Here is a 288,358-nt window from a genome sequence, read left to right on the forward strand (position 1 = left end):
AGTGGCTTCAGCTCCCATTCAGTACTCTACTGCAAAACAAAACAACAACAATGCTCCTGTGGCTTTCCAGTTCAGGAGGTAGATTTACAGTTCAGATTCATTCTCTCCCATTCAGAGCATAAACAAATTATCACAAATTATGTAAAACAGAATAATAGCGAAAATTATACAGTAACAAGTACTTATCTGATACCAGAATCCCCTGTTGGGTCAGTCTTGAAAAGAATAATGGCTCTGAGATCTGTGCACACAGTACTTTTATGTCCTCATGGACATAACTGTCACAGGCTTTGCAAGAATCTTTAAACTAGCTTATTCAGGTTTCAGGTTTTCAAGAGGTAAATACCCATGCAGTAATGGTTACATATCGCACTTGAAAGGGAACATTTCACATAGTATAGAAAAAAGGGGCATTCCTCTTGATAGCCTACTGTTTAGCATAGAAAACTGTAAAACCGGATTTACAAGCGAGATAGGGTGTGTAGATTAATGTGTCCAAATTTCACACCATTTGGTTTCTGGAAAGTACTGTGTTGGCAGATTATTAATTTAACTATGTAGGAAAAGATCTTTCTGCAGTAGCAGATAACAAGCAGTGTATTGAGTACAGTAACATATGTCTAATTGACCTATAGGGGTGTCTGGTAATGTGACTGTAGGATGCAGACATTGTTTGTGCAATGTGCTGTGTTTTTGCAAGTAGGTAAATGGTTATTGTGGATGCCTAGTAGACACTTTAAAAAAAAAAAAAAAAATCTGGGAGCAATTTCCACACAATAGGTTCATTGGGAAAGATCACACTATGTAACACAATTGTTGTTCCTGGGTAGTAAGTGTTATTTCCTAATTGCTTATGCCTCAAAAGTATAGAAAATGGCCATTATTCCCCACAAACTTTGCTTTTGTGACCAGGACAGTGATATTTCAAAATATCATTATTTCCAATGGGAAAATGGGCAAATGTGTGTCTTTTTGTTCACATAAGGTCAGAAAAAAACAACATATGAATTCAAATTAACATGTATTTAGACTAAAGTAATACAAAGATGACTACAAAAGATTTAGAAGTGAGTAGTTTTTCGAGATTTACAATTATACTGTAAATACAAAAAGACACACATTTGCCCATTTTCCCATTGGAAGTAGTGATATTTTGAAATATCACTGTCCTGGTTACAAAAAGCAAAGTTTGTGGGGAATAACAGCCATGTGCTATACTTTTGAGGCATAAGAAATTAGGAAATAACACTTACTACCCAGGAACAAAAAAAAATAATAATAATAATTGTTACACAGTGTCATTATCAATATGATACAGCTAGCAGTGATACAGTGGAATCCAGGGCTTTGTTTAATACCAGGACAGGACAGTGATCTGCTTTGATTGGTGGACTGCCGCGATTCACTGAAAATAGGAATTGCAACAGAAGTGGCTATATATATATATATAAACTTAATTATCTGGGTCAGATGTGTCACAGTATAATTAATTGTTAAGATACAAGTGTCTCAGTCCGTTGCGCTACCTGCTAAATCTGCACCACAGTCAATTTTCATCTATGTGTTTGTCAGTTACAGCACTCTCAAAGCAAGTTTTCAAAATGTACATGAAAACATAGTTAATAACGCTATAATTTGTTAAGCATGAATTACTGTTTACAACACAGGAAACACGCAAGATTTTTTATTCATGTTGTGTCACGGAAAAAAACAAAACAAAACATGTAATCAATATCAACTTACAAAAAAGTAAAAACATTGTTTAAAGTCATGCATATTCGTCTTGCAAGGTTATTGTAATACGGTATCTTACTGAGATACATTGATTTCATTCCATTCATGACAAAAGGAAAACAAATCTCAAATCACAATCTCCTTTACAAAAGTATTCAAGAACGAAAGGGTTGGTGGCTGTTGCCTAGGCGCCGGGACATTGACGTTCGATTTACCAACACGTGATTGGTCATAGGTCGCCGCGCGTGTACGTGGTAGCTGCGTGTGTTAGAGAGTTTGTATTTGTGTACGTGTGTGTGTGTGTGTGTGTGTGTGTGTGTGTGTGTGTGTGTGTGTGTGTGTGTGTGTGTATTTGTGTGCCGCGCACCTTCACTCTTCAGCATTTTTATGAGGTAGTCGAGAGAAGCAGGTCTGCATCTGCTCCATCGTTTTCAATGAATTGTCATTACATTCCTGCGTCCGGCAGCTGACAAACTCAACAGCACGTTGTGGACAGAAAGAGGATTTTGCGTTATTATTATTATTTTATTACTCGCCGTTTATCAGAGGTAAGTAAGAACCAGACTAATAATGTTATTTATGGGGTACTTTCTGCTTATATTTGAATGGGGATGCATCGTCAGTCGCTGTCTTTGGTGCTGAAATTGTAATGGCTTTTGCTTCACTCTGCAAATAGCAGACTGCCATTTGTTACCACGAAACAAACCTTGATTTGTAATCTTTTAGAGACAACGGCTGTGCAGTACAAAATGCTTCTCAATGGCATGCAATATACATACACACACCAGCGAACTAGATATCATTAAATAAGCAGCATAGTTGCAATCAATGCTTTAAATAAGCCAGATACGATCTCCTATGTTTGTTTTACTGTCACATTGCCTACAAAATGCAGTGTTGTAAAGATCACGGTCCGTTGTATTAGAAACAGCGAATATTGTGTTTTATTTACAACAGCGTTTATATCAGTAGGTCTAGCGTACAAGGGATGTAACATTTGTTGCTCGTATCATTTATAATCCAAATACAATCAATATATTTTAAAAGTAGAACTCTGTTAAATTATTTCTATCAGTTGCTAAAGGGAACATTTAAAACACGTGTTTGCTATTGGAGATTGTTTTCGTGATACATTTTCAAAGCTGTGCCATATTTTAAAATGTTGCCTTTTTAAATTAATATTAACGAATCCAAAGTTAAACATTGCCTTAAGCATTCGCACGCAGTTATATATTTATTTATGTATTTATGTATGCATGTATGTATTTATTTATGCATTGCCTTAATGTCACCAGTTTCCCTATTTGGTTTAATGTCATGTATTAAAAATTCAGTCTGTACCATTGAACAACATAGCACGAAGGGATGGCGTTTAACTGGTTTAACCACTGAAACCGAACATAGTTTTCTAGGGGCGTGGGAGGTGTCATAGGTTTGCTTCTTTGCACATCTTCAATCGCTCACACTTCTCTCAGCAGCTATTGTCAAGATTCGAGCTGCTGAGCAGACTGAGTCATGGCGCAGGGAAATAATTATGGGCAAAGCAGCAACGGGGTGACGGATGAATCTCCAAACATGCTTGTCTACAGAAAGGTAAGGGGAATTGGGTTTATTTTGTGAAAAGGCTGCACTGCAGCAGGCATCCTATTACGTGTGGGCTTTTCACCGTACTGTTTTTAAATATTGTTGTGACTGTTTCATCACTGTTTTGGTTGTTTGTTTACAATATGTTTGACAACTGGTTGTCACTTTAATTTCTGGGTATGAAACAAAGGCACGAATTTGAAAAAACGACATAATATTGGATAATGTTTGTCTACATTCTGGGCATGTTCGACTGTCACGTTATGGATTCATTTAAACATCAAGGTTGTGGTGCCCAATATATAGCATTGTATTTAAAAACCATCAAGTAAACTTTGAATTGTGTGGTTAATGTTTTCTTGCTGAGTCTATTTTTCTGCCAGTCGGCCAGGGAAATGCTCACCTAAAGGGAAATAAATATTTAGCTTAGTATTTCAACTGACCCCTGAGAAGCATGTTTTCACAGGTTTTGCCTGCAGAACCAATGAGTTTGATTGTTTTGCCAGGATGCTTAGGGCACAAAACTCTTATGGTTCATGGACTTTCTCTGGAATTTTATTTCGGTTTTTAAAAATCTATTCTTGTGTACTGAACAAGAGAAGGTTCTATGTTATAAGTTTGATATGACCAAAGTGTTCTAAATAGAAACATTACAGGTCCAATGAAACCAGTGTATATGTTATGGGCACTTGCCAAAGTCAGGCATTTCGCAAAATGCCCAGCTACTGCTGGCAGTAGCCAAATTATAACGGAATGTTATGTCATTTTGGCTACTGCCCGGCAGCTACTTGTATAGATCGCGAAAATAAATGCATAAGACAGATGTTGCTAGCCTTTTTACACATTTCAAACAATAAAATTGTATTATGTTTAACAATATTTAGCATCATAATACAAACACAATAATGCTAAACAACCACTTAGAAAAATGCAATAACAAATATAAAAAAACAAATATAAGCATATCAGTATGTTTTTCAACTTTTGATTTGATTGATATAGCATTCAAACAAATGTATTTATTATTTAATATACATTGTCATTGTGTCCCAGCCACACACATGATAATTTGAACAACACATTTATAGTAATATTGAAAAAAAAGCATAACATTTGCATCAGCATTTGAGTTAAAAAAGATTCAGTAGTAAAATGAATGGTAATTTGATTGGTGATGAACTTTCATTGATAACTGTATTACATACCCGATACCCAGATGAACATTGCTGTTTTCATTAGCCTTTTATTTGTTACAGCAGAGTACTGCTATGGCATTTTGAGGTGCACAGTAAAACCTTACATTTCCACTGCTTGCCAAAGCCAGGAGACTTTAAGGTCTCTGTGCCCCTCAAAGTAATTCCTTTATTTGTCATGCTTTCTAATGATAGAAACTTGTGTGCAAGTGTTAAACTGGGCTCTCATATACAACTGCTTCAGGATACCATAGTTCCCACATGATAGAAGTTGCCATCTACAACTTCCATAATAACAGCTAATATATATTTTGGATCTTCTCTCCCACTATCCAACTCAGGCACAGTGATGGTAATGCTAGTGCCAAAATGTATAAGACAGAACTTCTCATTGCTTCTGTTTCATTTTATTTGACTGGTGTTGAAGACTTTAGTGTGCCTTTTCTCTTGGTTTGATGGTATCGCTTTTTGTTTTACAGACAAAGCACCGAACAGCAACATCATATAGTTCTTCATAATGCAAATTGCAATGATATGGATTTCAGAAATTAAGTGGGATTTGTACTGGGCATTGTAATAAAAAGTTGTTTTTATCTTCTAGCAAGCAGCTTAATTTGTTTTTTTTGGTTTTTTAGAATTATAAATATGCACACAGTTGCATCAAAGTAAAGACAAACTATGAACAAATATTCATTTAAATGGGGGGGGGGGTTGATAACATCAAATGATGTATATTTGGAGAAGGAACATGCAGGTATTGAGAGTTTGTAATGGGTTGCGGTAGAGAACCCTCTATTTGATTGGCGAAGTGATGATTTTAATACATTTGCTCCTGTCACCTAAAGATGAGATATAATAATGGCATCTGAAAGATGTATCACAGTAATCCAGACTCACTCTGTAAGATTTCTATTGTTTGTGTGCTAAAAAAGCCACAGGTGACAATTTATACAGAGAAAAAATTAAAAAATAAATCACATAAGTTACTTGACTGCATAAGGAAAGAATTGTGTGTTGGTTACATTTCACATAAAGGGTTCTTAGTAAAATATACATCATATGAAGAGATGAGGTTCAAAGTTTTGATGTTTAGAGCAGGAGCTCTCAAACTGTTGGGTGTCATAGGGGGTTGCAAAGGGGATGGTACAATGCCATTGAATATGAATATATTTTAAATTCTGTAAAACAGTTATGTCAGTTGTTGAAGGGAACATATGAAACAGGTGTTTGTTATAGGGGTGTTTTGGTAATGAATTGTGCCATATTAGCGAACCCCAGGCCAATAGTAAGGTACCAGTACCAATAGTAGGGGACCTAACTAGCACCAGTGTTCCCTCTAAGCTTTTTAGATACTGAGAAACTAGCCTTTTTGACTGACAAAGGGTAAATTATGAGTGAGAAACGTAAGGCCATGCATCAACAGTTTAATTTATTATTTTTGTTGCAATGTACAATTTTGAAACAATATTCCAATACAAGTATCTCAACACTTTTACAATTTACTTTCATTTTAAACATCTACAAGACATTTATTGTATCTCTGCTTCTGATTTTCAGTCATCCTTTTATGCCTGTCTGGGATCCTATCATAACTGTATCATAGATATAGACTGCATGCTTAACTGGCAGTCTGTATAGAATTGCTTTATAAGTAAGAAATAACCAACAACAGAAAGTGCGGTAAGAATTATCTTGCTGCACACCCTAGAGTGGGTTATTTCGCTTATAAAATGGCAAAAAAAATTAAAATAATTACACAAACTGGCTCTTTTAAGGAAAAAAATAAGAACTATATTATGTACCTGTCCACTGAGAAAAAAAAATCCCTGAAGACTGTTTGATTGTAACATATATTTTGTACTTTTTTATTTGCCACGAACATTACATTGAACATTGCCATTCATAGAAGCATTTTTCGAGATGAAATTACATTTGTGAAACACTGCACTGCATTGGCACTCAATGGAGAGTTTTTTGTAAGAAATTATCCTATTCAGGCTTTGCAGTCTTCAAGAGAGCTGACAAATAATTTATGAAGCTGTTTTCACACCGATGCCGGTAACTGGTATAATTTCCCTAGATTGTAAACCAGCATTAGATGATATGTGGACTAAACGAATTCTGTGTCAGTTTGCACAGTGCTGCAGTCCTTCCCATCCACAGCGAGCACAATAGAATTCTATTCCAAACCTGACCTTGTTTAAAAGCCCAACGGTTGTGTCAGCAGAGAGCAGGAGAGATTTTAATTTTGTTTTAAATATGTTTCTGAAATCAGAGGGTGGTGGTGAGATGTATCTGTTGTGTCGAGTTTAAATATTGCATACTCTCTAGTCAATTTTATAAGGTGCTGTTTAGTTTAATAAGTAGATGCAGCTGTTGCATATATAGTATATTACATGCTGAGTGAGACTTGTGTGGTGATTTCTCAGATGGCTTTTGAATAGCGTTACTGCTACTGCTTGCCTCTGAGTTTTCTTTGTTCAGTTCCCTGACTAAATAAATACCACAGTATATTTGCCAATTTTTCTGTAATTCTTAGTAACAGAGATGAAAAAAGAACAGATTGAGTGATTTAAATGCTGTTTCAGTTGTATGTTGACATTTTTTTTACCCACAGAAACAATGTTTAGATAATTGTTACTATTAAGGTGTAGTAATATTAATAGATCAGGTAAGCATGTTGGTCTATGATGTCATAGTCGTGCGGTAAGACAGTTATTACCTCACAGTCATGTGATCTTGTTCAGCCAATCACAGCACATAATTTATCCAAGCCATTTTATAATTTTGTATAAAACACTGACATCTGCACTGCCTTCTACCGTCTTGAGAAACTTAACCTTAAGTTCTGACTAAAATGCATAGAAATCCAATAAAACCACATAATAGTATACTCAAAAGTGTAATACAGTATCCTTACACCGTTCAGGGTTATTGTGGGCAGCTATTTGCCATTCCCATTGATTTCAATAACAAAGGCATCGTTTACACCGTATATTTCGGGCTGTTTAACTGTTTGGATCTTGTTATGCCATTTACATAGATTGAAATAACAAACACACTGCTTTTACTGTAGTAATCACTCTTATTAATCCATCAATCAGCTGTTTTCACCTCGTTACATTCCCATTCATAGATTTCAATACAAAAGGCAGCGCTTTAATGTAGTAAAGTCTTAACAGGTCGACCAATCAGCTGTTTACACCTTGTTACTGAGTGATTACCCCTATACTGTACCTTGGCTATTTAATCCCTGTACGCAATATCGGGTTTAGAGTTTGAAAAAACAGCCAACAGCAAGCATGGCTGGAAACAGAAAAGAGATGTGCATAAGTGCGAAAATTCAGGGTGTAAATAAAATGCCTCTGCTAGGTGCTGTGCACTTGCTAAAGCATGCATTGAACTCTGTCAGTTAGCAAACAAAGCAACGTTGCTTCAAAAAAGTTGGGGTTTTTGTAACTCAGGAGGAGAGTACTGACGAAAATACAACCGAAACTGAAACTCTGACAACACCAGAGGGGATGTCGCTGGAAACAATTTGCTGTAATGTAGTCTACCTGTACTGTACCTGTACATTTCTGCACTTGCATGACTTTTTATTACATTCATAGGTTTTAATAGTTTTTTTTTATTAGTGTAATGAGTGTCTTAATAAAGATTTCTAACCGCATACACACGTGCTTTTTTCTGGTGATTGGGAGACATTGTGTAGGGATTTATACCATCCATCTGCTGAACTCGGTAGATGGACCAATATTTGTGGAAGGAGGCTTGTCAGATGTTTTATGAACACTTTTTAAAAACATTCTTGGCTGGCAACAGCAGGTGCAGCATTGCTAGTATTTTCACTAGAATCCTGTAATGATTATGCCCTGCAGATTACGATCATGCAGACTTGGAGCTTATAGGCTGATCTACGCATCTGGCTGCGAGCTCTGCTCGAATGTGACGTGGAATTTTACAGAGGGAAATCGGCGAATCAGCTGCTAGTCAACAGACGCAAATATCCTTATGTTAACGCTTTGCAAGAATGCTTTCAAAATGTTCGATTTTGGAGTCTCGATTTTAAGGTTGATATTTATGATAACTTGCGAAAGTTAGTAAACCTGAATGCAAAGGCTGTTGACAGTTATTGAAAGATGCATGCATTTTAGCCATAGAGGGAACGCTGGTTAGCACTATATATGAGTTTAGATATGAACTCAATCTATCTTGCCTATTTAAAAGGGTGTCCAAGGTCTAATACATTTGTTAGGAAACAAAGAAACCTTTGTAAATGGTCCAGGAGCTAAAACTATAATTAAGTTCTACTCTCCATATGGTATTCTTTATACAACATATATTTGTTTAGCAAAATCCCTAAGAAACATGGAAATCACTGTTGTGGATGCAGTTTTGAGAACTTTTATACCCGTCCTCCCCATGTGATGGAAACTTTAGAGTAGAGGTGAGGTCACATATGGGGCTATAACTGTTTTTGTTTTTGTTTTTGTTTTATTACATAACTGGCACCAAATATGTAAGATTTTCTTCACATGGATATCATTTTCTATGGTGTATGTCACAATCTGATTGTTTGATATATCTAGTGACCAGAGGTCTAAAGGATATACTTTGAAATAGCAGCATCTAGCACCTTGATGTCGTACAATAACTGTGTTTGTTGTTTTCTGGTCCGTAAGTTAGGCACCATTTTTTAGTTCATAGCAGTAATTTTCATATTTCTCTGGGATTGCTTTAACAGAAAATGTATGCTGCATAATTTAATGCCATGTGGAAGTACACAACTAAGGCTCTATTGGGAAATGGGTCCCAGACTAAAATAGAAAGAATAGTACATAATCAATTTGTAACTTTTCAACAACAGATTTAGTTTTGCTCCAGAAGATTCAGGAATATATTTTGTATAATTTAAAAGTGAAAAAAATTGTTTAATTTGCATTATCACAGATAATTGAGCAGTTTATGTCAATTTCACATTTTAGTTTTATTCAAAATGATGTTAATGGGTATAAAGCTTTTAGAATTAAGGTCAGGTACTTATAAGACATGCGATCGTGTCCTGGTGATGCTGACATTCTGCCTGAACTCCATGTACCATGCTTTGTTGAAGTTTAAAATTGTAATATTGATTGCTGTTTAACTCTTTACTTGAACAGCAACTGAAATATTGGAAACCTAAATGAGAACACAGTGTTGCTTTACCATAAGAACAACTTGCACACCATTTTTTTAAACAGATAAAAAAATAATAATATCAAAATTTACATTCAACTTTTAACCACCAATTCTGGCTTCATTACCCGCAACCAAAATCTATTACATTGGTTACTGCATATTGCTAAATACAGGGAAATAAGACAATCAAAAGACAAAGGTGTTACATATAGTTTATAATACATTGTCTTTTAAGATGGTAACTTCTGAAACCCACACTGTTAAAAGAGAGATTTAAAAAAAAAAATAAATAATATAACTATAGATGAGCCCTACTATCTAAAAATTATGCAATGTTTGAGCTTGTTGGACAAATTCCATTCAGATTATAAAAAGGTAAGAAAAAAAATGATCATGAGGTCTGTTTTCAGAAAAGATAGGACATGGACAAGTGTTTTAGTGGGCTTCCTCAATCTGATTACTCTCAATAATGATTTAATGATGGTGTTCTGCTAATAATGATTACATTGTAATTTGACTTGGACTACATTCGGATTAACATGTGACATTTAGAATTATCCAATATTTACATACATAAATCCTGTTATGTCTTGGAATGTGATCCAAAAAACGTACAAAGCCTGCTGAAGTTAAAATCAGGGCAGCACTAGAAACTGTTTAACATGGATGTCAGTATTTCAATTGTACAGCAGCTTCTGCTGAATATTTTTGAGTACTGACTGCCTTTTGTGTCAGATGAAATGTTATTTCATAGAATTGTATGATTGTTATTATAACAAAACCTTTTTATTGTCAAAATAAATTACGCAAACAAAGCATATCAATTTAAGCAAAAGTATGGCTGGATGCAATTTAAAATGGTCAGGGTTTGTTTGAAGAAGCATACCATAGCAGTGGAAACCAGCTTAGACAGCTGTAGAATTCTTACTTGTGTTGTCCAACCACATAATAAGGTTGAGATGATTTAAAAAATACATTTTTTGAACTACAATAAAACCCTTTTTTTTAAAGTACAAGCTGGTACTTCTGTGCTCAATATTTGAGTAACAGGCCTACAAATTTAAAGTTACTTTAAGCATTTAAGTGCTGCACAGGTTTAGGTACAGAATGCTTCACCAAGGAAGTCATTATGTAAAACCACAATTAAGAATGGTATACACTGAAGCAAGGAAGCCCGTAATGCTTTTTTTGTGATAAGCTTTAGGAGTTCTCATGTTGCTGGGGATTTTAAAACTTGACCTAGATCTTTCCATCGTTCATAATAGGTTTCTCACTTTTCCCTGGGAGAAATAGAAATAAAACATTTGTCTCATGGCATTTCAACCATTTAGCCAATTGTGAGATGCTGTGTTCGTTGTTTTCATTTAGCCTCAGTATTAAGATTGTGGCAGATTACAGAGCAGCTGAAGGGATAAGTAATGCAACCATACAGGTATTATCGGAGCAGCGTAATGTCATTTTGTATGGAAGCATCAGAAGGAAATTGTGTGTCTTTATTGGGTGAACTGTTAGGACAGTTACATTTTTTTTCTTTTTTTTTAAATGTCTGTTGTCACAGTTGAGCCTCAGTGCGCTCTTCACTGAGCTTTAGAGTAGCATTATTTGCACCTGTTAATACCGTCCTAAAACTGGATTTCCATTAAGATACTTGGGGAGGGATGTTCAAATGACTGAACTTCATTGCTAATGATCATAATCTGTAGGTAGCCCTGACTTTGGCATTATCAAAAGGTCATACTGGAAATGTTTTGGTATGTTGACTGGATTTCGTAATGGGTAGAGAAAGACATCTTGGCAAGCTGCGACTGCCGTGCCAGTCGAGGATGAGATGTCTGGAAAAGAGACTTGGCAAACCCTCAAAACGAGAAGTTCCTGTGGATTTGGCAGTTAGTCCCCTGAATGGATTTGGGATGTGCGGATGGAGTTCGTGTATTTCTTCTAGAGTTCTAAATGGACTTGGGATATGCGGTGGGAGTGCGTGTATTTCTTCTAGAGTTCTAAAAATTACCTGTCCAACGTTAATTAGAGGAGTTCGAGTAATGAAACAGCAGACATGAACTTACCATCTAAATGAAAGTAAGTTTTAGGTTTATATGCCTATCCTAAGTCTGCTTTATTTATTCTCTAACACAACAAAGGTAAACTCAGAACCATGTTCTAATTATTAGCAATACTGCATTCACCTGGCTTTACTTCTTAGAAGGGAGAAAGGCACCTGGAAGCAATTTTTTAAAAACCTTTAAAAATATATATAATCACCTGAACCACGATTTATTTAAGATTTTTTTCCAGTGTAGTTTCCAGCATATGGTGTAGTGTTTCAGTCATTTGTTTTGGTAATGCCCAGTTTCATTGATGTGTAACAAACCAAGTACAGCCCGTTATAACCAATATTCATTTATTTTATAGAACGTATAATGTGTTACATTTTTTCTTCACCAATGCTCGCTTATAATATTGATTTTTTTCAGGTGGCAACCCAGACAAGTTTTACAACCTGTGAAACCAGAAGTAATGGTACATTTTTTAGAATTATAGTTCAGTAATAGCATTTATTGATATACAATATAATCACCTGTGATGTGTAAGGGGGTTGTTTCATTGGTGTTGCAGCAGTTCCTGGTTAATGTATGTCCAGCCAAACAAACAGTTCCCTGGTATTCAATACCTGGTGCTACAGGAAGTGGTGCTTGAGGCTCTCCCTACTATATGTGATATATGAGATTCACAGCACCCTTTTGAAGAATCATGAGGGTGTTTTCCTGGTGAGATGTGGAATTCCTATACATTTCAACATTCTGGCCCAGCTAAAGAGCCCCTTCCCTGACTGGATCTCAAAACAGTGTTCCGTTCAGGACATTCTGAAAAAGAACAACTCTCGCATCACATTCCTCACTGAGAAAACACCTTTAAATCAAAAAACATGCAATGCATCACAGAGATGTCTACAATTGAGATTTTAGTCCCTCATTGTTTAAGAGGTAGTGAAGATGAATATGTATCTATAGATGTGTGTGATTGGATGTGGCAAGATGCTACAAATATCACCCCCTGCTTTATAGCTTTGTGCAAAAAAATGACGACCCAAAATTTTCCAGTCCAACAAAACCCAACATTTAGGCTTAATCAGGGGTGTAGTGCTGCCAGAGCATACTGGAGCACCTAAAAATCTATCAATCTGAGCCGTGAAACTTAAAGAAAAAAAAAAGCCTTTAAAAAAATAAGTTATTTTATTTAAAATTAACAAAACGCTCAACATAAAACACAAAAATGCGTTCCTCAAATTCATGTTTGAATGCACCCAGGATGCACTAGGTACGTCTTGACATCAGCAAGTTGAATGCGTGACCCTTCAATTCGTGTCACAAGGTTTTGCTAGTGCCGGGTGAATCGTGGTGGGTAGAGAGAAAACAGCAATGGCTGCTAAACAAAAAACTATTACTACCTTTTTCAAGAAAAAATGTCCTGGAACAGCAAACGACAAAGACACTGACACCAGCAGTACTGGAATAAATTCAACTGGAAACGAGACACAGACACCTTTTGAATCCAGCGGCTTCAGCTGAAAATGAGGATCCTTTAACATCCTCAGGGCCTGATCAAAGTCTGCTGTACTCCTGCACTGATGTGTGGACAAAGGAAATGTGGAGGAGGAAACAGGAGGCTAATCCATGTACAGACTGCAAAAATGGAAAACTGGGGTGCAGCGTTTGTTCAACTGTTGCAGATCTTTCCATCTTAAAGTAAGGAATTTACACTTGCTAATGAATGGATCAAACTGGAGTGCTCATTTAAAATCCCTGAGAAAGAAAACTGTGGAACACACTGTCAAGAGCTTACATTGCAGTGCACTGTATTATAGAAAAATTAAAAGCACACTCGAAAAAATATGTGACAACATGAATGCGTCTCATTTAAAGACTACTTGTGCAATTTTCCGCTCAGCGTATTACTTGGCACAAAACGACAGACCTTTTTTTGATTGATATAGGATTTGGGCTGCATTCTAGATGTAGTGCTTCTGAAATTATCTTCCACATTGCATTTGAGATGAGAAAGAAAAATTTTTAAACACATTCATGACATAAATGGTAAGCTTTGAATACTTATAGTCAACCAGCCTTAGTAACAAAACAGCATTCATTGAGTACCTTAGATGTGAAAGTGATAAAACTTGAACCAAATTTCATGTTTTTAGATCTCATTGAATGTCCAGATCAAAAAGCTTACACAATTGTTAAACTACTTGAATGTCCAGCTAAACATAGTTTTGATGACTCGTATAAGAAACAACACCCTGTGGCCTTCACTAGAGAGGGCACTAGTGTTTTGCGTGGTAACAAACCAGACTTTTTGAGCAGTACCCAAATATTATTGTTTGGCACTGTTTAAACCATAGGTTAGTACTGGCAGTGGGTGACTTGGTCTCAGAAGTTGGTGGAGTGAACCATTTTCATTCATTTTATGGACAAACTTCATTCAGTTTATAGTACATCTCTTCAAAATCAGAGGCAACTTGCAGAGTGTGCTTCTGAAAAAGAACAGCAAATTTCAAAGATTGGTCATGTTTTAAGCACGAGATGGGTAGCAAGTTAACTGTTAACTAAGTTAACTGTGTCAGTGCTGAGGCGTAACTATGAAGCATTGTGTGCTCACTTTAATTTTGCCATCTACTACTGTGATAAATGCATACAGAGATTATGTCGATGAAGTAGGGCAACGAGTTCCTCAAGAATTACAACTTTTGCTGAATTGTACAAAACTAATTCCATGCAGCTCTGCAGAAATATAAGTGTAGATTTAGCCACTTGAACCTAATAGTATCCTAATCAGAAAGAATCCTAATCAGTCGGGTATCGTTTGTAAGACTGCATGGACCCCCACTTACAGAATGGGATCCCACAAGTTACGTTGCTACTTGGTTGCAAAGTCACTGCTCAGCTGAAGACACAAGGACAAGAGTGGCTACACCTACTGTGAACGACGTACCAGACCCACTGTGGAAAATGTGATGCTTCATTTTCAGTGAGTAGCCTATCATTTTCAATAGTTTCAGTGTTTACTTTTAAAATGTCATTACAGCTTTTTTTTTATGGTATGCAGTGAATTTAATAAGCAGTTGTAAAATCTGAACTTCTGAATTTGAATGTACTCTTCTAGCATCTTAAATAATGTATTTGAAGTTTGCAGACTATTGTTGCTAACACTAAAGCTGAAGGATACTAACCCTATTGCATATATCTGGGACCCTGTTGGGCTTTTTTTGTTTTTTGGATTTTCCTTGCTGCTTCGTTTAACGGATGGTGTGTTTTGTATTTTTTTTTGGCAAAATGTGTGCAGTCAGTTTGTTACTAATGTAAGTAGTCTCAAATAATTAGTGCTGCTTATATTTTCTTTATTTAAAATGGACTTGCAGAAATGGAAATTTGGTTTTGATTGTGAGATTTTTACCCCGATATTGACGTCATATCTGACAAGTTTTGGCAGGGCTCCGGCACTATAAAATTTAGCACTACTCTGCTGGGCTTAATGCTCATAAGTTTGTCAACAGTCAACCTTTCTTCCACTTCGCCTTACTTTTTTAGTCAAAGAATTGCGGACAGTAGTACTCTCCATGGCAACATGCAGGAGAGCACAAAATGATTTACAAAACGAAAAGGTTGCCGCTTTTAATGTACAGTGGATACTTTAGAAAAATGAGATAATTAAAGACAACACACTACTTTTTTTGTTAATGGAATCTGAAGTGTATTATAATGGGTTGCTTTACTATTGCACAGTTGGAGTCATCCTTCTTGCTTGCTTAACTCTCCATTTGATGTTGTATTCAAACCATTATACTTCCAACAAAGCAATGATTTGTTTTTAGATTACAAAAATTTATTTTATCAAAATGTCTTACAAACGTAATATTTTGTTAAGGACATCCCACAGAGTCATTTTATTGGGCATCCCCTGTGTGTCTGCCTGTGCCGATTCAAATACATTGGCGGTCAGGCTGGAACAGTTTGTTGCACCAGCATTAAACACAGACTGTATAACATACAAACTTTGGGGGATTTATTCGGAAACCCTGATTTTCAACCTCATATCAATTTTTGTAGATTGATTTGTAGTTACCCTTCATATCGTCTAAATAAATTTTATTTGGGATCTGATGAAAAATACCCCACTGGGTAAAATGAAATGCTTTTATTTTGGGGACTGAAGAATATATGACAAAATGTAGACCTATTTAAAATAAGCTAGGCTTATGTTTCAGAGTGATGCATTGATTGTATTCATTCTTTGCCTTGTTAAGTCTTTACTTCTTTGTTTGTTAGGGCTGGAGTCATGGAGATTGTGCTCTTCACACAATTACTATTTATGATATGTCGATCCAAGAGAGATTTCAAACAGGCTCATTTTAATCTTCTTGAACTAGTGGGTATCTTGTGTTTGTATTCTGGGGTTGTATTAAATTCACCCTACTGAAAAAAAGAATTATATTTGGCTGGAAGTTTTTGTTTATTTATGTATGAACACATTTTTTAAATTATATGAATTGCTTAGGCTACTTGAAATTTGTTGCCGTTTTAAAGTGAGTTGCAAGATTTATGTTTGCTTTAGTCGAGGGCATCTACCTGTGGGATAGTAAATGCTCTACTTGGAACTTACCTGTAATTGACTGAGGTGATCTGTGATCCAAGGTAGCAACATTAAAAATGCATTGAATATTGTTAGCTCAAGGTAAACTTTCACGGAAGGTGTTGTTTGCAGCCTGTCAGCTTGATGGCATAAATGTTAATTTTTTTCTGCTTCTGGTAAAGCTTTATAAATATGAAACCACCATTACTTACTAAACTCTTTGGTGAATTGCTGCCCCAAGATGGAGAGCCCATTCACAATTATTCACCCTTCTTTACATGTCTAACTAACGTGCTTGATTTTTATGATTTTTCCATCAACAGTGGATAATTGCAGATCATATGACATGGTTTATTTAGATTTTCAGAAAGCTTTCAACAAAGTACAGCATAAAAGATTAATTCTCAAACTGAATGCAATTGGGATTCAAAGAAATGCATGCACATGGATTAGGGAGTTGTTAACATGTAGAAAACAGAAAGTACTGACTAGAGGAGGAACCTCAAAAGCGAGGCAACCAGTGGTGTACCACAGGGATCAGTATTAGGTCCTCTGCTCTTCCTAATCTACATTAATGACTTACATTCTGGTATACTAAGCAAACGTATTAAATTTACAGACGACACAAAAATAGGAGGAGTAGCAAACACCGTTGCAGCAGCAAAGGTCAGTCAAAATGATCTAGACAGCATTCAGAACTGGGCAGACACATGGCAAATGACATTTTATATAGAAAAGTGTACTACACGCAGCAGTAAAAATCTCCATTGTAAATACCATATGGGAGATACTGAAATTGAAGAAGGAAGCTATGAAAAATATCTAGGAGTTTATGTTGTCTCAGAAATGTCTTCATCTAGACAATGTGTGGAAGCTATAAAAAAAGGGCTAACAAAATGCTCGGATATATAGTGAAAAGTTTTGAATTTAAATCAAGGGAATTAATGTTAAAACTTTACAATGCATTAGTAAGACCTCAACTAGAATATTATTTTCAGTTCAGGATATTGCTGCTCTAGAAAGAGTAAAGAAGAGTGACGAGAATTATTAATGGTTTAAAAGACATGTCATATGCAGACAGGCTAAAATAATTTAATCTATTAAGCCTTGAACAAAGAAGACTACGTGGTGATCTGATTCAAGCATTAAAAAAAAGGACCAAGGGTCACAAATGGAGATTAGATAAAGGGGCAATCAGAACTGAAAATAGGAGGCACTTGTTTTACACAGAGTAGTGTGGGCGTCTGGAACCAACTCCCCAGCAATGTTGTTGAAGTTGATTCCCTGGGATCCTTCTAGAAGCTGCTTGATGAGATTCTGGGATCAATAAGCTACTAACAACCAAATGAGCAAAATGGGCCGAATGGTTCTCTAGTTTGTAACCTACTCTTATGTTCTTATAATCTGGGTCTTTTTTTCCTCTGGCTGAATTTATGCAGTTTTTCAAGCAAATACCCCTATAAATAATGCTGACGAAACAATGCAAAAACAAGATTGTGTGATCTGCATTTTACCAGATGAGTGATTTTTTTGCAGGTTGATTTATAGATTGTTAAATGTCACTGGATGGATTGTTACCTGGCAACTGCAAAAGGTGTCAATAAGAGTTGAGGGCTGCAAGAGTTTCAGCTTTGACTATTGTGCAAGTAGAACTAATGGCAAGTCAAACTAACCTCTGACCACTGTCTATATATTAGATTTTAAAAGTCTGTTAAAAAATCTGATTGGTTGTGAAGTATAGTAGTGACCAATCAGAATACCATCACTTTTCCAGACACAAGCCTACAGCCTGTTTCTGCTGTCACAAGGCACCATCAATCAAGCCAATGTCTCAAAGCCAAAAATATCTGCCTCCACCCACATTGCCTGCCAATTTAAATGACACAGTAAATTGACAGGGTCTGTTATCTTTGAGGTCCTTCGTTAGGAGAGTAGACTCATACCTGCCAATCTTGAGTACCCCATTTGTACTCTCCGCCCTTTCTTTGTGGACGCCTGCCAACAACATTTCACGATTGCCATAGTCATTGGCAAGCATGCCTTTGAAGTACCTTCAACACTATTATTATGTTAACTCTCATAAAGGATGGCCTTTCATTGCCATTAGATAATTATATAATATGTGTGCAGAAATACAAACAGCAATTCAAAATGGCAATATAGCTACCATTCCTTTTGTATGTTAAATACTTAAAGGTATCATTGTGAGCTTCTTTCTGCAAATAACAGAAGAATATATGAACATATTAACAAACATAAGAAAATGTACGAATGATAGGAAGCCATTCGGCTCACCGGTGCTTTGTTAAGTTGGATCTAAAAGGATCCTAGTGATTCAGCATCAACAACCTTACAGTGCCTATAGTAAGTATTCACTCCCCTTGGACGTTTTCACAGTTTGTGTTATAACTTGAAATCTTGATGCATTTAAATGGGATTTCTGTTTCCTTTGATTTACACAACCTACTCAACACTTTGAAGAGGCAAGATAATTTTTATTGTGAAATAACAGTTAATGAAAAAAAAAAAAAAAAAAAAAAAAAACAACTAAATCTGTCTTGGTTAGATAAGTATCCCCCCCCCCCCCGAGTCAGTACTTGGTAGAACTAACTTTGGCAGCAGTTACAGCTGTGAGACTTTAGCAGGGTAAGTCTCTACCAGGTTTGCACATCTGGATTCTGCAATATTCGCCCATTCTTCTTGGCAAAATTGTTCAAAGCTCTGTCAAGCTGGATGGGGATTGTTGGTGGAAAGCAATCTTCAAGTCTTGCCACAGATTCTCAATCAGATTCAAGTCCGGGCTTTGACTGGGCCACTGTAGAACATTCACTTTCTAGTTTTTAAGCCACTCCAGTGTCGCTTTGGCTGTGTGCTTGGGGTCATTGTCCTGCTGACAGGTGAATCTCCGTCTCAGTCTTAGGTCTTTTGCAGACTGAAGCAGGTTTTCCTCAAGGATTTGCCTGTGTTTATCTCCATCCATTTTCCCCTCTACCCTGACAAGCTTCCCAGTCCCTGCCGATGAAAAGCATCACCATAGCCACCACCATGCTTCACAGTAGGGATGATGTGCTGTATTGGGTTTGCGCCAGACATAACGCTTTGCATTTAGGCCAAATAGTTCAATTTTTGTTTCATCAGACCACAGAATCTTTTGACACATCTTTTCAGTCTCCCACATGCCTTTTTGCAAATTCCAAGTGGGATTTACATGGGCTTTTTTTTCAGAAATGGCTTCCTTCTTGCCACTCTTCCATACAGGCCAGATTTATGGCGTACCTGAGCTTTTGTTGACACGTGGACAGTTTCTCCCATATCAGCCATGGAACTCTGTGGGTGTTTCACTGTTGTCATTGGCCTCATGGTGGCTTCTCTGACCAATGTCCTTATTACCCAGTTGCTCAGTTTGGGAGGATGGCCTGCGCCAAGCAGATTCTGGGTGGTGCCTTATACCTTTCCCCTTCTTAATTATCGACTTGACTGTGCTCCAAGGGATATTCAGTACCTTTGAAATCTTTTTATACCCCTCCCCTGATCTGTGCCTTTCCACAACTTTATCCCAGAGTTGTTTTGAAAGCTCCTTGGTCTTCATGGTAGTATCTTTGCTTTTAATGCACTACACAACTGTGGAACTACAGAGACAGGTGTATTTAATCTGAAATCATGTGAACCACTTTTATTGCACACAGATTGACTCTATTTAACTTACTATGTGAATTCTGAAGGCAAATAGTTGCACCTGAGCTTTTGTAGGAGTGTCATAGCAAAGGGGGTGAATACTTATCTAATGAGGACCTTTCAGTTTTTATTTTTAATTGATATGTTGTCCCGTCCCCCCACGTCCCCCCTCCTCCCACACACACATTGAAAATGTTGAGTAGGTTGTGTAAATCAAAGGGAAAAAATCCCATTTAAATGCATCAAGATTTCAGGTTGTAACACAACAAACTGTGAAAATGTCCAAGGGGGGTGAATACTTACTATAGGCACTGTGTGTAATACAGTACAGAGCTTCCCAAAAGTCATCATGGGTCATGTCTATCTGCCCATCTGCATCAGGATTCAGGAATATATATATATATTTAAAAACAGAACTATGGTCTCTTAAAATACTGAATATGAATTGGGAAAATGAATTCCCATGGCAACTGCGAGGAGTGTATCAGGGCTCCACCATATGCACAAATCCCTAAACATTAAGTCTGCATTAAACTGCTTCACACTTACGTAATGCATTTAAACTGCTTACGAAATATATATATATATATATGATTATATATATATATATATATATATATATATATATATATATATATACAGTGCCTTGCAAAAGTATTCAGACCCCTGACCAATTCTCTCATATTACTGAATTACAAATGGTGCAATTCGTTCTGTTTGATATTTTATTTTTAAACACTGAAACTCAAAATCAATTATTATAAGGTGACATTGGTTTTATGTTGGGAAATATTTTTAAGAAATTTAAAAAACTGAAATATCTTGCTTCCATATGTATTCAACCCCTATGCTGTGGAAGCTCCCAGTTTGCACGGATGACCTATGAACCATTAAAGTTGCTGTCACATTTTCTGGATAAAAACCCCACTGTTGAAGGATCATTGGTAAGGCTGTGAATCGGAAGGAAAATGAAGACCAAAGAGCATTCTACAGAAGTTAGAGATAAAGTAATACAAATGCATAGATTAGGGAAAGGGTACAAAATAATATCCAAGTGTTTGGATATCCCAGTGAGCACAGTTGGATCAATAATCAGGAAGTGGAAGCTGCATCACACCACCCGGGCACTGCCAAGAAAAGGCCGTCCCTCAAAACTCAGCGCTCAAACACGAAGGAGACTTGTGAGAGAAGCCACAGAGAGGCCAACAATCGCTTTGAAGGAGCTACAGAGTTCAGTGGCTGGGAGTGGAGTAATGGTGCACCAGTCAACCATATCAAGAGCTCTGCATAACACTGGCCTGTATGGGAGGGTGGCAAGAAAGAAGCCGTTACTCAAAAAGTACCATCTGAAAGCACATCTGGAGTTTGCCAGAAAGCATGAGAGTGACCCAGCTGCGATGTGGGGAAAGGTTTTGTGGTCAGATGAGACCAAAATAGAGCTTTTTGGCCAAAACTCAAAGTGCTATGTGTGGCGCAAACCTAACACTGCCCATGCCTCAAGACACACCATCCCTACAGTGAAGTATGGTGGTGGCAGCATCATGCTGTGGGGATGCTTCTCATCAGCAGGGACTGGGCATCTTGTTACAATTGAAGGAAGAATGGATGGAGCAAAATACAGGAAAATACTGCAAGAGAATCTGCTTCAGTCCGCTAAAAAACTGAAGCTTGGGAGGAAATTCACTTTTCAGCAGGACAATGATCCCAAGCACAAGGCCAAAGCAACATTGGAGTGGCTCAAGAACAAAAAGGTGAATGTTGTACAGTGGCCCAGTCAAAGTCCTTATCTCAATCCCATTGAGAATCTGTGGCACTATTTGAAAATTGCGGTTCACAAGCGTCGTCCAACCAATCTGAACAACCTGGAGCAAATCTGCCAAAAAGAATGGGCCAAAATCACTCCGACACTGTGTGCAAAGCTGGTACATACTTACCCCAAAAGACTTAAAGCTGTTATTGCAGCGAAAGGTGGCTCTACCAAATATTAATGTGTGGGGGTTGAATACTTATGCAAGCAAGATATTTCAGTTTTTTATTTTTCTTAAAAATATTTCCCAACATAAAACCAATGTCACCTTACAATAATTGATTTTGAATTTAAGTGTTTAAAAATTAAATATCGAACAGAACGAAATTTCAATGTACCATTTGTAATTCAGTAATATGAGAGAATTGGTCAGGGGTCTGAATACTATATATATATATATATATATATATATATATATATATATATAGACACACACACACACACACACACACTGCAAAAATTCTACATTAATGCAGCAGTTAGGGTTGAACTCATTGCCACAAAAGGAAGAAAATGTGGTGTTAAGGTTTTATAGCCCTAACTCACCATTCCCACCCCCACACAAGCCACCAAAGAACCAGACAACACATTCAACAGACTGCCGTCATCAGGTCAGACACAGGACACGATGACAAAACACAGATGACACAAGAAACATCCATCAGCATTGTTCACCAGTGCTGTTGCAGTGGATGTACAGTACATGAACACTTCAACACATACACACCCACTTCACTCCACATTTCCTTGCTTTTGTGGCATTGAGTTAAATCCTAACTGCTGCATTAACGTAGTTGTTTGCAAAGAATTTCCTTGCTTTTTGAGGAGACTGTTTGTTTTTATTTTCATTGTTAACTACACCACTTATATGGAGGTATTCCATACATGACGGTTGCATTTTATCCCCTTTCGGGGTGGTACATAGAGCCACAATTGTATCTATATCTGTAGTCATGCCAATGCTATTGGTATTCATATTTGTATTTGTTTGTGAATTTGGGTATTATATTCATTAAATCAAAAGTGGGCGGGGGCAAAAACAGAAGTTGTTTAAAACATCCCTGATCCTGGGGACCCCCTGTGGCTGCTGGTTTTCATTCCAACTAAGCTCTCAGTTACTTAACTAGAGTCTTTATTGAACCGATATGTTGCTTAATTTGACGTTTTTAATTGTTTTCAGATCTTAAACAGTTGCAGATTTCAAGTTATCTATAACATTTTATAAGTAACTTGAACTATGCAACTGTTTAATAGCTGAAAACAACTAAAATGGTCTGATTAGGCTAAATATCATTTAAGGGTCTAGTTCAGTAATTGAGAGCTCAGCTGGAATGAAAACCAGCAGGCGCATGGAGTCCCCAGGACCGGGGTTGAAAATAATAACACAACTTCACTTCTACTGACTGTGTATAAGGAAATCTGTTCAGTCCAGTCCTGTGCTGTATTATGTAAAAGCTCTACTGGGGCTCTTTGTTTTCAGTTTTTATTTTTGATGACGTAATGTCCCTTTTTAACTTTGTTTTCTAAACTCTTGGAAAATTGTTGATTGTAAAACAAGATCACTGTTGTGTTTTTTTTTACTTCCCATAACTTGAATGACACACTCTGTTCGATTCACTGATAATCCTTAAGAAATTCACAAAACATAATTAAGAGAAAACTTGCATAACAGGTGAAATAATTTTTGCAACAAGTCATTAGGATTTCAAAATGGATATTAAAGCAATTTAACTAACTTTTTGGTTTCAGTTTGATTTTAGTAGAATTGCCTTTTTTAAAAAATAAATAAATAATAAGCACTGTTAGCAGTGAAATGGAGTGAGAGTTTTAGTCAAGTAACAGGGGGTGATATACAGTGCCTATAGAAAGCCTACACCCCATTGAACTTTTTTTTCACATTTTGTCATGTCAGTGCCTCAGAGTTTCATGCATTTAAATTAAATGTTAGGGGGGAAAAGTTTTTATTGAGAAAAAAAAAAAAAAAAATATATATATATATATATATATATATATATATATATATATATATATATATATATATATATATATATAATAAAAACTGAAAGATCATAAATGGATAAGTCTCCACCCCCCTGAGTTAATACTTGGTGGAAGCACCTATGGCAGCAATTACAGCTGTGAGTCTGTTGGGATAGGTCTCTTCCAACTTTGCACACCTAGATTTGGCAATATTTCACCATCTGTCTTTGCAAAACTGTTCAAGCGCTGTCAAGTTCCTTGGGGAACGTGGATGGACAGCAATCTTCAAGTCATGCCACAAATTTCTGATTAGATTTAGGTCGGGGCTGTGACTGGGCTACTCAAGGACATTTACCTTTTTGTTCCTTAGCCACTCCAGTGTAGTTTTGATGATGTGCATGTGCATCATTTTCTAGACTTTTCTAGAATTAAGTTGAACTTTCTAGCGCCTTGTAGACAACACTAGCATAGCATCAAAGGGTATGAATACTTTCGAATTAACATTTGAGTTTTCGAAAAAAATAAAATGCTGAAATAAATTGTAGATATGTATTTCTTGTAACTTTTTCATCCTCCACAAAAACAAAACTTTTTTCTACAAAGTATTTTTCCTAAAATCCTTTGCTTGATACATTTCTAGAAATTATACATTTCATTGGGGTATACAACTGTACACTTCTCTACAGCCCAATTCTTGATAGGTGGAAGTTTGAGGATTTATATTACTTGATCTCCCCTTTGAGAGGCAATAGTCAGTTGTAACCAAACAACCAAAGTAATTAATAAAAATATATACACAATTTTGGAAAAATTCGATCCCAATTTTTACATCTGGGTTACTGTTCTTTCGTGTGGTATTGGAGAGAAAAGAGAACTTCCAGCATACAGCATGCACCACACTGATCAGGGTTCATGATTTAGTTATGTGAACCTTGTGATCACTTGATGTTGAACATGTTGCCCCCGCAACCTTATCAGAGCAACATGTTTAACTCATTACCTGATATCTGCTTTGTATTTGCATCTGTTTATCACTTTCACAACCATCTAGCAACAGTTCACCTAGTACAAGTAAAATGTCAATTTTTTTTCTGATGCAACTAAACACATTTGAAATTGTTTGTTTCCAGTGCTGCAAGTTTCCTTCTATTACGTTACCACTGTATTGTTTACTGTCATTAGTCTGTACAAAACATAGATTTTAATGGCTGCATGTACAAAACATAGATTTTAATGGCTGCATGTAATTTGGGTAGGATTACACATTGAAGTCACTGCAGACTTGTGTTCTCTGTTTGTCCACAAAGAAAGTCACCACAGCTTGCTGCAAAGCAATTTTCCTTTTACGTCTGACACCATGGTGCAACCCTGTTGGGAGTCAGACCACTGGCTAGAAAAGGTAGTTCCAGTACAACCACATGCAATGCACATCACAGTCGGCACATAATTCCTAATGTCACCTTTGTAATTTTCAACTGGTATGATAATGTCAACTAATTTCGCCTCCCAAAAATAGTATTTGTTAAAAGTCTACCCCACAGCTACTACCTGACAATGTCTGCTCCTTGTTCGTTACAATCCCATCCTAATCGCAAGTCCCCTACTAGCATGTGCAAAACTAAGAGGCAAGCACCAGCATGTTATGTCTTTAACTGTCATTTAGTTAATTCACAGATAGATTGGGGGTAGAGTCAATAAATGATTTCCCTGTTTAATGGTGTAATTCAGTCAAACTTCCAGAAACACACAACTGCATTAAAGAGTCAAAAACTTGTGCTTACGACCCTTATAACAAATACAGTGCATACTGTACCATGCCACCAAAGCGTTTGATTAAATATCGTCATAGAAAAGTAAAATAATGCAGATGCTAAATTTGCTTCTGCCAAATGGGTCTGTTTAAATTTTCTAAGCAATGGTAGATCTAAAATCTGCAATTTGTTATTTTTGTTTTAAAATGGTTATTAACATGACACCCATCCCCATTTCATCGATACAGCTTGGTCATTTTCAGAACCTGACAGAAGCCAAATGCAGCCCCTATTTCCTCATTTAAAAGCTTGAACCCAGATTAGCCATTTTTAAGGGGATGCAGATAAAAATCAAATAACTAATAAAACTGCTGTCAAACTTTGATATGGCTGTGTAAAAAAAAAATGCTTAAGACATAGAGGTTCTCTTTAAATCTGAATTAATGATAAAGACTGGGAACAAAGAAATGGATGGTAAATCTTAGCCTCAGAACACTGTCCTGTACTTGTGATGTGTAACTGTAATCCATTCCAGTTCCATCTTCAGTTCCTGGCTTCCGAAGTAAAGAACAAATGAGGATTGAGAAGCTAGTTAACATTTGCATAGCATTGCTGAAATGCTTCTGAACGCATCTCATAGTGAGGCAAATACTTTCTCTGAATATTATTTAATTGGCAAACAAATTTGCGATGAGCCCTGGCATAGTTTACTCTGTCTGCTTCTCAAATTTTGTCATGTATTGGTCACTGCAGACAGGCTCTTTGAGAGACACTCAGTGAGTGTAATGAGTGTAGGCAGGTTGTTATCTGCTGAAGTGAAAGCAAGGACACACTGAATCAATCCACCTGGCTGTCTGTGAGGAGTCAAACCGCTTCAAAAGTACTGGTAGCAAATAGGCTCTGGTGGCAACAAAAGGGCGTTCATCACTTAGCAGTTAGTTTAATCAGACATACAGACTAGCCATAGTATACTTACAGTATAGCTTATTTGGAGTAATATGTATTCCTTTAAGGGCAGTTTTGGTCCCAATTGTATGCATTAATGAGGCATTAACCCTTTGTGGTCCTATGTCGGACCAAGTCCGACGTTACAATTTTCCCCTTCCAGTCCGATGTCAGACCCTGTCCGACATCATCAAAAAAAAACGTCAAGCACAAGTCTCTAGTCGTTTTTTTCTGCGGAAAAAGCTGAGAAAAACTTTCAATAGCCGAGTGAGACCGATAGGAGCTGAGAGAAGCCGAAAAAAAAAGGGGAGTATCTGAGCAATACATATAGCCTCTGCACCACAAAGATAACACGGACACAAACAAAGGAGATAGCTGATATCAGACATTTGCAGAGCTTTTTGAGATGTTACAGTAATAAAATAATGACTTGAATCACATTATTGAGCAGTTTGGTGATAAAAGGAGTGATCAGGAGAGGATGTATCAGTATGCACGACTATGAAGAGGTATGTGAAAAATACAGCGAACAAGGGCTTGGCTGGAGATGCAGTACTGAGTGTCATTTGCTATGCAGTGCCTTTTTAAACCTGTTTTACTCTGAAATAATAAATAAAAAACAGCGTGTGTAAAATAAACAGTGTGTGTGAAAATAAATTTGACCTGACGGGCCTGACAAGTGTTGAATAAATGGACCACTAAGGGTTAAAAAATGTCACTCTTATTTTGTTCCAACCTTGGCACCTCTGGACAGAAGGGCATTTAGTTAAAATCCTGCTTGACATATAGTGGGCACACTGAATCCTTGGGTTCTGTTAGGAAATAAAGTAGCCCCTTGGACAGCTCCTTTTCCAATCCAGGTCAAGGGGGTCGTCTGTAACAATAATAAACAGGGGCGTTTAGTAAATGTGCATCTGAGTCACGGCACCAAGGCAACAGGTGCAGTCCCAAAGCAAGCACTCCAACCAAAATACAAAAACAGTGAATTGCAGAGATTACATCCATTTACCTTGTCTTATCTGCAGGGGCCAGCATTATCTGTAACAGCAGTGTGCCTTAACTGACCAAAGTGAGACCCAAAAAAAAAAAAAAGTTTCAAGAAGCTGGAGCCCACTGATGTTTTCACATTTGGAACCCTGAGAGCAACTCTACTGCTTGACCTCAGCGCAAAAGCGGATTGAGTTTGACAGAAACTAGACCCCGATGGAGAGTACCACCAATACCCTTGTATATAAAGTGCAGCATATTTTACAACAAAGGCCTGGATTTTATTATCCTGGTTTCAATCCAAGCCCAAAAGAATGTCTTATTATAATAGCCTATTGATATTTTCAAAGCTGTTTGAAGCACTTATTCAACTGTTATCTATACTGAGTATCAGCAAAGTACTGTGGTTTTTAAATAATGTGATTACACATTATTCTTTCCAGAATAAAATATTTAAAAAAAAAAAAAAAAAAGTAAGTGCAGAGCTTTTAGTTCGGTAGCTCATTGCTTTTGCACGTTAGCCATTTTCTTCATGCAGCTTTTAGCATGATAAATGGTAGCCTGAGCGCAAACATAATTTGTGAATTATTTTATCTCCCTGGGCTCATAACACTAATTGTCCGTTTCTGATGGATTTATATTGAATGTGTTCACCTGCTAGCCACTGAAAGAGGTGAGTACGTGGACAAGCAAAAGCATGAAAAGTACATGGCTAACACTTCATAAAATTTGCATAGCAAAGCACAAGTAATTAATTCAGTTATATTGTAACATGCCTGGAACTGTCAAGAAATGTACAATGCTTATGTATAGTAAGTCACAGCTGCCTTATCTGTGGCAAACAGTTGCGTTTGTCATTAAATAAATCCAGTACCTTCCACAGTCCATGTTGTTAGAAAATAATGTAAAACCACAATATAACTTGCTTGTAAATTAGTTATTCCAATTCACCTCTATTCTCTAGCTGTTGATAACAAAAAGATCAAACATAGCTCTCCAACACACCACAAATACTGTACAAATGTGATGTGTTCAGAATGCAACATAAATCCACAGGTCATCAGCATAAACCACGTTTACATCAACTAGTGCATTTAATAGGATTATTTGACAGAAACATTATTATTACTGAATAAAGATTATTAATATGGGATTTAAGGACCTTTTGATGTCTGCCTGTCTAAAAATGCAAAGAAATAACAGAAGGATTCTCACACCATTGAAAGTGCAGATGTGATAAGTGCATTACAATATGAATAAAAACAAGAAGTCTGACTCATTCCTCCAGTGAGAAAGTTAAATCTTAGTGTGCAAAGCAACAAAAGGCATTTTTAGACAATTAACTTAATCACACTGTGAAGTAAAAGAGCACTACATTGAAAACAGTTGAGCTTCAATTATTATTTATTCATTGTCATGTTGAAATTGCACATACATATGTCCATAGGAGACATATCACGCACAGTCTGTTAGAATACATTGAATTACAGCAGGTGGTACCAGATGGTTTCAGGACAAGCTCTTACAAGTAAAATCAATATCTTCAAATAGTTGCCTCAGTACTTCCCAAGAAGGATCACGATGGGCTGAGGGAGTCATTCAGTCTCCATGGCTAGTGCATAACGCTGGGAACAAGTACACAATAAAAACAACTGGGATCTGCTTTAGAATTCTACAGGATTACGGTACTATCAATTGTTCATTGTTTATTTTAGAATTTATTAAATTGAAACATAATAAAAAAGCACATTTGTCTACTTGCTTTTTATTATTAATGAATCAGAATTTATGATTGTGTGTTTGAAGTTATGCATGAATTACCAACGTCATTGAAAGATCCAGCTCAACAAGAGAAGATACAGGTGCTTACAATAGTCATCCATTGAGGTGCTGCATAACAATTCCGGGACGGTCTCCTCACAGCAGGCAATACATCAACTCAAACCTTCCCTAATCATGCAATAAAAACATGTGCAAAGCTTGTGCATGACTTTAGCAATTAATTGCTCAGGCGATCCAACTCATTGGTAGCAGACAATTTTATTCAAAATTGTCATTTTTATATTTTTGTTCCTTAGTTTCTGTAGGAAACAGTACATTTCTACAGTACATTAAACTGTAGTTAACATATTGTTTGTCAATGTATGTACAGTATGTTTTAATGTAAATCAACACTTCAAAGCCACCCACTAACACAATCTCAAGCCATGGAGATTTTATATACAGTTGTGGATGAGGAAAACAAAAACTCCAAAAATGTTAATTAAAAAGTATTCATACCCTTTGATGCTATGATAGTATTTCCTACAAAGTGCTGGAAATGTCAATATGCTAATGCAGAACTGTGGCAGTGCGATTGCCCTGCACAGTGGTAAATTAGTGTTGGTGTGGTTTATATGTGGGAATGGGTTTATTTTGTGACGTTTTGGGACTTGATTAGTTTGATTGTATTATTGTTTACAGACGGGAGCTCGATTGAGACTTGCTGCCTGCTATGCTTGGTTGAGGGAAGGGCAGCAAGTGATTGGCTGTGCTGGTCCTCAATCAGCAGTGGGCGGGTCTCGACAGAGTGTCCGTCAGTTTAAAAACATCCGCGGGAGATTGCTCGGGGCTGCTGCAAGGCCTGCCGTTTTCATGGCACCTTTTGAGTTAGAGTTTGGGGTATTGTGTTTTATTTTGCACTTTTTGTACAGTTTGCTGTATTTGTCCTCTGTGGTTACCATCGCTGGTAACGTCACATGACCGCCTTTATTTTACTTTTGTTTTCTGTTTGTTGTTAATAAATCCTGCGCGCCTGTGCCGGCGTTTCAACACCACCTCTGTCTCTCTGTATGCTTGAACAGCGGCTACCCACACGCGTGACTCGAGGAAGACCCTGTCACAATAACCTAGAAAAGTCTAGAAAAGTCTGGATTGTTGGTGAACATTCTTAGAGCATAAAAGGGTTAGGCATAGGATGATTGCTGTAATTACCAACAAGTCAATATGGGGAAAAGTAAAAAGCTACCTGAAGACCTTAGGCAGAAAATTATTTATTGTCATAAAGCTAGAGAAGGATACAAGAAGATTTCCAAGCATTTGAGTATCCCAATTTCAACTATTGTTTTCTATTATCAAGTACAAGACATGGTACTGTCACAACGCTCCCTCTACAGCTCTACCTTTAGGTGATCTCCACAAAACCTTATTCCTTTTCTTTTGAATAGGAGTGCTAGGCTATATAAATGTACCTCATTTTGCAACAGTTTATATGCTGATCCTTATAGAAGCCAAGCATGAAAATAAACTTTGAAAAAAATGCATTTCACTTTTTAAGTAGATTAAAATCTGAATATCTGTTACAATACTTCTACCCCATCCACACAATGAATCTGTTACAAAGAAATTATTATAGACAAATATATGAAGCTGTTTGCGTCATTTTCCGTTTCCCTCAGGAAAGAGTGCAACATATTATGGCATTTACTGTACTAGTATGATTACTGTATTGTCAATGTGCTTAGAGCTGGCATTTCATTCAAAGCAAAGCCTGTCATATCAAGAAATCTTAAAATTGCACAAATCCCCTTTTCAGCAAAGAATCAAGAAAAATCAAAGGGTTTATTATAATTAGACTTTTCATATTAAATGCCTAAAGATTAAAATTACATCTTTGGAGCATGGCCTATTGTGAGCATTGGTATAGAATGCACTGGGTCTTTGAATATAAAGTAGTTATTCAATGTTTGTCATTTGCATTGGAAATTTGCTACATGTTAACCTATTTAAGGAATATTACAAAATGCAGTCGTACGGGTAGTTTATAAAGGTACATCTCATTGGCCCTGATGGGTTTAAAGTAGCCCAGCTTTCAGGGACCAATAGGCGTAGAGGAAATTGCTAATTATTTATTTCCATAAGGGTCTGTGATAAGTCAATTAGTTAGACATCGTGCCACCAACATGTTAGTAATGAGCTTGTTTTGTTTCTGCTCACCAAGCCTTTAGACGACAGCAGAAAGTGACATTTCTTACTTCTCTTGTAATTCACCAAAGCAGAGCTTGTCATTTACTTTAATTTATTACCGGCCTTTAAACCTTTCCTTTATTTGATAAGGGAAATCCCTGTCACATTCTGAGAATACATATATGACAGACTCTGCCACCTATTCAGAATATGATTTGAGAATGCGAATCATGGACCGATAGCATTAGAATATAAAACTGACAAAAAGGCCAATATTTTCTTGACAAAAGCTAAATCTGAAAATGATCTGGCAAATTAGCTAAGAATCGTATCTTTCACCTGACGTATTTTGTTTAACTTGAAATTGATTTTACAGGGAGCTTTTGAGATCGATGATCGCATTGCTGAGTGTAGAAGGGTAATCTCACAAAACAAATATTAAAAGAACTTTACTCAAAAAATAAACTTGAATGGAACTGGTAGCGATAGCCTAACGACACAACTTCAGCACAGCACATTAACACATCTCTTTTGTGCTGTCAGGGAATTGTAATTGAAACATTTAACAAATAACTACATTATCCATTCTTGGGGTTAAAAAAAAAAAAAAAATCAAAGAGGATTGAGTTTTATTGCTTGTTATTTAAAGTCAAGGATGAAACAGAAAATAAATAAACACATCTATAGGCACCATTGCCAGCTAAAGCTCTTAGTTTGCAAACACTCCCAAAGGAGCAACTAAATTGATGTGGATGCATGAAAAGTATGAGCAATCATGCATCCTCTATGTCACATTACATTTTCCCAGCATGGTCTGTTTTGGGGTTTGTCTTAGGTATAGTATGCTTGAGGTCAGCTCCTATCATTCATTAAATGAATACAATGAAAAGCTAATGCTCTTCCATTCAAATGGGGCTTTGTGGTTTTTGGCTTACTGAAGCATTTCACATGATACGCTTGACTTTTACTGCTAGCTCCTTCTCTTTCCAATAACCTTCTGAAGAAGCACTTTCTGTAGGTTCTTCCAACAGTACGGATTTAAGACTTACATATTTGCTAAATCCATTTAGAAAACGATTGAGTGCGAACAGCCAGTCAGCTTCCAGATCTAGCAGGCTTTTATTTTGTATAGATGCCCGCAGGAACGTTGAAGTGCTTAACTGAATTATATTTTAAAATCAATCCGTGCATAAATACCAGCTTTTTCCCTTAATATTCTAATCTATAACTAATCTGATAACATAAAAAGACTACTTAAACATACTTTCTGATGCTGGTCTAGAGACAAGGGAAATCATGACTGTGTCAGGACACCGTAATGAAGGCTCAATTTGCAGCTACTGGACAGCAAATCAACAGGGAAGACACGATTGGTCCACAGTTCTGTCATTGGCTGAATCCAAACAACACCCTCCCTCTCAACCCTGTTTCAGTTCTTTCTGCACCAGTCAATCCACTCCCTGTCAGCTTGAATGACGCCCCGCCTCCAACAACAAGTTTCGAGTCAGACTCAATACTACACGGACTATTCAACAATTGTACATGTCCAGGTAAATTATAGTAAGAAAGAGTAAGACCCCAATAAATAAATAATAATAATAATAATAATAATAATAATATTAATGCCTTTTTTTTTTGCCCAAGGTTCTGTCTGGCTGTTATTAAGTATTTCATTTACTCAAGTGGGATTGAATGTTCATTGAACGCTCTTCGCAAACACTTCCAAAGGAAAAACTAAATAGATTTTCATCAAATAATGTTGATATTTATTATTCCTCAAATGCAATGTTTATGCCCATGCATGAGAAATATGAGCACTCGTGTATCCTCACTGACACATTACATTTTCTCAGCATGGCCTGTTTAGTGTTTGTTTATAGGTACAGTATGCTCAGTACATCACATGGCTGCAGAAGAAGTGTTTGCTCACCTGCTGTACCATTGCTGTTATATTAAATGGCTACAAGTGAAAGATGGCCTTTTGTTTAGTTTTTTTTTTTTTTTTTTTTTGTTGGTTTTAGAATATTTCCAGATGGTTGGAAGTGTTGATGGAAACCAAAGTTCATATTTTGCTAACAGCATCTCTATCTCCCCAGCTACATCAGCAGTCTTTGTGGCTGAACCATCAGACATAATAATGCCCAGTGTTTGAAAGACATTGCATAAAGATTTACTGCTGGGCTGTAAAAATGTTTTTCTTTTTAGCACTTTTGTGGAAAAAAAAGTTACAAGAAATAGATGTCTACAATTATTTATTTCAGCAATTTTTTTGCAAAACTCCAAAAGTGCTAATTGAAAAATATTCATACTTTTGCAATAATAACCTCTTTTAAACGATTAGGATATTTGTCAGTGAGCTTTGGGCATGATTCTTCAGTGATTTTTGACCATTCTTTAACACAAAATTATTCCAGTTCATTCAAATTCCGAGCACAGCTTTCTTCAACTCATACCAAAGATTTTCAATCAGATTTAGATTGAGACTTTGACTATGCCTTTCCAGAACCTTGATTTTATTCTTCTTAACCATTCTGAAGTAGATTTTAATGTGTGCTTTGGATCATTGTTGTGTTGGAACGCCCAGTTGTGATTTAAACCAAGTTTTGTAGTGGAGGGTTTCAAATGATTGGCCAATATCTATGGAATCCATTTTACCATGTATTTGAACTAAATGTCCTGTACCATTAGAGGAAAACAGTCCCATAGAGGGATATTACCACCTCTGTGCTTGACAGTAGGTATGGTGTTCTTTTCTTTGTATACCTCACCAGACTTTCTCCAAACGTAACGACTATCATCATGACTCATATCAATCATTCAGATGCCATTTTGCAAATATTAAGTGATTGTCCTTGTGATGTTTTCCTAAGAGTGGCTTTTTCCTTAGCCTGCGACCATTGAGACCTTCACCATGCAATACTTGACATATGGTTAAACTAGAAACCCCAGTCCCACTTGTAGCCAATTCACTTTGAATGTCTTTGGCATTCAATCTCAGATTCCTCACAAATTCAGTAGTAATTTGATTGATTTGGTACGGTATCACCTGGCCAAAGTAATAGTACCTATACATAGCTTGAAGCAGAGTCCTGCGTGGATCCACTTCCGACTTGAACCCTTTCATGCCACCAATTAAAAGGGAGCTTGTCGTACACAAACATAATGACATGTTTTACAAGCAACGCGTCCAGTCACATGTTAATTTTCATTGGCACTGATTCCAAAAGAATTCCACGCTTGTGATTTTACCTTTCAAACTATTATCCAGTACATGAGAGAACCCCTGCGCTATCTTTTTTTTTCACCTCGTCCACATACATTCTTAATATCACCAAGCAGACGTGATAAAAGGATTTTACGACGTATCAAACAAGCAAGAACACTGCTTAGTCAGCTGACTCCTCCCTAATAGCCTTCTGCTTTAGTGCAGGAAATACCAGTACATTTATCTTCTAATATGTTATTTGGGGAAGGGTTCCAGACAAGTATGCTGAAAGGACAGAAAACATTTTTTGGTGATTCAAATTCAGACCCGAGCCTACTACTAAAATAGCAAATATGTTAAATGATTACTTTTCACAAGTTTTTACAAAGGAAGATACTGACAACATGCCCCACATGTCATCCAGTTCCTATCCAGTTTTAAATAACTTTAGCATAACTGAGGCAGAAGTGTTAAAGGGACTAGGAGCTCTTAAAATAAACAAATCCCCTGGGCCGGATGAGATCCTCCCAGTAGTACTCAAAGAAATGAAAGAAGTAATTTACAAACCGCTAACCAAGATCATGCAGCAGTCTCTTGACACAGGGGTGGTACCGACAGACTGGAAAATTGCAAACGTAATACCGATCCACAAAAAGGGAAACAAAACTGAACCAGGTAACTACAGACCAGTAAGCCTGACTTCTATTATATGCAAACTTATGGAAACTATAATAAGAGCCAAAATGGAAAATTACCTATATGGTAACAGAGTACTGGGAGACAGTCAACATGGTTTTAGGAAAGGGAGATCGTGCCTAACTAACTTGCTTGATTTTTTTGAGGATGCAACATCGATAATGGATAATTGCAAAGCATATGACATGGTTTATTTAGATTTCCAGAAAGCTTTTGACAAAGTCCCGCACAAAAGATTAATTCTCAAACTGAATGCAGTTGGGATTCAAGGAAACACATGTACATGGATTAGGGAGTGGTTAACATGTAGAAAACAGAAAGTACTGATTAGAGGAAAAACCTCAGAATGGAGTGTGGTAACCAGCGGTGTACCACAGGGATCAGTATTAGGTCCTCTGCTATTCCTAATCTACATTAATGATTTAGATTCTGGTATAGTAAGCAAACTTGTTAAATTTGCAGACGACACAAAAGTAGGAGGAGTGGCAAACACTGTTGCAGCAGCAAAGGTCATTCAAAATGATCTAGACAAGATTCAGAACTGGGCAGATACATGGCAAATGACATTTAATAGAGAAAAGTGTAAGGTACTGCACGCAGGAAATAAAAATGTACATTATAAATATCATATGGGAGATATTGAAATTGGAGAAGGAATCTATGAAAAAGACCTAGGAGTTTTTGTTGACTCAGAAATGTCTTCATCTAGGCAATGTGGGGAAGCTATAAAAAAGGCTAACAAGATACTCGGATACATTGTGAAAAGTGTTGAATTTAAATCAAGGGAAGTAATGTTAAAACTGTACAATGCACTTGTAAGACCTCATCTTGAATATTGTGTTCAGTTCTGGTCACCTCGCTATAAAAAAGATATTGCTGCTCTAGAAAGAGTGCAAAGAAGAGCGACAAGAATTATTCCGGGCTTAAAAGGCATGTCATATGCAGACAGGCTAAAAGAATTGAATCTGTTCAGTCTTGAACAAAGAAGACTACGTGGCGACCTAATTCAAGCATTCAAAATTCTAAAAGGTATTGACAGTGTCGACCCAAGGGACTTTTTCAGCCTGAAAAAAGAAACAAGGACCAGGGGTCACAAATGGAGTTTAGAAAAAGGGGCATTCAGAACAGAAAATAGGAGACACTTTTTTACACAGAGAATTGTGAGGGTCTGGAATCAACTCCCCAGTAATGTTGTTGAAGCTGACACCCTGGGATCCTTCAAGAAGCTGCTTGATGAGATTTTGGGATCAATAAGCTACTAACAACCAAACGAGCAAGATGGGCCGAATGGCCTCCTCTCGTTTGTAAACTTTCTTATGTTCTTATGTTCTTACAGTCAACTGCTTTTCGTACTAAAGGAGTCTGAAAAATCTTGCTGTTTATTTTCACTACTGAGAAACAGTTTTTGAAGAGAGAAATATCAGCTGTGATGGAATATGACATTTTTAATAAATGCACTACAGAACAAATGTGGCTGAAGTATGAACTACATTAGAATCTTTGTGAGCCCTGTTTTGACTGACGGCTACTATTGGATGACTGAGAAAATGAAATTGTATTTCACCAAGGTATAAATATAAATAATTCTGGTAAGAATGAATAAAAAAAAAGCTAAAAATTGTATTAAAGTAAAGAACTATAACATGCTGTTTCTGCAAAACCATCAGGAACAAACTTAATTAATAAAAAATAAAAAATAGAAAAAACAATAAGAAAAATACTAATAAAAAAAAAAAATGTAAGTGAAATGCCACTAAGAACTAAACGATGTGGGTGAAGTTATGAACGGGGGCTCTACTCTTATCACCCCTGCGGCCACGTTTTTGATCACGGGTTACGATGCGTCCATGATAAACATCAAATGTATTTCACAAGCGCGGAACGTGTGTCTTTTTATTTGAACCTAAATGCGTATCGGACTTGGCGCTAAATTACGATAAACAGCAGGCTAGCCATTCAATGTGGACAACAGTTCCCAAAATGTACACTTGTCATGACTCCCTCAATCGACATGGATCGTCTAAATAAAAACCATAAAAGCACAATCCAAATATTGTATTAAAGTAAAACTACGATAAAGATTAGATGTTAATGAAGATTAAAAAAAATATAGTAAGCAAACAATTTGTTAAATTTGCAGAATATACAAAGTAGGAAGTGGCAAAATAGTTGCATAGCAAAGGTCATTCAAAAAAATCTAGACAGCATTCAGAAAATATAAAAAAAAACAACATAATAAATGAATTTGTAAATAAAAAAAACTTAAATAAAAAAAAAAAATAAAACAAAGTAATAAAAATAAAGAATTAAAAATGTGTATTATAAATATCATATTAGAATATAAAAAAAAAATAAATTGGAGAATGAATAAAATATGAAAAAGAAGGAGGAGTTTTGTTGACTCAGAAATGTCTTCATCTAGACAATGTGGGGAAGCTATAAAAAAAGGCTAACTAAGATACTCGGATACATTGTGAAAAGTGTTGAAATTTAAATCAAGGGAAGTAATGTTTTTTTTTTGCAAAACTGTACAATGCACTAGTAAGACCTCATCTTGAATATTGTGTGCAGTTCTGGTCACCTCGCTATAAAAAAGATATTGCTGCTCTAGAAAGAGTGCAAAGAAGAGCGACAAGAATTATTCCGGGCTTAAAAGGCATGTCATATGCAGACAGGCTAAAAGAATTGAATCTGTTCAGTCTTGAACAAAGAAGACTACGTGGCGACCTAATTCAAGCATTCAAAATTCTAAAAGGTATTGACAGTGTCGACCCAAGGGACTTTTTCAGCCTGAAAAAAAGAAACAAGGACCAGGGGTCACAAATGGAGATTAGACAAAGGGGCATTCAGAACAGAAAATAGGAGACACTTTTTTACACAGAGAATTGTGAGGGTCTGGAATCAACTCCCCAGTAATGTTGTTGAAGCTGACACCCTGGGATCCTTCAAGAAGCTGCTTGATGAGATTTTGGGATCAATAAGCTACTAACAACCAAACGAGCAAGATGGGCCGAATGGCCTCCTCTCGTTTGTAAACTTTCTTATGTTCTTATGTCAACTGCTTTTCGTACTAAAGGAGTCTGAAAAATCTTGCTGTTTATTTTCACTACTGAGAAACAGTTTTTGAAGAGAGAAATATCAGCTGTGATGGAATATGACATTTTTAATAAATGCACTACAGAACAAATGTGGCTGAAGTATGAACTACATTAGAATCTTTGTGAGCCCTGTTTTGACTGACGGCTACTATTGGATGACTGAGAAAATGAAATTGTATTTCACCAAGGTATAAATGTACTGTGAAGATATGTGTCATAAGCATAAAACATAAACAGAGTTAAAAAAAATGCAAAGATCCAAAAACCTATTGCACCACAATGCCTTAATTAATTCTGGTAAGAATGAATAAAAGGCAAAGCTAAATATTGTATTAAAGTAAAGAACTACCACATGCTGTTTCTGCAGCACCATCAGGAACTTTGATTGCCTGTTGATTCGAAGCATGTTGTCAAAGTTAGGAATGGGGATGGACCCCTAGTGTGTCAAATGTTTTTATCAAAGTCTTTCGGTCTTGTAGGATTTGCTTTGGCCAAGATTCGCCACGCCCATTTCTAAAGTGAGGTTTGCCTAGTCACATGCAAATAGTTAAACAACTGTCTATGCAATTTTCATACATATGACCAAAATACTACCTATCATTGCAAACTATTAAATGTTGTGCTGCAAACTTGATATTTTCTAAAACGATCCCAGCTTGCTGACCCATGTATGCTTCTTTTGAAAGATAAGGCTGGCCTACTGTCATGCTCTTGCAGAATATTAAGGACAAGTGGGAGGGTAGTGTATACATGTACACTGAGAGTTGGTTCCTTCATATGTATTTGTTCAACACAACTTAAATATGTCTGAATAAAACAAAGTACATGTATTTGTGTTTTCTCTCCAGTATTTGAAGGGTATGGTTTTGGTTCTGAAGGAGGGCACTGTTGTGTGTCAGAAAGGTTCGCTATACTGGAGCCTTGTACGGCACACTACCTGCAACATAGTCTGCATTACATTTTATCAGCTGGTAGCATCCATTTTGCATCAGGACCTGAAACATGTATCTAGTTTGGCTGACATTATTGGCCAGGGTCTATTTCATCAAATGGACAGCTGTTAGACTTGTCATAATCTTTTAGAAATGATTAACAGAGGGACTCTATTGACACATTAACACATTTGATCCTAAGGCAGATTCGCAGTGTTATATAGAGAATTTCCAGTGGAAATATGGCACTGGTAAATAAGGAATACATTTGAGAGACACATACGGTACAGTATGCCCTGTTCTAAAAAAAAAAAAAAAAAAAAAGTTATTTAAATCAAGTTATTTAAATTTATTTAAATGTGTATTACAAATCATTATTCTCAGAAAACAAAATACCATTATTGTGAAAATAAATTGCACAATAATCGTCATTAAACTTGCACATTTTCAAAAAGACTACTGATTTACACTAAAAAACACTTGATGAATGAATGCTATTTGCCCTACTTATGTATTCATGACGGAGCAATACTGAAGCAATAGGAACAAAAAAAAATGCTAATTTGAATACGTTCAACAACAAAATAAATAAATAAATAAATACACAATTACAGATGGTGCATATGTTATGGTCCATAGAATTTTAGGAATCCTGCCTCTCAGATGGTGATGGTCACAATGTTATGGTCCATAGAGGACGGAATCCCTGCCTCTGACAGGGACTATATATATATATATATTATATAGATATATATATATATATATATCTATATCTATCTATAATATATATATATTACCAAAAAAAATGGCTTTTGAATCCACAACTGAAACTTTCGTCTATTTCAAGTTCAAGTAATGTGCTTGCTTATTTCACTTCCATTCAGAATTGTGTAATTCTTCATCATATTGCACCTTCATCATATTACTTTTTTCCGGCTACTTCTTCAGCAGCCTGGACTGTTTCTGAGTCACAAACTCATCCATTACCATTGTAGTTCTTAGTGTTTCTTACAAAAAGGCAAACACCAGTGTATTCCACTACACTACCATTCTCCTTAGGTCTTCTAGGTTAGGCGCATTACAAACACAGTAGAGCACATCGGCAAGGACACATTGTTCCATTGGACAATAAGCTGCCCTCCATTGATCTTATACTTCTCAGGGTTTGAAAGCGTTTGAGAATTAGCATCACATTTTTTATCCGAAGCATTGCAACAAAATACCTGCTTTTAGATTATTTTTTTTTAATGATTTTTTTTTTATACATCAAACAGCAGCATACCCTCCATTTCTCAGGAAACGTCTTGCATAAACCTCACTTCCATTCTTCAAAGAATACTTGTACTATACTATAGTGTCAAACTATAGTAGAATGTATTTCTATGGTGTTTACATCTTCATAGATTTTTTTTCCCTGAATATTGGATCCAGTGATTCATTGGATTTTCCCATCCAACTGTATTGCTCATCTTCAAATGAAGAATGTCAGCACACTCATTTTACTTACTGTACCTCACATTTTATTAATCCGGGCATTACAATGAATAGATTTGGTTCTGCCTGTTACAGATCAGTTGCAGTTGCAACTCATTTGACAGGTGTTGCTGGGAGGTGCACAATTGGCAGATGATTCTATATCCAATCACACTTGTTACTGATGTTTCATGAGGAACGTTCTCAAAGGGGATGAATTGGTGGACCATTAATGCAGATATAGTGTTGCAGATTTCACCCCCAGATTCCCTGAAGCAATTACAGCCAGATTGAGGAGACTTCATGTATTCCATTTAAACGCCTTGCAGAGTCGTCACATTGAATCTGTGTTACCCATGTTGAACGGGGACACTTTTAAACATGGTACTGCATCAACACCAGTCTAACCCACTTGCTTACTAATTATAAATAAGCAAGTGTCTATCCTGTCTCTTTACTATGGTGACCAATGCAATGGTCTCTATAGTCAGCAACTTATGGGGAAATTGAAAGAGTTTCTACTTTAGTCTAGTAGGCATCAGTCAGTGTAGCCCACTTAGACTCTTAACACATTATTGTAAGTTGTTTTTAACCTTAAACTAGTATTTTTAAAATTTGTTGCATAATGGACAGTCAAAACACTGAAAACATTTTAGATATTTATTTTTAAACAGAATAAATACAATTATAATAGGAGTATATTTTATAATATATTGGAGCGAAATCACTGATTGCTTGATGAAGTAGCTTGTTTACACACTAACTGACTTCTTAATCAGGTACTAACCTGTTATAGTTATTGCCTGCCTTTTGCCATATTTACAATGTCAGTGTGGCATAGACTCTACATTACTGTGTTTTTGTTGCTACGATACACATGGTATTTTGAGAAATAAATAATTCCACATACTTAGATTATGTGAGTCAGCCACACTAAGTATTGAGTCATGTTTTTTAAAAAATGACACTGTAGGCCATATTTAATGGTAGCTAATGTTGAAGTACAGTATAGAGGTGAACAATTGGTATGTAAGCAATATAGCTCTGGAGAAGAACCTTAATGCATCAACAGTTGAAAATATACATGCTTTAAAGACCACAAACTGTAGGTATGTGGATTTGAGAAGAAATACTGTAGATGATTACATTTTGTAAAGAACAAAGCTGAATAAATACATTTCTGATGCAAAAACATGTGGCATTGTGTTGTAACTATAGTGCAGAAGGCTGTAACAAAGCATGTAGCATAAAGAAATAATTAAAACAATAAAAAAAAAAAACATACAAAGGTCATGTAATGTTTCAAAACATGTAGGAGCCATGTACTATTGAACATGTATTTGATAGTTTCCTGTAGAAAAAAAAACCCTCTGTAAGAAAGATGTAAAATCAATTTTAATGTAATTTAAGAGTTTGGGGAATTGGTAAAACCCTGCTCTGTGTCAGCTCTTAATTCTAAGCTCCCAACATGGGGGCTTGAACTTATGATTATAATGGAGCAAAATTCCAGATCATGATCAGAGCTGCTCGGTCATCATTTATTTTCCTGGGTGATTGGGATGGCAATTTATCACAGGACAGAGAAAAACGTAACCTTGAGATACCCTTTAAATCTTTAGTCCCGAGTTGGCTGCTTAACCAGGAGAAGACACAGACAGCAGCAGCTGTTGTGGATCATGCAGCTACTCCATTGCCACCGCTCACATCAAGTGTGTCTTTTTGGCAGCGGTGTTGAAATGTCCTTGAGGAGAAAAAGTACAGGACATCAAGCTTGCCTACAGCTAAAGTAACACCTCAAAAAAAAAAAAAAAAAAAAAAAACACAGTTGCAGCTGCTTGAGTAGTAAATGACAAATAAAAGATGTCAGCACTATACAAGTACTGTTTTTTGTGCATGTGGCTGCCATGATGATGGACACTGACCAGCCAAGCAATAACAAGTGGCTTGAATAGGACCACATATCTCCCGACTCACTGCTCCAGTGGAAACAGGTTTGTCTTGCCCACATTTGGGCTACAGTCATTTGTTGGGTGCTTATCACAATACATTACTGATGTATGCCAGCTTGATTAGTCATGAATTGTTGAATACGTACACACAACTCTAACACAGCTTATGTAGGTCTAGTGGGTGATGCCTTGGAGCCTATGGGATTGCCTACCTGTTTTTTTTTAGTAGGTCTATGTATGTGCGTGGACTGGGTCAGGGGATTCTACTTGAGACAAAACAGAAATATGGCCATTGAGTGGCAGGTGTATAACTCTCCAGATATATTGATAAGGATGCCCTTTCTGATATCATGTTATGTATTGCATGTTTTCCCTGCATTGTTTGTTTGGTTCAGCCATGGACCGCACCTCCTTTATGCTCTGTTCTGTATCTGTCACTCTTTCACAGGCATAGTAGGCACATCTCTATGAAGTGTAGCTGAGAGGTTTGTAGCTGAAAAAGTCAAATCAGGATTGTTCCTATGGATAATGAACTAAAGTTTAGCTCCTATTTTGGTGCTTTTTGTTTTCTGATTCAAAATGGCTTATATTTAACCCACAGTGTTTACTTGCAGCTGTTGAATAGGAAAACTATTTACAATACTTACTGTCTATTTACTCTATAGCCAAAAAAAGTTTAAATTAAGTTACTTTTAATTACACTGCAATTACACTGTAATAAGATCTTAACTACACACATGGTGTTGTTGTTACAATGTAACAACATGCTTAATTACAAAATGAAAACGTTTTGCAGTTCCTAAGGTCTTTTGTAAGAAAAACAATACTCCGACATCTCAACCATCCTCCCAATGTTTAAAACTAACTGGTTTTATTTTGTAGGTTTAATCGTCTTGCAAAATGCTGCAGTAATGTACTTCAGTCATTGCTGCATCCTTGAACTAGCTTTTCAATCCTTCCATTATGGAGCAGGATTTTTGCTATTTATTTTTCATGTACTTTTAAACTTCAGGGTATTTGGTATTGCAGGTACCCTCTGCCCTTCCTGTTGAGGTTTCCAGGACAAAAGAAAGAAAAAAAAGAAAAAAAAGAAAAAAAAATATTTTAAATATCGCTTTTTTAATTCTGAGTTTACAAGTATGTATAACCTGTGATGTTCTTCTGGGATTTGGATTTAGTTAAGAGAAATTCATCACCAGTAAATGACTTGAATTAAAATTGAAGAAGTCAATCCCAGATTTAATGTAAACGTAAGTTATTATATTGTTATAAGCTATGTCTCACTGCAGTTTGGGTTCCGGTTATTCAAACTAGACAAAATGTTTTCTGTAATGCTAAAAGTAATTTGAACTATAACATCATTGATAACATTATTCTACTCAGCAGTGTCCTTAGTTACCAGCTGATTAGCAATAAAGAATGCAAAGGTCTGTACATTATCTGCATACAGCTATTGATCATTTTTCATTGTATTCTAATTACACATGAATTCCTATTTCTATGAAAAAAAAGTCCCAGTATTCAAAGATAGTTAATGTGACATGTTACACACAATCCCAATAAATAGTCCAGTAATCTAACTTGTAGAAGTGGAAAAGTGTTCAGGTTTTTGTTGCATTTGGTTGCTGGCTAAACTTAGTTTAAGCCTTGGCAATCAATGATTGTGATTAAGTCAATCAATTTTAAATTAATTTCTGTAATAGTAGATACTTGGTAGACAGTGTAGTGGGGCATTTCCAATCTGATGTTATAGAATACACAATCAGTGAATCTTATCTAATCATTCAGTAAGTGGGTGATTTGTACCTGAATTGTTTTACTTGAATGATCATTTCTTTGCATTCTATCACAAGAAAGCTTTATCATGTAAAGAAATAAATAATTCTGCCGGCATTCCATTTTAGAGAAAACATTACAGCCTACAAACATATGAACTAGCTGTTGGGATAATATGTATTCAAATCACTGGAAGGCATATCTTTGTCTGCTTTTTGTTGTATGATCTCCGTTTTCTAGTTGGTTGTCTTGGTAACAGAGATTTTCTTATTCATGTCATCTTTCAATAGTCTTGTCGGACAGGGGTCAATACCATTTGCACTGCTAATGCTAATTGCTACTTTGGAATTACTGACCCTTCTTGAATATTTACATTTCGATGAGTCTTAGGGTGGGTAGTTGCTGTGCGCACCTGTTACTCTCTTCTCCTCAAGATTCTTGTAATATATACAGGGGTCTACAGCATGATTTTAAAACCCCAGCTGCAGAAAGATGATCGGCTTTCCAGTGAGTGCACTACCCTCACCGAAGCTAGGTTAATTTGGACCTACCAAATATAGCACTTTTAAAATGCTTGCTTTTATTGTCTGGCCAGTTTTATTTATCAAGTATATACTGGGATGGTTGAGATACAGTACTACACACCATTACATGCTTTGTTGCCAGTCAGATAGCTGTGTTGCAAGTAGTCTTGCCATAAATTAGAGTGACTGTCTGGTAGTTCACTGACTTGTGTGTTTTGGGTTCACCAATGCTACGTAAAACACTGAAATCTCCATTAGTTTAATAAAACAGAATCAGCCATTCAGGTCTGCAAGGCTGCTGTCAACCGCTGTCAATGGACTCTTTATAAAGAGGTTTTTCCCAACTTTAACTTATTGTTTTATCGCAGGGTAGCCCAATGAAATTGAGAGGCAGAGAGGTTCCACTTGCCATATAATACAGAAATTAAGTAAGGGTTTTAATTTCCATAACACATTAATCAATTAGTGAGGGACAGCCCAGATATGTGCAATAAAAGTGTATGTTGCATGATTTTTGTCTCGCCTCAGGTGTTTTTTTGTGGTTTTTTTGTTTGTTTTAATGAAGCACTGATTGTTTTCAGTCTGTATGTTTGCAATTATTCACAGCTTACTGAACTTCACAAGGTGAGTTTAACTTGGATTGGTGCCAAGTAATTAAATTAATTCTCCAAGGAATGGTAGTTTATTTTGTTATCCTAGGGGGAAATATATATTGCATATTGCTACAACTTTGAAAAGAAATACACAGTAGATAGACTGTCCACCTCTCTCCTCTCTCTCTCTCTCTCTCTGTATATATATAGACAGATATATATTTTTACTTTTTAAAGATATTTTATTAAACAATTAACAAAACAATAAAATCATCAGTATCAAAAAACATTGCAATACAGAAACATAAACAGGTCTGAAAACCCTTTATCAGGAGATCAAATCATTTAAAAATTTGGGAGAAAAGTCAGGATATGTTCTTCATTTTACAGGTATAGCATTAGTTCGCTCTCCTCAATCTTTCACAGAACATTATTAATACCCAATGTCAGCTCAAAAACTTCTATAATGTGCATCACTTTATAAAAATGAAAATCCAATCTGACCTTGATTAAAACCAGCATTCTAAAACTCAGAATCCTGATTTAAAATACCATTTACATTTTTTCTGCTCTTTTAAAATAGCTAAATTAACCATTATAAAAAAAAGTTCTGCTTTGCTTAAAAATATTTAAAACCAAACATAACTTCACTAAACTGTAAACCCACTCCATTAGTTAGAGTCTTCAATAAAACAAACAGTGGTTTCAGCCTGGTACAGTATATAAACAATGAAAAACCATCTTTGCTCTTTGAGCAGAAAGGACAGGTGTCTGTCACCCCTGGGTTACAGAAGAGTTGATGGCAATGATGGAGTGAAGGCTTCTCCATTGCAGATCCCCTGATCTTTTTGGAAGATGGTTTATATAATGTGCGCCAAGCTGGCTCTATCTACTCTTCCACCCCCAGCCACTCTCTCCAGTGTGTGTCAGGCAGCTCCTGAAGCTGCTGCTGATGCTGAGCCTTCACACAGGCCCTATACATCATCTTCCCATCCACAGTGGACAGGGGAGCTTCCTCAAGCTCTCCAAGGTCAATAGCCTTTCTGGTATACCAATGTCCTGACTAACAATCAGAGATACATGATTGTTGGGGACTCCACATTGAGAAACACAGCAAGTTCAATTCGCAGTTTGGACCCCCTCATTACAACAGTGTGCTGCCTTCCAGGAGCCTCTGTCAAGCACATCACGGAGAACGTGGACAGGCTCCTAGAACGAACAGGAGACGACCCAGTAGTAGTAGTCCACATCGGTATAAACAACATTGGAAGAGACAGACCAAAATCCCTGCAAAATGGCTGTTCTCAAAAATGTAGTACTAGAGGCGCAAAACAATTACATCCCTAAAGTAGACAAATCTAAATGTAAAACTAAATTGCCAAAATGGTTTAATAGATCAATTAAAAACAATATTCAGCGAAAAAAGACACTTTACAGAGCATTAAAAAGGGACCAAAAAGAAAGTACACAGAAAGAGTACACCGAACTGCAAACGCAAGTCAAAAAGGAAGGTAGAAAGGCCAAGAGAGAACTAGAAATTCCAAAATTGGTTTTAGCCCCTTCAAAGAAGACGTTAAATGTCTAAGAGATACAAATGGTAAAATCTTAAATCAAGAAAAAAATAGCAAATATATTAAATGATTACTTTTCACAAGTTTTTACAAAGGAGGATACGGACAACATGCCCCACATGTCATCCAGTTCCTATCCAGTTTTAAATAACTTTAGCATAACCGAGGCAGAAGTGTTAAAGGGACTAGGAGCTCTTAAAATAAACAAATCCCTTGGGCCAGATGAGATCCTCCCAATATTACTCAAAGAAATGAAAGAAGTTATTTACAAACCGCTAACCAAGATCATGCAGCAGTGTCTTGACACAGGGATGGTACCGACAGACTGGAAAATTGGAAACGTAATACCGATCCACAAAAAGGGAAACAAAACTGAACCAGGTAACTACAGACCAGTAAGCCTGACTTCTATTATATGCAAACTTATGGAAACTATAATAAGATCTAAAATGGAAAATTACCTATATGGTAACAGGGTCCTGGGAGACAGTCAACTTGGTTTTAGGAAAGGGAGGTCGTGTCTAACTAACTTGCTCGATTTTTTTGAGGATGCAACATCGATAATGGATAATTGCAAAGCATATGACATGGTTTATTTAGATTTCCAGAGAGCTTTTGACAAAGTCCCGCACAAAAGATTAATTCTCAAACTGAATGCAGTAGGGATTAAAGGAAACACATGTGCATGGATTAGGGAGTGGTTAACATGTAGAAAACAGAAAGTACCGATTAGAGGAGAAACCTCAGAATGGAGTGTGGTAACCAGCGGTGTACCACAGGGATCAGTATTAGGTCCTCTGCTATTCCTAATCTACATTAATGATTTAGATTCTGGTATAGTAAGCAAACTTGTTAACTTTGCAGACGACACAAAAGTAGGAGGAGTGGCAAACACTGTTGCAGCAGCAAAGGTCATTCAAAATGATCTAGACAAGATTCAGAACTGGGCAGACACATGACAAATGACATTTAATAGAGAAAAGTGTAAGGTACTGCACGCAGGAAATAAAAATGTGCATTATGAATATCATATGGGAGATACTGAAATTGGAGAGGGAATCTATGAAAAAGACCTAGGAGTTTTTGTTGACTCAGAATTGTCTTCATCTAGACAGTGTGGGGAAGCTATAAAAAAGGCCAACAAGATGCTCGGATACATTGTGGAAAGTGTTGAATTTAAATCAAGGGAAGTAATGTTAAAACTGTACAATGCATTAGTAAGACCTCATCTTGAATATTGTGTTCAGTTCTGGTCATCTCGTTATAAAAAAGATATTGCTGCTCTAGAAAGAGTGCAAAGAAGAGCGACCAGAATTATTCTGGGTTTAAAAGGCATGTCATATGCAGACAAGCTAAAAGAATTGAATCTGTTCAGTCTTGAACAAAGAGGACTACGCGGCGACCTAATTCAAGCATTCAAAATTCTAAAAGGTTTTGACAATGTCGACCCAAGGGACTTTTTCGACCTGAAAAAAGAAACAAGGACCAGGGGTCACAAATGGAGATTAGACAAAGGGGCATTCAGAACAGAAAATAGGAGGCACTTTTTTACACAGAGAATCGTGAGGGTCTGGAATCAACTCCCCAGTAATGTTGTTGAAGCTGACACCCTGGGATCCTTCAAGAAGTTGCTTGATGAGATTCCGGGATCAATAAGCTACTAACAACCAAACGAGCAAGATGGGCTGAATAGCCTCCTCTCGTTTCTAAACTTTCTTATGTTCTTATGTTCTTATGATACAGCCAGGGAGAGAAAAACCAAATCAGTCTGTGGGGATCTCTTCTATCATTCCTGCCACAGTAAATCCAGGTCTTTCCTGGGCAGAGTGATATGAACCGGAGTAAGGAAGCACTCAGTTGTACAGACCAGCCACCACCCCAGCTCTGAGGTCAAAGAATCTGACATCTTCCATTTTTGTAACAATTTCAATCCAGTAAATATCTCATTTTAACCACTATTGCCTTAATTAATAGGTGTGTGAAATGAGAGGACTCACTCAGTTTAGTTATTAAAAAGGGGTTCGTTACTATTGGCTCTTCTATTAGCCAGTAGGCAGTGGGAGTTTCACCTGTCCCTACTGTCATTTTTTTTTTTTTTTTTAATATTTAAAGCCTGTAATATACTTCTATAATACAATGGCAGCTGTCATGTCTAATCTGTTGAACATTACCAAAAAAGTTTTTTTTTAATCCATTCCCAGTCCCTCCACCAGGTGAATAAAAGTAAAAGTAAACTGCGTCCAGGGGAGGCATTCAGTAGAGTACAGCAGCCTTTGCAGAGCTTGAAGCCAAAAAGTAGCAATCCTGCTGGAGATATCTGTCAAGCTTTCTCCCGCTTAAGCCAATGGCAGATACAGCACACTGTCTCAACCAGTGAAGCCCATTTCAGAAACAAATCAACACAGTAGACTGAATCTGTTTAACTAATGAGACTGGAGGCTCTGTACAGATTAGTCAATGCCACAGACTTAAAACAATCAGATTGTTAATGACTAATGTCCTCCCCTATAGGACATCTGTGGAAGCAGCCATATCCATCTCTGTAACCTAGCTTTAACCTCCTCAACAGCCCCTTCCCAATTCTTCTCTGCTGTGCTGTCTCCCAGATAGACTCCCAAGTATCAAAACCTCCTCTGCTCTGCTGCATCCCAGCAGGTAAACCTAGTGCACGACAACCCTTCCAATCTTTCACAAGTAGAGTGGTGCATTTTGCCCAGTTAACTTTTGCACTTTTTAAATAGTTTCTGACAAACTCATAACCCTTCTATGTCATTCATAATTATCAACGCTATGTCGTCAGCATACACTGTCACTTTCATCGGTTCACTGAGACACTGGGGGATAGTTAGTCCTGCCAACACTCTCCTTAATTCAGGGCCAGAGACTACTGCAAGAGAGTAAAGCATCCCTGACAAAGAGCAGCCTTGAGAAATACCTCGATTCACTGGGAAGGGGGCGTGCAAAGCAATGTTCATTTTCAGTACACCAAAAATATCACAATAGAGTAACTGAATTTTTTCAATAAATGCCAAACGAAACCCAAAAGCTTTTAGAGTCTTCCATAAGTATAGATGGTCTACCCTTTCAGAAGCTTTCTCTTGATCCAAGGACATGATACCATTGAAACCAAAAAGTTTGGAGGTTGCCACTAGGTCTCGAATCAGAAAAATGTTGTCAAAAATGGATCTGTTGGAAATGAAGTATGACTTATCCAGATGCCTCACCTGTTCTATTACAGTCCACAGACGGTTAGCTAGAGCTTTAGAAAAAATCTTATAGTTGGTACACAGCAATGACCCAAGTCTCCAGTTTTTTATACCGCAGAGGTCCCATTTCTTTGGGAGCAGAGTAACAACAGCCCTCAGAGGCTGTTCTTTCCTCTTCACACTTCACTGCCTACCTTCTCTGCCTGTTATACACTGGGCTCCCCAACTGTACTCTCAAGAGCAACCCGAGATCCCAACCCTTCACTCCTGTCATTATTTCACTTCTCTGTGCTATTGCTTCTGCTTCAACACCTGAAGGACCCGGCTGCTCTGCTACCACTGGGACAACCCGGATTCTGCTCCTGACCTGTACACTGCTATGCTGATTTAGACAGGTAGAGCTTCCTTCTCCTGCTTGCTCTGACTTCTCACATTCTTATTCAGGACAGTGCTTAAAAATATGTCCTAAATTTCCACATCTAAAAAACTTCTTCGATTCAGTCGTGGTAAAAACTATATAATTATTGCCATCAATCTTAAATTTCAGTGCAATGTTCCGCTCTCCATTGATGTCATTCAGAATCACATAAACCTGTCTCCTGAAAGAAACTACATGCTTCAGCTGCTGAGATTTGTAGCCCAGAGGGATACGTTTTAAACTTAACATTATTTGACCATGCTGAGCCAGTTCTCTTTCTAGCAGCTCATTACATAAAAATGGGGGGACATTTGACAAGGTAATTTTTCTAGCAGGAACTGCAAGGGGGATAACTGGGGAAAAACACAAGATCTATTACAGTTCCTTTCTCAACATCCTTAGAAACTAAATCAATTTCATTGAGAAAAAAAACACAATGGAGCCACTCATACAAGCTGCCGATTTTCTATTCTCACAATCCACTACACCAACGATACGAGCACCCGCTTCTCAAGAGGAATAAACTCATCAGACGACACTTTAAATCCATGAGGACAAATTAACTTTTCAAAACAAACATCGGACCCAGCAATCCTGACTGCTTTATGACAAAAAAAGTCAGCTGAGCACAGAAAAACTCTTATATAAACTTTAAACAGTACATACCACAAATAAAAAAAAAAAACTGCAACAGACCTACCAGCAGCACTCACGCACATGCCTCCACCTTCACCTCTTCTCATCCACACCCAGCATTAACTGTGACAGACAGAACAGATAGATAGATATAAGCCTTGGTAATAAATTACCACCAATTTCAAGAATCATGAACAATTACACATTTTAATTCAGTAATGTTAATTTATTTAAAATTGTAGCAGTGGTATAAAGAACCTTTATAAATAATTGCACAGTGTGCTTTAAATAGTGTAAAGCAGAATGCTTTTAGATAATAACATTACCTTTTTGCCTTCAGCAAAGCAAATGACAAAAAGGTGACTAGGGCAGACCAGACAATTGATGTGCATTGTGACTGATGTCCTTCATTTCACATCAGTTCTCTTGGCCCCTTGGTGCCATTCAGTCAACCGAGCAAGAAAGACCTGAATACTGAATGACTCGACAATATTTGTTACTCAAATCAGTTAAATTTCTGTGTATTTGTATATATATATATATATATATATATATATATATATATATATATATATATATATATATATATATATATATTTTGTTTTTTTTTTTGTTTTTTTTTACACTTCTTAGAGACATAATACATATAGTGCTGCTGAAATGTCAGAATAATTTTTTCGTATGTACAGTTCATACGCCCCAGAAGCCCATCACCCTAGTGACTAGATCAGGTGTGGCGAAATGTTCCTTGAAACACCTGGTTGCAGTTCCGATCCTGAAGGCATGGTATGAATAGTTTTAAGAAGAAAGACGACTTTCGAGATCTGGAGTCTTTACAGGTTCAGCACAGTTAGAAACAGCAGGTCCGGAGACGCGGATTGGGATCTCAGCATGGAAATGTGAAGACAGAAAACAAAATTAGTGTTAGCAATGAGAACGGTTTCTCCTTCCCTTAATTTATCAGATATAAAACTCCACTTGAACCACAACAGAACCTTGCTAGGTAGCTCAAGGGAGTATATAAGGGCAAATACGATTAGTAATACAATATTTTACGTGCTTTAAAATGTGCAGAATACATGACTTGTGATTGGAGTTTTATGTCTTCGATGCAGGGGTCCGATACTGGATCAGGGAACTGGTTTTGATGGTGATTGCCAGGCCGGAGACGAACATTGTTTATTTGTGGTGGGCGTTTAGGAGATGGTTCGGCAGATCCTGAATGTCGCACAGCGACACTGAACCAAAGTAGTGGTTGATGAGCATTAATTGTATGTAGTCACCCGATTAGTTACACACATTGAAGGGAGATATGATTGCATTAATTAGCAAAGCCATTGATTCTGTGGTAGAATTTTAAGCAGTCAGCATGACCGAGCATAATTGAATGCAGTTAATGAAGTGATCTTGTAACCTGATGAAGCTGCTAATGTACAGCTGTGGCCCAACGTGTTGCATCACCCTATATAATTAATGAATTTTGCTTTTGTAGTTTTCTATATACTTAATGAAAAACTGACATAAAATTAAAAAAGGTGACATTTTGAAATCCAACATAAAATACTATACTACTATAATTACATATTGGTTTTTTTTGTTTTAAATGATGCCTCAATACTAAAATTCTAGGTGATGGGAAAACCTTTGGCCATATCTGTACATTGCTGGGAAGCAGAAAATCTGTATTCCATTTCCCTGCGAACGTCCTTCAATAAGTTGTTTGCTAAAGTTGTCGGGGCCTGTCGTGTTGATTGAATTGCATTTTTGCCTGATTGCTTCATTTTTATTGATTTACAGAATAAAGTCTAATTGTTTTTAATGATTAGCTTCAGATAATCCCTCACATAATTGTATTATTTATGCCTCCAGTTTCCAGACAATGTAACTGAATGTAGAACCAATTGCTGCTTCAGAAAAAGAGCTCTGCAGTGTCTGTCCAAGGTGACCTCCAAAACTGTTACTGTCATTTTGTGATCTCGTTTTCCTATACCAGGCTCACCCCATGTCAAATTATTTTTAGTCAGAGCAACCAGAGACTGCTGTAATAAGACCATGTTGTTGGATAATTGTAAAGGAATATCTAAATATGAAAACTGTGAGAAGTGTCACTGCCACCATCCGTGAACACCACAGCCTGCTTAAAGAAATATCATGCCTGTATTTTTCTTCAATACTTACGCTTTACGAATACAGCGCTAAACTGTAAATAAGAAAATAATAATACTGTTTTTTTATATTGCCGCAAGACAGAGACAAATATGAGTACAAGAAAAACTTCATAGACAATGTAGTTACGTTTTTTGATTTGTTTTTTCTCATTGTTAGTATCTGTACATTTCTTTGGATCTGAAGATTATTTTTTGTACTGTTTTGCTTCCATCAGCAACCTGTCACATATACATTTTTACATGTTGCTAACAAGTGTAAAATACAACAGGCTTTAAAACACTGAATGCACATAATAACACTAACTTTTTTCTGACTGTTATTTTTTCAATATAGCATTCCCATCAATAGTCTTCCAGAAATAATTACAATACAATGAATTCACATTTTTAATATATTGTTTGCAGTATTCGCACTGTGTTGTAAATACGAGATTCTGACAATGGAGCAAAATAACATGACATGTGAGCTTTGTTTTATACCGGCACCTATTAGAAACAGATTTAAATAAATACAAAAATAATATAAAAAGGTCCATTGTGTGACTTCACTGAAAGCGTTGTCTATTATGGGGTTTTCATGCGGGGCAATTTACACGTGAAATGGGGATGCGTGTGCACGTTTGGGAGAATTGCTTGGTTCAATCAGGTTTGTGGACGAACAAAACGGCCAAAAAGAGGGCTAGGGTCAATCTCATTTACTTGTGTAAACGATGAAACATACAGGAAAATCCACGCCCAGTTTCACATGGAAACCCACATTTCACATGCAAATGTGAATGAGCTTGTTTACCCTTAAGTGACATCACTATAAATACTGCAAGGGAGAAGGTCAATTGTTACTGTGGATTCCAAGATGGCAGAAAGTAAGTGGCTGATGGACGAGTGGTGTAGTTCATTGTAATGATAATGCAGGCTTTTTTATTATTGTTTTTTGTTGTGTCTGGCCTATTATGTTGTATGTCTCTTGTGGGTTTACAGTTCTGTATAAAACCACTTACCATGAACTGTGTTATGCTCTTGTTATAGTATTAAAGCAGCTGTTTGAGAATACCCTTGCTGTAAAAACTACGCTAAAGTTAAACACGAAGAGGAAGTGAGCTGCTTAAATATCTAACTGAATTAATTCTCGCCCTTTTTTTGATCCTAGCTATTTCCAAAGACAATGCGTGTCTTCCCTCCATGTTAATAAATATAGTTGGTGAACTGGATGTCATGAGCCAGCTCGATCACCCAAAACAGTGCAACAACATCCAACAAGTTGTTGCAAATTAACATATTGATTGTGTTTTATTTATTTGCATCATTAATATTTAACACAATGCTAAATTCAACACAACTTGAAAGAAAGGAGAGAATCTCTGATAGCACGAGTCTAGATAGGTCACTGCTGTCCAATTGAAACTGGCGGCTGAGGTAACCTTCACAGTTGCCAAATCCGCTTATAATAAGCGGAATTGGGCTTGTTTTTTTTTTTTTTGAGAGACAGGTTGGAATTTGCATAAACACCCACACTCTAACATGGGTTGAGCTTGTTTTGGGCTTGTTTTGAAAGGCAGTGCCATTTTTTGTTTTTTTTTTCTCGTGAGACTTGGCAACACTGTTAACCTCCCTGTCTGTCTCGCAGGCAGCCATTGATTCCTGAACACCTCATTTTGTTATTGACAGGATTTTGTGCAGGATACAGCAGGCAACAAACTAATGCTGCAGTTCAGTCCATTTCATCAGTATCCACCACCTCCCTTTCAAGTGCCCACTACCCGTATCTGCCCAAGTGTGGTGTTGAATGCTTCCTCAGCAGCTGTCAGCCATCTGGACTGGTAGGGTTTCTAAGCCAAGGTAGTATATGGAGCATCACCTGATCCCCTATATGCTGATTGCCTGAATGAAAGGGAATATATATATAACCTCTCTGCCGGTTTTCAGCCATGGTGATCTGCAATACCTGTTGGTCAGTTTCATTTTATACCCCGAGTTCATTTTGAATTAATGAGTCGTAAGATAAATTAGTTGAAACAGTGTTCATCACTAACAACATGGCACCCCACTAATGACATCTGAAAAACAATTTGGGCAAGAGCAGTAAAACACATTAACCAACCAGACATGAGGTACTTTACTTTGTTACAGCAGCTTAGATTCACTTGTGTACCAGTTCTCTGCGCATGGAAACCACATTTTCACAAAATTTCACTAGTAATCCTCAAAAAAAGCATGAGTACTTTAAGGATAGCTAATTTACATGTGAACCCCCACCTATCCCATTCATTTGCATGACGTCAGGTGAAAAGCCTGGATTACTCAAGTAAAATAAACTGAGTGAATGGAAACCCAAATGAACATTTTGCACGAGACATTTTTCTCGGGCAAATGTCTCGAGCTAAAAAAAAACGCGCATGGAAACTCCACCTATTTTAATTACCCCTAATGTTTTATATTTTACTGCATGTGCGTCTCATACCTGTTGATTTAATTATTTGACCTTTCATGGTTATCATGTTTCAGCAGGTTCATGAATCATGTTCTGTATTGATTAATACAATACAGTTTTCTCTAAACAATATCAGCTTATTTTGCAGGCTTTCTCAGTTTCCCCACCACATAACAGAAATATAGGCTTCATCGTTTTACAAGCGAAACCATGGATCTAGTTATCTATTACAAACCACAACATTGATTTAAATGGTGTGATGATGAAGCAATAATGGGATTTCACTGTCATTGTTCCTGGCTCCTATAAGTGAGCATGTCATTTTGTATATTGTGTATATTGTATATTTTGTATATTGTATATTGAATAGAAGGTTTGACAAAATAAACACAGCAGGTAAGAATTTGGATGGCTCAGGAAAGTCTTTGCTATTATACTCTGCATTTGGCCTGCATTTCTGCCCCAGAAACATACTCTGTAACCGATAGAATTAAGGTTTTACTATAAATCAGCTGTTCAGCCTTTTAATTTCCAGCTGCAGCTTCTTTCCTGGCTTGCCTCATTGAGCTAGTATCTCAGTAATCTGGAACGTTATTGATAATCCATAACCCCAGCAAGTCTGTGTGTCTTTGGAGACTTTGGAGCTCTAATTAAAAACCTTCAGCTTGTATTTTTATTTGAACCTCCTTGATGTGGATTGAATAGTTTTTTCATTAAAACATTTAATTTATGGAGAGGAGGCTTGCTGGGAAACACATGTCGTAAAGGTACAGTTTGAAAATGGAATCATTTGGTTATTTCAAGCAGAAGTCTGTGTTTTCAATTGACAAAGCCCTGTAAAAGTTAGCCAAGAGCTTTTTCGGGGGAACCTTAATGATCACTTTATTAGTTTGCCTGATTCTTTTATTATACAAGAAATTATGCAAGTTGACAAGCTTTCCCAGTTTTCCACTCCATGTTTCATATGTAAATATATTCATGTTAATATCAAAAGTGATTTTTCAAAACACGTTGCAAATAAGGTCATAATGTTCAAGTCACTGACAAATCTCGAAAATACACTTTTTTTCAGTGTCTAAGCCTTGATAGTAAATCTAAGCCTTGATAGTACATCTCCATTCTCTTTTGAGCATTTAAAACAATAAAGTACAGTACAAATCAGTACTAACCATGCTAAGATTTTCAATATCTATGCATGATGACACACACCAGAATAACTTAAATTGCAATTATATTTTGTTTCAAGAACAGGGATATATGTTATAATCCAAGGCTATAAAACTAATTTAAGCCATTCTTAATCAATTTAGCTACAGAAAGTAACAAAGATAATTGCAATTTAATTATTCTGGTATGTGTCATCATACTCAGATATTGAAAATCTTAGCATCATTAGTACAGGTTTGGACTTTATTTTACTAAGAAAATGAAGCTGTATTATCAGGGCTTAGACACTGAAAGAATTTATTTTCAAGATTTATCAGTGACTTGAACATTATGACTTATTTGCAAATTGTTTTCCTGGTAATTTTAAAAATCACTTTTTATATTAACTTGAATAAATTTACATATGAAACATGCAGCGGAAAACTCGGATAGCTTGTCAACTCAAATCATTTCTTATGTAATAAAAGTATAGCAGCTTGCAGAAGCACAGACAGGCATATTAAATTGAATTGCTTACCCTTTATAAGCATTGGCAGCATTATCACAGCCCTCTAATCTTTGCGATGAATATCTATTTGATCTGTGGCCAAACACTCCTTTTCAACCACAGAGTAGTTGCACTCCCGGGAGAGCATCTTTTTGCTGAGGTACAGTATCAGGTGTTCTACTCAGTCTACCTTTTGGGATAAAACCGCACCCAAACCAACATCTGACACATCAGTGTGGAGGATGAATCTCTTGGTGAAATCTGTTGTGATGAGAGTGGGGGCCTGGCAGTCTCTGATTAATAGTATCAAACGCCCCCTGACATTCTACTGGCAACTTAATCAAATTTGATTAAATCTTTTTGGTGAGGTCAGCTAAGGGATTGATCACTGTGGCATACTCGGGGACGAATCTATGGTAATAACCAGCTAACCCCAGTAGAGACCTCAACTGAGCCTTGGTTTTGGGGATTGCCATGTCTACCAAAGCCTGGACTTTGGCAAATGCAATTTTTCTCAAGTTGGCTGCCAGCTGGGCTACCCTTAGAGACTCAAGGACGGCCATGATCCTAGCCACATGCTCTCGCCAGGTGGAGCTGTAAATAACCACAGTGTCAATATATGCAGCTGCATATTCACGGTGTGGGGGTATCAGACCTCGTCCATCAGTCTCTGAAAGGCAGTAGGTGCACCATGTAGCCCAAGTGGCATGGATATGCAATTGAACAGCCCATTGAGGAGTTGAAAATGTGGCTTTCTCTCAAATACTGCAGGTTATGGAGATCTGCCAGTATCCCTTCGTCAAGTCCAGAGTGGAGATAATCCTAGCCATTCCCAGTCTATCGAGAAGCCCGTCAACCCGAGGCATGGGGTAGGCATAGAACTTGGCAAAAGCGTTTACCTTACAGAAATCAACGCATGAGGGTGGTGCTGTCCTTTTTGGCCACTATCACAATTGGACTCTACCACTCACTCCTGGAATGCTCAATCATCCCAAGTTCGAGCATCGCCCATACCTCTTTGCTAACGCCACTTTGTAGAGTTTCTGGGATCTTGTAAGGTCTCTCTTGCACCGTTACACCTGAGAGATAATGTCATATTCAACAAGGTTAATTCTAACCGGCAAGTCAGAAAAAACATCATTGAACTCCTTAATTAACTTAAGAACATAAGAACATAAGAAAGCTTACAAACGAGAGGAGGCCATTCAGCCCATCTTGCTCGTTTGGTTGTTAGTAGCTTATTGATCCCAGAATCTCATCAAGCAGCTTCTTGAAGGATCCCAGGGTGTCAGCTTCAACAACATTACTGGGGAATTGATTCCAGACCCTCACGATTCTCTGTGTAAAAAAGTGCCTCCTATTTTCTGTTCTGAATGCCCCTTTGTCTAATCTCCATTTGTGACCCCTGGTCCTTGTTTCTTTTTTCAGGTCGAAAAAGTCGCTTGGGTCGACATTGTCAATACCTTTTAGAATTTTGAATGCTTGAATTAGGTCGCTGCGTAGTCCTCTTTGTTCATGACCAAATAGATTAAATTATTTTAGCCTGTCTGCATATAACATGCCTTTTAAACCCGGAATAATTCTGGTTGCTCTTCTTTGCACTCTTTCTAGAGCAGTAATATCCTTTTTGTAGTGAGGTGACCAGAACTGAACACAATATTCAAGATAAGGTCTTACTAATGCATTGTACGGTTTTAACATTACTTCCCTTGATTTAAATTCAACACTTTTCACAATGTATCCGAGCATCTTGTTGGCCTTTTTTATAGCTTCCCCACACTGTCTAGATGAAGACATTTCTGAGTCAACAAAAACTCCTAGGTCTTTTTCATAGATTCCTTCTCCAATTTCAGTATCTCCCATATGATATTTATAATGCACATATAATTTTTATTTCCTGCGTGCAGTACCTTACACTTTTCTCTATTAAATGTCATTTGCCATGTGTCTGCCCAGTTCTGAATCTTGTCTAGATCATTTTGAATGACCTTTGCTGCAGCAACAGTGTTTGCCACTCCTCCTATTTTTGTGTCATCTGTGAATTTAACAAGTTTGCTTACTATACCAGAATCTAAATCATTAATGTAGATTAGGAATAGCAGAGGACCTAATACTGATCCCTGTTGTGCTGCACTGGTTACAACACTCCATTCTGAGGTTTTTCCTCTAATCAGTACTTTCTGTTTTCTACATGTTAACCACTCCCTAATCCATGTACATGTGTTTCCTTGAATCCCTACTACGTTCAGTTTGAAAATTAATCTTTTATGCGGGACTTTGTCAAAAGCTTTCTGGAAATCTAAATAAACCATGTCATATGCTTTGCAATTATCCATTATCGATGTTGCATCCTCAAAAAAATCAAGCAGGTTAGTTAGTCCCTTTCCTAAAACCATGTTGACTGTCTCCCAGGATACTGTTACCATATAGGTAATTTTCCATTTTGGATCTTATTATAGTTTCCATAAGTTTGCATATAATAGAAGTCAGGCTTATTGGTCTGTCGTTACCTGGTTCAGTTTTGTTTCCCTTTTTCTGGATCGGTATTACGTTTGCAATTTTTCAGTCTGTCGGTACAACCCCTGTGTCAAGAGACTGTTGCGTGATCTTCGTTAGTGGTTTGTAAATAACTTATTTCATTTCTTTGAGTACTATTGGGAGGATCTCATCCGGCCCAGGGGATTTGTTTATTTTAAGAGCTCCTAGTCCCTTTAACACTTCTGCCTTGGTTATGCTAAAGTTATTTAAAACTGGATAGGAACTGGTTGACATGTGGGGCATCTGTGATTTTGCCATTTGTATCTCTTAGACATTTTACCTCCTCTTTGAATGTTCTCTTGCTGTTTTAATATTGGAAAAACATTTTGAATTGGTTTAACCCCTTAGCAATGTTCATTTCTATTTCCCTGTTGGCCTTTTTAACTTCCTTTTTGACTTGCATTTGCAGTTCCGTGTACTCTTTCTTTGTACTTTGTTTTTGGTCCGTTTTTAACACTATGTAAATTGCCTTTTTTCGCTGAATATTTTTTTTAATTGATCTATTAAACCATTTTGGCAAAGTAGTTTTACATTTAGATTTGTCTACTTTAGGGATGTAATTGTTTTACGCCTCTAGTACTACATTTTTGAAGAACAGCCATCCTTTATCTATGGATGTTTTCTCTATTTTACTTCAATCTACTTCTGTTAGTCTCTGTTTCATACCTTCATAGTTTGCTTTTCTAAAATTGTAAACCTTAGCTTTAGTCATTACTTTTGGGGTTTTAAAAAGCAATTCAAATGAGACTATGTTGTGGTCTGAGTTTGCCAGTGGTTCTCTGACCTCTGTTTTAGTTATTCTGTCTTTGTTATTTGAAAAGACTGAATCAAGTCATGCCTCCCCTCTAGTCGGTGCCTTGACAAATTGTTTTAGGAAGCAGAAACTGTTCCCCCATCAAAATGTCTTCAGTGATAGAGGTCTCTCGTCTAGGGCCTAAATTATCCTTTGCTTCACCTAGGGCTATAAATAAGGCCTCCCTTGCTTTCCAGGGCTTTAATACATTTATGTAATACATTTCTCATTCATTACGGCGATCGGGCTGTCTATAGCCCGAATCATCTCATATGGCCCCTGCTATTTAGCACATAATTTCGATTCTGACGAGGGAAGAAGCAGGATTACTTTGTCTCCTGGTTGAAAGGTTCGAATTCTTGCATTTTGATTGTAACCTTGGACCTTGACATCCTTGCACTCACCGAAACATGGATCACACCACATAACACATCAGCCCCTGCTACCCTCACCTCTTCAGTCATCACTTTCTATCATACCTCCCGCCCAGTTGTTAAAGATGGTGGTACTGGCCTACTTGCACCCTGCTCCTGGACCCTTGCCACTCCTCCCCCAATAACTAACACCTTCCCCTCTTTTGAGTACCAACATACCTCCTTTGCCTCCCCTCACTGCACTACCTTCCTTGTCATCTGTTGTCCCCCCTCATTCTTTGACCATCTTGACTGCCTCCTCTCCTCCCACCTCCCTTTTCCCCACCCTTTCATTCTCCTAGGCAATTTCAGCCTCCACCTACATTGTTCCCCCATTGCTTCTGTCCTTCTCCCCCTTATTAACTTGTTTAACCTCCTGCTTCTCCCCTTCCTCCCTACTCACACATCTGGTAATAACCTTGACCTTATCTTCCTCTCCAGTTGTAAGGCATCATCATCAATCATAACTGCCCCTCGACCTTCCTCTGACCATTTTTTCCTCCCCTTCCCCTCCTCCTCCCTCTACCTTTACCCCCTCCCCCTCCTCTAACATAATCTCCCAACCCTTGACACCGGTTCCCTGATCTCCCTCCTTTGTTGTTTCCCTCCATCTCTGATTTCCCCTCCCTTCACCCGAACTTAGCCTCTGCCACCCTATCTACGCTATCCTTTTCCCTCAACTCCCTAGCACCCCCACATCCTTATTTTCCTTCACTTAGGCCTCCTCAACCATGGCTTACCCCTTCCCTAAAAACAGACTGACGTTCATTGCTTCGGGCTGAGCGACTCTGGAAGTTCTCCCCCTCACCTTTTAACCTCCAAGCCTACCACTCCCTCCTCTTAAATTTCCTCTCTGCTCTGGAACTAGCCAAAAATGATTACTTCCTAACCTTCATCACTGCTCTTGCCCCCCATCCCCGTCGGCTCTTTTCAACCCTCAATAAGCTACTCCTTGCCCCTCCTCCATACCAATCTCTCACTGTTTCACCACCAAAATCAGTACTATTTGGCTGCACTTCCTGACTATCCCATAGACTAGCCCCCACCCCAGCTTCCCATTCCACCTCCATTTGCTCCTAATGCCCTCTTGACTGCTTCGCCCCCCCCCACATCTTTACCTGAACTCTCCTCCATCATTGCCAAGGCCCACCCTACCTTTTCCCCCTGGACCCTGTCCCTGCCTCCCTCATACCCCCACCCCTCCTTCTTATCCTCCCCTACCTCTTTAACTCCTCTCTCTCCCTGGTATCTGTCCTGCCATCTTCAAATCAGCTACGACCATCCCTCTGTTAAAAAAAACCCTCTCTCGACCCTGCCTGCCCTGCTAATTACTGCCCAATCGCTCTTCTTCCATATTTCTCCTTGAGCATCTAGTCCACTCACACCTATCACACTTCATATCCACCAATTCCCTCTACCCCAGATTTCAATCTGGTTTCCGTCCCTCCAGTTCTACTGATACTGCACTCCTCACTGTCAAGAATGATCTGGCCAACTCCTTCCATGCTAGCCTCTCCTTAATTCTCATTCTCCTTGATCTTTCTTCTGCATTTGACACAGTCGATCACCCCATCTTCCTCTCCACTCTTTCTAACCTCGGTATCTCTGGCACACCCCTTGGTTGGCTGGTCATACCTATCTTCACGAACCTCTGCTGTTGCTTTTAATAACCCCCCCCCGACTGTCGGTGTCCTCCGGGGCTCTGTCCTTAGACTCTTATTCCCTCATTTAACTTCCCCTTCATTTCCTTGCTAATGACACCCAGATTTTCTTTTTGTTTTCCTCCTTTACCACTGACTTTGCCACCCGTGTATCAGCTTGCTTGGTTGCTATCCAATCTTAGATGGCGCGTCGATACCTCTTCATCAATCCAACCTACCTTCATCATACCTCCCTCTACACCTCCAGCTACACTGGCTCCCTGTCTATTATCGTTGCCTGTTCAAATTTTTACCCTTGTGTACAAATTTCTCCATGGTCTTGCCCCACCTTATCTGGCTGCATTGAGCACCTACTATGTTCCTCCACGTCCCTTATGCTTCAAATCCCTGTTATCCCTCTCTGTTCCACCCTCACCCTGTGCCCAATCCCATTTCTGTTCCTTTTCCCTTCTTGGTCCGCTTCACTAGAATAGACTCGCACGTATTATAAAACAGTCACCCACGCTATGTAGTTTCCACCCCTCCCTCAAAACGCATCTCTTCTCCTTAGCCCATCCTACTAATACTCCTGGCTTCTGACCTCCCGTTATGACCTTGCTTGCCTGACCCTGACCTAGCCTCTGGCCCACTGCTTTCATGTTAGCAACTAATTTGTATCTCCCCATCCTAGCCCAATAACTTACTTTCTTTCTACTCCCATTGTTCATGATTGTATCATTTAGTTTCAATTTGTAAAGCTCCTTGATTAAAGACGCTATAAAAATGTAAATAAGTAAATAAATACATAAACACATAATGCTGCTGTTGCCAGAGCTGAGCCGTTATTGAGATTGTCCTGGTGCCAAACGACCGACCAAATCCAGACGATCTCTTAGTAGGAACACATGCTGCAGTACATTTTGGACGAGGCTTTGTGCTCATCCCACCCCTCTCTCAATAGATCGACGATGCTGCGGTCCTGTCTGTTGTACAAGAGATCGAAGGGGGAGAACCCTGTCGAACTCTGCGGCACCTCTCACTACAAAAAGGAGGTAGGGGAGAAACAATGCCTAGTGTTTTTGCTGTTGATTCACAAATCATCTCAGCATCTGCTTTAGGGTCTGATTAAAATGTTACACCAAACCATCTGTCTGTGGATGATAAACAGATGTCCTGATGGGACGTATGTTTAAGATTTTATAAACTTGTTTGTAACGTGTTAGACAGAAAGTTAGTTGCATGATCAGTCAGGATCTCCTTGGGGATCTGTACTCTAGCCATAATTTGCACTAGTTCTTTGGCTATTGCAGCTGTACTACTGGACCTCAATGGAACTCCTTCTGGTTATCACGTTGCGATGAGTAGACTGGCCTGGGCAAAAACCATGGAGTCCTCAAAATCCTTGGCTAGTTTCATAGCATCTTCCATGCTGTTGGGGTTGTGGCATGGTATCCATGCCTGGGTTTTGATGCCGACCACATGGCAGAACTGCTCTAACACGATCGCCTCGCCCATCTACAATATTTCTGGATGGGGTTGAGCCAGTGCACCATGTGATCACACAACTTGTGCGCAACAGCCCTGGGGCGTGTATCCGGGGGTCTCTTGTACTCCCGGAGCCGTACTCTGTGTGTTTCCCCTGTGATGTTTGGATGGCACAGAATGGCTGGCTTCACCAGGTCGTACTGGGTGGCTTTGTTGTCTGTCATGGCCTGGTAGGCTGCCTGAGCCTCCATGATCAGGCAGGGTCCCAGCTGGCTTGCCCAGAATTCCCTGGGCCATGACGCAGTAGTAGCCAGTCACTCAAAAGCGACCAGCTAAGCTTCTGGGTCATCCTTCGCCGTCATCTTTTGTGCCCTTGCATTTGGGGCCGTCATCATGGGTCCTACTTGACAATTGGACGTTATGCCAGCCCGAGCCTCTTGATCAGCGCCGTGTACCGTTCCTCTCTCCCTCTTTCCTCGACCTCCCTCTTTCCTCGACCTCCCGTCTGCTGTCCAGCGCCTCGTGAATCTTAGCAATAATAAGCATGATAATAACTCCACACTGTCTGATAACTGGCAAACACAGGTACACTGCATCTGAAGAAGGGGAAAATACAAGCCATGTATTGAAGAATTTTGTCACCGTTCTTCGTGTGCATGTAGTAGTTCTCTTTTGCAAAATGGCGTGCAACCACTGCCGCATCGTTCTATGGAAATTCCATTTCCATAATCTGCTTCAGACTTCTTTTTACAATTTCTCACCATTGATCATTGCTTATATGATCTGGCCAAGCGCTTGGTCATTAGATAACGTGCTGATACTGTACTAGCCACAGTATGATGTGAAACAAGGCCCTCCTCGGTTTCCACATCTGCAGGTGTTTTTCAACTTGTGGTCCAGTAGAATCTTCAGTAGCTGCAGATGATGACATGCTACGACTACCAGCATCTTATTTAATGCCTGCCTCTTACTGTGATGCAAATAATTATGTTAGTTTAGGTTAAGTTACTGTACGCTTTGCTTTTTCTTGTGAGTGTTTTTGCTTTTCAGCACCACAGGGATAATTCCCACTTCATTTTTCTTTTTCACCCTCCTACACTTTATTGAGTAAAGCATAAGCAACTCTCTATGCTAGAAGATGGGTTAATCTACTCGTTACATATGGGAGTTGTTTTTTAGACTGTACAATTAAATGCACTATGAAACTGAATAGGCGTACAAAATGTTTTATTAGATATCTTAGTAATCATTTTTTCCAATGGAATACCGTATTATTCATATATATATATATATATATATATATATATATATATATATATATATATATATATATATATATATATATATACAGTGTGCCTTGCAAAAGTATTCAGGCCCCTGACCAATTCTCTCATATTACTGAATTACAAATGGTACATTGAAATTTTGTTCTGTTCAATATTTTATTTTAAAACACTGAAACTCAAAATCAATTATTGTAAGGTGACATTGGTTTTATGTTGGGAAATATTTTTAAGAAAAATAAAAAAACTGAAATATCTTGCTTGCATACGTATTCAACCCCGGTGCTGTGGAAGCTCCCAGTTTGCACCGATGAAAGAAATTGCCCTAACGAGGACACAATTACCTTACCATTGGCCTCCACCTGTGAACCATTAAAGTTGCTGTCACATTTTCTGGATAAAAACCCCAATGTTGAAGGATCATTGGTAAGGCTGTGAATCGGAAGGAAAATGAAGACCAAAAGAGCATTCTACAGAAGTTAGAGATAAAGTAATACAAATGCATAGATTAGGGAAAGGGTACAAAATAATATCCAAGTGTTTGGATATCCCAGTGAGCACAGTTGGATCAATAATCAGGAAGTGGAAGCTGCATCACACCACCCAGGCACTGCCAAGAAAAGGCCGTCCCTCAAAACTCAGCGCTCAAACAAGAAGGAGACTTGTGTGAGAAGCCACAGAGAGGCCAACAATCACTTTGAAGGAGATACAGAGTTCAGTGGCTGGGAGTGGAGTAATGGTGCACCAGTCAGCCATATCAAGAGCTCTGCATAACACTGGCCTGTATGGGAGGGTGGTAAGAAAGAAGCAGTTACTCAAAAAGTACCATCTGAAAGCACATCTGGAGTTTGCCAGAAAGCATGAGAGTGACCCAGCTGCGATGTGGGAAAAGGTTTTGTGGTCAGATGAGACCAAGATAGAGCTTTTTGGCCAAAACTCAAAGACCTATGTGTGGCGCAAACCTAACACTGCCCATGCCTCAAGACACTCCATCCCTACAGTGAAGTATGGTGGTGGCAGCATCACGCTGTGGGGATGCTTCTCATCAGCAGGGACTGGGCATCTTGTTACAACTGAAGGAAGAATCGATGGAGAAAATACAGGAAAATACTGCAAGAGAATCTGCTTCAGTCCGCTACAAAACTGAAGCTTGGGAGGAAATTCACCTTTCAGCAGGACAATGATCCCAAGCACAAGGCCAAAGCAACATTGGAGTGGCTCAAGAACAAAAAGGTGAATGTCCTACAGTGGCCCAGTCAAAGTCCTGATCTCAATCCCATTGAGAATCTGTGGCACTATTTGAAAATTGTGGTCCACAAGCGTCGTCCAACCAACCTGAACAACCTGGAGCAAATCTGCCAAGAAGAATGGGCCAAAATCACTCCGACACTGTGTGCAAAGCTGGTACATACTTACACCAAAAGACTTAAAGCTGTTATTGCAGCGAAAGGTGGCTCTACCAAATATTAATGTGTGGGAGTTGAATACTTATTCAAGCAAGATATTTCAGTTTTTTATCTTATTAAAAATATTTCCCAACATAAAACCAATGTCACGTTACAATAATTGATTTTGAGTTTAAGTGTTTTAAAATAAAATATCGAACAGAACAAAATTTCAATGTACCATTTGTAATTCAGTAATATGAGAGAATTGGTCAGGGGTCTGAATACTTTTGCAAGGCACTGTGTGTGTATATATATATATATATATATATATATATATATATATATATATATATATATATATATATATATATATATATATATATATATATATATATATATAAGATAAAAGATCCACTAGCTAGTCACGCTTGCATCACTGCCTTCCCCTTTAAGCAACTGGCACAGACCCAACACGTTTGCAGATAAGGGTGTTTTATTTACAATATTTACATCAAAGATCAGTTTCTCTCAAAGTTCTCACCCTGTACGGGCCACGGACTAACTCACGTCTTCAATCCCTAACTAAGCTATTTCAAATCCTGGAGATCGAAGCACAGCTCCAGGGTTCTCCAATGAAGTGAGTTAGTCCGCGGGTAAGACAGGACAGGTCTCTTTTCCAAATCGCGGTCTCCAGTTACAGGTAAATACAGGATGGTCTCCCTCTGCTGGAAGAGTCCTGTAACACAGGCAAGTATAGAACAGGCTCCCTCTGCTGGAAGAGATCTGTAACACAGGTAAGTATTAGGACAGGCTCCCTCTGCTGGAAGGGACCTGTAATACAGGTAAGTATCAGGACAGGCTCCCTCTGCTGGAATTGTCCTGGGAAAACTGGTGTATGCAGTATATATCTGCTTTGTAGACCAACTCCAGGATTGTAGTGACAATGTCCTGAACGTTCCAAGAATGAACAGAGATAGCACAAGTTATATCCAGGCTGTGGAGATGAAAACTTTTTTAAAGTGAGTTGTAAGATTTATGTTCGCTTTAGTCGAGGGCATCTACCTGTGGGATAGTAACCGCTGTACTTGGAACCTACCTGTAATTGACTGAGACGATCTGTTATCCAAGATGGCATCAAAAATTCATTGAATAATCTTAGCTCAAGGTAAACTTTCATGAAAAGTGTTGTTTTGCAGCCTGTCAGCTTGATGGCATAAATGTTAATTGTTTTTGTGCTCCTGCTAATGCTTTATAAATATGGGACCACCATTACTTACTTACTCTTTGATGAATGGCTGGCCCAAGATGGAAAGTCCATTCACAATTATTTACACTTCTTTACTGGGCAAGCACAATGAGTACTCCTTTGTATTTTCTGTTGTTTCCTTTGCAGTGTAAGGAATATTTCCTAAGGCATGAGGAAAAAAAAAAACCTAGAGCATACATTAGTGCTTACACACAAAGCACTCTGCTGTAAAGGGAGAGTATTTTAGGATCAAAGCTCCTGAGGGACTTGTTTTCTTGTACTACCATGTCATGTGGATTGTCCCTTGCAGATCTGTCAGGCTAATTAAAAGATTCCACAATATGACATATTTAATGTACTGTTTGTTTACATATCACCAGTCAGTGAAGGTGTAGGTGTAGGTGATCTGTTCTTTTTATTATGGTTAAGAGCAAACCGCTTAAGGAGAATTGTAAACTTACTGTGAGTGTTTTGTTTGTTTGTTGTGTCTAATTATACTAGTTTGTTCTTGTTAGACTGCTAACACGATCCGGAGGTGTCACTTAAGGCCAGCACCAAACCCGGATAACACTTCACAACTGTACACAAATAAATTGTATTTCACCACTTGCACTTTAACACTCTGGACTTGTGATCGTGTGTGTATCTTTGTGTGTGTTATACTGCGTTTACTCTTTCTGGACTGTACCCCGTTGTTTTGAAACAGTGCAATGGGATTATTCTTTGCAGTCACCAGTCCAGGATTATAAAAATAAATGTTTCTGTTTGGATCATGAATTTTGTTGTCTGTCTTCTGTTTCGTAATCACATCACCTCTACACCTGCGCACAGCAAACCACTTTGCCACATACTGGATTTAAATTAATGGAATTACATTACTGGTGATTACTGGTGAAAAAAAATGCATTGTTTTAACAAATCTTTAACAAATGCAGTTCAGTCTGTTTTGCCCAATGGTATATTTTATTTTGCTTTACTCCCATGTTCTGCCTTTTGAATCCAGTGAGTGCAGTCGGCTCTCTTTTGCCTGCAGCAGGTCCAGCAGAGAGAGACAGGAGCTCAATCAACTGCAAGCTCCCATGAAGCCAGTATACTATTATAGAGTTTGCTCTACATGTTTGAGACTCTGATCAACAGTATAGGCTCCCATTGGCTATTAATAACCCTTCAGTAGGTCATTCTGTTTCAAAAGAGAACAAACAATGTGTCAGATTGAGATCTGCAAACTCCACACATCACGAAGAGTGGTTTAGCTCTCCTCGTTATTCAGCACCAGAGCCCATTAGTGGTGAAATACAACAGCAGTCGCATTAGCCCTAAAAGCTTAAGCAAAACCCAAGCCTTTGGACTTGTTTATAATCATATTTCCATGTTCCTCATTTACCTGTCTTAGGCCAAAAATATTTTTGATTTCTAGAGTTCCCCACAACTGTAAGCTTATATTTTCATGATTGATTGTCCCAGTACCCACCGCTTTCTGGACGATTTATATACAACAGTTAGGTTAATAGTGACAGTGCTCCTCCAAGAACCAGTCTGCTTTAAGTAGATAAGCAGATAATAATGGAATCAGAAGCAGTTAATACTGATGCATAGGAAAGCTGCTTATTCTTGGCAGCTTGAGTATTAGATCAGGTGATTGTGTGAATCAAATGCTAATACAGCAGGGAGTTTGGTTATCAAAGTGTGGTGGCTTCAGGATTATAGTTCCCCTCAGTCTAAAAAGAAGGGGTCATTTATTTAGATTTTTTTTTTTTTTAAAATAATGGCATTTATTATTTTGAATGTATTTTTCTTCCAATTAAAGTATTCTATTTAGCAGTTTTGGAGGAGATTTTGTTTTCATTAAATTTGGAATTGCCAATTATTTTTCAAATTTTCTCCCCAATGTGGAAAGGCCAATTATTTTTATTTTAACCCAACTCATGGCTGCCACCCCTGCAGTGACATGGGAGAGACAAAGATGGACATGTGTCCTCTGAAATGTGTGCTGTCTGTTTTCACTCTGCAGGCCCACCATGCAACCACCTCAGAGCTACAGTGTTGGAGGACCACACAGCTCTGGGCAGCTTACAGGTGGGCCTGCAGGCACCCGTCCAGTCTACAGGGGTTGCTGGTGTGTGGTGAGCTGAGGACACCCTGGCCAATCCCCTCCCCCCCCCCCCCCCCCACTCCCTACCAGGTTGGGAGTTGACCCGTTAACAGGTGACGGGGTGTGTGACCTGCCCCACACACCACACACCACCCCCCCCCCCCACAACCCCCCCCACACACCCCCCGCCAATCCCACCCCCCCCCCCCCACCTCCCCCCCCCCCCCCCCCCCCCCCCCCCCCCCCCACCCCCCCCCCCCCCCCCCCTCTCCTCACCTGGGCAATTGTGCACTGCCCCCTAAGGGCTCCTGTCTACGGTCAGCAGTGGAATAGCCTGGACTTGAACTGGTGATCTCCAGGCTATAGGGCGCATCCTGCACTCCACACGGAGTGCCTTGGCCAGATGCGCCACTTGGGAGCCCCCTTTCTAGGGAAAGGTTGTTTTCAGTCTGGGATGTGGAACATATAATCCTCAATATGTTAAAGTAAATAGATTTTCATGCTCAAGCTTTGGCTAAATAGTAATAATATAAGTTAGACTGTAATTACATTTATTGTTGCTATCCTCAGCAACCGTACCAAACCAACAAAAACTGTGCTAAAGATAATTGTGATTATGGTTTGCAAAAAACTGCCTAAAGGCCTGCACACACCAGACGCGACAAGATTTTAACTGCGGCGACACGTCAAATGCGCTGCGAAAACACAGTGCACACCAGAAGCGATCACAGAAACGACATGACAGCTGGAAATTTGCCAGATCTTTCAGAAAGTATGATTACTAACAAACGCAATAGAAAATGGCTTATTATTATAGGTCAGGTAAATTAGGTACTGCAAAAAGTATCTTTACCTCCATTTTCAGTGAAAGTGTGTGACAGGGTGCCCACCCCTTCTGTGCATTTTATTATGTATGTAGGTATTCATTTATTATTATTATTATTATTATTATTATTATTATTATATTATTATTATTATTATTATTATTAGTAGTAGTAGTAGTAGTAGTAGTAGTAGTACTAGTAGTCATAGTAGTTGTAGTTGTAGTATATAAATATATTGTGTTTATGTGCGGACTGATGAAAGCCGTCTGACATGATTATTTATTGTTTAAGATGACGGCGTAAAGCAGTGCGTTTGTGTTATAATAATAATAATAATAATAATAATAATAATAATAATAACAACAAATGAATACCTACATAAAAAAAATAAAATACACACAAGGGGTGGGCACTCTGTCACAAAGTGAAACAGGGCTTGATTTCAAACCACATGACATGAAGCAGTTCTCTGATTGGTCAGTTGTGTATTTGTCGCTCGACGAATTCGCAAAAATAGGATCAGTTTCTATTTTTTTTTCATCGCTCGCATTGGAATTTGTGTCGCAGAGGCGTCGCTTGTCGTGTCGCCTTTGGTGTGAAGAGCGTTATTGAAAAGCAGAGGTTTTATTGATTTTCTCGCCTCACTTTGTCGTGTCGCTCATCGCGTCACATCTGGTGTGTAAGGGAAAATGTGATTTGAGCTATATATATATATATATATATATATCATATATATATATATATATATATATATATATATATATATATATATATATATATATATATAATGTTTAATGTTGGCTCCTCTTCTAGCCAAGTAGAATGTTCCAGGTGATCAAAAGCTGAAAACAGATACCATGCTTAAGAAAAACTAAAATAATCAGTCCCAGGGCATCTTATTAGCTTTTATCTTTTCAGAATGCATTCCAGAAATACAATTCTATACAATCACCATGTGTTTACATACAGCTATGGTCATAAGTTTTACATCCCCTAGAATTTTAGGATTGAGATAATTATACTTTATCTTTTTCAAGGGAGCATGTTTTTTAATCAAAACATTGGAGGTATAGGTTTTTGACGGCATAACAACTACTTGTTATTATTTATAGTCAAATCTATGATTTATTCTTACATGATGTAACGGTTCTATATATTGTGACATCATATTTTCTTCTATCTTTAAATCTTTATTAATTGTAATTAACATTAGTTTATATAAACTTATATTTATATTATCATGCAATGCTGGCTCTGAGGATCAGCCTTGATTTGGCCTCCCCAGTGCATTAGCATGCATAACTTTTCAATTAATTTTGTTTATTTATTTATTTAAATTCTATATATTTATTGGAGTTAATTAGTTCATTCTTTTCTGTTGAGTCCTGCTGGCATAATCATGTTAAGTCTGTTTATCCATTTACTTTCTTTTATTCTTCTATATGTCACATTGTCTAATTTTAGCTGTTCTAATACTACAAAATTTCCATCATTTCTGTCGTGTCCTTGACTGGTGAAGTGTTGTACTATTGGTTCATTCATTTTCATATTTCTAATTAATGAAAGGTGGTTCTGGATTATTTTATAAAAAGTTGTTCCAGTCTCTCCAACATATTTTATTTCATCACATTATTCACAGGCTATTCCATAAACAAGATTGCTATTTTTGTAGTAGGTATTAGTTTTTATGTATATGTGGTGTTCTTGTGTTTAATTATATTTTTACTTTTGTCCATGTATTTACACACTTTACATGTGCTAGTGCAAGTATTTGTTGAACCTATTCTGTCAATTATTCTTTTATGATTACTGTGAACTAAAATATCACCTAAATTAGCTTCTCTTTTGAATGCTACTACTGGGGCCTTAAGAAATACTTTTTTCTGAATTATGTAGAATCTGCAAGTGTTTCCAAACTATCTAAGAAATATTAGGCAAACGTTTAGAGTAAATCATTACAAATTAATTATATTTGTTAATTGTTTTATTATTAATTATGCCCTGCACCTGACGATCAAATTAGATGCATGTTATTTAAAGAAAGCAGCCAGTCTTTTCAGGGCTGCTGTGTAGATAAGCCTGACTGTACGTTAGTGCGTGCGTGCGTGCGTGCGCACGCACGCACACACACATAGCCATAGTGAAATGAAAGGTAGTGTAAAACCTTTTGGATTGTGAAAAACTGTGTTTTTGTTTGTTTTTTTTTTTTAACAGGTAAACAGTTTAGCTCTCCTGTATTATAGTTTAGGTAGTGTTACAGCTCGGGTAGAGCTCGGTGTTTGTTTTAGTTTATTTTGGATTATTAAAAATAGCGTGTGTGCTGGGTAATTTTTAAAGGGGCAGCGAACTGTGGAGAGGAAGCTTCGGTTCACACTATGGTATCTAAAAATGTGATTTATTTTCTTGTCCATCGAAGGTCCACCTTAATGTTACTGTGTATTTAATTTGCCATTTTATGAAACTAGAAAAGTGATTCTTCTCCTTGTGTCCAAATCCCAAAAATATCATCTACAAACCAAATGTATTCTAAAGGTTCTTTTTCTTATTTTCTAAGTAATTGTTCTTCCCATTTCACCATGTATGTACTGACAAAGTGCATTCCTAATTTACATCCTATTGCTGTACCATTGTTTTGTTTGTAATTCTTATCAACAAAAGTAAAAACTGTTTTCTAAAACTATTTTAATCGTGTGTGTGTGTATATATATATATATATATATATATATATATATATATATATATATATATATATATATATATATATATACACACCTGTGTGTGTGTGTGTGTGTGTATATATATATATATATATATACACACACACATATATATTATATATTTTTTTCACCCCATGCTTCTCTTTTTTTTTTTTAGATGGAAGATATCATAGCACGTATGCAAGAAGAAAAAAACGGGATTCCCATCCGTACAGTGAAAAGTTTTTTGTCGAAGATTCCCAGTGTTTTTTCTGGTAAGATCAGAATGCCTATTTCTTTTAGTTTACTTTCACTGTTTTGGTGCTTGTAATGTCTTGTTATGTAATTAGCCTGTAGATATGGGTCAGAATGTACCTACTAGTAGATCAAAATTAAATCAAATTACAACTTACAACATTCTCAGCCCAGCCACGCTTTTTAAATATGCATTACATTACAAGTAGCGCCCTCTTTACTTTGTGAAGTAAAACTGACTGGGAAGTGGATTGTAGTGGGATATGAAGACTTTTTATGTTACTAGCACTAAAAGTATGCATATTGAATGATCCACAATTCTGATCATCCAGAAGGCTGTATCATGGATTAAGGGAAAACTACCCATTGAATAAGTAAAATTTATGTTATTTCCATACACAAGTCATGCAATACCAATACATTATTGGAGATTTGTATGACACTGATCTTAGTGAGCACTTTAGATATAGATTACTGTATATGAATTGCATCCTAAACAGAATCCTACACTAAAAAAATAATATATAGTTAAATACAAATAATTAAACAGTATAGTTAATCTTAATGTGATGCCATGTGATACATGCGGTACTATCTGATACAAAGAAATGTTAGATGGTTCAGGGCGTACTATAAATTTTAAACGTTTAAAACCAAAACCACATGGTTTAAGGTCTACAAGCTGAGCCTAGAGCATGTGCTGCATCACTTCTCATGGTTTATGGAGAGGAAGACAGAGATACTAAATCTAGTGTTCCTGTGGAGCTGTGAACTAAATATAAAACAGTGGGAAATTAGATCTCACCATTGCTCAGATTGGTTAGAAAAAGGCAAAATGGTCACAATGTAGGCTAGCATCCAGAGATCATGATTTAAGCACACAAAGGCTGCCCTCTGTCAAGCACCTGTGTTAAAACTGGAATTGTGGCTGGAGAAATCTAAAACAGACATTTAGTAACCAAACTTTTGACACAACCACAACTAATGGCGTAAAAAAAAAAAAAGAGGATTATACAGTACATAGAAGCTACAGGCTCATATGCGCTGTTGCTTAAAGACCATTTCAGTGCTGTAATTTGAATGATGTTTACCTTCTCAATTCCCTTTAGGATTAGATAATGTCCACTTTGGTAGTGACGGAGCGCAGTCAAGGTGTGATGATCGCTGCAAAACTACACAAACAACAAACATATAAAGTAGGGTTACTTTACACACATAGCAAAAACAATGGAAAGACCATTTAATAGTCCAAACTGGTACTTTTTCTAAGAACTGGTAGAGCTACGGGGCACTTACAAAAATAAAAATATAAAAAGTAACAATAATAAAAACATCAATCCACACAACTAAATTATGCATTCTCCTGCCTGCCCTCCTGTTCTGAGCAATACTTTGATCCCCAGAGAGTGGCATCCCATACATTACTTCTAAATGTTGCATATACATTGTTCCAGTAATAACTGGAAGACAGATCCAAACTGCTTTTAAAGTGATTATTTATTTATTTATTTATTTATTTATTTATTTATTTAATGATTATGGTGTCTGTGCAACCAGCTCATCCCGCAATAACATTCCCACCCAGACCGTTTCCTGAGTGTTCCTGGAGAGGAAACACTAGCCGAAATACTTCCAGATGGCTTCCTGATGCTTGACATTTAGCCCTTAACATGATTTCTAAACACTGCACAGAAACGTTTTTAAATGTTTTTAAAAACATGCCTCTTTAACCTTACTTGTGGTAAATGAGACTGCTTTAATCCAGCTAGTTTGGGAAGTCACTGAGGTATTTCAAGAAACAGGGTGATGCTATTGTAGGTAATATGCTGAGGAAATATATGTCAAGGGGAGTTCACATCGGGCACGGCAAAAGCGATTGTTTTCAATAAAGGTGGTCACGCACAGCAGCAGAGGGAAGCATCACTCAAGCAACACTGTGGAGCCATGATGTAAACTACCAGCAGCCAATCAGGGGAAAGTAGGAGGCTCCTTTTAAAAGGAAGAAATTAAAAAAATTAAATTAAAAAATAAAATGGAGGAAAAGCTTGTGGTTCTGATTTCAGATTTTCCAGAGCTATATAATACAACAAGTAGGTTTGAAATCTACCTTCATCAAACCGGAGCTCCTGTATCAGCCAGTGATATTCTCTGTACCTTTTTTTTGGGGGGGGGGGTTTCCCTTCCTGCTGGCATTTACTGTTTGTTGCTTGGTGTAGCGTCAGAGTGGGTCATAATGTCATTCTGTGTATGAAATTAACAGAAATGGAATATATGGTGGTGGTGGGGGGGATCCTACACCATTCTCTGTGTCTACTCACAAACTCCCCCACTGAAAAATAATGCTTTTAGAAAGAGAAACTAACTGCTGGACAAGTGTTTTATCTTTTCCTATCATTGAATGAATCATTTAGGTGCCAGCAGTATCTTGCAGAAGGCAAGCCAGACAGTTTTGAGTGTGCTTTGACACTTTGGAAAGAGAACAGTACCCCTCATAAATACAACCGATAGGGGTCGAAAACCATGGATCAGTTGAGAACAACCAATGAGAAACACCCCACGTGGTCTCTGGCACAGCCCAATATAATCAGGCCAACAAAATCAGGCCAACAAAACCAGCTGCGACTTTCAGAAACACTTGAGTTTACCCCATGAGAGAACTTCCTATACAAGCTTTTAACCATGTATGCTAATGAGATTATGGTCGTTGTAATCGTTTGACTATGAGATCAATGAACTGTATACTATTCATGCATTTCTCTAACTAATAGCCTATCCCTTTTGTAGTATTAGATTAGTTTTGCACCCCTTTTTATTCTTAAGTAAACTAGTGTTTTATATTTCTGACACGTTGTCTCATTTTGTATGTCTCATTTTGACATTCTTAAACAGGGCACCTAGAGACTAATTTATATTTAAATAAATTAGATTCCTAATTCACTACATGGACAACCAAAAGTCACTGTACATGCAGCCGTGACGTAACAACAGACCGCCCACTGACTTTTGCACCCTGCCACTTCCCTGCCCCGTTTGGTGTGAACAGTGGTCTATGGCGACTGTAGAGACCACCTACTGTTGACTCTTTCCAATATATCTTTCTGCAGAGGTAAATGTAAATGTCTACCTCCCTTACTGTAAGTTAAGCATACTAAAGAGTATCCCCAGTTGGGGAAAATAATGTAATCGACTTCATACTGAAATAACAGTTCAAAAATAGGAAAAAAACTTTCAGTTTTGAGTACTGTTTTTTTTTAGTTGAAATACACTACTAAAAAGGCCTGGCACTGGGTCTAAGATTATACCATATCAGCCTCAGAATCCAAATGCACAACATGAGTTGTTTACGGAATAGCAGCAGCACATAAATATTGTTCCTTAACTGTGATGAATATGGATGTGCTTAGATTGGATTTGGCAGGGTATTGACCACAGCTAATCCTGCAGCAGATAGTTGGGACTTTCCCTGGATAAAAAGGTCAGGATCACGTGCTGCACCAATAGGAGAAAAGCCATCTCTAATTCATAGCAACAGCACTAAGCCTCTCCCGTGAATGGTGTGTGTTACGTAAGTGCAGTATCTATACCTAAAACAAATAGATTGCTTGAAAGAATATTGAAAGCAGGTTTTATTTGTAAGATCCCTTCTCCCTGCCTGTGAATCTGAATTTCAAAACAACCACTGAGTTCTGGGATGTGTGTTGTCTGTGTGTGTGTGTGTGTCTGTGTGTATATGTATGTATGTATATCTTAAAAAAAATGTTTCTCTAATGCTGGTAGCTTTGGGGAAAGTATAGACGCATACTCTTTTACCCCAGCCTTTTACTGCATACAGTACATGTACGTTATCTTGTAGTGGTTTCAGGCTTTGACATACAGAAAACTGGTGGTCAAAGGTCTTGGACAGACTAAAATATAGTGAAACTGATTTCTGATTACAGGTCTGGGAAACAAGAAGAAGCTGACTGGAAATTTAAATATTTTTGTTGTATTATTTTCTTGGGGGGCTGTGGAAATATTTTTGTGTATTTTTCCTGTTCTGAAAAAATGCTGGTTCGCTTACAAATATTGAAACCCATTATATATATATATATATATATATATATATATATATATATATGTCAAGCAAAATTATGTGGTTTTTTTTGTATTACACACAAAACATACATTAATGATATATATTAAAAAAAAAAAAAAAAAACATCATCTAGTAATCATTGTGTAGTCCAGCATTATAGAGTAATAAAGTGGGTCTACAGTATATTTTGTACAGTTGGACTACGAGAGAACTTTCAAAACATTTGTATAAATAGCATTGTAGAAATATATTTTAAAAAAGGAGAATAAATAAATGTGAACTTTGATCAGCATTTATCCAGCTCAAAGCGTATGTTGATTTAGTGTCACTGTCTTTGTGTAAAACCAATATAGTTGAATCAGTGACAAGCAATTTTGACCTTGAATATGTTACCACTTGGTTTCATTGTGTTTTTATTTTAAAGGAATTGGGAATAAAAAGTGGCTTACCTATATATTGCTTATATATTCCTGTCCAACACAGCAGATGTCTGGGTTTAAGTCATGAAATGTCAGTATTAAAATAGGATTTTAACCAAATACAGAATCTGAGCTACATGCTTTTTTGGAAACATTTATAATGTAGTTGGTTTTTGTGTGCGTGTGTGTGTGCAGGCACAATATTTGGTGGCTTTAATGCGTAGATGCTACTCCCACAGGATCATGGTTTTGTATTATTGTGTAATTTTAAACCAGTAAAATGTGTCACTATAGCCCTTTTTCCATCCAACTTTTTAACAAACTAAAGCTTCCGCACACAAGCAAATTCATCCAAAAATCGGCATTATAAAATGCTTTATTCAACTTGTTACTCGCATGACAAGTTTGCTTGGCAGAGATGGTTTTATTTTTTGCTTGCTGCGACATTTTATTTGACATTTGCATGGAAAACAGTAGCGAGCGTATTTCTGGTCCTAGTACTCTTCCTTAGACATTCAAGTGGTGTCAAACTGTCTAAAGTGATCATAAAAAATAGCATATGAGAAACCAAACTGGCAGACGTAGAGCAGAGAAAGTTATGTCTAAAATGATTACATGAGTATGATGTTGCCTCTGCATGTGACGGGAAACGACTGTGTAATGCAGCAATATTACAATTTGCATGAGCATGGCAGATATTGTGTATCCATTATCCATTGATTTGTTTACATGTTTTTAAGTTCAACTTTTCTACCCATTCGTTGGCATTTATTTCTTTTTAGTTATTTATTTATTTTTACAAAAAAAAATTAGAAAAAGAAAGTTGGTTTTGTTTTTTTACTGCTATTTTGTTTAAGAAAATGTTAAAGAAAAACTTATTTTCTGAGAAGCTAAGAACATAAGTGGAAGAAAGTTGTTTTTTTAGTAGTTTGCTTATTTATGTAAAATAATTAATGTTTCATTTATTTTTTATAAAACATGTTTACACCATTGTAAATAAAATAAAGAACACTTTATTTTCTCATACGTGTGTATTGATGCTTCTTTTAAGGAGTCCAAACTAAAGCTTCAAAGAGATTTTCTATATCCATCGCAGCAAGAAATAGCAGGTATTTTTTCAAACCGCACAGCTACATTACAATAGGAATAAGGGCCAACAAGTTTTAACGTGTTTACTTGGTAGACTAACAAGTGAGTAAAAAAATAAATAAAGAAAGAAAAATTGTCTAGCAAAGTGTTTCATGCGAGTAAGCCAAAAAACTTTGCGACATATGCAAATTAGTCTGTGACGACATTAAATGTCACGGGGAAACCCTTTGTACTCTGTGGAACCTGCATTAGTTGGGAAAACCAGTTTATTCCTCCTTATGTCACTGCTATTTTTGTAGTCATTTTACCAAGTAACTCGCTCAATACATGGATGGAAAGAGGGCTTATTAGGTGTGATGTTGCTTATTAAAATCATTATCAGGTTGCAGTGTGAATCTCCTGTTACAATATTTAACATATCAGGCAGTAACATCTAGGTCCCAAAAGTATGCCAACAACTGTCACTTCGCACATGCCTTTGCTTGCAAATTGAAAATAAGTACCTTGAGAATATTATGGCATTCATCGATAGATTTTAAAATTCTGTGTTAGAGAAGTAGAAAGATGGTCTTACATTTTCATGGCTACATGTTACAGTTGGTATTTGTAAAATATGCATTTTATTAAAATTATGAAAACTAAAGGACTCTCATCATAATTAAGGCTGATTGTTGGCATCAATTAAACCGGGATGGAGCATACTATATATTAAATAACTAGTGATAAATAAATGGATGACATTTCTTACATAAGCTAGTTAACAAACAGTGAGACCCTTTTATCTCTCCACACAGCATTGATAACTGAAGTTGCAAAGAGCAAACTTGCCCTTAAATGTTAGGAGATGGAAATAGTGATCAATATAAAGGCTGCCAGCTACAGCACTGTAACAGTTGGGATTTTGTATTATGCATTTTAAATGCATCATTGGATTCCAAAAGTAAAGGCATGCATGAATTATAAGTATTAATTATTCATCTGAACTTGGCGCAGCTGTATTACATCAAGTCCTTAGGGAGGATGCTGGGTAATACATACCAAAAAAAAAAAAAAAAAAACTAAGGCAAAGGAAAAGATTAAAATGTCAGAAACAATATGTACCAACTTGTAGATTCTCACAAATAAATTATTCTAAAATAATTGTGTGGGCTGATTATCACACATGCTTTGAAAGAAGAAAGCTGGTGTTTATATTCTAATGCAACAATGTGTTGTTAACATACCCAGTATAATTCAAAGTGTCTTATTCACAAAGCTTTAACCCATGACTTATATAGTAACAGTTTAGAACATTGATAAACTTCATTTTGTTCATAAAAAAAAAAAAAAAAAGTTTTTGTGAGGCCCATGAATGAGAGTAACATCTCATGGCTTTAATTTTGTCATTCTTCATTGATCTTGAGTTACCACAATTAGCTTTATATAATGGAATAGTTATTGCAGAACTGGGCAGAAACATGGCAAATTAAATGTAAAATGGGATGGTAGTCACACAAATAAAGGATCCAGATAACAAATGGGTTGTATAGAACTGGAACAGGGACACAGTCTTTAATCACTGATAATAGGTGCACAGGCGGTGACTCCGTGAGTACTCCGGGGCGCAATCACCAATGGGAAAAAATAAGGTCCTGCATAGTGCAAATAAATCAAATTGTAGTGTGGATGCTGCACAATCAGAACTATTATTGCAGCATTTAAAAAGTAAAACATTCACTGGCAGCTCTGACAAACCCAAAGGCAATCCTTCACATATTCAAATCCATACAAAGTCCACCAGCTTCCTTGAAAAGATCTGCGTTTCCCTTGTTTTTCTTTTGTATTTTTTATACTGTCATTAGAATCCAACATAGTAGATTCAGCGGCCTTCAGTTCTGGAAGATTCTACTGTAATAATAATTTCATCCCGAGGGCTAGAGTGAAACATACTGTCTTTAAATTGGCACTTTAATGAAGACTGTGTGTGTATGAGTAGATTTATTGTAGGTAGTAATTCACAGTTATTTAATCACTCACAGGCTGTAACCCCCAACTCCACAAACCAGCCAGCATTTTTGTAAATAGCAGCACATGTAATGAACAGTAAAATAAACATTCTATTTATGTCATCTGTGACAATTTCAGGCGGAGCTTTAGGGTCTGCAAGGTAACACAGCTGAGAGTTTTTTTCCTCTGTCATCCCGTCTGGTGTCAGTGTCAGTTTCTCAGCACACAGTACAGTAGTCACTCAGTAACAAGGTACAAACAGGTGATTGATCGATCTGTAGGAGCATTTACTGAGGTGCCTTTGTTAAAAATGATAATAATAATCTTAGTAATCTTAATTTTTTAACAGTGTTTATTTTTTTAGAAAATAAAATTTAAGCCTAATGTTTGGGACCCCAGCTGCTGTTGTTGATTCCAACTCAGTATCTTTTACATAAGGACTAATAAGTTTCCATCAGGACTAGCAAGGTTCAAAAGGTATTAGTCCTTTGGACAAGTACAACAATTTTGTTAGTTTCTAAAACTGAAATGTATAATCTTTGTTAATCGGCTGCATCTCTTATATACATGACATTCATTTTTTTTAACCTTTAAATAACTTTGCCGAAATTATAATAATAAATTAATTTTTTTCTTATTATTATTTGAATGGAATTTATTATCATGCGCTTGAAATGAGCTGAACTGGCAGCACTGGAGACAGGAGATTCAAGCCTTTATACAATGAGCAGAAGATCATTTCATTCAAGCATTGTTGGAGCAGAACCTGGAGAAACTAGTTCCATTCCCATTGCTGTTCATATCTATAGTGCTCTCTTTGTAATACTGCCTGCAAAGATATCCAGACCTAGATTAAATCAACATTATAGCAGTGCCATAACCATTAGTGTAAACTTGTGTGTTATTCGGTGGGGCATGAAAGAGGACTACTTCCTTCCTACCAATAGATAAAGGGATATTCAGGACAGAAAATAGGAGGCACTTTTTTACACAGAGAATTGTGGGAGTCTGGAACCAACTCCAGTAATGTTGAAGAGGACACCCTGGGGTCCTTCAAGAAGCTGCTTGATGAGATTCTGGGATCAATAAGCTACTAACAACCAAACGAGCAAGATGGCCGAATGGCCTCCTCTCGTTTGTAAGCTTTCTTATGTTCTTCTGTTCTTAAGTTAATTAAGGAGTTCAATTATGTTCTTATGTTCTTAATAACATCTGCTAATCACCTATTTAAAGCAAAAGCCTTGAGTTTGCCCTCTGTCTTGTGTCCTCTTGCCCTCACCATCCTCCCCTCCTCCCCTGCTATGCTTCCCTCTTGGGGGTAAGTGAAGCTCACTTCCCAACCTTAGAAGCCCAGCCAACACTGGGGAACCTTCCACGAGGAGGGACCACTGGCCAAATTTAAATATCACTGCTATCTTCCTATTTCTCTTCTCTAGATTCCAATGGGGGGAAGGGTGGGGGGAGAGTCTTACCTCCATGAGGGCGGCTTTCCGCGAGCCAAGGGGAATCTCCTTACTCTTCTCTAAGTTATAAGCACGTCTTCCGTTATCAATTCCTCAGATTTCTTCCTCTACGCAGTTCTCAATCATGTCCAGTGAGTAAAGTATACAATAACTATGGCAGCACCATAAAATGTGATAGAATTCAGGTCTAGAGGACTGACTTTGCCACGTAGTGCGGTGTTCTGTGAGGGCTTAAACTCAGTTTAAGAATGTTATATTCTTTGTTTTATAAATGTTTAATGCAAGAAAGGAAAGTGAATAGCCAAGCACTGATTAGAAATTCATGTTGTAAAGGCCACAGAACACCCTTGAATACAATGTCAGACACCCAGTAATCCCTACTGCCACCCTCTGCTCAGTCTTCCTGATCAAATATGGATGGTTCTCTCCCCTAGAGGAATTCTGCCAAGAATAGACTAATATGGGATTTTTAAAAATTGTTATTCATGTCCTATATAGTCTGTGATCCAGACCTGACAAAGTCAAACATTCCTCACATATCTGCTAGCCTTTTCATGTCTAAGATAAAAATGAAACTTTTTCGTTAACCTTAAACTGTCACTGCCTCTTAGAATAAAAGAGGAATGTTTTATTTACCACAACCTAGTAAATGTTTTATAGTAACAGTAACATGCAAATCTATGCTATATGATGTGTAAACTGTAAAGAATATTTTTTACTGATAGAACTACTGTATTTCCAGGGTTCCTTAATTGCAAAGTAATTAATGACTTCCTTGTGGTTTATCAATGTGAAAGCTTCATTGTATCAATGTCATTCCGTTAAACCAGCCATTTCCCCAACTGACATAATACAACTGTGATCAAACCCTTAATATTTGTATGTGGTTTGGTTAAATGCCTGCACTGACAGATAATGATGTGAAACAGCGATCTGATTTTTTTTTTTTTTTATTGTTTCTATCATAAAGTTTGTATCTAGGTGGCATGAATGAGAATGTTTTTATCAGATAGAAAAAATTTCACATTAGGATTACTGTTTAGTTATTATTATTTTATCAGTATATTATTTTAAAAAGACATAGTGTAGGTATGCTGCAAGATATAAGTTATGATTTTACCTAATCTTTGGGTTTTGATCGTGCATTATACATTGGATGTTTCTGTGAAGCAGATTTAGCTACACGTGAGGGTGTGTTACAGTTGGGCTCAGATGGCATGGGTCTTTACCCTGGGATGTTTTTAACATTGTTAAAGATAAGAGAGTCTGTTATTCTCAGGTTACTAGACTTTGTCCCCAAGTACAAAAATATTTATTTCTTTTATGATCTGTATATCATAAATAATTTTTCATTCATTCAACAATACCTAAATATTGTAAATGCTTCAAAGATACCCCATTACCCCTTTACCTCAACCCTGGTTTTTAAAGAAAGATTATGATTCCTGTGGTTAAGCTTACATTGAGAATTGTTGTGAAGACAAAAGTACATGACTTTAGCCAAACTATCCTCTCAATTTTGGCAACTTTCCTAAACACATCATAAAACAGGTGGCATATCTTCCACAAACTTAATATTGAGTCTCCATTCTGTGCCACATGGAGAAACACTGCATGCACTTATATATTACTTGTTACAAGCTTGCCTCCAAACTCAGATGAGTGAAAGTGATAATGAAAAGGCTCAAATATAGAACTTAACAGCTGGTGTTGATTGAATGTGTGAAGAAGCCTGAGCAGCAGGTAAGCAGTCGCCTGGGAGTGTGTGAGCGTGTGTGTGTGTGTGTGTGTGTGTGTGTGTGTGTGTGTGTGTGTGAGCGTGTGTGTGTGTGTGTGTGTGTGTGTGTGTGTGTGTGTGTGTGTGTGTGTGTGTGTGTGTGTGTGTGTGTGTGTGTGTGTGTGTGTGTGTGTGTGTGTGTGTGTGTGTGTGTGCGTGTGTGTGTGTGTGTGTGTGCGTGTGTGTGTGTGTGTGTGTGTGTGTGCGTGTGTGTGTGTGTGTGTGTGTGTGTGTGTGTGTGTGTGTGTGTGTGTGTGTGTGTGTGTGTGTGTGTGTGTGCGTGCGTGCGTGCGTGTGTGTGTGTCTGCTAGTCCTGGCAAGTTCCAGCGACACTGTTACATCAATAGTTAAAGAGGATGTACCTTCAAATGAAATTTGAATTCCTTCTTTATCTCTCCTTTATTGTTTCATGCTGTTTGTAGTCATTCTAAGTGGTTCTGGGTCTGGTTGTTCCATTGTTGAGTTGTTATTATTATATTTCACCAAATCTGCCTTTACTTGGCAAAAAGCATGTGTGACCAATGTGCCGTTTCAGCTCTGTTAGCTCCACCTGCTCTCTGTAGATATTTAACCAAACGAGCAAGATGGGCCAAATGGCCTCTCGTTTGTAGACTTTCTTATGTTCTTATGTACTGTGGAATAGATGTGCTGGCAGTTGAAAGGTCACATTGAGATACGATATGAATGGAATAAGGAGGGCTGTACAGTGCTGGATCTATACCTCAGACTCAAAGCCAGGTAAGGGAAGAAAAATGATAATACCTTGTTATTATTTATGGAGATTATTTTGTTACAGCCTTACTAGTGATACTTCTTTTCCAGCATATGGAAAAGGCTAGGCTACATTCTACATAAGTTTGACCCTTCAAATATTATTTGAAGCAAACACATGTCGTGTGGGTGATATTTATGGGCAAATCACATAAATACTAAAATGCATATAGTATAGGTGTTTGCCATATGGAACAGCCTTAGGTTGAGATGGGCCACAGTGGGCCACTAACAAAAGTAGATTGGAGTAAAATAGAAAAGCATCCACAGAGAATGCTTGGCTATTTTTTTCAAAAATGTAGTACTAGAAGAGCAAAACAAATACATCCCAAAAGTAGACTAATCAAAATAAAAAACAAAATAGTTTAATAGATCAATTTAAAGAAAAAAATATTCAGAGAAAAAAGGCACTTTACAGAACATTTTGAAAGGGATCAGGAGCAAAGTGTACAGCAAGTGCAAGTCAAAAAGGAAGTTAGAAAGGACAAGAGAGAGATAGAAATGAACATTGCCAAGGGGGCTAAAACCAATTCCAAAAAGTTTTTCCAATATTATAACAGCAAAAGAACACTCAAGGAGGAAGTAAAATGTCTAAGAGATACAAATGGCAACATCATAGAGGAAGAGAAAAAAATAGTAAATATATTAAGAACATAAGAACATAAGAAAGTTTACAAACGAGAGGAGGCCATTCGGCCCATCTTGCTCGTTTGGTTGTTAGTAGCTTATTGATCCCAAAATCTCATCAAGCAGCTTCTTGAAGGATCCCAGGGTGTCAGCTTCAACAACATTACTGGGGAGTTGATTCCAGACCCTCACAATTCTCTGTGTAAAAAAGTGTCTCCTATTTTCTGTTCTGAATGCCCCTTTTTCTAAACTCCATTTGTGACCCCTGGTCCTTGTTTCTTTTTTCAGGCTGAAAAAGTCCCTTGCGTCGACACTGTCAATACCTTTTAGAATTTTGAATGCTTGAATTAGGTCGCCACGTAGTCTTCTTTGTTCAAGACTGAACAGATTCAATTCTTTTAGCCTGTCTGCATATGACATGCCTTTTAAGCCCGGAATAATTCTGGTCGCTCTTCTTTGCACTCTTTCTAGAGCAGCAATATCTTTTTTATAGCGAGGTGACCAGAACTGCACACAATATTCAAGATGAGGTCTTACTAGTGCATTGTACAGTTTTAACATTACTTCCCTTGATTTAAATTCAACACTTTTCACAATGTATCCGAGTATCTTGTTAGCCTTTTTTATAGCTTCCCCACATTGCCTAGATGAAGACATTTCTGAGTCAACAAAAACTCCTAGGTCTTTTTCATAGATTCCTTCTCCAATTTCAATATCTCCCATATGATATTTATAATGTACATTTTTATTTCCTGCGTGCAGTACCTTACACTTTTCTCTATTAAATGTCATTTGCCATGTGTCTGCCCAGTTCTGAATCTTGTCTAGATCATTTTGAATGACCTTTGCTGCTGCAACAGTGTTTGCCACTCCTCCTACTTTTGTGTCGTCTGCAAATTTAACAAGTTTGCTTACTATACCAGAATCTAAATCATTAATGTAGATTAGGAATAGCAGAGGACCTAATACTGATCCCTGTGGTACACCGCTGGTTACCACACTCCATTCTGAGGTTTTTCCTCTAATCAGTACTTTCTGTTTTCTACATGTTAACCACTCCCTAATCCATGTACATGTGTTTCCTTGAATCCCAACTGCGTTCAGTTTGAGAATTAATCTTTTGTGCGGGACTTTGTCAAAAGCTTTCTGGAAATCTAAATAAACCATGTCATATGCTTTGCAATTATCCATTATCGATGTTGCATCCTCAAAAAAATCAAGCAAGTTAGTTAGGCACGATCTCCCTTTCCTAAAACCATGTTGACTGTCTCCCAGTACCCTGTTACCATATAGGTAATTTTCCATTTTGGATCTTATTATAGTTTCCATAAGTTTGCATATAATAGAAGTCAGGCTTACTGGTCTGTAGTTACCTGGTTCAGTTTTGTTTCCCTTTTTGTGGATCGGTATTACGTTTGCAATTTTCCAGTCTGTCGGTACCACCCCTGTGTCAAGAGACTGCTGCATGATCTTGGTTAGCGGTTTGTAAATTACTTCTTTCATTTCTTTGAGTACTACTGGGAGGATCTCATCCGGCCCAGGGGATTTGTTTATTTTAAGAGCTCCTAGTCCCTTTAACACTTCTGCCTCAGTTATGCTAAAGTTATTTAAAACTGGATAGGAACTGGATGACATGTGGGGCATGTTGTCAGTATCTTCCTTTGTAAAAACTTGTGAAAAGTAATCATTTAACATATTTGCTATTTTTTTTTCTTCCTCTATGATTTTGCCATTTGTATCTCTTAAACATTTAATCTCCTCTTTGAATGTTCTCTTGCTGTTGTAATATTGGAAAAACATTTTGGAATTGGTTTTAGCTCCCTTAGCAATGTTCATTTCTATTTCTCTCTTGGCCTTTCTAACTTCCTTTTTGACTTGCATTTGCAGTTCTGTGTACTCTTTCTGTGTACTTTCTTTTTGGTCCTTTTTTAATGCTCTGTAAAGTGCCTTTTTTCGCTGAATATTTTTTTTAAATTGATCTATTAAACCATTTTGGCAATTTAGTTTTACATTTAGATTTGTCTACTTTAGGGATGTAATTGTTTTGCGCCTCTAGTACTACATTTTTGAAGAACAACCATCCTTCTTCTGTGGGTGTTTTCTCTATTTTACTCCAATCTACTTCTGTTAGTCTCTGTTTCATACCTTCATAGTTTGCTTTTCTAAAATTGTAAACCTTAGCTTTAGTCTTTACTTTTGAGGATTTAAAAAACACTTCAAATGAGACCATGTTGTGGTCTGAGTTTGCCAGTGGTTCTCTGACCTCTGTTTTAGTTATTCTGTCTTCGTTATTTGAAAAGACTAAATCAAGGCATGCCTCCCCTCTAGTCGGTGCCTTGACAAATTGTGTTAGGAAGCAGTCATTTGTCATTTCCACCATTTCTATTTCATCCTTCGCGCTACCCACCGGGTTTTCCCATTTTATTTGGGGGAAGTTGAAATCCCCCATTAGTATGGCTTCTCCTTTGCTACACACATTTCTAATGTCATTGTATAACAGATTATTGTGCTCACCGTCTGAATCTGGCGGTCTATAGCATGCTCCTATTATTATGCCTTTTGAATTTTTGTCTGTTATTCTGACCCATATTGATTCGGTTTTATTTTCTTTGTCCAGGTTTAACACCTGGGCTTCAAGACTGTTTCTTATGTATAGCGCTACCCCTCCTCCTCGTCTGTCCTGCCTGTCTTTCCTATACAGTGTATACCCACAAATATTATATTCGTCCCCATCACTCTCAGATAACCACGTTTCTGTAACACCTATCACATCATAGTTACCTGTTAGTGCAGTAGCTTCAAGTTCTAGAATTTTGTTTCTGATACTTCTAGCATTTAGATAAATACATTTAATGGTTGTCTTACCTGAGTTGTTGTTCTTGTTTTGATGCGGTCTCCCTTCTGTTTTTTTGTTGATTTCTCCCCCCTTCCTTTCTAGTTTAAATGCTTCCGAACCTGCTCGAGGATCTTTTCTCCAAGTAGACTAGTTCCCTTGTTATTTAAATGCAGTCCATCCCGTCTATACAGATAGTCCTCGTTGTAGAAAGTGGTCCAATGATCAAGATAGGTGAAGCCTTCCCGTGTGCACCACGTCTTCAACCATTGGTTTTGATTAATTATTTCCAGCTGTCCATATGGTCCTTTGCAAGGTGCGGGTAGTATACCAGAAAATACCACAGTTTTGGTTTTCTCTTTTAATTTCCTTCCTAGCTCTCTGAATTTGTTTTGCAGGGATTTTGGTCTGTCTCTTCCAATGTTGTTTGTACCGATGTGGACGACTACTACCGGGTCGTCTCCTGTTCGTTCTAGGAGCCTGTCCACGTTCTCAGTGATGTGCTTGACCGAGGCTCCCGGAAGGCAGCACACTGTTGTAGTAAGGGGGTCCAAACTGCGAACTGAACTTGCTGTGTTTCTCAATATGGAGTCCCCAACAATCATGACCTCCCTTCTTTTTACTGTCTTGTCACCACTGTCAATAGGGTCCTGGATGTTGTTCCTTTCATTCTCTTGTTGTTGGTTCTGCTCATCACAATTCTGAAGTGACTCAAATCTGTTGGTCGTTTTGATTTCTGGTTGTGTTTGACGAAGTTTCTTTTTTTCCCTGCTTCTGCCTACCTGAACCCAGCTGTTCTGACCTTCTATCTCCCTGGTGGCTTTCAGTCTGTTAGGGGTGATGCAGACTTCCATGAATTGTGGGTGTGCCAGTTCCTCAAGATCCTGTTGCTGTCTCACTTCCTCCAGCTCCATTTCTAGCATACTTACTAGTTTATGCAAATCCTGGATCGCGCGGCACTTTACGCACACTTGGTTTAGCTCCGCTGGGTTTTCTCGGATTTCCCACATCAAGCAGGTGTCACAGATTACTGGCTTGAAGACCATGTTGAGGTTTTTTTTTTTGAAGTTTAGTTTCTTCTGCAGCTGTCAACCTGCTTTCAAACTGCTTCGAAACTGCTCTGTACTTTTCCACGCTGTACTTCTCCCACTCGCTGTCGCTTCCACTCGCTGTCGCTGGGAAGACTGCCTCGTTTAACTGCGTTGTTCTGCTGTGCTGTCGGCTCCTCCCCTCGCCCGTGTCTCAAAACGGCGCTGAATTTGAATCAGCTGCTCCGAGTTTCAGCTTGTTTGTTATCAGAAAAACACACGCGGCTGTGTTTCCCCAATGTCCTCTGTTTTCTGATTAAAGCAATTCAAGATGCAATTTCTCCTTTCTGCTTCGAAACTGCTCTGTACTTTTCCACGCTGTACTTCTCCCACTCGCTGTCGCTTCCACTCGCTGTCGCTGGGAAGACTGCCTCGTTTAACTGCGTTGTTCTGCTGTGCTGTTGGCTCCTCCCCTCGCCCGTGTCTCAAAACGGCGCTGAATTTGAATCAGCTGCTCCGAGTTTCAGCTTGTTTGTTATCAGAAAAACACACGCGGCTGTGTTTCCCCAATGTCCTCTGTTTTCTGATTAAAGCAATTCAAGATGCAATTTCTCCTTTCTGCTTCGAAACTGCTCTGTACTTTTCCACGCCTGTACTTCTCCCACTCGCTGTCGCTTCCACTCGCTGTCGCTGGGAAGACTGCCTCGTTTAACTGCGTTGTTCTGCTGTGCTGTTGGCTCCTCCCCTCGCCCGTGTCTCAAAACGGCGCTGAATTTGAATCAGCTGCTCCGAGTTTCAGCTTGTTTGTTATCAGAAAAACACACGCGGCTGTGTTTCCCCAATGTCCTCTGTTTTCTGATTAAAGCAATTCAAGATGCAATTTCTCCTTTCTGCTTCGAAACTGCTCTGTACTTTTCCACGCCTGTACTTCTCCCACTCGCTGTCGCTTCCACTCGCTGTCGCTGGGAAGACTGCCTCGTTTAACTGCGTTGTTCTGCTGTGCTGTCGGCTCCTCCCCTCGCCCGTGTCTCAAAACGGCGCTGAATTTGAATCAGCTGCTCCGAGTTTCAGCTTGTTTGTTATCAGAAAAACACACGCGGCTGTGTTTCCCCAATGTCCTCTGTTTTCTGATTAAAGCAATTCAAGATGCAATTTCTCCTTTCTGCTTCGAAACTGCTCTGTACTTTTCCACGCCTGTACTTCTCCCACTCGCTGTCGCTTCCACTCGCTGGAATGGTTACTTTTCACAAGTTTTTACGAAGGAGGATATGGACAACATGCCCCACATGTTGACCTGTTCCTGTCCAGATTGAAATAACTTTAGCATAACAGAGGCAGATGTGTTAAAGGGACTAGGAGCTCTTAAAATAAACAAATCCCTGGGTTGGATGAGATCCTCCCAATAGTACTCAAAGAAATGAAAGATGTTATTTACAAACCACTAACTAAAATGATGCAACAGTCTCTTGAAACGGGTTGTACTGACAGACTGGAGATTTGCCAAAGTAATACAGATCCACAAAAAGGGAGACAAAACCAAACCATATAACTACAGACCAATAAGCCTGACTTCTATTATATGTAAACTTAAGGAGACTATAAGATCCAAAATGGAAAAATACCTATCTGCATGGTTTTATGAAAGAGAGATTGTGTCTAACTAACCAGCTTGATTTTATTGAGAATGCAACATCGACAATGGATGATTGCAAAGTGTATGACATGGTTTATTTAAATTGCCAGAAAGCTTTTGACAATGTCCGACATAAAAGATTAATTCTCAAACTGAATACAGTAGGCATTCATGGAAATGCATGCAGATAGATTATTGAGTGGTTAACATGTAGAAAACAGCAACTACTGATTAGAGGAGAAACCTCAAAATGGAGCGAGGTAACCAGTGGAGTACCACAGCAATCAGTATTATTATAGATTTTTGCTGTGTCTTGCCTGTTATGTTTATCTCTTGTGGGTTTACAGTTATGGATAAAACCACTTACCGTGAACTGCGTTATGGCATTGTTATATTACTAAAGCAGCTGTTTGAGAATACCCTTGCTGTAAAAACTACGCTAAAGTTAAACACAAAGAGCAGATGAGTTGCTTAAATGTAACTAAGTTAATTCCTGTACTTTTTTTGATCCCAGCTAAGTCCGAAGACAACGCATGTCCGCCCTCCACGTTAATAAATATAGTTGGTGAACTGGGTGTCATGAACCAGCTCGATTGCCCAAAACAGCGCAACAACATCCAACAAGTTGTTGATGCCCTCTCGAGAACTGACCAAATAAAATTGCAAATGAACGTATTAATTGTGTTTTATTTGTTTGCATCATTAATATTTAACACAACAGTATTTAAAAGAAAGGAGAGAATCTCTGACAGCACGAGCCTCCTCAGATCACTCCTGTCCAATTGAAACTGGCAGCTGAAGTAACCTTCACAGTTGCCAAGTTTGCTTATAATAAGCGGAATTGGGTTTCTTTTTTGAGTTGCAGGTTGTAATTTGCATAAACACCCACTCTAACATGGGTTGCGCTTGTTTTGGGCTTGTTGTGAAAGGCAGTTCCACTTTTTTCTTGTGAGACTGTAACCTTTCCCTTCTGTTTCACAGGCAGCCACTGATTCCTGAACACCTCATTTTGTTGTTGCCAAGAGTTTGTGTAGGATACAGCAGGCAGTGGCAATTTTGGGAACAAATTAATGCACTTCAGTCCATTTCATCAGTATCTACCGCCTCCCTTTCAAGTGCCCACTACCCATATTTGCCCAAGCGTGGTGTTGAATGCTTCCTCAGTAGCTGTCAGCCATCTGGACAGGTAGGGTTTCTAAGCCAGGGTAGTATATGCAGTATCACCTGATCCCCTATATGCTGTCTTGCCTGAATGATATATATATATATATATATATATATATATATATATATATATATATATATATATATATATATATATATATATACACACACACACAGTATCAGTCAAAAGTTTGAGTATACCTGCTTGAAACCAGGTTTTTCATGATTATCTATGCTTTTAACTGTATAAACTTGTCTATAAAACTTAATATTTCATTATATGATACGTGTACTTATATAAGCTGATAATGATAAGTGAATTGCATTCAAAAATGTAATTTTTAAATGAGAATGTAAATCTTGTCAATTTCAATGAAATGGTCATCCAAAGCAAGGGGATTTCAGTCTGAAGCCCAAGTCAGTTAAAAGTCTGAAATGTGTATAACACAGTGTTAGAACACTGGCCTAGGTATAAAACGGTCTTTGATAGATGTTCTCTGAGTTAACTAGCATGTTACCTAATTAACCTTTTGTCAGTAATTATTGTTAACTGGTGAGGGTCCATGATTACTATAAATAGAGGACGAACAAGGTCATGCAGACCAAGGGTGACCTCAGAATCAGAGAACAAGTTCATTCGAGTCACAAGTCTGTGAAACCAGCGATTAACTGCCCCTGAAATACAAGCTCAGCTAAATGCTACTAGAAGTACACATGTTTCAACATCAACTGTTGAAGTTCTGCATGTGTGGTTCCCACTGTCAAGCATGGAAGAGGCAGTGTCATGGTCTGGGGTTTCTTTGCTGGTGACAGAGTTGGTGATCTTTACCAAGTCCATGGCAAGCTCAACCAGCATGGCTATCATTGCATACTTCAGAGGCATGCCATTCCATCAGGATTACGGCTAGTTGGGCAGTCCTTCATTCTCAGCAAGATAATGACCCAAAACACACCTCAAAGTTGTCTATCTGGTGAAGAAGGAAAGTGAGGACCAACTCAATCTAATGACCTGGCCTGCCCAGTCTCCAGAGCTCAATCCCATATAACTTGTATGGGATGAACTGGACAGAAGGGTCAAAGCAAAGCTACCCACAAGTGCCCTACATCTCTGGGAATTGCTGCAGATGAGCTGGGAAGACATGTCGGGTGATTTCCTGCTGAAACTTGTTAACCGAAAGCCTTTAGTGTTTGTGAGGCTGTTATTAAGGCAAAGGGTGGCTATTTTGAGGAATCCAACTGTGAGGCGAGAGTGTATTAAATGGAATGTCCAGACAGTAATTTATGTGTACAGAAATAAAATAATTTATTTTTATTCTCTATACACAACAAAATGATTAAATAACAAAAGAAAACAAAATGGTGTGAGGGAAGGAGTGCAGGGGTGAAATCCAAAACAAACCGTGATGACTCGTCTTTAATTGTCTTCGTGGCGACCCATACATAAACAAAAAAAAGACAAAAGAAATGTTAGTGTTTTTTGTTTTAAAAATCCCGCTGCACCAAACCAGTCTCTCCCTCCACCCGTTACTCCTCCTATTTTACTTTCGGACCAACCCCGAACACAGTAGTACGTTCCCTTTAGTATGTAATGTCCCGCCTCTGTAGTCAGTGGAACACCAATCCCCAACTGACAAGTGTCCTTATCCTTCACTTGACTCCAGTGGCTGGAATTTACATACTCGTACTTCCGCCCCTCAAAAAGATGACTTTTGCCATGGTCACGAGATCTTGGTAAGGGAAGTCCCGAGTTGGTTTGATGCCATCTACTGTCGGGAGGCTGAATCACAGACCGAAAACCCTTTGACTCATCACATATCCCACCCCTCAGAGTGGAGCCGAAGGAACACTCGGAAACCTCTAACCCTTCCCTTTTCCCTCCCTCCCGGGAAAAAAAATCAGCATTTTGATGTAACTTACCCGCACGATACCTTATTTGAAAGGCGAAGGGTTGGAGCGCCAGGTACCACCGCGTAATCCTAGCGTTTGAATCCTTCATCGTGTCTAACCACTTTAAAGAAGCGTGATCTGTGATGAGTACAAAAGGTCGTCCCAGAAGATAGTATTTTAAAGATTCCACTGCCCATTTCACTGCCAGGCATTCTTTCTCCACTACCGAATACCTCTGTTCTCTGGGCAGTAACTTCCGACTGATGTATAGTATCGGGTGTTCTATACCATCTCTCTCCTGGGACAGAACCGCCCCCAGACCAGTCTGCGATGCATCTGTCTGCAGGACGAACTCTCGGCTGAAATCCGGGCTTATTAATGCTGGGGCCTGACTCAAATTAGTTTTAATAGATTCAAAGGCTGTCTGACACTCTGCACTCCACTTAATTTTATTTGGAGCGTTCTTTTTAGTGAGATCAGTGAGAGGGGCGGCTATAGTGGAAAAGTGTGGAATAAAGCGGCGGTAATAACCAGCCAACCCTAACAGTGATCTCACCTGGGTTTTCGTGGTAGGTACCGGTGAATCCAACAAAGCCTGGACTTTTGAAACCAACGGTTTCACTCTACCCTTACCCATTATGAAACCTAAATATTTAGTTTCTTCTTTTCCAATAGCGCACTTTGCCATGTTCGCTGTGAGCCCCGCCCTCCTCAGAGACTGTAAGACGGCTTCTAATCTAGTCAAATGTTCTCTCCAGGAAGAACTATAAATGACTACATCATCGATATACGCAGCTGCATACTCTCGATGAGGTTGTAAAACCCTGTCCATTAGTCTCTGAAAAGTAGCAGGCGCTCCATGAAGTCCGAACGGCATAGTACAAAATTGAAAAAGACCCTCTGGGGTTGAAAATGCCGTTTTCTCACGAGAGGCTTTCGTTAATGGAATTTGCCAATATCCTTTCGTCAGATCCAGAGTTGAAATAAACCGAGCTTGCCCCAGTTTGTCTAAGAGTTCATCTACTCGAGGCATGGGATATGCATCAAACTTGGAGATAGCATTCACCCTCCTAAAATCGATACATAATCGTAGTGACCCATCTGGCTTGTCTATTGGTACTATTGGGCTACACCACTCACTTCGGGAAGGTTCAATTACCCCAAGTTTCAACATACACTCCACCTCCCTTCGAACAGAATCTCTCCGACTCTCTGGAATGCGATACGGTCTCTGTCTAACTCTTAGACCTGGCGGAGTGATAATAGCATGTTCGATCAAATGCGTTCTTCCAGGCACGTTAGAAAACACATCACTGAACATATTAATTAGATTGCTTACCTCTTCACGCTGATCAGGAGTTAATTGTTCCCCCATCGGGACCTCAATTGCTGACTCTGACTCAATTGAGGGTCCAAAATCCTCTCCCTCCTGTACAGGAGATATAAAATGGACTTCCCGTTCTTTCCACGGTTTCAGGAGATTAACATGATAAATTTGACTTTCTTTCCGACGCCCAGGCTGTCGGATCTCATAATTGACTTTACCAATTGCTCGAATAACCTGAAAGGGACCCTGCCATTTAGCAAACAACTTAGATTCCGATGAGGGCAACAATAACAACACTTTATCTCCAGGTCGAAAGTTCCGAATTCTTGCATTTTTATTGTAGCTTTGTTGCTGCTTCTGCTGTGCCGCTTTGAGATTGTCATGTGCCAATCGACCGACTAATTCTAAGCGATCGCGTAACTGCAACACGTATTTTACTACATTTTTAGACTCCTTTGACTGTTCTTCCCAGCCTTCTCTTATGAGATCCAAGATACCCCGCGGCTGCCGACCGTACAAGAGCTCAAACGGGGAAAACCCCGTTGAGGATTGTGGTACCTCGCGAACTGCAAAGAGCAAGTAGGGAAGCAGTTTAGCCCAATTGCGTTTTTCTTGATCTACAAAGCGGCGCAACATATTTTTCAAAGTCTGATTAAATCGTTCAACAAGCCCATCCGTTTGAGGATGAAAAACTGAGGTTCTAATTGAACGGATTTTCAATAATTTATATAGTTGCTGAATACAGTCTGACATAAAATTAGTGCCCTGATCAGTGAGAATTTCTTTCGGGATTCCCACCCTAGAGAATATTTTTACCAATTCATTCGCTACAGCTACTGCATTCATAGAGCGTAAGGGAACAGCTTCTGGATATCTCGTTGCGTAGTCCACTACTACTAAAATATACCGATATCCTGACTCTGTTCCCTCCAGAGGGCCTACTAAATCTACACCAATCCTTTCAAACGGTACCCCAATAATTGGAAGTGGAACCAGAGGTGCGGGGCGAACTGACTTAGGGGCAGCTAATTGACATTCAGGACACTCCGATACATACTTCCGCACAAGACCATAAACCCCAGGCCAAAAAAACCGGGCCAGAATTCGTTCCTGAGTCTTTTCAGTTCCCAAATGACCTGAAAATGGAATGTCATGCGCCAATCTCATGACTTCTGACTGAAAAGGCCTAGGAACCAATAACTGTTTTACGAGCTGTCCCGTCCCGGGAGCCCGGGTTATTCTATATAATAAGTGCCCAGATACAGAAAAATGCGGAAATACCACCGGTTGTCCTTCCTGCATATCCTTCCCCTCGATATATCTAACCTGTTTCCAAGCATACCGTAACGTGGGATCATTTTGTTGTTCATATCCCAAGTCAATATCTCGGTCCCAATGGTTAGGTACACAGAGAGGAGTGTCTTTTATTACATGACCTTCCACCTCAGTAACCTCGCAGCCCCGGTTACACTGAATACCTACTCCCTTTCCTTGCCGTTTCAGCGATTGGTTTACTTTTGTGTCAGACCCCTCCCCTTGTCGTCTCAGAGTTCCCTCATATTTTTCCACCCGACGCTCTCTTTTTGTTTTTCTTGGGCGGATTTTAGGGTTAAACAGGTCGGATTGCAACGGAAAAATCTCGCCAATTGTTTTCTCCTGTTGCTTTAATTGTCCCCTGGTAGAAACTAAGACCATTTCCCGACCTAAAATACGATCAAAAAACGGCCAGTCTCTTCCCAGGAGAACAGGGTATGGTAAACATTGCGCTACAGCCACTTTAACGCAAGCTGAATAATCACCTACAATAAGTCTAACTTTAGTGGTGGGATAAACCCGAGTTTCTCCATGAATACAGGAGATAGCCACTTTACCCTGTGGCTCCCAGGCTACCCCATCCAAGAGAGCTTGCCGAATCAATGTTTGTGCACACCCAGAGTCCGCAAATGCGTAAGTACTCTTTCCCCCGACCTGTACTCTTAACTGATAAGGGCCCTCCCGACATTCCCCAGTGTTCCTACCTGTTACTGCTGACCAGGATCTTGTCGCCAGGTCCACCTTTATTACTGGACAATTCCTGGCAATGTGTCCAGGCTCATTACATTGGTAGCACACTTGGTTAGGAGGCATCAACGGAGTTAATCTGTCCTGCGAGTCCGCGACCGGCAGGTTAGGGGGATTCTCTCTCGCCCAGGATGGGGCTAACCTCGACCTCCATGGTCTGAAGGTCTGGTTACCCCCTCTGGGCTTCATTGGTTGGTTGGTCCGAGTTAGTTTAGGGGCAGGAGTGGGGTCTGACCCGGCACCTTCGTTTGCGTCTTCGTAGGCCTCCGCCAGGAGGATGGCATCCTCGAGAGTGGTAGGTCGATTCCTCTTAATCCACTCTCGATTCCCTGGCGGTAGTATAGACGCGAACTGTTCTATAACTATTTTCTGCACCAGTTCTTGGGGTGTATGTTCTTCTGGCCGCAGCCACCGGGTGCACTGATCTAAAAGATATTGTCCCGCAACCCGGGGCCGCATCCCCTTGGACAGCTGGTATTCCCGAAAACGGCGCCGGTATGTTTCCTCCGTGATCCCGAGGCGTGAGAGAATGGCTTCTTTAACTTTAACATAGTCCCCTGCATTCGTGGCCGTCAGGGCTCGATACGCTGCCTGAGCTTCCCCTGTCAGGCAGGGTGCCAATTTCATGGCCCAGTGTTCCCTAGGCCACTCTGCAGCCTCTGCCACTCTCTCAAAAGTAATCAAGAAAGCCTCGGGATCATCTTCCGAGGTCATCTTCTGAAGATTAGGCTGAGCTGCAAACATCCGGGCAACCGCTCTCTCTGATGTTGATATTGATAGTTTTTCCACCAGCTGTCCAAAGAACTGGGCGAGCTGTTCCTGGTGCCGTGTCTCTCTCTCCTCTCGCTTCTCCTCCTGCTCCCTAAACATTGTCAAAACTGTAGCTGGATCCATTTTCACTTCTGACACCACGTGTGAGGCGAGAGTGTATTAAATGGAATGTCCAGACAGTAATTTATGTGTACAGAAATAAAATAATTTATTTTTATTCTCTATACACAACAAAATGATTAAATAACAAAAGAAAACAAAATGGTGTGAGGGAAGGAGTGCAGGGGTGAAATCCAAAACAAACCGTGATGACTCGTCTTTAATTGTCTTCGTGGCGACCCATACATAAACAAAAAAAAGACAAAAGAAATGTTAGTGTTTTTTTTTTTAAAAATCCCGCTGCACCAAACCAGTCTCTCCCTCCACCCGTTACTCCTCCTATTTTACTTTCGGACCAACCCCGAACACAGTAGTACGTTCCCTTTAGTATGTAATGTCCCGCCTCTGTAGTCAGTGGAACACCAATCCCCAACTGACAAGTGTCCTTATCCTTCACTTGACTCCAGTGGCTGGAATTTACATACTCGTACTTCCGCCCCTCACCAAGGTGCCGCCCCTCAAAAGATGACTTTTGCCATGGTCACGAGATCTTGGTAAGGGAAGTCCCGAGTTGGTTTGATGCCATCTACTGTCGGGAGGCTGAATCACAGACCGAAAACCCTTTGACTCATCACACCAACATTTAAAGACAATTTTCAATTTTCTTGAACATTGCTTTGATACTCCTTATGTTTTGTTTTGTATATTGTAACATGTGTTTTCATTTTCAAGTATTTACCAAAACGTAAACGACGTAAAACATTGTCAAATGTGAAAAAAACCTAGTTTCCAGCAAGCGTACTCAAACTTTTGACTGGTACTATATATATATATATATATATATTATATATATATATATATATATATATATATATATATATATATACATACACACACACACACACACACACACACACACACACACACAGTACTGTGCAAACGTTTTAGGCAGGTGTGAAAAAATGCTGTAAAGTAAGAATGCTTTCAAAAATAGACATGTTAATAGATTATATTTATCAATTAACTAAATGCAAAGTGAGTGAACAGAAGACAAATCTAAATCAAATCCATATTTGGTGTGACCACCCTTTGCCTTCAAAACAGCATCAATTCTTCTAGGTACACTTGCACAAAGTCAGGGATTTTGTAGGCATATAGTCAGGTGTATGATTAAACAATTATAACAGGTGCTAATGATCATCAATTCAATATGTAGGTTGAAATACAATCATTAACTAAAACAGAAACAGCTGTGTAGGAGGAATAAATCTGGGTGAGGAACAGCCAAACTCAGTTCCTTGCAAGTTTAGGGCTGGATTTCTGCAAATGGAGTTGGGCATTTGGTCAGAATTAATGGTCTCCTCAATGCTGAGAAGTACAGGCAGATACTTATCCATCATGCAATACCATCAAGGAGGCATCTGATTGGCCCCAAATTTATTCTGCAGCATGACAACAACTACAAACATACAACGAAAGTCATTAAGAACTATCTTCAGTGTAAAGAAGAACAAGGAGTCCTGGAAGTGATGGTATGGCCCCCACAGAGCCCTGATCTCAACATCTTCGAGTCTGTCTGGGATTACATGAAGAGAGAGCAGCAACTGAGGCTGCCTAAATCCACAGAAGAACTGGTTAGTTCTCCAAGATGTTTGGGCCAACCTACCTGCCAATTTCCTTCAAAAACTGTGTGCAAGTGTACCTAGAAGAATTGAAGCTGTTTTTAAGGCAAAGGGTGGTCACACCAAATATTGATTTGATGTAGATTTTTCTTCTGTTCACTCACTTTGCATTTTGTTAATTGATAAATATAAACTATTAACATGTCTATTTTTGAAAGCATTCTTACTTTACAGCATTTTTTCACACCTGCCTAAAAATTTTGCACAGTACTGTGTGTGTGTGTGTGTGTGTGTGTGTGTGTGTGTGTGTGTGTGTGTGTGTGTGTGTGTATGTATATATATATATATATATATATATATATATATATATATATATATATATATATATGTTGGTCAGTTTCATTTTATACCTCTGAGTTTATTTTTTATTAATTGTAAGATAAAGTTGAAAAAGTATGTACTACTGTGACAAAGTGCCCGCCCCTGTGTATATTATCTGTTATGTGTTGCGTGTTGTGTGTTTAATGTTGGTGTATAGTCATTGGTACACGGGATATAAACGGGTCTGTGTAACACGAGTGTTTAAAATGTATATTTGTATTTAGGCACGAGGATTGCACAGCACTTCACGTGCAAGTAAAAAGTAATAATATGTGAGCACGGGGAATTGCACTTTATTAATTCACTCGCAGTTGTACCGAGACTCCAATTGAATGATTGATTAGCAGTCGAGTCTTGGTACAGCTGCATAAAAGCAGCATGTTTTCACCCACTCGCGGTTGGGTGTTCGGTGAGTGGAGAACAGGAGAGAGAGTAGGAGAGTTTGAATTTCAATTGCTATTGCATGCTGGTGGGACCAGCACAACACATGTTTATTTAACTCACCGTGTTTGTTTGTCGATCTGCTCACCGTATTTTTGTTTAGTATTAGTCTGTTTTTGTTTGTCTGTTTATTTTGGCTTATTTTGGGTAATTTCCATGTTTGTTTTATTTTAAGTGTTTAAATTTTTGTTTGCTTGTTCAGCTACAAAAAGGCACAAGTAAACCTCCTGTTATTGCTTTATGAAAGCGTGTCGATGGTCACTGTTTACTGTGAAGAAACGGCAATGGCAAGGAATGAAAACAAAAGTAAATAAATAAATAAAATGAGGTGTCAACTTTATGTAGTATTTATTTCGGGAATAAACAAAACAATGTTTAACAAACTACTATTTGGCATCCTTTGTTTTGAAGTTAATTCACTGGAGTAAATGAAGTCCTACACAACTTATTCTTTACTCCTGCGATATTTTTCTATTTAACATGTCACATATTGTAGGTCTTGCTGTAAAATAAAGGTGCACACACAGAGGGTCATGGCCACGCCCCCTGCTGGTATACTGTCTCTGCCTGTGTACAGAGCAATATAATGGTTTTTATTAGTTTTTGAAAAACTAACAAATATTCAAATTACAAGCGAATATGTCCCAGCATGTTATGTATATATATATGTGTATATATATATATATATATATATATAGTAGTGATCGCGGTTCCCACAGGCCAGCGCATTACACAGGGCGAGGCAGTCCACACACAGGTGGAGGGCGGGTGCGAACCCGGGACCTCTTGCACTGAAGCATAGCGCCGATACCACTGTACAAAAGAACCGGCTCCATTGCAATACTCCCGTACTCAATCCCCTACAAATTAAAACAATGTGCTTACTATTTTTGATACGATTAAGTTTCTTGCAGAGAAATTACAAACAAGCAAGTTACAGTAAGAAAAAAAAAATGAGTAGGATATATTGCATTTTTACAGAAATCAAGCTGGTAATTTTTGGTGCAGGAAAATATCTACGTCACATTCTTAGACTGAACTGCGACACCAGCATTGCCAGTAAATGTACTACATTCAAGCCCCAAAAACACACAAGAGTATAGTTCTGCAGATTGGAGCCTCTCACGCACCGCTTCTAAAATGCCTTAAACCATGTAATTAAATATTGCAGCATTTGTAAAGCATGGTATTATTAATAAAGGCCACCCTCATATAATCGCCGCCCTCGTTTAAGGGCCGCAGTCATTTTGATCAATTTAACACCGCAGCGCCAAATCGAAGTAATACAGTTTATCAATTATTGCATTGTAAAAACTGTTGTGATCCTATACAGTATACTAATGTATGTCTTTTAAAATGTACTTTCTTTTTCTTCCAGGTTCTGATATTGTACAGTGGATGATCAAAAACTTGAGTATTGAAGATCAAGGTAATCCATATATATATATTGTAACATATTGCCATTGCCTTCTTTGAAGAATACTATTGAACATTTATGAATGTCTTTACTGCAGAACAAACTCTGTTATACTTTGAATGTCACAAAGCTGCCCCTGAAACTAATTCAATTAAACAGATCTCAGACAGAACAGGTAGAAACAATAAAATCACTTCAGTAATTACCTTTTCATCACCAGGGAGTACCAGTTCTATTAAAAGAGCCATACTGCGCTTATAGACGGGATGTCCACCTGCAATTTCAAATGGGAACATTATAGACAAAGACATGTCAAATGATGTTGTTATAAGTACTGCATCTGTGCTCAAGATACCAACAATCGTTACAGCTGTCTGTTCAACGAAGAATCCTGTTATCTTTCTGGCAGTTCTTCTTTAATACCCTTGTCAATATATTGCATTTATTTAACCTGCTCTCCTGTTGCAACAAGACACACTCTCTGAATATCAAAACCTCACAGAATAAGGTTATCAAGAAAATGTCCATTAAGCCTAATGAGGCTTTTTAGATGCATCATGAAAAGTTCATGAAGACATAATACAGTAAAATAGAAAATCTAATGGTCTACATGCTATTTTAAAACGCAGTCACATCATTAGCTTGAAGTACAATCACCTGTGAATAGTGTCACAAGTTCATCCAGCCATTAGACCTCAGAATAGTAACAATAGCCTTGTTCCTTGGATACTTCAGTCCTTGGAACAGGGAGAGGGGAGATAAAAGTCCATTACACAGTCATGGGGGGGGAAGGATGAAAAATGCTTTATTCCTCCCCTATATTGAACAACCCCCTATAGCCACAATAATCATTTTTAAAACAGAAGTCAACAGAGCTGCCTGCAAAAGGTATTCATTTTCATTTGATACTAACAACCAATGCAGAAGCAATGCCTGAGAGGCAGGGTGACTATTAAAATGCTCAGATAAATGTATACAACCAGTCATTCTAAAAACTGAAATCATACAATTTTCTGATTCACTTCAAAATCAGGGTACATTTGCTGCATAGCAGTGGCCATTTTCCAATAGGAACAACACATAGAGTACAGTATTTTCTATAGCCCCTTGGGAACAAAAGCCCCTTGGGGTTCTCTGGAAACCTGTTAAGGATGATACTGTATTTATTTAGCAGTTCTCAGCTGTCTAACTATTTGAAATTAGTAATATGAAATGCTATTGGTGTTGCATTTAATAAAGCTTTTATGGGTGAAATTACATAATTGGCATTTAAAAATATGCTTATAGTAACAATTTTATTGCCTCACTGGTTGAATCTTTAACTTTTTAAAATATATTGACTATTCTAAAATGTCAATTATAATACAGGTGTAGCAATTGGCCCCTATGCACACACACACACTATATATATATATATATATATATATATATATATATATATATATATATATATATATATATATATATATAGTAAGATAGCAGGGAGAGGGTTAGATTCCTCCCTGCCTAAAAACATGTGCAAATGCACATTGATTTAATTTAATTTAATTTCTGTTAATTGTTTTATTGTTAATTATCCCCTGCACCTGGCTATTATTGTAAATTAGAGCCAGGTGCAGGATATTTAAAGAAAGCAGCCAGTGTGCTCAGGGTTGCTACTGTGTAGAGGGCCTGATTGATGGTGCTTTCAACCGTTATGAAAAAAAAGGTACTGTGTGAAAGCTTTTTTGTGTGTTGTTAGCTGGTGTAACAGGTAAATAGCTTAGCTGCCCTGTTGTATAGTTTAGGTTCATGTTCAGTTAGTACTCTAATAAGAGCTAGGTGTTTGTTTTTGTTTTATTTTCTGTTATTAAGTGCACGTCAGCGCTGTTCCTTCCAGTCCTGTGTGTTGGGTCATGTTTAAAGAAGGGAAAAGAACCTGAGCAAGCCTCCAGTTCACTATTTATATAAAATATATTTGTCATGTTAGGAAATAAGAGATGAAACAAACCCAAAGAGGTGAAAAGCATATTAAAAAGCATGGTAAACCATGAAAAACAGTTTGTTGTCTACACTCATAAATATATCAATTTTGTGTAAACCAAACATGTGATTTTTTTATATATATATATATATATATATATATATATATATATTTGCAGGTGCCCTGTAAAATGCCAATTAAAATATGTTCCAAAAAAACATAAAACTCCTCAGCTCAGCAGGTTATCTGTTCTCCTTGGCATCTTTTCATTACTTGTCACTTTTAAGTAAGTGCGCAGGTGTGATGGAATGCTTAAACAGATGACAGCCAACAAAGTTCACGGTCCAAACAATCCTTTATTAGTTTTATAATGCAGGTCATTTGGCGACCATAAATAATAATCCCTGGCAACAAACAACAATGTGTATTGCACAGTGAAACCTCAAGGTTCAGTCTCGAAATAATAAACGCAGTATAAACACACAGAGAACATAAACACGATCACAATTCCAGAGTGCTAACGTGCAAGTGGTGGTTTATTAGTGAACAGCAGTGCAATGCTGTGCTGGTTGGTGCTGGTCTTTAGCGACATCTCCCAGTACGTGTTAGCCGTCTAACAAGAACAAACAAGCATAATTAGTACACAAAAAAAAAAAAAAAAAAACACAAAACCCTCGTGGTTCTATCTCAACCATAACAAAAGAGCAGTTTGCTCGGCAACATTCCCTTTTCTACCTTCAGCCATGCCCCCTTGGATAGCGAGTGCATTCGCTTTTCCTCCAATCCGTGATTGCCACATCGCCTCCTGTCTGGGGCGATGACTTGGTGTTCTGTGGCTCTGCCCCCTTTGTACATGGCTGACTTCCACCTTTCCCTGGAACGAATTGTCAGACCATTCAGTCCGGGGCACAATGTTCCCTTTACACAGTGCCCTCGCAGGTCGGGAGGGAGGTTTATAACCAAGATTAATTTTTTTTCTCTGTCACAGGGCCACAGTGCCAAATAGGTTTATGCAGTACTAGATCACTTTGGCAAAACTCAATATATAAAATGTAAAGTAAAATGAAAAGGCATTCCAAGCTGTATTAGAGCAGTTTTATTTTTTAGCCCAAAATAGGTATTGGTGACACCACTCACTGCCTGCACAAATACAGAATTAAAGTGTAAAAAAATTAATTAAAAAAGGAATTGGAATCAAGGAGTTGGTGAATTTTATTCAGTCGAGGGATAAGGAATTGAAGACATTTGCTGGCAACCTAATGAGCAATTATGCTCCAGATAGGTGCAGCACTAATCTTTTTTTGCCATCTGCTGTGTCATTATTTAGATACTGCACTGATGAATTAGTCGTCAGGTGCTGCTCCTTTTACAATTTGTTTTCAGAGTGTCAGACATTTCTTTAGAGTTTCGGCTGACCTTGGAAACGAATATGTGCAATAAGTGTTTTGCTAACGTATGAGGGAAGATTTGAGAGTGATGAAAAAGTGATACTTCTCTTGAAAATGTGACTGGATGGCGTCAGAAACATTTGGAGTTGCTTTCTAATAAGGACATGCAGAAAACAGATTCAAATTTAAATATACACTGAACAAAAATAAACGCAACATGCAACAATTTCAAAGATTTTACTAAGTTACAATTCATATAAGGAAATCAGTCAATTGAAATAAATTCATTAAGCCCTAATCTATGGATTTCACATGACTGGGAATACAGATATGCATTTGTTGGTCACAGATACCTTAAAAAAAAAAAAAAAAAAAAAAAAAAAAAGGTAGGGGTGTGGATCAGAAAACCAGTCAGTATCTGGTGTGACCACCATTTGCCTCATGCAGCGCAACACATCTTCACATAGAGTTGATCAGGCTGTTGATTGTGGCCTGTGCAATGTTGTCCCTCTCCTCTTCAATGGCTGTGCGAAGTTGCTTGATATTGGCGGGAACTGGAACACGCTGTCATACACGTCGATCCAGAGCATCCCAAACATGCTCAATGGGTGACATGTCTGGTGAGTATGCAGGCCATGGAAGAACTGGGACATTTTCAGCTTCCAGGAATTGTGTACAGATCCTTGCGACATGGGGCCGTGCATTATCATGCTGAAACATGAGGTGATGGCGGCGGATGAATGGCACGACAATGGGCCTCAGGATCTCGTCACGGTATCTCTCTGCATTCAAATTGCCATTGATAAAATGCAATTGTGTTCGTTGTCCGTAGCTTATGCCAGCCCGTATCATAACCCCACCTCCACCGTGGGGCACTCTGTTTACAACGTTGACATCAGCCAACTGCTCGCCCACACAACGCCATACATGCTGTCTGCCATCTGCCCGGTACAGCTGAAACCGGGATTCATCTGTGAAGAGCACACTTCTCCAGCGTGCCAGTGTCCATTAAAGGTGAGCATTTGCCAACTGAAGTCCGTTATGACGCTGAACTGCAGTCAGGTCAAGACCCTGGTGAGGACGACGAGCCCTTCCCTGAGACAGTTTCTGACAGTTTGTGCAGAAATTCTTCGGTTGTGCAAATGTTTCATTCAACTGTCCGAGTGGCTGGTCTTGGACAATCCCGCAGGTGAAGAAGCTGGATGTGGAGGTCCTGGGCTGATGTGGTTACACGTGGTCTGCGTTTGTAATTATCCAAAACAACGTTGGAGGAGGCTTATGGTAGATAAATTAACATTCAATTCTCTGGCAACAGCTCTGGTGGTCATTCCTACAGTCAACGTGCCAATTGCACGCTCCCTCAAAACTTGAGACATCTGTGGCGTTGTGTTGTGTGACAAAACTGCACATTTTAGAGTGGCCTTTTATTATCCCCAGCACAAGGTACACCTGTGTAATGATCATGCTGTTTAATCAGCTTCTTGATATGCCACACCTGTCAGGTGGATGGATTATCTTGGCAAATGAGAAATCCTAACTAACAGGGATGTAAACAAATTTGTGCACAAAATTTGAGAGAAATAAGCTTTTTGTGCTTATGGAAAATTTCTGGGATCTTTTATTTCAGCTTATCAAACATGGGACCAACACTTTACATGTTGCGTTTATATTTTTGTTCAGTGTGTATATATATATATATATATATATATATATATATATATATATATATATATATATATATATATATATATGCACTTTCATTTGTTTGGTGTGCAAGGTAATAAAACATGCAATTTTCAGGTGTGAAAGTTATTGCCCCCCTAGTTAACTCAACCCAATTACAGGGATAATTAGGGTCAGCTGTTTGAATACTTTGGTTAACAATTAGGCCTGATTTGGGCCAGCCCTGCCCAATATAAATTTAACTTTGTCCCTTACTATTAGAGTGAAGTTGTCAGCACACAGGTTTAGAGGCACATCATGCCACGATTAAAATAAATTCCTGAAGACCTCCGGAAAAAATTGTTAATGCCTATCAGTCTGGAGAGCCATTTCTAAGGCTCTGGGACTCCACCAAACCACAATCAAAGCCATATTGTCCAAATGGAGAAAGTTTGGGACAGTAGTGACTCTTCCCAGGAGTGTCTGTCCTGCCAAAATCTCTCCAAGAGCAAGGCGTAAAATCGTCCAGGAAGTCACAAAAAACCCTAGAACAACATCCAGGGATCTGCAAGCCTCTCTCGCCTCAGCTAAGGTCAGTGTTCATGACTCCACCATCAGAAAGACACGGCAAAAATGGGTTTCATGGCAGATTAGCAAGGCGGAAACCACTGCTCACAAATAAGAACATGAATGCTCATCTCAAGTTTGCCAAAAAACACCTGGATGATCCTCAAGAGTTCTGGAACAATGTTCTATGGACAGATGAGTCAAAAGTGGAACTTTTTGGTCAACATGGGCCCTGTTATGTCTGGCAAAAACCAAACACTGCATTCCACAGTAGAACTTCATACCAATGGTCAAGCATGGTGGTGGTAGTGTCATGATTTGGGGATGCTTTGCTGCATCAGGACCTGGACGACTTGCCATCATTGAAGGAACCATGAATTCTGCTCTGTATCAGAGAATTCTACACAAGAATGTCAGGCCATCTGTCCATGAACTGTAGGTGAAGTGCAGCTAGGTCATGCAGCAAGACAATGATCTGAAACACACAAGCAAGTCTACATCAGAATGGTTGAAGAACTTATTTAGGATTGGCTTGACTCTAGTCCACTTGCCCAATGGCTGCTGTTAGTGGCAATGCTTCAGCACAGCAAAGATTTTTAAATTACTTACCAAAGTTGCATTCTCATCATGACCGTCTGTGGGAGCAGTCACATGCACACTTTGACCAGTCTTGGCCATAAAAGCTGTAGCTCTTGCAAAGTTGCCATTGGCCTCTTGGTAGCCTCTCTGATCAGTCTCCCTTGCATGGTCATCCAGTTTGGAGGGACGGCCTGATCTAGGCAGGGTTTTGGTGGTGCCATACACCTTCCACTTCTTAATAATCATCTTGACCATGCTCCAAGGGATAGTCAAGGCCTTTGATATTTTTTTTTATACCCATCCCTTGATCTGTGCCTTTCAACAACTTTGTCCCTGAGTTCTTTTGAAAATGTCTTGGTGCTCATGGTTGAGTGTTGCACTACCCAGCAGAGGGAACCTACAAGAACCGCTGAATTTATCCTGAAATTATGTGAATCACTATAATTTAACACAGGTGGAGGCCATTTAACTTGGCGTGTGATTTAAGGCAACTGGTTACACCTGAGCTAATTTAGGATTGACATTACAAGGGGGGTGGACAGTTATCCTTACAAGCTATTTCAGTTTTTATTTTTAATTAATTTTCTACAAATGTCTGGAATATTTTTTTCACTTGGAAGTTGTGGTCCTCGGCTCACTGTGCACCAGCGACCCCTTCTGCTAGAGCATACCTTATTTTTTTTTTAGCTCTTCTGCCCACTCCATACAACACTTCCATTTTTTAATCAGCTTTTTTGTGGCTTTGCTTCTATTGGAAGCATTTTACTTTATCACAATTGTGACTAGGTGTGACGGCCGGCTTACCAAACAGGCTCGCTTGGGTTCTTTTTCCATTCTAAAAATCAATAACGACACACAGGATTGAAAGAAAAATAGCACTGATGCGCACTTTTCATTACAAAAACAAACAAAAAAAGACAAAACAAACACCTAACTTCTTCGGAGCACTGACTAAACATTCGTTGCAAGTTCCTAACTAGCTCGCAGGATGGATACGCCGTTTACCTGCCACAAACACACAAATGACGCAAGTTTCACACGATACCTCTCTCAAAAACGACTGCTCACACACACAGTCAGGCTCCTCACTCAGCAGCCCTGAGCAGACTGGCTGCCTCTCTTAAATACCCTGCACCTGGTTCTAATTTACAATTACCACCAGGTGCAGGGAATAACTAAACAATTAAACAATTAAACCCTTAGCCCATTCACCCAAACGTGCATTCCCACATCTTTTTTAGCAGGGAGGATTTTAACCCCATCCCTGCTATCTCACACTAGGTTATTATGAAAAGTGCCCTATCTATACATTAGAAATATATATATAGGATGCTATTGAATCGTGATTGTTGAAAATGAAGCCTTTTCATTCTTTAATAATTTTTTTTTAACACAATTCTGTATTGATACATTTGAAAATATCTTGGCTTTTCAAAGTAAAAGTATCTAACATTGATTGATTTGACTACAATAGAGTGCATACATGTGATTTACTTGGATTTCATAATGCAGTTTGTTAACAGTTTTCAGAATTAATAAATACATTTGGCTTTGCTTTACTTCCAGTGGAGGCCCTGCATATTGGAACCTTGATGGCAGCACACGGATACTTCTTTCCAATCTCAGACCATGTACTAACGCTGAAGGACGATGGCACATTCTACAGATTTCAAGTAAGAACTGCATAAGATACCCTAGTGGTTAAAGGAGGTCTAACCAATGTTTTAATATTGGTTTTCATACTTTGCATTTGCAATAATGAAATGTACCTTTCCCCCTTTTTGTTTGTTGAAGAGAATTTGGTTCTTTGAGGATAGTTCCGTTTTGAAAATGCAGGTATTTCAGCTATCGATGGAAAGTTGCTGTTGCAATCCTTTTTAAGGTCGGTGCATTTTGATTTGTAGAAAATTGACTTGGAACCCAGCTGGAGTTTACAAAGCTTAAAAATAATCTCTCGGGCCACTGCTGATGTGATACATTCTAACTTGATTGCTTGGCCACCATAGGGGCCTGTTAGCTGTTTCGTCTTGTTGATTGTTTGGGGAATAAGGTAGAAGTTGCCTACAGTAAGAGCCTGAAGGGTCTCAGCATGGAGCACTACTGAATCCTGCAGATGCTGAGAAACAGAGTGGAATAGAAAATGAGGAGTATAGAAGAATGGAAATGGCATGATTTAAAGAAAACAAAAATATTGTCACATTTATTGATCAGAAGGTGCCAAAAATATATATATATATTTAAAATCCCTCTAACTTAATCTCTTGATGTGTCATCTTAAAAAAAAAAATACTTTTGCATGTTTAGGAGCTAATCTTTTTTTTTAAATTATTCATTTGTGCAAGTTATATTTGGATGATATTTAATGCAGGTCTGCTCAGAGTCATCAACTTTAGCATTCTACAAACATATTTGCAGTTAAACAGAAAAGAGGCTTATTTAAATTTACCCCAAAAAAGTATGTACAGTGTATAGCAATAGCTGTAGCAGCAATAGCAATTGTAATACATCCTTACAGTCCAAGTTAGATAGAAATGTGTTAGCAGTACTATGGTTTATGTTCCTGTCATTTCCATTTAGAGTGTAACTGAGGAGCCTGAAATATTTCAATGACCCGATTACCATCGCTCTAGAGATGAAATCACAAGCAACAGTATTATTCAAGATACCTGTTGGTATCTTTAAGAGATTACTTATCTGTTCAAAGAACCAAGAAATGTTGCTTTATTGCTAATATTCTGGAGTGGACTACAACAAATGGTAACAGTGGAATATATACATTGATTTTGCAATGCTGGCAGTTCATACAAGGGAGAAAGAGAACTAGTGGCATTGCACAAAAGGTCACATATGTTGTCCTCATTTTAATGGAGTGTTCAAAGACAGAGCATTGTGTACCAGGCAGATGTGATGTTTTAGATCCAGTCTTTAAGGACCGTGATATTATTTTAACTCTTTAACATTTGTATACTTTTATTCCTAATGAAGAATGAAAGCAATCCTCAAGAAAAACTTTTTTTTTTTTTTAATTATTTAATTCAACAATGAGAGAAAATGTTCAGAAAGCAGTGCTAGAATTCCAGAGGTTTGCTTATCCAGTGTGCAAGGGAAATCAAAGGTTCAGAGGGTTACACGGCATTTTGTTGGTATTTGATAGTTTTGACTTCACACAGCAATCTGAGGTGTTTATTAGGGAAATTATTACTACAGTACTTCTGAGAAAGTGGTTTCCAAAAGGTCTGTTGATCTTGCTAGGAAAGCAGGAATGTGGTAGCTGTCTGATCTGGGGGGTCCAGTTGGTGACTAGCCTAGGAAACCAGTTTTCTCTGGGCATGCTGCCCATTAGGGATTGCTCACTGTCACACTCCCAAAGGCATTGTGGAGAACATTGGGCCAGCTGGTTCTGAATAAATACACAGAAGGCAGGACGTGGCTGGATTTATTTTGTTTTCTCTCAGTTACAACACAGGAGCTTCGTATGGCAGCAAAACAATGACGCAGGTCTTAATTCTCTGCCTCTCACAGGTATGTAGACAATCACTCTCTCTCTCCTATCACAGCGCTGCACCCAAGCACTGCACCTCTCGGTTCTTTAACTTTGAAATGAGTTAAGATGAGTACCCTTTCTTCAAGATTTTGCCTGGAAAAGTGTATGGGGAGTAAACTTGATCAGGTATTCTTTACTGTATCCAAAGCAAGCCAATCACAAACTAAAGGCCCTTAGCACTGTTTCATTTTGTGATGGGGTGCCCACCCCTTGTGTGTATTTTTTTATGTAGGTATTAATTTATTATTATTATTATTATTATTATTATTATTATTATTATATAAATATATTGTGTTTGTGCGGATGGACGAAGGCCGTCCAACATGATTATTTATTATTTAAGATGATGGCAAAAAGCCGTGCGTTTGTGTTTTCTTTATTTATTTAAAAAGCTAGTGCAGAAGGTGACCAGTGACCAGAGATGGTCATCTGTATAAAAACCTGCAGCTTTCTGCGTTCCAGGAGAATGGTATCAGAGGTGTGACGTGAGTCTAAATCTAATAGAGAAACAGTCGCTATATTTAAAATATACTTGTTTAGAATTGTTAGTGTTTGTTTCACTTTGGCCAGAGTGCCCTTTTATACAGGTGACCATCTGCCAGTTAGCAACAGTTAATCAATTAATTAACTTGGGAGATGGTCAACTTCTGCACAAGGCTTTTATCCGTCTGCACATAAACACAATATATTTATATACTATGAATACCAATACCACAATAATCAATTAATAGGTCAGGGAAATTAAGTAATGCAAATAATAATAATACATGAATACCAATACCACAATAGATCATGGCCGATTATTATAGGTCAGGGAAATTAAGTACTGCAAGTTTTACCTACTGAAAATGGAGGTAAAACTTGCAGTAATTAATTTCCCTGACCTGTAATAATCAGCCATTTTCTATTGTGTTTGTTAGTAATCATGCTTTCTGAAAGATCTGCCAAATTTCCAGCTGTTGCGTCGTTTCTGTGATCGCTTCTGGTGTGCACTGTGTTTTCGCACTGAATTTGTCGTGTCGCCCCAGTAAAAATCGCGTCGCGTCTGGTGTGTAAGGGCCTTAATTGTACACGAAATCAAAAAAGAGCCAATGCACCTGTCACAAAGACGGCCGGAGTGGGTGGCGTCAGACCAGAAGCAGGAAAATAAACAGAGAGAGAGGTGGAGTTTGGGGGAGCTGAGCGAATGTTTTTCGCTCAGCATTTAATAAATAAACAGAACAGAAAATAAATAAAAAGGTTGTACAAACAAAAACACAGGACACGGCACATTCGCCAAAATAAACATACTAACAAAACAGACGATTCAGACAAACATGGTGAGCAGATATTTATCTACTGTTATTATTCTTATGATTATTTTTACCTCCGTCTCCTATCCCGTTCTCCACTCACCGAACACCCAACCGCGAGTGGGTGAAAACATGCTGCTTTTATGCAGCTTTACCAAGACTCGATTGCTAATCAATCATTCAATTGGAGTCTCGGTACAACTGCACATGAATTAATAAAGTGCAATTCCCCGTGCTCACATATTATTACTTTTTAATTGCACGTGAAGTGTTGTGAAATACTCGTGCCTAAATACAAATATACATTTTAAACACTCGTGTTACACAGATCCGTTTATATCCCATGTACCAATGACTATACACCAACATTAAACACACAACACGCAACACATAACAGATAATATACACAGGGGCGGGCACTTCGTCACAGTAAATGCAATGTATCTTACAGGCCTTCTTGAAGGAGAATAGGTGACCTGGTTAAATCGCACTCTTTCTACATTCCAAAAATTGGCAGTAGTAATTGTAAAAAGTGGAAAGTTCTGTGCTCTGGTCATGGCCAGACAGATATGTTTATTATCACTCCAGGGATGGCTACAGACTTTGCTTTGTTATCTCTTGAAAATGATTAGTACTGTGCTAGAAAAAATGCATCCTGTTTCTATTATCTCCAGGTTTGGAGTCAAAATTCTTCTAACAAACATTTTTTTAGAACTGGAGCTTCAGTTCTAAAAGCTTTACTTTCCTTGCTTAAAAATGACAGGAGAATGTGCTTGGACATGTAAAAACTGCACGCTGATAGTTACACATGCATTCTTCAGAAGTTACTTCTGACAACATGTTCTAGAACCTTGACAGGAGAAATTCTCCTGCTTATGTAAATTAAGCCAATTACACTTGATGTGTGCAGAAGCATATACAATGACATCGTGAACAGCGTCAAAGTTCAGTCTGTGTTATCTGTTTTGATTCCCTCATTTAGATTAAGGTATCAATGTGTTGTCATTCCAACACCCTTGGACTCTTAATTTCAGTTTGATAGCTGTTTACTGGATTTAAGCTGCGGTTCATTGAAACACTCTCCTAGAACATCATTCTGCAGAGTTCTATAATAATTCAGAAAGACAGTCTGTTTCTGAAACTTGTAAAGTGGATTACAGTTTTGACTGGTCTAGAGTTCTCCCCTTCTTAAAAAGAGAAATGATTTTCTACCTTATTTTTGTGTAGGTGAAGGGTTGCAGCTTGAAATATATTTAAGGCTAGGTTTTTTGCATTTGAAAGGGAGTTTGGTTTTAGTGTATCCAAGTCATATTTTGCAAACTTAAATACATGGTTATACTGACTGGTTATATTTTTATTTGGTGTGATGAAGTCATCATCACTTGATTTGCCCCAGAAGTCACTAACCAGTAAAATATGTATGTAGGTTCTGATAGGTAGGCGGCGAGAATAAAAGGGCAGAAATTAATAAATAGCAAAAAAATCCTTCTTTGACACTTGACACTATGTGCAATGCCACTTCTTACAAAAACATTTTTACAAATTAACAGCATAGCACCCTGTAGTATTATTTACAATTCTTCAGGGGGAAAAAAAAAACATTGGTAAAGAAACATGTACTATGTAATTGTAGCTTAACTTTCGTGGTAAATGAAGTGTCTTGCAAACAAGAAACATTATTTTACAATGTATTGTTGTTCATGTGAGTAGTCCAGACCCAATGAGAAACTATCATCTTCTATGGATAGTAAGGCACTATATGAGATACCCCTGAGTGTTTTGCGAGCACGTAACAAACACATTAAATCTCACGGCAGTCTGGTTGAGTGTGGGGGCCGTCGCTTTGCCTTAAACAGCATTTATAACATTGACGGTGTAAAAATTCAGAGCTTTCCGAAGGTTTTTTAAAACATCAGCTGGTATTATTGCAGTACTTATTTCTATTTTTGGATACATTTGTATGTGCCAAAATTTCCACTGAGCGAATGTTGTGTACAGAACTATCTCACGTGTGTTGACAAAAAATCTTTTAGGAATTAGTCAGGTTCTTAATTACTTTATTAAAGTGCAATCTGATTACATCTCATCAGTCAGGATTTACATTTTTCTACCAACACTGCTTTGGCTGAATATTTTCATTTCACCTAGGGTAACCCTATTCACACTACCTCAATACTGCATATTTGCAGTCCTGTTTTCAACACACTATTTATTTTTTCTAGAAAACTCATCACTAGGCTTGAGATGAGTGTTTTGACTGTCCACCTCGAGGTGAAAACTTCTACTGCAAGAGGACACTTGAATTTAAACATCTTCAATATTATTGAACTAATGGAAATGACATGACATTAACAATGTGTTTATTTATGCTCATTAAATTAGGTTTTACTGTATACCAAGATATCAAGATGTTGTGACATTAAGAATGTTTATTGTGCCCCCCTAGATGAAAGATCTGTGTTTTACCCACTTTACTGTACAGAATGTTAATGGTTGAATGTATAAGAAAAAATGGGAAAAGACAAAATGTGACATTTTGTTGATTTTCAGTCGCATCTTCAGTTCCTAATCTCTTTTGTCTCATTGTTTCCCACAGACACCATACTTTTGGCCATCGAACTGTTGGGAGCCTGAAAACACTGACTATGGTTTGTGCACATATATTTTACAATCATTCTGTAACTTACTGGGAACACTTGGGATGAGTTATAAGAGAGATTTCAACATGTAGAGCATGTATGTTTAAAACTTGCAGTAGTACACTTAGGCTTCATAAGCTGTGTTTTGGTAGACTGCAGAACATTAGACCTTGAGGTTAATGGAAAAGCATGAGGAACTCTCAGTTTTCCAGGTGGCTTCTGAACTGCATACTGGCATCTGGTGTTAGGTGTTGAATTATTGGCTTTTACTTTTCTCCAACTTGAGCTTGAAAGAAATGACAACAACATTTAAAAAAATAAATCTTATCTCGTATTTTTCATCTCAGCTAATTTACACCTCCAACATTTGCCATACTAAAATAAGAATAAATAGATAACACATTTTTAATTAAATCTCACTTTTGAGCTTTAATTAAACCTGTTAATTTGGAGAAAAAAATAAATATTCCCTGTTGATCACTCAGGAATAACATGTTTAGTTTCTAAACTTGTTTGATGTTGCTACCTTGGTTCTCTTTCCCCTCAGCCTAAAAGTACACACTCATCCTTTACTTTAATTTTAAACTTTTTAAATAATACTAATAATAATACAATGCACTACTGATCAATATTGGTGTTTTAGGTACATACTAAAAGACTACTCAGCTTTTAAAAGTAACGTGACTGGACTGCATCCAACAGATCTTTTTTTCCTCATTATGTGGAGGACTGTATTTAATTGTTAAAATATTCCCACATTGACTCCTGGATGGAAGGTAATAAATGTCACCCTCAGCCTGGAGGCAGAAGGCTGAGGTGTTTATTAGTGATATGATGCGAGATCTCTTATGCAGCACTTTGGCACTGGTGAGATATCCTTGTAGAAAATAACATTAATAGTAATGGTTATATTGAGAATCATGGTAGTTACTCTAACCAGCCATATACAAATTGGTTTATAATTATTTTTAAAAATGGGGCTGATTTTACCTCCCCCTTTTTATTTATGTATTTTTTACTGTTGAAATATAAGCAAGGGACTAAGTTAGCCAACTTTTTTTTTTTTTTTGTATAACTTGGCCTTTTGTAGATATTGCATGTTTATATGACTGACGCATTTATTCTGGCTTGGCTGTTTTTGTACAGGTGAAATGTTTTTGTTCAGAAGATCTTTACTGTAAATACAGAAATGTTATTATGAACAACCCACTGTTGTATAATTCTATTATTCAGTAAAAAAAAAAAAAACACTTGCAAAACTGTAATACACCCTGCCTAAATGCTTTCTAGAAGCACTGCTTTCTATATTGTGTGTCTGTTAAGCATATCCCAGTGAAGTGTAGGGTAAAATATAGACGTCCACATTTGCATAACTCCTCAATCAAAGAATATAGAGATCCCTAAATAATACAAACACCATTGGTGTGTATTCAGAAAAAAATAGAAAAGGACTGGAGAAAATTCAAAGCCAGTGTGACCAAGTCTTTCTGCAGAGGTCACTGGCATCGCATGTGTATGTTTGTGTTGAAGCAATGGTCCCAATCTGTTTAACAGACTGTCAAATCTTTCACTAAAATAAAGTTTCTCTCACTGTCCCATTCCCGCATGTCTCTTAATTAATATATAAAATTCTCCATTTCAGATTCTCTGTTGATTGATAGGCCAGATGGACCAACGACGTTGCTTTTGATTATTTTTTTTAAACCTCTTGTATAAGAGGTACTGTACAAACTCAGCACATCTTCTAAAATGTCAAGTTTTCCAATTACGCGAATGCAGTCTGTATTTAAAGTATGAACGACAGCTATGCAGTCAAAAGGGCTGCGACGCGATGCGTCCTACGTACAGCTGTCTCCGTCTGACATTCATCTGTGACTAGAAGTATGAACCAACCATAAGGGTAATTAGTCCTTCTAATCATTAATTAAAGGGAAATCATACCACAACAAAATGTATGTTCATGGTTATACAGTGGCAATACAGCATAAAATTTTGTTGTGTTTTTTTTTTTTTTTTTTGCCTTTAATAACAGATCAGAGTTTGTCATTGGTTGCTTCGAAACTATGTAAGGTCTTGGATATAAAAACTCATGCCACAGAACATCTTCCACCTTACAGTATAATGAGATGCTTGTTACAATAAATTATCCTTTCAATAATAATTCTGATCTTAATAATCAAGATCAGAATTTGATATTTCAATAGCTGGGTATCGGCAACCTTGTTAAAGAAGATGGAATGCCTACTGCACAAACATAACTTTAAAAAATAGTTCAAAGGGGGCCCCCCCGAGTGGCTCATCCGGTAAAGGCACTCTTCATGGAGTGCAGAATGCACCCTATAGCCTGGAAATTGGCAGTTCAAGTTGCCTGTAAGTTGCCCAGAACTGTAAGGTCTTCTGAAACTGTAGCTCTGAGGTCACTGCATGGTGGGCCTGCAGAGTGAAAATAAGCGGTCGGCTGATGGCACACAGTTTGGAGGGTGCATGTGTCCGTCTTCATCTCTTCCGAGTCAGCACAGGGACGGCAGTGGTGAGCTGGGTTGAAACAATAAATATAATTGGGCTTTCCAAATTGGGCAGAAAATGGAAAAAAATAATTCCATATTCTAAAATGTTTAAAATAAAAAAGTAGTTCAGTGCTAACAGTAGTTTGTTATCACTTAAGGTTTGATGGGAATAAATACACCATTAACTCTTTAAACAAATAATTAAAAAACAATGTCAATTAACTAGTATTCGTTAAATGTTTCATTTTGCCAATTGTAATTAATTTCTCCAATGTTGCAATTAAAGTTGTAAAATGTGAAAGAATAAATATGAAAGTTGACGCTTCCTACATAGTGGCTCTGAAGCAAGAGAATCTATGCATCCGGTCCCTTTACCGATTACAATGGTGCCTGTACGAAGGAATGCCTATCCCCAAAACAAAAGGAACCTAGGATCTGAGAATAATATAAAGTATTGAGCTTATGCATGAAAAAAATATTCCAGGACTAAAATGTCCTTTTGTGCTATGGTGGAACAACTGCATCAGGCTACATGTACATATATAATGGAATGCTAACTATTCAGATTATTTGAGGGACAGCCATAATAATGCTACATACTTCTTCCCAGAAAATAGATTGGCTCTTAAATAGCCCAGGCCATCGTTGTGTTAAAGTGTTTTGAAAAAGATAAGATCAGAATCACTTTATAATAGTGCTCTGATTAAATGTATTCAGAAAGCTAAGAAAGCTTCTTGTAGCTTATTTTATATTTTAAGCCTAGATCGTCACAGATCCACAAACTGATTCAAAGTCTATAAAAGTCTGATGGAAAGAAGGCAATGCACAAGCATACCAGTTCCCCATGACAAGAATCATAAGCAGGGCTTTGATCTAAAACAGTCCAAGCATTGTAACTCTCTGCAGAACATGTCCTTGCATTCTGTTGAAGGTCATTGTTTTTGAGGCCAACACAATTCCTACATCCCAATAAGCAATTTGCATATCCTTAATCTGTTTGAGGCATTGAGTCTGTTAAACCCCACAATGTACTGCATAATTAGAGTGATCCTTCATCTGCTTTTAACCATTATAATTACCTCCTACGTTCTGTGGAAAGTCTAAAGTAATGTATAACTACTTTAGTCTAAAGTAACTATAATTAGGAATTTGATAATGGGCATGTTTGCCTTAAATTAGATTGTAAATTTGGATCTTGGTATTAGGGGAGTTTGAATGTAGTCTGTACCAGAATCTGCACTACAGATAGTTTAAATTAGTACATTTAGATATCTAAATTAGTACAGTATGGTGACAGTATGATGACATCAAAATCTAGACTAGTACAATACGCTAACGGTATGATGACATCAAACTCTAGACTAGTATAGTATGATGACATCAAAGTCTAGAAAAATAAAACAACCTTCCATTCTGGGTGCCAAAAGTTGCTTTTAAACAGTACTTATAAAAATGACAATTAACTAATATACAGTCAACCTCGACATCCCACGGGGATACCATTTAGCGTTGACTTATCCAAGGTGTCGAGTTAACAGAACTCACACGTTTAGAGTATTTCCAAGTGTATTTTTAGTTAAATGTCCTTATGAAAACCGTTTAGAGAACTGCAGTGAATTAATCAATTACCGTATACAGTACTGTACAAAGTCGGTACAACTTGTATAGTTTGATTGAAATAAGAATTAAAAAAATAATTACAGCGTTATTTGTACGAAAACAATCTAACCACAAACTGTTGACTGTACTTTTAGGTATTGGCTTGTACTGTCTAATTTGATGGCTTAAAAAGCAAAAGTTAACAAATCTGCATTATACAGAATTAACTCGCTGAACAAAAACAATAGTAAACAACTTAGTTTCACCCAGAAATCAAACATTATCGTTGGTTTTGCATATACAAAAACAAACACTTTGAAAGTTCTGCTGACAAGCTTGTTATCCTGAATAACCTGAGCTTTAAAGCCAATTGAACGAGAACTCATTTTTCGCTTCTCACTCATTGTGAACTGACACTGTAACTATCGAGATATCCACTAGACTTTAATAGTTTTTTACCTTCAGTATCGGTAATAAATGTCGAGTTATGAGTAAAATGAGGTGTCGAGTTAAAAAATTAAAAGTTGCTGGATGCATATATTTTATATAGAGAAAATTCAGGATCAACACTGTATACTTAAGCAAAGGTGTCAAATTATTCACCAGTTGAGTTAACCAAGGTTGACTGTATATACAGTGGCTTGCAAAAGTATTCAGACCCCTGACCAATTCTATCATATTACCGAATTACAAATGGCACATTGAAATTTTGTTCTGTTTGATATTTTATTTTTAAATACTGAAACTCAAAATCAATTATTGTAAGGTGACATTGGTTTTATGTTGGTTTTATATTTTATAGAAAAATAAAAAACTGAAATATCTTGCTTGCATAAGTATTCAACCCCTGTGCTGTGGAAGCTCCCAGTTTGCACCGATGAAAGAAATTGCCATAACGAAGACACAATTACCTTACCATTGGCCTCCACCTGTGAACCATTAAAGTTGCTGTCACATTTTCTGCATAAAAACCCCACTGTTGAAGGATCATTGGTAAGGCTGTGAATCTGAAGGAAAATGAAGACCAAAGAGCATTCTACAGAAGTTAGAGATAAAGTAATACAAATGCATAGATTAGGGAAAGGGTACAAAATAATATCCAAGTGTTTGGATATTCCAGTGAGCACAGTTGGATCAATAATCAGGAAGTGGAAGCTGCATCACACCACCCAGGCACTGGCAAGAAAAGGCCGTCCCTCAAAACTCAGCGCTCAAACAAGAAGAAGACTTGTGAGAGAAGCCACAGAGAGGCCAACAATCACTTTGAAGGAGCTACAGAGTTCAGTGGCTGGGAGTGGAGTAATGGTGCACCAGTCAACCATATCAAGAGCTCTGCATAACACTGGCCTGTATGGGAGGGTGGCAAGAAAGAAGCCGTTACTCAAAAAGTACCATCTGAAAGCACGTCTGGAGTTTGCCAGAAAGCATGAGAGTGACCCAGTTGCAATGTGGGAAAAGGTTTTGTGGTCAGATGAGACCAAGATAGAGCTTTTTGGCCAAAATTCAAAGCGCTATGTGTGGCGCAAACCTAACACTGCCCATGCCTCAAGACACACCATCCCTACAGTGAAGTATGGTGGTAGCAGCATCATGCTGTGGGGATGCTTCTCATCAGCAGGGTCTGGGCATCTTGTTACAATTGAAGGAAGAATGGATGGAGCAAAATACAGGAAAATACTGCAAGAGAATCTGCTTCAGTCCGCTAAAAAACTGAAGCTTGGGAGGAAATTCACCTTTCAGCAGAACAATGATCCCAAGCACAAGGCCAAAGCAACATTGGAGTGGCTCAAGAACAAAAAGGTGAATGTTGTACAGTGGCCCAGTCAAAGTCCTGATCTCAATCCCATTGAGAATCTGTGGCACTATTTGAAAATTGCGGTCCACAAGCATTGTCCAACCAACCTGAACAACCTGGAGCAAATCTGCCAAGAAGAATGGGCCAAAATCATTCCGACACTGTGTGCAAAGCTGGTACATACTTACCCCAAAAGACTTAAAGCTGTTATTGCAGGAAAAGGTGGCTCTACCAAATATATGTGTGGGGGTTGAATACTTATGCAAGCAAGATATTTCCGTTTTTTATTTTTCTGAAAAATATTTCCCAACATAAAACCAAAGTCACCTTACAATAATTGATTTTGAGTTTCAGTGTTTTAAACTAAAATATCGAACAGAACGAAATGTCAATGTACCATTTGTAATTCAGTAATATGAGAGAATTGGTCACGGGTCTGAATACTTTTGCAAGCCACTGTATATATAATAATCTGTCGCATATCCGACTGCAGTGGGACCAAAGTAAGGGCAGATATGTAAAAAGTCGGATGAATGAATTCTGTTTTAAATACCATTGTACACAGCTGTAAAAATTGCTATAGTCACACAATTATTGTTTTGAGATTCATCTTTTATTATGGAGCTCCCCTACATCACTTGTTTCGAAAGATACAGGGTATGAGTGCTTGTGACAGAGTAGCCGTGTGCGGTGTGGGTGCGTGCATTCGCTGCTGAGTGACAGGCAGGAGAGCGAGATGGAGGTTGAAGTTGATACAGCCCGCAGACAAAAAGGATTTATTTACATATCAACACACTGAACAGCTCACATGACACTACCAGCAATGGCAAAGCACGGAACACATACAACACAGTGTACGAAAACTTTGGTTTTATATATCTATCTATAGATAGATAGATAGACCCACACACAATAATACTTTTATTATATATACTAAAAGTATTATTTATTTATTTGTCAGATGCCTTTATCCAATGTTTTAAAACAACTGAAAATTATTAAGCTTTAAAAAACAGTCCTTAACAAAATAGCGCAAGCTATACAAATATAAATATTAATATATGTACATATAGCACCATTATATTACATATAGTACAGATATGTGTTTGAAGCATTACAGTTGGCTCAGTGAATCCATAGTGGAATAAGAACACTGACTTCCTTGTTGCTGTGCATCTGTGACCCTAACGACAGCAGATACTAAAGGGTATTGTATGAAATGTCAGACAAAGTGCAGGTACATTTAGAATTGGCCACAAGCCATTTAAACTCACCTCACATTCATCTAATTAAGCAAAACAGTGGTTCTGGCAGCTATACTGCTCCCCTGTCCACTTGTCTGTGAGCTCATTTATGTGCAGGGGTACCTCAAAAGGTAAGGACAAAGAATGTAGTGTAAAATATGTATAGTGTTGTCTAGTCTAGTAATGTTTTAAGAAATAATCTATCACGTGCGTTTCCTGACTGAAATCACACATTCCTCCTCATTCCTCCTTCACCTCATAATTCTGACGGACAGCACCAGCATGCTCCAGGGGGTGAAACACATGCAAGAAAGTTGTGATTATAACCATTCAATTACTACATTGTTCAATCTTAAAGAGGCTGCATTTGGAATGCAATCAATTAGTACCTTAATGGTCCTCACACTTTGTTTCATTAGAGGCAGATCCATATTCTGTTTCAAAACCAGTCTACAGTTACATAAATTCTGATACCATCATCTCTCACTAGTCAGATTTAGATAAAGATCCCTTATTTGATCTCTTATAAATAGGGTGATGTGTTTCCTACAGGGGAGTACAATAAACAGTGTTTGAGGCATTAGAAGTCTGTTGACACTATCAGCCATTTAAAAATAAGCAGATGACAGGTAATTTTGTTCTGTGAAAAGCAGTTTATATTTTAATTAGTAAACAATGCAGTGGGTTGAATTACTCATGATTAATAAGTGGCAGATTTATTGTGAAGACTAAAAATAGGTAGATTATTATGACAATATGTTATTCCCCATATGCAGCAGAAGTAATCAGCCATAGGATTATATACAATAAAACCAAGATATATACCAAGATTTATATCATCTGGTCGCACATGCAAGTGAATGACAGTGAAGCAGCACATATTGTAGTACAGTATACATTCACAGTTCAGAAGTATTCAAAGCCCTGTCAGGTGAATGTCACTGAACACTGATCTGAATCACACAAGTGGTTGATACTGGACACCGATCGTGAAATATCACAACTACAGTATATGCAATTTGGTCAAATAAACCCAATCTGGCCCAAATGGATCACCTGGTAAAGCCAGGACCATGAGTTAAGCTATATAGTCAGGGTGTTGAGTATGCTTAGTTCAATTGTTCACTAAGAATCTGGTCACAGATGATACTGAAATTCAACAAAAAAGTTTTTTGCTTCACTTAGTTCCAATTTGTTTTTCATTTTTAAGACCATAAAAACAGCTTCTAGTCACAAATTATATTGCAGTTAACAAAAACAATGTGAAACATATTGAATAATAAGAGCTCTATTTTGTGTAGCTGTGTTTTATTTATTTATTTATTTTTGTAGCTTGTTAATATCAATTTTTCCTACATGTTCTTGGTAAATATATGAACAACGCTCTTTCTGAACCTTCCAGACGATGGTGACTTTTTAGCAAAAGTGTTTTAAAATTAAATCCCTGCTCAATTAAATAAATTGCTTAGGGGCCTCATTAACCTCCTTTTATATAAGCCAATTTAGATGCATTTGGTTGCACTTTGTTGTTTTATTGTCAAGTACTTACTGTACTTTTTTGATTTGTTTTAATTGCTTTGAAAAAAAAAAACATGTCCAGGGGCAGGATTAGTTACTCTTCAACTTTAGGGTAAATCACTGGGTTATGAACAAGCTTTTCTATATTCCCAAGTCTTATCATGTTTTAAGTCTAGTATAAAAGCAGTACTTTATTAATTAGTTTTTTTCTTTTTTTTTTTTATTTGTATCGTAATTTTCAGACTATAATGTGCTCCATCTTACAAATATTGGGAGAATTTCTTTGCATTATATGTACAGTAGGGTGCGCAGTAATATTGTAATGGTGACTGATGATATAGTGAATGTTCTGAAGGTGAGTGAGATTGGCACTCTAACCCTAACCCTTATACTATCCTTTTTATTTATTTATTTATTTATTTTTTTAAAGAGCATTATCCATTACTGTTAAGTGATGTTTAAAAGTGTGTGTCTGTTAGCGTAATTGAGGTAGGTGTGTGTGTGTGTGCGCACCTGTGAAGGTATTTGAGGTAGGTAAGTGGGTGTAGAAATTAAGAACTGTTTTAAATCTTAAACTCAGTATTCAAATTCTCTCAGCTGGTCTGTCGCTGAAAAGCCTGGCCCCTCATTCTACACCTATACCTGCTCGAGTAATAATATACAGTACACTCCGTTTATAAGAATCACTGACATAAGAATCAAACACATATAGTTATCAAAACCACTGGGACAACAATCATTCCTGTACTAACCAATGTAAAATAATCCGCTTGTAAGAATCAAGCAATCCGCTTATAAGAATCATTTCGGGGCAAACAGACTACATGTAATACGGTACTTGATCAAGTGCAATGATGTGTACAGCCAATAGAAGCTGTTATTTAATTTGAATTTGATCACATCTCGCGTGATTAGACACATACATAGCGTAAATAGTGCAAACACTGCATTGTGTAATCAGACAGTGACTGCGCCACTGTATTGTACAGGTATGTTTTTTTGTGTTCTCTGTAAGTCAACATTTCTTTCAATAAAGTGAATACACACTGAGTACAGCTGTGTTATTGTGTGATATTTATGTAGAAGGAGTGGGATTGCGGTGCGGTGAGGAGGAGAGGGGCGTACTGCGGAGCTTTGCATCTCCGCTTAATGAAAAACTGAGATTTTCATCAGAAAATAAGTAAATCACAGATGCAGTCCTGACAGTAAAATACTGTACCGTAGTGTCATTTGAATTCAAAGGCCATTACATGTAACACCACATGGCAGTTAAACTAGACACCCTCACGAGACAACTGCTTCTCAAGCATACTGTAGTAAAATAGGTTTCTGCAGCCCTTCACCACAGTAATCATATCAGTCCACTTTTAAGAATCAACCGTTTATAAGAATCAAATCAACAGGGACGGATGTGATTCTTACAAACAGAGCGTACTGTACTGTAGTGTTCTAGGATAGAATAAAGAGGTTTGTCATGGAGATGTGTGCTTTCAGGGAAGTTATTTCAACTATTCAACAATTCTTTTGAAATTGTTTAGGGAACATTAACATACTAATAGAATTTTACATTGTGTTCATGTTACATGATGGTCTTACCAATAAACAAGTAGAAAATATATTAGTTAATTTGAAAAGAACCATTTTCTATATTACAAGGAGGTAATAGTAATTTTCTTTTGTTACTGTAAACACTTTTATAAGTATGAGATTATACATTTTGTCATGTTCAAATACCAGGGATGTAAAATGTGTACAGCATGTTCAGTTAAAGATATTTTACACAATGCTGTGTAATTAGATTGGTTCTCAACAAGTTACTTGGAACAAATTATTAAAACTGCAGATTTTAGGTGTTAGGGACATTAACAGTCTTAACTGTGAATGCCTTTCTAGTGCAAAAGTCACAGCAGCTGCTTGCACAAGGTGTTTTTTGGAACTAAAAATATATGAAGCATGTGACAACAGAAAAAATGATGTTTCCCTTTGGTTAGCTCAGGTTGTTAATCCCCTGTTCTGTAGTTTAAAATTCTGTACAAAATCAGTAGTTGGTGGGATTACAGCCAAACGGAATCCAAAAGATTAAGAAGCTAGGAAAAGATGAACATTTAAGACACTGTTTTCAAGCAGATGTGTCCACATTTTTAGTGAGCACTGTAATAATAACATTAAATATGGGATGGTTTGTTTTCTTTCCCACCAAAGATGCTTTTAACAAATGTCTGCTCTCTTGAGTCACTTGTTGACCTTCACCGAATGTATTTACCCTCCCCAGTCATTGCAGTATATATGAAAAAGCATGACAAGAGAACCAAACCAATAAGAACTTAACCAAAGCCCAGGTCCCAAATAGACATATATGTGTGTGCTGTATCTGACTGACTGTCTTGTTTTTCAGCGGTTTACCTCTGCAAGCGAACAATGCAAAACAAAGCAAGACTGGAGCTTGCAGACTATGAAGCTGTAAGTAAATCTATTCACTCGTATCACGACATCACAGCGAGTCCAAGACCGCGCCGACATCACTGCAACAGACATTACAGCGACTGCCCATAACAGCGCTATGACATCACCGCGACGGACATTACAGCGACATGACATCACCGCGACGGACATAACAGCGCTATGATATCACCACGATGGACATTACAGCGACTGCCCATAACAGCGCTATGATATCACCACGATGGACATTACAGCGACTGCCCATAACAGCACTATGACTTCACCGCTCCTAACTAAAATTCAATTCCCAGAAGACTCGTCATTTACCAGGAACTCCCCCCACCCCCCTCAGTATGCAGGTTTTAGTATGATGTAACAGTGTCAGTGAGACTTGTGTTGCACAATTGCAAAGCAGTTTCATTTATTTACTACCAGCCCCCCATCCCATTTCTCAGAGCGTACATTTCTCAAGGAAAAAATAAACAGTGGTTGTTGTTGCTGCTATTTTGGCCCCAAAACAGCCTTTGTTCATCTTTCTTTTGTCCGTCGCCGCCACAATATATAGAAATGTTTGTTTGCCCATTTGGCAGGTCACCTAAAACTGTAATCCAGTAAGCTGCTGTAGAATAGATTTATACTGTGTGTGTATATACAGTGGTCGTCCAAAGTTTACAAACCCCCTGGAATTAATGTTGAATACATGTATATAGTACATTCCTATAAACAGCACTATTTATTTATGGTAAATAAATCCACCTATTCTGTTTTCTAACATAAAAAAAAAAAGTTAAAAAAAAAAAATAAAGTTACAGTTACGTATGGCTTTGATGGTGTTGTCCTCTTGTAGCCCTTAATAAATATATTTTCAAAGAAATAAGAAATCAATATTTAATGTGTGCAACAGAAGCTTACATTTGGGATACTTTTGACAAACAACTGTGGATATTTGCCAATTGCAATATAAGCTGAGCCATTAAGGGTGGAAGACTTACTCAAATAAACATATTGTAGCGATCTCGGTTAACGGAGGCAATCCACACACAGGCCAGGGCAATGACCATCCACATCGGGGGTCAAGTGCTAAGCACCCAGTGTAGATTGCCCTAGTCCAAGGTGCATGCATTCTTGGGCTGGATTTCAACTCGACCTCGGGAAGGGGTGCTGCGAATCCCGTGACTCGGTCATTGCCCTGGCCAGATTAGAGACACCACCACCGGTTCCAAAGGCTCCTCAGAAACACAGGACGACGCACAGACGAGACCAAGCAAGGCCAGCTGGACCCCACCCGTGTCCCCCAACTGGAGGAAGAGGAAACTCTGCACTGGATGGGCTCGACGGGCCCGAGGTGGGCCTGCCACCCCACTTGGAGCAGCAGCGCTACCTGCCCCCCACCTTCCCAACCTGCCACAATCCCCACACCATCGGGTCACTGGGACAGCAGCTGATGCTTACTCCTCAGCCACAAAGCGTGGAGGACAAGGCTCTCGAGGCACCAACCGCAGTCTGGCGACGGAATTGGGAGGGGCTTTGCCCAGAGCAACAGAGCCAACTGCGGGAGCTGTTGCTGAGGTACTGCTACAGTTTCGCCACGAAGGCTGAAGAGGCCGGCCGTACCCACCTTGTCCAGCACACGATCGACACAGGGGACACAGTGCTGATAAAGATGTGACATCGGCGGGTGCCTGAGACGGATAAAATCTTGCGGGGAATAGTGCAGCCTTCCAAGAGCCTCTGGATGGCCACGGTAGTCATGGTGCCTAAAAAGAAAGGAGAATGGAAGCTGGATACCAGGGTCGGACTGAAAGAAGGAGAACAGAACAAAGGAGCTAAAGACACAAAGAGCTAAAGAGAAAAATAGCGAAGAGAAGACAGAGCCGGCTCTTTTGTACAGCAGCATTGGCGCTATGCTTTAGTGCAAGAGGTCCCAAGTTCGCGCCCGCCCGCCACCTGTGTGTGGACTGCGTTGTCCTGTGTGATGAGCATGCCTGCGTTAACTGAGATTGCTTCAATATGATTGCACAATTAAATAGTAATAATAATAATAATAATAAAAGTTTCTGCTCGGAACTCAGATACAGGAGAATGGGGAACAGTCTTACGCTGTCACTGGAAGAACTGGATCAAGCTTGTGCCTTTAGCAATTAAAAAATATTAGCGGATGTAAATATCTCAGTGATGTATTTGTAAGGGCCTTTTATTAGAAATACTTTACAGACCCTGATGAGCAGTAGTACTAGGAAAAAAGATTATTAATAATAATAATAATAAAAACTACGTGACCAGCAATTACATAAAGGGGAAGTATCTGACTACAACATTTGGATTTCAAACAACAAAAGCGAACTAGTTTTGGATAAAAGCGTCATGCTAGAAAGAAAACAGTTGGTTTAGTAGGGATACTTGCTCTTATTAGGGCTGAATTCATTGTATTTTGTATTTTGTTCTTAATTGTACTGTAATTCTTGATATGCCTTTTTATACAACTGTAAGTAAAGGGCGTCTGCTAAGAAATAAATAATAATAATAATAATAATAATAATAATAATAATAATAATAATAATAATAATAATACGACAGGACAGAGAAGCAAGGACAACAATGTAAAGTGAAACTCTTTATTTAAAAAACAAATCTGTACAAAACATACATTAAAAAAAAAAAAAAAAAAAAAAAAAAAAAAAAAAAACACACGTCATGTCCTTGTATCGGTCCCCAATCTCGAATGTCCTGTGGAGGAGTAATCATATATATAAAAATCTCAAAACACGTGCTGAATATCATTCTGCAACAAGTGAAAAACAAAAAAATTGGTATGCAGCCCAACTACATAAACAGTGCTCGTGGAAACATGCTTTTATTGCATGGAGGTTTTACTTATCATATTTACCAGTCTAGTTATGATGGAGCTGTATGGAAACAGTGAAGAAAGAAAAAAAAAAAAAAACGATAGTCTTCTGCAATCAGAAAATCAATCAAGTCGGTCTCCATGTTTGCTCAGCCTACTGTGCTGGGAAACGTCCCAAAGCTGACCTAGCTCCGTCTACGCAGACCGTGACGTCAGGCGCAGACTCCCGACTGCAATGCAGACTTTTTAAGGAGTAACCTGAACGCAGCGACCAACTGTACTCGTCGCCGTTTACCACGAATAGTTCTGCAACACGAATTCATGACAGCTGCGTCCTTTTACGAGCCGGTGAGTTGACTCTGTCGTGCACCACGCTCAGACTGCGTCGTGACATAACAGCGAGTTTGTTGTAATAATGATTCCATTGTGCACAGTGTTATACTGTCTAATATAATTTACAAAACCCAGTGTACTATGTACAGCATGAAAAAGCTATAGCAACAGTGGTAAAACATTTGAAAAATAAAATAAATGATACAAGAAACTCAGCATACATTTTAGTACTAAAGTGCTTTAAAAATAAAACCGGGCCATTGTATAAACTGTTTGAATTTGTAGTCATTAATGATCAGCTGGTCTATTTTAACTGCCTTAACAACAGTGAATCTAAGTATTGCTTGTATTTAAGTAGTGATCCATATTAATCCTGCAACAACATTGAATACAATTTAAAAAATAAAAAATAAGGGATCCACAGTACCATGGGTTTGCAAGTTTAAGGTGGCTAGTACTGTATATAGATCTTCCAGAGTTTGGATCATTTAAATTGACCCCTATGTAAAGTTATTGCTTTTTTCTGAGTGATTGAGCAATCTACAAGTACCAGCTAGATGTTATTGCTGCAAGTCCATAGTAGGTCTACCATGACAGCTGTGTGATTACCCCTGCTGTGTTTATTTCTTTGTGTGTTGCAGGAGAGCTTAGCCAGGCTACAGAGAGCATTTGCTCGGAAATGGGAATTTATTTTTATGCAAGCAGAAGCACAAGCAAAGTAAGCTAAATGTATATGTGTGTAAGGGGGAACCCTTTTGAAATTGTAATGTTGTTTTTTTTAATGAAGTGCACAATTATTTTACCCCTGATTTTCTCCACAATTTAGAATGTGCAGTTGTGATCCCTCACCGCAGCAATTCCCCACACAGCTCAGGAGAACTGAAGGTCGAGTGTGCCTCCTCCGATCCCACGACCAAGCATGTTTTCTTGATTAAACTCAGGAACTTGAGAGCGGATGGCACTGAGCTGCTGGCCCCAGGAGGAGAAAGGCAGCCCTATAGGTGGCTGTCTGACCTCGCCAGGCACGTGGCCAGTAGGCGCCGCTGTAGCGTGATGAGGAGAAAGCCCCTGAGGGTTTTGCTTCCCTAACCCATGTGCGCGCCAGAGCCAATGCGACGGTCCCTCCAAAATCCCTAGCAAAAAATCAGTGAGTTTGCACAGCCAGGTCACAATCTGGTGTACCCCTGATTCTGTGACTCACCCTGCACACGATGCGATCGGTGTGTTAGCAGGGGATCCACCCGAGGACCCCATGGGTGGGGGGGTGGGGTGGGGGTTCTCTTTCTTAATTACAGTACAGTGCAATGCAGCCAATGTATATGTTTATGATGCAGTACAAGCTGTTGTATATCTTTTTTTATAATGCATTCATGCTTTATCTTTGTAGAGTCGACAAGAAACGAGACAAAATTGAAAGGAAGATACTTGACAGTCAAGAAAGAGCCTTTTGGGATGTTCACAGGCCAGTTGTAAGTCATCTCAACTTTTAACACAGAAGAGGAGGAAATGTCAGCTTTTGCATGCCATTAATTTAAGGAGTTTTGCAATGTCCATTTAATTGTTAGTGTAATTTTCTGCTAATTGTACAGTGTTCTGTACACAGTGCAATAGTTTTTGTCTGTTCTTCGTCACAAACCTGCATGGTGTCGAATTTTTAGTTTGTGTGTTATTTGGACAGAACTTATGGCTTAGAGTTACAAAACACTATAGTGTTTATAAGAAACACATTAATTTGCCTTTCAAGTATCCTTTTCTGTACTTGTTGTGGCAACATATTTTTCAACATCAATACATATATATTCCCACATTTCTCAACTCTCAATTATAGGTGTTCAGTATGAGAGAGGATTTCTCATAGTGTATGCAGATCATTCCTCCTCCTGCAACAATTGTTCTGATTTTCTGTTCCTATAATAGCTATTAATTTCAATCAAAGTAATGTGGATGGTTTCCTGTAAACACTACAGCGGGATCTGTAACCCTTCAATCATATATGATTTCTCAGTTGGTTGGAAGTTAAGTACAGATATTCCTTTAGCGTTACCACGACCTTTTCTCTCTGGTTTTTGCAGATCAGAGACAAACCACAGTGTTTTTGGAAGCTTATTGATGAGCATGCAGCACCCATTAGTTATTCAATTAGATATTTGATCCACAGGTTAAGTGGAAAGTAGATACCAAGCAAAGGAAATGCAGTAATCTCTAGACAGTCATTCAATGCAGTTACCTAAACTTAATGTTATTAGTTGAAACCATATCGAACTTGCAATCCTTGCTATAAATAGTCATTAATATTATGTAACCTGCTCCTACCAGTCAGATTACATCTTGAATACACATGTAAGTACATAATGGCCATACCATGGGTACATCTTGCTCAAAACTTCAAACAGAATCACCATGTGTGTCTGCATTAAGATTTACATTTATAAAAATCTTTGTTATACAGTTCATCTTAACGTGTACCAAGTTCCACAGGCTATTGGTATCGACTCCAGTCAACGGTGACAGGTTTCAAGCAGCTATAAATCATCCACAGGCAGACATTATGTAGCATATTTGGACTCAGTAAGATTAATTGCCTAGTGGAAAGGATAATTCTTTGACATTATAGCTTTTTTTTTCTATTTATTGTTTGAATAGTTTCATCATGAGTGCTGCATAGGGCAGGAACACTGACAGATCGATCCACTATGTGGCTTGAAAGCATCAGCCTTTACAGTTCAGATCAGTAAATGCTGGCCTCTAGCGGATAATAACTCTCTAGTGATGTTTTCTGATTCTTTTTTTGGAGCTAATATGTCAGATAATTTATAAAATACATATTATATTGATTTAATCAAATATTTTAAACATAGATATCAAACAAAATCACAGAAAATGTGAACAAAAATACAGATCAAAGAATCTTGATAAAGCGCAGGATGCGCCCTGTAGCCTGGAGGTTGCCGGTTCGAGTTCAGGTTATTCCAATGCCGACCGTGGACGGGAGTTCCCAGGGGGTGGTGCACAATTGGCTGAACGTCGCCTGGGAGTGGAGGGCTTAGGTTGGCCAGGGTGTCCTCGGCTCACCGCGCACCAGTGACCCCTGTAGACTGGCCGGGCATCTGCAGGCCTGCCTGTAAGTTGCCCAGTGCTGCGTGGTCCTCTGATGCTGTAGCTCTGAGGTGGCTGCATGGCAGGCCTGCAGAGTGAAAAGAAGCGGACAGCTGACAGTGCATGTTTTGGAGGACACGTGTGTCCGTCTTCGTCTCTCCCAAATCAGAGCAGGGGTGGCAGCGGTGAGCCGGGTTGAAATAAAAATAATTGGACTTTCCAAATTGGGGAGAAAATGAGAAAAAATAATTGCCAATTCCAAATAATAAAAAAATAATAAATAAAATAAATAAATAAATAAAAATAATAAGTTTTCAATATGAAAGGTGACACACTGTCAAAATGAAAACATTACAACGTTAGTATCGGGTATGACCTCCCTGAGCATTAACACAATCCTGGCAGCGTTGACGCATAGACCTGATCAGCCTCTGGATAGACTGCTGTGGGATGTTCTGCCACTCTTCCTGTGCAGCTGCAGCCAGCTTACGAAGGTTGGCAATTTGGTCCCACAGATGTTCTGTTGTACTCAGGTCAGGAGAAAAAAGCTGGCCACGGTAAGACCGCAACATTGTTTTCTTGAAGTTGTGCAATAATCCTAGCACTGGGTGGTCTAGCATTGTCCTGTTGGAAAATCGACACTTCCGGATTGGCTTGCAGGAACAGAAAAACTGTTTCCTCAAGGGCTTTGTCAGTGTATCGCTGAGCAGTAACATTGCCATCGACTGGGTGATGTGCAGTGTTGGGCTTGCGCCAGATGTAACGCTTAGAATTTAGACTGAAAAGTTGAATTTTTGTCTCGCCTGACCACAAAACCTTTTCCCACATGTCTGCAGTATCATTTACATGCTTTTTCACAAACTCCATATGCGCTTTAAGATGAGGCTTTTTGAGTAATGGCTTCTTTCTTGCCACCCGTCCATACAGGCTGTAGGGACCGGCTTATTGTTGATGTGTGAACACTGACTCCCATCTCAGACACAGAACTTTGCAGATCTCTCAAGATCATTGTTGGCTTCAGAGTGACATTCCAAAGCAGTTTCCTTCTTGCCTGGCTGCTCAGTTAGGGAGGGTGACCAGATATGGGTAGTGTTTGGGTGGTATGAAGCATCATCCACTACTTAATGAAGGACTACACTGTGCTAAGAGAGATAATCAGCATCTTTTCACGTACACTTCTCCTCCTCTGTGCCTCTCTACCACTTTATTATGAAAGTCTTTATATATCTGAGGGAAATTATCTACAAGTTAAACCACTTTGAGTACACACAGGCTGAAACCATTTCACTAATTTTGTGACCTTTCAGACAAATCATTTGCACCTGAGCTGATTTAGGGCTGCAGTAGCAAAGGGATAGAATGCTTATGCAACTCTGTTCTTCTCTGTAAATCTTACTTATTTATATTCTATATACATTTTTTTTTACTTTATCAATGTGGAGTAGTTTGTGTGGATTCTACATGTAAAGTCTAATTTGAAAGCGTGGTGGAGTACGCTCATGTGCCTACAAAATATGAAAACTTTGCAGGGGGGTGAATACTTCTGCAAACCACTGTGTGTGTGTGTGTGTGTGTGTGTGTGTGTGTGTGTGTGGATATATATGAGATTTAAAATGCAGCTCCTTTTTTACAAATGTAACAATTTTGGCGTAATTCTACAGCGCTGGAAGACCTTGCCATTATCTAGCTAGCGTGTAGTTAGGTTCCTATATGACTGGGACACATATCCTGTCTACACCATTAACATTTCTGTTATTAATACTACCAGGTAAATTGCAGTAGCCCTCAACTGAGAGAGAGGGCAAAAGTTCAGATAACTTACAGCCTTTCCATTGGCAATGATGATCTGAAGTTAAAGTGCACTCACTGGAAACCACAGAGACAATTCCAGATTCTAATTTGGCATCAAAATTAGATTATCGCATCTAAATTCACTAATGCAGCTGACTGTTTCAAGTATAAATATTTAGTCAGTGATAATTTCTGAACTGATGAAAATGTGTTATTTAGCTGACAAGGTGTGGCTATACATATACAGTATACCATGGATGATGTTCTGCCTTACTTATCAGAGTCTAATCAAAACTTTGTATACAGTCTTTTAAACATTATTAGTGAAAAAACGATGGATGAATAAGCAAAGAGTGGCCATGAATCCACAGTGATTTGTTCTGTTGGTATTTTTGGAACAAGCTTAAATAATTATTACTCAGAAGCGACAGAGGTAATAAAAACATATTCCTATGCCTGCTGTGTTACAGATGTCAGTATTTTGAGCTAAATGCAGATATACCCAGGGACTTGGAGACTCATCTGTAGCACACTGTAGCACACCTCAAATCACACCTCTCTTCCTCCACATGTGTGATTGGATATGTCTGAATTGCTCTCTCTCATGTCATCTGAATGTGCATTGTTTTCATAGCGTACACATTCCTTCAGAACTTAAGATCATATACTGTAATATTGAATATGCATGCACATGGGACTGTTGAATTAATATGCTTGAATACATCATGGAATTATATGTTATTTGCATTTATTGGTGACTTACAGAGTTTAAATAATAATAATAATAATAATAATAATAATAATAATAATAATAATAATAATAATAATAATAATAATAATAAATTTGAGACTCCGATCGTTACAATGAAAAATCCGTAATACTGGAATAATTATTGTGAGGATTAGACCTCCCATTGCTGTTTTCCTGTTCACAGGTTTTGGTCATGAATTAAAGTGATCCCCAAAACAGTACTTAATTATCACTAATAAATAATACTTACATGCATGTGGAACATGAAGAGTGAAAGCCCACAGCCCAGGAGAACTTGGAAATCTTAATGGAAGTCTGCCAAAGATGTCCAAGGCAGAGCTCTGAGTCTGTCTGGTATCCAAAGATTGAGCCACCATTTGATCCTATTAGCCTAATCCTCTTAAATAGGCATGACTGAAAACCCCCTATACAGTAACTTGACATTTTAAAGATTCTCAGAGCAGATGTTTGGTTATTAAGGAACATCCCCAAAAGCTCTTATAAGGACACCTAATTTGAGAGACACACTTGCTCTTCGTTTAAGAATGTTTTGAGTTGTGAAGTTGAATGAACGTCACAGTTTATCTCCAGGCATGTGGCTAGAAGGGTGTTGACACCTATTAATGAGATTTAAAATGCCAAAGTAACACTGACAGTCTGTTGTTTTTCACAGATGGGAGAGAATTGCACACCCAGCTGGACATTTACAGAATAGCATTGTTTAAGATGATAAAAAAAAAATACAAAGAATAAAAATATATTTATATTTAACTGGCTACACTTGTGTTTAATGACCGTATTATAGTTTAAGTCACATTCCAGTGTAATAGCTAGTTAATCTTAGATGTATCCACATTTTTGCTATCTTAATAAAAAAAAAATTAAAAATGCAAAGAATATTTCAAGGAATTATTTTAATTATAACATCAAGTGTTCCTTAATTTAAAATGTTGTTTTGTATTTATGAAGGCACCACAGTTACTTTGTTGCAGGCAGGATGAAACTGACAGGACAGCCCTTTAAAAAAAAAAAGCGACTTATTCTAAAACTCAATACAATACAATTTAATAATGCACTCTGACTGTAATCAAAGTAAGTTGTTTAAAGCTTCAGACCTTAGCCATCACTCCTGGTTAATCTTAAGATTCTAACAGTACTTAGGAAAGTTGAGCAATGACTTAGACCTATAAACTCTCTGGATGAAGATTTTTTCTCACTGACTGACCTGTACTGTAGCATACAGCACTCTCACTCAGTCATGTGCAAAAGTCTGCATACAATGGACTCTTCACTATCCAAATGGAAATCTGACAAAGATGATACCCTGCATAAAGATGGGTTTTTTTTGTTTGTTTTTTTGCTTGTATGGGTTGTCTCTTTACATAAACTTGCATTCCCAACAGAGACCATATCTGCCATGACATATTATAAACCCCATAAACAAGCTTAGATGATAGTTTCATGTAAATCAATGAGCCATGGGGTCCAGTTTTGCTGACTGTACAAAGCACAGTGTCTGATTGTGGCTTGGTTCCATGCTTTGCATGTAGTCTGCTTTAGTTCCACAGAGTTTATCTTAAAGGTGCAATATTAGTATATAACACATTATTATTATTATTATTATTATTATTATTATTATTATTATTATTATTATTATTATTATTATTATTATTATTATTATTAATATAATAATTGGATACTGTTCATTCATTAATTACATTTATTTATTTATTGATTGATTGATTTATTTATAGCCTGGTTGTGTAAACACTACAGAAGTAGACATAAAGAAATCATCAAGAATGAAAAATCCTCATAAAACCAGAAAGGTAAGTGCATTGTGAACCCCCTTTATCTGCTGTAACTCTTACAATAATAGAAAAAAAAAAAATTAAAATTCTCAGAATGTGATATTTACCTGCTTACAACAAAAGATATGTCACACACTGCATGACTGCCCATAAGGCAGTGGTATCTTTTCCTCCCTCACATAGTTTATCATTCACACGGTGGAAAATAAAACATTTTGCGACTGGGTTCGATTCCCCAAGCAAGCCGAGACAACCTGTATTTCCCATCTCGGGTTCAGTCGTTTTAAATGAGCTGTGGTCAATTTGGAAGCATTCACATGGAGCTTCAGTCGATCAGAACCAGTCCTGAGTGTGGATAGTTTGCTCTAATCGCTCCCATGAATACACCATACGTTAATTGATGAAAGGAATTTGTCAAAAAATGTTTTTTTTTTTTTTTTTTTTTTTTTTTTTACAGTTTTCCCTCTAATTACCTTTAATTTAGTTCTTACGCTTATGGATGTAAACACTACAGTGTATACCAAGGTTATGTGTTCTGCTTGCATTATAGTCTGTATACGGATTACAGAACGATATCCGAAGTCACAGTCCTACCCACACTCCAGCCCCTGAAGCCAAGCAACCAACTGCAGAAGAGTTGCAAGACAAGGTAGAAGATTATACTGTACTTGTGATTCACTGTATTGAATGGTGTTGACATAAGAAGGTCCTTTCATCCACACAAGGGATGTTTAATGATCTAAACCAGGGATTTTCTTCCAACCACAATGTTAATTAATTGATTGAACCTGGCTAGAATAAATGGTCTGGCTGGAATAAGGCTCTGGACTGTTCAATTGAATGATTAATGACCTGGGGCCATATTCACAGAGGTGACTTAAGTCTAAGACTGGTCATAAGTTGTCATTTTGGAATGAAGTCTTATTCACAAATGAGTGTTAATGGAATTTTGGTCGCATTGTCTTAACTTTAAGACTACCCTGGAGGAGGCTTAAGTCCTAATTAGTTATTGACCACAGCTATTTTTAACTAACATGGCTCAATAGATGATACTGTACGATTTATTTGAAGATCACCCAGATGTGGAAAATGGCACTGTGTGTTTTTGTAGACAGGAAAAACCCTTTGGAAGTTTTTTATTGAGACTGAACTGAGAAGACGATACCGTTTTGGATTGTAACGCTAATCCATCTTTTAAATACATACCTTTCTCAATGCAATGCAACTCCACTTTTGTTGTAGCTATATATATATATATATATATATATATATATATATATATTACACACACACACACATTGTATTGCTCTTCGTCTTGGCCTGACTCACAGCATTTTTCATTTTTTTCCACAGCTCGTCTACGTCCCTTTTTACAAAGCTATTTTCATGCTTTCATTTTTTACATATTTCTGTCCACGCTTTGTTTTTCTTCCGATTTGTTACAGTCTCGCTGAATTTGTTGTGGAGGACTTCTTTTTGTTTTTTCTTCTAGCTCTGTGAAGTCTGGCTTCCTTTTTCTGTCAGTTTTTTTTTTTTTTATTTTGCAGGGATAAACATACATAAGTACTGTAAAAGGTATCGGTTTGATATTAAAAAAATAAATAATATCCTTATAATTTTCACCAGTTCAAAAGCTGCTGATAGCTCCTTAAAAATAATAAAAAATGCTCAAAGAACTGGAAACACTAAAATATATGTGTTCACGATCATTAACATCAATCCATTGATTTACTATTTTTGTTAAAATGCTTACATTAATTAATATATTTTTTCACTCACAATTGAACACATCACTATTTATAATCTTAAAATATAATTATAACAATGTCTTATTAATAGTAAATATTAAATCATATTTTACATTATATTAGTTTGACATGATTGTATATATTTACAGTACATTTTCTGATCCGGTTATATTTCTTACCTCATAATCCCAGTGGAGGAGCCAAACTGACAATTTTCCCTCAGACAGCGAGCAGCTTTCTCTTGAGTGGCAGATAGTGAAGATAAGTCACATGAGGACAGAAACACGGTCTGAGTTAAGACCCTCAGAAAGTCTCTTTGTGAATCAGACTTAAAACTCGGTTATAACATGTGCTCAAAAATAACAAGACTCTCTACATTCTCTGCATACATAACAAATACGCCTCGCTGTGCTGATTTGGGGGAAAAAGTCAGGCGTTTCAGCATTATTTAATTTTTTTTGTCAGCTTTCTGGGTCAAGTTGAAAAGCTGGATGCCGCCATATTGGACCCTTTCTGATGATCGCATGACGCCAAATCGTTGACAGCCAGGACAGTGAAAGACTGCAGAGTGAATCATTTCAGACTGTAAAAAGGGAAAAATAGAGAAGTAGCTATCTCGTCACGTTCAAGAATGTCCAAGAATGTCCTAAGACAGTGGTCTTTACATTTTTTGTTTTGGTATAAACAACGGGGAACACTTACAGTAAGTGTATTCATGTACACAGCAGGGCTGTCACTGAATAGTAATATTTTATCTGACTTGGAGGAGGCTACTTTTTGAATCCCCTGTAGTGTTCCTCTGCTGCAGGACACTATCTGTGTATGTACTCGACACAGCAAGAAGGAGGGTCTTACATGTCTTCTCAGATACTGGCCACAGTGCATGTACCGAGTAAACATGCGGTAAGCCATGACCCTCGAACATCTAAATAGTGGAAAATAAACACGGGGAACCATATATTATGCAATTAGGACTTAACTGTTATAACATTATCAGCATATTTACCGATTGGATAGTTCTCCCGTCCTCTGGTTTGTGGACAATATAGGTGTCTAGTTCAGCATTGTTAGTTACGAATTTTAATTTTACTGCTGTTAAATCATCAGTAGCCTAAGCATTTCATGCTCCCGACAACACATACCTTCCTTGTCTGTTTTCTTCAAAACAGACTCTCCACAAGTGCACCAAGTGTCTGGAGATTTATTGACTTGATTTTCTCCACTTAGTAATTTTCCAGATTTACCCTTGCTATTCTCATCTGAGTCGCTCTCACTGCCTGCCATCCCTAAACTGCGGTAGTCTGACATCAGTTGTTCAAAAAAGTACCCATCTATTTGATTATTATTACATTTTTTGCAGTTGTTGTCAGATAAATGCCGTGGTGAATAATGAAAGGTGAGCTGCACCTATAGAATAGTAAGTGTGAATATAAGGAGATGCAACAACTTGATGTCACACGAAGCACAACGGAAGAGAGTGCCAATGAATTCAATTGTCATTTGTTTTAGTGCTTTTTTATGATATGCTGCGCAGAGAGAAGCTGAAATTGGGTCAGAGGGTTCATTTAACATGTTTTATATTGAAGTGATTAGATATTAATTTCTGCTACAGGTATGCTTTAAGCCCTTTTTTGATCTTAGACTCAAGTCAGTTTTGTGAATACGGCCACTGGTTATAACAAGGTCATAAAACACTAATACTGTTACCCTAGAACTTTCAAACACCGAATCATGGACCTCTTTCATGTAGATAATTACAGAGTAATTCTTAATGGGTTCAATATTGTGTTTTTTTGTATTTATCTGTGTTTGGGTGATTTGACAAGGAGTTCAGAAGCTCTTCAGTCATTTAGGTTTGATAAGCCAAATTGTCTTTATATCAGTAACTGACTGCACCATCTATTGTGCAGCATTGTATTACAAACAAAACTAAATATCCTAAGTGGCAGATCACTAGATGGCACTGGCAGTAATTTCACTTACCGTATATATATATATGTATTATATATATATATATATATATATATATATATAAACCAGCCAGTGATAACGTACATAAAAATGTACGGGGGGGGGGGGGGGGGGGAATGTACGGGGGGGGGGGGGGGGGGGGGGGTGGGGGGGATGTACAATTTAACCTATTTGCTTAAATAGACCCATGGTCTCAACACACTACACAAGCACTGTACATCATTGAGCACCCACTATAATAGCAAATCAATTAAGCACAGCTATGTGCTAACTACAGCCTGCTTTAAATTACGAGAATATATTGATACTAATGCATTGTTTGTACTATTCATTGCAGATAAAATTCTGGCAAGTCCAATTAGATAGGCATCGATTAAAAATGTCTAAAGTTGCAGAAAGGTGAGTTTTTAGTTTATTTTTTTACTCAGTATCTAAATGTAATGCTTTGATTTATAATTAAAGGTACGGTACTATTTATGGGTCAAAAAACAAATAAACAATTATTGTGCTCACATGTACCTGCCAAGTTCAAATTTCGGGTCGCCAATGTTTATTTTTAAAACTGATTAAAAATGTACTTGTTATTATGGAAACACTATTTACCCAAACTCAGTGTAAACCTCCTTTGAACTACAAATCATATTAGCCTGAAAGGCATGACATTTAGAAGAACAGTGCTTTGGACATTATGATTGAAACAGATACAATAATATTAATAATTAAGTTACTGGAATTTGCATTGATCTGCTTCTATCTTTTTTTTTTTTTTTTTAATTTAGAGTGACCAGTTATTAGTTTTATTATTTTCCCCCAATTTGGAATGTCCAATTATGTTTTCCCTCCTCACCGCAGTGGGTCCACACATAGCACACTTTGAGGGCTTGTGGGTGTCCTCCAATCTCACAAGCCTAAAGCCAGAATCGCTTTTACACTGGGCCCTGGAGAACAGAGATCAGGTCTGCTGGCCAGTAGGGGTCACTGTTGCACAATGAGGAGAAAGAGTCCCTGCTGTTTTCCCATCCCCCATCCCGGGAGCGTCAGAGCCAATGTGACACCCCCTTCAGAGTCCGCAGCAAAGTTCGGCCTCTTTGTACAGCCCGGACACGAACCGGCGCCGTCCAAGCTATATGACTCATCCTGTGCTCCCAGCGGCAGTGCTTTAACTGGATGAGTCATTTGGGGATCCCAGCTGCTTATAGCTTAATATGAATTTGCCAAACTCAATTAACATACCTTAACATCAGCAGATTAAATCAATGGAATGCTGCTTAGTTGACATTTAAAACTGTCTGTTAATCTATATTATGGGGTCTACAGTATACAGTAATCTGTTATGGGGTCTACAGTATATGAGTCTTATTTACAGTTCTGTCAGGCTTTTATACAGATATAGTTTCAAAGCACATTTTATGTTTTTTTTCCCACTTGATATTTTCTGTTGCTGTGCTATTGATTTATTTTCTCTGCTGTCTCTAACTTTAGCTTTGAGAAAGCCTTTTTGTTTGAAAAAAGTATCTGAGATTCACTGAAATCATGTGATGCTGCAACACTTCAACTCTGTTGACCCCAACTGTTTTATTGTATTATACAGAAGCAGATAATGCCAACAGCTCACAGTGTCACAATAATGTATGCATTATTTTTTGTAGTTTAGCTAGGGGGATATTGCCTTTTGCCTTAATACATATAGCTCTTTAATGACACAAAACATGTAGATAGATATTGTGCGGCAACTAAAATAGATGTTTAATTCCCAGAGTTACACTATCTGTCACCATATTTTCATATTAAAATTGCTGGTCTGTTAAGTGCTTTTTATTTTTAATTCCCCATTTTGCATGCAATTATTCAAACTGATTACTGGTACCTGGCAATTTGAACAGAGTCAGTTAGTTGTTCAAATAGTTAAAATAACCGAAACAACAAAAGTCCAAAGCATTAATTGTAAAAAGCAATTTAATAGGAAATATGAGGGTCACCACCTCTTGCAGTTTTGTTAAACGTGAGCGGATGTATTCTGGAGTCTTGTGTTGATTGGCAGCAGGATATTAAGCTTTGTTTTTATTATTCTTGTCTGAATCATCAATTAGATCCAGCTCAGACTGGTACTGCCTGAAATGTAATTGCTGTTTTACAGCTTCGGTGTGTGGAAGTCTGTGTTAAATGAGCTCTGGTGGTCTCAGCTTCCCACATCATATGAACCTTCAGCACCATTAAGGACTTCACGCTTCTACTTGTTCTGATTTTAAAAGTGATTTGCATAGTACCATTTTATTTCTGTCTGTATTCAGAGATAAGCTGCCGAGGTACACATTGATATCCACTATTTAGATTTCTACACGTCCTTCTCAGTAAATGCATTCATTTGAATGGATGTTGTGATTTTTGTTTACAAATCGTATTCTTGTGGTTGATAGTTGATCGTTTTAGGGCGGCACTGTGCTATGTTCACGATTATTCTAGCTGTAGTGTCCTCAGTGCTTTACTTTGTGTTAGTAGCAGAAGCAAACTGACAAACCTTACCCACCACAGGCAAGCAGCTTAACCACAATGCACAAGAGTCAGGCGCGTCTGCATCACACAACACTTCCTCTAATGATTTCCCCCCCTTTGTTGCTTGACAGTGTTGTGTCATGCACTACAATTTTGGATTCTGACTCTTATCGGTGACGTGAGGTTACAAACATGAAAACCAAATGCTGTATAATCTCAGTGATCTTTAATCTGAAATCAAACAGTTCACAGCTGTAGTTATGTTAGTTTAGTTTTTTACCCATACAGTATTACAACATAATATGTTTGTGTGCATCTTTCCATTGCAGTTTATTAGGCTACACGGAACAGTACATTGAATATGACCCATTTCTCACACCTCCTGACCCTTCAAATCCCTGGATTTCAGATGATACCAGCATCTGGGAGTTAGAAGCGAGGTTAGTAACAGTGATTTTTATGTCAGTTCTCTCACAAAATAGTAACATAAAACAAATATGTGTAAAATGTTTGTTGCCCGAGGGGTAAGGATATGCTGAACTTTTGTATGCTTTTTCATTCTGTATATGTATACTGTATTTTTATACATTAATGATTGAAATCTGTTTTCAGTTGGTTACCTAAAGTGTCTAGCTGACAAGCTGGTGGTGTTGGACAGCCCGTCAAGGCCAACACAGGAGTAGAAAATATTAACACTGTGTTTTACAATATTCCATGAAAAAAGAAAAAGATTATCAGAAAATGTTTTATCAAACTTTTCATGGTTATGTAGCCATGACACTTTTCATTTTACTAACTTTACTTAAATATCAATAAAAAAATATCAAAGACAATTTTGCAACTCCAGCCTTTGATTTATGACTTTAGGAATTGTGCTAGACCACAAATATGTACATTTGTTATAACAAGCTTTGTTTGTGTAGTATCTTGGAATAATCGGTTACCAATGCTTTGTTCATCTTATTGTAATGTAATCTAATATAATCTAATATATTATAATATAATATAACGCAAGACATGTGCTTACAGCAAAGAGCCCGGCCAGCAGAGGGTGAAGCGATGGGCCTTTGGTATTAATGAAGTTTTAAAAGACCAAGTGGGACGAGAGCAGTTTCTCAAGTTTCTGGAGTCTGAGTTCAGTTCAGAAAATCTGAGGTAATACTTTACCATGTAAAAGTAGAGCATTTTCAAAGCTTTTTTACTCCAAAATGGAAATCAAGTCACTTTTTTTTCAATTGAGAAAAAAAAAAAACATACAAAACTAGGAACACTTCAGGTATTTTTATTTTTATTTATGTTCAAGTACAGTAACGTTGGTTATTTTCCAATTTGAAAGGATGTTAACATTTAGTTTTTTCTTTTTTTTGTTTGTTAATTAAAAATCCAAGTCTGTTTGAAAAGGGATTCCACAAGAAAATATAAAATTAAATATTTATGTGAATTATTTTTATTAACTGTTTGTATGGCAAGGCTGACTTGATATGAGTGTAATTCTAGCATGTTCTTATGTTTAGGTAAAGTTAATTTGTATGACGCTAGATTATTCTTGAACTACGATAACTGTATAATTGATGTTAAGTTTATTAAACTAATAATGTCTTAGTTTTATGAACTGAATGACTACCACATGGGAATCACTTTGTAATTAATCTTACTATAAGTGTATGCATGTCAGCATTTCATTTTACTCCATACAGTCTCCCTGATCATCAGCACCCCAGCTCCCCCTCCTGGCTAAACATTCAGGTTTCTATAGAATGTACAACTTTCCATTTCTGTCAATCACAAGATTGTCACTATCATAACAAGCCAAATACATAAATTAGCCAGGGCAGGGGGTTTCAAACAGACCACATAGTTTACAGCAATTCATCCATGGCACTGGGATGTATGGTCTTAATTCTGAGGAACAAAAGTCATATCCTGTAGGATAAAATGTTGATTGAAGATATCCTATCCCTGCTTACCCTCATAGGGCTGGGATGAATGAAAAAAAAGACAGAGTATACACTGTATATACTGAAATGTAGATAATCTAATATAATCGTGTCATTGCATTCAGAGTAAGTGCTGTTTCTGATTTAAGGTTTTGGTTAGCGGTCCAAGAGTTGAAAAAAAGGCCCATTCGTGAGGTACCAACTCGAGTCCAGGAGATATGGCTGGAATTTCTGGCTCCAGGGGCTCCCAGTGCCATCAACGTAGACTCAAAAAGTTACGGCAAAACAACGCAAAACGTGAAAGACCCTGGTAGATACACTTTTGAGGATGCTCAGGTAAGTACTGCATGATGCATCACTTAGCAAAATTCTATTATCAGATTAGGTGGGTAACCAAAACGAAACACATACAGTATGGTATGTAGTCATAATGCTTTCAGTTGTAATACTGATTTTAATGAAACAAAGAAATATATATGTTTGTTTTATCTTTTATTTAGCAGTTGTCAGTTGATTTTCAGTAAGGATGAGGAGGAAAGGCAGATTTAATCACAAGTAAAAAGAAAAAAAAAAAACACAGTTTAACAGGTTTCAATGTTTAAATAAATAATTAAAGAGATTCTCTTCACATTTGAAAACCATTTAAACAACATGTAAAAAGTGTGGGCTAGTGTCCATGCTAGCAGTATCTTTTCAAACTATAATTATAGGTTTATTATAAAACATCATGTAAGAAACCACAGTGCTGCTATTTATGTCCCTATGCATTATGATTGTGCTACAGTTTTCATAACAGCTTATTCTGACTGTTTTCAGGAGCACATTTACAAGCTGATGAAAAGCGATTCCTACGCTCGTTTCATACGTTCCAGTGCCTACCAGGAGCTGCTACAGGCCAAGAAAAAGGTATATACTGGAAGCTTTTAAAAAGAATGCAGTTGTTTTTAAAATCAGTCACTCATTCCTTCGTCAATTGCTGGATAGACGGTAGGTAATAGGATTAGATTATCTTGTATGAACATGCTGCATGTCATCCTTATTAGTTTACTTCCTTGTAAATCTATACAATTAGCTACATTTACACATGTAGTTAATTTTGCTCTTGGTTATTATTGTCAACTGAACAATATAATTCCAATATAGAAAAAAACTTCATTAGTTCACACTCTTCACAGCGTTTGATATTCATGAAACTATCCCAGATTGTTATTGCTTTCTTTCTTTATTCCTTAACGCAGACTTTAAAAACAGTTTTTAAAACAAAAAAAAAAATAAGATCAAGCTATAGGAATAAAGACCAGCATCGATAAAATTCATTTATTATTTTTTTGAAAAAGTTATTTGAAGTTTATGCTCATTTGGTTAACTGATGTATCCAGATACATTATTTCGTGGCTTTCATGTCAGCTATTGATTCCTAAGTTTTACATTGCTTTGGCTGTGGCTAATTTTCATCACTCCTTCCTTTAAGCTGTGTACTTTTTTCTTTTCTTTGTTTTTTCTTTTCTTTTTTTCTTTTCATTTAAGTTGAAAAACACTCAGGACCGTAGAACCTCATTTGAGAAATTTACTCGCAATGTAGTAAATTACCGTGCTTGCCATGGCTAGCTGCAAAATATAATAACAGTCCACTGCAGCCATCACACACACACACACACACACACAAAACAAGAAATACTGTACATTTACTCTTACAGGTTCCATTCCAGATCCTCCAATCCTGCCCCCGTCTACCCTGCTTATTGTGTGTACAGTTTTTGCTTTTGGCTTAACCAATGGAACACATGCCTGGTATTTCTCAGTGCTGTCTAAAGCGTGAAATTCAAACTGTTTAAACAACATGCCTGTTTTCTTTGGATGTTCTGTTAAAATCTGCTGGAAATCAGTGACGTCACAAAACCACCCACTGCAGTAAAAAAAAAAAAAAAAAAAAAAATCTCCTCAATATCGATTGGGATAGGCAATTGATTATATTCCTCCATTCAGACATGAATTTGTTACTGGCTATGTCGTTTACAGTTTGGATTGGTTAAACAACAGTTTAATGCAATGTGTTCATTCACCTACTGTACCACTCTATATTCCACAAAGCTTCACGTTGCTTGAAATGTCTTTGGCATGCAAATCGTGCATTAAAAGTGACTTTTTAACTTCTGGGACAGGATGTGGTTGAAGCACCACTGATGCTAACTTACTCCCAGGCAGCATATCTTTTTATTTGTTTGTTTTCTTAAAAGAGTGTGTCAAGGTGTGGGTAGTCAGTTAAGGTTAATATCCCCTCTTCCTCTCCTTGTGCTGTGGAGAATGCCCCACTGCCCCAAGACCATTTTCAGATTTACTGAAAACTATACAATTATAGAATACAAATGAAATATTGTTTTGAAGAGTGATGTGCCCATTTCAAATATATGGAAAATAGTTTCATGTGCACATCTAGTGGTATGTCAAACTTTATCCTACAACAAGGTGGTTATGATGTGTGTATGTTTCATATTCAATTTGATTCAAGTCAATTTCAAGGTCAACAAATTGGTAAATTGACAGATTCTTTCCCTCAGTCTGCATAGAATGTGTAAATATTTTATTCCTTCAAAAGGTGGATAACCCAACTACCCCCTAAAGTCCACAACATTATTATATTGTTGAAATTAACTCTTCCCTCTAAGACTGCTTTGTTTGCTTTCTCCTTGTTCACAGAAAAGTAAGAACTTATTTTGAAGGATTTTGCTTCCAGGTAATGATAATACTACAAGCTGAATAGTGGCTTTCTTCTGCATGTCCATATTGTCCACCATGATTATCTTTTGTGGCATCGTCATGTTGGGATTCTTTTTTACAAAATATACATTATTGTATATGTACAGTATGGGGCTGGAATGGAATATTTTGGCTGCTGCACTTTCCGCTTCCTGCTACACATGACCACCATTTCAGCAGCTATGTTTTAGGACACAGCCCTCACAAAGTGTGGATTTAAAAGGATGCTTGTCACAAGCAATTGGCAACGGTGTGTCCTTTCAGCCCCACCCTGTATATTATTATTATTATTATTATTATTATTATTATTATTATTATTATTATTATTATCCATTTGTCATGATGATTTCTGATTTGTGCATTCAAACTAAAAGCATTCAACACATTTATTTTTATAGGGCAGAAACATCCCTATATTTCCATGCCATAAAAACTGTACGCCAACACTGAGGGCAAGCTCTAACCTGTTGTGAAAGAGGTAGATAGACAATGGATGGTGTTTTGAGTTTGTTTGCCTTGCCTGCTAAGTCGTGCAGTACTATGCCTGTGTGGCGATCGTGGCTTTTGCTGTGATAAGAAATGCAGCTGCAAGTGTTGAAGTCTACAATGATGGAATATAAATACGAAATGATGTGCTTTTTGTTGTGCAACATTACCTTGTGTTTGATTACCAGTGGGGACTGGATAGGTAGGTATTATGTAATACACCATGTAGCTGAAACAAGGCCCCTCATTTATGGGTTAATTTTCCATCCAACAATATAGAAGGTTGCGCATTTAACTACAAAATGAATACATTATGTTTTTAAAAATATATAGAAATTATAGCAATAAAATAATAAAAGTAGTGATAGTTTTTTTCAGTACTGTGGTAAATGGTATGCTACCTGTAAAATAAAAAAACGTGCATTATTCTTTAAAATCTTTACTCATGCACATTGCATACAATTATTGATATAATCAACAACAAAAAATACAAATATGAGATTTACACGCCTGTAGCATTTGGAGAGTTTTTGACAGTGTTGAATCTTCAGTTTCAGAAATTCTTAACAATGTATTCATGATAAATAATAGTCTTGGCAACATGCTGATTGATAGCCATCTGGGTTTCAGTCTACAAAGAGAGTAGACGTAGGGAACTAAAACATAAAATGCTTTAAATGTATTCACCTGAAATACATTTTAGTAATGGGGTTTTAACTAATAACGTGCTTTTATGGTTTTCATTAGATAATCTCATCGATTTGTTGTTCAATCTAGCATACTTAACGATCTCTCGTTTTGTCTGAATCTAAGTGCAGGTTTTTAGAACAGATTAACAAATAAACCACCAAGGGCTCTATTCACAAAGCTTAAAATCATGAGATGTTTAAAGAACATTTTCTTAAAGTGTTTTAATAAATAAAATCAAGAGTGATCTTCTTGAAACTGTTCTGGACTATTAGTGATTTCATTAATAACAGTAAAGAACAGTTTCAGGAATGTCAATGTCATGATTTTATTCATTAAAAGACTTTGACTAAATGTGCTTTAAATGACTCATGAGATAAAGCTTTGTGAATAGAGACCCAAAAGCCTACTAAACTTTGATGTATTGGTGCATTAAGTGAAATGTGTGTATTTCGTAGGTTTCAAGTACAGTATGTAGCTTTCGCTGTGCTAGAGATAAAGAATGAGCTAAAAGGTTTAATACACCGCAGCTCAGAATGATCAAACCCATGCAGTAGATTTTATATCCAGTTGTTACTGGATTTGTTTTAACAGGATCAGTGTTGCATAAAAGTAACCAAAGGTATATGGGCGCTTTCAAGACCACAGCACAAAAAAAAAGATATGCTTCTGGTCTCAAAAGCTACATTACACACAGTTACTAAGTTTTGAACTTGACAACTCAGAACCACCCTTGCTGAGGTGAGGCAGAACCGATCAAACCGCCCCCTCCCCGACGAGAGACCCGAGTTCCAGGAGTGCTTCCGCTGGAGGGGCTGTCACTTAGATGAAAGAGGGCAGATGGAAAATGAATGAGAATTACCATAGAAACAGCACATAAGTTTAAAAAAAAAAAAAAAAAAAAAAAAAAAAAAAAAGCATCCTTTGGAAATGCAGAATGAGGAATGGAATTTATTGCACAGCTGTCTCCCGCCAGAATATTTGATGGGTCTTCAATGAGAATCTTTGCTTGTTGAAAAAGCAGGCGGAGCTTAAGAATGAATAGGAGAAACTGCAGATGCACAATTCCTAAAAAAAAAAAAAAAAAAAAAAAAAAAAAAAAGGACTGTTGTCAAGAGCAGGGGGAGAATAATTTGAGGCTGATGAGGAAGCTGCTTTTGAACACAGAGGTAGAATGGGCGGTTGAAGCACAAACTCCACAAGCGTTAGCACGGACACCACTGAAGAATCTACTAAGGAGATCATGACCAGGTTTAGACAAGTCAATCCGTGTATTATCTAGTGCTAACCGAGATGCTGCTTTGTCTGAAAAAGCTTTATGATACCCATAAAAATGGTACTGCCATATCTGACCGAGAGGTCAACGATGTCTTGTCATCAGTGAGCATAAACTTCACAAAGGACATCGGGAAAAACAGAAAATGCAAACACAAATTCACCAAGACAGAGAGGATCCCGAGATTTTAGAGCTCCACAGTCAGCTACCCTGACAACTATCCAGAAATTATGAGGTTGCAATAAGAATAGAGACCAAGTGAATGTCTTTAACTTCAATAATACTGCGTCTCAGTTAGACTTGTAATGATAATAATCGAATTATTTATCGATTGGGACCCCATGATAACAAATCGGTAATATTTTAATGAAATCGAATATTCCATCAAATTAAAAGCGTGTCTTGTATAGATTAATTTACTGTCAAGAATGTAATCTGTGTTATTGTTTCTAGACATTACTGAGAATATGCGTCTGTGAACAAATACAGGATGATGCAGAGATCAAGAGTAACGTGCTTTGTTAGTGTATTTTGTACATATTATTTTGTTTTAAATCAGTAGTAGCCGTCTGTCTTGAACAAAATTAATATTTAATATTACCACGCTGTCTCTGCCGCTGTTTCATGAAGTTTTTATTTATTTATTTATTTATTTTACCTTTTTTTTTTTTTTTTTTTGAAGCAATGCACTATCCGCAGTCTTTTTTTTTTGTTTTTGATTGCCGTCTCAGTTTAAATGCCGCTGAATCATAGCTCGACGTATGTGAACCAATGAAACATTGCAGGTTGTACAAAAGTTTGCCACCAGTAGAATGCCAAATTATTATTGTACACGATTCACTGCAGTAATTATTGTAGGTTGTTTTTTAAAAAAAAAAAAAAAAAAAAAAAAAAAAGTTTATTTTGAATATTCGCAAAGTGTTCACTCGCTTAACTCTGGAGAGCCCGGAGTGGTTATTGGCTACTGTTAAGTGTTAATCAATAAATCTTCTCCAGTTTTCAAAAGCAGCGGGAGGGACAAAGGCCGTTGTTGCTGTCATTGATGAGAAAGTAGTGGCAGCTGATTCCAAGCGAGTGATCCTGCTATCTAGCGCATCCAGGCAATCAGATACTGTAAAAATTGGGGTGGAAAGAGGTTTAGTGAGTTGCTTCATATCGTTAAAAATCTGATAACACAAATCAGAAGAAGGATTAAATGAAATTGAAAACTGAAGGGTTGTAATCGCTGAATCGGAGGAGAGTGGAGCAATGCAGCAGGGATGATGAGTGAATTGACTAGTTTGGATCTCTGCTGAGACTTTTGAGGAGGAAAAACAGGCTTGGACGATATGGAATTGCAATATGGAACAAATAAAGCAGCCAGACCACACCCTGCTTCAATGGGCAAACCTTTTTTGAAAAGAGCTTTCAGGAGTTTGCCGATGAGCCAGTCTTTGTAAAGGTTGCGCTAAGGTCTAATGCGTTTAGAGTGGTGAAGAGGAATGGCAGCGGGGCACAGCATTGTCAAATGGAGGATAAGCAGGAGGGGCAGATTTCTTTGAACGTTTTTTTTTTTTTTTCCGGGGGATTATTTGTTGAAGGAAGAAGCCAGAAGGAGAGAAAAAAATCTTCATCTGAGTCAAATGAAAATTAAAGCAAAGTTTGTTTTAAGATTGGGCGCAAACTGAAAAGCAAGACGAGAATTAGGAAGCTGGCTATGGTTTAAATAGGGTGACTGGTAATTAAAGGTTGACTGACAGATATTTTAGAGGGATGACAGAGGGGAGGAGCCCTGGCACCAGCCCCATGAAATACATGAAGGTTTTACTGGTAAAACTACTGAGTAAATAGTGCCTGTATACTTCTAAAATGTATCTAAGTTCCGCCTCCCTCCACCTCCTTTGCAGCGGCATCTCCTGTCCTTGGGTTCAGTGCTCCATCACCTGGCCTTTGTTGACCTCTGCGGAGTCAATGTCTTTGATACCATGTTTTAGGGTTTCATTGTGAAAGTAATTTATGAATTTTGAAGGTGTGTGTTAACACAACCAAACATCCATTATACCAGTATTACTGGGGTTACATTGCCTTGAAAGCAATTCCTTCGGTAGGGTTTTTATCTATGAATCAATATAGTAATTGTTGTCATTATTTGTGTATACCTGGAAAATAAATAATACATGAAATAATAAAGAAATAAAGTTTTGATTAATGCACTTATTGTAAATAAAGGTAACATAAACTTCCATGCATGTATTAATTATTTTAAATACATATACACAAAACAAATTTTATTCAAATAAATATACATGTATTTTTTTTCTGTAATGGGTGTCTGTCAATATTCTACTTGCTGCTCCAGTTTACTGTAGAGATACATCTTGTGTTGACTCTTTTGTTGTTGATGTATTTTAGTTAAACTAGTTGTAATTATGTGTATTCCCTTTGCCTTGAACTTGTATCAGGTTCCAGTTGTGAGTTTTCTTTGTCTTTTGGTACTTGACAGTTAAGATTACAAGTAACAAAGTTATTGACATCATACCTCAAAGCATCAACACTTGCATGCTACAGTACCACCACATTTCAAACCACAAACCACATTTCTAGTGAGCATTCTCCATTTAGACCAATGTTGTATAGCACTCAGATACGCATACCGTATTGTAAGCAGGGCTCTGTTTTCTTTTAAATAACTAAGATAGAAACTGATGTACAAAGTAATGGTGCAAAATGCAGAATCAATAGCCCATATTCTCTAGTGTTACCATAGCAATTAGCTACAGTAAGTGCTGATCTGTGCTACAGACAGTAAATGTAAGTCCACATATTTACAAATATTAAACTAAAAGCATTTTGCTATTGATTTCAATATGTGGACAATTGCAAGGATTTTTTTTTTTTTATTTAATGACATCTAGAATAAAAGCACTTCATTAGGAGGGCCTTGTTATCTTTATCAGAAGCACCCACAAAAATCACAGTAACAGGATCCAGTCCCAACTGCATCAAATTCAGTCCATTGCAAATGTTTCCAAATACCCTAGCAATGTGCGCTGTCCTTTCAGTAATGACACTTTTCTTTTCTTTTCCAGGGAAAACCACTTACTTCTAAGAGGCTAACAGGTCTTGCGCAGTCATATTAAACAATACAAACCTTCTCTTGGAAGAGGACCGTTCCATTTATACATAATTGTAGTCCAGTTTACTCAGCAAAGTCAGAGGACAGTAGACCATTTGTTGCATGTCTGAGGAACTAGTTTTTTTTTTTTTTTTCTCCTGTGTGTGGTAAGGCAGTATGGACTTCTAATGCCTCTCAGTTTTGTATTCATCTGCTCACTTCCTTTCATATCAGCTGGATCTGTGTGTTTATCGCCAGCTGTACATTGAAATAATAATTTAAAAAAGCTTCTACCTAGAAACATGATCATCACCCACCAAACAGAAGCATAACAAAGTATGCATATATAATTGGAAATACATATGCCATTTGCCATTTACTGCACCACAAGAGCTAGCACAGAAGGTTCCCATCACCCTTGTAAAGTCACATTCTGAAAAAAACAAAAGCTGAATCTTTGTCCAATGTAGTCTGTAATTCTTTCTTGCATTCCTTTTTTATACCATATTTCAAAACCTTTTACTTAATGTATTAAAGTTGTACCTTTGTCTGTTTTTTTGACTCAAGTTTTTATTTCATTGTATTCTCTGGTTATTGACATGCCAGGTCAGAGTGGGGTTGCTATAACCTTGACAAGCAAGAAACTTGCACAAAGAATAATAACGCTTGAACCTGTTTGCACAGTGTTCTGTAAATTGACAGTTTGCTTTACTTGGAGATACGTGTCTATGAAAAAAACAACACTCATCCAAACCTGATCCAGTATACAATAGGCCTACTTTGTAATGTACAGCTATGGCCAAAAGTTTTGCATCACCTAGAATTTAGGATTGAGACATAATTTAAATAAATAAATAAAAACAACTATATGAACATAATTTAGACCTTTTATTTAACATCATGTGATCAAAGAAACTACAAAATTATATTGCAAGTTTACCGGAAGCCATAATATTAGTAAAGTGTTTCATATTAGATTTTGAAATGTCATATCTTTTACATTTTTATCTTTTTTTTTTTTTTTTTTTTTTTGTTATTGTAAGGACAACTACAAAGCAGTTTGTAATTCAATATGTTAACGTAATGTTATTCAGCAGGTTTCATTTGACTTTATGAATTAAAATGAGTTGATTCTATAGGGTGATGCAAATCTTTTGGCCATAGCTGTACGAGATTTGGATTTGCAACTTCCAGGTATTTGAGCCAACTGGTGATAATTGCACTACCACAAAAACATAATGATATAATAATTTTATAATTTGGGCAATGAAACACAAACAAATCTGAGGCAAAGCCACAATACAGATAGACTGGAAGAATGAATTCGGGGTGGAGCACAGCTTTTTTGGTACAATATTCTGAAAATAAGATGATTCCACAATGAAAACATGAGAGTATAAACTGGATAGTTTATGAGCTTTTGATATCAATTATTCTTGCCTCATATTTGGTAGGTAAATCAATAATGACACTATTCTGTGTGTTCCTAATTCTCCTTGTCATACAATTTGCTAGGCTAAGCAGTGCTTCGAAAAAAAAATCTCATGAACTGCAAATACCAAAGTTCTTCTAATTTTAATTAAAATATAGCCTACTTTGAATGGAAGAGCCACAGTCAGGAACAATTAGTTTTCTAAATAATGATTTCATAGTGATCATGTTGCAAATAAGAAATTGAATAAGCACTAAAGTGCCTGGAAACATTGAACATGAACCGAGCTGCTGTCACCCCACACCACCACACTCACTCCTCCCCATCAGCTGGCTAATAAACCCAGGAAGCAGCATGATGCTCTCCAGAATGGTGCCAAACACTTCATTAGCCATCTGCACTGCTCACAAAAGAACAGCTCCACTGTTAAATCTTCAAGGGGCTCGGTGTGATTTTTCACAATTAAACCACAGCTTCTTGTGTCTTACTGTAAGAACTGGACTAACATGAGAGTGGTGAGCTAACATTTCCATATTATATATGTATGCAAAGCGTTGGTTCTGGCAGGGATCCTACTTTAACCTTAGATCAAATTACTTAAACATCAAGTATATTTTAGGTGCTTCCAATACCAGATCAAATCATCAGTCAAACAGTTAGTATCTCTAGTGTCTTATTTGTCTATCAATAAACAATGCATCCAATAATCGGCAAGTAAAGTTTTTATCTTACCTCAATCCCCTGCGTCCCTCTGTGCGTCAGGTTTGGCCTCTTCTTCCCCAGCCTCCACCTGCTTTTTGGTTTTGTCTAATAAGGCGGGCAGCTGTCGTGCCCCCCTGCCTATGGCTTCCTACGGTCAGCCTCACCACTAACTGCAAACTTGTAAAGCTGTGTGTTTTTGCTCACTGTAGGGTAACACATAAATTGCATGACAGTTTAAACCTTCCCAGTATTTACTATGAGCTTATTTAGCAACACCTCAAGCTGTGGCCTCAATGATATAGTTCATGTGTAACTAATTAGGTTCACTGTAAAACCTAGAATAAAGTAGAACAATCTAAATGGGAGATTTATCTGTCATCCTCTACTGTTTACCCCAAAAAAACCCTGTTCTTTTTATGGGTATTTTAAGCACTGCAAACCCAAGTAGATGGTGTGATTCAGAACCAATTCCAGTCTTGCCTCTTTCTTACTATATTGGCTGTCTCATTACTGGCATCCCCTGTGCCTTTCGCTGTTTACCTCAGATGCATATATAATTTAAATAAAACAACTATTTTATTATTATTATTATTATTATTATTATTATTATTATTATTATTATTTTTATTATTATTATATTATTATTATTATTATTTCTTAGCAGGATCCCTTATGCAGGGCGACTTACAGTTGTTATAAAATATCACATAACAAAATATCACATTGTAAAGCATCACATTACAGATAAGAGCAGCTGTACAGTACAATAAAATCAGTAACAAAAGATCAAATTCAAATAAGATCAAAAAATAGAACACAGTAAATAATTATATGTAAGAACAGGTAACTTATATTCAAAATAGTTACTTATATGATTACAGTCCAGAATGAGCACATAGTAAGTACAATGAACAGATGAGAATGATTTCAATTGTATCACATTTTGGGTATTTTCTAGACAACATGTTTTATTATTTCCAAGTAAGTCTGTACCAGTTTCCAGTATTAAATTAAATCTAATATCACTATACTGTAAATATGAGTGTAGGCCAACTTGTATCTCACTGCACACTCGTCAGCACCAGAGGGCCACAACGTATGCAAGCCACAACAATAGATTTCACCGTGAGGCTTGTATCATCCTAAATTTACCCATATTTAAGACTTAAAATAAAACAGGCACACACAGCAGGGTAGTGGGTGAAACCGCGCCATCTGGTGGACATCTAAGAACAGCATGAGTACTGTGCAGCCATCTCAGCCATGATTCAACACATTTTCAACTCTCGGTGATGTAAGTTTGTGAGTTTTTATATTGTATTTGTTTTTCACTAAGCACCCTGCTAGAAACAAATAATCGACTAACTTACCATTTTATGCTGCCATTATATAGTCAATAATTAACACAAAGTATTGTAGCAGCCGGCTGTCTAGTGGCATTCTAGCTACTTTCTATTCTAATAAATAAAAACTAAATTAAAATAACATTTAAAATAGTAAATACTTTACATTTAAAGCCCACCCCCCCATAGTACAATTTGCTTTTTTACTCCCAAACTGTGAGCCCAGTGCTATTCCTTTAGGCTGTAAGGACTGTCACTTTGGCAGCAGATGCACTGGATTTGCCCATTGAATACAAAGCATTTTCAAAACTGATTCGCTGGTAGTCAGGATGGGACCAGCAAATCAGATGCTAGTAAGCAGGAAAAGAAGAATACACTCTCTACATGTCTTTGGCAGAAATACTGTAACTAGCAAGGCAGTTGATAAACTTAAATGCTATTAACAATGCGTGTTACAAAAAATGTAATTATTAAACAGATTATCCAGTATAGAGGAGATTTGGACATCAAAGGAGAGGTTACTGTCCAGAAGTACACCAAGGCTTCGTACAGTGGGGGAAGGTAACAGCAGACAGTTTTCAAGGTTCAAGGAAGCAATACTGAGATTCTTGAGTTGAGTTTTCAATCCTACTAGAACAAGTTCAGATTTGTTGGTGTTGAGCTGAAGAAAATTGGCAGACATCCAGGCCTCAATGTCTTGGATGCAAGCTGAGAGGTGGATCATGGCAGAGGGACATCCAGGGTATAGTTTTAAGTAGAGATGGGTGTCATTTGCATAGGAGTGAAACATTAGGCTATGTTGGCAGATGAGGTGACCCAAGGAAAGCATGTAGATGTTGAACAGAAGAGGCCCAACAACAGACCCTTGAGGGCCACTGCAAGTGACTGGGTTTGCGTCAACACTGCTTCCATCATAGAAAACATATTGTATGCGTCCAGATAAGCAAAAGGACAGCCAGGAGAGGTCCCAACATACTTCTGAAGACTGTCAAGAAGAATGCTATGATCTATGATATCAAAAGCAGCAGTTAGGTCAAGGACAGAGGGAGCAGCAGCATTAGCATTAAGCAGGAGATCATTCACAATCTGGAGCAGAGCAGTTTCTGTACTGTGTTGCAGCCAGAAGCCAGACTGCAGAGATTAAAGCAGATTGTTATCAGAGATGTTTCATCAGCTGGCTGGCTACAGCCCTTTCAATAGTTTTGGAAAGAAAAGGAAGATTGGATTGGGGACGGAAGTTAGATAAGAAAACTGAGTTAAGGGAAGGTGTTTTGAGCACCAGCGTTGCTCAGGCAATGTGTGTATTTATTGTGTGTACTTTGTTAATATAGTATCAGTTGGTAATCTCCCGTCCCTGTATTCTTTTTACTATGGGCACTCCACCCACCACTCAGCACAACACAACCAGAAACTATGAAAAAACATTGGAACTATATAAACACTACACTAAACATTACAATAACGATCTCATAAAAACTAAATAAGAAAAGTTATGTGTGTTTTGCAGAAAAATTGTAATGTGAATATGTTATGAATATTTAGTATGCTTTATTTGGTTAGTCCGCCGTTTGGTGTTGTGTCTGCCGCACTACTGTCCGTAAGCAGTCTTTCTTTACTGTACCTCTTCACACAGAGACATACACGCACAACAATGATGGCAGGTGATTATAAAACTGTTTGAGCACTTGCTTTCTGCCCGCAAATCGGCTGCTGAAATTCAGAACACAAGTCGTACGTTACTGTAAGTGTAAACTCCAGGTGGTGTGATCTACAGATACATAACGATGATATATATATATATCATATATATAGTCTGATTTACTATGACAACTATATATTATGACGATCATATAATATTGATATATAGATAGTATACGTGCTTATCAGGCTGACTGTCTGGGATATCGTTGCAGCTGTGTTGACCTGATAGAGCAGGCTCTTCTGACATTGCAAGTGGATGGTATGCGTTCCGAGCCGACGTAGGGACATTGCCGGAGAGCGAATCTTTGGACGATCTAGAGAGCCTGTTACTGACCTAACCGACAATCGATTAGAAAAAGACGAACCGATTGTTGCTGTGATCTGGAAGCTGATGGCCTGTTGGCACGAAGATATATATAGATATAACCCCCTCGAGATATTATCATTAGGATATAATATATATCACGTCTATATATATCACCATCTTAACACATGGTACTGCAACCCTGGGTCGCATGGAAGCTTTTTCTATATTCAGGATGACTGTATGGTCTTTCATTTCCTTGTACTAGTGACACGGGCTTAAAATTCAATTTCTGCAAATGTGTCATATGATATTTGTTTCTTGTTGTTTGTATGCTGTAGCGTTTCACAGACAGACAGAAAACAGGAGAGACAAACACATTGATTTCTCATTCCAAAAGTTTTATTCAGCACTCGCTGACACAGCTCCTGCTGCTCCGGAACCATGGCAACCACTACACAACACAATACTAGGGCGTCGCAGCGCTTTTTATAACCCCCAGTCAGGGGGAGCTCTGTGCAGTCAGACAGCATCGCTGGGCAGTCATGCGGCGGCGCTGGTGCTTGCTGGGGGGCGGGAGGTTGTACTGTCGGCCGTCAATGCTCCTGCTCCCTGCTCACGCCCTTTGATATCATTTTTTTGCACAGATCATCTCAACTATAGCCATCTCCAGTTGATCAGAGAGTAATCAACTGCAGTCACCACTGCATGCCTTTTTTTCAGAATTCTGGAAACAAAGCACAATACGCATGTTGTAGTTACTCTTTACTCTACTGCTGTCAGTAAATGTACTGTGAAACTGAGTACACTATGCATGTTCTATACACTTACCCATTCTCTGTATGGAATATCTGGATGATAGATGCTACTGTTGACCTTTTCATATTAGGTTGGGCAATCAGCCCAGCTGCTCACATTGACAAGCCTGTTGATGGCATGGTCAACAACTGTTGCTCCGATTTCATTCGACACGGTAGCACTTTTTGGTCGTGCTTCATCTCGTCTTCCCTGTCCCTGTCCCTGTCCGCCGCACCACGACCGTGACCTCGCCCTCGCCCTGGCCCTCGTCCTCGCCCTCTCCTAGCATCTTGTTCTTGCTCCGTGTTGTCACAAGCTGCATGCAGTATACACAGTCTTTAATGTGCTGTTGGAATGATTGTCAATTAATTCTACTTGCATTTTCACAAATGCGATATGCGATCAATAATGAGATGTCGTTCTTGATAATACAGTGGCTTGCGAAAGTATTGGCATTTTTCCTATTTTGTTGCCTTACAACCTGGAATTAAAATTGATTTTTGGGGGTTTGTATCATTTAATTTACACAACATGCCTACCACTTTGAAGATGCAAAATATTTTTTATTGTGAAACAAACAAGAAATAAGACAAAAAAACTGAAAACTTGAGCGTGCATAAGTATTCACCCCCCCCCACCCCAAAGTCAATACTTTGTAGAGCCACATTTTGCAGCAATTACAGCTGCAAGTCTCTTGGAGTATGTATCTATAAGCTTGGCACATCTAGCCACTGGGATTTTTGCCCATTCTTCAAGGCAAAACTTCTCCAGCTCCTTCAAGTTGGATGGGTTCCGCTGGTGTACAGCAATCTTTAAGTCATACCACAGATTCTCAATTGGATTGAGGTCTGGGCTTTGACTAGGCCATTCCAAGACATTTTAATGACTCGAGTGTTGCTTTAGCAGTATCCTTAGGGTCATTGTCCTGCTGGAAGGTGAACCTCTGTCCCAGTCTGAAATCTCTGGAAGACTGAAACAGGTTTCCCTTAAGAATTTCCCTGTATTTAGCGCCATCCATCATTCCTTCAATTCTGACCAGTTTTCCAGTCCCTGCCAATGAAAAACATCCCCACAGCATGATGCTGCCACCACCATGCTTCACTGTGGGGATGGTGTTCTCGGGGTGATGAGAGGTGTTGGGTTTGCGCCAGACATAGGGTTTTCCTTGATGACCAAAAAGCTCAATTTTAGTCTCATCTGACCAGAGTACCTTCTTCCATATGTTTGGGGAGTCTCCCACATGCCTTTTGTCGAACACCAAACATGTTTGCTTATTTTTTTCTTTAAGCAATGGCTTTTTTTCTGGCCACTCTTCCGTAAAGCCCAGCTCTGTGGAGTGTACGGCTTAAAGTGGTCCTATGGACAGATACTCCAATCTCCGCTGTGGAGCTTTGCAGCTCCTTCAGGGTTATATTTGGTCTCTTTGTTGCCTCTCTGATTAATAACCCTCCTTGCCTGGTCCGTGAGTTTTAGTGGGCGGCCCTCTCTTGCCAGGTTTGTTGTGGTGCCATATTCTTTCCATTTTTTAATAATGGCTTTAACGGTGCTCCGTGGGATGTTCAAAGTTTCGGATATTTTTTTATAACCCAACCCTGATCTGCACTTCTCCACAACTTTGTCCCTGACCTGTTTGGAGAGCTCCTTGGTCTTCATGGTGCCGCTTGCTTGGTGGTGCCCCTTGCTTAGTGGTGTTGCAGACTCTGGGGCCTTTCAGAACAGGTGTATATATACTGAGATCATGTGACACTTAGATTGCACACAGGTGGACTTTATTTAACTAATTATGTGACTTCTGAAGGTAACTGGTTGCACCAGATCTTATTTAGAGGCTTAATAGCAAAGGGGGTGAATACATATGCACGCACCACTTTTCCGTTATTTATTTTTTAGAATTTTTTGAAACAAGTTATTTTTTTCATTTCACTTCACCAATTTGGACTATTTTGTGTATGTCCATTACATGAAATCCAAATAAAAATCCATTTTAATTCCAGGTTGTAAGGCAACAAAATAGGAAAAATGCCAAGGGGGGTCAATACTTTCGCAAGCCACTGTATCAATTAGAGCGAAGCATTTCGCAAAATGTTACTCTATATAGTTGGTGTCATTTTCAAATATCACTCTCAGTGACGCACATGCTATGTTTATACTGTAAGCTTTTTTTCTGGCCGGACTTCCCTGTTTGATATGATACGCTGTGGCAGGAAACGATGTTCGGTGACATCACACCAGAAGGGGGAATAAAAACAGACCGGCAGGTACTGCAGTTCAAAGGCACGGTGTGCACCGTTTTATTTCAAACAAAATCAAGTAAAATATTTAAACAAAAATAAACGCTTGCTCACAGAGCACTCAATAAATAATTGGACAAAACAAATCACTAACACAAAAATACAAATACAATCCAGGTCAGCCTGGCAATCGCTTTCTTTGTTGTGTTTTATACTGGCTGTCATTCCCACTCATGCGTGCATCAGTATTGCTCCATGTTACTGCATGTGTTCGCATTGTGAAGAATGATCCACTTTTATTTAATGCATGTTATTTTTGTGTTGTGAAGCATGTGTACTCTTACATTGTCTAAGTCATTTACTTCTGTAATTGGGAACAAACAATGTTTTAAACATCTGTTTATTAAATCATTGTTTTAAATGTTTTTTTTCATAATGTCATGTTTTCTAAGTATTAGCATTAGTTGTTTCTGTGTGTTTTTATTATCTACTAATCTTATCTATTACTTATCTACTAATTCTACTTATTAGATGTTTTGACGACTCTTTTCATCTGTCTTTGCAATGGCCTCATATGAGCTATCCTAAAGAATCGTTAATACAACCTTTTCTACTTTTCCTTGACTTTTAGTAAAGATAAATGACTGCAGCAATACCTTGTTTCCACCGTCTTCTTTGTCAGCAAGGCTTTTCCAAATAATAAACCTTAATTGCTACGATTATAAATCTATAAAACACTCAATGGTAGTAGTCTAGTTATACTAGAAGAAACATACAATTCCAGGACGGTCATGTGACTTGAAGTCTGTTTCAGAGTCTTCAAAGAAGACCTCATGGTAGTTGACAGCAGGAACATTTAAAAATACATTTTACTTAAGTTTAGTTAAAAAAACAGATGGAACATTCTAGGGGAAACAAAGCCATTAACTCAAAAGTGCCAATGGCGATCTTTTTTGTGAAAAGTGGTACAATTCACAAGGCACTGAAATAAATCATTATTTCTGGCTACAGAAGAAGCATTACACATACATCACCCATGGTGGAGTTGGGACCCCTTGATTATTGTGTTTTACCTTGTCAGTTCGATAAGTGCCCTTCCTTCCCGACACAGTTAACTACCAGACGGTAAAACTCTCTAATCAGGCTTCCATTGACTAAAGATGATGGGTTGGAATGTTTGTTAACTGGCTGCTCTGATTGGCTGAGAGGAACCTAATGATTTATAAAATAATCTTTCAGGGATGCTCTCCCATCTGTGTTCACTCTTCCAGCCTCCTAGATGACTGTACCGTACCTCCTCCAATTCACTTTAAATGCTTTTGGAAATTGCTCTCTGGTCAGTGGGAAATGAAGGAATGAAATGTGTTCTCCCACAGAAAACCACGAGCCCCCCCTGGGATAGCGTAAGAATTGAATGTTGGAAATCCACACATACAGTACAGGGCTGTTGATTTCCCTAAGGTTTCCTGGCATTGCACCTACATTCTTTGTAAGTTCAGGTTGTTTGCTATTTACTGCCCCTATTCCAATCTGCACCTAGCCACCTGCTGGACATTAAACAAATAGCAGACCCACACGCACACATACAGTACATGTATTTGTATATGCTATTTCTAAACCTATTCAAACTTTCCAGTATTAAATGCAAGGCTTATTCTGATCCAGGGCCAATGATCAATAGCAGCCTACAAAAACTGTCAGAGGCAGCCATTGACCCCCATTGTTTCAGGGTTAAAATAAATATTACGTTTCTACATTTTGCATACTACACATGATGTTACATTTTTTGCTACCACTGTATTGCTTAATTATGTACGTTTTGATTTATATTTTAACACTAATTGTTTTGTTTTTCTTATTTATATAAATGCATCATCTATGTCATGAATTTATTCACCTACCAAACGGAACAAATATTCATGCATTTTGGACATTATCTAAGTTTAACATGAGCTACTCAGAATGTCAAAGTGAGGGTTAAGAATGTTTCAAGCAATGGCCAACATTTTTATTTCTTAAATGCATTAGGTACTCCTATATGTCAATAAAGCAGGACCGTTTTTATTATCGTAGTCACCTCGCTATGATTGAAATTGTTTTGATCATCATAACATCCTTAGTGTCATTCAAGTCCTGTGTTTATATTTTCAATACTCTTTGAGTTTGTGTTTAACCACATTGGCCTCTGCTGGATGATCAAAAAGAATGATGTTTAGTACTGTGCAGACCCCCCTGCCTTTAGATGGTTTGACCCATTTAGCCAGTTTCTTTTTATCCAATTTCCCTACGGTTTTGCTCTAACATGTTAATGCCATTACACTTACTGACAGACAACCTTGCCCATCTATTTCATTTTTACAGGTACAGTATGCAGCTCTCTGTTGTAAGCCAAAATGGTCATTTCTATTTGCCTTTTAATTACCTGTAAATCCATTTGATTTTCGTTTTTAGGTGGAACACAAACAGCATGGTCTCTTAACTATAACTCATGACTCCAGAATTATAACAGCGGTAGCACTGTATCCACTTATTTAGTTGGTCTAACTCTTGATGTGAGCAGCATCAGTATCTGGGTATACATTAATGTCAGAATGTAGGCTAATGTGCTTATAGTGGATGTAGGACATAGTGATCTACTTTATCATGGTGGGAGACTTGTGCAGCATAAATCACACCTAGAAACACTTTATATTGTGTACTGAATTATTGTGCATTTACATAGTAGTTACTTAGTCATAACCACAATGTTATTATTCATAGTTACAATGTACTTAATGTGTAAATCTGTTTGCGTAATACTGTATATGTAAGTACACAATTGTATCAGAATAGGGTTAGGGTTAGGGTTAGGGTTAGGGTTAGGGTTAGGGTTAGGGCTACATCATGCATTTACACATTGAGTACATTGTAACTATTAACATTATAATTATGTTTAAGTATACATGCATTTACTATGCAACTACTATAATTAGAGACACTTAATGTAAAGTATTACCTCACACCTTTTAAAAAATATATCCTGTGCATTGTAATGTACGGACATTTATTAGTTCAAGTTTGTGAGCGTTTCAATGAGAACTTACCAATGAGTTCTGGTTTATGATTCATTAGTCTTAATAATGTTGTAATAATTAAAATAAAAATGTGTGGCATTTGAATTGCACCCTGAAGATGAAAAGTGTTGTGTTCTGTAATGAAACGACATCACTTATTTAATTTAGTAAGGTAAAAAAAAAAAAAAGAATCACACTTAGGACTGTTTCATATTTTCACTTTATTTCTAAATAACAGTTATTTTCATATGGCATATCCTTTACACTAATTTATTTCAGTAAAGGCTGCTTTCAGCTTAATAAGTGGAAGTAGAAAATCCACGCTATTTTATACATTCAGGACATGTTTGTGAGATTTGAATTATACCTCATGAACTATGATAGTTTCCCAATTATCAAGTGCCTACTTTTCAGAAGCTACCCTAATAAGTAAGGGGATGGTGAGTACTTTCAAGTGAAAATATGTGCTCCAACCAAAGCTAATTTATTAAATCATCTTGAAAATGTATCTTGGAAGAGATACCCAACATATCTCACCAAGCCTGGAAAGCATGCTGCTTCTAGAGCAGCATCTCATCTGAAGCAGAAATGTCTGGTTTCTGTAAACACTTTTTGCGAGACAATGAACCTCTGTACTAGTACCTGTTCTTTAGTTTAGTTTGCCTGGTTCCCCACAAATGCACTTCTGATAAGGAGATATGAACCCTCTTTTTCTGATACTATCTCTTATTTTAGTGAGAACATTTTTATTTATAACCAGTAGATGGTGCAAAAGAGAACTGTCCCTTAGACCTTCACAGTTAATCTTTCCATAAGGGTGAGTTCTATAAAGAGCAGTTTTATTACTTTTAGAATAAAACAAACAAAAACAAATGTATGTGTTATAACACAAACTGTGCAGTCAAAGGCTTGATTTAAGCAGGACATAGGTCCATATATATATATATATATATATATATTATATTATATATATCTATCTATATATAATCATATATATATATAAAACAAAGAATGGGTACCACAGGAAATCATGTCTATGCATCTTTCTTAACTGAATAGCACTACTTAGGTCTCTTTCTTCTTCCGTTAAGCATCTGTAGGTTCTTTGCTTGAATTTTATATTTATATTCTAAATATGCAGGCATTACAAACACAACGCTTCAGAAGTGATCTACAGTAGCTACAATCAGACACTTAGGAAGTGGATATATACCAGAAAGACAGTGTTGTAATCAAACAATCAAAACCAATCAAAGAACCTAAAGAAAAGGGAGACCAGTGATACCAATCCAAACTGACACAAAAACCTTGCTTAGCATTCCTTTAAGAGCCATGCGGTTATAGACTGAGAAAGAAAGAGTGAAGAAAGTGACTTGGTGAAAGGGAGGCAGAGAGAGAGAGAGAGAGAGAGAGAGAGAGAGAGAGAGAGAGAGAGAGAGAGAGAGAGAGAGAGAGAGAGAGAGAGAGAGAGACTTGGTGTGATTTGTTTAGTGATCAGAGCCAATGGAAACTCCGTGATCACTAAAGTCTGTGATAACATCCCCATGCACATGACTGAGAGGAGCCAGAACTGAGACTTCAAACAGCCACTGCCCTTCCACTCCCCTTACAGCAGAACGCTTCTCATGGGCATCAGCAGCAGTGTGAAGACTCACCAGGGGCTCAGAAGTGAAGATCCTCATTGACTGCTACTGCTTCTGGAATACCCTCACCAACACACCGAGCCAGCATTGCAGGGATATCGTAAAACAAAGGTAAAGCTTCAACGTGTTTATAGGGTTCTGTTTTAACTTGGGAATATTGATCATGCTTTCTGCTTGTAGGTAAGAAAGTCATAGTATAATATTACACAATAGTAACAATAACACTAGTAACACAATAGTAAAATAGTACTTATTTTCATGTAGTATTTATATTAGCATTTGTAATTATACTATCAAATGAAACAGAACATGTGCTGCTTCTTTCAGTGGGTTGTCGGAGGGGATTCTTACACAAAAACAATGTTTTTCAAAACTTTAGAATATGCTCAATAGATTGAGTTCATGTAATTCCCAAGCGAACTTGTACATTCAGCAAGAGCGCTGCAGTCATGTTAGAACGAATATTTTTGGCTATTTATATTTTTATTTAAGTCAAAATTGTAAAGCAAAAGCTGTATTTATAACAAGTGATTCAAATTTCTGTTACAAAATTGGTTATTCTCTATTAAAATTAAAGAGCAAATTTAGACATGTATGTTTGAAAAAAGTTAACTTGTAATAATAATAATAATAATAATAATAATAATAATAATAATAATAATAATAATATGTACTGATGAATATGCTTTGTGAATAAAAATTAAGGATCAGTCTAAACAATTTATTTACAGGCATTTATCAAAAATCTCTTGCATGCTTGGCGTGGGAGCTGCGGGGTTAATGATCTGCTTATTTGTACTTCGCTGCTCAGCTGGTGACTGCTTCTACCTTGTACAGTTAGCTTGCTTGGGAAAGAGGATTTGTAAAAAAGAACATCTGTATTTTTGATTCTTAAATCAAATTTGAATCTTTTTTATTTTTATTTTTTTTTACAGCATCATGCTGTTTACTGTTACCTCAGGTCGTTAGATATCAGCCAGACAATCCCCTACCACGCTATTGTAGTTAAAATATGTTTTATAATATTTGTTTTGCTGCCATATTATGTGGTATAACACATTTTTTAAATGACAGTGTATTATCCATATACAGTAGATAAAACACAATGTCACATTTTCAAAAACAAATCGATTGGTGTTTTGCTGTAAAACCATTAAAAATAAATTCTGCCTCTATCATTTAGATGATACTGTAATTCATATTGTTATTAGTTTGCTTTGTTAGCAGATTTTGAAGTTGTATTGCATATAATATTTAATTGTCAATAATGGTCAATGTGAATTGGACAATACACTAAACACCTGTCTCATAGCATCACAGATAGCTTCAACAGATAACTGTGGATCCACATGATGTTACCAGAGTCCCTGTAATTAAAATTATATACCAGAACTGTATATTGTTGGATCCACTTCTTACCTTTACCTGTAATCAACCCTATATTGGGAAAGACCATTGAAAAACAGTTTGGTGGGTTTACAGACAATATTTAATATTAAAGGGTCTTTTTTGTGCTGTACCTTTTGGAAAACGGTTTACTATAAATTGAGTTGAATGCTATTCTACAGTATCATACAGGACTTGAAAAAAAAAAGAAAAAAGATATATACCTTTTTAAATCTTATTCCAGGATTTTTTATTTGTTCATGTAATTGACATAATCATTTTTACATACAAAGTCAAGGTTTAAATTCCTTAATGGCTCTTAATTGATTCTTAATCTCCTGTCTGGTGTGTATGCTCTGCATCGGAAGATAACAACGTGCTAGCATTGTAAACAGTGTCTCCAGGTTCTTTACTGCTGGTGAGATTCTTATAGACTTACATTCCAGGCAGAGCTTGTCTGAGCCAAGCAGCGGTCGCACTGCGGTATAAATCTGCATGTGTCCTGCAGCGTAGTCTTCATCAGAGCATTTATAGCATAGGCAAGGCAAAGGTTTTGGTCAATGCTTTCATTTTGTTCAGGTAGACTGAACGTTCACTGGTCTATAGCCAAGTCCAGCACTGGGACTCATTCTGCAATGCCAGCATCGTGTACGACAGATGATTCAGTTTGATGTGTGTTTATAATAGCCGTTGACATCTTGATGGATGAGATTTCAAAATGAATAATCTTGGAATTTGTGGGACATACTTTTGAAAACATCGACAAATATATTCCAAATGCCTGTTGTATTAACTTTGGCGTCTTGCACCAGTGAGTATTTGGCACAGTATGTTTGAAACAGTATATTTGCTCCAAGATTTATATTGTCTTTGAGAATAACAGTGTATACACTTTTGAATAAGGTTTTACTTATTTTTTAAGATGACCTGCATCTTTCCCATAGTTAGGGCTTACAGTTTGACTGGGTTGCTGTGAAACTGAAATATTTACGATACATTAAAGCCCATAGGGAATTTACTTGTCTTTTGTTGTGTTGCTCTGCAGAAAAGTCCCTCCTGGTTTCAACATTCCAGGTGCTACACCCTGAATAAACTGAAAAGACTTTAAAAAAAAAGATGATAAGATAATATTTTCATTATGTTTCAGTAAATAAAATTCTTATCTTCTTTGCTAGAAAAGGTTTGTTTGTTTAGTGGCCTCTGAGGTGTAAACATTTTCTTTTTTTAAATTAAATGTACCAGAAATAATGGAAAAGTCAGCAAGCACAACGTACAATAAAAAAAAAAAAGTATTTTGTACAGTAAATGCTGTGTCTCAGACATGGTGAAGTGCTTGATTTTCCATCCACCTCATTCACCTTGCCAGTTAGAGAGAAAGGTAGCTGAAGTGGAAGACATGTAAACTGCTGTGTGTGCTGCAGTCTAAGCACTTGCTGCTGTTGCAAAGTTCTGAAGCGTCACCACTTCTAAACCACAGCTAACCAAAAAAGGGAAGTGTGTTATTTATTTTATACCATGTGTGGGAAACAAAGTAGTTGGTGAATGGCTTTTGAAACAGCATGTGCTAGACCTTCGTACGCGCTGCTATCTGTCAGCTGCAGTTGATTACCAAAGCAGTTTGTGGTTTCTACAAGCCTCCATCCAAACATCCTCAGGCAAATCTTTTGTAATGACATTTTGTCTGTTCCTAAAACACCTTGTAATTCTGTTTTCATACCAATTTAACTGGGGGACATATGTTAACCAAAAGGTATTTTAAAAACAGGTCTGAAGGAGATTTTGGAGCTTGCTTATGCCCTCTTGGGGAAGGTAAGGGAAGCAGGCCTGGGACAGGGAGATGTAAGCATAGTATGGTGAGGCCCATGTGGCACAATGCTTACCTTGGTCATTATATATGGGCTATATTGTAAGGTGCAACATTATTTACACAGAACATCCTTGAGGTCTGCAGCTCTGTTACAAACAATTTGTTGCTTTGGTTGTTTGTACTATATAAGTAATAATGAGCTATTTTTCAACTTGGTCATATTAACTATTGTTTTCATGGTTTGCACCTGGATCTTGTAATACTGTATTTAAAAAACAAGTTTTGATTTCATTTAGAGTGTACAGTCCATTTTTATTAGCATTCTCAGTGACGACCCCAGGTTATGAGGTGAAGCCATTGCTTTCTAAGTGTATTCAATAATATGGGGTTGGTTGCATTGTGGAGAATGTGTCACCTACAGTACAATATGTCTAAGAAAGGAGGTCTCTATTCTTAATGCAGACCAAGGGATATTAAATAGCCAATGTAGGGACAATGTGTAATCGTATATGGTATGTTCGGTACCTTGTTGGGATGTTTCTTGCAAGGGGTTTTAGGATGTTTCCCAACCCATCTTGGAGAATTGGGGATTGTGACATCACCATTTGTGCATGCTTTGTTTGTTTTATTTTTTTTGTTCTGTTGAAATTGTTTTATTGAGATAATGTTGTGTGTCTGCTAGTTGTTTATGCTCAATGAGTCAGCATTTGATTGTGATCCAGAAGTGCTAAAAGTTAGTTTTTTGTGTGTGGAGTATTTCTTATTAAGGGCATATGTATACTCTCAGTGGAGGTGCCAGTAAGCCTCACAGTATCTCTCAACAAGGCATTGGACCTCTTTATTTAAAGAGTAGTTCACAAAAGTACAAAACTCAGCCTGCAAAAGTAATGTTATGACAATTTTTTAAAGTATAACATTTTGGGACATAAAGCTTCAAAGAGTTTCTCAAAAAGAATGAACATCTTACTGAAAGCTAACGAAACAGCAGTCTCCTCTTACACAAAAAACATAACTGAATTCAAAATAAAACAATAAAAAAGTTTACCTTCAAAGCTTCAACATCCTTGTGGCACGATGGCTTGATGGTGACATGCCCAGACCAGGAAGCTGACAGAGACAGGCACTGCGAGTTGATAAGCTGGTGCTCATATTTATTATATTCAAACAAAAAAAAAACACTTTCTCAAAAACAGCTCAGAGCCAAAAAATAAACAGGCTGAACACAAATAAATCTCACAGCACAAAATATACCTCCACCCACAACAAGTAGTGTGCAGGTGCTTTCAGCATGTGTAGCAACTGTTTACTTTCTCTTTTTTAATTTCTCCTTCTCTCTCTCGCTCCCATTCCTCCTTCCTGAACACCCACCCCAAACACACCAACAGGCACTCTTATATACACATGGCCATCTCTGAATTAGCTGAAACGCCATCCACACTACCAAACAATAACACACACACACACACTTGTTATAAATAAACATAAAACAATACATTTTAAATCATAACAGTACATCCTCACAAACCATTCTTTTAAATGCACCTCACAATAATACATTAATAATAACAATAACCCCATCCTCTTTTAATTCATAATACATCTTTTTTTTTTTTTATAACCAACACAAACCATTACTTTTTATATAAACAAATACCATACATTTATTTACAGGCAGGGCTTTGCCCTACCTCACTAATTACATACAGGGCTCTGTCCTGCCTGCTAAATATTTACCTGCAGGGCTCTTCTGCCCTGCCACAGTTAAAGATGTTCATCTTGAGAACCTCGAACGAGCAGGCCGCAAACAAAGTGAAATGATTAAAAATGTGACTTCAGGAAAACAACGGTAAAGAGGATTTAAACAGTACACTGAGAGAAGTGCAGCCTTCTGTAAGCACAGAGAGTGTAAAGCTTGCAATATCAGATTGGTGCCAGGCCCTTCACTGTTTCAGTCTGTCATTAATGCTGCCCTCTCCCGCGGGCCTGTTCTGTTTTACACTGTAGTATAATTCCTTGCCGACTGCTTGCAACATTCTTCCATGGTTCCCTGTACTTGTATTGCCTTTTATTTTACATTCTAGTTTGTTTGTATTCTTAAAAATCAACTTCAGTTGGATTTCCTCAAATTCTGACCTGCTTGACACTATGTACTGTAAGCAGAACATTATATTTATAATTGCTTTGATTCCTGTTCCCAGATGTCGTGGAATGTTGTTGATCTAAAAATGTTATATATTAGCACATTTTTCAATCTAGTCACAAAAGTGCAAAAGAATTGAATACTATTTTGTTATATAGAGTGATTTTAGTCGCATACAGTGGATGTGATTTTATATATAAATCACATAGGTTTATCTCACTGTGTGTATGAAACTTAACATTATCATATATCCCTTATACAATATATGACTAAAGAAATCTGGTTTTTATTTTCTATGTAGGCTATGCATGTGTCATAAGAGGGCTAAATGCATGCTAACCAAGACTTTCAAATCAATTTTATCATCCATTTACCTTAAATTATGTGTAGAAACATTAGTACATGTTCCCCCTTTATTCTGCTGAGATTCTTTTGGTTCTTCACTTGATTTTTTGCTTTAATTCAGGAACTGTTGATCTGCTTCAACAGGCGAAAAGGGGAACCAATGATAATGTTGCTAATAATGTTTAGAACTCCTTTTAAATGCAGTTAATCTAATAAAATGCAACAGTGTTTCTTCTGTTGGTCTGAGCTTACTGTACTTAAGAAAATCATGACTGAACTAGCACTAGTTGACACTGCTGTTGGAAGCCAAAGGTTGAAATGGTGTGAAATTGCTTTATCCAGGGCACTCCACTACACAGTGGGGAGAAGCAATGTGAACAAACTTGTACTTTCTCTGACCATGCTGTAACTGATGTGTGGATAAACAGGGCACTGCAGTCTCCAGCACTGTCAGTCTGGGACCTTCCATGATGAATAATTGCAGCTAAAGGCAGATTTGTAGAAAAAACAAACATGATCTGTTTGAAAGGATATGTGCCTTTAGAAACACTGTATACAACTCTATTGCAGTACATCAGCATTTGACCCTTTTATCTCCTCAGCTCATTTTGATTTAAGAACAGGAAATAATCCAAAGCTTATAAAACTGACTTTTTTTAGAAGAAACCGAAGGACAAGAGGCATGTGTCACTGTGAGAACTCTGCCTCAGCAGTTTCTAATTTTATTTCTAATTTACCTGTACCTGTCAACCATCAAACTAAAATTAACCAGTAACCAGGTATTTCAATCTAACTGTCTGTGCAGTGTTGCTCACTCTACAACTGAAGTTTTTTTTTCATAAATACTTCTGTGCCAATAAAGCTAAAATCTGACAATGCTTTTGATAACTGGGCAGGAACAGACAGTAGTTGTCAGGCATAAAAGGTCATGCAGAAGGTCTGTATTACAGCAGTTGTGTGGGAATGCTGGGCCCAGAGGTCAAGTTTCAGCAATGCAGCCGTATTAGGGAAGAGTAGTCAAAGTAGAGCAGTAAAGGTCAAAGTGCAGCAGATGTAGATGCAATGCTGTAAGCTTTGCACTGAACTCTAGCACTGAGAATGCAGCTGTAGAAGACTGTTCTTTTAGAGGAAACTTTCTCATGTCAGCCCTTTAATTGTACTGAGGTCTATGTCCTGTGCATATTGGATTGTGGAAGCAATTAAGTTCCTGCACCAAACATGTTTTGCATTTGGCATTTATCACAATTTAACACTTCAGCAAGTGAGTTTATTTACAGATTTTACTTCTTTGTCATTAATTTTAAATGTCAAAAAAATCTATTTTTTACTAAATGTCATTTTCAAGCTCGAAATATTCTTGAATGAATGCTTTTTCAAAGCAACATTCAAGCTTGATTCTCTTAGTGAAGTCACATACAGTAATTAAAATAAATAAATGAACATTATCAAAACTGCTGAAAACAGGCATATTTACTTGAGCCTGTTCTGGCTCTGGATACATACGTTAATGACTGTAGGTCATCCAGTAAAATGTTGGTCTCCATGAAGAATTAGTTATCTTGAATTTATGTCTGGAGCTGGCAAGTTCTCCTATGTGATTGTGTGGACCACAAACGTAGAATATGTCATGAACTGTAAATATAATAAGTTATGATTGGCTAACTTGCAGAGTCTTCTAAAGAAAGGTAGGGGCAGCTAGAACGATGCATTCAGCTTCACACATGTCAATTGTGTTACATAATTAAGGTGATTTAAAGATTCAAAGACGCTATTGATGGACATGTCAAAGCTGTTTTACTGAATACATAATTGCCCAAATAAATTACCCCCACATGCCCAAACATACTTGGTGGTAAAGTTTTAATCTATGTCATTTAGTTAAATAGGCAATAATTGGTTTGGAATTGGAATGTTGTTGGGCCCTCCTCCATGCAAAATGTTAAATAGTATAAATGTAAATAAGACTGCTGGCATGAAGCAAGCTGTTCTGATGTTCATTAAGAAACACAGCCTAGTCAGTCGGTCTAGACGAGCCGTTCCGTTGTTATTAGTAAAGATCACAAGTGTGATTGTGTAGGAGGTATATGTCATTATCACACGTCAGGCGGCTCCAGTGGTTTGGTAATGTATCAGTATGGGATTTAGTTGTTCTGTTGCAAACAAATATGTTTTCTGGGAATCACAATTAGTTGTTATTGAATTGGAGACTGTCCCATTTAGGGTGCACAATTAGTCTACTGAGTTTAGTATTGTAATCATTTTCTACAGCCTAACATGATGTCTGCATTAAAGGGGGCATCCACTTGTTTTTTTTGTGTGTGTGTGTGAGTGTGTTACATGGTCCTGTATGTTGCTACAACTATTTAAGTAACGTCTGTGTGTTGCTTTTATTGTATTTTTTTTGACATTATGACCACTTTTGTACACTATTAAATTTCAGTCCACTGTGCTGTATTTCCATGATAGCTTCAGTAGAACTTCAGAACTACGTTTCCCATCATCCTCCTTCTCCTGTATGGATGATGGGGGTGATGGGAAATGTAGTTCTGAAGTTCTACATGGGTACAGGATACATGTGAAGCCATCATGGAAACACAGCACAGTGAACTGCAATTTAATAGTGCAAAAAAAGTAGCCAGGATGTCAAAAAAACACAATAAAAACAATACACACACCTTACTTAAACAGTTGTAGCAACATATAGGAACATGTAACACACACACAAAAAAACAAGTGGATGTCCCTTTTAAAATTCTGTTTTCAGCTATAAAGCCTTTCTCTTTCCCTTTCTCTGCCACGAAGGAGCAGCCCCCCCCCCCCCCCCCCCCCACAAGTTTAGGAAATTCTAATGAATCCATGGGATGGAAACAGGAGACATAGATCAAAGGTTGCAATTCCTATTGCCTGTTCAGATCTATTTTCTACTTTTCTTCCACTTTCTAGTTGTTCTTTCAGCAGGAGCTTTTCTTAAAAAAATGCAAAGTTTTCGATTGATCATAGATTCAATTTAAGCAGGCTCTCCCATCTAGTCCATCACAATGAAACTAGATCTATGCTGTTTAAACTGTGCAGCCCTCTACTAGAGCACCTGCAGGAAGTGGCACTGTTGGCCTGCTCCTTGTTCAACAACAGGCCCTCTTCTTCTCCAGTGTGGGAAACCTGAAGTTTTAGACCTCTTCCTTCACCTTGGGGGCAAACTCGCTTCCATAACAGTGAAAAGGAAGACCTCCAAGCAAGCGTAGGTTAAAATGTCTGCCCTCTGCACATCACATAACTACACATTCTACCTGATTTCTGAAAGGGAGACTTGAGAGAATTACAGTACTGTACATAGCTTCATCTGTCTCTTGTATTAAGAGGTGTAGCTGCAGGACAAGATCAAGCCAATCTTTATGTACTTCATAGAGATGGCTTTCACATATCCCTTGAAATGTAAGAAACTATTTGAACGCTTCTGATTCCAGTCAGCAGTGGAGAAACACCTACTTTGACTCTACTAAGTCCTTAGGTGCTCCTATACATTGGCTATTATTATAACCATCAGGGATCATCACAAACAATCAGGTCCTGAAATCAAGTCATTATCAAAGCAGATGGTGCCCAAAGCATAAAGTCTTGGAAGGCTCACTTTAAATAGTAAAATGTGGTCTTCAGGTTGACTCAGGAAGCTTTCTGCAGAAAATGATCTGGTGGGCAGTTCCCGCTGTGTTGGGTATAATTACTTTAGTAAAACTATCTGTTTTATGAAGTATCTCTGGAGGTGTTTTTCACCAACATTTTGTCAAGTGGAATTTGAGTACAAAGGGATTGGTGATTTTGACATTATGTATTAGCATCAATGTCCTCATTTTTGAAGGAATAGCCTGTGCTTTTTTTTCCAATCAGTAACATCTGTTGCAAAGATGCAAGGCTGATAGACAGAGTTACTTCAGTTCCCTTTAATAATAATTTGAGTGTAGCTTCATTGTTCCCGCTGTGCTTGACAAAGTGACAAATTCAGCTTAATCTGTCTTTTCCTGTCCTCATAGGAAACCATTTGAAATAGTTTAAAGTTCTAAGGGTAAGTGTCCGGTGACTGGTTCCTGTGGCCTGGGACAGGGGGGCTGGGGTAGGGAGATTGCAGTGACAGTATCATACAACCGCATTATACTCTCCGTTTTACATCAAACACAGATGGGGCACTGAAGAGGAAGCAACATCCAGGGCCAGGGCCAAGTCATTTTATGAACTATAGGCGCCAATCCAAATCCAAACTTGGGCTTTAAAAGCTAGCGTCTGATATTTATTTGTCTCTACTTAGAAACCAGGACCAGAGGACACAGCTGGAAATTAAGTGGAGACAGGCTTAGGATAGAGGGTAGGACAGTTCTTTGCATGGGGGTGAGGGTATGGAATGGGTTAACTAGCCAAACTGTTGATGCTGAATGATCGGAATCTATTATGACCTGATAGCTTTGAGATCAACCAGTTTCTAAGAATAGGGCGGCATCTGCTCCTGTCGTTCATCATTTCTGATGTTCCTGTGTTCTTATCTGCTTATGTTTAACAAGTGTACATATTTGTAGCTTGGTTAATGGCTTGATTTTGTTGTTGTTGTTGAGTAATATCAGAAACCCACAAAATGCAACTTTAATTTTAACTGATACATTTTCAAAAATCTCTTTTGTTTCAAAGTGCATACAGATTTTTAAAGTAAATATCTGTTTGTTTGTTTTTATATTTGAATCAAGTAAAACATTTAGCCTTAACTAAAATATTGAATTGTATCCCCCCCACCATTAAAACCGTATTGAACAAGCTCATGCCACATACATTATTTTGGAATGAGAGACGTTGAAAGGACTAGGAGGTACACTTGTATAATGTCCAGTCTTGCACGGCTTTAGGCTAGATTTGCATTATGAATAACTCAAGCTATACAGTAAGCCTGGTAATGCCAATGTACACCTAGTTTACTTTTACTTGTGCTGTAATACCACTGTTAATATGTTTGTTAAAAAAAGGAAAACAACACAAGTAATTTCAATAAGTGCCACTTGGAATGAAAGAAAACAACATTACAAAAATGTCATTTTAATCTACTTACTGTTTAACATTACATGAATAAAGAAAATACAAATTAATTAAATGAACAAAACTGTGCTGTTTCTTCTTCCTCTTCATTATTATTATTTATTATTATTATTATTATTATTATTATTATTATTATTTCAATTACATAATATACCCAATGCTACAGAAAGGGCTGGCGTCAGCATCCAGGCAACCCGGGCCCTGTCGTCAGAGGAGGGCCCACACACATACAGTAATAAAACTGCAAATATGAGTAAATATACTATTTCTGTGTCAGCTATCCTACTTAAACAGCATTGAGGGCTAGAAACATTTTGTTTTCACTAAACTAAATTAAACTATATGCATGCAATGCAGTGAAACTTTTTCACTCCTTTTTATTTTCCTGCATGCATCCTGTTCCCTGAGTCCTGCCTCTTCTCACTCCCTATTGGCTTCTGTTCACCCCCAGGTCTTTGTAAAGCCAAATTAAGGGCATTCTATAATTGGCACATTTACATTCCAACAGACTTTTATTTGACAAGTGTTTTGTCGAGCCTCATTATCATAACTTTTATTATTATCATAATGCCTAAATGCCTATTATAATTATATGATTTGAAATCATCAAAAGTTAAACCAGCTGAACCTCTGGAACCTCCAAATAAAAAGAAACACAAATCTGCGTGTCAAAATGGAAGAAAAAGATTACAAAAAAGACAATATAAAAAAACTGCAATAAGCACACTGTCAAATTTTCTATGTAAATTTAAAAAAAAAAAAGATTTCTGTAGTGTGTGTTCTGTTTTCTTTTAATTGCGTACTAAGTAGACTACAATAAATAATAAAATGTGCTACAATCATTTAGTTTTAATTAAAAATGATCTTGTAAAGTAATGTGTAAAATTTATTTTGTGTTGCTGGCAGGCTAAAGTAAAAAGAAAGTACACTACAGGTATTCATTTGATTTTACAACTGTATTTCTTACAAACTTATGTCCAGTTTATTGAGGGACTACTGATCATTAAAACCTTTTTGATACAAAATATTTTTGATTTGGGGGTGGGGGGGCACTGGAGGTCTATTGCCTGGGGCCCACAAAAACCTGACACCGGCCCTGGCCACAAAGCTCGTTTCACTAGTTAAGTGAAAGGGATTGATAACACTACAGTCTTTCAACATATAGGTTCAATGGTTAAATCCATGCCCGGTTGCCAGACATAAATTTCGTGCAGTAGCCTGGTGCCAGTTTAAAATAAGTCATTCACTCCCAGCTCAGCTTCTTGTAGACTGTTTACATCACTCAACCACTGCAACACTCACCACATATAACTCACTCTTGTACGCTCAGACACCACAAGGTCTAAGAATGTAGGGAATAGGAAAGGAAAGGGTAATGAGGGTTTTATCAGTGAAGGATGGGCTTTCTAAAGGAGTGCTGCATGGGAGCAAGGGAGGCCAAGAGAGGCTAAGTACTGGGGCCAAGAAATTTACAATAACTTACAGTAATGCATCTTCGGGCATTACAATACAGTCTGCCTGGCGAACAAAGTACCAGAGTAAGGGAGGTCGTTCTTTTAATTCCATTGCCATTATGCTTATGCATATATGCAATTGATTCCTTTGCAGTGCAAATGATATATAATTGCGTAATTGTTGTTATTTTTCTCCAACCACCAAGACCTCAGTGGTTTTAAAGATACTCCCTCTTAATGTCTATGTTAATTATCTTTTTTCTTTTTTTCTCTGTAAGATTTATGTCTCTGGCTGAACTTTAAAACATTAAAAGTAGCAAATGAAAAAAAGACATCGGATTAGTGTTGATATTAAACATGTAAAATGTTTATATCTCAAAACTATGATTTAATTGCTCTCAGTCAGTGATGTGTGCAAAAGGGAGGCAGAGTCTTCTTCCTATCACTCAACAAGTACATCCCTGTAAATTACAGTAATTCATAGATAATATTATATACATATAGCAAAGAAAACTGTAACAACAATTGTATATATGTATTTTTCCTTTTCTTCTTCTTCTTATTACATAAGTGTTTAAATTATCTAAAAACTTTAGAAACCTTAACAAAAACAAAAAAAAAACAAAACAAAAAAAATCACACTAAAGCCTAATTGCTTTTTTAAATTTGTTATACTAAACTAGACTGAATGTTCTTTTCGTCTTCATCACGCAGGATGTCCTGGAAGCTTGTTATTTTGTTGTTGCTGGCCGGATTCCTTTTGACGGTTGTGGAAGCAGGAAAAAACCGACCGCAGGGGGCGATTCCCTCACCATACAAGGACAACAGCAACACCTCGCACAAGCGGACTCGCAAACAGGAGGTACTGGCTTCCAGCCAAGAGGCCCTAGTGGTGACTGAGAGGAAGTACTTGAAAAGCGACTGGTGCAAAACCCAGCCGCTGCGGCAGACCGTCAGTGAGGAAGGCTGCCTGAGTCGCACAGTCATCAACCGCTTCTGTTATGGCCAGTGCAACTCTTTCTACATCCCCCGGCACATCAAGAAGGAGCAGGAGTCCTTCCAGTCCTGTGCCTTCTGCAAGCCACAGAAGTTCACAACTCTCACTGTTGAGCTGGACTGCCCAGAGCTGCAGCCGCCCTTCCGTCATCGGAAAATCCAGCGGGTGAAACAGTGCCGCTGCATATCTGTGAACATCAGTGAATCGGGCAAGCAGTGAGACAGTCCTATCAGGGTCTGCCATGCAAATAATGCTTTGTCATGAACTTTTATTTCTTCTTAAGGGAGGGATCAGTTGGAACTGATTTTAGGGGGCTCCACAACATGTATTTCAGCACAACTGAGCCCAAGCCAATTATTATTTCCAAGAAGGTGGCTTTAAATAGTAACCCAATATAAAGCACACACACACACACACACTCATATAACATTCGGAAACTGTTGCCTGTGTTCTAAAGACAGCTCCAGGGTTTAATACATACATTTATGGACATAAATAATCCCGGCAGCTTTTGACTTCTGTTGTTCTAGCTATACATTATAGCAATATATTTAAATTGTGTGCCCGATTCTGATTATAATATAGTCTTGATTAGTTTTATGTACAACTTGCTCAGCTTTTCAAGCAATAGAAATGTTTAACAGCCAGCAAGCTGAAAAATAATCATATGGTGTTTTTTTGTTTATATATATATATATATATATATATATATATATATATATATATATATATATATATATATATATATATATATATATCTAGCCTTGTGTGAACAAACTAAACATCCTTAGATGGATTCACATGACTCTTGTCTTTTCATAGTCTACACATCTGCCAGCCCGGAGACGTTTTGTTTTGAAGACTGCTGCCTGAGACGCGATACCAATATGGTGCCAAAACAGATAGGAGACTCCTTAATGAGTCTGATCGTGATAAGAGAACACAAGCTGCCTGAGTGAGGTGCCTGGACAGTACTGAGCTCCAGCTCAGACAAGTTTAGTGTCTCAGAAAAGGACTCCACTGAAAATAATGTTGACATATTGAAAAAATGAGATAAATATACGATTTAAAGTATAATAAAATCTAAATTATAATAAAAAAATTTAGAATTTTTAAAAAAACTATATATATATATATATATATATATATATATATATATATATATATATATATATACACACACACACACACACACACACACACACACACACACACACACACAGTTCTATTTTTAAATGTTTATTTTCTCTTTGAAATAATGTAATCAAAGTGTACAGTAGTTTTATTTGCCACTTGCATTTTTAAATCATTCCATTATTTCCTACTGAGGATAATCTGTTCTGTTCTGAAGGATTTTCTTTTCTTTTCCACAGTATATACATGTGCCAGATAAGAGCAGAACCCTTCCCCCTTATAAGCGATTTGATATTATGATGCTTTTACAACATACCCATGTTAACCTACAATTACGCTAATTATATTTATGTTGGCTGCTATTTACTTCTCAGATGTTAGTATATTTTTGTTATGTTAGTTTCTAAGGGGGTAAGGATTTTAAAATGACAAGAAATAGCAATACAGTCTGTGTACATTCAGTTCAAAGATTACAGTAAAGGTCATTCATTCACAAACAAAATAAATCATAATTAAAAACTTTGATATTTTACTCTGTCAGAACATTATAAAACACAAATTAAGGTTATTGAAAACATTTTGACCCTTGACTAGCAGCCCCCCTTCGGGGAATTTGTGGAGAGACTGAATGAGTTCTACCATTAGGTACCACGTCACAAAAAGACTTATCAGTGGAAACATTGATTTTTACTTTGTCCTTGTGTGTTTTGCTACCTTTTGTATTCATTGTTATTTGGCCATCAAAGGAGCGCCAGAGCTGATATAATAAATAATAATAATAATAATAATAATAATAATAATAATAATAATAATAATAATAATAATAAAAGTTTTATTTATTTAAAGCATTTACTAGGAAATGCACCCTGCAACTGAAGTCTCATTTATATATGGCATATGTCCTTTTAAACATATGTTCAATAGGATAAATGCAATACCAGCAACCTTCATGGAAAAGGATGATTGTGAGTCAAAAAAAATATATTTTTCAAGATACCTTGTCAAATAAGTACTTCTGTTTTGTTATTCTGATTCTAGTTTTTTATCCTCCCCACCTTGCTGGACCTGTCATCAAGTGACAACACTGGCAAAGTTTCCATGGAAAAATTAAAAAAGAAGTCTTTTTCTCACACTATTTTGGTAGTCCTGTCTGTACCTTTCGGGTAATTTGGGTTTCCATGTCGTTTTCTATTACAGAAGGAAATTCTCCTTCCAAATGCAAATAAACTATATTAAAATATGATGGGGTATATTTAAATCTGACATTGCATGACTACTGATATCATTCAGATTTCTTAAGCTGAGTTACCAAAGATTTATTAGTTTGTGTTGAAGAACCGCCTGCCTCATTTGCCAACAAAACAATTGACTAAAAGAGTCACAAGAAAAAAAAACACTCCAGAAAGCCAAACAAACCAAAATTTTCTTTTTTTAAAAGTGTTTTTTTGACTGCATTGTATTTATTATTAACCTATTGCACATGTACATGTATAAAATATACCCTTTTTATATACACTTTATATACATTTATATACATGTTTTAAATACAGGTAATACATCTACAATAGGCTACCCTACTCACCCACATTTTCCACTACATAATAATAATAATAATATAAAAAAATACCTGAATCCAAATTCCTCATTCTCTAATCCATATAGCCTACAGCAACAACACAGGAGACCATAGTTACCTTGTCATTGGGTAGCGTCGGCAAGGAGATTCAGAGACCAGAATGCTGCAGTGCTCTCGTGCTTTTATTTACTGATCAGCAAAAACAACAAACAAACACACACAGTACCACACTTTACCTTCATCATCACAGTTCCAAAGTATCACCTGTGATCACCCTTTTTATACACGTGTTGCTGGAGCCGAAATAATAATGTATTCAAATTTACAGCTCCAGCCGCATTCTTACGTGTTTTTGCAGGAAGGAATTTAATCCCATCCCTGCCACCAAATATTCCCCACACACCTCGTGTGCGCAGCACACATGGCCACCATCGGCCACATTCCCCCCTAAAACACCAACCCCTCCCCTCATGTCCATCTTTCCCTTTATGGATTCTTGTGGGTGGGTTGGTGATAGGGGCTGTGGTAGAGGTGATCTCCTCACCTCCTCTTCCTGAGTTGTCCCCAATGCTGACAGCGGTGCGAGGCATTCTGGCAGTGGCAATGCTGATAATGGCACAGCAGGCAGCAACAATGCTGGCAGTGGCACGTGCACTCCAGCAATGGACCAGCAGTGACCACGCTGATAGTGGTGCCGAGCCCTCCAGAGGTGACAACGCTGGCAGCGGCAACGCTGACACCAGCGAGGGGCACTCTGAAAGTAGCAGCGGCGTTGGTGGTGGCGCTGGGTACTCCTCTTCTTGGAGGGGGCAGTTGAACACAAAGTCCCAGCTGCTCTCACCTTTTTGGCACTGGAGATGACACTGGCTCCTTTGCTCTTCTCTGGATATGGCTGCTTCTCCCCTTCTTCCTCTTCGGGGCAGGTGGATGGGGTTGGATTTTTCCCTGAATGAGCCATTCCTCTGCACAAGCTCCACACCACGGTGCCCCTTCTTACTTCAAACTTTTTCTCTTTTTTTCCCCCCAATAAAGCTACAGTTCTGTCTCAGGGCAGCTATCCTGCTCTACACCATATGTGATTGGGTAGCGACAGCCAGAAAGCTGCAGTTTAAGCGCTCTCATGTATTTATTTACAAATCACCAAAAACAACAAACACAGAGTAACGCACCATACCTTCACCATCATAATTCAAACACCCTTTTTATACAGCCACATTCCCATGTGTCTTTGCAGAGAGGAATTTAACCCCCTCCCTGCCACCCAATGTTCCCCACACCTGTGCACTGGCAGGGTTTTCACCCTGCCACACATCTAGTCCCAGCTATGCTAATTTAATACATTTTTGTTTTTCTTGGTAGGTACTCAGGATAGCTGCTACTTAGTACTAGTGTTCAATGAATTGCATTTATTGCCAAGAGACAGAAAAGTCTACATTTAAAGCAATCAGCAATCAGCAATCAACTAACCTTGCCTATAAAACAACTAAACTATGAAGCACTATAATTGAGCCAAATGGCAATATTGGAAAAAATAAATGATGAATGAAAAGGCCTCTAAACCCCTCGTACTGTAAGCTTATTATTTCCTATTTGGTGAAAGAGTTTGCCAGGGTTAAATCCAGCACATCTCAGTTGTTAATAAATAATTGCTTGATACCACCCAACCAAAATAATAATGCTATGAAAGTTACACTGTTTATTATATTACCAGAGTCTGTAGTAGATACACATATAGTTTTCTTTAGAGAAAAACATTACATTGTTTAAGTAAAAAAAAAATAGCACTTCATATGTTGAAGATAATATTAAATTGTGGCTGATTTAATGGGGAATCATTGACCATTTTAGTATAAGCAGTGACTCTGCCAAAAGTCCTGACAGCCAGACTAAACAGCAGTCATTGCTTGCCTATTTAGTGTGCAAACACTAGTTTGGTGGGTGGGGCATTAGTACGGGTGTTGGTGCAAGAATATTTTCTTTGCAGGTTACATTTTCAAGTTTTTAAGTTTTTTTCAAGTGATTTACTACCTCACAGCACATATCAAACATCATATGAGGTTTTTTTTTTTCAAGATCAGATTCCCAACATGGCATTACCTATATTTTCCTAACTGGATGAATATGATTTCTGTATCTAATTCAGTCCAGCTGGCTCTATTACCCTAACAGGCTGTTCTCCCGGACCACATGAGCAGTAGAGCTCCAAATGCACATTGTTATGCTCTTCATTATATTACTGACACCATAGGAAAAAAATTAAAAAGTGGTCAGTACCCAATATTAATCATTGTCTTTCTTTCTACTAAGTTTCAAACCTTCTCCAAAAAGATCTCCAAAAGAATAGGCTTACATGTCCTTATGTATTATGTCCTATGTATTATTAGTGCCTATAGAAACTCTACACTCCCTTTCAAAATTTTCAACTTTTGTTGCATTATAGCCTGGAATTAAAATGCATTAAAATAGTTTTTTTTTTTTTTCATTTATCTATACATTCTACCCCACAACTTCCAAGTGAAAAAAATATTCTAGAAATTTGTAGAAAATCAATTAAAAATAAAAACTGAAATAGCTTGGTTGGATAAGTGTCTACCCCCCTTGTAATAGCAATCCTAAATTAGCTCAGGTGTAACCAATTGCCTTCAAAATCACACACCAAGTGAAGCGCCCTCCACCTGTGTTAAATTGTAGTGATTCACATGATTTCATGATAAATTCAGCAGTCCCTGTAAGTTCCCTCTGCTAGGTAGTGCATTTCAAAGCAAAGACTCAACCATGAGCACCAAGGCTCTTTCAAAAGAACTCCTGGACGAAGTTGTTGAAAGACTCAGATTAGGAGATGGGTATAAAAAAAATATCCAAGGCCTTGAATATCCCTTGGAGCACGGTCAAGATGATTATTAAGAAGTGGAAGGTGTATGACACCACCAAGACCCTGCCCAGATCAGGCCGTCCCTCCAAACTTGCACTTGCCAGGATATAAGGGAAAATGAATGGAGCAAAGTAGAGTAGTCCTTGAGGAAAACCTGCTGCCCTCTGCAAGAAAGCTGAAACTGGTACGGAAATTCACCTTTCAGCATGACAACAACCCAAAGCACACAGCCAAAGCTACATTGGAGTGGCTAAGGAACAAAAAGATAAATGTCCTTGAGTGGCCCAGTCAGAGCCCCGACCTAAATCCAATCAAAAATTTGAAGCATGACTTGAAGATTGCTGTCCATCAACGTTCCCCAAGGAACTTGAGAGAGCTTGAACAGTTTTGCAAAGAAGAATGGTCAAATATTCTCAAATCTAGGTGTGCAAAGTTGGTAAAGACCTATCCTAACAGACTCACAGCTGTAATTGCTGCCAAAGGTTCTTTCACCAAGTATTAACTCAGAGGGGTGGAGACTTATCCAACTATGATCTTTCAGTTTTGTATTTAAAGGCACTGACACAACAAAATCTGAAAACAAAAGTTCAAGGGGGTTTCTATAGGCATTGCGTGTGTGTGTGTGTGTGTGTGTGTGTGTGTGTGTGTGTGTGTGTGTGTATATATATATATATATATATATATATATATATATATATATATATATAATGTTCATGCCATAACGGACCCTCATTTCATAAAGTACGTCTTTTATTTTATTTTACTTTTTATCTATCTAGTACCCCAATTGGAACCAGGGATAACTTAAAAATGAAAAAATCAAGGCCAAAAGCAGTTTGGAAAAATATTCCTCTTCTTTGTCTAATCTTACCTTTTCTGTACAATGCATACAAATCTCATTGTTTTAATGCTTCTGCTATTACAAAACATGTAATCCTGCATCAGTCAGTTTGCAGAGCCCTGAAGTACAATGTCTGGAGTACAGATACAAATATGAACAACAGGTGGCTTCCTCTTTCGTGGGGTTTTTAGCCCTCCCATGTTGCAGGTTTATTTATTAGGATACTGTACTTCAATCAAGTATTAATGATCCTCAAGCATGCTATCATATAAAAAGTATGTTGTCTGGGGCTTTATCAGAATTTGCCATTTTTTATCACATTTTGAAACTTTTAAACATTGGTTCTGGATTGGGTAAAAGTGCATTTCATGAATATTGTTCTCTTCATAAAATCAGACTTTGAAATTATTTTTCTTAAATAATTGATAAATGAAAGCTCCTAAACCATAAGTCTATATCATGCATTTGACCAGAGGTGAATATAAATGTCCCTGAAAAATATTTATTTTCTTTCTATCTGATGATTTCCATAAATCAAAGTAGACCAAGAGAACCACTGAATACAGCTATGAAGGAACTTTTAAAGCTATTTCTTTAAACTGTGCGATGCTTATCTGAAAATGTAAAAAAGCAAATACTGCATGGTCTGAGGGTAAGAGCAAGGTATGTTTTTTAAAAATGTAACAAATATAAAAGTCTGAATCGCAATTGGCTAATGTGTGAGATGTAAATTGTTGGATTTTTTTTCTTCTCTTGGACAATGACCAATTTGAAAAAGTGAAGTCAGTATGAAAAATTAAGTCAGTATCTCAAATTTGGTCTATAATCTGAAAATAATTTTAGGTTGCTGGTCACAGTGAAGATTGCTGTTCCATTTTGCTGTAGGAGTTTACGAAACACTGACAATATTGTATTTTGTGTACTTTGAGATTTAAATTGGGGAGAAATAAGAGGCACAGGATTTCCAAAATTAAATAAACACCTTTTTTTTCTTAAACCTCTCAACATGCGTAAAGTGGTCTTCAACATTGACTATGTTGGATAAGTAATTATACTTTGTTTAAAAGAATACAATGTACCTTTTATTTTCTGTACCTGCTACTGAACATATGGATGTCTCCATTTGTGTATAAACACCATGCTGGATTTAACAATGTTACTGCCTCTTTGATTAGAGTAAGCAAATTACAGGAATGTAATTTAGCAATACAAAATATACAAGATTAACTATGCATATATGTAGGGTTAAGTGTGCAGCAATGATGCACTTCGGATATCACATGAGACAGAAGTAGGTTTCATAAAATCCACAAAACAACTTGAGAAGACATTTATGTTTTATTTTCTAATTTTATTTTCATATAATTAATTTAGTTTTGGAAAAAAAAAAGTCCAACTAGAAATACAATGTATTATACTGCACATGGTGATAAGTCATAATGAAATACATGGGATACAGGTGAGCTATAAAACATACAAACCAACATGTGAATACATTCTAAAATAAAATAAACACATAAATAAATGAATATGTTCTCCCTAGAAAATACATAATTAATTCTACTTTACATACATAAAATCAAAGAATATATAGCATTTAAAATATATAGTTTTAGTAACCCAGTAATACAAGACAATAATATAATTTACTGTATATATGTTCTTCCAGATGATGTTTATTTAGCACAGGCAAACAGAACATTGGTGAACTGGTAACTATTAAAACTATTGCTATAAATAAATAAAACACATAATCCTAAAATCAATGGGAGGATCATCATGGCCAAACTGTTGAACAAATCCTTCTTTAATTTATAACGTCGTTTATGTATAGCACATTTCATATTGTCCAAACCCATTACTAAAGCCATAAATACATTGTGTTTTTTTTCATTTTTGGTGGGCAAAACATTAGTTTAGAGAAATAAAAACACTTGTTGGATAGCCTCTTTGTATGTTCACACACATCAGGGTATTTGCATTCACATAGAAATTCAGATTTTCAAAAAACATTATGGCAAGTCATTTGTATTAGAATATTATTTATAGTATTTAAAAACATAATTGTTGTCATTAAGTCTTTTTCTAAAAGCTCATTCTGATATTACTTTTTTTATATTACATTGTGTTGAATTTTTTTTTTTTTCCCCTGTTTCTAACAACTTTGGGATCAGCCTTACTGGACCCCCATACCTCACTCTAGCAGAAGCATGATTTTAGCAAATTATACAAATGAAGAGAAAAAATGACTGGTGAAATGTGAATTGTAAATTGTAAATAACTGCATGGGGGTACATTCAATTAAATTGAACAACATCGGAACTAAATACTGCCATTTTTTAAAACCTTCCCAATTTGTCCAGATTTTTAGACTGATCAGTCTTTTTTCTAGGATTTCTCTTCTGACACTGAGTACTGAAAAATAAGCACTAGGAGGCTGTGTGGTCCAGTGGTTAAAGAAACAGGTTTATAACCAGGAGGTCCCCGCTTCAAATAACAGCTCAGGCACCGACTCATTGTGTAACACTGAGCAAGTCACTTAACCTCCTTTTGCTCCGTCTTTTGGGTGAGATGCTGTTGTAAGTGACTCTGCAACTGATGCATAGTTCACACATCCTAGTCTTGTATCTTGTAAAGTGCTTTTTGATGGTGGTCCACTATGAAAGTGCTATATAACAATAAAGACTACTGCGGGTAAGTGAGGTTTTGCCAATTCTATTATTTCTTGAGAAATTGTCTGGTTTTGCACCTTTTAAATCAGCTGACTCAACCTGCTTTTGTTTTTCTTTGTTTTTCTTTTCTTTTTTTTTTAAACATGTCTCCTTTTTTTGCAATTGAGAAAAGGTAGTAAAACAAAAAAGGCTAAATTTATATGGAAATGAGAGAAAAAAAACTACTGATGGTTTGTGGTGCTTAGAGACGTGGCAGTAGCTAATCTCATTTCTACTTAGTTAATGACTGTGGATATAGTACAGGGGCAGGTGCAGTCAAAAAGGTCACAAAAACACACTATTTCTCAAGACCAGGTAGCAAAATGAGTAAAACTAATAATGACATCATAAAAGTTAAACAAATGGAGGAAATAAAAGCAAGACTATAAAATGTAATTTACAGGTACATGTCATTATAAAAGGAGGGGGAATCAGACATATGTACACACGGTGCAATACAAACAACAAACAACAAATTATACATAAAATAAATCCTAATACACAAATCAAACAGAAAACAATTGACTGCCAACCAGGCACTACATTGCTCCAAGGGAGGTTTGAGCTGCCAAAAGGTAAATCTGCTTCCAAAAAATATTTTAATCTTCCATGTATTCCACCTTCCTCCCCCTTTCAGGCATACAGAGAGAACAGTTCTTAATAATCACCTATTCCCATGGCCAAATCAAAGCTGCCCAGATCATACAGTAATTAAACCTACTACTGTTTCATTGACTAAAAAACTAAATCGCAGTTGAAACCATACAAAGAAAAATTGCAATAACCCTGACCTAAATCATTTTTTTAAAAAGAGAGACCCACAAAACCTAAATTGAGTTAGACAGATTAGATACAAGATTTACATACAGTAATAGGACAACAGTAGTAACACAGAGAGAGATCGTTTTGGTAGTGATCTTTGCATGTCACGCACATTTAAATGCCGTTAACAAATAAAACCTTCTTAGCCAGATGTTTTCCTTGCCTGGTATTGATCATTAGTCTGAATTACATTTCCTAAAAAATGTAATAGATTGCACACAAACTCCTGTTAAAAATAACACTAATAGGACTAGGATGCAAGTGGTAATAGGGTCCAGTAGGTTATAGTAGAAAATATATTTTGTCAGAAAACAGGCTGCATGAATGTGTGAGGTCTTTGTTTACAAACATTTCCAATGATCCCCTTTAATCTGCCTTGCACATTGTAAATGAAGGAATTTTAGCCTTCCTGAGAGTGATGAGCAGAAGTTATCTCACAAGATTACATGTCAAAAGGAAATTCTATTAACACTACTTCTGGAATGTGTACAGTCTGTTCTTGACGCTGTCATACTTAACCAAAATGCTAAATTCTATCGACTGTGTCCAACCAATCCTGTTTCATTTGCACATCACCATCCACCAGAAGTGATATGTAACATCCTGTACACTCTCCAATCATTTAATTTTTCAAATTGCTTCCCACTCACCTCGTCTTCGTATTCCAGTGTTTTTTATATGCACATCGAGTGAAGCTGGCGATCAGCGAGTGCAATAAATTGTGTTAGAAATGGATAGATTAATGTGTTAAACCAAGTAACAGTTGCGGGGACTAGCACATATTTTTATTTACTAGATCTAAGGATGACCCAAGCCACAGTGAATCAGGTTTTGTTAAACAAAACACTTAAACCTGCAAAATTGAGATGCCATTTATCTACAAAGCTTTCAGAACGTGAAAAAAAAAAAAAAAAATTTTAAGCAAAGGAAACAGGAACTTTATTGTCAGCAACTTTCAATGCACAAAATGACAACATTCCTTGCTGACCTGGTGGCGAAGATTGAAGCGCAAGAATCTCATTAAGTTAGGTATGTTATATAAATACTTTACTTTCTACATGTACTTATACATATACAAATTAGTTTCAAAATGCTGTTGTCAAAAACAACCCAAACACCAAGGGGGTCCCTACATTGAAACAGGTTGGGAACTATTGCACTATTTCAACTATTGAACATTGTTATCATCGGCATGCACATTTCACAATAAGACTTACAACAACTGTAAAATGTACACATGTGCAACTTTTCTACATATTTATTTTGAATGTAACAATACAAATAAATAAGCACAGATGTTTTTTCAAGTCAACATTAAAATGTCTTAACTCTTAATATCCAGGAATATAAGTTGCAAACCTCTGATTATTAACAAAGTGCTTCAATTGCCACACATACTTTTACAGAGTGTTTTCTGTGTACATAACTTAATAAGTTAACAGTACCTGTTTATTTTGAGCGAATACAAGACTGATCACATAACGTGGATCCAGCATGCAATCACTGATATTTTTCAACAAAACTTTCAGGAAGTATTGCAAGGTCTCTCGGGTCATAGAATAACACATTTGTGTACATGTATCTCTAAGCAGAATACATAATAATAAAAAAAATATATGTTTTTAATATTTAAAAAAAAAAAATATTGTGTTAAAAAAAGCTAAAAGTTTGTATGGTTTCAGAAGTAGGCTACTTTATAATGTTCCCATGTTCTGAAACAAAAGACACCAATTACAAGACGCTACTGTAAAAAAATTAATTTTTTGTGATTTTTTTTTAGGAAGTGAGTGAACTACAGCCAAAAAAACCCTGGTCCTGGGCGAGCATGCTACTGAAAAACACTTAGTCCTTAAAGGGTTAATACAACAGGGTGAAAGAACTAACAGACAACTTTTGATGTTGAACGTACACTTTCTCCAGACCATGCAAAACATTTAAATGTTTACACTTGTGAGAGTTATGGGCTAGCTATGAAATGTAGACTAGTCAGAAGGTTCTGTTCCAGTTGCAAGAGCCAGACCATCAGTAGCTGGTTAAGTTAAACAGAATACATTTTAAGCTATAAAATAACTGCTTTATTAGGTAATCCACTTTTTTTTTCACTTCAGTATTTAAATTACATGCCATCACGTTAGCTGAGACTTGAAAGGTCATGGGTTCGCACCCTGATACTGCAAGTGCAGATCTGAACTGCAGAACCAAATATGGGAAGTGTCTTGAGGTCATGCTTGACTCTGAAGGTTACTTTTCTCTATTATAAAGCAAGAAAGCTAAATGCAATATCATTGAAGAAACACGCTCAGCCTAACACACACATAGACTAAACTATAGAAAATGAAAACACTTCTGTCAGCCATTCCTGTTAGAATTCAGCAAGTGGAGCAATCAGTTTTCCTGACATGGTAGTCCATGCAGACCACTGCTACTGCCTTATGAACATAACAAACAAGTCTGTTCAAGCTAAAGTCGCAATGGTATTGTCAGTCAGACAAACATACACTTGATGTTCAGCATGATTAAGTTTAACGTCTTAGATGAATCACCAAGATATGAACTGGCAGAGAAGCAGCAAAAAGAAACCAGACATCTCTACTGCCCTAATCATTTCTATCTGCCTTCCAGCCCTACAGTCAGTGTGCATTATCAATGCTGCGGAAACTCTCTTCCCATCTTCAAGCCCAGTGAGAAGAGAACCACTAAAGATTAATAATTTTGGCTAAATCAGTATCAGTGGCAGTGTTAATGTCAGTGTGGCTCCGACTGGACTCAAACGAGAAACCTTTACACTCGAATCAAACATCTACTAGTACTGACAAATGACAACATGCTGACAGCAGCCTGGGATTCTTTAAGGCTTTAGATACTGGCAATAGTAATACGTATGTAGCTAGGCTCAGGCATCCTGATTAAGGGCTAACAAAGTATTAGCTGAACCACAACACCCTTATGGTTGACAGTGACACAAATGCTTCTAATTCCACTTTGTTTGGAGGCATCTGATGAAAAATCACTGGAGAGGGCAGTGTAGGGCAGACAGCTGCCAAACCCTGGCCTCACAAGATCCCCTGTAGAAAGCTGATGTGCCAATAAAAATATCAAAGTGAAACAGCTGCTCTGAAACAGAAGAATGAGCTCATAAGGATAAAAAGATCTGCTAAGGAGATCATTCAACATGCAAAATGACCAGGATGAAATGTCTTAACTGGAAAAATAAAACACCTTTCATAAAAGCAACAGTATAAAAGAAACACTGAATTTTTTTTTTTTTTAAATAAACGCAATACTGGGTTAAGACAACAATGTAAATCTGTAATGTCAGTTCAGTTCAAATCCAATTGACACCTTTGTGTGACCTCAAAGAGTCAATGAACAGAGGACATGGGCAGTGCCTCGGTCCCTGCCCATGGAGTCTTTTAATGTAATACGTTCAATGTCTATTAGTGAAGCATCTGTTATCCCTCTACCGAATTGTTTATAATGATTCCTAATTTGTATACTAAAGAAGGCACTAGTCGGAATATTTGTCTTGTTTTAACCACTTATTTTTTTTTAATCTCACTGGACAGCATCAGTGATGGATTTTTACTGGGAATTTTTTTTTTGTTTAGTGGAAACCCTGAGAATTAGTTGTAATTTCTACTGTACAAGTACACACACCATATTGTGCATTGGAAGCCATATTTTGCTGGTCATTTTATTTGATTTGCTCTATGTAAAGGTTTTATAGCGATGATTATAAAACGGAGTGTTATAATGCTGCATGCTTATATTGGCCAATCAGTGGTTCTAAGCCATGATGTAAGCCACGGTATAGTAACTGTTAGGTAAATCACTAGACCAGTGGCACTATTGTGTCACTGCGCCTATTGAAATAACGGTTAAAAAAAAAAAAACACCTGTCAAAAAGCCTGGCCGTCATGGAACATACCACTGAAGGCATCCCTTTTGAGCTGTTTGCATTTGCAAGTCTCCCGAAAGCGAAGAAAAGAAAAAGTAAACCGTTAAACCGTCAGGCTGAGGTACAGAACTCTAACATGGATGTGCTAGAAAAAAACAGAAATGAAATGAATGCTTTAATGACTGGCTGTTTGAAAAATACATACTAAAGTCAAACATCTAACAAAAGAAGAGCTAAATAGTATCCTTAGAGATTTTTATCGCACAGTCCTAGTGTCTAATGTTTATCCTAGTATTTAATGAGCGACTCAGAATTCACAATGTTAGACGAGAAGGCCGGGATAAAACACAACATCATCATGCAATAACTGAAAGAGATTTTCAGATAATAAAACATTCTGAAGCCCTGAGCCCTGACACAGCTGTTGGGCTTGTGAGTAAAGTTTAGTTTGACGTCCAGTTACATTTTGGAAGCAAGGGAAAAGAAGGAAACAGACAACTACTGGTAGATTATTTTGTTATAAAAACAAGTTAAGTATGCCACCATGACCTTTAACGAAAGTACAAAAAAAATAGCAAAAATCCCTACAAACAGAACAAAGAATGACACCGTGGATTCATGTTTGAACAGCCCCGAAATCGCATGTGTCCGGTAGTATCACTAGAGAAGTACTTGTCAAAACTTCCAGTAAATCCACCTGCCTTTTATTTTCACCCCAACAAAGGAGAACAAAACATGCTTAATTATTGCAGTGTATGGTACAGGTTAGAGCCAATGAGAGTGAATTACCTAGCAACAGTGTTGCCTAGAATATGCAGAAAGGCAGGCTCCTCACAAATATACACAAATCATAGTTAATAGGAACTATTTTCTGTTAAGGATTTTATTTCAATTTTCTTAATAAATCTTCAGAAACTAAGATCGATTTCACTTGTACTTATTTATATTTACATAAGTAAATCCGTTTTATAAAAGCATTAAGATACTTGAGGGCATGGATTACCGTGGATATTGTCATTGCTTGGTTGGTTGCAGGTACTTGGCTATGCCTCGGACCTAAAAACGCACCAAGCAGCGCCGATATCCAAGGTAACCCATGCCCTCTCATACCTGAATGATTTATACTAAAGTGCGGTCGATTTTATTGAAGGCTTAAACCACAGACTTCACTGTTCAAAGGGCTATTGTATTTCATTTCATGGTTTCCAAAACCTGGGACACTTCCTTTATCCTGTAAATCAATAACATCAGGCAAACTGTTAATGTCCTTTTTTTGTAGGGTGTAAAAATTCCACAGATTTTAAACTAAGAATCTCTTAAGGACCAGGGGTCACAAATGGAGTTTAGAAAAAGGGGCATTCAGAACAGAAAATAGGAGACACTTTTTTACACAGAGAATTGTGAGGGTCTGGAATCAACTCCCCAGTAATGTTGTTGAAGCTGACACCCTGGGATCCTTCAAGAAGCTGCTTGATGAGATTTTGGGATCAATAAGCTACTAACAACCAAACGAGCAAGATGGGCCGAATGGCCTCCTCTCGTTTGTAAACTTTCTTATGTTCTTATGTTCTTATGTTCTTAACAGGCAAAGGCTGTTAACATTGTACTGGATTTTTCCTCTAACTTCTCACTTAAAGCATTTCCAGTTGCACTATTTTTCTTTTATTAGACATTAAACTTTTGCAGGGACCTATCTTGATAAGTTATGCCATGCCTAGCCTAACTGCCTGGGCGAAAAAAAAAATCGAAGAATGCTATGTATGACCTGACCGACAGAATAGCCGTTTTCCTAGGCATGGAGTACAATAATTCTCACACTATCTGCAGAGAAGTCATCAATATAAATGAACACCTTGTAAGCTCCACAGGGTAGGGTTGCATCCATCTAATACCTGTTGGTAAAAGTTTTAAAGATATAAATAATCTTAAGTAAGTTATCTTATCTAAGAGTAGATCTTGCACTTTGAATGTCAATGACAAATCATTCTAAACAGGTTCTATATAAACAGATTATGTATGTTAATATTTTGTTTATTTTTGATTGATTCAAGTTATCTCAACGCATGTTCTATTCAAGTTCAGAATGCACTTTCTCTGGCACTCTTAGTATGACAGACTAAAAAAGCAGAGCGTGCAAAAAATACACGCTCAAATTGATTAGGAGGTAACCAAGGAACACTTATAGACATATATTAGAAAATGTAGAAGGATGCCACTAAAACCAAGTTTGACCATAGAATTACAGTTATTTAATAAGAAAGTTGATGGACTTTCACCAATAGATTGTATTTTAAAAATAACCCTCTAAGTACTACGGTATATAGAGGCAACATTCCAAATGGTGCTCCCATACATGTTGAAACTTGTAAATAAAGTTATTGTATTATTCTGTGAATCATAAATAAACTATATACCTTCGAAATTCGGACGACTATTAACCCTCTGATATTACTGATCGTGATTTTCTTTTTTAGCTTTCTTATATCCTTTCGTAATGATAATACTTCAACATTCTAGAAGAACCACCTCTTCCTTGTAAATGACAAAGGTACAGTATGTAGAAATTAAACATTTTCCTTTTAGGGAATGTTAGATTTTGCTTCTATAATTTGAACCTACTATTAAAATTCAGCATTCATCATATACTATTCCTACCCACAGGCACCAATTACATATCCAATTTGTATTTGTTTGCTTTAAATTATTTAAATGTTCTACTCTACAACTGTTATCAATGCGGTCATCATACTAAATGGCAACAATTTTGTTTTAGTTTTCTTTTTATTCCTCAGGTTAAAAAATAGATTTGGTTCATTTGACCAACTTTCCACTTCTTAATGAATTTTAATGAAATAGATTTAATCTAATACTAAAAACACATGGCAAGAGTTATGGAAATTCAAGTTCAAAGAACAAACTCACGGTAAGCATCACATTAAAAATATCACTATACAGTATAGGCTACTTCTGATTCCCCACTAGGTCTGCATGCCACCGGCTATGGGAATATAATGGAGGTGGACATAACTTAATATTTATGTCACACTTTTGAGTGTCTATAGATAGATAGACAGACAGACAGACAGATTGATCGATCTACTGATTGTCCAATTGTGATTATACTCCTAAAGCAGGGCAGTCCACCTTGTTCTAAAGGGCCCTCTTCAGAACAAGTTGTTGAGGTGTTTCATAATCTGGGGTATAATGCTAGTATGTCTGTCCACCCATCTGTCTATGTATCAATGTAATTACATTAGAACCGCTATTAATCTATGTGAGAAGAAACTAAGAAGGCCATTCTTTAGCACGCGTTATTAAGAGTATAAGAATCTGGGAGTAGGTTTTGGTGTGAAACACAGACAGACATACCAAAAAACAAAACAAAACAAACAAAAAAAACTAATTTTTAAACATCCAGGTATAATACATGTTTAGCACTTAAATAGCTGTTGAAAAATGCTGTATTAAAAAAAAAGATTTAAGTAAAGAAAAGGTAGCCAGAATGTGCAAGCAACTAAATCTCAGCCATTAGCTGCCCGGTAATAACATTTACAGATTTACAAGGCTTTCATTGAACTTTCAGTCTCCCAAAAATTGCCTTCATTGCTGAAGGGAAAATAACCAAACTGAACTTTTAAAAAGTGCCAGGTGTTGACATAGCTCCCTACATATCAAAGAAATTTTTACTTAGCGGGGTTTGTAATCTTTTGGGATGTGCATTTGACATTTCTATTAACTTTACATTATATTAGTATAATGTAATTTATTTGCTGTTTAATAAAATACAGTTTAACAGTAGGAAAAAAAATGTAATACTTCTATCAGGGTTCAAAATTAACACCCGCCCACCCACCAAACACCGGTTAATTTGGTCTGTGGCGGGTAAATTTCACACTTATACGCCATAGTGGCGGGTACATTTTTGTACACTTTACATTGCTCGACTGTCATTGAAGAGCAAGGCTCTGACGATCATCGCTGTTGTGTCGCCGTGCAGTTTTTACCCGCAATCACTCTGCTCAAACTGCAGTCGCTGACAGTTCAAATCAACTGAACTTTGACCTCGTCGCTATGGTTTTTACAACGCCAAAATAGATGACCGGTTCTTTCTAAAGAAGCTGCTTCGTGTTTATCCCTACGTATATGCAGTCGATAGAGCTGATTATAAGATCAGATGAAAAAGGAGAACGCGTAGCTATCAATTGCTTTTAACTTGAGTATTTTAACCTCACTGAAGGTGTTACCGGTGACGTTTAAATTTTAATACAGTCTCTGCTGTTTTAAACACATTGTATTTTATGAAGTGCCCCAGGTCCAACACGATGTTAATATTATTATTAATATTATTACTGTGCTACAAGATTTCTTTTCAATATAGGGTAGTATGTCCAATATTTTCTGTTGTTATTTTGCATGCTACAAACTCTGAAAAGGGGATTCAGATGATTGCTAGTAAACTATAATTTAACCACGTTAAACTCTTATTTGGTATTTACGATGAATAAGGATACGATTTTGTCACAGAGGTCACAGGAATTGTGAAAAACGTGAATTTGAACAAAAGACAATCTTGGAAATGGGTGTAAAACACATTTGGTTAGGCACTGCCTTTATTTTCTTTAAAATGCAGTATGTCATGCACTGAAAATACAAATGTGCGAGTATCTGTAAATTGATTGGTTGTGTAGCACACAGCATTTACATGAGGCTGTGTAGGTCAGCAAATGAGATTTGTATTTTGTAGCTGAGCGAGCATGTAAATGAACAGAGCGTATGTTACTGTAAACTCTCGGCTGTGATCGTCACATACATACAGCACTTGTTAATTTATTTTTTGAAACAAAAAATGTGGGCTTGCATCTTGAAAAAATAATTACATTTCTTGAAACTTTTTTCATACAATGTAGCTAATGTAGTAATATACTCAAGTAGTCTGTTGAAAATAAATACGCACTTTCTCAAAAACTAAACATTGCTAAACAAAATACTTTAGATTGCTGTTGAACTTTTTTTTATTATTATTATTTCCTGCAAACTGTAGATAAAACAAGGTTTATCTGGTTCTGGTCTTTTTTCTGATCTTTGCGATGCCCCGTTTCTTGGACACTGTGCTGCCCGTGTGATTTGACCTTTCAACTGTTTTTTGTTGTTTTTTATGTTTAAAGCAAGGGGCAGTGCTCTGTAGGCTACTCAGAAACAACCAATTTAAACGTCTTGTTCTTATTATTTAAAACATATATAGTTTCATTTTGAACATGGTAATAAAAACAATTTCACATGCTGATTTTGTATATATGTACATTTACATCAGACGCGCACAGAGACATGGCAACACTGTTTATTTCAGTCTGTTCCGCTACGCAGTGTGAAAGTCTGCATGGTACAGTATTCTTAAAAAAAAAAAAAAAAAAAAGTTACATTGGTATGAAAGGACATATATCTATGTTTTATAATTATTTAAACTTGCCAGCAGTAAAAAGCAATAGTCTTAATATTATTGGTTTTTATGTATTATTTAAAAGCATTTGTGTATTTTGATGTAGCTAAACCTACATTATTTGGTGAGATTTCGGTGAGAGTTTCATGAATTATTGTTTTTTTTTTTTTTTTTTTTTCCCGCAACTCTCCCTGAAATGTACTAAAAATCACTGTGACAATGATGTATCCTTAACTATGAATTTTGTTGAATTTACTATTTACTGGAGTACAAATACAAATCAATAACAAATTGAACTGATTTGTTTAAAGCTTGAAAAAACATAGTAAGTTAATGCTTAGCAGATCCTCAGTCAGAAAGTCTAACTATATATATAGTATATAATAGAGTTGATAATAATAATTTATATATATATATATTATATATATATATATATATATATATATATATATATATACAGATCGAAGTACTTAAAAGAATGACAAACAAACAAGAGTTTTTATACACTACATTACTGAAGTTAAAAGAAGGCAGCTGCAAGAAAAAACAAAGATGCAAAGTTCCTGACAGTGATGTCAGACAGTTCAACTGATAGCAATGTCATAGAAGAGGAGCTAGTATATATGATCCTGCCAGAAAGGGCTGGGGACTGTGCAGTTTGTGTGCATTCAGTCTGTGGAGAATCATATCTTCACTCATGAGGCAGACTGTTCATAAATCTTGCTTATTTTTGGATTTTGTTTTGTCGTCGTCGCGCCCGGAACGATATTGGCCAGTAAAATGTCTGTGTGGCCGGTGAATTTTTCCATCCTGTAGCCATGGTGGCTAGAGCATGGGAAAGTTAACTTCAAGCACTGTTCTATATGTGTACAAGTGCTTGCAGTGTCTGTTTATGCTTTACAAAAAAAAAAAAAGGAATGAAAGCTATTTTTTCTAATAGTTTCTTTCTCTGGTTATCGACATTCTCCAGAACGATTAGGCCACCTGAGCACAATTCACAAAATGCTACCATTTAGGCCTTATGCTTTGCCAACAGACCTGTCTGGGTTTTAACAAAAAGGCAAGTAAGAAAGGTGCAATAAATTTGACCTCTGCCAAGGTTTTCTTTTTCTTTTTTCCACAGCAACCTGACAGATAGTTTGTCAGGAAGGATAATATATTTCAACAGTGAAAAGCAAGCAGATGTCACAAGAAGGTGAGCAGACCGGTCACATTCTCCCACCTAAAGATTTTATTGCTAACAAATGTTGGATAACTCAAGAAACACACACACACACACCTGCAGGTATTTGTGGTAATGTAACATTAAAACTCCACTGGCTTTTGCCAACACGACTAAAGGACATTGAGCTTAATAAACACAGTGATCCATAGGAAAAGAATGGTTTTGGAAAAGCAAGTTTCATAGCTTGTGGTCATAGGGCTGAAAAAATAAATAAATCAATCACTGAAGTCTAAACAATGACAGAAGAATGAAACTGAAGGAGAATGTTTTCATAGTAAAGCATTTGAGGTTTTATGGCAGAGAAGTATTTAGAACATTTTATTGAGTGCTAAGCTACACATTCCTCACCTTGTTTTTCATGTAAGCTAGTGAAAGTAATACTCAAAAGGCTACAAATATTTTCTCCATCCAGGCAGTCTGCTTTGTAGCCAACAATTCTCAATATAAAATGTATTTTGTATTCGTTTTTCATTTTATTTAAATTGCTTAATTTGAATGAATCCCCAGAGCTGCAAACCACTTGCAAAATCAGAAGCTATATAGGAAACCTCCTGCTATCAATCAAACCAATTGTCTGTTTTTATCCATCGGACCTAAGCAAACAATGTTTCAAAGCTACTGAAACTTGAAGTCTCTGCCTGGATTCGCGGGGCATCTGACTAGTAGGGGTCTAAAAAGCAAGACGAGGTGCCCAGCTAATTCTCCTTCCCTACCCCAAGGGAGCGCGAAGAACAATTCAGAAATCCCTATGGGAACTCATTCAAAACAGTTAACTTAGCAGGATGTGGATTCAAACCACGCACGCATGATTCAACATTCTAAGTGATAGTGCTTTCACTAGGTGATTGTGGCAAAGTGGTAATTAGTTAAGCAGGTGTACAGCAGGTGCGGTGCTGGTGCAGTAATCCCAAGAAACAAACAGACAACAAAGTACGGGTGAAATGGTTTGTTTTTAATGGTTTTATAATCCATTGGTCTGATGACCAGCCAGCAAATAATAACGAGCTTGAAATACACAACAATGTGTATTGCACAGTAGTGAAAAGGGTTGCAGTCCCGCAAACAATTAGCGCTGCACTAACACACACTATTAGACACACACACACACATACACACGATCACAGGTCCAAAGTGAGTGCTCTCAGTGCTTGTGGTGAAGTACAATATAAATATGTGCTACAGTGGTGAAGTGTTGTCCAGGTTTATTGCTGGCCTATAGCGACAGCTCCGGAACATGTTAGCCATCTATAAACACACAAGTAACAATTACAGACAAGACAAACAAAACAAACATTCATGATTATTTATTTCATGCACTGCACGGGTCCTTCCAGGTTAGGTTTCTTAACCAAAGTGAAGGAAAAGATTACTGATTCTCCGGCCCCTTTATGCTATTACGCATGACCCCTTGGCAAACGATTGCAGCTGCTTTTATTGCTTGCAGCTGCTGCCTCGTTTACCCTCCAGGTCAACACGTTCCTGCAACAGAGTCTTGCCTTCATCCAGGTTGACCGACTTCCCGACCCTGGAAATGAACTGTCAGACCAGTCCGTTTCAGGACTTTCCCTTTCGCTATTTTGTGCCCTCACAGGTTGGGAGGGAGATTTCCAACCAGAACTCATTATATTTCCGTCACAGTGATCTACTCAGACTCCACATTGTTGCGATAATATTGTGGGAGCTTGTCAGTTGAAACCAGGTCTTCAAAAAACATACGCTAAACAAATCAAATAGTATATTTTAATTCTGTGGAATTATTGATTCCTAAAACAGCACACAGTTGACTACAGTTGTTATTTAAAAGCGAGATGCAATAGTAGCATCATGATAAAAATGTAATCCTTTATCAGGTATTACCTTTCTTGCAGGATGAGTTTATTTTCTTTCTTCCATGAGTCTTTAAAATCAGTGCAGAATTCATGCCACACAGTGAAGAACGTATTGTTTGACACTTCCTTTTTTTCCCATTTTAGTCTTCATTGAGAAGTAAGCAGTTATTTCCAAGAAGCTGAAAGTAAGAAAATATAAAAAAGTATGCACATTTATGCAATTAGAAACCATGAGTGTAACTTTATCATGACAGGCAAGTGGAATAAAACTAGTAGATTTGCAGATTAACACATTTCCAAAAAGAAACAGGAGTAAGAGTGATTACATATAAGGTGCATGCCACTTGGATCCTGTTTGAATGGAGTTCAGTTTACAGCATATTGAGGAGGCATGTCCCTGCCAAACAACATGAGTTGTAATGGGGAATTACTCTGGTAAAACAGATTTCTTTATAACCATTTAATATATAGTTTTCCTGTTCCACAGGTAGATATTTTGACCGTTCCTCTATGTAAATGAAACATCGTTTAAGGGATAATAAAACTGACGCGATCAGGCAAAACATTGCTGTTTACAAGCTGATTGTCGGATAAACTTATAAACTTGACAAAGTGTATATGTTATACCTGTGACATTGCATCAATATTAATTATTCTATTTAGACAACATGCTTCAACAGACAGGTCTACACCCACCCCCCAGCTTTTGAAGTTGATCAATATTCCAATGCAATGAACTCATTGTATGGAGCTCGGTGAATAAATTCCACATGCCAGTGTTAATAAGCTGGAGCCTGCCCTGTCTGCCTCCCCAAGCTAGATAACCTCTGTGCTTTCACTTTATCCAAGGATGCTTAGGAACAGCCTGGAAACCTGCCTTTTTTTAACTAAGTATTAACAAATAAAAATCTGATACTGTATGTTCAGAGACCCGTTCAGCTGTGCTAGAATTGAGAATGCCTCTTCATGAAAAGTTAGAGTACAAGTAATATGAAGTAAAACAAGGAGTGCAATTATAACATGCATTTGCTGTCTTACTAAATGAAATAAGTCATTCTTATTACAGCACAGTAGAAATATGGTCTACTGTTACAAAATTTGGTAGATGGGTTTGTCCATTTTCAGTTTTGGTAAGGGAAACTTTAGTCTGAGTCCTTTTCAATGTAGTGGACTTATTTTGACCTATTCAACAGAGACTGTGTGTGTCTGGTTCTGCTTATTTTATTCTCTGTATAACCAATATGGTAGGTCCTCTGCCTGTAGAAATTGTTTTATTTTGTCCATGAATGACCAACAATGTGTCACAAGCTTTAAAACTAGCTCAAAGATTATTTAAGAGCAATACCTTTGATTAGCAAGGTGTGTTATCTCCACAAAAGATACACATTTTAATTAAAAAGCACAAGGTACATTCTTCATCTTAATCTTTATTCAGGGTTATAAACTGTTATGTTTCTGCATGCTTCTTTGCTGGCTATTGCTAAAATTGACTTGTACATTGAATTATATATAACACTAAGCTATTGCCATATATTTTTCATCACCCTATAGAATGAACACATTTTGCTTCATAAAGTCTAATGAAACTGGCTGAATAATGTTACATTAACATATTTAATTACATACCACTTTTTCCATATACTTAACAAAACACTAACAAATTTTACATTTTGAAATCTAACATGAAATACTGTAGTACTGTTATGGCTTTTGGTAGACACTTGCGATATCACGATTACAAGATTTTAAATAAAATACCTACATTATGTTCATATGTTTTTTTTAATTCTGTCTCAAAACTAAAATTGTAGGTAATGCAAATCTTTTGGGCTTAGTTGTATATATCTACGGTAACAATGTTTATAATGCATTTGTGACTACAGTAAGAGACCAACTGACGCATTCCTCATCCAAAATTATATTTAAAAGCATTGGAAATTAGTTTAGATACTAAGGTTGTTGTATTGGTGACTTAAGTAATACATACTGATGTGCCATGTGACGGTTTCTGCACTGAACCAAACATATTTAAGGATGGAGTATTTACCTGAATGATGTATATCAAACAAAACAATAATACAAGTATTTGCAAATATTAGCTCATGGCAAGGCATTGAGTTCTATACATGTAGTTTGTTAAACTTGAAAATATATACAGTGGCTAAAATTATTATCTGAACAACTGCCAAAAAGCAAATACTTTGATTCAGTTGTGTTACAAACGCAATGATTTAGATTGTGTAAAGAATTATTTTCATGTACCTTAAATACAAAGTCTTAGTGCAGGAATGTGTAGAAATCCTGTCCAAATACACCAATTTAATGCATTTTACAGTCAACAGGATTCTAAACAAATCCTGTTCCATCTCCACAGCTCAATCTATATAAAATACACCTGCTTTGCCATCTGCTCTCAAATAACCAAAATTAATTGGTCAGAGATTCACAACATACCCCACTACATAGAAATATGCAATTATACTTTCTCAATTTAGATTTTGCATTATAAACCTATACACATGTAATTTGTTATAGTGAGCGAGTAAAGAGCACTGGAGACTGAATGTGTCTGTGTCACTTTCCTGTCCTGTGTTACAAGGAGAGAGAAATACAACAGTTCAGTCTCCCTAAAATTTAAATGGAATCCTCTGTTCTGGTTCAGTGACATGGACACCTGTAAAATGTGATGACAAGGACTTGTTCCACACAGTAAAATAGTAAACAGGGTTTCACTTCCAGCAGTCTGTATTACAGCACCCCCTGGATTAGTAGTTTCTTACCTTTTATGTGTTTCAGTCAGTTGGTTCTCCTGAGTCTCGAGATCAATTTTAGCTGTAATAAATAAATGGCATAAATTAGGAATGATATTAGTTTTCCTCTTGCCCTTAAAAATAGTTGGTCATATCAACACAAAGACTAAGAGTAACAGTAAGCAATACTTTTGATATTAATATAAAAGCAGTCACTTACATTAACAAATATAATAGTTTGATTTAGAATCTCATTGCATATCTATACCTATTATAGAATTGATTCCTACATTCTATACCAATTTAATACCCACTTCGATTACGTTTTAATTTTTAAAAATTGTATAACCATTTGCGTTAACTCTTTGGATTTCGAGAAGTTGCCCTGTCAAAATTTTGAATAAATATATATGCATTATAAAATAGATACATAGATAGGAAACTTAATGTGATACAGTAATGCACGCAGTGACTGAAGGGATATAATCTGGTACATTAGTCATAAAAATAAGTCTCAGTACTTTCCATAGAGATAAATAGAAAACATTTTATTTCAAAAATAAAAGTGGCAAACAGGAATTGTTTTCAGATGGGTAATTTACGCATGCAATATATAGTGAGGCTGAGTGCATAGAGCTGTGGAATAATGCAATGAATTGAAAAAAGTAAAACTGATTGTAAGAAAATAATTAACCATGTTCAAAAAACAAGTTATTAAAATAATCATAATTAAACAGCTATGTGAACAATGGACAAATTCACAGGTATTAAAACAACTGAGTAGAGCTGTGCAGCCACTCAGGTAATAAATCAGTTAGACATTAATTAATGTCTACATTTCAAAAGAAAAACAAAACTGCTTTTGCCCTCACCATTACATTTGAGTACCAATCAAATCACAACAAACATTCAAGCCGACTGGAAGCACATTTGTACTATCGTACTGCGGCTGTTAACTGAAAAGGAAAACATGTTGGGAACCAAGCAAATACAACTGATTTGTCATTTGTAAACCACCATTGCATCAGCTTAATAGCTGGGCTGCTCCCAGCTCAACCGGCAGGCGGCTCTGTGCTCCACACTACACTACCCTCTCCCAAGAACCATTCAACCCCGAATGAACTGTGGACACTACTTAAACCAACCACCCGCTGGCTGCAACCGGCCACCTCCCCCTCTTTGTCTTTGTCCTCACACAGGAACAGAGGCAACAACAAACCCCTGGAGATCAGCAGCAAAGGACCTCTCTGGTGGTGGAGACGGAGGCAGCTCCTGCTCCTCTCCCTCTGGTGGTGAAGGCAGCTCTAGCTCCTCTCCCTCTGGCAGTGGAGGCAGAGGCAACAGGTTATTTCCCTCTAATCATGGAGGCTGGAGTGGCTCCCCCCCCCCCCCAGTGCTGGAGACAGCGGGGCTTCTCCCAGTGGCGCCAGACACTCCGGTGGTGGCGGCATGGGGCACTACAGCAGTGGTGATGCTGGCAGCAGCGCCTGGCACTCTGGCAGTGGCAATGCTGGCCGCGGTGCAGGGCACTCCAGCAAAGGCGGCGCTGGACGCTTGGGCTCCCCCTTCTTGGGCACTGGACACTCCACCTGTGATGCTGGGCACTCCGGTGATGGTCAACCCTAGTCCTCGAGGCCACCAAGGAGGTCCTCCAGTCTGCCATCCCACCTGGTAGGGTCTGGATTCCAGCAGATTCAGTCATCCTGGAACCGCCTGCTGCCGTCCCCTTCAATTCTTTCCCGAGGCCAGATGCCCGGCTACTGTCTTCGCTGTCTGTCTTGAGGTGGCCCGCTCGGCTGCCGTTCTCGTGGCTTCTTCCAAGGCAGCCCACCTGGCTGGCATCTCCCCCCCCCCCCCCCCAGGATCCAAATTCCCCTAAAGTAACCATCATGCTCTATACCCTTATTTGCAGAAATTTGAATACCGGCTAGCCCAGCATGCTTTGCGCCAGTTTAATAGCTTGGCTGCCCCACACTACAGTGTGTAGTAATTTGTACTAAGTAGTATGGGTTTAAGCCATTCATAGGCAATTCTAAGTAATTATTAATACACAGTATATGTTTATTATTTCTTTACCTGATATTATTAAGAACAAAAATGTTTCAAGTTTCAAAGTCATTTTTATATAATTTTTAATTATAGGAATGGTGACCATTCTTCTCTATTTGTGTACATACTGTGTCTTTGTTGATTAGCAGAACGTATCGTTTCTGAATCCCTTAAATACAAACAGTTCAAGATTCAGAAACATATAAAGCCTTATATAATAGAGCCCTGTACAAAAAGAGCTGTACGCACACAAAGCGCAAAGCAAACACTGCAGCCTATAACCATGTGTGGATGATAACTTACACTTTAAAAAAACAAGACTGAAGACCCTCATCATGTCTTAAAGTCTCTTTCTACCTGTTAATATTTTACAAGCCTCAGGACATCACTTATCAAGTGGGCCAGAACTGAATGCAATACCTTTACTGTTTGTCTGGATTACGGAGTATTTGACAGGATCATTAGCACTGGCGGCAGAGAAATTTGACTCTGCCCATTAAACTGTTTACACAAGTTTAGAGGCCAATTGTTTACTTTATATAAAAAAAAAGGCAGAAATGTTCAGTCATAAATCCTCTGACGGTGCTTGGAGTACAAATAAAGTACTGTAATCAAATTTGATAAACTAATAATTTGATAAACTGGCTATCAGTGATTTAGACAAACACTGCTGATACAGTCATTGTGTTATTTGCAATGGAGAGGGAGAGTCCGTCCCCAAAGTACAGACCTTCTTTTGTGTTGCAGTGCTACAGAAGCATTAAGTAAAAGGGAATGGTGATTCAATGCGTTTGTGTGTACCTATACTATTATCTAAAAACAGGACCACAAAAGCCACAAGGCAGACCACTTAATTTCCACTTTGATAGCACATAAACAACTTCCGAGTTGCTTTCAACTATGCCTATCACTCAGTTAAACAGTAAACTGGACTAATGAAGATCAGTAAAGTTAATTGCTATATAATTATTTTATACTAAAGCCTAAAACAACTAAACCAATTGGAATGATAACCCAAACAAAAGGAATGTCTATAACTTTATTACATGGATTCAATCTGCTGGATGTCAAAACCTTTAGGTGGAGTTCACTGCCTAATAATAATCTTAGTTAATCTGCATCCATTTCATTCGTTTAATTACTGCATCCCTCTCATTCGTTTGTTGTATTACTAATGCTATTATTATTATTATTATTATTATTATTATTATTATTATTATTATTATTATTATCTGTAAGCCCTTAAATGAGCTTGGATCTTCTTATCTTCAAGATCTGCTGAACCCATATGTCCTAGGTCGTTCCCTGAGATCGGAAAATGCTAATCTTCTGAATTCGTCTGAATCCTGTCGGAGCCAGTTATAATGCCCCTTGTCTTTGGAACTTGCTCCCGATTCAATCAGGAATGCTAGCACAATTAAATATTGACACCAAAAAAAAAAAATATTGACACCAAAAAAACATATTTGTTTGGGTGTGTTTGTAGTGGGATTATATATTAAAAACAGGCTTTTTTATATTTATTTTGTAATACTTGCACGAAGAGCACTATATAAGTGAAATTTATATTATATTATCATTGTCATCATTGTATTATTATTATTATTATTATTATTATATTTATATTATATTATTATTATTATTATTATTATTATTATTATTATTATTATTATTATCCAAAAAAAAAAAACAAAACAACAAAAAAAAATAAACAGTTGTCCTATTTCTGGATTAATAGTGTAGCCCCTTCTTTATAGTTTTATACTTATTTACACAGAATTATATAGAAAAACTCCAGCATTTGCTGTTAAATTGTTTGAACCAACTGCTAAACTCACAGTGGCATCAGTTTATTACCCATCTTGCATTTCAAATTATGCTGTATATTTTCTTATCAGTTTCCTATAATAAATATTTCAAGGGATGGAACAAGGCCACATGATGTAGTGTTTAAAGATATGGAGTTAGTAACATATAAACATGTACAGAGAGGGGCTCTGCCTTTTCAAGGCCCAACATATAGAAGGGGGATTGCGACACTGAGGAGATTCAATACATAGTAGGGGGGTTACTGTCTCTGAGGTAACCCGACATACGAAGAGGCTTGCGAACCAGAAAGTAAAATATTGATTAGTAATAGTAACATAAAGAGAGGTTCCTGCTCTTCGATGGCCCAAGATATGCAGTAGGAGGGTTCCGTCGCTTAGGAGACTTGACAAACAGGAGGTGGGCCACAGTCTTTGAGGTGACCCGACATAGAAAGAGGTGCACCATCTCTGAGGTAACCCAACATAAGAGGTTCGTGACCCATTAAGAAAAATATGGAGTTAGTAATTATTAGAATATATATACATATAGAGCTAGGTGTTCCGCCTCTTCAAAAGCCCAACATAACAGAAGGGGGGTTCCGTCGCTCAGGAGACCCAACAAACAGAAGAGGGGTCATCGTCTTTGAGGAGACCCGACAAACAGGAAAGGGGTCACCGTCTCTGACGAGACCCGACAAACAGGAGAGGGGTCACCGTCTTTGAGGAGACCCGACAAACAGGAGAGGGGTCACCGTCTTTGAGGAGACCCGACAAACAAGAGAGGGGTCACCGTCTCTGAGGAGACCCAACAAACAGGAGAGGGGTCACCGTCTTTGAGGAGACCCGACAAACAGGAAAGGGGTCACCGTCTCTGACGAGACCCGACAAACAGGAGAGGGGTCACAGTCTCTGAGGAGACCCGACAAACAAGTGGGGTGTCATAAAAATAAAACAAAGCTTAACAAAGGGTTGGAGAAAGTGGAATCACTAACCCACCAAAGAATGGACCCCCAGATCTCCGCTGAAGACATCTATGAGAAGAGAGGGGAACAGCCAATGCATAAAGAAAAGGAGAAAAAGCGAGAAAACATTTAACACAAAAAGGAAAGAAAACACTTAACATGACATAGGGGTTAGTAAACTGTACCCTACTGACTATGTGAAGACCCTCCACACAGTGGAAAGAAAAGTTCTTTTTAGGAGGAAGTCATCCCCACTCCAGACATACTAGCGATGGACTGATAGGCAGAAGATATTTCAGATGATGAACGAATATAAGCTTTGACTGCTGATGAGGTCCAGCGCCCCATATTTTTTATTACATGTTAGTTGATACTTGCTTTTGGAGTTGATGTGGCTGCACCTATTCTGAATAAACAGAATTGTGAGGTATGACCTACTCTGGACACTACAGTGGAGAGATGTAAAGAAAACCAATGCCTTGATACAATGGACTGGCTTGAATTGATGAATAAATGTTCAGGAGGATGAAATGATCTTGCGTTCTGCGATGTACTGCAGCATAGAAGTGTAGAGGCATAGAGGAGAATTGTTTTTTGAAAGCTGAATACATTGTCCATGCTGCAGCTGATCTGTTTTTGAAATCAACACATTTCAAAGGAATAGGATGAAATGGGAATCTGGAATGAGCTTGAGGTCACTGTAGCTGATACCTTGAGTAGGAAAGCTGGAAATAGAAGGAACTGTATATTCGGAGCATCTCAAAAAAACCCAAAATGCGGATAGGCATATGGTTTTCATAGTTAAATCATCCAATGGAGAGAAGCAGCATTGGCAGAGAATTAAAATGAAGTTGCCGAGAATTCCTATAGATATAGGCAGGTGAGCAGGAGATGGAGCCGTTGAGCACTTGGAAATTCCTTGCAGGAGACGGACAGCTGGGATTGATAGTATAGGTGGATAAGCAAAGGACATCGAGCAAAATTGGTGTGAATTCCTGACAAATAGGATTTGATTGTAGCTGGTGCCAGATGTACAGAGTCCTTTGCATGAACTATGAAAGCCATGATCCATGTCCTGGTTAAATGGAGTAGGATTAATCCTGCTTTGGGAGCAGAAAGTTACATAACAAGCCCAACCTGTAGAGTATGAGGAGCTGGTAGAAGGGGCAAGTGCTGAAGCCATGTAATCTTGAGCTAAATTAAGTAGCTTATTGATAGTTGGATTCAGTTGAAAATCAGCTGATTAACTGTGGAGTTGCTGCTGGAAATGGCAGAGCTGTAGGGACCAGACTGGAATTTGGAAATCTGTAAAACCAGAAAGAGCATCAGCTGCATTATTATAAAAGCCTGGTAGGTGGCGAGCTTTTAAATTTGGAAATTGTTGGAAACTGAAATCCATACTAGCCGCCGCAGTAATTGCATGATAAGAGGGGAACTGGAACGTTCTTTATTTATAATGTGCATTGTAGCCATGTTATTACAGTAGAATAATGATTTCTTAAACCAGAGATGACCCCATAGCTGGGCAGCAACAACTATTGGGCATATTTTGAAAAGAGCTGTAGGAACTGAAGCAAGCGTAGGATTAGGGAAGGAAGGAAGCTCTGTTTGAGTAGTGAGTTACAGAGGTACCAGGTGTTGATTTGGACGTTGACGCTATTGCTGCCTTTGGGCAGAGGGATGTTGAGTGCGCTGTAGAAGTGCAATCCCCACATGCATTGGCTCTGGGTCTGCCAAAAATCCTATTAAATAAATCTGAATCAGATTGTGCCCAGTTAATTATGTGGTTATTGGATGATAGAATAGCTGCTGCTTTTGCTGAAAAAGCTCTGTGATAATCAAAAAACATGGTCTCTCCATATCTGACTGATAATTACACTATGTAATATTCATAGGAGTCTAGTTCAGCTCTTCGGTTAGTATATACAGAACATGGCACATCTCTGAATATAGAGAAGGCAAGGCCGAATTCCCCCAATGTTAAATTTTTTTGTAGTCTGGGGTCTCTGGATTTTAAAGTAACTGATAAATCTCTACAATCCACAACTCTGTGATCCAGAAACTCTGATGTTGCCATCAATAACGAGAAGGGATTTACACCCTTCCCTTCGATTATGTTGAGCCTGATTTGCGGAGATATTGAGTGACGGTGAGCTGAAGTTGGAGAGGAGGAGCCGAATGCAGATGTAGTAGCAAGGTTATAAATTGGAGGGTCTGATGAAATAGCCGAGGTTACAGCAGAACCGGAAGAAACTATAGCAGCCACAACAGTGTTTGCTCCAAGAATTAATGAGAATGCTGAAGTTTGTTTCTCTTTATCCAAATCGTTCAGTCTGGTACTGACCGAAGATAATGTGTCGGCGAAAGGATGCATAAATGATTTAATTTTCTTAAATATCGGTGTGCTGTTGCTGAATTTCACTAGCTGGCGCGGCTGGCTGCTGTTTAGAAATGCTGGCTGTGGGGACGACTTGCTCTGAATTTCACTGGCTGGTGCAGCTGGCTGCTGATTAGAAGTGCTGGCTGTGGAGATGACTGGCTCTGGCACAGGCTGCCTATTGTCTGGTCGGAGAGGCTGAACAGCTGGGTGCTGCTGAAGAGCTATTTTTAGGTGGAAAAACTGGTTCTGCTGAAAAGGAACTGCAATAGAGAAAAAAAGAGATTCTTGATTACTCCCTGTTGGAATGGCACTGCCATTTTTAACCTCTTTCGGTCCTATGTCAGACCAGGTTTGACATTACAATTTTCGCTTTCCAGTCCAATGCTGGACCCTGTCCGACATCATCAAGACGACGTCAAGCACAGATCTCTAGTTGTTTTTTCTCAATAGATGAATGAGACCGATAGGAGCTGAAAAAAAAGGGGCGGATCTGAGCAATACACATAGCCCCTGCAACACAGAGATAACACGGACATAAACAAAGAAGATAGCTGCTTCCGCATCCAGCGCTCAAAGAATATCACAGACATTTGCAGAGCTTTTTGGAGATGTTATAGTAATAAAATAATGACTTGGATCGCATTATTGAGGATCTGGTGATAAAAACAAGTGATCAGGAGAGGATTTATCTGTATGCACAACTATGAAGAGGTACGTGAAAAATACAGTGATCAAGGGGGGTGGGGCTTGGCTGGAGATGCGGTACTGAGTGTCCTTTTGATATGCAGTGCCTTTTAAACGTGTTTAAAAATTTAAACAGCGTGTGTGAAAATAAATTGGACATCACGTGCCTGACAAGCGCTGAATAAATGGACCGCTAAGGCTTAAGAAGGGTTTTTATTAGTTAGTTCATGGCCCAATACTTTGAAAACAGTCACCCTGGAGGAGCATCCTGAGGCCGAAAATGCTTGGATCGGCGAAGATTAGGACCTTGGGTTGAATGGCAGCCTGATCAGATCTAACTGAGATGCTGGAGGGAGAGAAAAATCAGGGGTTGGAGGGACCCTGGATTGAAGCTGGAGGAGAATGGTCTGGTATAGACTATACGTCCTGAGAATCCTCTAAATCGGAAGACAGGTGCTGTAAGTTCTCCATTATGCTTGATAGAATTTGAGAGCCTTGAAATCTGCTTAGGTTTACACCGAAAAACAAAAAAACACAGGATGGCTAGATAGGGGTGACTGATGGTTAAATAAGCTAGATTTAATTGATGAAAGAAGAAAATAGGATGCAGGGGGGCCTAGCTCCACCCCCCCAGAACCAAACTCATAGGTTAACATTAGTGTTTTGGGTGTCCTACACAGGGACCGAAACTTATCAATTCAGTTCAACCTGACAAATAAATAATACAGTCATATATAATAATACACACACACACACACACACACACACACACACACACACACACATATATACACACATACAGTTTTTAACATTTAAATTATATTAAAACACTGAATGCTCATACCTACTGATTGATATAAAACATTTCAAGATTTGTCAAAGAAAGTGTTTTATAATATGCCAACAAGCCAGCACAATAAAATGAAACAAAGAGCAATGCCTATGATCTGCCTAATGACTACTATGGTTTATAAAATAATATTTAATAATATTATAAATACTAAGAGATATATATATATTATATATATATCTATAATATATATATATATATTATATATATTCTATATTTATCCTTATTATAGACACACACACACATACATCATCCATATGTTGGACTATGGAACAATGGTCAAAGGTGCTTTGGAGTGTTACTGGATGGGCAACACCTTCTGCCAATTCTGTTATCAATTCAAAGCTGGTCTTACATGAAAATGTATGTACAGCATTAACTGGTCTTAAAACCAATGAACAGCACATTAAGTCACTAGAGCCACTGCAGTGAAGTTCAACAAAAGAACATCATAATAATCCAAATATTTTAGTAAGTTATTTTAAGCATTATTGTAACACTAGTTATATCTCAGACTTAAATTCACTTGAACTGGTGAGAAAACCTTTCTCAAAAAGTTACAAAGCACTTTTGTGATTTATTTATTTTTAAATTTTAGGAAATAGAATTCATTGATGCATAGCACCATTTTTAAAAAAAAATTTTTTATTAAATTTGGGATATGGAAGATGTGGGAACAACTTTAAACACCATACTGGATACAAATAAATGCTGCAATACGAAATGACCAGGGATTAGGTATTTCATGTAATGCCTAACTATTTTCAGGCATTTCATGAAATGACTGATTACACAATATGCCTGTAATACACACACACACACACACACACACACACACAGTGCCTATAGAAAGTCTACACCCCCTTGAACTTTTTCACATTTTGTTGTGTCAGTGTGTCACATAGACGGCCGAAGTGGGCAGCGTCAGAACCAGGAAAGGAATACACACAGACAGGACGGATGAAGTGAAATGATGAGACGCTTGTAAATAAAAGGGTTTTCAACAGACAAAAGGCAGGAAATGGCACATTCACCAAAATAAATAGATAAACAAAATATGGACTATACTTAACAACATGGTGCATGGACAGACACACTGACAAACACAGTGAGTTTTAAATATACAAGTATCATGCTGGTCCCACCAGCACGCAATAGCAATTTTTATTAAATTTCTCCTCCTCTCTCTCCCGTTCTCCACTCACCGAACACCCAACCCTGAGTGAGTAAAACATGCATCTATAGACACTGTTGTGCTGGGATTCAATTACTAATTAATTATTCACTTGAATCCCAGCACATGAATTAATTATGTGCAACTTCGTGCTCACATATTAACTACTTTAAATGCATGTAAAGTGATGTACAATCCCGTGCCTAAATACAATTATACATTTCTAAACACACGTGAAACACAGACCCGTTTATATCCCATGTACCAATGCTATACACCAACATTTAACACACCACACGCAACATATAACAAATAATATACACAGGGACAGGCACTTTGTCACACAGTGCCTCAGAGTTTCATGCATTTAAATGAGGATTTTTTTTCCACTTATCTACACACATACTCCACACAGTTATGGGGAAAAAAGTGTTTATTGAGAAAAAAATGATATATTAAAAACACAAAACTGAAAGATCATAATTGGATAAGTCTCTACCCCCCTGAGTTAATACTTGGTGGAAGCACCTTTGGCAGCAATTGCAGCTATGAGTCTGTTAGGATAGGTCTCTACCAACTTTGTACACCTAGATTTGGGAATATTTGACCATTCTTCTTTACAAAACTGTTCAAGCTCTCTCAAGTTCCTTGGGAGCATTGATGGAGAGCAATCTTCAAGTCATGCCACAAATTTTCGATTGGATTTGGGTCGGGGCTCTGACTGGGCCACTCAAATACATTTACCTTTTTGTTCCTTAGCCACTCCAGTGTAGCTTTGCCTGTGTGCTTTGGGTCGTTGTCATGTTGAAAGGTGAACTTCCATCCCAGTTTCGGCTTTCTTGCAGAGGGCAGCAGGTTTTCCTCAAGGACTTCTCTGTACTTTGCTCCATTAATTTTCCCTTCTATCCTGACAAGTGCCCCAGTCCCTCTGGATAAGAAACATCCCCATAACATGATGCTGCTACCACCATGCTTCACAGTAGGAATGGTGATCTTTGGGTGATGTGCTGTGTTGGGTTTGCACCAAGCACAACACTTTGAATTTAGGCCAAAAAGTTCAATTTTAGTTTAGTCAGACTAGAAAACTTTTTGCCACATGGCTACAGAATCTCCTGAGTGGTTTATTTTGCATACTTCAAAAGGGATTTAAGGTGGGCTTTCTTAAATAATGCCTTCCTTCTTGCCACCCTACCATACAGGCCAGATTTGTGGAGTGCTTGGGATGTTGTTGTCACGTGGACACTTTGAGCAGTCTTGGCCATAAAAGCTTGTAGCTCTTGCAAAGTTGCCATTGGCCTCTTGGTAGCCTCTCTGATCAGTCTCCTTCTTGCTCGGACATCCAGTTTGGAGGAACGGCCTTATCTAGGCAGGGTCTTGGTGGTGCCATACATCTTCCACTTCTTAATAATCGTCTTGACCATGCTCCAAGGGATAGTCAAGACCTTTGATATTTTTTAAACCCATCCCCTGATCTTTGCCTTTCAACAACTTCCCGGCGTTCCTTTGAAAGCACCTTGGTGCTCATGGTTGAGTCTATGCTTTGAAATGCACTACCCAGCAGATGGAACCTACAGAAACTGCTGAATTTATCCTGAAATCATGTAAATCACTACAATTTAACACAAGCGGGGTCACTTAACTTGGTGTGTGAAGTTGTGGGGTAGGATGTGTAGACAATATATATATATATATATATATATATATATATATATATATATATATATATATATATATATATATATATATATATAATGCATATTTAATTCCAGGCTATAAGGCAACAAAAAGTGAACATTTTGAAATAAGCAATGTATATGTGTGTGTACATATATATATATATATATATATATATATATATATATATATATATATATATATAGAGAGAGAGAGAGAGAGAGAGAGAGAGAGAGAGAGAGAGAGAGACACACACACACACACAAATTGTAACCCTATCCGTGTATTTTCTAACTGCTATCTACAACTGCCATTTGATCCGAAAGCCATACCAATATTTATCAGTTCTGCTGAACCATTTTTAAAAATATTAGCATTATAAAGCAAGATACATCTTCCTTATCAGATATTCAGCCTTCCTTTTGGGGAATATCAAATGTTCCTATTTAATTGAAGACAGAGCCACATCTAAGGACTCCTGACATGTCAAGTTTAAATATCACTTTTATCTACAGATCACAAAACTAAATCTTTCAAATGATCTTTTTACATGAGGTACTGTCACAGAGACGGCCGAAGTGGGCGGCGTCAGAACCAGGAAAGGTAATGAAATACACAAAACACAGGACGGATGAAATGAAGTGATGAAGACGCCTGTTGGCGCCGGTTTATTACAAAATAAAAGGTTTACACAAACACGAAAAACACAGGACACGGCACTCTACGCCAAAATAAATAGACAAACGAAAACAGACTACTACTAATTTCCTCCGTCTCCAATCCCGTTCTCCGCTCACCGAACACCCAACCCCAGTATGTGCCAACGTGCATCTATATATACTATTGTGCTGGGATTCAATTACCAATTAATTATTCACTTGAATCCCAGCACGTGAATTAATAAAGTGCAATTCCCCGTGCTCACATATTACTACATTTTACTTGCACGTGAAGTGCTGTGCAATCCTCGTGCCTAAATACACATATACATTTTAAACACTCGTGTTACACAGACCCGTTTATATCCCGTGTACCAATGACTATACACCAACATTTAAACACACCAACACGCAACACATAACAGATAATATACACAGGGGCGGGCACTTTGTTACAGGTACCCAGTGTTTGTATATAATTAAATCAGTGACACAAATTGTTTTATAGCCTCTTAGATGACTTCTCTTACCTTATATGTAGCCACATAAAAGCAATTCGATCCTGACTAATCAGAATTCTCTGATAGTAGCTACTTCAGGATTCCTATTTTTATAGTGGACTGATAACAGTAGCATTGTAAATCAATGTCCCGCATAGGCATTGTGTTAAATTTATGCCTTTGTGTTTATATTCTCCCCATCCCCCACCTATACTAATAAATTTATAAATACAGCCAAAGTAAAAAGGGAATATAGGATGAGGTTTAGGGACTGAGGTGCAACATCAATTTCCTGTATGCATAATAAGCAAATATGAAACTGTGGCAGGGTGTCCCGCCCCTGTGTGTATTTCATGTTTTGTGTTTTATGTTGTCTGTTAAATGTATTATTATAGTGGTGCATAGAGTGTGGGTTATGTAGCACAAGTGATGTAAAATGTATAATTGCATTTAGCCATGAGACGTGCACAATTAGTCCACGTGCAATCTGTGCCAAGCTTCAAGTTAATGATTGATTAGCAATCAAGTCTCGACACAGCTGTATAAAAGAAGGAATGTTTCACGCACACGGGGTTGGGTGCTCAGTGTGGAGAGAATAGGAGAGAGGAGGAGAAAGAATAATAAAAACAATATAAACAAATGCTACTGGTCTGGGAGGACTAGCACAATACTTGTTTTGGGGTTTGTCCACCGGTCTGTTTTGTCTACTGTCTGTTTTGGCCACCGCGCTGTTTTGTTTTTTATATTGGTTTGTTTTGTTATTCTATTTGTTTTGTTCAAATTGTTTTATTTGTTAATTTATAATAAACTGGCACATCAGTGCATTCCTTTAATTTCACTTGCAGTGCTGTGTGTTTCTTCTGGGATTGACGTCACCGCTCAGGCCAGCTTGCCACAGAAACCATAAATAAATAAATAAATAAATAAATAAATAAATAAATAATGACCCCCCCCCCCCCCCCAAAACCCTTTGTGGTTTTTGGCCTACACAAGCACCTATCCTTATTATATGTGGTTGTGAATATTATTATTTTATCATATCTGTTGTCAGGTCAACTTAAATTAACAGCACATTAACTTCAGATATTTCCTGGAAGGACAAAAAGGTTGTTTATTTATTTATTTATGTATTATTTATTTATTTTATATAAAATTACCCTACTATGAATTCCTGTTGGGTTCCTGCAAACAATGAAACACCCTGCCATCCCGATTAAAGCCTTGTTCAGCTCTCAGTGTCATAGAGAAACTCTGCTTTAATTAAGCCATCACTCAAGTTAAAACCTCAGATAAAAACAAAATCAAAACAAAGAAAGGATTTAGGTTCCCTGAAATAGAAATGTAACCATTACTGTATGGATGTTTACCTTGTGAAGACCTTGCACCTGAATAAATTATACCAGAGCTGCGTGATAGAGCCTGCGATGCAGTCATGGCCGCCCCAAGGGCATAAGAAGACTGCATGCACAGATGCCAGCACCATTTTTCCTTCAAGCATGCGGCAATAATTGACGCAGCCACACTTAAGGTTAATCGTTACATTTCTATTTCAGTGAACCAGGGTTATGATAATACCATAATGTTCCCTATCAAGTAAGAAATGTAACCATTACTGTATGGGCGAGTGTACCAAAGCCAATCACAAGGGCAATATTGCAAAACGACTGGAATGCTACAAGGCCCGAAGGCTACCTTTAGCGTACCATATGGAACCCTAGTAACAAGTAGCTAGGGCTACAAAATTGACGGAGAAATGTTTAAGTTATGTAAGGGTCGACTCTGAAGCCGTCCTCAACACTTGAGTTCCAAACCCAGGGTTTTGTGAATCCACAACATTCAGTCAACAGAACATTGTATAGGTATGGGGAGTAGCCCACATCGCTGCACTGCAAATGTCTCTGACAGATGCACTGTCAAACAAACCCACGAAGTTGCCATGCCCCTGGTGTAATGGGCAGTGAGCTTTTCTGGAAAGGGCATGGGGGAGTTCCACAACCTCCTTGCCCTCTACCATTCTACATAGAGCCCTAGCTGAGGCTGGACGCGTCTGTGGTGATGACCTCGCTTCTGATGACGCTGCCTAGTGCTACACCTAGGCGTAGATGGGCAGGCTGTGTTCACCAAGTGTGACTTTAGACAATGGCGAGATACTGTCACTAGGTGGCCACGCTTCAACATGGGCTGAAAAATCCTGCTGTTGAACCAGGCTTGGAGAGGGTGCATGTGCAGAGGAAGAAAGGATCTGAGAAGATGGTGCCAAAAAGCCCAGAAGTCTCTGAAACGTCACTACTGTAAGCACTCTGTTGCGCTGAAAAAGCTCCAGACAGGCGGCTATTCTCCACACCCTGTTGTCTGACAGAGTGGACAGCTTGGACCTGGAGTGCAAGCTCACTCACAGACAGGAGGTTGTCTGCAAAGGTGTGAGCTGGCTCTGCATTATTTACCGACATACCCAACCAATGAAGGTGGCTGGTGGTGGGCCTCTGCCTGCACTGGAGACGGCACAAATGAGCCAGTCATCCAGATAATTGAGCACTAATGCCTGAGTCTCACTAGAGCCAGAATAGCTTTCATGTACTTTGAAAAAGCACAAGGAGCTAGAGAGGCCAAATGGCAGTACACGGAACTCGCACGCTGTTCCTTGGAAAGCGAACCGCAGTTACGTCCTGTGCCCTAGTCTTATGGGGAAGAAAGTACGCGTGCTTTAGGTCCACCGTGGTCAAAATCTTGAACCTCCGTTGACTCAGATACAAGTTGACCTGCCTGAGGTCGATGATTGGTCTGAGGCCACCATCCCACTTGGGCACCAGGAAGTACTTAGAGCAATGTTGTAATGACTCGACTCGCAATTTATCGCTGACTCGACTCTAGTCATTTTCATCAAGAGTCCCTGCTCAAAAGACTTGACTTGAGTCCCAGCCCAAAAGCCTTTTCAGACTTGTTCAGTTTAGTTTTCAATAACCGCAGCCCTTCTTCTGATGTGTACAAACCCTGCCTATATGCGTGAGAGGAACACATGACAACAGAGACAGAGAGAAGAGCGACAGCAGTATGGAAGCTAAATCATTTCTTTCTGTATTATTAAGCAAATTAGGTTGAGTTTATTGATTTTGAACTTTAGCATATATGTGCGAGTATGCAATGGTTTTAAAACTCTGATTTCACCTCAGTTGCATTACTTGGACTATTTTCCTTTGTAGCTGCTATGTTTTAAGCTTACAAGCAATATCTCTACATCAAAGATCAAATTAAATGCCACAAAATTCACTTTCATATGGTTAAGGTATCTGAAAAACACTGTTGAGAAAGTGAAAAAAACACAGGCTGCCATCAGCAAAATTGTAAATAAATGGTTAAATGCATTTGTTTGTTTTGTGGTATCCAAACTACAAGGCAGAAACTGTGGACCTTTGTCAGAACTAATGACTCGAATTGACTGGAGCCCGATAGCTGACTCGACTAATGGGAGGGGGGACCATGCTGAAATTGCAGAGAATAGCAGATCTGTACAGTAGTAAGCACCCAGATATCCATGATACATTTACGCCAATACTTCAGATGACTCTCTGAAAAGGGGCACTGGGCTTGTGGCAGCAAGCCCCTAGGGCTGCTGCTGCTGCTGGGCTTGTTGCTTAGCCTGAAGCTTTTGCCTGTGCCTGGTGGCAGAACTTACTAAAGCTGCCACAGTGCTCAGCGGTGGGTCAGTTATGAAAACCTCCTTTGCCTGTACATGCCGCCGGCCATGCCGGTCTCTGAGGCTGCTGGTGCGCGGTGAGAGCACTGCAGCATCTCATTCACTGCAGGACCATAAGGTATGCACAGGTATGATAGGGGCGTCTAACAGCAGTGCTTTATCCCCATCAGACATTCGTGCCTGGGAAAGCCAAAGCTGTCGTCTTGCAGCTCTCAAAGCAGCAATATTTTTTCCCACAGCCTGTCCTTTCAGTTTGGAGATACACAGCAGGTTTCTATTCACCAACCGCAGTTCCTCCAGCTACTGTGGTAAGGGTCTATGACTCTCATAAACAGCCTTCAACAAACAGGTCTGGTAGGCTACCAGAATACTGTTGTAGTTACCCAGCCTTGCAGCAAATGCACTGGCTGAGTAAACCCGCTGCAAAATGACCTCTGAGACCCTGCACTGTTTGTTAGGGCAGGTAGCATCCTTGGTTAGAAGTGCTAGTTTAAGTGTTTACACCAGCGAGGCAATTGCAGCGTCCATGGGAGAAAATTTGGCCAAACCCAGGTTCTCCACATCATGCACTCTGTACAATGCCCCCATTGAACGGGAAACAGTGGGAGTTATAGCTGGGTGACCCTAGGGCTTCAAAGGAGAAAGTCTGGGTGCACTGTGAGGGACACAGGAGAAGGAACAGGCTCATCCTCAAAGATGGACTGCTTCCATGCTTTCTCTGCAGGTCAGAGTATTTGCAATCTTGCAGTGGCCCTCAACCAATGGCAGAAGCTCTGCCGACAGGGAGACACTAACTGCCACTAATGGGCTGTCTGAGTCTACCTCTTCAGAGGGGGCCTCTAGTTCACCTTCCTCCTCAGAGGCAGATATGTACAGCATATCCTCTTGCTACCAGTCCGCGCTTAAAGCCTGTGTTACTCCAAGGAAACGAGGTGGGGAGGGGCAGGCAGAGCAGTACGCTCACGCAGCAGCTCAGCAAGCACTATGCTCTGATGGGAAACAGCTGTCCTCTGGTACTGGGTCAGGCATGGTACAAACTGGGTCAGTGACTTTGCACCAAGATGTAACCAAGCAGTAACAGGCCTTAGCTTTGGCATGGTACGCGTGCTGTGCCTTGCACCGGGTCGGTACGGTGCCTGTTGGGATGGTGCTCTCGGTATGGTACAAGTGTAGTGACTTGCACCAGGTCGGCACAGTACCCTTGGTACGGTACATGTGTGTTGACTTGCAAAGGATAGGTACAGTACTGGTGCAGTAACCTCGTTCCCTGTTCGGTGGATAGTGGGTTGGGAACGGATCTACATAGTTCACATTACCACAAGAAGTAGTACATTCCCACCAAACCCAAACAGTCAGAACGAATACAAGACAGAGGGAAGCTGTTGAGCCTTAACAGCCTTCGTGATGGTGTTGCAAGCTGTCACCAGAAAGGCAGCAAGATACTGTGGCAGAGACTGCAAGCAGTCTGACCCGAAGTGCGTATCTTGATCAACGTATGTAAATAAACAAAACAGACACACACGAGAGAAATTCTCAGAAAACAGTAACAACAATATGACAATTCAAATAATAATAAAATTGTTTATAAAAAATAAATTAACTCCGACCGGTGCTAAGAAGCCTGTAAGGAGAGCAAAAGTTAGCTGACAAGTTGCTTGATCCCTGGGAAGGGGCGACAATAGCTGCCAGCTTCACGCAGGGCACCCAGCTGCTGCGGGACGTCACAAACGACAGGCTATGTGCTAAACAACACAAATAAAGAATCGCTTTAATTAGTGTAATACGCAATTAGTGAAATACAGGTGCACATAAAAAGTATTAATCTATCTAACTTCTCCTCGTCTAGGTTCAGTCTTGTGGAAGGAAAAATGATGCTGGCATCTGTGCGTCCAGTCTTCTTATGCCCTCGGGGGCAGACATGACTGCGTCACAGGAGCTGGCTCGCAGCTTTGGTATAATTTATTCAGGTTCTGGGTCTTTACAAGGTAAACACACCCATAAGGTTATGTTTGCATTTTGTACTTGATAGGGAACAAGAAAACACACAAACAAACACACACGCAATTAACTACAATGTAACAACCACTTCTTTATTTATTTATTTTTTTTTTTAAATAGATGCACATCTGCCCTGCGATGTATTACAGGTCAGATGTGGGCAATGTATAACAAGAACAAAGCATCCCAGGGGTCATAATGTAAAGGGAATGGCATCTCTAATGGAGCAATTTGTAAATATAAAGTAAAACTGATATGTGGAAAATATCTGATGTGGCCAGTGGTTAACACAGTAAAGAATAGAACAGGAAGAGTGCAGATATTCAACTGTAAAAGCATTTAGACTGATCAGCTTTTGGGCATACAAAGAGCATCTGCCCCAATGTCAGTGGTAGAAGAGTGAAGTTCCCTTTCTAAAATCTGCCTGGGGTTAATACCCTTGTTGCTCTTTGACTAATTCAATACCTATGACTTCATAAGAGAATGATTGATTAAAAGAACAAAACTGTTCTAACACAGTTCTAGCAAGGACTATGTCTTCAATCCCAAATGTATGTGAATGAAAAGATCTAAGCCTGATGTACAGCCAGTGTTCTACCAAGGCCATTCTATGGATCACAAGCACAGAATAATGGCAAGTTGTGGGGTCACAAATCTCATGGTCTATGTACACTTCTGAGATCACTGAAAATATATCTGAAAATGTTACACTGACTTCCCATGATTAAGGGAATATGACATAGCCATAGGAAGTGCTCAGCAAAGTCATGGTATGTCTAATAAAAAAGGTGGGCAAAATACCTGTTGACACATAAAAGCTGTAAAGGATTCTTAAAACTAAATAGGTCAACAAGTACAAAAGCTGTTCCGTATGCACAAGATTTTTCAGACAAATTCTCCTTGATATCTCAATATAAGACCAAATATCAAGCAATTATTTCACAACAAATGTAAACTTCTCAGAATCCCTGACAAGTTTATTTGGCCCACAAGAAGCATATATCAGTCTTCATATATTCAGCAATATGTAGTCAAAATAGATTTAGTATGCAGGATCAGACCAAAATTCTCTGTTACTGAATCTTACAAATGTGTGGTGTACTTTTGGAAGATAAAGTAGAGGATCAACATTGTCAATTAAAGATTTAGTCACCAAGACATTTATGTAACATTCTGGATCTTTGTTTTGACATTCACATAGCAAGTCATTTAGCTCCAAACTTATCACTGTGAAGAACACATTCATGGATCCACAGGGATCACCTTTTTTCTCATTCGTTGTCAGTTTATTTTCATTACACTGGTCATAAGGCATGCTGCACTTGTGACTGCTTTTTTTTTTTTTTGGGGGGGGGGGGGGGGGGGGGGGGGCATGTCTTTCAAAAGCCCACAAACTCCTTTTTCTAAAGCAGAGCGTACAAGCTTTCATAGTTAAAAATGTTCTATATTCTCTTGTTTAAATGTGAATTTTGTTTTTTTTTTTTTGTTTTTTTTTTTGTAAACCAAGTTTTAGATGGCTAAATTGGAGCTTCCAGACATGTTAAAATATTTTCTCCTATGTATTACATGATTGATTTGGAATAATGAAATAAATATTCCAGCTCTGTAAACAGCATATTCAGAACATGAAGGGTCATGTTATAGTATGGAAAGTTACTCACAAAACCAATGTACAATGTTACATCTATTCATGGAAAACAGGTAAAATACTCACTTGACTTATCTGATACACAAAGCAAACGCATGCTTTGTTTTAATGCACACAAATCATACATTTTGGATATACCTCACCCAGTGTGTTACAGCCATTTACCTTGACTGAGAAATTCTTCCATTTTGTCTTTGAAAGGCTGCAGATGATCTTTTGATGAAAGACGGCAGACTTTTTCAGTTTCAATTGTGCATGCTGAAATAAAAGAAACATCACATTAGGAATAGAAAATTAAAAAAAAAAACACACACACAATGTAAACCATATAAATGGGACAGCAAAAGCATTTCCCTTTATTCCTTCCTCATGTTTTATTTGTTATTGATTTTAAATTCTGACCAAGTTTCAAACAAGCCACAGAGGTCGTAGTATAGGACAGATTTGTATACTATGAAAATTATTTTATTACAATAAAATAAATCTGTCATTGTACATACACAGTACTAGAAACAAACTTTCATTACCATATTCGAGCCCCTAGACTTTATAAAGCATACTCTGATGAAGCTGTGCCACATGAAAAGCTAACTTCTCTGTCCAACACCATTTAAAGATAATAGGGACTTTACAACAGGAGTTTACAAGGTTTTTGTGTGAAATACAAACCAGTCCTTTGCAACCAACATCTGTAATCCACACCTATGAAGGAAAACTCCAGTAGCAGCTCTGGAAACAATAGAGTGACAGAAAGGACATTACATTGTAAATTGCATGATGTAAAAAACTATTTAATTTGATCAAGTCACACGCCTGTCTATAGTTAAAGAAAACAGAAGTAATTTTTTATTTGTTTATTTTATTTTTAATTTTATTTTACGTTTAATTGTATTTTCAGTTCAAATAAAGCAAAGACTGTACAGCTATGGCCAAAAGTTTTGCACCACCCTATAGAATTAACACATGTTGCTTCATAACGTAGAATGAAACCTGTTGAATAATGTTACGTTAACATATTTAATTACATACCACTTTGCAATTTCCCCATATACTTAACAAAAAACGGATAATTTTGAGATCTAACATGAAATACTGTACTACTATTACAGCTTCTTGTAGACTTTTGCAATATTTTTATATATATTTTCTGATTACATGATGTTAAATAAAATATCTAAAAATTATGTTCTTATTTCTATTTTTATGACATCCAAATCGTAAAATTGTAGGCGATACAAAACTTTTGGCCATAGTTGTATGTTTTTCCTCTGATGCCAGTCTTAAATCTTTAAATGTGTTTTTAACTATGCAATCAGATTTCCACATTTCATTGCAAGATCTCTGTTGACACCTAATCCTTGCTGTTTCACCTATGATACTGTCCTAATACATTGCAGGACATTTCTAAGCGTGGTCATTCTAAACCTCCAAGAAGCGAAATGCTGCAATTGGGAAAGTGAAGGGATTTTCTTTCATGCAGTTCACACTTTTTCCTGGATACTGAATTTGTAAAACTGAAAATGTTGGGCATAATTATGATCTCGTGTATAGCACACATTTACTGTATGTGCAATATAACTAATGTGTAAGGTATTGCATTTCCAGATGTACTGTATGCTAAATGTACTTCTGACATTGCTATACTTAATACATAATACAGAAACCCTTAATGATCAATAAATCAATCATCAAACCATGGTTACGTATACACATCATCATCCCATGTGTCCAGTGACTTTTGAATCACCCTGCACGGAATACAGAATACTTGAACCATAATTTAAAAGACAACTATATATAAATAGTCGTGTTCATGTAAATATATTAACTGGCTCATTTAAAAGGGAACACCTTGGTATCTACTACAGCCCCTCAGAAACACTTCTATGGCTACCCAAGGGTACCTGGTACCCCTTTTTGGGAACCTCTGCTATACAACATTTAGTTGAAGCTTCTACCATCTTTAATAAACAAACATAAAACATTAAAGCCAAAAGTTAAGCTTTTAATGAGTTCCCTGGAACTTCAAAAGCACTTCACTTGCATTTGTTTTTACTAATATGCCCAAAAATACAGTAACCCTACAAACATATTTTACAGCAGTCCAGTCATAAAGACACTATCGCATTCCTGCGCTACATCAAGCAATCGTTTGAAATATCATTGTATATTATTAATTAAATAGATGCTTCTCAATACATCTATCCTTTTGCCCGCTCCTTGGCAGACTGTCTGCAATCCTCAAAATAGCAAGTTCTAGTTTCTGCCAGAAACTGTGTCTGAGAAAAAGAGCTAATAATTAAGACTGCGTCACAATCCCAATAAAAATCGTAAAGATTGATGGGACAGCCATTTGTTTTGACAACATAACAACTGCAAATCCTTTCTTGCTCTAATATAACCTCTGTATTTAACCTCCCAAACTGTATCCCATTCCTAATTCAAAGCAGGACCTGCAGGTCTCTTCCACAGCAAAGTGCAAGCAGGTTAGCAAGCGTTTCAGTCGAATACGTTTCTCATTTTTTGCATCGCTTGACTTACTGTAAAAGACGCAGAGGGTTCAGGGGTTTCCTGAGACAGTTCCTTGTTTGGAGTTATGAAGACAGTAAAACATGACTCACAGATTGACTAGAAAGTCTGGCTAACGCTTGCATCTGGTTTAGGTTTAGAAGTCTGCACACTGAGCATATGCTGCTTTTAACCCTTTCTCTATTGGCTCCATGTCACCTAGGCTACCAAGTGAAATTCATCACGGTTTTGGGTAGACAGTATGTACTGTATACAAGTCTATGTACTTAATGTTACGTACTTATGCAACATATACATATGTACAAAAAAAGTGCCCACAAGGCAGGACAATCTGACAGTGTTCCTGCGTGTCTGTGTGTGTCTCTTCTAGGCCTAGCAATTTTGAAACCTGTTATCAATTGCTGCAATAAATGCCAGGAAGATAAATTAGTGGGGCAGATTAGTAAAAGGGTGCTGGGTATAGTTCCCATTTCTTTATTTAAATTGAAGGATTTTCTTTGTTAAATCAGCAAAAACATGACTGAAATCTAGAACCATGCCAGAATAATATGAACACCTAAAAATGTTTTTTGTTGTTGCTGGACTAGTGTGTTCAGCATCGTGTTGGTCGGCTGTTGATTTTCTTTTGTGTATTGCACAAATTGTCTGAATTATTTTTGTGGATTTTACAGCTCTCTTGCTCTTTAGACAAAATTCCTGCAGGGCATGTAAAAACATGTTAAAAAGAAGATAATGAAGTCTGGTAACCATTTTAAATGTTTTAACAACTTCCAGGCTTAAACTCTGTGTTCAAAGTTTTTGTGTTGAAGGTTGCTAACTTTACATTTACATCAATATTTACACATGAAATTTAGAAGAGGGTAATTGTTCGCAAGCTGTCCACGGAGAAACCAGAAATAGCAAATTGACACTTGGCACTTAATTTAGGCGCTATTGTATTTGTCTGGGAAGTTATTAATAGTACTACAAATACCCTGGTTTATGAAAGAATGGAAGGATGAGCTCCTCTCCCAATTGATTTAATATCAGTCATTATATGGTTGTACCTCCTCACCAATAACGGAAACACCCTGCCCTGAACTGTAATATCCTAAATATCACAAATACAAAATTCTGATCAAAACTCATTTTATAAACACTATATAAAAATAGGGTTTGTTCATTTTTAAAACTATATGTATATATATATATATATATTATATATATATATATATATATATAGTGTATATATATATATATATATATACACACACACACACACACACACACACACACACACACACACACACTTTGGAAAACAGCAAGTGCCAGACTTATTTGAATTACCTTATAAACCTGGAACAGTTATAATAATAGTAATAATAATAATAGATTTATATCGTGCCTTTCATAGTGGACCACCATCACAAAGCGCTTTATAGAGGTAGGCTGTGAATTGTGCATTATATGCAGAGTCACTTACAATAGGATTAAATATGAATACAAGAATGCTCACATAGTCTTCCAAAACATGCCTAAACACAATGCTGCTCTCTGATATTCACAAAGCATTTACACAATTTTAAAGCTTCTGTTTTAAAGTGCTATTCATATTCCACCACTGAGATGCAGTGCAGCAAATCATTATGGATTGGAATTAAATTTGCTTATGTTGCTGTTATAATAAATAAATAAAATTGACATCCACCAATTGTACGCTGTCAATTAACTATGGGAAGTGTTTCAACATGATCACATGAATGAAAGCTATTAAATCAATGATGACAGTTGCATATTACATTGTACAAACTTGCTTCCTTTCTTGTGTGGCTATTTATTAGTCTGCAAGTACAAATGTAACAAACTACTTTAAAAAAAGGCATAGAGAAACTGTTTTCTAAAATAAATTAGAACTGCAGTGTAGTGTATAGAAATGCAAAGAAGAATTGATTTTTGTAATACACGCTGATGGTAGAACAACTAGACACCAGAGGGGAAAAAAAGTAGCCTACAAGCACATTTAAATTAATTGAATTATTTGCAAAACTAAATTACACCTTAAGTAAGTTACCAGAAAATGTACTGAAGGTGACGATTGTACAAAAGTGCTATTACAGCTGACAGACCTGACACATAAGAGTACTTTTCCCTGGTCTGCGGTTCAGCCATACACACACAGTCACACACACACAGTCACACACACACACACACACACACACACACACACATACACACACACACACACATCACTCTGCAGTTTGAGTCAAGCCATGGGGTAGGTTCTAGGGCTACCAGCATGTAATGACAATGTAACAGCAGTAGTCCCTTTGGCACTACTGCATTGAAGGGGGGTACTACTGAAAAGCTGGAGAGATCAAAATTGGGTTGGGTTCCATTACAAACTATGCGTCACTTAAGCACTTATCACACTAGCAGGGTCCAGACCTGGGTTCTGGCTATCCGGGTCACAATCATGTAGTGTGGAACCACGTACCTGGGTCGTACCTCAGGATGTTGGTCGACACGCTTTGAGTGAGACAAAATGCATGACAGCTGATAAAATAACAAACAGCCACGCCTGCGTAAAGGTTTCCCTTCAGCAAGGCCCGTTTTAGTTTTTTCTTTTTAGCCATCTTTTTGTTGCATGAGACACACCATGAGCCAGACTGCAGCAGGGATGAAGAAACATTTGCTGTAATCAACATTTGGGTTGACGGTTCAATCCAGGGAAGCTTGAACGGAAGCGTCTGTAACAAGCTGCTTCCATGGCATTGATACATGCTTTGTTTACTTGCGTTTGTCATCCAGGTCAACCCTGCTTTATCAAAAGCAGAGTGAAATCGCGTAGCCGACCCGCATTACAGTAGGTTCTACCGAGAACAGCATGCCAGTGTGAAAGAGGCTTTAGTTTAGCAAAGACAGGATGGGACTCCTACACAGCTGTGATATTTGAAAGCAATTGGTGGAGCCAAAACCTGTAGGCACAGAAAAGCCTCTCTGCTTGTGTCTTCTGTTATTAGTGTCTGGTAAATAATAGGGTAGCACTGATTTTAACATATCTTTTAATAAAGCAATAGGTGGTATTGTGTTTCCTAGAGTAAGTATTTTGTTGTGACAAAGTGGGGATGTTGACAACAAATGGAACAAGTAACTTTTGGTCTGTTTAAGCAGTCCAGACTTCCCACTGAAGTCAGACCGAGATATTCTTGTGTATTCAGAATCTGTATGACATTTGTTGGAGAACCACTTGTACGGCTGCACATCAGATAACACTTTTCTGGTAGATCACCACACTCATGTGCAAGAGGGCTAGAGGTGGCCAGATCCTTAAAGCATATCATTAACCAGTCTACTTCATCCATCTCACAGATTCAAGAAAGAATCTTGTGTTACCCAACAACAATTATCCACATACTAAAAAGGGTTCAATAGTGAGGTAATATACTTTTTTTTTAAACCAGGAAAAAACATTAACTATCAATGCAATGAGGGCACCTAAAGACGAGTGATCTTGTAAGAGACAAAGCGCTTACAAGTATAACCCTATTCCCTATGACAATCTGATCTGTATTTTATTTATTTTTTAAAAGACTCAAAATGCAAAGGTATGCACAAGTTTGTATAAAGTTAGAAGGAGGATTACACCATAAAAATATGCCAATTTAACAGTGTATAAATCTGCTACTATGCAGTCACCACCTCTGTCTCCAAGATATGCGGCAGTGACAGCATGGCTGTGGCAGCTTTGAAAAAGTACTGCCAGAGAAGGTTAATTGTTCTTCAATAATCCCCATGTTCGAACTTGACATATGGCAGTTTCCACCTTCTAATCCCTGACAATGAAATGTGATTTGGGGCACCTGGGTGGTGGGGGGCAAAAGGGAAAGATGCAACTTTCTTTGAAAAGCCTCTCTACTAAGACTGATTGTTGGGCAAATCAGAAATGTGTAGACACAAGTACAAATTGGGGTTTTTTGTTCACCTCCATGAAGGAATCAATGATCCCTGAACTATAGAATAATAGAAAACAGTTCTGTACCAAGTATGAAGCCAATATCTCAAAAAATGTTTGAAAAAAAAAAGCCAAATGAACTGTGGTAGCTGTATTAGGCCACAGGTCAAAGTGAAGGATACTGTACGATAACCCACAAGGGGAATATTACTTCTATCACTGCATGTGTTACTGGGAGCAAAGTGGTTGAAGGAATATAGCAAGAACGGATCTTAAATACTTTAACAGACATTCTTCTTTCGCAGAACTGTCATAAATAAAAAAGGGTGATTAACAAGAGCTTGCCCAGTCACTGGAAAAACCATAAAACTATCATCAGCTAAAATACTGTCACTGAAACTGTGACATTTTACAAGTAGGCAGTCTAAAGCAAGCAGACTGCAACAAAGTGAACATGTCAAGATTACAAATATATATCACAAGCAGGCCAAGTATTCTATATCTATGAAAGTGAATCATTATTTTTCAATGAACATTTAGCAGAACATTAGGAAATTAACCAGATTTAGTTACAACGCTGTAAATCAGTTTTAAAAGAATAAAATAGAGTAACCCTGTAGTTTTATACCAACGCTCTAAATGACCAATTCAGAGCTAGAATAGGATTGACGTTTTCATGCAGAAAAAAAAAAAAATGTAGTTCCTTTGAAAATATGAAAATCAGGAGCCTTCCTCAGATTATAGTTTGTACATTATTAATTATACATTTGTGCTACTAAATGTAATATAAGCACAATAAAAGTCCTGTAGAGCTTTGTGCTTGGATATCAACACACCAGTGTAAACCATGCCACAACTTACAGTAATAGCATGTTTGAATTGATTGAATTTAATAGAAACATTTTGAAAGAAAAAAAGAAGTTCCAGTTAAAATTCTTTTCGCTGACCATGCTTCTCAGTTCCAAAAACAAAAAAAATTCCATCCTGTAGAAAATCTTTGATCTAGCACGTTTACATTAATGTGTGAAATTGTGCTGGATTTGATAAAACTTGTAAATCTTTGTGGGCAATATCAGGAATGTCATTCGGAAGCCTCAAAGTAATGGTTGTTGCGTGATGTGTTTGTTTTTGCAGCTGACATACGCTGTCTGGGACTCCTTTATGCTATTTATGTGGGAACAGGCTGGCTGCACAGGCTCAAGACATAGCAATGAAATTTGGCAGCTGGTGATCAACCTAACAGAAAACAGAAACAGGATTTTTTTGGAAATGATCTGTTAATGGCAAGCAATGGTTCTAAGATGTGATTAAGTGTTGGCTTGGCTTATAAAAGTGTAAATATCATTCCATTTAAGAAAATAAGGCTGATTATCTCAAATTAGCAACTAACCTATCATGGCTGTTTAGAGTGCATAAATAGGAACCCTATATCCCAGAGGAGGTTTTTTTTTTTTTTAAAACAGCTTATGTCAGAGATAGAAGTGTGGGCTCAAACCTACATGTTGACAAGGGATCTCAGTTGGGATTTTATGAAGCCCGGGAGGGGACATGAGAGAAACAAATATATATCTCTCTCATGTACACAACTTACTATCTGGAGGCCATGAGATACCTATATCGTGCACACAAGATATTATCTCAAGGCCACGAGATAGCTAGTCGTACACATGAGATAGATATTTTGTTTTCTCTCATGTCCCCTCCCGGGCTCCATAGGATTGAATTACCGTTGAGGTCTTTTCTTAGCTTGCGCAAATCCTTTTGAAAATCTTCAAACTTCATCTGAGAAGACTGGAAGAGGTCATGTGGTTCTGGGAGAGGGAAGAGACTGTTCTCTCTGCCAGCATCCTTTATATAAAAAAAGGATTGTTTTCTATTAATCTCAGATACCAGTATACAAAATAACATGATTTAAGATAGTACTTGATACCTGATAGCACTGCTTACTTTAGAACCACAACAAAACCTACCCAGTTGATATTTAAGCCCATACCTTTTAATTTTTTTAATTATATTTAGCATACTGTTGATAATAGAACTGATAGTCACCTAAGCTTTCAGCATTACTTCCCGATACGTGGGTAAAGTATTTGACATTTAGATAAACACGGATTAAAGGTCGCCTGGCTTGCCCATATTACAAATTAAGCTTTGATAATAAAGCCAAAGTATTTCAAGACCATGTTAATAAAGCAAAGGTATTTTTAGCCCTTTGGGAGATTTATGCTCAACTTATACCCAAGATATTGTCATGTTGGCTTTGTACAACACTGCCTTCATATCTGGCTAAAAACATATTTCTGATTGGTTTGCTTTACATCTACTGTTGAATATAACTCTGCGGCTCTTAAAACTCAACAAAATCACATTAAGAACTGTTGCAAATTACTAGAAAAGTAAAGAAAAAAAATCTAAAATCATCCTGTGCCAAGCCAAAATTGAGCCAAAATTTCCAGGCCCATCACAGGATTCCCAGTAGCATTGGGCACATTGTTTAAAAAATCTAATGCAACAGGAACAAAAAACAGAACATACCTCATCAAAGTGCCTTAGATAGTAGGCAATGATGTAAGATAAAAGACTTCTGCTGTTATCCTATATTAAATGGGGTGAAAAATAATTTTCAATGCCAATACAGCATATAAAACTATTTGAGTTTAAACTTTAAGTCTAAGTTAAGTTTTCAATCCATTCTTTCTTACTAGATAACATTAAATTGTGCAGTACAGTATCTCTATAATCTATATATAAAAACTGAAATATATGCATTATCATACAACTTTTACATTTAACTTGTAAATTATTATTATCAGTATAGTAAGTACATTGTAGTACAACCCATTCACTAGCATTAAAATTGCAGGACACGTGTTAAACACCAAGCATTATGCATTTTGTTATACCGATTATACATATGTTATGGTAGAAGTCTGAATATTGGCAAATTTTAAGATTTACTGGTAAATGTCAACATAAACATAACGCTTTACTTCAGACATTTACCAGTAAATCTCAAGAATAACCAAGTGCCTTTGGCTAATGACCAAATGACTTTCAGGAGTCCTGTGTAACTTCAACTACCACAAGAGTCTAGATGTTGAAATAAATAAATAAATAAATAAATAAATAAATAAATAATTTAAAAAAATACACAGAGAGTTGAAGTCAAAAGTTTACATATCCCTATGAAAATGTATAATTCCTAGAAATTTCTCAAAAACAAATAATTATTTAAATCTTTTGTCCTGCTCGGATATGCAGATTCCGATTCAGAGAGTGAAAGAAAATGACAAAATATGTGTTTTTTGCAGTTCTTTTTTTTTTTGGTCAGGTCTCCAGCTCCAAAAGTTTTGATTTTTGATGAAAATGTTAGGGTATAAGAGGAGTTATATTATTTTAAATTTTGCTCTTGTTCATGAGGCCAACATTTTGTTTTCAGTTTAAAAAAACAACCTGAAAATCATATATCTCTAGTAAACCATGACATGTCTGTTTATAATTGGGACTTCATAAGATTGACCGTAACATTGTCTTTTCAATTTGTGAGTGGGAAATATGTTTATTTTATCTTTTAAAAACTTTTAGCCACTTGCCTGATTTGTTGTGAGGGGGCTTGTGACAGGAGTGAAAGGAGTCCCTCTTGTAATTCGCCCTCCCGACTACTGGCAGCGCTGTGCAGGAAGGACCGAGACTGAGGAGAAAGGCTGAGTCAGGGTTGGGGCAGAAGCCACAGTGGTAGCAGCCATCTTAACTTGGGGCAGGACCTCATGATCGAGCCCCATTATTGGAATCAGCTGTGCTGCGCTCGACGATTGGCTAAGGTGTGGCAGTGCACTGATTGCAGTGGTGGGGCTCGGCACTATTTAGGCTGTGGGGTTCTGCCATTCGGTCTCCGTATCCTGAACTGAGACGGTTGTGCTGTGTGAGCTCTGTGAGTTTGTTTGTTTTTGTTTTTTCTGCCTCCGAGCCCGGACTATCCTGCTTGGGAAAGGGAGCCCAAGCCACCTGCTGTTCTGTTTCGATTGTTTGTTTTCATTGCAAGCCTCTGCTTACCACAGCTGATAACAGAGGTAGTTTTTTTTTTGTTCACTGCAATTGTGTGAAAACCCACTGCTCGGGACTTTGTACTTTTGGGTGTGCTGTAAATAAAAATCCAACCCCCAACTACGTGTTTCCTGTCTCCATCACTTCCGGGTCACGTCACGTCCTCCCATAACCCACCACAGGGCTCTTTTGTGAGGTTCTTTTGTTCTCATGAAAAAAAAATGTACTCTGGCAAAAAAAGATTGTGGACGCCACAGCCGAGTCCTCGAGAGAGGTTTGCTCAAGACAGACAGCACTTCCCGGGGTAGCAGTGTGAGGCACCTCCCTTACATTTCAATTGCTGTTCGAGTTAGAAATACAAGACGCCTCATTGTGTTCCTCTGCTCCCCCTCCCTGAAAAAATAACAATTAACCTTTGCCGGGTCCTTGGCTAATAAGGGGCAGGCATGAAGCTGGAGTCTGTAGTATAGAGGTTAGCACGTTTGCCGAGAATGCCAAAAGATCAGTGGATCCAAAACTGGTAAAAGCTTTTTTTTATATTAATTATACTTTTATACTAACATAATTTATTAGTTTTTATTTCATGAGTTCATGAGTGCAAACATCCAAAATGCTAACAGTGTATTACATTTTATATATTCAATATTTTAATGGCTATAGTAAAATTAAATGTCCTCACTTGAAAATTATTAAATATTAAGTTCTTTCATATTTTTTAGCTGAGAGAGATGATACAGCTATAGTCAAAACATTTGCAGCAATTTTAATTTAACCATGTAAATCAAAGAAACTACAGAACAATATCGCAAGTGTCTACAGGAAGCCATAATAGTACTATTTAAAGCATGTTGGATATCAAAATGTCACATTTTGAAATTGTCAGTTTTTCGTTAAGTATGGAAAACTACAAAGAGGTACATAATTCAGTATGTTAACGTAGCATTATTCCACAGGTTTCATTCGATTGAGTGAAGCAAAATGGTTTAATTATATCGGGAGATGCAAAACTTTTGGCCATAGCTGTACTGCTAATTCACTGTATTCTAATAGATAAATTACAACTGCACATGCACTACTGGCAAAATACAATACATGTAGCCTTGACTTACGATGGTCTGCAATGTATAATGATTACATATGATGTAACTGCTGCTTGAAACTTTGTCTAAATCTCCACAATGCACAAATAGCATTCCACTCACTGTCAGCCAAAAGGCTAAAATCTGTTTATGTTCCACATTGAACAAGCTATACTTGTCATCTTCCTGCCTAACAAAATTCCATCAACTCCAAATATTACTAACGGATGGTCAAAATTCAGTATTTAAAAAAAAAAAAAAAACATGCTTTGGGGATACTAATTTAGTTCATAGAATTATTTTTTTGCTTCTGAGTTTTAACAAATTTGTACTGTGGGCTAGGTTTTGTCATTGTCATGCTGAAAGGTGAACTTCCGTCCCAGTTTCAGCTTTCTTGCAGACGGCAGCAGGTTTTCCTTAATGACTTCTCTGTACTTTGCTCCATTCATTTTCCCTTCTATACTGACAAGTGCCCCAGTCCCTGCCGACGAGAAACATCCCCATAACATGATGCTTCCACCACCATGCTTCACAGTAGGGATGGTGTTCTTTGGGTTCATTTTGACTGCGAGCATAGCAACCACTTCGATCAACAATTTCCCCATTCTGCAGCGTTCATTTAAAAATGCTTTTTGGAATGTGTCGAGTTCGACCCTGCTCGCATTTTCTCTCTGAAGCCACATACCTCTCACAGCGATTCTGGGAATCAGCGGGTCCCCGCTCTGTCCAGTACATACGAAGTGACTTGTCGTCCACTTTCCATTTTACTAGATAATTGCTGAAGGTAAGCACAGCAGGATCAGGGTTATGAGTGGGACTAGTCTTGTTTAGTTTTTGTACTCAGGCCTAGTTCTTCTTTTGCAACGTCGTCATCAGCACTGACAGTTAAACTGGCTAGATCTACTGTTGCTGTCGTTGCTGCATCGTCTTCATCTTGCAATGATTAAAACCCAAAATTCGATAATTTGGGTATTTTACAAAGCAAACTTTTTTCGCTTGCTTTTCTTTTTGTTTCTTCCGTTTAGCTGTGCTGCTCAGTCTCTCCATACTTGTCATTTGGCCTACTACTACAGTATAAAAGAATTCTAAGTCGTTCGTGGTTGCATCTATTTGACGTGAAAGATGCCAGCCCGCCCCCATATAAGGTCATGTTTTACATCACTCGTCATCATCCCTGTGTCTGTTGAGGGTGTGTGTTTGCGGCAGACAGCGGAGATAGAGAGTGGGTGGAGTTGTGGCACCGCACCGTGTTACTGTTTGTGTTTTAAATTAAGCGTTGGGCTATTTATTTTAGACCTTGAATTCCTGTCTCTTGTCTTTTCAGTCTTTGAGACAACATGTGAATAAACAATACTACTTTTATAAATAAAAAAAATAAAAAAATAAAATGCATTTTTCATGGACAAATGTCCTATTGGCACCCCCTTACACCCGGCCCTGCTTGCTATATTGCTTTACTTCACTGCGCAGGCTAGACAATCTGGAAGTAAGTTAATCTTCTCTGTGTATAAATGCACAATACATCTAAAAATATTAAGTACGGGTCATGCTGTTGCAGTATTTTGAGGTGTGTTTTTATGTTTTAAGAGTATATGTCATTTATAATACCGAAAAAAACATTTTAAAAAATACATTAATAAAAGTGTAAGCAATCGCATGGAAAAAATGCAATTAACCACACTGACACATGCGTATATCTCAAAATAATTCCAATAACGCAGCATGCATATAGCGTTTAGTACCTTGTGAGCATGTTCCGAATGGAAGAAAAAATATGTTATACACATATATGAAATTATTTAAGCCGACTTTCCAGTTTATTATTATTTTTTTGTGTTAAGTTTGTTTTTAGGTGTGTATACCTTTAAAGAAAAAAAAAAAAGACTGTCCTATTTCTTAATTAGTAAATATGCACACTTTTTGAAAACAGGATATAGTTTCCGGTAAGGGATTGGCCAGTAAGAAGAAACAGGTGAAGAAACAGGAGTAGAGAATATGAGAGGCTATACAGGTTGTGGATCTGTTGTTTTTCTTAATTTATTATAGCTATTGAATGTTTGAAATACATTTGTTAACCAGGTTCTCAGAAAAAGAAAAATGCCAATCAGTGGAATAAAATGGTTAATTGGTGAAAAAAAAATTCCGAATGATATCGGTATCATATCAAAATATCGATATTGGTGCCCACCCCTAATATATACATTAGCAGCTGGCTCTTTAAGCTAAAATCAATCAATCTATCTATCTATCTATCTATCTATCTATCTATCTATCTATCTATCTATCTATCTATCTATCTATCTATCTATCGCATGTCTCTGTATCACTTTGTCATAAATAAAGTGTGATTTTCTGTTGAAAAAAACTGACTGGGACTTGGCTCACCGTGAATGACAATGCCTCCTTGATTGAAGCTTCTCTTTTATTCAGAAAGCACGTTCGGGGGGGCGAGGGGTAGACTAGCTACTATTTTCTGTAATGATTACAACTGTAAACAGAAAAATGCTGAAGAGTTTTCTTCATTTGAGTCTTTATCTTTAATATTTCTTGGGGTCTAGTTGTTAATATCTTGTCCATAATAGATCCTAATATCTTTGATGACTTTTGTATTTTATTTGAGGCTATGCTACCTGTTTCTAATACCGATACATGGCTGGATGAATAACGACGACGTTTTTTTAACTACAAAAATCCCCAGTTGTGGAGCCCTGCCTAACAGTAATATACTTAGACGCGAGTATCTCCTTAAAGTGTATGCATCACATGAAGAATTTGTAAACGGGGAATTGAAAGATTCTGAGTCTGTTTGCGCTGTGTACAACGAGGCCACTGATGATCCAAACAATTGTGTTTTATTATCCCACAGTGCGTTACTACTGCTAATTCAGGGGAACTTACAGCTTACAGAGTAGATACACTGCATCTTGACGCTGTTAACCACACAACAGTAGGCCAGACTGTCATTAAAACGATAGCGAAGTATGGCATTGATTTTAACCTCATGTCTGCCTTTGTCACAGACAATGAATGTCACATCTTTACCACTAGATGCAATCCCTGATTTCACAAGCTGTAGAGATGAAATTGAATCTTACAAGCACCATGCCACTGAAAGTGACAAAAATGTCAATATTGTTGATGTCTAGGTGAGATCTGAAATCAGATTCCCAAACATGGCAAAAATTGCACGCTGCTTTTTGTCAATTCCACCAGACTCCGTGGATGCAGGACGAGCAGTTTCCACATATGGACAGGTTTTTGCACCACAAAGACAAACCATGAGTGTTGAAACTGTACAAGATGCACGATGTGGCCTTCAACAAATAACTAGTTCTCTGCTCATGGGCCGGCCAATTATTTTGTGTGTGTGTGTGTGTGTGTGTGTGCGCACGCACACGTACAGCACGCTAGATGGATAAAAAGTCACATACAATTTCTTCTTGTTTTTCCTTTTCTTGTTCTTCAGATTGTTTTGTATAGTTGATTCGCTCAAGTAGTACGATGTTATGTGGTTTTAAAATGTCATTATAATTTAATGTGTGTAAAGAAAAAAACAAAGTTTCGGTTTTGTCACTTGCACTTAACCCTGTTTTTAACATTTTGTTTTTCAAAGTCAGCATATCGCTATATAACACAGTCAGCTTAATTACTGTATGAACATAGCCTAAGTTTTAAACGTTTACAAAAGTTGACAATGTTGCCAAATTTGTCAATCAACCTTGCTTTGTTTTAATCTGTTTTGTCTGCTTGTTACTTTTTTTCAGCCAACACATTTAAATGACCCTTGTTTGTTACATTTTAAAAAATTGTTTTAAACATTACAATGTAAATGTTGACTCAGTAGCTACCATTAAATGTTAAAATGTTTCAACCTTGGTGATTTTCATTGATGCCTTATTAATTTTAGGCAACTTACAATATAAATTTTATTTATTTAATTATTTATTTTTTAAATAAAATGGCACTTCCGTGACAATCCGTGAAATGTATTGTTTGTTTTTTATTGTCATTCATAAGTTTCTTGAAAAAGTACCGTGAATTTTCCGTGGCCCTACATCTCTGCACTGGCTTCCAATGAAATAAAGAACTGATTTGAAAATTCTATTACTTCTGTTTAAAGCACTAAATGGAACGGCACCTGATTACTTATCAGTTATTGTCTCCCTATCGGCCGCAGTATTCACCGAGGTCAGCTGACAGTGGCCTGCTCTGCACTCCGAGGGTAAGGCTCAGGAAGAAAGGAGAGGCTGATTTTTGTGTTCGGGCTCCACACTGTGGAACTCTCTGCCTAAGATCAGAGGTTTGCCCACAGTGGCTACTTTTAAATCAAGGCTTAAGACTTATCTTTATAATTTAGCCTTCGGATTTTTTCTGACATGTCATGGTTATTTTAACGGTTTTATTTAATTATTTTTTTGATGTATTTTTATCCTTTTATGAGTGTATTTTTTTTTATTTTTTGTCCTCTGTTATTGTTTTATAAGATCCGTCTTTGTAATTGTGAACTTATGTGAAGAGCCTTGAACCTTGCAGCATGAAAGGCACTCTATTATTATTATTATTATTATTATTATTATTATTATTATTATTATTATTATTATTATTATAAGTTTATTAATTATTATTTTGTTAATGGAAAATGTGTATGCACAAATAAACATATTCTTTGACAATAATGATTATTTTGTTAATTGACAATTTATTTGCAGGAATAAATAAATTATTTGATGACATACCCGCATGTACCAATAAGCTTTGGTAAAATCGTAAGATTAAGTAAATGTCTGAAATTCTTCATAACTTTGGACATTTACCAATAACCATGATTAACCAGTAAACGACCGAAAAGCAATATATTTCTCCATCATTTCTGACATTTACCACCTTATCTGATATTTACCAGAAAAAACTATCAGATTCAGACTTTTACCGTAAAACACATACTGTTCACATTAATCCATTGCATTCAGGTTAAACGCTATTTAATTTGATACCTTGGAACAAAATCTGTGACATGAATGAACCGAGTCATACATGAGTACCACTGGTTTACATCTGGGAAAGGCAACTCTGGCCCTTCCTAACAAGGTTTTTGTTCCAAACATGTTCTTAATAGTTTAATTGTATCAATCAAGCCTCTAGTCAAGTCCTAAATATGTTCATTATCAAAGTTCAAAATGGTATTATACCCGTTGAACCTTGTGAAGAATTGTTCTCCGGGATCAGAATTGCCCATGCCTGCTTTAGTGTTTTAAAAAAATATACAGCATACAGTTCTGTACAGTATGTTCTTTTCTTTTTGGCATCCTAGTTTTATTACATATAACATTACTTAAATCTGATGTAGTGTATGTGCATGTAAGTGATACATGTTTATATTTCAAGTTACTTACACTGCTTTTAACATCTTTCAGCCTTGGAAGGATATCCAAAGCCAAGCTATCCGCCTTTCCTCGTGTCCTATTCCCCCCGTTCATGAAATTACCGAAGGCGAGCACCAAACCCAGCACCTGCATCACCCTCTCAGAGCTGTCCAAAGTCTATACAAATGAAAACATTAAAAGATTTAAGGTGTAAGCATCCACCTGGTGTCAATGTATGTACAATTGAACTGTTTATTCGATAACTTTATAAAGGTTCACATATTTGTTTGATGCACGTAAACTCACTGAGCAGACTTTCTGAAGTATTTCGAGCTTCCGTTGAATTGTGGCAATGTTTTCTGTGAATGTAGACTGAAACAGGATATGAAACACCCTCTGTGAAAAATTTGGGATTTGCGACAGTTCAAAGAGAAATCTAAAAACAAACAAAACAAAATGTTATCATATTGCATGTACTGTATGTTTTGGTGTTTCTTCTGGACAATCATGCCAAGTTGTTAGTATGACATGCTTATTTATGGACAGATTGATGTGTAACATATCATGTATGTAAAGACAGACAGGCATCACCATATATCCTGAGCTACAGAATAACCAAACCCAGTTTCTCTGCAGTTGCATAAGCTGTTCTCTATATAGTGTACTTGTACAACTGATGCATAGGTAACCCAATATATGTACCATACTTTCTGGTGAGTGGCACAACACTGTAGAAGTGCAAGGGTTAAACAAAAATCCTTAAGAACCTGAAGGGGTGATTCAGAGTTCGAACCTAGAGTTTGCAATAGAAGCAATGTGACTGCTATTTATAAAATCACTTACTGTTCTGGTTCATCCAATGGCTTTGCACTTTCTTTTTCTTTAGATGACTTCATGTGCTTTTCTATTTTATCCATTTCTTCTGCTTGTGCTCTCTGAAAAGAAATATAAAATATAATAGAAACACACATAAACAGCATCCTTGACATTTTGCCTTCAGTTTTTTTTTGTTGTTTGTTTGTTTTGTTTTTAACTTGCATGTACTATAACATTGTACTGAAAACAAATACATTGCAATGAAATTCAGTGCCTCATATTCAATGTTTAGGAAAGCAACTATGATGTACATCCAGGATCCAGGAGTAATATTTATTTCAGATGGAGAATTTGTTTTGTGCTTGAATTAAACCAAAATAAAATAATTACACATTACTACCATTAATAAGATTTGGTTAGATCTCAAATAAAAAAAAAATATGTTGTGTCGAAGTACATTTATAAGAAATATTTTTAATGAGAAGTTGTACCTATTATGTAGCAAATATCAAACTTCAAAAAGTAACACAGCTCCAATTGGGATTATTTGTTATGATCCAATATGTCATATACATATTTGAAAGTTTAATTTTCTGAAAGACTACTGTATAATTTAGGTTCTGATATTACACCCTTAATTATCATACCTGTATGTCATTGCACTGATCATTCATTCTTTTGTCACTTGGCAGCAGCGGTGAGCAAATATGTAGTAATTATTCTACTGTAAATATTATGGCGGTCGCATAAATCATCATCAAATAAATAGTACCTCTGTCATTGATTTCATCCTTTCCAGATATAAAGTAGTACATCTTCTTCAGCAACAGGTCCTAATGGGGGCTATACCTTTTTGATTATGGTCTAATTATGGTAAGCTATTCTACACCACTCTTGACCTTAGTAAGGGTGCTCTACAGCATACCACAATTTACACACTGTAGAAGCAAGTCACATTTATCTTTTCATAGAATACAAAGCAGGTTTGTAAGATAAATAATAAATACAAAAATAAGGTACATTTAACCTTTATTTCAATAAAGCTCTGAATTTATCAATATATTAATAAAATTTGCCTGGGGGCAACTTGTGATAGCTAGCTAGTTCCATGTACTTTGTTCTGCAAAACTGACCATATTCCTATACTATGCTGTTGTCTATGGCATATAATCAAATTTGAGAAGACCTAGTAAATGTATCAGATAAAATACTTATGAAAAAGTGTGCACTTTGCTTAAGCTTCCAGCCAATATTTAATAAGTTCCATTTTATATGTGGTTTTCAGCTAAATTGGCATGGCCACACATGTAAAAGTCCAAGACTTTTTTTTTTTTCCTTCAGATTTCGGTTAGGGTTTTCTTGCACATACTGTCAGCAGCAGACTTGGGCACATTGCCATGCGGTTTTGGCCACTGAAAAATGTAAAAAAAAATTCACCTGCAGCTCTTTGTCATTCAGTACTCACAATGTATATAATGCTTTAACATAACAATGTGTTGGATATACATGTGTCAAGGGATCAGTTCTTACGGCACCAGCCAGGATATTGAACCCAAATTCATTTCAGAATTGCAGCACTGTAAATTATGGAAATAACCAGTACTGTAAGAGGTAAACCACCTAAAAAGTACTGCTGGACACCTCAGACTTATCATGATCACGAAAGGAATTTTTTATAGCAGTCAATTGCAGTTGAAAACAGATTGCACCAGCAATAGCTGAGTGGTGGTCATGGACTTTGAGGCTGCATATCTCAAACTTTGTTGGTTGATGCTCAGTCGGCTGCCAGATAAAGCAAACACTGATTAAGTCTATCATAAAAGAACTTTATTCAAGAGTTCACCTAATACAAAGCAATTAGGAAGGAATCTCACCTTATCAGATTGTACCCGCAGTTTATTTGTGTATTAAGTAAGCAAAATATGACTGTATACTTTCCATAAAATTGTTTGGTAACACTACATGGAGTCTTTAATTACTGTGCACTTGCATAGTAGAGGCTTGATACATGTGTTCTTCCACAATTACAATGTTATGCATAGTTACAATGTACTTACTGTGTAAATCTTTTTTCCATGATATAACCCTAACTGTACTTTCATATAAAAGATTTACACATTAAGTACGTTGATACTATGCATGAATAACATTGTAACTAGGTCTTAATACATGTGTACTTACTAAGTAGCTATTATGTTAATACATAGTAATTAGAGGCACAATGTATAGTGTAACCCTTTTTCCTGGATGTCAAGGACTTTTTTTTACAAACCCGAGATAACCAGTGGCAACCAGTCATTATATGTCCAACACCCAGGACAATGGCTTGCCAATGAGAACCAAAAACACTACAATTTCCCTAACTCAGTGACCAAGCAATGTACATTTATAACATTATGATTGCATGACACTAAATAATGATCCAGTTCAACAACTTGGCTTAGAGATCTAGCATTCCGATCTAAACCTTACTATCAGTTTATCAGTTGCTGATACCGAGAATGAGAAATGTCTAAGTTACATGCATATTCTGCCTAGAAAAACAATACTTCAAACCTGGGAATTAAACACAGAGTGATTAGTATTCTGACCACTTCACCATCTGTCTGCAAGGGTAAGCTCTGTTCTTAATTTAGAGTGTTTTAAAGTGAAAATAGGTTTAATAAAAAACAGATTCTTTATTCCGGTAAATTTATGAATGAGACCAGTAATTGGAACACCAAGATCTTAGCATAAGATCAATAAATGTATAACTTTTTTTTGTTTGTTCTGTAGCTCTGATCTATCATTTCTGACATAATAGCGTGAGTGCAAGCAAGTGCTAAAGATCTCTAAAAATGTATGCAAAACATATCGCTATGTATAGATTTATTTATTTAATTTTTTTAGGTTTCTTGTACACACACTGTTGAATGGTATGATTTGTATGGCTTAAAATCACCAAGCAGACGTTACCACATTCGAGTAACGGCATACATTATACATTATACATTATTATAAAAAATATGTATATGTAGTTCAACCTTAATCTTTATTCCAGTTTTTGAATATAAATCTAATGGATTATAATGGTGATAGCAAAGTTTTTCTATGTGGTGTAAACAGCAAACAATATCTTCTCTTTACCTTAAATAAAGAACTCTTTTGCATATTATGCAACAGTATCAACTTGTACAATATACAAAAGTTCATTCAGACCAGACTGACTTTTTTCAGAGGACATTGTTTCTGACGTTATTTTCTGTAATAGTTTTTTTTTTATCTTTTTCATTTTAATAACACAGTTAAATACTAGCAACTTTAAAAATGGGTCTACAATGTTGCAAAAAGATTAATTCCCCCGATTGCTAATATTTTCAGTTTTAACATAATTTTTTCTATCTAGATGACCACTTGCGCTTAAAATCACCAAGCAGACGTTACCACATTCGAGTAACGGCATACATTATACATTATACATTATTATAAAAAATATGTATATGTAGTTCAACCTTAATCTTTATTCCAGTTTTTGAATATAAATCTAATGGATTATAATGGTGATAGCAAAGTTTTTCTATGTGGTGTAAACAGCAAACAATATCTTCTCTTTACCTTAAATAAAGAACTCTTTTGCATATTATGCAACAGTATCAACTTGTACAATATACAAAAGTTCATTCAGACCAGACTGACTTTTTTCAGAGGACATTGTTTCTGACGTTATTTTCTGTAATAGTTTTTTTTTTATCTTTTTCATTTTAATAACACAGTTAAATACTAGCAACTTTAAAAATGGGTCTACAATGTTGCAAAAAGATTAATTCCCCCGATTGCTAATATTTTCAGTTTTAACATAATTTTTTCTATCTAGATGACCACTTGCTCAGTACCTCCTGAAATCAGAATGTTACTTCTGAACCTGGGTTTCTGCTGGAGTTGTGGTTAATTTCTTCTTAGAGACAGACTGGAGTCTCAGTCTAAAATAACAAGAACCAAAGTTAATCCTGCTCCATTCTTTGTAACCTCAGGCTTTGTAACAGCCCTCCACTTCTTTTGATCACTGATTGTGACATATTTATACATATGACTCATATGATAAAGATATGTTAATCATCTACAATATTAATGTCTAATATTTCTGGCAAAAAAAACCCCAAAAACAGAGCAGATGAGTGAAGAATCTCTTTGGTATTAATAATTTGCTCTAACCATTAGAAAATAACTTGTGTCTAAGTAATTATTTGGGTGTTCTCTAGCATGTTACAGATTAACGATGATCTCCCTTATAAATTACTAGCTAAAAAATAATGCTGCTTTTGCTTCACTGATTTTAGATTGCACGTGCTCATATTTTACTTTCAGTGGTAGGAAATCATAACATGACTTAATGAGAAGCCAAGAGGCTTTTACAAGGTTTTAACTCCACAGTAAATAGCATACATTCCAGCACGTTTGTGGTTTGCATATTTGTTTTGATATTAATGTATTTTATTTTGAATTGCTTTGGAGGCTCACCAAACAATTTATATGCCAAACTGGAAAGTGCGTTTCCAAACATATGCACCCTACTAATATTCTAAGGAAATATTAAAAAGACAATGGCGCCATATGCTGTGCTTAGATCAAATAAAATTCCTTAAGATTAGGATTGTTTATGCTGAAAAGTCTGGCTCTGGAAGGGTAACTGTTCTAGGAATGAACTGCAATGATTCCATGGAGATTGGAGTCGAAATAAAGTCACTACCAAACACAAAATAGACATTACTTGTTCATATTGCCATTATTCACAAAATAGATTGACGAAAACAATGTTAAAGAACTGATGTTTGGATGTACTTATTTCATATGGTATAGGCAAGTGTACCTTGGGGTTAGTGAAAGTAAAGGGACTAACAGCCTGAATTATGTTTGCGAGATGTCACTCAGGTTAATTGTAAAATTCATACTAGCTGTGTGAATTTTTTAATCAGACATGACACCACTTCATTAATTCTCATTGACTATTTCCTGAAACTACAAGCATTGCAGTTAAACAAGTAAAGATATTAAATATTTTAACAATGCTAGTGTGTAATATATGTTATAAAATATATACACATATATATATATATATATATATATATATATATATATATATATATATATATATATATATATATTTATATTTTTGTTTTTTTTTTTGTAATTAAATTCCCGAACAAGTAACTTTGGGTGTCTGTTTCAAACAAAAAGTTACATTATAAATAGATGGCCGAGTCAATGACCCCTTTGAATGATCGCCTCATCCAAACGTTTAGCTGAAAGTCACGCTTTCCCATAAATTTGCAGTTTTTAATAACCAATGCACAAATAATGCCTGAGAAGAATTTTAGCTCACTTGATTAGAAAAAAACTGCCTACAAGTAGTTGCTCTGCTCATTGAATGATTCAGGGTTGGTTCAGATAACGAAGACATGGAGTTCGGCAGTTTAGGATCAGTTGATACAGACTCCGCAGTCTGATTGATCATGCTTTCCTGTTACGCTACAATCTTTTCTGTGTTTTTAGGCACTGCAAGAGCTTGTAACTTGGGCACCGTTTTTTTGTATTGAACATTTTAATGCTATAGTGCTACTTTGGATGTTAATTTATTATTTTGTGGTGTTTTCAAACTGGACAAGAATTTCTTACTTCCAGAGATTATGTACCTTTTATTTTTGTGGACCAAAAATTTAACACGTTTTATAATTTAAATGTAGTTACTTTTATTTTAGCATTTTCTACCTACAAATGTGGTTTGTCATGATGTGGTTTTGGACTGGATACTGGAGCTTTAAAGTTTAATGTTTGTTTTGTGAAAAGATTTGAAATGACAAAAACAGTGGACACACAGCAGCTTTGAGCTGTATTTCATGTTAATGGCACTTCTTGATTCTTTATCGTGACTGTGTTCTGTGCTCTACCTTAGAATTTTAAGCATGCCTAATTGTAAACATAATCTGTCTACCTAATGTTAAAAATACTCCCTCTGCAATAATGCCTGTAATTTCACTCCTGCCTGAGTCAACGCACCCCCACCCACACTTTTGTCTTAACGACAACTTTACGCCCCCTGGGTGTTGACTCAGCAGAATCCGGTAGTTATGACAATAACATGGGTGGAAGTGGCCAATTAACATTTTGGCAAACTCCTCGGGCGAAACCAACCTTTCAGTCTGAGGGCCTAGGCTTTGAGTTGTGTGCCTTCTCTCAGATGCTTTCCGAGCCATATTGGACCACTTACAGAACCACATTTGAACTTTGTAGAAAAAGAAATTCAGAAATTACTTCATACAACTTGTCATTTTTCCAGCTGGACCAACCTGATAAAATCACACATGGGACTAGTTAACAAATACAGTTTTTGAAATGCAATGTTTGCTCCAGGACTTGCTGGTCAATTTGGCCCCCTTCCAACATTTTAGGAGAACATTTTCTTTAGTGACAGGGTCAATATGTTTCATGATTTAAATTTAAAAATAACCAAAGTATTTTTATACATGCCAATAGAGTTTACTGACCTTGTTTCTGAAGAAAAAAATAATTTAAAAACAAAGTTTTCATTAATATACAGTCAATAAGAATTATATCTTTTGAAATTACCTTTACCAAAACAACACAAAAAACAAACAAACGGTGGAAACAAAGGGCAGGATTTTCAAAACCCAGTGTTATTGTATTGAACTTGTGGTATAGTGACAATAGCTTTAGTAGAAAGTGATTTTCAGACTAAATGTGTTCATTAAATTAATCTGTTAATGCTCTGAAATTGAGTCTATGAGGTCGTTAATGTAGGTCGAGCCACTGGTGAGCTCCCCAGACTCGGACTGCCATCAGAACAGTCCCAGACCCACTGGGTGACCTAATGCATCACCTTAAGTGCACGTCAGCAGGTAACCGAGCCCAACTGGCAGGCAGAGGAAACACAGGTCATGGTCAGTCCACAAACCAGTTTCTTCCCAAACTTCCCAGCCCCCACCCTCAGCAGCCCAAGCAGGCCCCCTTTTTGGCACAACAGCTGCAGTACTGGCACACTTACACTGCAGAATCCTGGCTGCTCGCCACCATGCAAAACGGATATGCACTTCAATTTCGCTTGGGACCTCCTCCCTTTCGAGGTGTCACAAACACTTTTGTAACAGACCTTCTACAAGCCTCGATAGTTCAGAAAGAAGTGGTTGCCTTGCTGTGCAAGTGAGGCATTTGTCTCGTAGACCCCATCTGCCACGGAGAGGGGTACTACTCGAGGTACTTTCTGATCTCCAAGAAGGATGGCGGCTTTCGCCCTATCTTAGACCTGAGGCTCCTAAACAAGTTTTTAAAAGAAAGGAGGTTCCGAATGCTGACGTACCGTCATCCTCCAGTTTGTCGAGCCGGGCAACTGGTTCACCACCGTGGACTTAAGGAACGCATACTTTCATGTTTCAATTCATCCAGCGCACAGAAAATATCTGCGCTAGACCTTTCAAGGAAGCGCCTACGAGTTTGCTGTGCTGCCATTCGGCCTCTCCCTAGCTCCGTGTACGATTTCAAAGTGCGTGGACGCAATCCTGACTCCCCTGCAGCTGCAGGGGATCAGAGTAATAAACTATCTGGACGACTATCACCCGCACCTGGGATTGAGAGTTAGTGCCAGGTGCAGAGTTTAAAAAGAGTGCAGCCAGTTTGTTCGGGGATGGTGTGGAGTTAAGAAGCCCGTGTGTGTGTGTGAGAGAGCGAGAACGAGAGCAAGAGAGAGAAAGAGAGAGAGCGAGAGAGCGCACAGCCGTATTAAAAAGGAAAAGGAAAAGGGTGGTGTGTAAAACTTTTTTTTTTCATTGTGTATGCCGGTAAACAGCTTAGCTGTCCAGTTTAGTAGTCAAGGATATCCTGAGTGTGAAAGTAGTGCTTCCGAAGGAGCTAGGTGTTTGTTTTTTGTTTTGGTGTAAATATCAAAAATAGCGTGCAAGCTCTGAAAAACTTCAATCTCTGTGTCCTGCTTTTAAAGGGGTGAACCAACCGTGGTGATGTGCAATCTATATATATATATATATATATATATATATATATATATATATATATATATATAGATATATATATATATATATATAATAGTATAAAAAAATATAAGAACCTATGCAATAGTCAGCGTGCCTTCAGACAGCCAAGTAAGATCAATTCATGCCCGTGCCCAAATTATTTTGAGGACCGCTGGCTTAGGCAGTCCCCTCGACGTAGTCCACTAGCGCACGAATGGCCCTAAGCGTTTTTGTAAGCTTTCCCGTCTACACTGCTGCTCCCAGCTTTTCTCGAAAGTCTGGATAGAGAATGCGACTGTTCTCCTAGTGGCTCCAAGTGGTCCAGGAGAATATGGTTCTCGACCCTGTGCCAGCTGTTACATGGCCAGCCCTGGGAGATTCCACTTTGTTTGGATCTCCTCAGTCAGGCGAAAGGCTCTCTTTGGCACCCATAACCGAGCATATTCCAGCTATGAGTCTGGCCACTGAAGGGGACCGCTGGCTAGCCCTAGGGCTATCAGACACGGTTGTTGGAACGATGCAGAGCACTAGGGAAGACCCCACTAGGTCTCTATATACCTGAAGTGGAAGTATTTTCAAGCTTGGTGTCTGGCTGGGAACCATGACCCCATTACTTGCCCTATGCCAGTCATTTTGAAGTTTTTGCAAGAAATGCTCAATGCTGGAAAGTCACCTTCCACCTTTGAAGGTGTATTTAGCGGCTATCTCTGCTTGCCATGCCCCTGTATATTCTATATCTCCGGGGTGTGCATTTTTTGGCTACCCGTTTCCTTAAAGGCGCACGACAATTATGCCCTCCTAGGAGGACTGTTCTCTTTGAATGGAGCCTTAATATTGTACTAGAGGCTCTCATGAAGGCCTCTTTTGAGCCCTACAGTCCTTAGAGCTGAAGTACCTGTCTATGAAGACAGCCTTCCTCTTGGCTATCACCTCTGCTAAGTGGATCAGTGAGCTGCAGATGCTGTCTGTGCACAGCTCCTGCATGCGCATTTGGGAGGATGGCAGCAAGGTGTCGCTGCGCACCAACCCTGCTTTCCTTCCCAAGGTGATTACAGCCTTCCACATTAACCAGTCTGTGGAACTGGAGTCTTTTCACCTGCCTCCGTTTGCTTCAATGGAGAATGAGAGACTGTATTTTCTCTGCCCAATGCAGGCATTGAGATGCTATGTGCATAGGACAAGAGCTCTGCGTCAATCTGACCAGCTCTTCGTCTGTCACGGGACATGGACCCTAGGACAGCCCCTCTCTAAGCGGTGTCTGTCACACTGGATTGGGGACACAGCCTCGAATGCATATAATAGTGTTAGCTTGCCCCCACCTGGTAGGGTAGCTGCACACTCCACTAAAGGGTTTTCAAAAGGTGCCTCGATGTCTGATATTTGTACTGCGAATAGCTGGGCTACGGCAGATATTTTCTCCAGGTTCTACCGTCTTAATGTGGTAGACCCTGCCTTGCCTTCTGCAGGCACAAGGGTCCTTGAGGGTGTAAGTTCTCACCACTAACCTCTGGGTTAGACAGTGTTGTGCGTCCCTCATAAGCTGTTGTTCCTTCCCTCTCCCTTGTGACGGCTTTGGTATACATTATCCCATACCTAATGTAGTGGTGGTCGTCTTCGAATTGAAAGGGCATGTTAGGTTACTTACTGTAACCCTTGTTCCCTGAAAGAGAAGATGACCACCACCCATGAGGTCGCTTTGGTCGCCCTCACGGGTTCGATTTAAAAAGAGGATCTTCCTGTGAGTGATGCTTTTATTCCCTCGATAGGCGGGGCCGAGTGCATCATCCCAGGAAGGGGCCTTTCAGCAGCTCTGGTATAGAGAGCTCAGGAAGAAATCAGATTGCATGAAATAAATAATGTAAACCTCATTAATCATTTACACTCATTCAGGGGGATATTTTGCCACAGCTTACTATACACAGCTTTTTTAATGTGCATTTTGCCATCTTTTTGTTGGTTAAGAAAAAATTATCATAAGCCATCTATGTATATTGGTTGGAATTTATTTTCTTATTATGACATCTACATTTGTATGTATTTTTTGCACTTCTACACCAGTCATATTAATGGACATCTTCGATGGAAATTTTTTACCCGTGCACTAATCCCATGTAATTGCATTAATTTTAAATGCTGAAATGTCAACTAAAATTAAGTCATTTAGTTAAATCGAAATACCATAAGCCTGTTGTGCATTCTTTTCCCCCCATATAATGCACACCTTTGAGCTCAATATAATTTCTCAACAAAACGCTTTTTGACCTGAAACAAAATGTTACTTCACACTATAGTCTATACATTAAAACAAAATAACTGAAACATGATGTTTTTTAAATTGAGTTTGCCCCTTTATAGTTAATTATCCTCATATGGTTGTAAAGATCTGCCTCAAATCTGATAAACAGGCAATCACTGTTTCTGCCAAGAATCTTTCATCTAGTAAAATATTCAAAACACAACTACAGTATAACCGTTTAAAAAAATTAAAAGGGACTTGTACATACTTGTCATTCCCTCATCAAAAAGGTCCTGTAAAAATTGCAGCATAACTGCCATCTGGCAAGTCGTGGGTTAAAAATCACGAGACAAGCGCCATGCTTGGAACATGGCCCACTTGTACCCATACTAGGAACGAGTAGAGGCTGTCTGGATTTTGTAGGGTGTCAATCACCCTGTTCGATATCCCAAGACGGCTCAAATGCAGTTGTTCAGGGGCCAGACCCAGAGCTGAAGGCTCGATGGGTTGGGGTGCCATAAAGTGCCCCAATCATGGCTGATTAGGTCGTGATGCAAATGCAGTTCAGGAGCTGTATCAAGGAGGAGAAACAAACACTCCTGGTCCAGTATGGTGCTACTAACAGCACCCTGGTCCGGCCTGACCGTCTCTAGACACAGTGGGAGCAGCGCGAGCAGTGGGAACGCATAGAGTAGATGTGCTGGCCACATATGTGGGCCGGCTGTTTCCACCAAGAGAATGTCTGTAGATAGTGTTGAGACAGTGTCAGCAGGAAACTGCGATTCAACGTGGGCTGACAAGCCATGCGGTTGATCCAAGCCTGCAGAGGGTGTAGATGCAGGAGACCCAGCAGAATGGTGTTGGATGCTGCTGTCATGAGACCCAGAAGCCTCTAGAAAGTCAGTACAGTTAGAGCCCTGCTGAGCTGAACCAGCTCTAGGCAGGCGGTTACTCTCTTCACTCTGACGTCTGACAAAGTGGCTAACATGAGGTTTGAGTACAGGCAGACCCCTAGATAGGTAACTATCTTGGTGGGCGTTAACTGGCTATTTGCATAATTCACCTTCAGGCCCAACTGATGTAGGTGGTTAGTTACAAGCTCTGCATGTTTGTGTGCCTGTGTTGGAGATTTTGGTGCAAATGAGCCATTCGTCCAGACAGTTGAGGACTCCGATACCTCTGAGTCTCAACTGAGGTAGTATAGCCTCCATGCATTTCGTTAACACACGTGGAGCTAGCGACAGGCCAAATGGCAGATTGACCACTTTTGCAGTAGAGCTGCTACCTCTTGAACCACCTGAACGATGGCTTCTGGGTCTGTGACGATCTGTACAGTAGTGAGCACCCAGAAGTCTGTGGTGCATTGGTTCCAGTAGTCCAAGTGGCCCCCGGAGAAGGGGGCCCTGGACTTTTGACAGCAAAATCCTAGGGCTGTTGCTTTGTCTGATGTCCTGCCTGTGCCTGCTGCCTAGAGATAGAGTGCTTAAAATTATGCCTTCCTCCGCGGAAAGCAGCTGCAGGCTGTTTCTGGACAGGTCCACCAGAAGTGGGAGCAACGGGTTGTGCCGGTTTCTGGTGAAACTGGGGCTTAGGATGCCACTGTGCTACAGTTTTACGTGGTGGAGGTGGGTGCTTAGGGAGAAGATGCACCAGTTCCTTGGTAGACTCAAGTGCACAACGGGATCGCTGCAGGATCTTTTCCACCGCCGGGCCAAACGTTTCTGTTACATATTTAATGTGTAAGCAGTACTGTAAGGATAGGTATGCGATTATGAAAAAGTTAAAGCATGATTTTCAGTCATGGACAAAGTTGAGCTCCATGCTGCAGTTACTAACTTAGGCCACAATGCACTACAATCACTGATGCACTTGTATTATTATTTATTATGCTCTTTGTTCTTTCATTTATTTTTACAGACAGTACTTTTTTTTCCCAACCTAGTTACACAGGCTGCATGACAAAACTCTTGTTCCTATTCAAACAAAAAAAAACGAAACGTGTTTACTAATTTAGCCATCATATTTTATTTATTTATTTATTTATTTTTAACTAGGATGTTAATGTTTCGTCTTTGTAAAGTGTGATAGTTAACGCTAGGCGTACTTACAAAATAATAATAGACCTTGCAATACTACAATAATAATGTATGTCATTACAATATATTACTAAAACATTTTAAATTGATTAAAGATTGACAACATTTTGACGTGTAAAACCTTTTAATATACAGTAATTAAATCTTTGCGCTCACACATCAACTACATCTGATTAATGACATTTTTACAGGCAGAAAAAAGCTGACAAGCATTTAACACTAGGCCTAGTATAAAGAGAGACATTGCATGTATATTTTACAGACCAAAAATAAATAAATAAAAAAGAAAGTGGTGTGTGAACACATTGCCATCTGATCTGGCAAACAAAATGACCAGACAGAAAATGTTGATTTATGTAGTTAACCTCCTCTTTAATTACAACTACTGCAGCGCCTTCCTTTTGCAAAACTGTTCTTGCGCGTTCCACTTTTTCCCCGTTCTACTAATTCCCTATGACACCGGTACTCAGGTCACTCAGCTCCAACACTCTGTACCGTGACAAGGTGCATCTCGTGACAGTAACCTCGGTCCTGGTACTGGTGCCGCGGAGGCACTTTACCAGCACTCAGCTGTAATACAAGAAAAGCTAGAAATAAACCATTTTTACTTCAGCGAATCAATACTAGTAATTTAATATTTCAAAGCTAAGCTAAAAAATGTGAAAAAAAGGTAAATAGAAAGATGATACATTTTTATTTACACACTCTGGTGTATTCAGGTTCAGCTGAAAAGAGAACAATGGCACCGTTGTCAGTGTGCATAGCTCTTATACTGCTCTTGGGCGGAGCAGTATCCATGTCACGCTGCACTAAAGAAGTCTTTGGTACAGGTTTTCAGGTTCAGGTGTCTTAAAGCGAAATAGTAATTTATAATGGTTAATATTCCCTACCTGAAAGGGAACCATAAACCCTCTGCATGCTATGATTATTACTTCTATGTATCTACTGCAAACAACCTGTGGTTTAGTAGCTTACAACCAACAATCCACTGTACCAAATCAGCCTGCAGTATCACCTTTTCTTTTTGGAAAGCTTAAAAAGGGTTAAAAATTCCCCAATGCTAGAGTCTCGGAGGTTGAGACCATTTTTCTGTAAATGTGCTACATCTCTAAATAGGAACACATACTGTATGGGATACAGTATAAACGCACAGGTAAGTATTTCAACACCACGATAATCACTTCAGTCTGAACTGGCTTCAACCCAGATGCAACAGTTTATTAACAGACTGTGCAGGAGACATATTGGTTAAACATTATACTCCATGGCTCAGCGTATGAAAAAAGCAAGTGATTTATTTAATCTGCTCCTTTGAGCCTAGAGGGAAAAAGTACTTTAGTACTGGAAAAATTAAGACTGTGAGCCCATTTTTTTTCCATTATTTTCCAAGAACATCCACCACAACGATCATTGCCAAAATCTGAACTTGTATTTATACAGTAAATACAGGCAAGGACATACAAAACAGCAAATATATACACATTAATCATTCTCGATACCATCAAACAAGTTTTAACACATTTCCATACTATGCAAAATAAATGTGCTATCAACATTAACTTGTTAATCAAAAACCAGGTTTATGAAGCAAAGGTTCCATCAACTGTCAGCAATGCTTTTTATTTTTTTAAAACCTACTGTATTTGTACTACTTTTAATAGGCTTTACAAGTTAAACATTTTATGAAAATGTATATAAAGTACTTAATTTGAGCAACAGTACATAATCATGTTTTATTGGAAATTTTACTTCTGTTCACTTTGTGTATCACTGAAAAATGTCTTACAAATTATCAGTGTCAACTTGAGTATAAAAACTCTTAACAATCCTGGAGCTATCAGAACCTTCTCACCACTGTGCTGCATGGAAATCATAAAGCTGACCTTAGAAGCCCAACAAGACCGTGACTTTCTTGTGTTAACATATATACTACTAAGTTATCAAAGAAATCTGTTTTCATAGCATAACCTGTGGCAAGAAACCTTTTTTTAAAATTCAGTTTGTTATGGATTAGTGACTAAAAAATGTAACACTGTTAATTACTATTTACTGTTGGAGAACTCAACAATTTACAGTACATAGCAGCCAGTTAATCCCCACAGTTGATAAAGGCATTTATATTTGGTAATGATCAAGTCTTTCAGACAAGTGTTTATGCGAGACAGACATGTGCATGTCTGAAGTTTCAAGAACTTCAGCTGTGGTTTTCTGTTATAACAAGAGACAAGCATTTTAGTTGGTGGAAATGTTTTTTTTTTTTTTTTTTTTTCAAATGTATTTAATTTTATTTCTGTTAATACTACTTTAATAATCATAATCAAGTAAAACATAAAAACTTAAAAGGTCATACCATTCTACTTCAGTGGTTGTGTGACCTATAATTTATCTCTCCAATACAATTTGTTTTATTTTTATTGGCATTGCACTGACAAGGATTTTGAAATACATAGCAATTATTTAACAGCTTCACCCACCTGTAATCCACATTCATTTTTCTACAGCAGATTATATGTAAGGCTACAATTTTGGCACGATACAAAAAACAAGAATCCATGGAAAGGTCACCAAATAATGTACTTTTATCTACATTAATATATTGTTACATTATCTACATTTAAAAATTGTATCCCAAACCAATAATACATATTACTTATTGCTTTTGACAACTGACAAGTTTAACTGTTACTTTAGAGTACAAAACTAAGTTTTCCACAATTCTGAAACAGCATGTTGTAAAGAAAGCCTCTGTAAGCCAATACACTTCTGTTCTCCAATAGATTTTTTTCTTCTGTCTTAAAAGGAAACAGCTCGCTCACCGTTTTTTGTAGTTTAGCTGTCTTTCCTACTGCAGATTCAACGACATGTAGCTTCCGTTTATGTAATGTACTTTCAATATGTTTGTCACATCTTGCTTTTCATTTGTAATCCACAGGAACATTACATGTTGTATAAAACATCATACCACCACTTTATTGTAACATCCGCTTTGGATATTTTTCACTTCTTTGCTTAGAAGTGATATTTGCCACTTTGCTCGCACTTCTGTCGTAATTTCTTCACCTGAGTTCACCCCACAAACTTCCACTCCACTCATTTACACACTTGCTCGCTCAGCTACAAATCTTATTGGCTGACCTACATAGCTACATGTAAATACTGTGTGCATACACAACCAATTTATAGATTTGTATTTTCAGTGCATGACAAAATGTTTTTGAAAGGAAATAAAGGAAGTGCCTAATCAAATGTGCTGTACATCCATTTCCAAGATTTCAAGGACTGTATTTAAATTCACAGTGTTCGTGGCCTCCGTGATAATCGTAGTCTTAACTATGTGTTATGCAAACTGAAACAAGTTCAAATGTTGATGGAAGAATGTCTATTTCACAGTAAGCCAGCACATAAGACTTGCAAACATGAATCATTAAAACAAAGAATATTTAAACCACTTGGAGTAAACCAAACATTCCTGCTACACATCATCTAAATACCAGGCCATAAAAAGCCAGTCATATTACATTAGATTATGTTTAATTTTCTAAAGGTTTAATCTTCAAGACTGAACATGATTAAACTTCAACACAATTGAAATGCTTGTAACCAGATCACAAAACCTATCATGAGAAATCGTTAGGTTATTACCATAACCCTGGTTCCTTGAAATAAAAATGTATGGGTATTTTCCTCTTAAAAGACCAGATTCCTGAGTATTATATGCCAAAGCATAGAATATATGCATATATGCCAAGGCACAAAAAGACTGCGTTCACAGATCTTATCGTCATTTTTCCTTCAAACCTGTTGCAAAAAAAATGGACGCAGCAACCTTGAAGGTTAATGGTTACATTTCTATTTTAGGGAACCAGGGTTATGATAATAGCCTAATGTTACCGTTCAAGTATGAAATGTAACCATTACCGTATAGGTGAGTGTACCAAAGCCATCACAAGGGCAAGATTGTAAAATGACTGTACGTCCTGTGCTTTATCATATGGAAGCCCAGTAACAAGTAGCTACGGTGAAAAAATTGAGGGAGAAACTCTCCTATATGCCTGTGTTGTAAGGGTCGATTGAGAAGCCGTCCTTAACACTAGATCCAAAACAAGGATTTTGAAGATCCATGAAATTAAAGTCTGTAGAACCTAGAAAAAGGTATAGGGAGTAGCCCACACCGCTGAATTGCAAATGTCTCCAACAGATGCACCTGGAATGCGATGCCACTGGTGGAATGGGCAGAGTGCTTTTCTGGAGGGGGCAAGTTGACTAGCTCAAAGGAAGTACTGACTGCATCTGCTATCCACTTGGACAGCCACTGCTTAGACAGGGCTTGACCATGGGACTTAGACCCATAGCAGACAAAAAATTGTTCAGACTGCCTCCAAATTTTCATCCTGGTAACATAGTCTGCCAGGGGCTGGAACAGGGCAGAGTGTATGGAGATGTCACTCCCTGTCAGACTGGAAAGGTGAATGGAAAGCCTCCAATTCTACAGACTGGCTGAAATGAAAAGCAGATATAGTATTGCAAAAAGGCAGGATTGGTACAGAGTGTAAACTTTGTCTTGGTCTCTGTAAAAATTAAAGCAGGATTTCACAACAGAAAATGCCTGCATCTCAGTCACTCACTTTGCAGAGGTGATTGCGAGAAAAATAAGTTTTAAATTATAAAAGTTTTAACTCCGCTGAATGCAGGGGCTCAAATGGAGGCTCCATGAGTGCATTACGCACCATGTTTAACCCCAAGCGAGGAACAGTGTCCTTCATAGGTGGCTGAAACCGCCAAGCCCCTTTCAAAAATTGTCACCAGGAAGTGAGCTCCTGGGTAGACTGAGTCAATCTTGACATGGTAAGCTGAAATAGCTGCCAGATGGACCTTTAATGTGGAGGTGGATTTCCCTTTGTCAAAAAAGTGTAACTGCCATGGGACAGGTCGTGGCGTCAAACCCATGATGTAGACACCACGTCTGAAAAACAGCTGAATTGTACCCATATTGGGAATGTGTGGATGGTGCTCTAGCATTCTGCATAGTGTCAACGATATTATTCTAAACCCCCAGGACGGCCCAAATGCTGCCGTTCAAGAACCAGACCCAGAGCTGCAGGCTTGACAGGTCTGGATGCCATGTTCCCCAGTGCCTGACTGAGCAGGTCGCGGAGATTTGGTAGTCTCCATGGCTGGCCGCTCAGGAGCTGCATCAGAGTTGAAAACCAATAAGGGGCTATTAGGAGCCTGATTTTCTCCAGACACAGTGGGAACAGGGCTAGCAGTAGGAAGGCATATAATAGAAGCCTTGGCTGCTGGTGTGCCAAGGCATCTATTGCCAGCAGGTCCCTGGAGAACCAAAGGGGACGGCTGGTTGATTTCTGAATATGTTTTACTAGTTAAAAAGCAGAACTACGTAAGATAGAGAGAAGGTATTACACAAAAATAAATTAATAGAAATAGATCCACTTCTTTATATCATGTTTTTTGTTCAAATAAGACAGTTTACAAACAATTGGTTGTTATTAGCTTATTGATCCCAGAATCTCAACAAAAAGATTGAAGTATCCCATCCGATTTTTGCAGTACTTTCTATTATTGTTGGGGACTAATTGCTGTGCACCCATTTCTTACCTGAACATTAGGTAAATCATAGAACACTTTGCTTGCTGCTTTAGACAGCTCTTCTTCCTTCTTTCTTTTTAAACGTTTTTAAGTTAGCATGGAGCTAGCTCACAGATGGAAAAATCACACAGAGACACTTCCAGTGAACATGTGTGACTGAAAATTCCTGGAGGTGAGGTCATATTGAGCTCAGTCTAACAGCACCCCCCCCCCCCTCTGTTTGCCAGTCATTAACCAATTATACAGTATGTCTTTCTTATGGCTTAGTGCTGGGAGGTGCACAGTAAAAATACTGGCAACAATAACACATTATGATAGTCATTTACTCGCAGGGCGAGATTAGACAGAATTAAACTGAATTGTAACAGAACGGGCCAGCTGACGCTATATCATTTCTAAACATTCTAAACAATTGACCAATTTTTCAACACTCACGTTAGTTGAGACAACCTACCATTTTTTAAAAACCACAAAATGTAAAACCAGCTAGTTAACATAATTCAGTTTGTTATGGATTTGTGATTCTAAAATGTGATACTCTTGATTACAATTTACTGTTGAACAGTACCTGCTGTAGCAGCCAGTTAATACAAATGCCTTCATCAACTGTGGAGATTAGGTAATGACTGAGTAAACTAGTTGTCAACAGTATTTGTTACTATTCACACAAAAATGTGTCAAGAATAGCTGCAATAAAAGATTATTATACCCTGGACACTTCTGCCTTGCAGCCTTATAATAATAATAATAATAATAATAATAATAATAATAATAATAATAATAATAATAATAATAATAATAATATAGTCTGACTGCTGTAACTTGAGTTGCTGCTGGCTTGGCGAGGTCATTACTACCCAAATGGGTGTTTTCACAAACAAAAGACATAGAATATTGGGGGTTAGAGGATTTGAAGGTTTCACACATATCACAGTAATCACACATTTAATAATATACTGTTTTAAAATAAAGCATGTAAAATATCCTATATTAGACATAGAAACAATGCACACATTGTTCGATATTTTTCAAATAAGGAATAACCACAATTTTTGAATAATTTGTGGTGTTTTATCAAGACTTTTGAGGATAAACACTTCTCTTGTGACAAGCTTTAATATTGCTATCTCAGTCATTCAGGGGAAACCTTTTTTTTTTTTGCTTGCTTGCTTGCTATAAACATACATATTTGTGTATTCTTCTCAAAAGACTTACATTCTCATACAGGGCTTGAATGGTCTCCAGGTCAACTACAGAGTTATCCAACTTCAAAACAGCTGTAAAACAAAAAGAAAAACATAAAAAGCAGAATTAGTTGTCATACAGCTGACGAAAGTAAGGAATAGCACTGTACTAAGCAGTGGTGTGTGTGTGGTGTGTGTGTGTGGTGTGTGTCCAAAATGTTTAAGGGATCCCACCCTCCAAAAAAAGCAACAGTAAAAGTTATGAAAAAAAAAAAAATTAAACCACTGCAGATAAACTATTTCCACAATATAAATCACAGATTTAAACTCCAAAAAAATATGGCAGCCATCATTCTATTCTAGTTTTACAGCAAAAGCAGTATCTAGAGCTAACAAAATAATTGAATTTACATTTCACAAGTCATTGTAAAAGCAATACAAAACAGCCAGAAGAATACAAAACAGCCAGAAACCTTAAGCTTAGGATCTTATCACTGTTTTTCCCATACCTCGCATGTTTTCAATCAAATGTAAAGTTTACTTTTTTAGGGTACCTGCACATAATATTTCATTATGTACTCAGTCAAGATTCCCAGACAGAACAAATCTATTTTCTTGAGCCAAAACGTCACACACATACTCTTCATAGATCACACACCTGTCAAATGTGTAATTTTGAGGTTATCAGCGTACCGTAAGCCTAAGGTTACCTGGATCGCTAAAGGGAAGGCAAACCACAGTATACATATTTTAAAACATTCAGAAAACCTACAGGATTGACATCATTGAGTTCCACATTCTGGCACAAATTATGCTTTGCACGTTAGAGTCTATCCAATAAAACTCAAACAAGTTAATATTTTCCTTCAGGACACCACCAGAGTGAAAAGTACCACATTTATAATGTTAGAAACATGGCTTTATATACTCTCCAGAAAAGGAAAAAGTGAAGATAAATTAAATGTATAGGCTTCTTTATAGAACACAATGTTAAATAGAGGATTTGTCTTATAAACATAAAAAGTAATGAAAGATGGCATTTGAGCAATCAATACTATGAGTTAAAAGAAGTTGATTGATTCCAGAACTGTTGTCCAGTCAGTTCTTAAAATATCTTATTTTACCCATTCTTAACCATGTCCTTCAAGACAAATGAACCTGTTGAAAATTTCAAACCAACAGTATAGCTCACTTTGATTCTCTGAACAACACATTAGCAGAACTATTTGTTAAGTCTACACGGCTATATTATCTGTAGTTCAGTTCTGGTGGTCAATGAAACATGTTACCTAAATCTGTAAAGGAACAATGCGGTTTTGTTTGAATTCCAATTGTCGCCTTCTTGTCTAGGCACAAGGATCTGGCGCCCAAAACTGTAATCCTTTAAAAGTAAACGTTTAAAATGCAAACAGAGTTGAAGTTGTAGATTGTTTAAATACAATATATACAGTCAACCTTCTTTATACTGCCTGGTAAGGGCCATGGGCAAAAACGGGCAATAAGCGAGGGTGGCGTTATAGTAAGGGTCCAAAAAAAAAAAAAAACACACCACATCACTCACTCTCTCACTCACTCACACACAACCTTCTATGTTGGCAATACATTTAAAACTTTTTTTTTTTTTAGTTACACAATTACAGCATATCCAGGACATTTTAATAAAACATTAATATTTTTTAAAACTACAGTACTAGTTCTTAACACAACAGTGGGTATACTAGTTACGTTATATCATCTTTTCCCATCTGTACAAAACATACATTATTACTTTTGAGGAACTGTTTACACTTAAAAAATAAATAAATAAATAAAATACTCATTTAGTGTCAAATCACCCAAATAACAAAAACAACATAAAAACATCAACTTATTTCACTAAGCAATTTAAGCTCAACAACATTCTTTTTTAAGCAGTTAAAAAAAAGTTGAATATGTACCCTTTTTTCAAACAAAGCAATTTATATATATATATATATATATATATATATATATATATATATATATATATATATATATATACACACACACACACACACACACACACACACACACACACAACTTTGTAACTCACTGAAGAGGCTCATCTATTATTATTTTAGAATACATGGATACTCTTGTGATGCTAATATTAATAAAGACGAGGTTCAGCAGTACAGTTTTTATTTTTTTTAAAACGTAGTGTTTCAGTGCTGTACAGTCGTTAGTGTTTGCTTTCTCTGAGATACGAATGTACCAGATTTGTACAGTCATTATACGTTAGTGCTTTCTCTGAGATACGATTGTACCAGATTTGTACAGTCATTATACGTTAGTGCTTTCTCTGAGATACGAATGTACCAGATTTGTACAGTCATTATACGTTAGTGCTTTCTCTGAGATACGAATGTACCAGATTTACATTGGGTTTTTTTTTTTTTTTTTTTTTTTTTTAAACGTATTCACATTTTGTTGATCATTAATGAACATCTCTGTACTGTATGAATTTAAAGTGATGGTCTCGAGGAGTCGAATGGGTCAAAGTTCAAGTACATTTTCCTCTAAAGGAATTCTCTATTTGACTTCACTACTGTGGTATTATGCTTTTTCTTTTGAATGGCTCAAGATATAAATATAGCCTTAACCCCTGAATTCAAGTTGCACTCCCAAATACAAGCATAAAAAAGACCCTGAATGCAAGTCACATTTAACTCTTAGTGAAAAAAACACAATTAAGTTAAATCAGTTTTAATTTCTAGGTGCCAGCAGAGAACACTGTATTACTGTACATTAAAGCATCAGAGTACGTCACCTACTATATATATTATATATATATATATATATATATATATATATATATATATATATATATATATATATATGTATGTACAAATCTCATGTTATGAGTGAACTGAAGGGACTGACGTTTCCTCTACGACGTAGAGTCCCCGTATAGGCCATTTTTTTGTAAAATAAAAAAAAAAGTATTACATGAATGAGTTTCATGATACAAGTTTTGTGTATTTTAAACGGTGCTGTCATTTATCAATCTGGTACAATTTTGGAATAGGATCTTCACTAGGCATTGGTGTAAGAAATAGTTCTGAGTGATTAATTTTGCAGGGGTCACAGTCCTTTTAGGTTTAACTGGTGCTGCCCTCTGAAGGATTCTTTGAGAAGGGCAGCACCTGGGATCCAGATGTCCCTGGCTTTTGCCTAATGGTTTCTTAAGAAGTATTTGTCACTGTAGCTAGGTGGATTAATGATGGCTATGGTTTGATGTCGGTCTGATAATCTAGCCAAGTCTGTGTCATTTGAGCAACCACATTGAACCTCTTCCTAGCTGAAACAAAATCATGTCCCATTAGATAAACAGGTGATGCACACAACATGACAGCATGAAATCATGCAAATTTACCACTACTAAAGTCTTACATTCAGAGAACACAAATACTTATGGAGATCAGAGGCACACATGTTTAGCAAGATCACCATTAAGATAAACAATCTGGTAATTACAAGTAGATCAGACCCTAGAAAAGTGCACTTCCATGTTTACAAATGGTAGGGGGAACCCATAATATAAACCTTGGTTGATAAGAACCATCCCAGGTGGCCCCTCTATGAATCGCAAGAGAACTTTTACAATCTTTTTTGTTTGAAACTGTTATATATTAACAAATGCCAAAAAAGCCATCTCTTTGATTATACTCCTCTGATCTTTTTGGAAAGTGGAATCATGACAATGTTCAAAGACTTAACGTTAAGAGGACTGCTCAGGAAAACTAAAAAAAAGTACAATAAAATGAACACAAAATTGTGTACAGAGAAAAAAAAAAAGTTGTTCTGGCAGGATTTCCTGCCATGGTGCTTTAATTAAGCACAAGGACTAAATGAAGCAGTCTAACAGCATTGTTGCAAAGCACTACCATAAGTTCCTAATTAAAACAAATAAATTAAAATACATAATCACTGCAGCAGTCATGCAGTAAATTTAATCATTATTTAGCACAACTAAATATTCTACATATCGCCTCTTGCAGATTCGGACATATTGCTCTATCTGGGTCAGAACCCAGTATGCGATATCATACCGCTTTTGATAAAGCAGGGTTGACCTGGATGACAGATGCAAGTGCACAATGAACAGATCAATGCCACGGAAGAAGGCTTGTTACAGGCACTTCCATCCAAACTTCTCTGGTTTGAACCGTCAGCCCAAATCTTGATTAGAGCAGGTACGTGTTTTTACACTACGCAGGACTGGGACCCATGTAGCCCGAACCCAGGTAGGAGTGCCAGAGTGAAAGGCGCTCCAGAAACCAAGTTCCAAGCCACAAAGTGTATATGTGTTCCCTCATCTTTAGAGCATAGCAAATCTACCGTTATGCCAAACAAGCATTGTCCTGCAACTACCTGCTGCAATAGTGAAGTTATTAATTACATCTTCAAACTATAACCCATAGAGATGAGATTTTTGACAAACTGTAAGATCAAAGCTGATCCTCGCTGGTAGGGACAGAACTAATGAACATAAAAAAACAAACAAGCTAAGGCTCATTTGAATTTACTCTAAAACAGCTACATATTCTAACCCAAAATCACAATTCCATGGAAAAGTTTTTTTTCTTCTCCACAGCTGGTAATGGAAAATTAATGCAGCCCTCTGAACACTAATCATCCCTGATTGTGTGTAGTCATGTGCCAGACAATAATGTGTAACATGTCAAAAGATAATGAACATTTACTCAGAGTAAATTCCCAGCAGCCTGAAAGTCTAAGTCAACATAATGCTTGTCAACAAACTGCCTTAATGTAATGGTCAAACTGGTTTAATAACTACACAAACCTGATGTTTATGTAGTTTTAAAGATTTGAAAATAACAGCCATAGCACTATATCTCTTCTGTAAAATCAGTATAACAAAAGATCATTTGTAGAGAAAAGAATAAGCAGCAATATGTGGTTCCAGAACTATATACAAGAGTGGAATGTAGCTAGCTAAAAAAAAAAAATTGACTAAGGTAAACCAGCTTTAAATGTATAGCATCAAACTGTTAAACTGATTTGGCTTTAATCAGCTGAAATTACAAGAGCAATTTGAATGATCAGATAGATTGACAGGTGTCATTGCTGGCTTGTTGAAATGGTGTAGGAATTGCCAATTACATATTCAAATGTAATTCCAATGAACCATTAAAATGATGGTATAATGTTTGTATACGGGTCTGATCCATGTACAACTCATTTTGTATGAAAATATATACATCACAACTAGCATATTTGGATTACCAAGCATTTGAGATTAAAAAAAACAAAACATTGGTTTTTCAAGGGAGCGTGCGGAGATATGTTTGTGCTTTTCTGACTGACTACCCACATCAGTGAGTTAAACCCATCAACATTCACCTCAATTATGTAAAATAACTTGGGAGACTAATGGCAACTTTTGAAACATGTTTTGGGGAAGTTTTGTGTAGTTTAAGATGCTCTTGCAACAACCAGAACATTGACGTTGCTCAAATGCTTGGTTTGCTACCCAACTAACATCTGTAAGTTAACAGCAAGCCAGGTTAGGCTGGGCATTATCCATTGAAAATAAGATGAAAATGACCTGTAATATGGTTTCTTCATAGGATGATGAACACACAGAGTGAAATCCTGGTCTCCATGTTGATTGGTCAGATGGAAACAAAAGTGATCTCTTACCCTTCTCTTATCCTTTTCAGCACCAAAGCCGACGTCATAACCAATCAAATTTTGAAAGTAACAGTAAAGAAAAGAGGGGAAAAGAGGGTGGGATATAGGTGTGTGGAGTTCATCATCCTACGAAGAAACCATATTACAGGTAATCTTCACCTTCTTCCCTCGTCTGATGAGCATCACACAGCATCGCCTCTGGAAGCGGACACAACCAGCTGTGCCAGTTTTTGGGGTTGTTGGACCCTAGGGTGTCAGATTTCATTGGTTTACGTGCCGGAGGAGATCAACTGGGAAGCAGGTGAACCAGCTCTTTAATAAATTCCTGCGAAGAGTGAAAGCGCTGCAGCATCTCACCACAGGACCAAACAATGCTCTGGAGTAACGGGGGCATCCAAAAGCGGTGCTTTGTCCCTGCCAGGTGCCTGGGAAAGAAAAGCCAAAGCTAAAGCTGCCTGCAAGCGCAGCTCATCCATTTGTGGTGGTGAGGGCCTATGGTTTAAAAAAAAGGGACTGCGCAAATGCAACTGGTAGGCTAACAAGATGCTGGTATAGTTCCCTAGACATGCAGAGAACACCCTGAGTCAATAAGCTCTTTTGAGGATCACCTCAGAAACCCGGCACTGCTTGTTAGGGCAGGCGGCGTCCTTGGATAGCAGTGCCAAATTAGGCGTCTGGACCAAGGCAGCAATGGAAGCCTCAACCAGCAGAAAATGGGCAATGCCCAGCTTTTCCACATCATGAACCCTATAAAGGGCATCTATCGTATGGTAAACAGCAGCTGTTGCCGATGGTCGAAGGAAGTGGATTTCATATAGAAAATCTGGATGAACTGGGGGGATACAGGAGAGGCAGTAGGTTGATCATCAGAAATTGAATGCCTTTTTTCCACTTGTAAGGTTCCAGTGGCCCTCAGTGGTATGAGCTCTGCTGACAGGGAGAGCTTTACATCTGGGGACATGCTGTCCGACTCCATGTCCTCAGGATGGCAAGGCCAGCTCCTGTTCACCCACCTCAGGAGGCTTTGATGGACAGAATGTTCCCCTGTGGCTAATCTGTGCTCGCAGCCCAGCGGGTGGGGTGAGTGGTGCAGAATGTTCCGGCAGCAATCCAGCAAGAACAGTTTTCTCTGGTGGGAAGCAGCTGCTCAGATTTTCTCCATCAGCTCTGAGTCTGCCGATCACCTGGAATGGAGCCTCTTCCTCTTCTGCAGGGAAAAGCGGGAAAGGAGAGGCAGAGCTTGAGGAGGATGAGGAAGACTGTGATGACGGTTTCCTGACTGAGCCATGGGGTGAGGACGCAGACACCTCTAAGAGAGGGGGAGGGAGAGTGCTGAGCAGGAGGAAGGTGCACAGAGCATTACTTATAGCTGCAGGGTAACCTCTTCTCAAGCATGCGCTTGGAGAAAGGGGCAGAAGCTGCGATTAACCAGTGCGTCATTGGCATGCTCTGGCCCCGGACAGGAAGAGCATCTTCTGTGCTTGTCCTTCATAGGCAGACTGACCTTGCATGTTTCAACAGGGATAGAACCCAGGCACGATGCAAGGAGCATTCAATGCAAGGTACAGTATAGAGTTGTACAGCTGTTGCCTCAATTTGCTTATATATCGACTGGGCGGGTTAAGACCGGAGCAGTACCGGTTCGATACCAGTTTGGTTACCTCAGCACCGGTTGGGTGTACTAAACACTGAATCGGAAACTGGTAAGCACCGAATCGATATCAGTTTAGCACCGCTTTGGTGGCTTCGGCAACAGGTCTTTATCGGTGCAGTAGCCTTCAGTACCAGGTCTGGATTGGAGATGGATTAATGACCTAGGTACAGGTTCTGTAAGGGTCCTCCAGGTTGCAGCTACTGGTCAGTTGAGCACCGGTGGGTAACCTCGGTCCTATTTTGGTATCATGTAAGTGACCTTGGTAATGGTTCAGTATGGATCCACCGAGTCACAGTCACCGCGGGTGACATAGTCCAGGGATGCCGACCTGCAAAAGCCACTGGCAAAACCACCCAGTCACTACCAACACAAGACTGAGGAAAGCTTGCATGTTAGAATGAACTAACAGTCTTCGCAGTGGTAATGCTAAAATAGCGGTCATCAAAACGACATCGAATCACTGGGGTTTTAATTGCAAGCAACAACAAGCCGAAACAAGTATCTAGGTCCTGCGCAATGCTGCTGAGCCCAGCAGCTGCTCTTACTGCATGTGTGCTGAGCACCACATTACAGGCAGGCCTGCGCGTGGTATCTAAAAAATACAGAAATAACACAATGAGAAATGTTCAACAAAAAAAAACGTAATTTAACAATTACATAAATGTAAAACATCTTGTATGGTGCTAATTACCAGAAACAAGAACAACAATAAGCTCCAGCATAGTTATCAGCCTGGGGGGAGAGCACAAAGTCAGACGACTTATGTTGCTGGGTACCTGTGAAGGAGTGACTCAAGCCCTGGCTTCACGTGAGGCAAAAAACCACAATGGGACATAACTAGCCATAGGCTGTAGTGCACACAAATGCGCATAAATTGAAAAACTAATAAAGCGATTTGTTTAACACTAGAACCACCATGGCAGTCATTTCAACATTTTTCACTTTTAAAATAAATATACAAGCCTGTCGTTTCTACTGGACCTACAGCCATGAATTTCTTCATTTTGTACAAGGAATGCACTGTGGAAAATATCAGTAGGAAAGATTTCATCTTGAAGCTAGCCACAGTGCTTCAGCAGAAACATTTTGAGCAGAAAAGTGCAAAGCAGCAGGCTGCTGCAGCTCAACCTGGATTCTTTGCTGCATCAAGTGACACACACTCAAGAGAAAACTTTACTTTTGTTTTAAATTAAAAATGACTCGTTTTTACAGTTTTTTATGTACATATATATGATTACACACTAGTTTCTTTTGAAATGTTTATTTTATTATAGTTTTTCATTTTTTGAAGTAGTGCTTTACATGTGGGAAGTTAGAAAATAATTATTTTATGTTTAGTTCATTTAAATACGGCATTTCAGCAGTGCAGATGTTCAATGTGATGTACTTGAATAAAATTTTTGAGTTCTATCAGATAGTTTGTCTTTCATTTTAATACTGACGTTGTTTAAATTGCAACAGTCATAATGCCTGCCGGGGACAGTTTTAGAGTTTTAGAGTATAACTGTGGCAGTTCTAGTGTTAATTATCACTAAGGCCCTTTGTAAATCGTAATTTCACAGACTGCACGTAAACTGAGAAATTAGCCCAATCCCGCTTTTTTTTTTTTTTTTTAATATTCTTAAGAAAAAAAAAACATTTTGTAATTATTTTATTTCACAGAAACTGTACACCTCTGTTGTGTGCCTGCGTGTACTATTCGCCATGCACATTGTGCTGTGCAATGATTGTCATGAGACTATAAGCAATCGAGGCAGGAAATTAAAATACTACATCGTAAAGAAGAAAATGAATGTCTCTAAAAAGCCTAAAAATGTGTCATCTATTGACAGGCATTTACAGTCAACTATTGACCGAAAGAGAAAGGTGGTAATCCACAGCAGAAAGAAAAAATAGCGACTTCCATGTTCCAAAAGTCCACTGAAAAGCATGAAGTGCGAAACACATAGAATTTTGAATTGACAGAGGTGTTTGTTTGTGCAAAAATCGGTCTTGAAAAATTGGACAACCAAAAGTTACTTAAATTCTTCAGACTGAGTGTAGCACATGGTAGAGTGATTCCTTCATCAGACCAGCTGAGACATGAATCACAAGCAAGAGATTATGAAATTGGTAAAACCGTCTGGTTGCTTGTCAATGGTCACGGATGAATCGACTTATGCCCAAGATCAGTATGTGTTACACACTGCATTTGTTTTGCAAGGTCTAAATGGTGAATGGTGACAGGACCTTAATTATCACATACAAAATGTGTTAAAAACAAAACAAAACAAAAAAAAAAAAACACACCACCAAATACTAAATATATACAGATATAAGCAACAATGTACTTATCTGAACAAGGCTCTCCGATCAGGTCACTTGAAAGGAAAAATGGAGATGAGATCTATGACTGCAGTACTTTTGAAATCTGTGAAGGCAGCTTTGGTATACAGTATCCACGATCCGGGATGTTAGGAGTTAAATACCCATTCAGTAATTGTTACATTTCGTACTTGAAAAGGGAATCTCCTCTGCTCCTAAATGTTGTTAGCTTTCTATGATAACCAAACACATCTTCAATGAACTTGTGCTGTGTTGTTACCACAGACACAGATGTGAGACGGACCCCTTTGTTCATTTGTTTCTCATTATTAACTCAAACCGAGTTAAATATTTGACTGAGGGAAAGGACCATATCATTGTTTTCAGATTTCCCTCTATGACTTAACTGAACTCCATCTGCCAGCATACAAAATACCAAGTATCTCTTGGCGCCAGTGGTGGCGCCTTGCTATATGACCACTATTGAAGTGTTTCTGTTTTAGAAGTCTAGTAACCATTGAAATATGTCGTAAAACATACAAAATGGTGAGTCAGCGATGAGCGTTTCATGACAAATGTTTAAAAACTTTACACAGAGAAATTGCAACACAGTCTGCTGCCTCACAAAACAACCCAGCACGATTTATATAGGTTTAAAAACTAATTGTTTAACAGGACAGGGCAACTAATCTTAATCTGTTTTCAATCCATGGTAAAATCTATGAACTATCAAACACTTGTTTAAAAGCGCACAGCTTGGTTCTACATATGCAGAGAATGCTAGTGCTCAGAAAGGGACAACAAATCATCCAATTGGGCTCTCCTGAGTGGCGCATCTGGTAAAGGCACTCCGCCCGGAGATCACCGGTTGAAATCCAAGCTATGCCACTGCCGACCATGGATGGGAGTTCCCAGGGGGCGGTGCACAATTAGCCAAGCGCTGCCTGGGCGGGGTAGGGGTTAGGTTAGCTTGGGAGTCCTTGGCTCACCACACACCAGCGACCCCTGTGGCTAGCTGGGCACCTGCAGACCAGCCTATACGCAATTCAGAACTGTGTGATCCTCCGATGGTGTAAGTTCTGAATATGGCTGCACAGTGGACTTGCAGGGTGATGCTAATGCTTGTCTTCGTCTCTCCCAAGTTATTTCAGGGGTTGCAGTGGTGGGCCAGATTGAATAAATAACTGGACATTCCAAAATAGGGAGAAAAATTGGAAAAATTAATAAATTGTAAAAAAATAAAAAAATCATCCAATTATACAGACAACTAATCCTTTCCTCTTTCATGGGATTCGTGTTAAAATAAAATATATTATCCTAATAATAGATAATATATTATATATATATATATATATCTATATATATATATAAAAATATATCATAAATATATATACCAATACAATTACAGTAAACAGGGGAATTCTTTAGTAATATTTTAGAATGAGAAGCCTTTTGCGGCAAGGATTCTAAAAGTTTGTATTTTTTTTTTATTGATTTTTTTTTTTAAACAGAATTGTAGGTTTACAGTACAGTGTTTGCATTTTGGGTTTATAATTTGTAGCAATTATAAAACAAAGTAATATAAAATCACATGCAAGGGTTTATGCCAAACCTTTGGTTAGAACTTCTTCAAATACCGTAAAGAGGAACACATTCAGATTGTTTTGATGTGTGATGCAGATGGATAACGAGGGTATGGTGTCCAATTTAACAGAAAACATCCGGCACGACATGCTATTTCCAGACTTATAGGACATCCTGTATAAGTTTGCTGATAATGACCACAGTGGATATTGAGAACTAACATTACCTCAATATGATAGCCAAATCTGATGAGAAGTCAATGTCATGGTCACCAACATATTTAGCTTATACAGTACAGCCCTGCAAGTATAAAGCCACTACCTTCAAATGGTATTGGAGATACGAGGATTGGCAGTGTGACGACAGCTGATTTATAAAGTTATCGCCAGAAAAAAGGGATAATTTTTGTTGTTTAAAACCAAAGATCTATCTTGGCCTAGAGAACTACAGAATAATGTTGTCTACCAGTTTATTATAAAGCCAGGTTAGGTCTGGGAGCCAAACATTTCCACAGCCACAATATGACAACAATCTTATGTCACAGTGGAAAGTGTGGTTAGACTTTCCCTGAAATTTTCCAGAACATTGAAAATATGAATTTGGCATGAAGGCTTTACTAGATAATAGCAGCTGACGTAGTGGATGCAGAATTACAATTATAACTAAGCTCCCTAACAGAGATGCTTTATCATATTCTGTACAATGCTCTTGGCAGCTGCACAGAAAAATGGGGGCATTTAGTCTATTGACAAAACATACAATCCAGTTATAGTTATGAGAAAAAGCACTCAATCCAAAGTTGCAAACTCACAAGCAGATCTCATTTCTCTTCGGACTGCTCTGTTGGAAAGTTGCTGTTCGTGATTGTAAGCTGAAGACAACCTCACATATGTATTCCAAGAAAGAGTGCTGGCATCATATTAAACAATTTTCTTTTTTCAATCTCCCTTCGCTCTAAAACAAATAAATAAATAAAATACTTTTAAAAGCTTGCCGGTGACCCAAAACACACACTGGTTGGCTTCCAATTAAGAGATTAAAAATAGTTGTCCCAGCTAACAAATATTAAATACAATAACTATGTGTTTTTAGAACGCTTTGAAGATTGACAAGCCAAAATAAACAAACACTGCAAACCAGATACATTGGGTTGCCTCAGATGCAGACCTTTCAATTTCTTTAACCATGATGGGTACATGTTAAGTGCAGGGTGGTTATAGTTTCCTAAGGAGAGCCAGAAATAAACACAGTAGTAATCCATGTTTATGATGCACATCAGGGGCAGGCAACTCGTCTTCTAGTCCATTCCATTATTGTAGGACTTTGTGGTCACGCTTTGTTTTAAAGGGCCTGTGCCAGGTTGCCCACCCCTTGTGTGTATTTTATTTATGTACATAATATTTGTGTATTATTATTATTATTATTATTATTATTATTATTATTATTATATAGAATATTGTGTTTGTGTACGGGCGAACAAAACCAACCATCCTTGTTGTTTGAGATGGGAGAAAAGCTGGTCTCGTAAAATGTGGTTGGCATGGATGGGGTTGAATCCCCCATACTATGTAGCTTGTGGGAATGTGACTGGAGCCTTATTAAGGTTACTGTTTAATAGGTAATTAAGGCTCCAGCCACAGTATAAAGGACCCACTCCAGGTTCAGAGCAGGAGGAGAAAGTTAGAGAGTAAGAGCGAGAGCGAATGCTACCAGCCATCGAACAAGGTCCTCGTTTTGATAACAAGTATTATAATAGTTTGTGTTACATTTACTTTGACCAATGTGCCCTTTTCTTTTGGTGTGTTTTGTTTAACACTAGAACCACCAAGACAGTCTTTTGAACTGTTTTAGCAATTAAAATTTAAATTTCAATGAGTTTGTGAATTTCTTGTTACTAAAAATTTTGAACAAAAAGGTTTGTATTATATTTTTTATAGCACTTTGATTGGCGCAACTTTTGATGGATCTAAGGACCTATTTTTAGCAAACTTAATCTTACTTTCAATAGTTATTTTCAGAATTGATCGATCGCTATTGATTACTGTATGCTGTCTCTGTTATATCGTGGCATATGTGGTAGTAACTCGATGCTCAGGCATGCGTGTTTGACCAATCGCTTCTGACATTTTAGGATGTGTGGGAGGGTTTAGTCTCTCAAAATGTGTGAATGGTAGATTGATCACGTCAATCAAACAGCGAATGACTGATGCCTAAACTGGCCTATAGGATTTCTCTGTGTTGGTCAGTGTGGAATCCAGTAAGTCAAATAAACAAATTGAAGAGCTTTCTATTTGGGATCGTGGTTTGATTTGAGTAAATCCCGACGGCTACAACATTTAACAGGCCCACAGGAGATATTTGTCAAATTTTATTTTATTTTCACGTTATTTTCAGAACTGATCAGTCGTTATTGATTGATGTATACAGTCCCAGGCTGTGCTGCACCATCCGCAGTAATAATAATAATATAAAATATGTCGGTGCCCTAAAGGCTGCGAGTGAGTAATCGCTTGCAAAATTTTAGGACATGTGTAGGGGGAATTTAGTCTTTCGAAATTATATTTTGAATTTAGTTTTTGTCTACATTTAGAAATATATATAGTTTACATATTGACGCAATGAGTTCTGTTTTAAATGTTTTTTTAAACATTTAAATAATTTATTATTATTATTATTATTATTATTAAAAATGTTGAAGCAGCTATGACAGAAACATACTAACTCCTATTTCTTTTCTCCATAGATAGTTAACATATTAGCAATGTAAGACACGTGCACTTTGTGTAATTACCATGTTAGGAAAATACTTTTTTAGGGCTTTAAGTGGCACAGCAATTGTAACCCCCCCCCCACACACACACACATATTTTAATCTTCAATATTTCAATCAGTTGAGTAGATATGCCCAAGTAAATTATATCATTGAAAACAATATTTAGGTTTCCTATGTTTCCTTTAGAGACCTGTGAGAAATTTGACTTTTAAACAATTCAGTCCCAAATTCAAGAAAAACTTCTAGCACTGGGCGTGGAAAAACCCCTAGCAGCGAAGGGATTAAACAACAACAACAATCTATTTAGCAGAAACCATGTATTAATGTTTTGTCCTGTAATATATACAGACATGATTAGAGACCGATTTCTGGTGTTATTTCCAACTATTTTATCCCCCTTCACCTTTGTCGGCAAATGCACTTTCACGATTTTATTTTAAATCAAAATTTACCAAAATCTAATTTTAAATCAAAATTTGTCCAGCTTCCCTTCTGTATTCACTGAATTCTTTCATCTTCGATATTGCTGTTTTCATATATACTTTAATTTAAGCAGTCATTTTGTGTATGGCAAGGTTGCTAGAGTTTACAGCCTCTGTATTTCACCCCAAGGCTTTTGTATTGTATGTGCTGTTACCTGAGGATTAACCCTACTGGTCAACACTTGTTTTCTGTAGAATATTCCTCCAGTAAAAAGTAAATTTCTCTTCTTGGTTCCATTTGGGTTTCTTTGTTTCCGAACCATTTTTTTTCTTCTTCTAAGGTAAAATATTAAGGTAAAAATATGAGGTGACAGCACTTCCATTGTAATCAAGACGCGCTCGAGCTTCTCGGTGCACAACAAGATTACAGTCTATTGGCTGTAGAAAAGGCTGATGAGAAAAGCAATTAAGGGGTTTCCCTTCCCTTAGTGAACCAGTTAAGGTGTTTTAAGCAATGTTCTTAAGTGATTCCCTCAGGTAAGGGAAAATGTACCTTTGTATGTTAAAATGTATGTTTTATGCAACCAGGCACAGAGCCCTATGGATGACCAATAACCAATCAGTTAATAAACTAAAAAAGGCCCTTAAAATAAAGCATGACTGACTTTCCAGTCAGTTTCTTGTTTATTACACCGAGTTGAAAAGTCTTGCAATGGAATGAACTGGAAGAGCCAAGGTTTCCTAGTGTAAATGAAAGAAAAACCTGAAAAAAAGGTTTCTTAAAACAAACAAACAAAAAAAAAAAACTTTGTCAGTCAAAATGCCCATAAGAACATAAGAACATAAGAAAGTTTACAAACGAGAGGAGGCCATTCGGCCCATCTTGCTCGTTTGGTTGTTAGTAGCTTATTGATCCCAAAATCTCATCAAGCAGCTTCTTGAAGGATCCCAGGGTGTCAGCTTCAACAACATTACTGGGGAGTTGATTCCAGACCCTCACAATTCTCTGTGTAAAAAAGTGTCTCCTATTTTCTGTTCTGAATGCCCCTTTTTCTAAACTCCATTTGTGACCCCTGGTCCTTGTTTCTTTTTTCAGGCTGAAAAAGTCCCTTGCGTCGACACTGTCAATACCTTTTAGAATTTTGAATGCTTGAATTAGGTCGCCACGTAGTCTTCTTTGTTCAAGACTGAACAGATTCAATTCTTTTAGCCTGTCTGCATATGACATGCCTTTTAAGCCCGGAATAATTCTGGTCGCTCTTCTTTGCACTCTTTCTAGAGCAGCAATATCTTTTTTATAGCGAGGTGACCAGAACTGCACACAATATTCAAGATGAGGTCTTACAAGTGCATTGTACAGTTTTAACATTACTTCCCTTGATTTAAATTCAACACTTTTCACAATGTATCCGAGTATCTTGTTAGCCTTTTTTATAGCTTCCCCACATTGCCTAGATGAAGACATTTCTGAGTCAACAAAAACTCCTAGGTCTTTTTCATAGATTCCTTCTCCAATTTCAATATCTCCCATATGATATTTATAATGTACATTTTTATTTCCTGCGTGCAGTACCTTACACTTTTCTCTATTAAATGTCATTTGCCATGTGTCTGCCCAGTTCTGAATCTTGTCTAGATCATTTTGAATGACCTTTGCTGCTGCAACAGTGTTTGCCACTCCTCCTACTTTTGTGTCGTCTGCAAATTTAACAAGTTTGCTTACTATACCAGAATCTAAATCATTAATGTAGATTAGGAATAGCAGAGGACCTAATACTGATCCCTGTGGTACACCGCTGGTTACCACACTCCATTCTGAGGTTTTTCCTCTAATCAGTACTTTCTGTTTTCTACATGTTAACCACTCCCTAATCCATGTACATGTGTTTCCTTGAATCCCAACTGCGTTCAGTTTGAGAATTAATCTTTTGTGCGGGACTTTGTCAAAAGCTTTCTGGAAATCTAAATAAACCATGTCATATGCTTTGCAATTATCCATTATCGATGTTGCATCCTCAAAAAAATCAAGCAAGTTAGTTAGGCACGATCTCCCTTTCCTAAAACCATGTTGACTGTCTCCCAGTACCCTGTTACCATATAGGTAATTTTCCATTTTGGCTCTTATTATAGTTTCCATAAGTTTGCATATAATAGAAGTCAGGCTTACTGGTCTGTAGTTACCTGGTTCAGTTTTGTTTCCCTTTTTGTGGATCGGTATTACGTTTGCAATTTTCCAGTCTGTCGGTACCACCCCTGTGTCAAGAGACTGCTGCATGATCTTGGTTAGCGGTTTGTAAATTACTTCTTTCATTTCTTTGAGTACTACTGGGAGGATCTCATCCGGCCCAGGGGATTTGTTTATTTTAAGAGCTCCTAGTCCCTTTAACACTTCTGCCTCAGTTATGCTAAAGTTATTTAAAACTGGATAGGAACTGGATGACATGTGGGGCATGTTGTCCGTATCTTCCTTTGTAAAAACTTGTGAAAAGTAATCATTTAACATATTTGCTATTTTTTTTTCTTCCTCTACGATTTTGCCATTTGTATCTCTTAAACATTTAATCTCCTCTTTGAATGTTCTCTTGCTGTTGTAATATTGGAAAAACATTTTGGAATTGGTTTTAGCTCCCTTAGCAATGTTCATTTCTATTTCTCTCTTGGCCTTTCTAACTTCCTTTTTGACTTGCATTTCCCAAAGGAACTTACTTGATTTATTAAATGTTAGCTTTGCTGAATAGCTCTACCGCATTTAAATCACCTTTACTATTTCATGATCCCTCAGCCACCAAAGATATTCGGACCTGGAGATTTTACAATTATGCCAATAGTTTAAATACAAATTAATTAAAAAAAAAAAAATCCAATAAGAGAAGTCTCTGAAAATGAGTTTCCATGTTTCCAGGCAGACTGAAGGAAGAACCTTTGTTTGACATCATAATGGTTTTACCGTTTCAACATATCCTACCACAGCAATTTAATGTTAAGGTACTGCATGCATTGAAAATAAATAAATAAAAAATAAATAAATTTGAAGCTAAGCAGCAGGTTCTACTTACCATGTTGAATAGCCTTCATATCCAAGTGAAGGCTAGACATCAGGATTCCCACAACATGTGACCTTTTGTTGTTTAGCAACTTGACAACCTATGAAAATGAAGACAATCAAATTATATTCTATTAAGAGAAAACTGTAAGAGAAAACTTGATCCAAACTCGTTGGATTTAACTGCATATTAAAAAAAAAAAAAAACGCATCTGGAGTTATTATACAACTACAGTTCTTATGGAGATGCAACATTTACATTGTTTTGTTTACTGTATAAATGAATAACTGATTAAACATTATGCTGTCAAACAAGCAGTATGTGCACATAATCCCATCACTTAAATTTGCATAAAAGTGAACTTTTAAATAAGCAATATAAATAAAGGAATAGGCATGTGTACCAAATGAATGACACAGTAACATACATATGTAATACACTCTGAAACATCAAAAAACATGAACTAGCAAACAGGTTGCTAAACGTACAGTGTAAAAAAAACTACTATAATACACCACCCCCACCCCCCCACACACACTCAAAGTACAGCAACAAAGTTACTTTAACTAGCTAAAGACAGCGATTAAAAAATAAAAATAAAAAAGTAATATGCACATTACTGAAGCCTGCATTGTACGACCTTATAAAGTATAAGGTTACAACCACAACCGAGGTAATTCCACCACGTTACCCCCACATTTAAAAGATTCATGCAACGTGTTACTAACAACATGTTGTTCATAAATATGTATGCTCGGACCCTGCCTTTTCACTGCATTTTTAAAATCATGGTAACGTTATAGCTCCTACTTTTTACTTGTTTTTCGTAGTCCGAATTTTGATAAAAGTAATAGAATTACCTACCTATTATGTGTAGAATTATTTAATTTTAATTTTATTATTTAATGTTTAGCATGGGTGAAACCAGGATTAACATTATAACAAAATAATCTCCATGACAGATTAAATTATCATTTTATAGACATTGAATAAATTCAATATCCTGTTAGGTCATTGCCTGTTAACTTATAAAAGCATAATGTTTTTTAACAGTTATTTAATTTTACTTTTGGTCTATAAAATAAACTTCATAACTTTGAATTGTATCCACGTTGTTCTGTTAATGTAGGTACAGTATTTGTACTTTAATATTGTCCAATATGATTTGTATTGCGGGCCTCACGGGCGGTACAAACCTCAGTCGTCTACAAATCAGGAAGCTATATTAGCAATGCTTTCCTGCTTTCTGAAAGATACTAATAATGTACGTGTTAAAAAACTAATACCGGTAATTACGTAAGTGTTCACTCAGGGTTGGTCATATACTGCAAGTGGCTATAAAAAATGTCACGTTACATATTTTTTTCTACAGAAGTATTTTTACTAGTACAAATGCAAAGTGTTATTTTTGTGTGACTGTTGGGTGCAAGTTTAATTTTACAGCTCGAGTTAATTTTTGAGTCGTAAGATAAACTAGCTGAAACAATATTCACTACTAACGACATGACATCCCACTAATGACACTGGATAAACAATCTGGGCAAGAGCAGTAAGACAAAGTATTAACCAACCAGGCACAAGGTATTTTGCTTTATTATAGCAGCTTAGATTCACTCGTGTACCAGTTCTCTGCACATGGAAACCACATAATGTCACTAGTAAGCTTCAAAAACAGCATGAGTTCTTTACGCATAGCTAATTTACACATCAACCCCCTCCTTTCCCATTCATTTGCATGACGTCAGGTGAAAAGCCCTATTTACTCAAGTAAAATAAACTGAGCAAACGGAACCCTCAAACAACATTTTACACGAGACATTTCTTGTGTAAATGTCTCGAGTTAAAAAAACAAACAAAAAAAAAAAAAACCCTTGCATGGAAACCCCACGATAGGCAATTTGGTTACAAATCAATTTAAGAAGAAATTTCTCAGGAAAAAAAATGTAGATTGTTAAAAAAGGGAGGTAGAGTATATACCACAAATACCCAAACCAACACAGGAGGGGAAGGGATATACTTGCCACTTCCAAAATGTAAAATTATGAAAAAGGTATCTTGGCTTACCAGTAGCTGTCAATTAAAATAAAATTTATTACTGAAACACTCTTTTGTTCAGTACAGAAAACGAGATATGGAACAGCACTGGCTACAGCAACCTAGGATATCTAACAGAGTCAGTTGCGAGCCACTGTTACACAAAAGTTTTGGACAAACCCGGATTGATGTTCAAATGGATAAGCAGAAGCGCAGGGATACAATACATCAAAATGAGCAGCAAGAACTGACTTTCAGAGGGCATGATGACCTCTATTCCTCATAGAGGTAATTATGTGGAATTACTTTCTCTGATACTTTCTACGACAGCATGTTAAGCAATTACTTGTCAATAGTCACAGTATTCTCGGGTACAGAGATTCAGAACGACTTGATCTCTTCGGTGTCTCAGGGTTTGCTAGATGCAATAAAAAGTAGAAGTACAGGAAGCCATGTACAAGCCAAGCTTGTGACAATATTACTATACATCATCCAGAGACAGCAGGCTGGTGATGTGCACTGGATGTCTCGAATTCTGCCAACAATTTCTTGATTTCTGCCAATATGTCTTTTGCACTTGAGCACAGTTCTGCTGTGCATTTTCCATGTTTTTTTTTTTTCTTTCAAAGTCTCTACAATGTTTTGAACATGAAGAGAAAGTTCTGACAAACACTCTAGTCCCTTGTTCTCTGTTAGGAGCCACTTCTCAAATACTTTCCAAAAATAACAAAAAAATAGCAGCATGGACCAAAGTGTGGATTTCATTCTGGTGTTGAGGTAGGTGTTTAGGCAGGAATGATGATACTTAAAATTGTTTGCGACCATGTCGATGCATGAGTCTCCAAAAGTTACCCGATTTGTCACAAACAAAGACGTTTTCTTTTAGATGGATAGGAGATGGAGTCAAAGAGCGTGTTCGTAACAGATCTTTCAGGCCCATTAGTGGATATGGTGAAAAATTCAGAATATTTCCATCTCTTCTGCTCTACAGTCTTCCGGTTTGTGTAACTGTATTCCTCCTGTATATTTACATCATTGAAAAGTGGGAAAGTCACATTATCTTATCGGTTTTGAATTGCATAGAGAAGGGAATAGATATCCTAATATGGTAAACCTCTGTAGCAAACTCTTTTCAGTCCCATACTGACAAATAAGACATTTAAAATAGTCTGTATGAGGCCTGGATCTCTTTTGACTAATAAAAAGTGCTGGTTCCATTCTCATCTCTTCCTTACTCTTACCGGTGTAGAAAAAAAACAAAACAAAACAAAACAGATGGGGTCAGCTGGTATTATAACTGTCAGCCACTCCAGCACAAACACTCTGGCTACATTAGTAACTGAATTGAGGGGCTTCATGTAAGGTCTTAACCTTGTTTGAGATTACAAAATGCTTGTAATAGCTTTTAATAACTCTGCTAATCAGACACTGATGTAAAAATAAAAAAGAGAGATATCCAAGAGCTACTGCGCATTCACAATAAATTGAATAACCATTTATATACATAACAAGTTTGATTACATTTAACTTTCTGAAAATAAAGTCTTCATTAATTGAAACAGACCTATATTATAAAAACCTGAATAGCTTCTTGCTAAGGAATGCCCATACCAAGTTTCATTCTAATTCAATGACCAGTTCTTAAGATATGACTAAATATGTAAATGTGACACGCACATGAACGTGCCGCAGGACATATGGAAAGGCCCCAACACTATGTCTCCCAAGCTAGGCATAAAAACAGTATACTTGGTTGCAACACAATTCAGATATAATGAGGAGAAAAAAATACATTCAAGGCATTTAATTTTTTAATTTTCAACTTCAGAATTCAGCACTACATGGCAATAACTAGAAGTTGGAATAATGGCAGGATGTACCATTTCAATGGAAATAATTATTAGGGCATCAAAATGGGTAGTGGGAGGAGAGCGCTTGGCTTCTGGTATGCGACTACCACCAATTCGAGCACACATGGATGACATGACAACAATGACTACAAAAGTAGCCTGCACTAATCGGTTATTGGGCAAATTAACCAATAACATTGAATGGGCACAAATGCAATTCAAGCCCACTAAATCAAGGAGCTTCTCTATAATTAAATGTAAGTAGTAGATAAAAGTAGTAGATAAAAGGTTCTACATCAATGGTGAGGCAATACCAACAGTGTCCGAGAAGTTAGATAACAAGCAATGGAAGAGTTGAAGAGCACAGACAGCAGCACTTTACCAGGCAAACTGAAACTCTGGTGCTTTCAGTTTGGTCTATTGCCAAGACTGCTTTGGCCACTGACTGTGTACAAGGTTTCCTTGACAACAGTTGAGAAGCTGGAAGCTTTAATCAGTTCATATGTCAGGAAATGGTTGGGAGTTCCATGCTACCTCAGCAGAGTGGGACTTTATGGTAAAGGAATACTGCAGCTACCAATCTCTGCTCTAACCGAGGAGTTAAAGTGCGCCAAAGTCCGACCGGAAATGACATTAGTAGATTCACGTAACAAATGCGTAAGGGAGGCAGCACCTGTGTTGAAAACTGGAAGAAAATGGACGGCAAAGAAAGCTGTGGAAGATGCTAAGGCTGCCCTTCGAATCGTAGAATTATGGGGCAAGTTCAGCATGGAAAAGGAGGTTTTGGTCTCAGTACATGGCACAAGGCAACCCCAGCTCAACAGAGGAAGCTGGTAGTCAATGAGGTGCAAAAGCAGGAGAGGATCAGGTGTATAAAGGCCATTTCCCAGGCCAAGCAGGGAGAATGGATGAGATGAGAGAGTGTGGAACAATACAAGATCGGCTGGCAAGACCTATGGACAGTGGAACAGAACAGGACCAGTTTCCTCGTCAGATCAGCATATGATATTCTCCCATCACCAAAGAACCTAAACCTCTGGATGGGTGAGGATCCCTCATGTCCTTTGTGTTCACCACCTGCAACATTAAGGCACATTTTAACAGGATGCAAGGTGTGTCTTAGCTAAGGACGGTTTACTTGGCGCCATGACCAGGTGTTGCGATGTTTGGCCTTAGCATTGGAAGACAAGTGTAACCTGACCAATAAGTTGCCACCGGTTCCATCAAAGCATTACACACAAAAGACATTATTCCTCCATCCAGGAGAACAACTACAAAGAAAAGGTGTTAAAACCAAGCCTCGACAACTGGAAGCTGCTACAGACTGGAAGCTGCTGGCAGATGTTGGTCAACGGCTCATTTTTCCACCTGAGATTGCCACCACTAACCTTCGACCAGACATTGTCTTGTGGTCTTGATCAGCACGCCTTGCTCACCTGGTTAACAGTACCATGGGAAGATAACAGGGCTGTGGATGAGGCATATGAGAGGAAGAAACTTTGGTATGCTCAACTAGCTGCTGAAGCGGAACAGCGAGGACGGAGAGTCAGAGTTTACCCAGTGGACATGGGTTGTCGAAGATTTGTGGCACATTCTACGACCCAGTTTCATAGAGACGTCATGTTTAGTGGCCAAGAGTAGCGTCATACAGTGAAAAACTTATAGGAAGAGGCAGAAAGGAACAGCAACTGGCTGTGGTTTAGACGGAACGATTCTGGATGGGGATCTCAAGCACAATAGAAAGAAAGCAACGCTGATGTAAATGAAAGTAAGCTGGGCTGAGCTGAGTGGTGATGGGGGGGGTGATGCAGGGATGCCAGAATTACTGTCGAGCCCTCTTGAGGTGTCGTGGGCTAGTCAACGAAACAACAAGCATGGAAGGTGCCCACTTGAAGACCCCAGAGATGTACCCTATGTACATCCCCTATGTAACCATCTACAATCCAGATGGTTGTCATGCTGATGTGCTGGGGAGACCGCACTGGGTTGATCCCCGGGGCCAGTATCACAGCCGTTGTGTGCTGAAGCGCTGGGGAGGCAAAATGAGCTGATCCCTGGAGCCAGCATTACACTTCAGCAGTCAACACCAGACAGAAGGATATCTACATCATCAGATGGAAAACAATGCAAATGGATGGAGAGGCAGATGGATCACATTAGTTTACTGCAAAGTTAAGTCTTGGTTGGTGCTTATCTTGGCGAGAGCCGAGTTCAAATCAGCATGAAGTACAACATCTACTCTCATGTAATGGAAATCATGTAATGCTAGAATGTAATACAGTAACAAAAAATCTTAGGCCACTAACCTGCTAAAAAAGTACAATGAAGCAGTGCTGTTAATCTTCTGGGTTTCATAAATTGTAAGGTAGAACGTTTGGTTTAAAGCACTATATTAGCACACATATTAAATGGTTTATGTAACCAACTTATACTACCAGGTATGCTTTGTTTTTGTTCACAAGCGCTACTATTTCTAGTTAAAAATTTATTTACAAATGCTTGCTATTCAAAACATGCATAGATAGTGTTTAAAAGAAGAATTTATGAAGTTATAAAACATTTGTGAAAAAATGGGAAAACATTGGAAATTTAATTTTTTTATTGACACATCTTGAAAACCATGTATATTTGTGATTTAAAACAAAGTTGAAATCAAAGAAAATGTATTTGAAAGCAAACCAAGCTATTCAATTAACCATGCATAAAGCACCATGTAATCAAAGCTATCGAATCAAAGAATCACTAGTATAGGGAATTGGGGGACATGCTGTAGGAGAGTTATATCCGAGGTGCATTTTATATACAGTGCCTTGCAAAAGTATTCAGACCCCTGACCAATTCTCTCATATTACTGAATTACAAATGGTACACTGAAATTTCATTCTGTTCGATATTTTTTTTTAAAAAACACTTAAACTCAAAATTAATTATTGGAAGGTGACGTTGGTTTTATGTTGGGAAATATTTTTAAGAAAAATAAAAAACTGAAATATCTTGCTTGCATAAGTATTCAACCCCCACTCATTATTATTAAGTCTTTTGGGCTAAGTATGTACCAGCTTTTCACTGTGTCAGAGTGATTTTGGCCCATTCTTCTTGGCAGATTTGCTCCAGGTTGTTCAGGTTGGTTGGACGACGCTTGTGGACCGCAATTTTCAAATAGTGCCACAGATTCTCAGTGGGATTGAGATCAGGACTTTGACTGGGCCACTGTAGGACATTCACCTTTTTGTTCTTGAGCCACTCCAATGTTGCTTTGGACTTGTGCTTTGGATCATTGTCCTGCAGAAAGGTAAATTTCCTCCCAAGCTTCAGTTTTTTAGCAGACTGAAGCAGATTCTCTTGCAGTATTTTCCTGTACTTTGCTCTATCCATTCTTCCTTCAATTGTAAAAGATGCCCAGTCCCTACTGATGAGAAGCATCCCCACAGCATCATGCTGCCACCACCATACTTCAC

The 288,358-nt window shown here is 37.6% G+C and overlaps 2 protein-coding genes and 1 pseudogene across 5 annotated transcripts; 2 read left to right on the top strand and 1 right to left on the bottom strand.

Moving 5' to 3' along the window:
- Window positions 1-2,060: 2,060 nt before the first annotated feature.
- On the top strand, window positions 2,061-155,626 carry LOC121315663 (regulator of G-protein signaling 7-like). 4 transcript variants are annotated; one of them, XM_041249937.1, is made up of 18 exons: window positions 2,061-2,282; window positions 3,213-3,327; window positions 74,310-74,406; window positions 103,219-103,269; window positions 110,983-111,089; window positions 116,849-116,900; window positions 127,950-128,014; window positions 131,816-131,892; window positions 132,562-132,643; window positions 138,567-138,641; window positions 139,174-139,272; window positions 142,680-142,741; window positions 145,165-145,275; window positions 145,865-145,990; window positions 146,922-147,108; window positions 147,589-147,678; window positions 149,470-149,506; window positions 155,047-155,626. In XM_041249937.1, the coding sequence occupies exons 2-17, from the start codon at window positions 3,250-3,252 to the stop codon at window positions 149,488-149,490; spliced, it is 1,380 nt and encodes a 459-aa protein (XP_041105871.1). In that variant the 5' UTR covers window positions 2,061-2,282; window positions 3,213-3,249; the 3' UTR covers window positions 149,491-149,506; window positions 155,047-155,626. The 4 variants fall into 4 exon arrangements, with proteins under 4 accessions (XP_041105871.1, XP_041105873.1, XP_041105870.1 ...); XM_041249939.1 differs by lacking the exon at window positions 155,047-155,626 and adding an exon at window positions 149,928-149,967; XM_041249936.1 differs by lacking the exon at window positions 149,470-149,506 and having other exon boundaries at window positions 3,210-3,327.
- Window positions 155,627-168,153: 12,527 nt separating this feature from the next.
- LOC121315664 (gremlin-2-like) lies at window positions 168,154-182,539 on the top strand. The gene is made up of 2 exons (XM_041249940.1): window positions 168,154-168,390; window positions 181,199-182,539. Exon 2 carries the CDS (start codon window positions 181,200-181,202, stop codon window positions 181,698-181,700), a length of 501 nt encoding a protein of 166 aa, XP_041105874.1. The 5' UTR covers window positions 168,154-168,390; window position 181,199; the 3' UTR covers window positions 181,701-182,539.
- A 21,311-nt stretch (window positions 182,540-203,850) lies between these two features.
- Window positions 203,851-288,358, bottom strand: part of LOC121315470 — a 175,481-nt pseudogene continuing 90,973 nt past the window's right edge.

The sequence above is a fragment of the Polyodon spathula genome, chromosome 5, assembly GCF_017654505.1.
Source record: "Polyodon spathula isolate WHYD16114869_AA chromosome 5, ASM1765450v1, whole genome shotgun sequence".
NCBI classification, from domain to species: Eukaryota; Metazoa; Chordata; class Actinopteri; order Acipenseriformes; family Polyodontidae; genus Polyodon; species Polyodon spathula.

Excerpts from the sequence above, each read along its gene's own strand:
- LOC121315664 (XM_041249940.1), top strand. The coding sequence starts at position 181,200 with ATGTCCTGGAAGCTTGTTATTTTGTTGTTGCTGGCCGGATTCCTTTTG.
- LOC121315663 (XM_041249936.1), top strand. The coding sequence starts at position 3,250 with ATGGCGCAGGGAAATAATTATGGGCAAAGCAGCAACGGGGTGACGGAT. Across the intron at positions 131,893-132,561 it reads CAAGCAGAAGCACAAGCAAA|AGTCGACAAGAAACGAGACA; the intron begins GTAAGCTAAATG and ends TTATCTTTGTAG. Across the intron at positions 139,273-142,679 it reads CAGAAGAGTTGCAAGACAAG|ATAAAATTCTGGCAAGTCCA; the intron begins GTAGAAGATTAT and ends TATTCATTGCAG.